Here is a 263079-nt window from a genome sequence, read left to right as displayed (position 1 = left end):
CCCTTCACAGAGATCACTCAGAGCCGCCCCAGACCACGACCTCACAAAGAACAGAAATTGGTTTAGACAGAGATCAGGCTAAGAACCTCTGCTCCAAAAATAACACTTGTGTCCTACAGGGAAAGAGTACTTGGGCTTTTTCTTCACAAAGCAAGGCTAAGGCAGCTTAAAAACAAAGTCATTCAGTATTATGCCAGAGTTTAAAAGGGAAAAAGAGAAAGAGAGAGAAAAGAGGAGGGGGAAAAAAGCCAGTCAGCCTTTTCCCAAACAAACAACTTCCAGCACACACTCTTGTCAAAACATCGTCATGACCGCCTCCGTCTGCCTGTCAGAGCCTGCCCACCGTTCCCCAGAGAAGATACACGCTTGGCCTCACGCTACCAAGAATTATGTAATGACCTCGTGGGTGCCCTTTGGCTTTGCACTGCTGAGCTGTAAGCCATCACCCCTATGGCAGAGATGTTCAGCCACACCAGGGACCACTGCTCAGAAGAGGCTACACCATCGGCTTTGAATCTCACACAAGAAATGTTGGTGCTTTTTTGTTGTTGTTCTTGGGGCCACATTTCTGAGTAGTGAAAAATCAGTCTGATTTCGTTCTTCAGGAGGAAATGCCTTTTCCTGTGGTTTTTATGAATACAATGGCAATTTAACAGGGCAGAACTTTGAGAAAATGGTAGAACTGTCATCACATGAATATTTAACCTTGTCACCAGGGAAAAAAAAGAATACTTTTTACTGACGAACGTGCATGCTATGAACTGCTTGATTCCACTTGGACTAATACTTTATCTCTAGTCATCACTTCACCCAGCACTGTCCAATAGAAATATGCAAATCACACGTGGAATTTAAGGTCTTCTAGTAGGCACAATAAAAAAGGTAAAGAAAAAAATGAGTGAAACTAACTTAAAAACCATTTCTTATTTAGCCCAGTATATGCAAAATATTATCATTTCAACATGTAATTGATATAAAAGTTGTTAATGAGATATTTTACATCCCTTTTTTATGTCTTGAGTTTTTAAAATATGTTTGTATTTGACACTTAGCTACATATACATCTCAATTCAAATTATCTACATTTCAAATGCTCAGCAGACATATGTGGCCTGTGGCTACCTTATTGGACAGCACAAAATTAACCCTTCCTTATTTAGTTTTGTCATTAAGTAAGAGAAATTGTTCTTAGGTTTGTTTTTTTTCTAATCAGTAATCCCACAGACCATCTGTTTAAAAAAAAAAACCAATCTTCACTCTCTTATTCACTAAAAATTATCTGACTGATGAGAACACAATTTAGATAATATTTGAACACCAAGTTTAGAAATTATATAATAACTACATGTTGCCTATCATTTTTAAGTCTTACCCACCTGCAGAAAAAAAAAAAAAAAAAAAAGAGGTCTGTTTAAAATGGAACACTTTGGGTGCCTGGGTGGCTCAGGGGGTTAAGCCTCTGTCTTCAGCTCAGGTCATGATCCCAGGGTCCTAGGATCAAGGCCCGCATGGGGCTCTCTGATCAGCAGGGTGCCTGCTTTCCCTTCTCTCTGCCTACTTGTGATATCTCTCTCTCTGTCAAATAAATACATTTTTTTTTTAAAATCTAAAAAATTTTAAAAATGAAATGGAACACTTTGTATGATTACTAGCAATTAGAGTCCAGGGCTTTTCCCACCTTGATGAAACAGTAACTGTAGATCCAATTAAAGAACAGCACTGTATCCTTAGCTTGAGAAGCAGAGTCAAGGGCTGGGCACATTCAGGATACCCTGTGCCAATGGGGAAAAGTACAAGAAAACCTGGATTGGAGATGTGACCCAACGGTTATAAGAACTAACTCCAGCCCCCCTTGGGAGAGCTGAATCTCAGCTCTAGGGAGGCCTAGCTGTGTGATCTTCAGCAAGTTACTTAACTTTTCTGAGCTTTGGTCTCATTATCTGAAAACAGAAATAATCAGTGTTGATTCTTAAGTAGGTTCTTTAGAGAATTAAATGCCAAATCTATCATCAAGACTTAATCTAAAATTATGCTTTTCTGATATGCAGAGAGGAGGTAGGAGGGACCTAAGCAATGTGGAAGAAGGTGGGCTTCTGTGTGAAATGGTCACCTGATGTAGAGCAGCCAACTCAGTGTTTCACGTCATCTTGGGAAGTTGCGGGGTCTGGTGCAGCTGGAAGACAGACAGAATAGATGTGTTAAGTAAGCGATAGCACAACTTCTAACGATAAACTATTTCAATGAAATGATTTATGACATTGTGCCATAAAAACAGAGAGTAAACTCTGTCATGTGGAAAGAGGAGATATTTCATTTTGAAAAAAAAAAAACAAACTTTTATGATGGGGAAAACAAGAAAGTATTTTACTACCTTTTACGACTAATTTTGCCATAATAAAGAAAAAACAATGCTCTTTACCCACGTCTTCCATTACATTTTGCAGCATGTGGTTTAAAGCATTACTTCTGATATGTATGGTCTTCTTTTTTTTTTTAAGACTTTATTTATTTGACAAAGAGAGCAAGAGAGCACAAGTAGGGGAATGGCAGAGGGAGAGGAGAGAACCAGGCTCTGCACTGAGCACAGGGATCCCGATACCAGGCTCCATCTCAGAACCCGGGGATCATGACCTGAGCTGAAGGCAGATGTTTAACCATCTGAGCCATGCAGGCATCCCTGATGTGTATGTTCTTAAATTTTAAAATGCTCTGCTGTCATATGACATTTGAAACTCAAAGAACATTAAAAAATTAGGTTAAATTAGTGATATGGTAGGCTTGGTTTGTTTCTCTAAGGATTCTTAACATTGAAAATACATCCTAGGATAAGGAAAATAGTGAAGCAAGGTGTCTAGAGAGAACATGACCCTCTTACAATCCACAGTTTTCTGCATGGCTGAATAGCACATGTATTGGAGGATGGAGAATTATGAAATAATATAACTTGACATGATGTGATCTCAGAAACAAGATACTTTGTGCATTGAATGTAAGTTCTGAAGCAGACTAATAGGTTAGCATTAGGATATCCAAAAAAGCCAGATTATTCTTCAACTTCTGACTTAAATCTTTCCATAGAAAAGATTTTGCTTTTTTCTTTTAGTAGAAGCCCTCTACTGGAAGGAAAAGCAAAAGGGTCTTTATCCTTCCAACAAGAGCCGAGCACACTTTATATTTGAATGATCTGAAGAAGTCAAGGATATCTTATTGGTTAAAATTTGTTGAATACTAAACAGAGAACAGAGGGAGTTAGTAAATTTTAGACTACCGTTTCACTGTGGTTACAGAATTTTCACACAAAAAAATTAGTTTTCAAGCACGTTGTCTTTTCTGTTGAAATACTGAATAGTAAGACCAATGAGTAGTCCTGCTGGATTTTCTTCAGCAGAGTTCTAGAGACATCTGAAGTTTTCTCAGTGAAATTAGAAAGGAGTGATACACAAGGTATTTTCAGAGAACTAAGTATAAAAATCATACAGGAGATAAAAATCACTATTTTATCCAGCATTTTAAGAGATATTTTTTCTATGGAAAATCTCAAACATACAGATAGGTACAGAGAATAGTAAAATGAACTCTTCATTCTCATCACCCAATTTTATTATTGGCATTATTAGCATTTTGCCAATTTTCTTTCACTTTCATCTAACACCCTCGTTTTGTTTGTTCTTATTATTTTTATTTATTTATTTTTTTTAAAGAGAGAGAGCATGAGAGTTGGTGAGGGGCAGAAGGAGCAGGAAAGAGAGAATCTTTTTTTTTTTTTTTTGAAGATTTTATTTATTTATTTGACACACAGAGAGAGATCACAAGTAGGCAGAGAGGCAGGCAGAAAGAAGAGGCAGGCTCCCTGCTGAGCAGAGAGCTCAGATGTGGGGGGTGCGGGGGTGAGGGCTGGGGGTGTGGGGTTGGGGGGTTGGAGTGAGTGCTCTCTTCAGAACCCAACTCTGCTGGCCCTCTGACCTTGGACTTCCAACCTTCAGAACTGTAAGTAAATTTCTGTTGTTTATAAGCCACCCAGTCTATGGTAGTTTGTTATGGCAGCCGGAGCAGGCTAATACAGTAAGGGAGGATGGGAGGTGAGCCCCCGGGGGATGCAGAGCAGAAAAGGGCAAAGTCAGAGAGAGTTTCTGTGAACAAATAGGCCAGTGATCAGCATAACGATCTTGCCATTATCACCCTTAACACAACTACCAATATTTTTTAATATAATCTATTATCCAGAAAAAACCTGTATGTGTTAAGCCTTGACATGTAAGGGTTTCTTTATTAACCAACCCAGTTTAGCTTATCCTAAAATTGTTTACAACTTGGGTATGTTACTACTTCTCCCTGGCCAAAGGCTATCTGAAAACACCCACACATGTAGTCATTCATTCAGAACACTGAGTGAGCATCTGCTCTGTATCAGAGAGCACAACCAGGTCCTACAGGTGCAATGATGGATGAGAGCCCAGCCATTTGCCTTCTTTCTTCTTCTCTTCGACATACCTTTATTGGGATCAACCATGTGCCTGGCATTGTGCTGGAGCTCTGGCCACAGTGGGGAGGCAAAGCAGATGTGGTCACTGCCTTCATGGAACTTGTCATCTGGTGAGGAAGACAACATTAAATGTGTGATTCTCCACGTGTGTCAACTGATCCAGCAGGGTTTATGTGATACCGTGACCATGCAAGACAGGGGAATTGGCCAGCCAGTTCAGGGGGCACTGAATGTTGTTCTGAAGGAAAAGGAGGGAGGGAAGGAGCATTTCCAGAAGCAGGAGCAGCCCATTCAATGTCAAAGACCAGTGGAGTGCCATGAATGAGACTGCAGGGACAGCTAGGAATCAAACCATCCTTTTAAGGATTTGGTCTCTGGCTTAGAGCATGGGGAGGCCCTCAGAGTGTTTAGCCACATAACATGGTTTATATTTCTGTGGGTTCTCATGATCAAAGATATTTGAACTGACTCGAGTGTTGTGCCGCATATTCTGGGGGTGGGGGGTTGCCAGGGAGAGATCGTTAGTGTAGTCTTGGTTAACTGGTTAAATGTGCTATTTTAATAAAATATTGAAACTCAAAAAGATTTAGCAGTTCGGAGGTCACTGGGGAGCTGGGCAAGAGCAGTTTCAATGGTGTGGTATGATGAAACCTTTATTAGTTCAGTAGAGAATGGAAGGAGGTAAATTGGAGGCAGCTGGTATAAACTACTCTTCTGAGGAATTTTGCTCAAGGGTATGATCACTGGAGTCAGTGGCCAAGGTAGGGAGGGAAAGATCAGATCACTGGAGGAGAAGAGGTCAGGGAATTTAGAAACAAGGGTACAAAGCATCATCCATGTGAAGATTAAAATCAATCACCAAGAATTACCCAAAGGGAAGATATGGACAAACTGACAAAGAACGGGTCTAGCATTTACAAAGAACAAAGGAGAGTGGGGCCACGGGAAGACTGTGATGAGTGGTGGTCTAATGACCTGAGAGTCAGAGCTGGGAGGGAAGCAGCAACAGAAAGAAATGAAGGTATCTTGCACATTGCCAGCTTCAGTAATATGAGGGAGCAGGAAAATTGCAGAAGAAGCAGGGTTTTCAAGGGAGGGACAGGTTTCAGTGAGAATAAGAAAGTGTTGGATGAAAACAAGAGCTAGTTCTTTGGAAAGATAAACAAAAATAGGTAAACTTTAGCCAGACTTAACAAGAAAAAAAAAAAAAAGGAGAGAGAGGACCCATATACACAAGATCAGAAATGAAATGGAAGGAACAGCTGACACCACAAAAATACAAAGGTTTATAAGAGGCTGCTATAAGAAAGTATATGCCAACAAACTGGACAGCAAGAGGAAACAGATAAACTTCTAGGAACACACAATCTTCCAAACCTGAATCAGGAAGAAAGAAAATCGGAACAGACTAACCAGTAATAACAAAATTGAATCAGTAATCAAAAAGTGACAAACAAAAGTCCAGAGCCAGATGGATTCACAGGTGAATTCAACCAAATACTAAAAGAAGAGTCCATGCCTTTTCTCCTCAAGGTATTAAAAAAAAATACAAGAGGAAGGAGAGCTCCCAAATACATTCTAGTGAGGCCAGCATTATCCTGATACCCAAACCAGACAAATACACTAAAAAAAGAAAAGAAAATTATAAGCCAATATCCCTGATGAACATAGATGCAAAAATCCTCAGAATAGTAGCAAACCTTGTTTAATCATATATTGAAAAGATCATGTACCACCATCAAGTGCAATTTATTCTGGAGACGCAAGTACAGTTCAATAATCACAAATCAATCAACGTGATACACCACATTATCAAAATGAAGGATAAAAATCATATGATTATCTCAATAGATGCAGAAAAGCATTTGAAGAAATTCAACATCGGTTCATGATAAAAACTCTCAATAGACTGGGTTTAGAGGGAATGAACCTCAACATAATAAAGGCAATATAGGGGCGCCTGGGTGGCTCAGTGGGTTAAGCCTCTGCCTTCGGCTCAGGTCATGATCCTGGGGTTCTGGGATCGAGCCCCGTGTCGGGCTCTCTCTCAACGGGGAGCCTGCTTCCTCCTCTCTCTCTCTGCCTGCCTCTCTGCCTACTGTGATCTCTCTCTGTCTGTCAAATAAATAAATAAAATCTTTTAAAAAAATAAAGGCAATATAAGAAACACACAGCTAACATCAATGGTGAGAAGCTGAGAGCTTTTCTTTTAAGACTGGGAACAAGACAAGGATTCCACTCTCCGTACTTTCATTCAGTGTAATACTGAAGGCCCTAGCCACAGCAATCAGACCAAAAAACAAAAAACAGAACAAAATAAAAAAGGAATAAAAAGCATCCATATTGGCATATTGGTAAGGAAGAAGTTAAACTGTCACTATTTGCAGAGAACATGATAATATACATAGAAAACCCTCAAGATGCCACAAAGCAACTATGAGAACTCATAAATGAATTCAGCAAAGTAGCAGGTCACAAGAGTAATACACAGAGATCGGTTGTGCTTCTACACACTAATAGTGAAGTAGTAGAAAGAGAAATTAAGAAAATACTTCAATTAACAATTGCACCAAAAAGGATGAAATACCGAGGAATAAACTTAACCAAGGAGGTGAAAGACTGGTTTTCTGAAAACTATAAACCTTTGGTAAAAGAAATTGAAGACAACACAAATGAATGGAAATATGTACCATGCTCATAGGTTGGAAGAATTAATATTGCTAAAATGCCTATAACTACCCAAAGCAACCCACAGATTCAGTGCAATCCCTATCAAAATATCAAAAGCATTTTTTTTTCCAAAAGCATTCTTCACAAACTAGAACAAATAATAGCAAAATTTGTATGGAAACACAAAAGACCATGAATAGCTAAAGCAATCTTGAGAAAGAACAAAGCTTGGAGATATCACAATGCTGGATTTCAAGGTATTCTACAAAGCTGCAATAATTAAAACAGTATGGTGTTGGCACAAAAATAGACACACAGATTAATGGAATGGAATAGAGAGCCCAGAAATGACCCCATGATCATATGGCCAATTAATCTTTGACAAAGGAGGCAAGAAAATACAATTAGGGGGGTATCTGGGTGGCTCAGTGGGTTGAGTGTCTGACTTCAGTTCAGGTCATGATCTTGGGGTCCTGAGATTGAGCCCCACATTGGGCTCCTTGCTCAGCAAGGAGTCTACTTGTCCCTTTCCTGCTCATGCTCTCTGTCTCAAATAAATATATTAAAATAAGTTTTTAAGAATATATAATTAGGAAAAGACAGTCACTTCAATAAATGGTACTGGGAAAACTGAACAGCTACATGCCAAAAAATGAAACTGAAGCACTTTCTTACATCATCCACAAAAATGAACTCAAGATGGATTACAGACCTAAATGTGAGACCTGAAATCATAAAACTCCTAGAAAAAAACACAGGCAGTAATTTCTTTGACATCAGTCACAGCAACATTTTTCTAGATGTCCCTTCTCGGCAAGGGAAGCAAAAGCAAAAATGAACTACTGGGATGACATAGACCCTTGACTTAACAAGGGGTCTGTCTATACTCACTCATAAGACCTCAGTTCCAGGCCTTCTGTCCTCAAAAAAATTAAAAACAGAATTACCTTATGACAATAATTCCACTACAGGGTATTTACCCAAGGAAAATGAAAACACTAACTCAAAAAGATACATGCACCCCAATGTTTATTGCAGCATTACTTATAATAGCCAAGAGAGGGAAACAACTAGTGTCCATCAACAGACAAACGGATAAAGATGTGTTATTTATATACAGTAGAATATTCCTCACCACGGAAAGGAATGAGATCTTGCCATTTGTGACAACATGGGTAGACCTAGAGAGTATTACCTTAAGTGAAATAAGTCACACAGAGAAGGACAAATACTATGTGATTTCACTTGTATGTGAAATTTAAAAAATAGAATGAATGAATAAACAAAGAAACAAAAGGCTGAAACAAACTCTTATAAATATAAAGAACAAACAAGTGGTGGCCGGAGGGGACTGGGGTAGAGCCTTGGGTAAAATGGGTGAAGGGGTGTGGCAGATACAGGCTTCCAATGATCAAATCAATAAATCATGGGGATAAAAGGTATGAAATAGGGAATATAGTCCATGATATCATTGTTTGGTGACAATGTTATGGAACCTGGACTGGATCCTGGCAGAAGAACCAAGCGACACTCAGAGACTTTGGGAGGATCAGAGGTTTATTTAACACCAGTGGGCTCAGACAAGATTATTCTCCAAAGGTCTGAGCCCTGAGCACAAGCAGGGAGGGGAATTTATACACATCTACTTCCACATACTTGGTACTTTGGGCGTGTGCAGGAAACAGGGTAGGAAAGAAGAACCTGGAAGGGCTTTGGGACAGGAACTGGAATTCCCTTGCTGGTTTGGTCAGCCATCTTAGAGTACAGTTTTTCCTTATCAACAGATGTTAGCCACCCTTGTGAGCACAGCATAATGTAGAGACTTGTCAAATAACTAGGTTGTACACCTGACACTAATGTCATATTGTGTGTCAACTATACTTCAATTGAAAAAAAAAAGTGAAGGGAACTTTCAAAGATGAGGATGGAGGAAATTTTGTTGGGGTAACTACCAGAAGGCACAGAGGAAGTTCAGAATTTGGGAGGAGTCAGAGAGGAGTGAATAAAAGGAGACATAAAGAACTACTTGGGGTTAGATTTGAGAAAATGTGAAGTGACCTGGAAAGTATGGGTTTCTTGTGTTTTCAGACTTAGTGAGGAATGAAGGGCCAGATGAGATTGATGGTTCAGCAACTCGACAGTGGTGGCCAGGCCCTGAGAGTTGAGGCAGGGAGTGGTGCTGGCCTGGATGCTGGAGCTGAGCCTACTAGACCTTCCTGACCACTGAGTTGTGGGAGGTCTTATGGGGAGTACTTGAGCACCCTCCCACCTGGTCCATGTGCATGGAGCTTGCAGAGGGGAGGTCTGAGCTGAGCTGGAAGGATCTGGAGCATTTTTGTGGTTAGATGCAGGTTTGAGGTTGCACCAGGACTTCAAGGGTAATTCCTTTTACTTTGCATCCACCCAGGACCTAACAGCAGGGCTGCAGTGGAGGTGGGAGGGCTCCAGCACTCCCTAAGCTTTATCAAGAGGTCTGTGTGTACCCACTCACAAGACCTCAGTTCCAGGCCATCGGTCCGACAGAAACCTAGCACTACAGCTCAGGGCTGTCAAGCGGTTTTGAAAGCAGAAGGTATGGAAATGATCCTAGGCCATATCTTTTATCCTTAAGTTCTAAGCCTATTGTTAGAAAAATTCCGAGTTGGTGTTGTTCAGTGAGGTGTTTAGAGTTCAGTGAGGAATTGCAGGATACACTAAACTCTCCATCTTATGACTCATGGCAGCTCTAAGACTTTGTACATGTAAAACCCTGAAAAATATTTTAGAAAAGAGCTGGGATGAATAAGACATTTTTCCTTTTTAAAAATTACCTCTTCCATTACTGATTTCTTCTGCATTTTGATAAACTTCTTGAAAATGAAACACTTCTAATGAACTCAAAGGAGCTTTCTCAGATTACCTCCACAGGGGACCAGAACAAGATCAGAAACACAATTATTTTGATTTGAGTGCTTTCTTGAGGAGTTGAACAGTAAGACAAATGGAACAACCATTAATGCATTTTCTTGTATTTTCCATTTAGTGGCAAATATGAAAGGGTGTTGGTTGTGGTCTCAAATAATAATATCCACCTGTCTTTTAAAAATATATACAGGTTTATTTTAATATGTATTATTGAATGAGTTTAATTTATTTTAATTACTGAATGAAATTAATTATATGAATAAAATATACAGATCGATGAGTTTTGACAAATGTATGCACTCATGTAACCATCACCCAAATCAATATATGCAACATTTCCATGGCCACTGAAAGCTTTCTTGTGCTCCTTTCCAGTCAATATCCCCAGTGAGAGGCAATCATTCTGATTTCTTTTTTTTTTTTAAGATTTTATTTACTTATTTTATTTGTCAGAGAGAGAGAGTGAGAGCACAAGTAGGTAGAGCAGCAGGCAGAGGCAGAGAGAGAAGCAGGATCCCTGCTGAGCAAGGAGCCTGATGGAGGACTCGATCTCAGGATGCTGGGATCATGACCTGAGCCTAAGGCAGCTGCTTAACCAACTGAGCCACCCAGGTGTCGCCACTCTGATTTCTGTAGATTAATTTTACCTGTTCTTGAACTTCATATAAACAGAATCGTACAGCTAAGTACTCTTTTGTGTCTAGATTCTTTCGTTCCACATAATGTTTTGAGACTCATTCATGTTGTTGCATGTATCAGTAGAGTTTTTTTTTATTGCTGAGTAGCATTCCATTCTGTGAATATACCACTGTTCTTCTGGTTGATGGACATTTGGGTTATTTCCAGTTTGTGTTATTATACATTAAAAAAATGCAGCTAGAATATTCATCTACATCTTTTTTTTTTTTAAAGATTTTATTTGTTTATTTGACAGATGGAGAACATAAGTAGGCAGAGAGGCAGGCAGAGAGAGGAGGGGAAGCAGGCTTCCCACTGAGCAGAGAGCCTGATTCGAGGCTTGATCCCAGGACCCTGAGACCATGACCCTAGCCAAAGGCAGAGGCTTAACCCACTGAGCCACCCAGGCGCCCCTCATCTACATCTTTCTGTGGATATAAATTTTCATTGATCTTGGGCAGAAACAAAATTGGTGAGTCATAGGGTAGAGGTACAGTTAGCTTTTTATGGTACCACCTTACTGTTTGGCTGTTCCAGTTTTCACTCCCACCAGCAATGCATGAGAGTTCCAGGTCCTCCACATCCTCACCCAGACTTGATGTTAAGTCTTTTTAACTTGAACTATTCTAGGGCGTGTGTAGAGGTATTTTGTTGTAATTTTAACTTGGCTTTCTGATGAGAAACTTTAGGCTAGGCTTCTTCTCATGTTCTAACTGACTATTTGTAGGTCTTCTTTTGTGAAATATCTTTTCAATTCTTTTGCCCATTATCCAGCTCTTTAAGCTTTTGTTGAGAATATGGCCTCCTCCGGCAGTTATCTGTTGATGGCTCACATTCTTTAGGAGAGAAGCTATATGCTGTACAGACACTGACGCAGCAATGGCAGAAATCAGATAAGCTGGCTAAAAGCATGAGATCTGGATCTTTCTAAATAGTTTAAATTTCCCAGGACAATTGTAGAAGCAACCATTTTATCTGTAAAAACCTCCATGTGCTATTTCAGTTCTGTTTCAGAACACCAAGAACAATTACTCACTCACTTCAGCGTAAAATTAGGGTTAGGGGAAATATCTAAAGGTAGTGTCACAGTCTATATAACATCATATTTTTTCCATATGGAGTTATGTCTTAAAACATAATTTGATTCAAGGACTATCCAAATTTGTGTCACAATGAACATATGCTAAAAGCTCATTGAAAAGTTTTGCTTTACAAGTTAGCATATTAAAAAATGAAGACACAGGGCACCTGGGTGGCTCAGTCGGTTGAGCGGCTGCCTTAGGTTCAGGTCATGATCCGAGGGGGGCCTGGGATGGAGCCCCGCATCAGGCTCCCTTCTCAGCGGGTAGTCTGCTTCTCCCTCTCTCTCTGCCTGCTGCTCTGCCTACTTGTGCTATCTCTCTGTCAAATAAATAAAATCTTTGAAAAAAAAAAAAAAGAAAGAAAAGAAAATGACACAAAGAGGTTGTTTCGGAGATAAAATGATCTGTAAGATCGTTTCCAATTCTAAGAGTTTATGACAAGGAAGTACATACAGCAGCAACTCGCCATGTATTAATTGCTGAGTAAGTCATTAATACTAATGGTAAATAATAATATACGTTGACTAATTTAACACATATTCCCAATCACTATTCCACTTTTCTTCCCTTACTGTAAGGCTGGAAAGCCAGGGGCGCTGGGGTGGCTCAGTTGGTTAAATGTCCAACTCTTGATTTTTTGGCTCAGGTCAAGGTCTCAGGGTTGTGAGATCGAGCTCTGTGCTGGGTGTGGAGCCTGTTTAAGATTCTCTCTCTCTCCCTCTCCCTCTCCCCCCCACCTTCAAAAAAATTAAAAAAGAAAATAAAAGCTGGAAAGCCAAATAATTCACCTCTTATTTCTTTTGCATCTGGAAGTGGCTCTGGGACATAATTCTGGCTGATGAAGTATAGACTAAAGACACCAGCGAGGGCACTCTTCCCCAAGTAAAAGTCAGTCTCACTAAAGAAAAAAAAAATCCTTAAGCCCCTCACTTTTCCCCAAGAAGGTGAATATGAGACTTGAAAATACAGTAGCCATTTCGGGACCGTGAGAGAGAGGGTATGAGAACAAAGCTTCATGCTGAAAATGTTGAGACCAGAAAGAAGACAGCATGGCTCCCGAGGGCATTACTTATCACTGTATTAACCTTAATCTTCCTATCCCTAGACTTCTTGTATGAGACAATAAACTGCTATCTGATTAAGCCAGTATAGTCTGGTCTTCTGATACTGGCAGAAAAATGTACCTGCCAGCTGATCCACTAGTGTTTAAAAGAAGGTATCATACCAAACATGGAATTACCCCCTTTGTATTGTGCATTAACATCTTCCTTTTGAGCCCAGCTTTTTTAAGGATGTAATTGGTTTTCCTAGAACTCCAAGTATTGAAACATAGCTATACTTTTATTTAGGCAGAAGGGGCTTAACATTTTTTACCATATTATCTACTCTAGGAACCAAATTTAAAAAAATAGATAAATCTAGTAATAACCTGTTCCAATATTATTTTAGCATTTATGAAAACATATACCAGACATTTTAATTTTTTTTATCAATGATCTCTTCATATGTGTCTATTCTTTGAAAACAAAGATAAACTCCCCTTTCAGTGTATGAATGTTTGAATTTAGGTCATATATGATAGTAGTATGCTAGAACACAATGAAATGGTATAGAACACAATGCAATGGCTTGGCCAATAGCTGAAAACATAAAATATACCGCCCTAAAATACAAGTATAAATGAAGAGGTCTGAGTGTAGCCTTATAGAACTACAAACATATATGTGGACAAACTTCCGAAAAGTAACCTTGGAAGAAAATATGTTCAAATAGGTATTCTATTAATACAGTATAAACCAGTGGTGAAGAACATGGATTCTAGTTTCCTAGAATCCTAGTTTTATAACCTTATTTCCTAGTTTTATAAACTTAGGCAGATGCCTTAGCTCAGGCTGTCGTGACAAAATGCTATCAATTGGGTGGCTTAAACAACAGAAATTTAGGGGTGCCTGGGTGACCAAGTCAGTTAAGCCACCACTCTTGATTTCAGCTCAGGTCATGATGTCAGGGTCGGGATCATTCCCCTCTTCAGGCTCCAGGCTCAGCAAGGAGTCTACAGGAGATTCACTCTCTCCCTCACCCTCTGCCCCTCCCCTGCTCTCTCACTCTCTTTGTCTAAAATAAATAAATAAATCTTAAAAACAAAAAACTACAACAGAAATTTATTTTCTCACAGTTCTGGGGACTGGAAGGTCTGCAATCAAGAAGTCAGCAAGGTCAGTGACTGCTGAGGGGTCCCCTTGGACTGCCGATGACCACTTTCATGTTGAGTTCTCACACGGCCTTTTCTCAATGCATGCGTGGGGGCGGGGGATTTTCTCCCATTTCTTATAAGCTACTGATCCTATTGCATTAGGGTGCCACCCTTATTTCCATTTAACCTTAATTACCTCCTAAGGGTAGGTAACCTTAATTACCTCCTAAGCCTTATCTCCAAATACAATCACAGTGAAGGTAAGGGCTTCAACATACGAATTTGGGGAAGGCGACACAATTCAGTCCCTAGCAGCAGGTTACTCAGAAACTACCTCTGTCTCTTCAGCTGTAAAAGGAGTTGATAACAGAAAGGGGGTTTTGTTAAGATTAAATGAGTTAATACATGTAAAGCTCTTAGAGGATAATTTGGTACCTAATGAGTGTTACCTAAGTTTTATTATCATTACTGACCATATTTCAGCAAGTTTCTAACAGGGAATTCTAACTTCTCAAAAACATTATTAAAATGTATATAAATTACTGTTAATCAGGGTTTCTCAACCTCAATGCTAATGACATATTTGACTTGATAATTCTTTATTGTAGGGGGCTGTCATGTGCACTGTAAGAAGTACAGCAGCAACCATGGCCCTTACCCAATAGATCCCAGCAGTCCAATGAGCTGTGACAACCATAAATGTCTCCAGACATTGCCCAATGTCCCCTGCAGGGCAAAACCATTACCTGGTTGAGAACCACTTCTATAAATCTATCCAGGATACAAAAGCTACGTACATTGACAGTATCAAATATTAAGTCATTTTAACAATATAAGAAATTCTTACAAAATGTAAAGTACAGGAAGCTTTGTCAACAATCCTTTTTTTAAACAGAAGTGTTTCAATATAATTTTGGATCTTTTTATTTAGGTTAATTTTTTTCCCTAAGTGTAGTGAATTGACCAGTTAAAAGTGTGTAAGTCTTTTTGTCAAGGATAAGACTTAATTAGTAAAATAAGGCTCATGTTCAACATTCCAGTTTCCAAAGATAATCTTTAAAAGGAAGGTGGAAAGTCACTTAAATTTGCTATAACTGAGGCCTCCATGATTCCCAAATTCTGGTAGAATAGCCCTTAAAAAACAGATGATCTATACCAGCACTGTCCAACAGAACTTTCTTCCACGATGGAAATGGATTCTAGGATGACCAGTATGGAAGCCACTCTCCGCATGTGACTATTGAGCCCCTGTAATATGGCTAATGTGACTAAGGGACTGAATTTTAAATTTTAGTTAATTAAAATTTAAATTTAAATAGCTACACGTGGCTAGTGGCCCCATTATTGGATAGCACAGACCTACACCCTTCAAGAAAAGAAATTACTTTAAATGTTATTTTCTTCCTTAGGAGGCTTTTTTGTCAGTGAGCAGGCCCCCTTCTCCCCCTGCCCTACATAGAAGGTTACAAGCAGACAAATAATGAGAGTATGTAACTGAAGAGAGATGGAACTCAAGGCAAGGTAGGTAGGCAAGGAAGTGGAAGCGACGTGAACAACTTACTTCAAGGGGACACATAGCATTTCTCTCCCCAGAAATGCTATGGTGCACATACATACCACATATTGTTAAATAGTGTATAAGTGGGTTTTCATAATCCACACAAGAGATGGTCCTTGTAATCATATACTGTATATGCTGCAAATGAATGAGGTTTGTCTCTTAGAAGGTTCATTACATTACACTTTAAAAATCTGTTGTGAATCTAGTTACTATTCCCTAACAGATCCTGCAGTCTCTGAAGATAGGAAACCTACTTGTTTTCAAATTCTTTCTACCATTAAGGCAAAGCCTCATATATAGGAGGCAAGCAGTGAACACTAATGTTTTCAAAGATTTTATTTATTTTTCAGAGAGAGAGAGAGAGACAGAGCATGGCACACACAGGCAGGGGTAGTGGCAGGCAGAGGGAGGGAGAAGCAGACTCCCCGCTGAGCAGTGAGCCACACGAGGACCATGATCCCCAGGACCCTGGGATCATGACCCTGAGCCAAAGGCAAATGCTTAACCAAGTGATCCACCCAGGCGCCCCCGAATTTCTATTATAAATATATAATTTCTATAAAGGTAGAAAAAGAGCAGGAGTTAGTTTAGCAGAAGGTATTTACAAGGAAGATCTAAAAATCACCACTAAAGAGTTAGATGACAATTGTATTACTCCAATCCCACAAAGCTTGTTCTATACTATGATTTTTTGGATTTATAAAGTTCCCCCACAAGGTGGTCTGGCAAGAATTCTGATTATTTTATTACACACAATTTTGGTACAAATAATCTAGTTGGACTTCTTATATAAGTCCTAATAAATTTAGTTAGTAGGTAGCTTCTTAAAAGCTAGGATAAGGGGCGCCTGGGGGGCTCAGTGGGTTAAGGCCTCTGCCTTCACTCGGGTCATGATCCCAGGGTCCTGGGATCAAGCCCGCATCGGGCTCTCTGATCAGCAGGGAGCCTGCTTCCTCCTCTCTCTCTGCCTGCTTCTCTGCCTGCTTGTGATCTGTCAAAAAAATAAATAAATAAATAAAATAAAAAGTAAAAGCTAGGATAAAATGCAAATGCTGTAGAACATTTCATCTGCACTAAAATAGTTCCAAAAGCTTTTAACTGAGATTTTCATCTGGGAGGTTTTTTTCTAACTCTCTTCCCTGTCTGGTTTATACACACACACACTTCTTTGAAAACAACAATTCCCATTGTTGCTGATAGGAATGTGCTTTTCAGATATGTTGGGTGGTTTTTAAAAAGTTGAAAACCATTCTCCTAAAAACTCATGTTGGCAGTTGTGCACAGGTTGTGGGTATACACAAATGTCCCAATTCCTACAAAAATCATCGCTGAAAACAAAACACCTTTTCTCAAGGCCATTCTTGAAGGCAGAGATCAGCTGGGGCAATACTGATCTATAATAATGGCTTATAGTTATTGAGTGCTTTCTGTGTTTCAGGCACTGTTCCAGGTTGTTAACATATATTAATTCATTTACTCTTCATAGCACCTCTACGAGGTAGATAATACTGTTGTTCCCATTTTAGTTGAGGAGATAGGGACAGAGAAGTTAAGAACTTGGTGCAGGGTCACACAGGTAGTAAACGATAGAGTCAAGATTCCAAGTCAGGCTGAGTGACTTCTAAATTGCAGTCTTTCTACTATTCTGTACCACAGTTACATTCACTCAGGGAAAGCTTGCTTGCAGCCACCTTAGGAAAAGCAGGTTCTGCTTCGATCACTGACTCAGCTTTATTGAGTGCAGAGAGACAAGAGAAAGCAGCAGGCTGATTGTAAAACCTGCTGCTGCGCTGAAAAGCCATGAAGATGAAAACTGAGAGCTTAAAAAAAGATAAATTTTCTAAGGTATGTGGGTTTCCCACAAAATCAAGTGGTCAAAAAATGTACCCCCATATGCATATCTGCAACAGCCAGTAAAATATTTCTACTAAGATGGAAAACCTAAAATTAAAGTGAGAGCTCAATATTTCTTAATATAAAATCTGGAAATCATGTTGACCCCATGACTAGAAAAAAATGTGACAGGCAAGTCATTAAAGGCCTAACTAATAATTCTTTACAAAAGCTCATGGTGCAAAAAGTAACCTGTGTTAAATTAACTTTTTCTTATAAAATTTTTATTGAGAACAATTAAGAGTGCTTTATCCCATAACTAAAAATACATTATTTTTTTAAGTGCCACTTCTATTAGAGGAGCTTTCAAAATTGACTAAAATGAGGTAACAGTAGTACTTAACTGTTCTCTGTGTTTTACATGTGCATGAAACTTACATGTGTCTTCAAGTCTCAAGCAATCTAGAGAGGAAGGTATTATTGTTACCTGCTGTATAGGAGAAAAACAGAGGCAAGTGACTTGCTCAAGGGCAGCCAAGTGGAGGTGCTGGGATGCAAATTCAAGTATCCTGGCTGTAGAGTCAGCTCTCAGCCACTAAATAGAGTGTCAAAATGCGGAGAAGATACTTTTCCTATAAGACATTATTTTGTTGAACAAAACCTACCCGTGGCAGAAACAGAATGACATAAAAAGGCAAAAGAGGAACTTAAAGTATATTTGTACTTTAATTCTAATTTTCCTTGTTAATTTTTCCTTTAAATATATATATTTTTATTATTTATTTATTTATTTATTTATTTATTTTTAAATATATAGCTTTAAACTGGGCTTACTAAACTAAACATGGAAATTTTCTAATTTTCTTTTCAGAGCATTATCTTGAAAAGCTAGCCCTTGGGAGTAAATTCAAAAAGCAAAAAAGCTTGAGTGGCTCAGTCGGTTAAGTGTCTGCCTTTGGCTTAAATCATGATCTCAGGGTCCTGGGACTGAGTCCCACATTGGGCTCCCTGATCAGTGGGGAGCCTGCTTCTCCCTCTGCCTGCTGCTCTCCCTGCTTGTGTTTTCTCTGTCTCTGACAAATAAATGAATAAAATAAAATAAATTTTTAAAAAGCAAAAAAGCATTTTTTAAAAATAGTTACCTTTCTTATCAGATGTCTACTAAACTTCTAAAGGAACACTTAAAACTTTTTTTTATCCTAAAGACGTCTACGTTAGCTTCAATTAAATAAAACAATTTTGAGCTTATTCTTTAGGCCTAGAAGACTGTCAAGTGAATATTCACTAAACATGTCATTGAAATGTCCAACCATGCAACTAAAATGTAAATCAAAAGATTGTACACTGTTTTGTTTGGAGCTTTACTAAGCATGATCCACCATTTGGGTGGGAAAGTTCTTACCATTGGTGGAAATGCTCCCATGTTCCGAAGTCACAAGAGTTTGCGTTACTGCCGTCTATATGTAGTGATCACACACATACATCCACCATGTGTCAGCCTACTTCTTTATGCCTTCTGGTGTGATTATGGCCAAGCATTTAGATACTGAAATGCAAATAATTATAAATTACTTTCCTTTTATTTCCACTTGATATTGCAATTAAATTATTTTATATTATATATTTAGATATTACAATTAAGTTATTATACATATTTTAATTATGTGTGGAGGAGACATTTATGAATTGCACTTCAGGATAGTAATGGGAACATATTGTATAAGAAGTAATGGGTTTGATGGGGTAAGATTTACTGATCTGGATGTCAGCTGTAATAGACAAATGCACCTTTGCCTCGATGGAAAATTAAAGAGCTAAAGATGACAAATGTATTTCCAATATACTAGTAAAATAAAATTCCACATCGTTTAACAAATGGAAAGAAAAATCTGTTCAATGCTTAACTTTTGCCTTGGTACTCGTAATTAAATGTGATAGTGTGTTCTTTCTGATGAAACAATATATACTAAACATTCAGATGGCTCTGCAGAGGAGCTGATATCATCCCAGGATGGGTAGGATCAGTGCTGCTTTGTCCCAGTCCCTCCTCCTCTTCTACCCTCAGATGCTGATACCTAGTAGAAACAAAGCTTTGTTAGGCTGTAGGCCTGTGGTTTTGCTGTGTGGAAAATCTACTTATTACCATCATCCTTCACATTTCATTTATATACTGTCATGCTAACTAAAATAACTTGACATTCTTATTATTTCTCTCTTCAATGCAAAACCAAATATTTGGTTCACATTTTATGAATACATCCTTTTAAAAACATCAAAACAAAAAGCTATTCAATTAGCTCACTGTACAATGATAAACATTTGAGTGGTCAAACATATTTGTGTATTATAATTAATTTTAAAAAATCTACTGTTATTTAATATGCATATACTACATAACCAGGATTATGAAAAACATGAAAGAAAATTCATTTCTAATCAATACACAAATGTTTCAATATATTTTACAAAATCAACATTAGGAAAATTATTACATTAAATATGACCTAGAAAAGCATCTTCAATAACAGAACTTGAAATAAGTTCTGTTAAGTTCTGAAAGGACACATGCACGCACACATACACGCCGCATAACACACACACACACCCCGCAAACTAAAAAGCCTAAATGTAATCTTAAAGAAAAATGGAAAAAAATTATTTGGAAGTGCCATTAATTTTTTTTAAAGATTTTATTTATTTGATAGACAGATATCACAACTAGGCAGAGAGGCAGGAGGAAGCAGGCTCCCTGCTGAGCAGAGAGCCCGATGCTGGGCTCAATCCCAGGACCTGAGACCATGACCTGAGCCGAAGACAGAGGCTTAACCCACTGAACCACCCAGGTGCCCCTGGAAGTGTCATTAATTTATAAAAAAGAAAAACAATCTGAATAAACTACAAAGAGGGGAGCAACACTCTTTCCAGCTGCTACTCTAAGCTGAAACAAGATGCCCCTAAAAATCCAAAAGACAGATTTTGGTTGGAATCTGTTAACATGTTACTAGGTCAGTTCTCTTGACATTTCAGCTCTCTTGACTTTCAAATAAGGACAGTAATAACTTATAATTCAAAAGTGTGTTATAAATGCAACATAGTCAAATCCATTTAAAAAACTTAAAAGTGAGGCATGAAGTCTAAATTATGCACACTAAAGGGAATTAAATATAATTTATACAACCTCCTTCATAATCACTATTTTTACTCCCTTTATAGTAACTTATTTGTTAAATATAGTTCTACTGATCTTACTGTAAATGCCCAACTCCTATGTAACTATCACACTAGTCTTGTTAGATTAGGCATACTGTTTTAACATAGTTGTGCCTATATAATTTTTGTAAAGGATTAACTATAGATATTAACTATATAGATATTAACTGTATAATATAGTTATATATTTATATATAATATATAATATAGATATTAACTATGGATATCTGATTTCTCAATGTCTACTACATAGTAAAGGATGTCATTCTTCCCCATTCTTTGGTTCACAGAGCTTTCCTCAAGCTTTCCATCCATTCATCCTTCCCATGTTATTTATTTTCTTCTAGAAATAGATATTATGTTTCAGTGGTTTTCTCATCAATTTCTACTCAGTCACTCCACTATCCAACTCTTTACTGTCCTGTCTACAAATGTGTTTTCTGATTGCTGCATTGGGGACACGACATTTTCCAGTTGTAGCTCAAACATCTTCGTATAAAACAAAATTATCCTTCAAGGAGATTACTTTTCTGATTCTTTTATATACCTGAACAATGAGAACAGTGAGTTTAATGAATGGATGAATACATGTGTCATATTACACTTACACATCCATATACACATTGTGCTTAAAGTAAGCCAAATCTAAGTTCAACAAATTTGAATTGAAATATGCTTTGTATTTTGGGGAGTGGGGCATTTGAAATGGAATCTTATTTTCCCATTGTGAACCAATATATTTATAACTGTAATAACTGGCTTCTGTGGAGATTTATTTTTAAATTTCAGTCATTGCAAAAAGACTGAATCCAGTTAAGAAAAAGGAATACTTGTTTTTTTTTTCTATATACAGAGAAAATAGTATGCTGGACTGTCTCCTTGGCAAACTACTACTATGGAAATGTAAGGCTGATCACTAAGCTATCTGTATTGGTGCTCAGTCATCTGTGAGAGAGTAATTTCTGAGCTGCTTGACTAGTACACATCCTAAATCTTTCTCTGCATCCACAGAACATGTGCCTAAAACAGAATGGTTAATGTCAACGTAAGTTTACTAGGAGGAAACAGCATGATTATTAATGACTTCCTCAGAGGAGAAAAAGAAACAGTAGTATACAATGCCAATTTTAAAAATGCGTTCAAGTTTTACTCCCTAAATGTATTCCTCATTTGAGATGCAATGTAACATCTTATTCAGTGCCTATTTTCTTAGCATATGTCTCAACAGTTAACTTGAGTCCATGAATCTTTGAAACAATACCAAATGGCAAGAATACACCTAGCAGCTTCAATGTTTCTCTAAGCAAGAAGTCCTATCACAAGCAAAAAGCAGTACTATCTAACCATCTATCTTTACTTGTAATACATTGTACTATATATTATATATAATTTACTACCGTAAAATGACAAATCTGTACTAGAAGTATAAAACCTATATTCTATGTATACACTACACTGTACTGCAAACATTTTATGTGCTACTTACTCTAAATATTCTGAAGAGGAATGCAAGAAAACACACTTAAATTTTTCTTTCACATTCAGTAAATTATATGTCTTTAGGTAATATTTTCTAATCTTTTTTTTTTTTTTGAAGATTTTATTTAGTTATTTGACAGAGAGAGAGGGAACACAAGCAGGAGGAGTGGGAGAGGGAGAAGCAGACTTCCTGCTGAGCAGGGGGCTCGATGCCAGGCTCAATCCCAGGTCCCTGGGATCATGACCTGAGCCAAAGGCAAATGTTTAACGACTGAGCCATCCAGGTGCCCCACATTTTTTAATCTTTTATGATGCAATACTGTGTTTCTCCAGGTTGACTGCCATTAATGTTATATTTTTGCTTTATTTTCATTCTTCTCTTTGTATTGATTCTTCAATTGAAAATCCCTGAAGAAGTCAGAGTATGTAGAATGTGTTGTGATATACGGTTTGGGGCAGAGGTAGTGGCTTGAAATAACTACATCTCTATAGGGGAATTTTCCCACTTTGTCATTCCTCTAGGTCTTTACCTCCATATTTATCCTCAAATCTACTCAATTCTAAGGTTTCAGCAGATGTTCAATAGAGACATTTATCATATGTAAACTCATATAATAACTTTTCTAAAGTCTTTGCTAGTAATATACTTATAGCTCTCAGTTTTCTGTAAGATATGATGTTAATTACATGGTTTTCTTTAAAAAAAAACCCAACCCAAATCATTTTTTAAATTAATGACATGTTATGCATCAATTTAATGTTTATTTAGGTTTACCTAAGGCAAAAAAAAAAATCTAATTTGAAGATCTGAAGTGTAATAAAGGATCATAGATTGAAAAGCAACCAGCTAGAACTTCATTCTAATGTTCAGTTTTGTGTATATTAGTATGTTGGGAAAGATTCTGGCATGCATATGCTATGATTTCTGGAGACCTCAAAATGAGATGTTTAAAGTGGGATTAAACTTCGGGATTTAATCTATAATGTGTTTGGAATATGTTGCTTAAACTGTTTTCCCTGTTATGTCTTTACCCCCCATCCTTCCTTACACAAGTATCATTACATAAATGGTGTTCTATCCAGAATAGTCTAAGAACCCTTCATTTCCATGGAATTGATGTTTTAATCTTTCCAAAAGGATTTATCACTACTCACTGATATAGATTAAGTGATTAAATAAATGGAGAAAAGATAAATATCCTATGCTGAAGAATTCAAAAAAATGGAATACTCTATCCTTGAGAAGTAGAAGTCTAACTCCCACTCCCTAAGCGTTATCTTCCCTTAGTGACATTCTCCCTAAGAATGCCGTTATGGAAAAAGGGAAAGAGTAACTCTATAGGAAAGAAGCCTGATTTGGGTGCCTGGGTATCTCAGTCAGATAAGCATCTGACTCTTGGTTTTTAGCTCATCATCATCTCAGGAAACTGAGATTGAGCCCAGTGTTGGGCTCCGTGCTTAGCATGGAGTCTGCTGGAGATTATTTCCCTCTCCCTCTGCTCCTCCCCTGCTTGCATGCTCTCGAAAATAAATAAAATCAGGGTGCCTGGATGGCACAGTTGGTTAAGTGTCTGCCTTCAGCTCAGGTCAGGGTCTCCGGGTGCTGGGATTGAGCCCCGAATTGTGCTCCCTGCTCAGTGGGAAGTCTGCTTCTCTCTCTCCCTCTCTGCCTCTCCCCACCGTGTATTCTTTTTCTCAAAAACAAATAAAAAAAAAAAAAACAAAAACACACACACAAAAAAACTTAAAAATAAAATTAAAAAAAAAAAAAAAAAAAAAGCTTGACCAAAAATCCAGACAAGTAATCTAGGTCATCATGATCGTCAATAAATCATGTTGATAGTATTACCCTTGATATTATGATAGAAAGATGCTTTACCCCTACATTGTAGTAAGTTTTTCAGTAAAATATGAAAAAATACATAATAAAGCAATAACTTCCAGAGAAATCAGATTAATAGTAGCCAATATGAAAGCCTATGAATTCTAGTTTTTAACATTCTTTTGTGTATTCACATTCCTTAGATACAAGATTCAGATTGACAAACTGCAGAAATGGATGATAAAGTTTTTAAGACTTCAGTTTTTATTTGAAAGATTTTATTTATTTATTTGACACAGAAAGAGAGATCACAAGTAGGCAGAGAGGCAGATAGAGAGGGGGAAGCAGGCTCCCTGCTGAGCAGAGAGCCCAATGTAGGGCTCGATCCCAGGACATCGAGATCATGACCCAGACAGAAAGTAGAGGCTTAACCCACTGAGCCACCCATGTGCCCCAAGACTTTAGTTTTTAAAATTCATAGCTGTGACCTTTATTATGGAAAAAATCAAAATAAACTTGTGGCCCATTATCTGTTGCCAAATAACCTCCATTAAATGTGAATGAGTTTAATAAAATTTAAGTATATTCTCACACTTAATTTTTCCAGGTAATAAACTTTAAGTTTTATTTTTTACCAAATAAGAGTATATGAATATTTTTTCAAATTAAGTAAAATCATTCAGTTTAACATATTAGTTTATTAACATGAAGTTTAAGGTTGTACGTAAAATTGTAATAATGACAATTCAAATTAAATAAACAGAATAAACCATTTATTAAAACATTGTGTAATAAAATAAACTCTTTGATCCAATGCTACAGTGGTAAACATTTTCTCCTCATTAACATTCCACCCAAAACACAGTTTAATTACAACATAATCTGACCAGAACTTGAAAATACTTCTGTTCTTTATCATCCAATGACTGAGCAGTGAGGTGAATGTAAATTTAGGTTTTCTTGATGAGCCCAAGACAGAGGATGATAGCTTGAAAGACAACTGAAATTGCATATGCCCAAAGGTTAAATTTTATTTACCCTGTTCACTGGTCCAAACTTAAAATTTTCATTATATCAAATAAAGAGTTCATGAATCACCCCCTCCCGCCAAAAATAAATATCAGGGACAAATTGAGGATAAGAGTTGGGTTTTAAACTGCACTTTATTTGTTACTGTAACATTGTCTTTTTTTTTTTTTTTTTAACTGATCGACTATAAGCATGCAACAAGTTCTCTTCCGAATGGAACTGCTTCCACAGCCCTTGGATATCAGTAAGAAAATTATGAAGTCATTCAATTTGTAGCTCTCTCCTCCTTTAAAGCACTTCTAAGCAGTGTGTGTGACACATACCACAGAGGTAGGAAAGACCATCTTTAATAAATTATCTTCTTAATAGTAGAGAATTTCTGAAAATAAAACTAACAAAATGCCGAACCATGCCTCTGATGAGTACCAAAAGACCACAGAGTCATCTCCTCCTACTTGAAGAATTAGTTCCTTGGAGTGTCCTGGCCTTTGTAGGGCACTTGATAACAAGATCCACCAGGGCTCCAAATAAATGCACTACGAAAGCCTTCCGCCACTCTCATTTGCCGATTCTCTGGACCACCCAATCCTGCTGGCAGAGAGGGCAGCGATTGTTCTGTTTCACCCACAGGGACATGCAGCAGTTGTGAAAGGAATGATTACATTCTCCCCAGACCACTGAAAGGAGAAAAAAAAAGATTATTTGACATTACATATTTTAAGTTAAATTACTGAACTCAAATCATAGGTTATTTTATGTTACTACAAATAATCATGGTTCATGATCTTGAATCAAGATGGCTAATTGGTCAACATTTTTTCTACCTATAAAGAAATAAAAACTTACCTGTGTAAATTACACTTAAGAAGTGAGATGAGGCGCTGTGATTAGGGGACTTTCCAGCATTGTTTAGAATCTGTGGGTGATGTGGTGGCCCCCAGCCCCTACACAGCTCTATATGCTGTCTTCCTGAAGTTAGGAGATTAAAGAACTTGAGCCTTCCTTAGATCCCAGAACTTCTCAGTCATACACTGACCTGGAAACCTTTTGAGTTTTACTTTACGAAGAAACAGCCTCCTGATTTTGATTTACCAAGATAATGAGTTTTAAATGTTTTCAGTTCATAGTAGTCTATTATAAATAGATGCCACGCTTCGAAACATTAGTTGTACATCTAGTGAGTTATTTTCCAAAAGTAGTGATGAACTGTGTTAAGTCATCCATAAGCAGTGCAATTCCTGATGTGACAAATACATTAACTTTTCAAAGTGGGTAGCTGGAAAGAGAGATAGGTCTCTTTGTGGTCAAAGAAAGGTGGCCTGAACCTCACAATTTCTGTTAGTATTTTTTAAACCAAGGGAAATCACCCATAATCTGAAATACAGTCTCAAATGTGGGTTTTATTTGTCACTTCCTTAACCTACATCATAACAAAACAATGAAAGAAATAGGAAAAAAAAAAAACCATGAAAGAAACCTACATCTTCTTATGAAAATTAGCTATAGGGAGTAGGAAACAAGGGGAAATCATTCTAAGTGTTTCAGGATGAAAAAACAGGATTTAATAAATACGACATAAATCATTATTAAGATGTTGTATATAAACCATGCAAACACAAAGTACAAAGTTAACCTTTCATCTTCAGAAAAGCTTTTATATATAGCAATCTAGAAGTGATGACTTCAAGATCTAGGACATAAAAACTTTTGAACTGCTTAAAACGTTTAGCTTAAGACAACTTTTGTAGTCCCAGACTATTAAGAAGATTTAATAGATTTCCATATATAAACTATATTGGAAAAAATCTTGAGACTTAAAATTTTTTCTGTTAGTTGAAAAGTTAAATATTATATCATAAGAGTACTGAAAACTGAAGTGCTTTATTAGAATAAAACCCTACCAAATCTAACCTATAATACAGTTAAATTTAAGATGTTTTGGCAAATTCCTTACTTCATAATTTTCTTAATAGAAAAGAATGATTTCTTTTTAGAATATGAAATATTTATCACACCCACATCTAGAATATGTAATCAATTCTTAATTACAGGAAATAAAAGGACTGGTAGATTAATTCCATTAAGGCCTTTAGAGAACCAACACATTTTATATTAATAATGGATCACTGCTTTACAGTTTATTTTTGTGTATTGATAAAGTCAATCTTGATTGCAAATTCAAACATCCCCACTGAGAGAAAACCTTCAGTTGGAAAAGCAAGAGAATGAAATTACAACATACCAACACAATCCTCTTGTTTGTTTTCAGCTTGACATCTAAGACAGGCATCTAAAAATAAACAAATAGCAATTCTCATTCTGATGCTCAGAATGCAATTTTTAAAACCCAGACACTTCAAAGTCAAATAAAAGCCCAAAGGGTTAGAGATGGATATAAGAGACCCATATTATTAATTTCTCATCTGAACATAATTGTTTAAAGACGAATAAAGTACAAGGCACTTTACTTATTTACTTATGACCAGGAGCAATTTCACAAGGGTTACAGACCCTCTATTTTCACAAGCTCTGATGAGAAGATGTCCCCAAGGTGCATGCAATCACTACAGAAAAATATGCCATACTCCATTATATATTAGAAGTTCATATAAACTCACTGGGCATGATCACATAGATCAACCTTAAGGGCAGTTTATTTTCAAGATACCATTTTATTAGGTAAGCCATGCATATATATTGGTATTTGCTTATACACACATAAAGAAACTCCAGAAGAATACCAAGTAACTAGTAATAAAGTCTACCAAAAAGGGGATGGTGGGAAGGAGTTTTCACTGTATATTTTCTTAAAATTCTGAATTATGTGACTATATGATCTATACAAAAATTAAAATACTAATTTTTAAAGAACCTCTTAAATACTATGTTGTCTCTCTCTTTTTTTCTTTTTAAAGAAAATGCTCCCTTGGGGCTCCTGGGTGGCTCAGTTGGTTAAGTGTCTGCCTTCAGCTCAGGTCATGATCCCAGGGTCCTGGGGCATCAGGCACCATGCTCGATGGGGAGCCTCCTTTTCCCTCTCTACCACTTGTGCTCTCCTGCTCGTTCTCTCTCTCTCTCTCTCACACAAATAAATAAATCTTTAAAAAAAGGAAAGAAAAAGGGGCACCTGGGATGGAGCCCTGCATCGGGCTCTCTGCTTGGTGGGGAGCCTGCTTCCCTTCCTCTCTCTCTGCCTACTTGTGATCTCTGTCATATAAATAAAAAATAAATTCTTTAAAAAAAAAAAAAGGAAAGAAAAAAAAAAGCAAAGCAAAGCAAAGGAAAAGAAATCCTCCCTTTATGAATATGTCTGAGTCCAAAGCATTTATCTAACAATGGCAAAGTATTTTAATAATTTATTTGGGAGTAAATTCTAGAAATGGGAACCTAAAGGGTATAATAGAAGTCTTCCAAATTCACTCTACTACTATTTGCTTCATGAAGGAGATAATATAAAATAGTGGGACCCCCCAAAATGGATTCATTCACTAGCTGGAAGAGGAGTCCAAGACGGGTAAAAGGAAATTCAAACCAACAGAAAAAAAAATTAGTTTTTAACATAAATTGGAGAAAAAGAATTCTGTAAAAATAGATACACAGTGGAGTTGAAGCCTGCTCCTCTTCTTACATTGGATTATGCTCAGGCATTTGTTTGCTCCTCTCTGCATGCTCTTACCCTAAAAAAACACACCACCCTGGCCTCTTCGATGTGGATTAAAAACAACCACTGCCTCCTGAGGCTTTCTTCAATCCCACAATTACTGAGTATCTACTCTGTATAAGGAGTTATGCACTGGGGACACCAAAATGACTGAGTCTGGGTCCCTGGTCTCACCAGGAAATGGGGAGGTAGGCAGGCAAACAACTAAATATCATAAGGATCATGATATAAGGGTGAAGACATGGCTCTGGTTCTGTGTAATCATAGAATTATAGTCTGTGACCCCAACTACCTCTTTCACAAATTAGGAAAACAAGACTCCAAAAGGTATGTCAAATGTCCAAGTTAACATAAATAGCCATGAAGGGTTACTCCAGCTCTTTAGAACTCAACAGAACTAGCAAACCTATTTTCCTCTTCTTCAATACTTGGGTCACTGCCACCTGCCCCTTTCAGAATGAAGGGAGAAGAGTGGAAACCAAAGAAGAGAGTGTTAACCACATCAGAACAGGCTGACAGGCAAATCTTGGATCAAGAAGTTACAAAAAAAATCGTTTAGGTGTAAGAAACGAATTTGAAATGTTAAGGAAATAGAATTAAGTGGGCTCCTTTGCACAATCGAGAAATCTCTGGATTACAATTTTGATTGCGCTTGTAGACTCATTATCAAAACCCAACCTAAATCTAAAAATTCCTGAATTTTTAGATAAAATTAAAAAAATTCTTTTCATGGGATGCCTGGGTGGCTCATTTGGTTAAGCTGCTGCCTTCGGTTCAGGTCATGATCCCAGGGTTCTGGGATCGAGTCCCACATCGGGCTCCTTGCTCGATGGGGAGCCTGCTTTTCTCTCTTCCTCTGCCTGCCACTCTGCCTGCTTGTGTGCTCTCTCTCTCTCTCTCTGACAAATAAATAAATAAAATCTTTAAAAAAAAATTCTTTTCATGATATTCGTAAGATCTAAAACAACATTTCTAAGGAGTGCAATAACAGTAACACCTTTTAGAATGATGCTGCTAGGGTAAGCTTGGGAAGTCTGAAAAACAAACTTCCTTCTGCTGTCACCTGACCACTAAATGGATTTTAACACCTCATAAACAAAATATAGAGGTTTAGTCCAGAATACTTTCCTGAACTCAAAGGACAGCCATTGTAAATCTGCAAAAATAATCCACCGTAGCAGAATACTGGCTATAATTAGAATGTTAATATTAACGTGAACCATTTATAACCATACTTTGACTTACTCTAAATATCCCAGTAAAGCTTATTTGTTGCAAGATTTCAACCATTATTCTGAATTCTGTATTTCTACTTACAAATATAAAATTTTTCTTCGGGGAAAAATATAAAACACACTTTCTCGAACACTCCTCTTTTTAAACTAAAGAAAATTTTGAGGATAAAATATTTAGCAAAGCTTGTCTTGCAAAAGAAGAAAAGATTAAATTGTCTGGATAAGTTAACAATGGGACATAAACTGGAAATTATGACTGTAGTTTGAATAAGGGGTGGGGTAAGGCGGCTTTACTGCAGGCCAGTAAACTAGGTACTTTTAAGACCTAATTCGAAAATAAGTGGATCATGTCTGAAATCAAGTTCTTTCAAAAGTAAGAAATAAAAAATATTTTAATCCCATTTTTGTTAATCCTTTTTGAAACAAGCTTTATGAATAAAAAACAAAAGAGTGTATTATAGAGAGTGTAAATTGAGAATCTCTGGATTCTGGTAGGTTTAAATTTCATCCCTTGAGATAGTAATTGTGTTTATTTTCTCCAATTCTCTCATTTTTCAGAGCAAAACACAAAGTCTTCGAACTACAGAACCTCAGTTTTTTTTCCACCTACCCCAAGAAACACTGAAATACTCTCTCAGTATTTTAAATGCTTTATTTAAAAATGTAACTTGCATTTAGATAGCATCTCTTTTTCAAGGTGGTCTGAGATCTTAAAACAGAGCGCATATAAAATATAAAAGGATGAAGCTGCTCTGCCGGGTTTCACTTGGTCCAGTATTTTGATCGGAAATATCACAGAAAGAAGTTAAGACTTTATTTGTACAAGAGGGTTCTCCACAAAGGCCTGACACAGAGCAAGTCAGATCTTCTTCAGGAAATGGCATCCTACGATAGGGAGGGGCCAGAAGGAGATGAAATTTTATGTTTCTGAATAAAGGGCTTACATTCTTCAATTCCCGCGAACCATATATACTCCTGAACCACACTGTGTCCCCTTCAAGACATGGGAGTGCCATCTGACCCATCCTGAGGCGTGCAGATTTAAAAAGACTGCGGAACATCAGGAGCTAATCCAAAAATGCAACGGCTACAACACTTTTCCTCCCTTCGCCTCTCAGGAGCGGACTGAGGGTGTCGTTTTGTGGAGGACGACTCCAGAGCATCACTTCGGTGTGTGACCACAATCGTTAAAGTGCCCTCCTTATTCTGGGCCTTTACTCTGACCCCCTCTGCGGTGTGGTTTTGGAGACGGAGCGGGCCACACCAACCCAAGTGGTTTCTCCTAGCTGCCAACAAATGACCCAGTTTTATTTCCTCGGCCACACCCATCACCACCTGAAATTACCCTAATTCCTGGGCTCACAATCCGTTTCTCTCACTACAAGACCAGCTCCCGGCGCCGGGCGCCCGCGGAACCCCCGGCGGCGGCAGCAGCCCTCAAGCCGGCTGCAGCACTGTTAGCTCCGGCACCCCTGCCCCCACTCCAGCCGACCCAAGTCTCTCGGAGCCCTCTTCCCCCGTCCCCCACTCCAAGTCGGCCCGGCGGAGGCCGGAACGGGGCCCCGGCCTCGCGTGTAGCGCTTACCCATCACCTGGACCCTGCAGATGGCGCACGTATCGCACTCCACGTCCCAGCTCCACATAGCCACCGCGTTCCACTTTTTGAGAGAGAACATCTTGTCGCCTCCCGACTTTGAGCCTGCGCTCCCGGAGTGAGAGGACAGGGCGCAGGGTTCCTCGCCGTCTTCCACGTCGGCCATGGCGGCGACGCGGAGCCGGCAACGGAGACGTTAAGCCGCGGGAGGCGGGCGGCTATGGCGGCTCCGTGGGGCCGCCCGGCGGGCCACAGCGCCGCCTGCAGGCCACGGGCCGCCGCGGCGCCTACGACGGGGCCGCTCCGATTGGCTGGCGCGGCCCATTGACGTCATTTGACGCTAGCGCCAGGCCGCTTGTCCACTATGCACGACCCTGCTCGCTGGGGCAACTCTGAGGGCTGAAGGCCTTTAGGGCGATTCCGGTGTGAAGCCTGGACGCTTCGCTGCTCAGTGTTCCTCTCCCGCGCCCGGGAGCGCTCTACGCAGGCACCAGGTGACCTACTGTGTGCTTTCGGGAAACTTACCACTCTCAAAAATTATCCTGTTAACTAAAACTGTTACCCGCTCCCCCCTCCCGGTAAACTCAATCAGAGCAGGGACCGTGTCTACGCAAGAACCCCTGTCCTCCGTATCTAGGAAACGTCTGACCTCCCAAGGTCTTCTGAGAAACCTGGTTCAGTGGTTCTCAAACTTTGCACTCCGTTAAACTTAAAAACTAGAGGATCTCCAAAAGCCTTTATGTAAGATGTAGATGTTTGCTTTTTAAGAAATTTACCTTGAGAGATCTCAATTTTAAAAGTAACAGTAATAAACTCATTACAAGTTATTAGAGCGATGGTGCCGCATATAATGTAGCTCCTGGAAAACTCCCCTGTATACTCCTAAAGAGTGAGAAGAGGGAAATAGCTCCGAATGTTGGCATGCAAATAGTTCTGACCTGTTGGTCCCCTGAAAGTATGCCTAGAACTCAGGGGCCCACGCTCTGAGAACCTCTGATGTAGTTTAACCACCTCCTTTTATATGTACGAGTAACGCCGCTATTATGTGACGGTGACAATTATGAAATCTGGGTTGTTCTATTGCTGGCCTGGGGTCATGTTCTTCTGTTTTCTCAAGCAAAGCAGACAACATCTTCATTTTTAAACGATAAGAAAGTTGAGGCACCGATTGCCTTAGGAGATGACTGATTACCACCACCACCTAGTGGTGGACACCTGTAGTGTCGGGTTTGGGATTCCAAGCCTCCCATCTCTTCTTCTTGGGCCTCTCAGCCTCCCCTCATGTCCTCACGCCAGGCCAAACTCAAGTAGTTGGGCAGAGGACAAGCATGCATACAAATGTAAAAATAGAAATATGGACACAGGGTCACATTTGGCTAGATGCTATGTGCGCTGCTTGTTGAGTGGAATATTCAGTGATGTGAGGGACAGAGATATCCCTGAGGACTGATGCCATGAGGAAAAGCCTCACGGAAGAGACTAGACTCCTCATGGGAAGCCCTCAAGCCCAGGATATGAGTGAAGAGAGCACACCTGTCCAAGCTGTCAGAGCAGAGCAGCTGTACTGGTGGCGGATGTCAATCTCACACTAAGTTGAAGAGCCAGATAAAATTCCTATGGACAAACCCAGATGAACATGTTCTGTTCATATTAAACGACCACACATCTGACTATAGAGATGGTTCTAAATGTGAGATATCTAATAAAGGAGGAAGGCCGGAACCAGATGAGGAGAAAATGCACTTCAAGTTATTGGGAACTGGCCAGTTTGAAAGAGAAAAGGAGAGAAAGTCAGATGAAAGGATGAAAGCCTAGAGGATGCCTCCTCTTGTCACACTTCAACATCTCTGAAACTGGAAAGAACTTCCCCTACCTGCTCCAGCTGGATTGCTCTCTGCACTTAGAGAAAACTTACTCATCTTCGCTCTTTGCCAATATATATTCTAATACTTCCAGGAAATCATGGCACTTACTGTATTTCTTCCACTCTTTTGGCACTGGGGCACATAGCAAGGGAAAAGTGCTGCTACTGATGTTTATTGAATAATTTCAAGTTTTTAAAATTGACAGCTCATAAATTATAAAAAATGTTAAAATAGTAAAATGTGTATGCAATGAAAAAAGCAAGTGTTGTTAATACTCTCAGAAGTTTCTACATATATACAAACAGACACATTAAAATCATTAAAATTTTTTAAAAGATTTTACTTTTAAGTAATCTCTACACCCAAGGTGGGGCTCCAACTTACAACCCTGAGGTTAAGAGTCACAGGCTCTACTGACTGAGCCAGTCAGGTGCCCCTAAAAATTTTTAATTGCGATAAAATATACATAATGAAGTTTGCCACCATTTTCAGTGCAGAGTTCAGTAGTATTAAGTGTATTTATGTTGTTTTTGTTTTGTTTTGTTTTAAAGTGGGCTCCACACCCAGCATGGAGCCCAACACAGGGCTTGGACTCATGACCCTGAGATCAAGACTTGAGCTGAGATCAAGAGTCAGATGCCTAACTGACTAAGACACCCAGGTACCCCAGGACATTTACATTGTTATGCAAACACTTTCCAGAACTATTTCATTTTCCAAAACCAAAACTATACTTTCTATCTCCCCTTCTTTCCCGGCAACCATCACTCTTTGTTTCTGAGTTTGATTACCCTAGGTACCTCATATAAGTAGAATCATTCAGTATTTGTCTTTTTGTAACTGTTTTATTTCACTTTAGCACAGTGCCTTGGAGTTTCATCTTTGTTGCAGCATGCATCAGAATTTCTTCCTTCTTAAGGCCAAATAATACTGCACTGTGTGGATAGACCACACTTTGCTTATCCGTTTATCTGTCAGTGGACATCAGGGTTGCTTGCACCTTTTGAATATTGTGAATAATGTCACTGTGAACTTGAGTATACAAATATCTCTTCATAATCCTGCTTTCACTTCTTTTGTGTATACACCCAGAAATGGGATTGCTGGCTCATATTATTTTTTTTTAAGATTTTATTATTTATTTGACACACAGAGATCACAAGTAGGCAGAGAGGCAGGCAGAGACAGAGAAAGGAGGAAGCAGGCACCCCGTTGAGCAGAGAGCCCGATGTGGGGCTCGATACCAGGACCCTGGGATCATGTCCGGAGTCGAAGGCAGAGGCTTTAACCCACTGAGCCATCCAGGCGCCCCGCTGGCTCCTATTATATCAATGCATCTTCATATGAGTTTTTTTACACACATTATTCTCTAGCCTGCTTTTTAAAAAAATGTTTTTTTTTATAAGTAATCTCCACACCCAACATGGGGCTCAAACTCATGACCCTGAGATCAAGAGTTGGCTGCTCCACTGACTGAGCCAGCCAGATGCCCCTCCAGCCTGCTCTTTTTGTTTAATAGTATGTGTAGGACAGCTTTCCACAGAAGCCCTCCCTTATCCACATTATTCTTGATGCTGCATGGTATTACACCACATACATTCCCTGTGATTTATTTCCCCGAGAATCCTTTGAGAGATGTTAAGCTGTTTTCAATGTATAACAAACAGTGCTGCATTAAACATCATTATAAGTATTTGCTTACACATGTGTGAGAGAATATTTGTAAAATAAATTTCTCAAATACCTAGGTCAAAAGTTATGTATTTTTCACTTTGATAGACCATGTCAAAAGACTTGTAAAGAGGCACACAGATTTTACACTCCCACAGAAAGGATGTCTGTGGCAAATTTCAAAAAGGTCCTTTTTTTTTTTTAAAGCAGGTACAATTTCTCAGGAGACCTCACACATTGGATATACAAGTTCTGAAGATGTTATATTATTTCAATTCTCATATTCTGTTATTGTTTACTTTTAACATGCGAGGATCCTGTCTTCCTAGCTAGATAATAAGATATTAAAGGTTGAACACAATTTACTATAAACATCCTCACTTTCACAGATAGTTTGGTTCCACAGATTTGCCAGAACTTGATTTGTACATAGTATGAATGACAGTCTTGCTTTTTTAAAAAATATACATTCATTTCTTTATTTTTTATTAACATATAATATATTATTTGTTTCAGGGGTACAGGTCTTTTTTTTTTACTTTTTATTTTGAGTAGGCTCCACACCCAACATGGGGCTTGAACTCACAACTCACAACTGAGATCAAGAGTCACATTCTCTACTCACTGTGCCAGCCAGGCACCCCAACAGACTGGCTTTTCATGTGGGTTGTTTTGTTTTGTTTTTTACTTCAAAATAGAAAGGTCTTAAGTCTTTTCTTCTTCTTTTTTATTTTTCTTGTGTAGCTTTTCCAAGTGAAATAACTGGAGTCACTCAATTCTAACATCAATAATAACTGCCACTAATATTTATATTTGAGCATGCACTACTATGAAACAATATTGTCCAAAAATGCTTGACATGTGTCATCTCATTCAGGGCTCACCATATGAGACAGGTGCTATTCTATCTGTTTCTTATCAGGGAGAACTGAGGCTCAGTGAGGTTAACTGAGTTGGCCAACGTTACACACCTGGAAAGCAGCAGTTTTCCACAGAGAATTCCAGCCCATTTCTTTCCCCAGTCCACAGTTTCCATCCCTGCACCATATTGTCATGGCATATAACTTCCAGATAATCCAATTTATCATCCATACATCGGTCAACCACACCTCTTCTCTTTCCCATGGAGGACATCTTCATTTGGGGTGGAGGGGGCAGTGATTAAAGTGATTAGAAGTTTCCTCATTTGTGGAAGATCCCCATTTGGGGGGGGATGTCATCTTTCAGAAAGTGGTTATTTTCAAATATTCTTATTGTTCCCAACTATAGATATACTTATGAAAGAAGAATGTTTCTTAGATAAAGATCATGACTTCCTTCAACTTTTAAATTTCACATGCACTTGAGAAGCACCAGAGAAGAAGTCTACCTATTTTTACTAAGGCCAACTGGGAAACCCACATTTTAAAAAATGACGAGCATAATAGGGTTAACACTACTTTGAACTTTCATAAATGAGTCATCAAATTTTAGAACATGAAAGGGGCTTGACTCCAGTGAAAACTCTTTTTTTTTTTCTTAAAGATTTTGTTTATTTATTTGACAGACAGAGATCACAAGAGGCAGAGAGGCAGGCAGAGAGTGAGAGACAGGAGGAAGCAGGCTCCCCGCTGAGCAGCAAGCCCAACATGGGGCTCGTTCCCAGGACCCTGAGATCATGACCTGAGCATGAAGGCAGAGGCTTAACCCAATGAGCCACCCAGGTGCCCCTCCAGTGAAAACTCTTATTATAGAACAAACAAGATCTTTCTACACATGTCCAGTTGGCCATGGAAACAGAGAGCATCCATAAAGATATAGAACATCCATATTCAGTTTTTACCCTGTGAAAGAATGAACACAAAATTCCTAAATTATAAAAAGAAAAAAGGAAGTTCAACTTCATACAATAGAGAGTGAACATATATAAAGCACTACCACCTAATAGATCCCACATGTTTCATAAATAGTTCAGGTAAATTCACCATTTCAAATCCACAATAAGCTAACAGGTACCAGGATTGTGGGGGGAGGGGAGGGTGGGAAAGCTGAAGAGAGGAGACAAGGTTTGCACCAACCTTTGAGGGAACTATGTTTTTTCCTACTACTTGTCCTTTGATACAATCATCCATTAGGATGGACTGATGGTTTGGGATACTGTTACCTAGAACCAAAATTCTCATGATTTTATCAAGTGCAAAATCTGCTGGGGGTGGCACCGACCCCAATTTAGTGCCCAGGATCCATCCACACACTCCCCTGGTGGCTGCAACTCACAGACACAGACATCCAAGAGCATACCTTCTTCTTTTTACTGGTAATCCTAGATTTCCTGCTATTTTTCCAAATAGATCTGAAGGTATCAGAAGATATTTGAGGAGTGACTGTAATTTTTAAGACTGGGAGTTTACCTGAGAGGGGAAGAACATAGTAGTAAATCAGTAGGATATCTCACAACTCCATTTGATGGATTGGGTCTTAGCTTCTGAGAGGGGCATTCTCCCACATTCTTATTAACTGGGCAACTTTCCTCTCACCTAATACCTTTTGCCTATATCTTCTTGATGTGAGTGATCCATAACAATTTATTTCTATAATAACTTCTCATTCCAGCCCTTTCTTTCCCATTCCTAAATTCACATGTTTACCTAGATAATTGTAGTCATCTTCCAACTGGTCTTTATAGCTTCAGACTTCCCTGCCCCCAAATCCATCCTGCAATCTACTTCCAGATTAATCATCTGAAAGTGAAACTCTTATCTTGTCATTCATCACCTCTAATACTTTATTGACTCTTCATCTTCATGGGACCTCTCTTGGTTTTACTTGTCCAGCTTGCATTTATTTTAGCTTTTCTGGAACAGAATCTTGAGTTTACTTTGGGGTTCCACTCTCCTATGCTCCAGGGGTGGATGGGCACATAACCCGGATCTGGTGAATTAGTGGATTTACTCTCCCTGACACAGTGATTGGTTAACAGGTGTGCATGTGACTCATGATGGTCCTGTGAAATCAGAAGAAAGGCACTTTCTTGAGATTAAACCGGCACAATGTAAATTTATGGCCTGTGCTGCCCAAAATGCCACTGTGTGGGAAGAACCTGCCTGAGAATAAAGTCAGCACAAGCAGAACTTCCAGGAGAGGAAGGTAGGTAGCGTTACTTGAACCCCTAAATCCAGCTGGACCTGTAGCTAGAACCACCCCTGGACTTCTAGTCATATTATGGGTCAACAGTTTGGTGTGTGTGTACTAAGATCAGTTTGTGTTGGTCTTGCAGCACTTGAAACCAAGATTTCTAATTGATTTTCCAATACAATCCAGCAATATTATGATTTCTAGGAAATATATATTTGGATTATTCAGATTTCCCATATATATTTGGTCTTTGTCCAGGGTTCTGGCTCCCACACCTTTGGAATTTCCTGACCAATAAGAGAAATGGGAGCATCTTTTGGTCTCTTAGGTGTGTGGGGGGGATGGGTAAAACAGGTGATGGGGTTTAGAGTATACTTACCATGATGAACACTGAGTAATGTACACTTGAAGCTAATAGAACACTCCATGTTAACTCCACTGGATTTTTTTAAAAAAGAAAACTTAAATATAATATTTGGTCCATTGTTCTCAGTTCCTTAAAATGCCTTAGAGCAGTAAAGGTGAAATGGGTGCCTCGTAATTCATAACAAGCCCCTTTCCACCACACCTGAGTTTATGTTAATGAGGAGACTTTTGGACAGCACCTAAGGATGGGGCTGGTTGCCAGGGGAACCAACCATAGAGGGAATGTTAGAGCTTTCTCTAACCCTGATTCTCTGGGGAGGGGAAAGGGGCTGGAGGTTGAATCAATCACCACTGGCCAATGATTTAATCAACCATGCCTAAGTAATAAAGCCTCCATAAAAATCTGAAGGATGGGACTCTAAGAGCTTCCAGGTTGGGAAACCAGAATGTTTCCACGTGCCACCATGCTGGGCTCCAAACTCCATGAGGACAGTGCTGCTTTGTTCAAGACCTCACCCTCTGTATCTCTTCATCTGGCTATTGATTTGCATCCTTTATGATAACCTAGCAATCATGAATAAACTGGTTTCCTGGGTCATATTAGCCGTTCTAGCCAATTAATCAAACCCAAGGAGGGGCTCATGAGAACCTCAGCTTTATGGTCAGTCAGTCAGAAGCCCAGGTAACAATATGGACTTGCTATTGACGTCCGACGTGGTGGTGGTAGGGAGGGGACAGTCTTGTGGGACTGAGCCCTTAACCTGTGGAATCTGATGCTAAGCTCCCGGTAGGTAGGGTCAGAATGGAGTTGAACTGTAGGCCACCCAGCTAGTATTTGGGAATTGCTTGGTGGTGTGTGGGAAACCTACTCCCACACATCAAAATTGGGATCAGAATAATAAGACTCAAATACCTAGCATGCCATTCACAGAGCCTGTGTCAACCCATCCTTCTGTTATTTCCCATGGCACTTGCCCTTCTCCCCCTTCCTGTTTCTCATCTAGTCAGATGGCCGGGTCCTGCTTGCAGGGCCCCAGGGTTCCCAGGCTGTAGTTTCTGGGGGTCAGGATACACCAGGAAGAAGCCAGAAGCAGGAAGGTAAGTAGGAAATATGGTGGAGAGGAAAAATAAGAACCTTAAAAATAGTACTGCATGTACTATAAATAAATATTTAAAAATAGTACTGCCTGACCCTCCAAAGGGTCAGTTGAAGTTGAAACATGAAAATGGTTGTAAGGATGTGGGAAAAAAAATCAGGCTGGGTACAGTAAAGGGTAGCGGAGTGTAAGATGGATGAAAATGGGTAAGTGACCTGGAGATATAAGACAATACAGCTCATAATTTCAGGACTTAGAAAGGGCCAGAAACTGTGTCACTGAGGACTTGGGTGGTACATATGTGCCTGGAAGATAAGCGCTATTTGGATGTTTTCCTCCGGTGAGCAGTACTTACTGGTACTTGGTGTGATCATTCTAGTCCATGGGTCATTCCTGTGGGTCATCACAAAAAAAGGTGTGGTTGTGGGGGGAACATTGCTCTGATACTTCAGGGTGGGTCTGGGCCATAATAAAATTTAAGGCAATAGTCTCCCAGGGCTGTGCCTAGATTGAGAAGCACTCATGTTTCCTGGGTCTAATTTTGCCCCAGTGTCTTCCTTGATTCCTTATAGAGCAGAAGGTTATACAGATGCAGGTCTGCTAGGTGACTTGAGGGGCATGTGGAATGTCTAATAAAGACCCTGGGGTATCACTTGGGCCACTCTGGAGGGGTCACTGGCTTCAAAGGCCTTTGACCAGGTCTGGTGTAGACCAGCTGACCTATTGATCATAATCTAAAGGAGCTTGAGCCAAAAACTTGTAGTTCCCTGACTAATACCTTTTCTGAACTTATTTTCTAACAGAGCTCAGATTTTTCTTAGGGTAGCAATGTGCCAAGCTAAAAATTAGGGATGGGTATGTGACGTGCTTCTGACCAGCTGGAAATAAGCACAAGTGTGTTGGGTGATTTCTGAGACTTCCTCATAGAGGTACCAGTACTTTCTCCTTGTCCCTTCCTTCTTCTGGTCTGGAATGAAGACGGGAGGCTCGCAGTGAAGCAGCCACCTACAGCTATGAGGATATAAACCATCTGCTAAGGCTGATAGTGGAGAAAGAGAAAGGCATGATGCCGGGATGGGTCTACACCAGCTCAGTCCTCTGCTAGCTGATGAAGCCACTATATCTGGTCCTGTTCCACGTAGCCAAATAGCACTTCTAACTGAGGCAGAATTCAATAGCAAATAGGAAGAAATCGTAGTCAGGGAGAAAAACAAAGCTCAGAGTTGAAAAAAAGAAGACAGGTTCAAATGTAGAGGAAGACAGGAGTTTCAATAAGAAAACAAGGCCCAAAGTCTTGACCACTGCGACAGTCAGGAGGGAGATGCTCAGGCTGTGAGGGGTGCTGGGGGCTGGAAACCACCTGACAGGGGGCCAGTAGTGCGGTATGGGGGCCAGCTGGAGGTCTCAGAGGAGTCATGCGACAGCCACACCCACAAAAGACAGTCATATTCCCTAACACCATATTTCTGGTCATCTTTTTCACTTCTTTATGAAACTCTAGCCATTCATAAACGTTCTATAGAGTGTGTGAGGCCTCCAACTCCTTAGTGGAAGCTAAGGTGACTTAAGATAGTATTATATATTGGGCTCCCTGGGTGGCTCAGTTGGTTAAGCATCTGCCTTTAGCTCAGGTCATGACCTCAGGGTCCTGGGATTGAGCCCCAAGTCAGGCTCCACACTCAGTGGGGAGTCTGCTTGTCTCTCTGCCCCTACCCCACTAGTGCGTGCTTTCTCTCTCTCTCAAATAAATAAAATCTTTTTAAAAAGATGGTTTTAGATATTGACATGGAATTACATAACAATAAATCACATGGTAGAAAGCTATCCAGTTTTCAATTCTCTAAAAATATAAACAAAGCAATGCATACTTATAGCTAAAAAATTAAATAGGGCTAAAAAGTTTATAATGAAAAGTGACAGACCCTTGCCTTTCGCCTCAACATCCCCAGTCTTCTTTTCCAGAGACAACCACTTTTAACTCACTCATCTGTTTTTCATGAGATTTACTGCCTATTTCAAGCAAAGTGTTTTATATTATTGGTATTTCCAGAAAAATTTTATTTTATTTACTTATTTTTAAGACTTTATTTATTTGACAGAGAGAGAGAGACAGAGAGAGAGAGAGAGTCAATGACAGAAGGAACACAGGAAGGGGGGAGTGGGAGAGGGAGAAGCAGGCTTCCCACAAAGCAGGGCTTGATCCCAGGACTGAGCCGAAGGCAGACAGTTAACAACTGAGCTACCCAGGCAGACAGTTAACAACTGAGCTACCCAGGAGCCCCTCCAGTAAAAATTTTATATATTAACTGCTATCACTTCCTCTCACCAAACCTCCCAATAGTGATATTTCACAATAGTGATATTTCACAATTTTTAGCTAAATCAACACTTGGTGTATTGACTGGTATGGTCACATACATTTTGTTTACAGTGTTTCCCTTTCTTATATAACTTTTTTAAAGATTATTTTTAAGTAATCTTTATACTCAGCTTGAATGTATAACTCCAAGATCAGGAGTCACACACTGTACTGACTGAGCCAGCCAGGTGTCCCACTTACATGACTTTCTTCTGAGTTAATAATTGTCTTTTTCCTTTGCACTGTTTTCTGTGTACCTATTCTAAGAATTTCCCCCAATTTCTTTTCTTTGCCACACACCCATATTTCTTGCAAAATACTTAAGTATGCTCAATGCTCTATTCAGTTTTTACTGCAGTGTCCCTCCTTTCTGAAGTGTTCTATTTTCTAGCTCCAATTTGGACTCATTCTAACCCTCAACTGTCATCTGGGATTCCCTTTCCACTTTTCTGTATTGGTTCTCCTGATTTCAGGATTCTCCATTCTTCATCTTTGTGGTTTACTCTTATTTTGCTCACATGTGTTCTCTGGGAGCTTCCTAGGAAACAGGAGGCACACAGTTTGAGTTCTTGTGCACTAAAAACATCTTTACTTCATCCTCATACTTGGTTAGGAGTTGGAAATGTATAGAGTTCTCACACAGTTGTCATGTCAGCCCCCCATAGTTTCTAGCATCCAGTCAGAAATCTGATGTCCTTCTGAGTCCCAGTCCTTCGTATAGAATATACAGTATTTAGCTGTAAGTTGTTGAATTTTCCCCTTTGTTCCTAGTGTTCTAAATGCCATGGTGAAATAGCATTTATCATTCACTGTTGCTGGGCACTCAATGGGCTCTTTCAACATGCAGATTTATGTCTGTTGGTTCGGGGAAAGTTCCTGATGTATTTGACAATTATTTGACAATGGCCTCTCCCCGCTTTTCTCTGGTCTCTCTTTCTGAACTATGAGTTAAATGCTGGCGTTCACAGACTGACCCTGTCTCATATAGTCTCACCAATTTTTCGTTCTACTTTTTAAAGACTTGCTTGACTTCATCTTTCACCGTTGGTTTTGAAATTTTTATTTTGGCTATCATTTTTATTTGCCAAGAGCTTTTTCTTATTTTTCCAATTATTCTTTTTTCCTAGCATCCTGTTGTTTTACAGATGCATTCTCTTCTGTTTCCCTGGAGAAGTTGTAACTAATTTCTTTTCTTTCTTTCTTTTTTTTTTTTTTTTTTTAATTTTCTGTATTGTCTCTGTATCTTCAGAGTTCTCTTTGTCTCTGTGTTTCAGGCTTGGTTTCCTATGTTGAAGACTTGCATGAAGTGTCTGGAGATTCTCAGGTTTTTGTTCACAGTCAATGGCTGATGGGAAGCTCCTCTGTCTGAGCAGAGCTTGCTTCCCTGCTGGGCAGCTTTGAATGAAGAGGGCATGGCTGGGGTCAGCATCTGTTGTTCCTTTCTCTGGGGCTATTCAGTTTATCAAAGAATACCCCAGAGGCACCTGGGTGGCTCAGTCAGTTAAGCATCTGACTCTTGATTTTGGCTCAGGTCATGATCTCAGGGTTGTGAGATCAAGCCCTGTGTTGGGCTCCGTGCTGGGCATGGAGCTGGCTTGAGATTATCTCTCCCTCTCTCTCTTCCCACCCCCCTCCATGCCTGCTCTCTTGTGCATGCTTCTCTCAAAGTAAATAAATTAATAAATAAAAAGAACACCACAGTCTTCTATATGGCTACGAGCCTCCAGAAGCAGGGCAGACAAAGGAGGCTTAGGCAATGGTAAAGGCTGAGTCCCAAGTGTTCAGTGTGTAGAATTTTCCCTAATCTTCCTCTTTTTAGCTTAATCCACCCTCAGTCTCCGCCATGCTGCCTGTCCTGGGTCTGCTGAAAGGCCTGAAAGGTTCTGTTTAATTTTTCCACAGACAACTCCCTAACTGGTCTTCCTTCTTTTACCCTCTTCTCAAATCTGTTTTCAACTTAGACCTGGAGTAATCCTGTCAAGATGTGGGTCAGATCTGGTCTCCTCTCAAAATTCTCCAATGCTTTTCCATCTCAATAAAGTTAAAAACCAAGGTCCTCATAATTGCCTAGAAAGGCCCCCTGCCCTCCATGCTTGCTTCTTGGAATTTGTTTGTCCTATGACCCTCCCATTCTTTCTCACTCCACTCCAGCCATACTGGCTTCCACACTGGCTTTAGAACACACTAGCTGGGGCGCCTGGGTGGCTCAGTGGGTTAAGCTTCTGCCATCGGCTCAGGTTATGATCTCAGGGTCCCGGGATCGAGCCCCGCATAGGGCTCTCTGCTCGGCAGGGAGCCTGCTTCCTCCTCTCTCTCTCTCTCTGCCTGCCTCTCCGCCTGCTTGTGATCTCTCTCTGTCAAATAAATAAATAAAATTTTTACCAAAAAAATAGAACACATCAGCTGGTCTCCTGCCATAAACCTTTGCACCTACTGCTCTGCTTACCTGGACTGCTCTTTTCCCAGGTATCTACGCGGCTTGCTCCCACACACCTTCCCGTCTTTACTCAAACGTTTCTTCTTAATACAGTCTTCTCTGGCTACCTCAACTAAACTCCCCATCCCCTGACATACATGCTTTATCTCCTTTTCTTGCTTTATTTTTTCCCTTAAGTATGATCCCCAAATGATATACAATAATATATATTTCACTTCTCTATATAGTTGGTTTACCATCTGTCATCCACTAGGAAGTCAGGTCCATGAAAGCAGGGAGTCACTGCTCAACTCAAACAAGGCCTGGCATTTGTGGGTGTCCCGATTGGGTGCTCTGGTTGGGTGGAGGCTGGCAAGATGGATGGTGAAAGAATTTACCGAAGGTAGAATAAAAGAGATAAAAGCGATGGACAGGACAGCAAAGGACTGTCTGCTATGAGGCAGTGGTGAGAGGCCACAGTTACAGGGCAGAGTGAGGAGGCAAGGAACTACGGAATTGTCCCTTTATTTAAATTTTAGGACCTGTGCCTGTTTGTAATTGGTCAGTTAGGGCCTATGGCTATTTCAAGCCAGGTCATTTAATGAGCCTGTTTGCATTTGGCTCAGTGATCGCTGCAGGCCCCCTTTGCCTTGTTCTACAGCATTTAATAAATTAATGTTGAAATAAATAAATAAGAATGGATAAATGAATTGATCCTGAAGTCTTCTGTTGGTTTTTTCTTTTAAATTAGTAAAAAAGCAACCCTATAAAATGTAAACAGCAGTTTTTCCCTCTGCTAAACTTTTTTTTTTTTAAATTGGTAACAAGTGAGGTTGCTGGGTGCTTGGGTGGCTCCGTTAGTTAAGCGTCTGCCTTTGGCTGAGGTCATGATCTCAGGGTCCTGGGATCGAGCCCCTCATTGGGCTCCCCGCTCAGCAGAGAACCTGCTTCTCCCTCTCCACCACACTCGTGCCCTCTCTTGCTACCTCTGTTGCTATCTCTTTTTCTCTCAGATAAATAAATAAAATCTTAAAAAACAAAACAAAACAAAAAAACAAGTGAGGTTGCTGATATTTCTGAGAAAGCTTTCATTATGTGTGTGTGTGTTCCATCATTAAAGGTAGTTCATTAAGAATTCCTTGGTAGACAAATAAATGTCTTAGGGCTGTTAATTTGGATTTCATGAAAGAAATAGAATCAGGATTAGAAATTAGCTTGTTAACTTGCAAATTGTAAGAACACATAAGCAATCAAAAGAAGAACATTAGTTCTATAATCACTGATATTACTAATTGCTTTTAATGTTTAAAAGGATGCCATTAAGGCTAAATGGCAAGAGATTTCCCTGTAGAATCCAATCAGCTAACCCCATTTTGAGGAGTCTTTCTTGGTGTTCAAACTAATGATCTTAAGTGCTCCATCAGAAACATGCCATAATTATTTTGGTTCAAAATGTGGATGCATTCAAGCTACTCATGAAATATACTACCATATTTGGGGGAAAAGGCTTTCTTGAACTATACATTGTTTTTTAATGCTTTTTAAATGAGAAGCTGTATTTTCAGGTGGGTATTTCATAATCATCTTCCCCATTCACACAAATTGAACCATTTACTAAGCAAGCCCCAAATAAGTACTTGATGAGGACCATTTTCCGTCAAATCAGCTGAGACTGTCCATCATTAGCACTCACTACAGTAATGACCGAAGATTGCCTGCAGCCGTTAATAAAGTCTTCCACCACAGGGTATGGTGAGAAAGTGACCACAGTGCTAAGGAAATCCAAATGAAATCACTAACCTGCTTTCAGCTTATTGAGCTTAAAGTCTAATTTAAATTCATTTTAGAACAGTAATTCCATTACATTTGAATTCAACTCAAGTGGACTAGAAGTAGATGTTCTGTTTCTCCAAAATAAAGGGATAGTTCAAAAATCTTGGGATCGTTTGGTTGGCTGTGAAGAAATGATGATGCAGTGGTTTTAGTTTAAAAATGGCAAAACAGTAGACAGTAATGTTATAATTCTTCTTTTTAAAACTGCCAGTGTTAGGGGGCGCCTGGGTGGCTCAGTGGGTTAAAGCCTCTGCCTTCGGCTCAGGTCATGATCCCAGGGTCCTGGAATCGAGCCCCGAGTCGGGCTCTCTGCTCAGCAGGGAGCCTGCCTTCACCTCTCTACCTGCCTCTCTGCCTACTTGTGATCTCCGTCTGTCAAATAAATAAAATCTTAAAAAAAAAAAAAAAACCTGCCAGTGTTAGGAAAAAAAAATGCAATCTAAAACTATGTCATGTCTCTAAGGTCATTTTATCAAAGAAATGATAAAGACCAATCCAATGCTTTTACTACTTAATTCTCTCTATGTAACTTGCCAGATAATGACAAAATTTCTTCCCTGCCTTTTTAAAAATTCACATTCAATTAATTAACATATAATATATTACTGGTTTCAAGGGTACGGGTCTGTGATTTATCAGTCTTATATAAGTCTCTCCCCCATTTGTTTATTTATTTATTTATGATTTTATTTATTTATTTGACACAGAGAGAGAGAGATCACAAGTAGGCAGAGAGAGAGGGGGAAGCAGGCTCCCTGCTGAGCAGAGAACCCAATGCGGGGCTCCATCCCAGGACCCTGAAAGACCATGACCTCAGCCGAAGGCAGAGGCTCAACCCACTAAGCCACCCAGGTGACCCTGAGCTTTATTGGAAATGCCACCTTCCTCATCTTCTCTCTATTAGCAATGAGAATGGCTATCGTTAATTCTGGTCATGCATATTAATGAAAGCAGGAGGGCAGGGTTAACCCATGTTAAATAAATAAGTCATTCCATATGTGATTCTCTCATTTTCAAAGGATTACATGGTCATAAGGGACCGTTCATACTCTCCTGATGTCAATCACAATTAAGCAATCTTTGACGGTCCAGCAAGCGAGTCAGAATCTTGTAAGGATATTGCTTGAGTTTTCCAATTGCTGTCTGTAAAGTATCTGCAGGTTGGGTTCCGGGGGAGAATAGAGAATAGGAGAGGGTCCCTCAGATAATATTGCTTACAGCAACCCGCCCTTAATCTGTGTTTTCTCTTTCCACAGCTCCTGTTACCCATGGTCAGGAAGCAGATGGTCTTCCTTCAGCGGAATCATCAGAAGGTCAGTAGTGGCATAACGCCATGGTTCATTCCCCTCCCTTCATCTCCTCATGCAGGTTTTGTCATTGTTCATCATCACAAGAAGAAGAGCGAGTATGGTGCAGTAAGATATTTTGAGAGAGAGACCACATTCACCAATTTTTATTATAGTATACTGTCATAAGTATTCTAGACTACTATTTATTATTGTTAATCTCTTACCGTGCCCATTTATAAGTTAAACTCTCATAAGTATGCTTTTATAGGAAAAAAAAAAAACCCCACAGTATATGTAGGGTTTGGTCCTATCTGCAGTTTCAGGCATCCACTGGGGATCTTGGAACATATCCCCCATGCATAAGGGGAGACTACTGTGCTTAGGTCAAAGACAACCTATGACATCAGAAAAGTTCTTGAACTCTGTGCAAATCATGGAGCAAATGGACATAAGGGTAGGTGGCTTATGACAGTGCTCCTGGTCATCACATAGCTCAGGCCAGTTATTTGATGAAAAAAGTAGAGCAAGCTGTGAGCAATATAGCACTTAGGGGTGAGTAGACGTGGACAAGTGGAAGGGAACACAAACCACACTCTACCTGTCTTTCTGGCTCTCAGTGCTTCAAGTATGTCAGCAGCAGCCATCTCTCCCAGGACATTGTTTCTGAGGTCAATTTCCCGTAAGTGAGCAGAGTATGTGATCAGGCTGGCCAAAGAAAATGACAAATCAAAATGGCATTTTGCCAAGCACAGTTACTCAAAGAAACTCAGTCCACTTACTTTGGAGTCTGATCTCTTTTCTTAGGTCCTCAACACTCTCCTTGATGCCCCTTCCAACGATGATACACTGACCCAATTTGAAACTGAATGTAGGCTTTTCCAATTAATCTCTCTAGTTTGGACACCTCTCTTAAGTCAATTGGTGGGATAAAGACTTTAAGTTGCCTTACATCTTCCATTCATTTATTTATTCAGAAGATATGGTGTGGTATTGCGCAGGGCTTCCCACTCTTTGTGGATTTTGCACACCAGTAAAATGTCAAAAAGCTTGGGGGGACTGGCCTGACAACTTTTAGTACATCAAACAAATAACAATTCTCACCTAGCAACACTTAAAAGAACAAATATTTTTACACAAAATTAGAAAGGGCATAGTCTCAGAATAAAGGATAGCTTTTAAAACTAAGTAAGCTTAGCTTTATGAAAAATGAACCCTCCATCTATCTTTTTTTCCTAATCTCTTTGAGGATTATTAAAAATTCCTTCATGCTCTAGCACCAGCCTGCCAACTGGTCTTAGAGAATTTCTGGCATCATGAGGAGACATGGAATCAGGGTGAAGGCCTGGGCTCCTGGTCAGCTTCTACCTCCTGTCAACCTTGTAATCATGGGCAGGCCATGTGCCCTCTTGGGTCCCATCTTCCTCATCTGTAATATTGGGCCACAAACCGGCTCTTTTACAGATGTCATAAGGTTGTGGTAAAAACAGAATGAAACAATTCTTATGAAAGTATCTTGCAAAGTGCAGTACCAGTGATGTTATTATATTGAGTGCGCACTTACTAAATGCATATGACCTACCATTGCAGAGATTAAAGGAATTTAATACATTGCCTCTGCTCTAAAAGAAATTATCATATGACTTTCAATAAAACAATTTTGAGTTTACCATGCGCTGGGAATGTGAAATTTCAGTTAAGATCAGTAATAAATACAAGGTCATTCTCCCTGTACACACTGTCTATTGATTCAGCAGCTAGCATTCAAGGGTGCGGTTCAATGGTTCTGCCAGACTCTCCCTCTCAAAGGTCTTGCGCCCAAGGAAATAGCCTGTCTAATCAGAACTTGCCTAGCTTCGGCTTCCTGAATTGTCTGCCTGTGTCCTATTCCTTCAGATAAGATGGGTGAAAGTAGGAACGTTTCAGGAGGAAGCAGGGGTTCTAGAAGGAGAAGGGAGAGTGTTGAAGAACAACTGCACAACTCAACAATTCTACATCTGATTTCGGAGGCCATGGATTTCATCACTAGACCACACAGCCTCACATGAGCTAAGGTTTGATGGAGCATTCATTGTGCATCAGATATGATCAGGGTCACCCACATGTGTAAGCACTTGTGCTCAGCACTGAGGGGGCCTCCAACGGTGTGAGTGGGGCTGAAATCTGCCAAGCTCTGTTTGCCAAGTTCTGGGACCTGAAGCATAGACTAGAAAAGGTTACCTCCTCTGACTCAATGGCCAGAGGTGGTACCTCTTTTAATTTGTCTAGCTGGAGGGGCTTTTTTTCTAATTTGTATAAAGGTGCTAGCTGGAGCCCTCTGCACTGTATATAGCACGTTACACACCTGATCTAATTTAACCCTATAACACTCTTTTGATTATTGTCCCCATTTTTGCAAATGAGGAAACTGAGTTAAGAGAAGTTACTGTAAATATATATATATAGGTTAAAAATAAAAGGACAGAAACAGATATACCATGCTGATGTTAATCCAAAGAAAGTTCAAGTAGCTATATTAATATTCATCAAAGTATATTTCAGAGAAGGGAATATTACCAGAGAGAAGAGAAAAATATTACTGGCGATTTCATAATGATAGTAAGGGTCAATTCTTCAAGTGATTTAATCTTAAATGTTTTGCACCTAACAACAGATCTTACAAATATATGAAGCAGGGGTGCCTGGGTGGGTTAGCCTGTTAAACATCTGCCTTCAGCTCAGGTCATGGTCCCGGGGTCCTGGGATCGAGCCCTGTGTTGGCCCCGCTGCTCAGCAGGGACTCTGCTTCTGCTTCTCCCTCTCCCTCTGTGTCCACTCGCTCTCTCTCTCAAATAAATTAATAAAATCTTAAAAAAAAAGGTAAATCACTTAAAATATATATATATATGATATATATATACACATACAGCAAGGGACACCCAGGAAGCTCAGTCGGTTGAGCATCCGATCTTGATTTTGGTTCAGGTCATGATCTAGGGGTCCTGGGATCGAACCCCACATTGGGTTCCACACTCAGGGAGTCTGCTTGAGATTCTTTCTATCCCTCTTCCCCTCCCCCCCCACTCTCTTTCTGTCTAAAAAATAAATAAAATAAATCTTTTTAAAAAATACATGAAGCAAAACTGATTAAACTGCAAGGAGATACAAAGTCACAATTTTCCCTCTATCAATAATTGATAGAGCAAGTAAACAGAAAATTTGTAAAGATATAGAAAACTATAACAATGCTGCCAACCAACTGGACCTAACTGACATTTCTTAACATTCTATCCAAATATAGCAGAATATACATTCTTCAAGTGCACGTGGAACATTGACCAAGATAGATCATAATCTGGTCCATAAAACAAGTATATTCTCTAATCACAGCATAATTTCATTAGAAATCAACCAGAGAAAAATGTGTGAAAAATTTACAAATATGTGGAAACTAAATAGCACTCTTCTAAATAACCCATAGGTCAAAGAAATCAAAAGGGAAATTAGAAAATAGTTTGAATTGAATAACAATAAAAATACAGCATATCATGGGACATCTAGGTGGCTCAGTAGGTTAAGCAGCTGTCTTCAGGTCATGATCCCAGGGTCCTGGGATGGAGTCCTGAATCCAGCTCCTTGCTCAACAGGGAGCCTGCTTCTCCCTCTGCCTCCTGCTCCCCCTGCTTGTGCTCTCTCTCTCTCTGACAAATAAATAAATAAAATCTTTAAAAAACATACAACATATCAAAATTTGCAGGATGCAATGAAAAAGTGCTTAGTGTTACTATAACCATTTACATTAGAAAAACAAAAAGTTAAAATCAATAACTAAGCTTCTACCTTAATAAACTAGAAAGAGGGGCGCCTGGGTGGCTCAGTGGGTTAAGCCGCTGCCTTCGGCTCAGGTCATGATCTCGGGGTCCTGGGATCGAGTCCCGCATCGGGCTCTCTGCTCAGCAGGGAGCCTGCTTCCCTCTCTCTCTCTCTCTGCCTGCCTCTGTGTCTACTTGTGATCTCTCTCTGTCAAATAAATAAATAAAATCTTTAAAAAAAAAAAAATAAACTAGAAAGAGAAGAGCATATTAAACCCAAGGTAAACAGAATAAAGGAAACAATAAAAATAAGGGTATAAATCAGTGAAATAGAAAAAATTAAAATATTAGAGGTAACCAAAAGCAAGTTCTTTGAGAGGATCAATAAAATTGATAAAATTCTAATCATATTGATTGGGGAAAAAGAGAGAAAACAAATTATTAATATTAAGCACAAAAGAGGAGACATCACTACAGAGCCTCCAGATAGGAAAAGGATGAGAAGGAAATATTATGAACAACTCTAAGACAATAAATTTGAAAACTTAGCCAAAATGAACAAATTGCTTGAAAGATATAAACTAACAAAGCTTAACACCCCCCTCCCAAAATAACCAGAATAGACTTCTATCTATTAAAGAAAGTGAATTTGTAGTTAAAAAATCTTCCCATAAAGAAAACTCCAGATCCAGGTGTCTTCGCTGGTGAATTCTACCAAATATTTAAAGGTAAAATAATACCAATTCTACACAAGTTCTTTCATAAAATAGAAAAGTAGGAACACTTCCTAACTCATTCTGTAAGGCCAAAATCACCTCGATCCCAATACCAAAGGAAAACATTACAAGAAAATAAAAGTAGGGACAAAAATCCCTGATGAACACAGATGTGAAAACCCTTAACAAAATGTTAGCAATATACTAAAAGGATAATATAGCAGCAGCGTATTAAATCTAGCAATATATTAAAAGGGTAACAAAATGAAGTTTAGTAATAGAACTATTATAAAAATAGCAGCCAAGCTATCCAAGTTGGAAATTCCCAACTTTCCGAAACAAATATATTAGGAAAAGAATCTTTTTCTTCTAAAATAATAAATAGCCATCGATCAAGCTCTCAACTCTTGAATCTGAGCTATATTCTGTTGCCCTTGATTGCCTGAGGTGCTCTCAGTACTGATGTCTAAGATGGAAAACCTGGAGCCCTCTACAGAGTAAGCTTTCCTACAGAGCTGCAAATGCTTACTTGTTGTTTGGCCCACTGGGTGTGGGATTCAGGAGAGCTGGACAAAGAGATGTCCAAGGTTGCAGCATAAATATGGCAAGGAAACATTTTGTTTTCCAGCAGCTTTTGAGAAAAGCTCTGTTTTTCTGCCTAAGTAGCTTGAGACAACTTTGTGATCAAGAACTAAACAGTGTTGACTCTTGAGTGGACTGCCTTTCTTCCTTAGGTCACATAGCTGACTTCACGGAAGAAAAATCTGGAGGTCATAACTCCTGCCTTTCCTCAGTTGCCAGCTTCATTAAATGGGGCTTCTAGTGAGGTCTTTGGAGTCCCTCTGTGGCTCATGTACAACTGTGTGCCATGCCATTTTTATGATCTCAGGCCTTCCCTTAAGATCATGTACCAAGATCACAGTGGGTCACTGCTTCCCTCTCGAAGCTAAAAACCTCACTTGGCACTGTTATTAAACTGCAGTTAAGTCATTTTCCCTACAATTCAACCCAAGCACCTAGTTTCAGAAGGTGAACAAATAAAACCTCTTTTCTACTCACCATGTTAAAATTTGAGTGAATTCTAACAAGCCATTTTCTCCTTCTTTTCCTCTTCTGTCTATGCCATTATCTGCCAGATACAACTTCACTAACCAAGGACCAGCTTCAGTCAAATCTTTAATTTTTTTCTTGATTCCTATAAGAAAATAATAGTTTTTATTATTTTTAGACAATAGCTCCCCCATTTACCACCACTTAAGTTAGTTTTATTTTTTGGGATTGTACTTCTTTGACTTTTGTGAGTAGGTGCATTTGGCAATAAAGTGAAGGAGATACATGCAATCTAAGGAGTCCTTTAAAAAAAATACTTTAGGGCGCCTGGGTGGCTCAGTGGGTTGAGCCGCTGCCTTCGGCTCGGGTCATGATCTCAGGGTCCTGGGATCGAGTCCCGCATCGGGCTCTCTGCTCGGCAGGGAGTCTGCTTCTCTCTCTCTCTCTCTGTCTGCCAGATAAATAAATAAAATCTTTAAGACAAATTAAAAAATGAAAAAATACTTTATTCTTTATAATAGCAAGCCCCAAATTGCTCTGTATGAAAGGAAATCTCACTTAAGATTTAGATTGTTGCCTTTGCTTTGGCTAAAGAGGAAAACAAATGTCTTTAGAAATTTCCCGATAGAAGATAAATGAGTGGTCCACCAAACCTGGGGAAGTGATAGTCCTTATCCAGGGATTCCGCTCTTTAAAAGAGTCTGTGAAGTTGCCACATTTTTTGAGCTCTGGAAGGGCAAATTTGAAAGACAAAGAACCAGCTTGCCTTTGTAGATGTCCCTACCGAGGTCAGTGGTCCTGGAGTCTGACTCACCCCCATTGGTCCATTTAGCTTTCATAAAGTTCAGTGTCAGTGCTGTAGCATGGCATATGTACACATTTCATTTACACCAGCTCAAGTTTAGGAGTTTGGCAAAGAAAAAGACAGGAAGGGGATGGAGAAGGAGAAACAACCATGGACATAATGGCCAGCTCATCCACTCAGTAGGTGTGAGATGACAGATATGAATCTGGTCCCAAAGCCAGATGGCTTCCCAAAGGCCTCCAAGTATTCAAAGTTATATGCTTTGTAGGCAATATAACCCCGTAAACCCTAGCTGACAACTTCATCCGGAGCATAACTGACAAACAATGATCTGTTCCAAAGCTTCCAAAAAATTGCACGGGACTTAGAAACCATATCCCTAAATGTTTGTGTGGGCAGTTTAAGGGATTGTGAAGAATCACTGAGCTATATGCTAATTTTGCCTAAATAGGCTGACTTGGGAACCTAATCCCAAGGGGTGGACAGAACTTTTTTGTACTTGAATTCATTCAGCATTCAACATAGCTGTCTGAGTTCTGTTCTATGCCAGGCACTGTCCTAGGTGCTGGGAACCCAACAGGGAACAGAAGAAACAAAACTGTCCTTCTGAAGCAGACATGAAGTGAAAGCTAACTAGCGTGTAGGAAGAGCAAGAAGAGAGAAGTCAATGGTAACTAATGATGTAAGTTTTCAAGTCATGGAAGAGAGCTGACTTTTTAGGGAAAGGTGATAAATCTAGACTTTGGGCTATTCTAGTTTGCCAGTTTTTGTTTTTTGTTTTTTAAGTATGCTTTAAAAAGATATTCAACTGGTGTTTTTGGTTACAAATCTAATCTGCTGGATGGTTGAATAAAATAGACAGGACTTATTTTCCCTTTTTTTAAAAAAGATTATTTATTTATTTGACAGAAAGAGAGAGAGAGAGAGAACACAAGCAAGGGGAGCAGAAGAGGGAGAAGGGGGCTTCCTGCTGAGCAGGGAGCCCGATGTGGGGCTCAGTCCCAGAACTCTGGGATCATGACCTGAGCCAAAGGCAGACGCTTAACTGACTGGGCCAGCCAGGTGCCCCATGGGCTTATTTTCCTTCAAAACACATTAGGAGGGATGAAAACTAGCCCATCATTTAGTTTCACTGGGAATAAACCTAACTTGTCCAAATGTATTTGTCCTTACATCCAGGCATGGGAATGATGGCAAATGACAGCTGTTATGAATAATTTGACAGTGCTAATAGATTAGAACAGTATCTGGCACATTATGGGTATTTAATGACTGTTGAACAAATGAATGAATCCGTGAGTAACTGAGTACAGAATTTTGTGGAAACTTTTATCTCACTGTTCATTGTTTTTCCATATACAGTGTACCTAACAATGCCTTGAGACCATTCATGAACACAAACAGAATGTCTTTTCTATCTGTAAAATCTCTTTACAATATAAATGCCTTTGAAAAGTTACTGCTCAGAATGATTAATGATGTGGATACTGATTGCGCATGGCACTCGTTTCCTTTTGCCCCCCTTTCTGCCAGAAAGCAAAGGTGATGGAACATGAGACCAGTGGGGCCAAGGCCAAAGGCCAAATTCCTGGGCAGTGGCCAAGGTGTGCAAGGAGGACATGGTTTTTGCCAGTTTACCCCTGGCACCAACTTAGCCCACATGGCACAAACATGTGCCATTAGAGACAAAGGGAGCTTGTGGGTCTGTGATTGAACTGGTACCACTTGCATCCCCACAGGGAGAAACCACCCAAATCTCCCCCCAGCTGGTGGTAGTAAGGTTGCAACGTCATCTCTGCCCACGAAAAATAACCGGCTTGGAAAGTGCAAGTCCAAACCATCCTGCAGAATTCAGCGAGTCACAGCGCCCTGCTGGGCACTAGGAAGACTGATGCTGCTTAGTACAGGGACTTCCTGCTTTAGACCTTCAGCCAAAATTCAAACAGAACCAAATTATTTTCTCTGAATGGAAAACAAATTTCTCAGAGTAAGGGTGAGTCCATGCTCAGGCCCTGGTAATACTTGACCCACCCCCAGCTGTATACACCAACCTATTTCTACCTAATCTTCACATTTCTTCAAAACAAAAACAAGCTCACTGACAATGCCTACTTTTTTTTTCTTTTAAGAGACGGGGAGAGAGACAGGGGGAGGAACAGAGAGAAGCTTAAGTGGTCTCCACACCCAGAGCAGAGCCCCCCCGCCCCCCCGGGCCCAGCCTGGTGATCTATTTCACAACCCTGAGATCAGGACCTGAGCCCAAATCAAGAGGCCTACACTTAACTGAGCCACCCAGGAACCCGAACAGTGACTACTTTCACTTACCTGCTTCTGTCTCCAAGAACTTAGTGGTGGCCTAGCAACACCAGCTGTGCCTGAGAGGCAAGATGGTGTAGAGAAAGCAGAATCTCTGGGTGTAAAACCTCTCTCTAAAAAATGCTGTTTGGCTCCCCAGAAAGTCACTGAACTTCTCTGAACCCAAATTTCCACAGTGCTGTAATAGAGATCATAAGACTCCTTTCCTAGATGCACTACGAAGAGCCACCAGGAAGTGCAGTGAAATAATTGTTGTGGAGGAAATTAGTACACAATAAATATCATTGTCTGTCTTCAGCTTCATGTCTGGATATTGTAAGTCACCGAAACACTGGAATGAGAGCACGCTGGGGAAGAACCTGCTTGTGTAAGCTATCTCCCCTTGCACTACTGTCTCCCAAGGATCGGATACAGGTTTCTGACAACTGTACACCTCCCACAGAAGCCACTCCACAGATCCATGTGGACTCGCCCAACCTTGTGTTTCTTCCCATTTTCTCTTTGGTTCATTGCCAAGATCCGCCAACGGTCCCTAACTTCAGGATCTTTCTTGCTACCCTCACTGAACTGGCTATCCGGACCTGTCAAATTTCCCCCCTTAAATATAGCCGGAACTGGACTATCTTTCTATCACTGTCCTCTGCATTCTGCCTTTTCTCTTCTCTTATCTGAGCTACTGTAGTAGCCTCCACACGGGTCTCCCATCATCCAGATGTCCCTCTTGCTAAGACACATTCTGCAATACTGTCCAAGGTTCTTTTCAAAAATCCCATTCTCATCATGTCACTGTCTTGCTTCAGAGGAATCGTGGCTCCCACTTTATGCACAGGCGAAAGCCTAACTCAACAACATTCATGGGTTTGGGTCATGTGGGTCCCCTGGCCTTTTCAGGTACACCTCTGCCTCTCTCCCAGCGACCACTCTGCAGTGAATGTCAAACTCCCCCCACACTGAACACTCTGGGCACTTGCAGTCCCCGAGCCTTCGCTCATGTGGTCCCCTTTGCCTAGAATGCCCTCCCTTTCTCAGCTGAGGAACCTCTTCTCAGTCCTTCCAGAGAGAGCTCTATTTCCTGTGTGGGCCAGCACTCAAAATTCGAGTGTAAATTTTTGTGGAACCAGAGGCTCCCCTGGGGAGGTTCCTCCTCTTTTCCCTCATTTTCTGGCCTGTCCTGGAATCACAGAACAGGTGGGAATCACACATTCTGTTGGACATCAGCTTATTTTGCTTAAGGACTACTCAAATGTTCACCTGCGGTAGGACCCTCTTAATAAGGCCGATTTTTAAAAAATCTTTATCAGGGCGCCTGGGTGGCTCAGTCAGTTAAGCGTCTGCCTTCGGCTCAGGTCAGGATTCCGGGGTCCTAGGATCAAGTCTTCCAGCTCTCTGCCCAGTGGGGAGTCTGCTTCTCCCTCTCCTTCTGCCCCTCCCCACTGCTCACGCTTGCACACATGCGCTCTCTCTCAAATAAATACTCAAAAATAAAAACACTTGTTCAAAATAGCTTCTTTCCATCAACAAGGAACATGTGTGATTTCCTGTGTAATTACAAGACATTTATAAACCAGAACAGAAACTCTGTTAGCTTGATTGCAGGACTTAAGGAAGCGAAGTGTAATTAGCATTGGATGATTCACACCTTGGACCTTGGAACCTGTCCACAAAGGTTTCCACTGTTTGGCTATCACTCCAGGACAAAATCCCCAAGTAAAATACTCTTAGGATTATAATCGGTAACTTCCTGACTTGGAACTAATAAAGTTTTGAAGATTACATCTTGTCTTTTGAACTGGACCCTTGCATTCCTTAATGCCATAGTATTCCTATGGACCATGGCTATGTTATAAACAATTAATGCCTCATTTGGGGAAGTGAATTTGGCACTCGGGAGGCACTGGTACTGTAGCAAAGGTCTGATTTATCCCAGGCTTGTGGACTGACCATTTTATGGCTGCATCTTGTTCCCAGGGTATGTCTAAATCACATACTGGCCTTCCCAGTCCTAAATCCTTGAGAATTAAGACAATTCTAGAAGTACGGCATGGCGTTTGGGCTAGGAAACAGAGTAGGCCCAGGTGACAGGACATACCTGAGTCCTTGCTGAGTCCTTTGGGAACTTTTGGGACCTAGAGGTGACATGGCGGGACTGGCTGAACGGGGCTCAAGGAAGCTATCTTCTCTGGAGATGACTATTCCTGATGACCTCTCAGTGACCTCCAGTGGTAAGCCATCTTCTGGCTCTTCATGGACTTGGCAGGCTTGTGAACGGGCATAGGCCGTTCACAAGGGTGAGTGTTAATCAACCGCCAGGGCCAGGGTCAGTTCCCACAGACTGCTGGTGCAGAGCTGTGGGGCTCAGACATGGGTCAGACTGGATCTGGATGAGACAAAGAAGCTGGAGGCAGAAAGGGGCCTAGGCCCCCTCTGTTCTGTGGTCTCCCTGGCAGAGAAGAGGCATCTGGGAGCCTCACTCTGCCCTCTGATTTTCTTCACTGAGCAAAATCAAACAGGAGTAGGTAATCTCATTTTCTTTCAATTCTAAAGCAGTGGTACTTGAAGTGTGGACTCTGGACTAATAGCATCAAAATCCCTTGCATTTGATAGAAATGCAAGCTTTCCAGCCTCACCTCCGCCTACAGATCCAGCAGTCTGTGGTGCAGGGCCTAGCAATCTGCATTGTAATAAGCCTTCTGGGTGTTTCTGCTGCTGCTCAGTCTGAGAACCACCCACCTCATGCATCTTCATGTTCAGTGCTGCTTGGAGGCAGGACAGGCTGGGACAAACAGATGTCTAAATTCTGCAGACATAGAGATGGAATATTTCTCCTCTTCTATCCATTTAAACTGGCTGCTAAATGTAAAATTGTCAGGTTCTTGATTATACATTTGAGGAGGAGTAATAAAGGGTGTCAGGCTTCTGAATGGGCGTTTTGAATCATACAGTATAATGAGTTGAACTTTCCAAACATCAGGCCAAAGCCTCCTGTCCACAAAGGGACAAGCATAAAAATAGTTTGGCTGTTTCCAATTGGGACCGAATGGAAACCATCTGGACTCCACCCTCAAGCGATTGATATGAATCAGCTCAATCTGACTCTTTATTTTGAAACAAGTAGAACTCTTCTACCAAAGACCAAACTCACCCCACAACCAAACACCTTATGACGGTGAAAGTAATTATCTAGTATGGGAAGCTGGGTTGTTTTTTTTTTTCGTTTGTTTGTTTTACCTGCTTTATGAATTCTGGGAAGCATGAAAATGGTCTGCTTTGACAATAAGCTATAAGATAAATGTATATTATTACAGGCTTTTCCTATTGACTCCAGGCACAGGATGCTGGGGAGACAGAAGACTTCAATGGATCCCACTGTCTATCGGATTAAGTGCCAACTCTTGCCTGACTTGCAAAGTCTTCCTCAATGTGACCCACCCTTTTTGCCAGGCTTACCCTCCCACATCCTCTGGTTCCAGCTAAAGTTTGTAGGCTTATGGGCTTGCCTTGTTAAACCATCTCTCCCCTCTTAAATCCTTCCACCTATAAGTCCTTTCTTTCCACACATCCATTTAAAGCTCATTCCAGTTCCATTCCCAGATCCATCCCGGGGGTAAGAATGCCTTTCTCAGAATCTAGGGTCCCTGTTTGACCGTTGGCAGATGCTGCTTTGTGTGGCTATTTGTTTTCCTGGGTGTGCTTCCTGTTTATAAACTACATTCTGGGCCCCCTTCTTATGAGTTCAGTTGTGTTCCCTCCCAAAATTCCTGTGTTGAAGTCCTGACTCTCACGCCCTCCAAATGTAACCTTATTTGGAAATAAGGTCATGGCACATGTGATTAGTTAAGATGAGGTCATACTGGATTAGACTGGGCCCCTGATCCAGTATGACTGATGTCCTTATAAAAAGGGCAAAATTGGACACAGACACATACAGGGAGAACGCCTGGGGAACATGAAGGCAAAGGTCAGGGTGATGAATCTGTAAGCCAGGAAACACCAGATTGCCAGCAAACCACCAGAAGCTAGGAGAGAGGCAAGGAACAGACTGTCCCTCCGAACCTCCAGAAGGAACCAGCCCTGCCAACATCTTGATCTTGACTTCCAGGGTCCAGGACTATGACACAATGTATTTCTGTTGTTTAAGGTCAAAAGAGGCAAGTCTGATGTTTTTGTGCCAGGTTTTAACAGCTGAAAGGTATTATTGTGACCTGGCCCTCAACATGGCTCTTATTTAAAAGCTGAAGGATGAACAGTTGTATTGTTCTCTTTTTGACTTTTCCCTCAAACTACCTACCTTCCATGGGGGTTTAACTCCTCCAGGGCCTACACGGGGGCGTGGGGGTTTGGAGGTTTGTGGTGGGGGGTGGCACACAGATGGGGTCATTCACAACTACATTCAGACTCTGTCATCGCCTACTGAAGTTACGTGTGCATTCTGTGTTTTTATATGTATAAGAAGCGTTAGCTTCTGAAACATAGAGACTTTAGGGGCACCTGGGTGGCTCCAGTGGGTTAAAGCCTCTGCCTTCAGCTCAGGTCATGATCCCAGGGTCCTGGGATCGAGCCCCGCATCGGGCTCTCTGCTTGGCAGGGAGCCTGCTTCCCTTCCTCTCTATCTGCCTGCCTCTCTGCCTACTTGTGATCTCTGTCAAATAAATAAATAAAATCTTTAAATACAAAACATAAAGACTTTAAAGTATTAACCAATTTCTTTAGCCTTCTTTGCCATTCATTAATTTAAAACATTTTTTAAATCAGGGAGACTCAATAGATAGAAGTGTCCAGAGCTTTTCTCTAGCCTTGAGAAGCCTTGAAGCTCCCAGACAGATTCGGCCATTTTGGGCTTCTTGCAATGTCAAGTTAACCACACAGAGGGACGCACACATTCAGCGTTTTTCCTAGTTAACCACTTGCTGTTAGGTCTAGATGCAAAGTCAGAATTAGTGACCCAGCAGTCCTCTGTCCTCAGGTGTCATCTGGCCCATTATAAGGACTGTCCCTGGGACAGCCACCTGCCTTGGAGACACTGACCATCCTTAACCCCACAGGAACCCTACCGACTCCTCTGAAAGGAATTTTGGTTGACAATATCCCCAAACTATAACTGTCTAAAACAAATGATAACCTAAACTGGTTCTTCTTTTCCTTTTTTTCTCTTTTGGTAGATTTTCCGAAATCTATTAGCACTATCCAGTGGAAGGACTGTATTTATACCAGACAACAGAGTCAGGTCTGATAAATTGTCTCTCTTTACATTTTCAGTTGGCTTTTTAGCTCACAGGAATCTGTATTTTTCTAATTCAGAGAGATTTCACAGAGAGACAAGGTTAATTGAAGGGCAGGCGAAAACAGATTAAAATTGAGGAAGAAAAAGGCAAAGGGTAAAGAGCTACATCACAAGGGCCTCTTACCTTCCACACATGAGTTGTAGGGAAAAAAATAAAATGGACTAAAACAAAACAACACCAATTTAGGTTAGCTTAAACCCTCTAAACAGAGTTTGCCAAAGACTATGCTCATGAGACAACTAATGATCATCTAGCGCTCTATTCTTTATAACCTCAGCACGTAACAGCTGGAGTGAGATTTAGGGAGCTGTGAGTGCGAGTTCCTCAGTTTGCCACTAGGATGCTGAGACACAGGCACAGCTTCCCTACCACTTTGCTGTGAACCTTTAAGACTTGGAGAGCTTCTCGGGGCACCCGGCTGGCTCAGTCAGAGGACCATGCAACTCTGGATCTCAGGGTCGTGAGTTCGAGTCTCACATTGGGGGTAGAGAGAAGGTACATAAATTTAAAAAAAAAATATATATATATATATATACTTGGATAGCTTCTTGTTTCGTTTAATCCTGCTCAGACATTTTGGAGTTGGTGATTTCTTAAAACTGCCTCTGACAGACTCTGTTTCTGATTCTGAGCAGTGAGGGTAGGAGAGAAGTCTCCAAACAGAATTTAGTAGGTCCAGCTGGCTCTTTAATGCAGAGACATTCCCAAATCAGCCCACACCCCAGAATCGATTTTGGCTTGCTGAATGTGCCAAAGACAAATCCCTCTGGTGGATATGGCTAAGGTGCTCTGTGTTTGGTTTATAGGAAACCATAAGACACCGGGTCTTCTTTCTCTCCACAGGAATTTCTCTGTTTGGGTTAGTTACTATAGTAGCAAGAACTAACAGCCCATGAAAGGTGGAAGGGATTTACAGATGAAGGAAGATGAAGGGATAGTTGAATCAACAACCACATACCTTTTTTCCTCCTCTCCTTCCCTGAAGTAGTTTTCTGTGTTAGAGTTCCAGGCAACTCTGTAATCTGGTTCAAAGCTGAACTGCTGCTCTGTTTGGCTGTGTGGAAAAGAAAAAGATGGGGGGTGGGGTACCTGTTCAAAGTTGTATGAATGGGTTTTTACGCACTTCACTATTGATTATTTCCTTCAGTTTATGTACACTTGGGACAGAGATGTTTCTCGTAAGAGGATCATCCGACTGACCGATTGTCAAATCCCCTTTGCTTCGGTTCAGTCCTGTCTTTTTCATGTTGCTCTCTCTTCAAAGGCTTAAGGAGAACATTCAACCGAGTAGGCCCCAAGCTCGTCCTAAAGGCCTCATGTAACTGCTATTCATTCCACAGCTGCCCTCTATAAAAAGTGGCTCCAGATCTTTCAGATTTGTAAGAATGTAGCAGACACATTTTTGGCATATTTTTAAAAAATCTGAGTATGTTATTCTAGAGTCATTCTAGACCTTTCCTTTTCTTTCCTTTCTCATGTGCCTCACATCCCAAGCATCAGGAAATGGGACAGATGTGGAACTTGACTTCCTCTGCCACTTGGGTAAACCCCCTCACTTCCCACCATCACCTCCCACTGGATGACAAGAGCCTCCGAATGGGCCTCCCTGCCTACCACCCCCATCCAGTCTGTTTGCTACACAGATCGAGGGGTCCTTCTCAACCCTAAATAAGTCCTAACTCCTGCTCCTTTGTTGCTAACAAGCCCTAGAGCCCTTATCCTTATTAGTGCCCCGGTATCCTGCTGCTGCTTGTGGATAGCCCTTGGGTCCTTGGTGTGGCTGTTCCTTCTGCCTCGAGTGCTCTCCTCTGTTACCGTTCTGAGTGCTGAGAAATCTTGTCATACAGATGGGGATAGAATAGGGTTGTCAAACTTAACCCGCCTTGTCCCCCACACATACAGGACATCAAGTTGAATTTAAATGTCAAGTAAACAAAGAATAATTAGTTAAGTATATCCCAAACACTGCATGAAACGTACTTATAATAATCATCTAAAATTCAAATTTAACTGGGTAATCCTAGAAAGAGTTTTATCACAGCGGTATGATTACATTCTTTGAACTCCTGTGTGATAGGCTAAAAAATCACATTGTGGTGGGGTACCTGGGTGGCTCAGTGGGTTAAGCCTCTACCTTCAGCTCAGGTCATGATCTCAGGGTCCTGGGATCAAGCCCCCAGTTGGGATCTCTGCTCAGTGGGAAGCCTGCTTCCCCCTCTCTCTGCCTGCCTCTCTGCCTACTTGTGATCTCTGTCTGTCAAATGGATAAATAAAATCTTAAAAAAAATTTTTTTAAAATCACACAGTGGTGGATCAAAATAAAAATAATTTAGAAGGATCTGTCAGTTGATAACTCAATTAAACCCTCTTTCAATTTTCTTAAAACCAAAAATCGGAAGCCCCATGATAGCTAAGTTATGAGTTATCAGAGTCATTCCTTTTCTTTAATACTTCCACTAATATTTTGAATTGTCTCCATTTTTGCACCCAAGGGAAGACAATGTCTGCTCTGATACTGCATGTGAAAAGAAGCATCCCTTTCTTTTGCAAAGTAGAATGACTGTGATCCGGGATATTAACCAGGAGTACTGGGTCCTTATGAAAGTTCAGAATCTGGACATTTCTTTAAAACAATCCACACATCCTCGAACACATCCCCCCCCCCCCCGCCTCGGTTTGCACATACTCTGTGTCTTAGTGCGTTTGGGCTGCTAGAACAGAATACCATAGGCCAGGTGGCTTCTGAACAACATTCATTCATTCCTCACAGCTCTAGGGAAGTTCGAGATCCAGACGCCAGAGGATCTGGAGTGCAGTGAGAACCTCTTCCTGATTCACAACTGGCCATCTTCCTGTCATAACATCACATGGCAGAAAGGGTGAGGGAGCTCTCTGGGCTCTCTTTTATGAGAGCACTAATCCTGTTCAAAAGGGCTCTGCCCTCATCACCTAATGACTTCCGAAGGCCCCGCCTCCTAAACCATCACCTTGGGGATTAGAACTTCAACATATGAATTGGGGGCGGGACACAATATTCAGTCTCTAGTACCCCTGCTTCATGACAAGAGCTGCAAAGGACAGGGACCAGGCTCGGTCCTGGGGTCGGGCAGGCTGAGCACAGATTGGTGTGGATGGCAGGTCAAGTTCCTCGGCTCAAGAGTCACATTTTGGGGGTGGAGGGGCTGTTCCTGTGACCAGAAGAGGGCTGGAAATATTCCATTATTATTATTATTATTTTGCCTCCTGTGCTTCTTTTTTCATTTATGACTCTCCCCCTGGCTAAGAAGTGAAATCAAGATGGGAAAACGAAATGTGCCTGAGCAGAGGTCTATCCATCCAGCTCCGAAATACGAAGTACTTTTACTCTGGGCAGGTATAGACGTTACTGGTATGGACTACGTGTTTGTAATCCCCAAATATTACGATGTTGGGTCCCCAGTGTGGCCGTAGTTAGAGATGGGGCCCCCAAGGAAGTCATGAAGGTTAAATGAGGTCATAAGAGTAGGACCCTGATCAGATAGGGTTAGTGTTCTAACTGGAGAGTCGCTAGAAAGCTCTGCCTCGCTCGCCCTCTGCTGACACACCTGGGAAATGCCACGTGAAGACACAGCATGAGGGCGCCCTCTGCAGGTCAGGGAGAGAGCTCTCACCAGGTACAGACCCCGCAGGCACTCTAATCTGGCGCTTGGGGCTCCCAAAACTGCGAAAAATGAATCTGTTTAAGCCGCCCAGCCCGTGTTATTTTGTTACGGCAGCCAGCGCAGACTAATACAGTTACCCAAGAGGATGCAGAAGAGCTAAAATGTACCAGCTGACCTCCCTAAAAATCAAGGTTCGAGCGAATGAATAATGAGAGAACTTCACAGAGGTTCTGCGAGCTGACCACTGACCACAGGGCCCAGCCCCTGTTCCGGGCTGTGGTGAAGGATGACAGGGCAGGCACTCCCGGAGGTCAGCTCTGCCTCTCGCTTGCTTGGCTCTCTGGGAAAACAAATCCAGAACCCTTCAAATCAAGCCTTCATGCTACTTTGGGCAGAACCCCACTAGACAGAACAACCAGACTAGGAGACCTGAACGTTTCCTCCCCACACCCTGTCCCTTCTTTGCCTTTCCAATCCCACACCTCACACCTGGGCCTGCCTGCCCCATACCAACCCCTTGAGACAGTGCTTTTATATTGCCAATTCTTTTTCTTTTCTTTTCTTTTTTTAAAAAAAGATTTATTTGAGAGAGGGAGTATGTGTGTGTGCACACACATTCAATTATTTTTCTTAAAAGACACAGATTTACTTGGTTATTTCAGTCCTGAAATTACAAAACAGGACCTCATAAATAGGACCCTGGTGCCAGTCTTGTAAAAATAGCAGAGGGAAAGTCGTATTTGGATAGCAAACATTGTTTTCCAGCTTCCTTTTGTATATTTATTGGGTTGACTGAAATGTCAAATTCAACAAATAACCTATAGAATTCTGATACCAGGAAAGTTCCTAAAAGGAAGATAACTATTGTATTTATGAATCTCTCATAGTTATAAGTTCTTTGTACTCACTTCCACAAAGCAGCCTTGACTTCAGCTCTTTTAATAGTGCAAGTCAGTGAATCCTTTTTTAAACTGAGATAAAATTAGCATGTAACATTCTATTATTTTCAGGTGTATGACATAATGACTTGATATTTGTATATATTGTGAAATGTTCACCATGGTTAGTTAACGCCTATCACAACACTTGGTCACAAATTTTGTTTCTTGTGATGGACTTTTTAAGATCTACTCTCTTGGCAACTTGTTCTTTTTAAGATTTTATTTTTTAAGTAATCCCTCCACCCAACGTAGGGCTCAAACTTACAACCCCTGAGATTAAGAGTCGCACGCTCCACCGACTGAGCCAGCCAGGCACCCTAATGCAACTTCCAAATATACAATACAATATATTTAACAGTGGTCCCCATGCTGCACATTAGCATTGAGCTCTTTATTTTCATTTTTTTCCAGCAAGTAGAGCGACTGTGTTCACCAACATGCCTCAAGTTTACTCTCCCGGAAAAAGGTTGTTATGATAATAATGATGACAGTAACGATTATAATTAGTGTCCCTCAAGTACTTACTACATGCCAGGCTTCATGCTAACTGCATCACATTACACCACTTCCTCCTCACTGAACACTCTGAGGTAGTTATGTTTATTTGTAGCTGAAGAAGCTAAAGTTAGATCAGTTTGATAATTTGCCCAAACTAATGCACAGCTGGGGTAGGATTTGAACACAGACCTGATTCTAAGTCTGTGCTGTTAGCCACTTGCTATAGTTTCTGTTAACGATGATTCAAAGTAGTCAGCTTTCAAATGGGTCATGAACATGTGTATTAGGGATCTATTAAAAGAAATGATCAGGCTTCTATAAGGGAGTAAGCACCTGTTGTTCTTGTCTGTCCTGTATCTGTCCTCCTCATCGGCCTGCTTCTTGGATGGACCACCACTTTGCTCCCTGGCAAATCACAGGGTTCTGGTTTGGCTGCCCACCAGTATGCTCCCCCTCTCCCCCCTGGTGGCTATGTGATCAGTCCTGGTTAATTATACCTTAGCACATCCTGTGCTGTAGGGACTGGTCCAAGGTATGTATGTGACCCAGGGAGGGCCAGCAAGAGCCTCCCCCGGGGATCTGACCCACAGTCACTGGAAGACAGAGGCTCACACTTTCTGGCTGATAATAAGTCATGATGTTAGAGCCCTGGGACAGCTGGCAGATGTGTCAACTGCTCTTTCCTGCCTGGAGAAAGGCTGACCACACTGGGATAGAAGGCCCACACTTGGAAGGGAGGCTGAGTCAAAAGCAGCAAACTTGGGGTCTCCTGATGACATCATATGAGCCCCTCAGTTCAGCTGTCTCTGAAGACAGCTGTGGACATCTCAGTTATGTGAGCCAATAAGCCCCTGTTTACCTTGAATTCTGCCTGGGTGGTTCTCACTCCGAACTGAAGAGTTGTGAGTAACATGCCGTACGAGTTCCCCACCGCAGCTAGAACAAATGACTGTAAACTTAATGGCTTAAAACAGTATAAGTCTATGACCTTACAGATCTGGAGGTCCCAAGTCCAACATGGGTCTCACAATCAAGGCCTTGGTGGACTGTGTGTCTTTTAGTGGCTCTGGGGAAGGATTCCTTGCCCTGCCCTTTCCAGCTCCTCAAGGCCACCTATATTCCTTGGCTGGCTGCTGGCCCCTTCCTCCCATCACTCCAACCTTTCCTTCCACGGTCACATCTCTTGCAAAAGTCTCTTCGCAAAGACGCTGTGATGACACTGGACCCACCCAGAGAATCCAGGATAAACTCCTGTCTCAAGGCCCTTAATGTTATCATATCTGCACAGTCCCTTTTGCCACGTGAGGTAACATAATCACCAGTTCTGAGGATTAGGACAAAGACATTGCTGGGGGCCCATTATTCTGCTCTCATTCAGACTCAGGAAAAAGAATTTCCACTGACCACTAGGAAGGTTACTTTTTTTTTTTTTTTTAAAGATTTTATTTATTGATTTGACAGAGATTACAAGTAGACAGAGAGGCAGGCAGAGAGAGAGGAAAGGAAGCAGACTCCCTGCTAAGCAGAGAGCCCAATGCGGGACTTGATCCCAGGACCCTGGGATCATGACCTGAGCCAAAGGCAGAGGCTTTAATCCACTGAGCCACCCAGGTGCCCCTAGGAAGGTCACTTTTAATTGCAAAGCAGTTTCCTTCTTTTAGGTAGGCCCAAAGAGTGGAGGGTCCAGGTCCCCAGCACTCACCCTGCAGCTGATGAGGGGGACTCCCAGGGTCTGGTGGGGCTGTGGCTGGCTGCTTTCTCCCCTGCATCTCTGCATACTCTGCAATGGGTCTGAGGAGAGCCAGAGCTCCAGAACATTGTAAGAAATTGCCGTCGAGGTGCAGCTCACTGGGGAGGGGTGAAATACACTGGTCATTTGATGTTATTTTTACCTCTGCAAATGTGGCTTTGAGGTCTTCACCTCATAAAATACTAGACCTGGTTATAAAATAGTAAATAATCATAATAGACCACATTGTAAAAAACAGACCTAGGGACCATGTCATAGGGCCCAAAACATGCCTGTAGCACAATACCCTTGATTCTCAAGTGTAACTAAAGGATCTTTCTCTTATTAAGAAAAAGAAAACAAAAATAACTGGAGGGTAGAAAAAGAAGGCTATAAACAAAGTGAGAAGAAGCTGGGAGGAATTGGTGGGTTAGCGGATTTCGTAACCAAGCTGGTTAGGTAACTGAAGACAGAAGGTGGGAGGTGAGCAGGGGGAGCGTCTCACCTGATGGCGGTCTGGCATATGATGGTACCCAGCCAGGGTCCGCTCTGTGGCCCCAGACCACAGTAGCGCAGACTGAGGGCTTGAAGCCTCTGGTTGTTCTCCAGGCCTGAGAAAAGACTCTCAAGTTCTTCCTTTCCAAATCTAGAAAGAAATGATGGCAACAAATAAGTGACTTTTATAAAATCTATGTCACCTGTTGGATAATTCATTTTAAGGGACTCCCTACGGCGGAACAGATCTTACGGGATCTTTACTTTGGGTTTCCACGGCCGGGGCTAAGGGGGTGAGCTGGGTGACTGGGGGCTGGGGTAGCCTGCATGTGGAGGAAGGGGAACCCAGAATCTGTTTCCCAGGGGAAGGGAGCAGGGCACGGTTTGAAGTACCCATTCAAGGGAGCAGATAGAGAGAGAGATCTGGACCTGGAAGACAGGAGAGATTGCCTAGCTGGCAGGGATGAAGGGGTCTGGGAAGACCCCAGCAGCAGGAGGCTGTGTAAGGAGAGAGCAGAGTCTGGGAAAATTCAATCTCTTGGCCCTCCTTCCTGGCCCTGTCTTGCCCCTCACCTTCTCACCTAGTCCTTCAACTTTGTGAAGAGCAGTCATGGGCATCACGCCCACGCAGCCTCTGGGTACAGGCATTAGGTCAGGAAACTGAGCAACAATAAGGTAGAGGGACATCTTCCGCACATTTGGAATGTCAATGTCTGAACTTTCAAATGAGGTGCATCGTATTAACAGAAATGACTTCTTCAATTTACTAGTTCAACCAACAAGTAGTTACAGAAGGCAGCTACTGTGGTGGGTGTGGGGAGGCAGCTGCATATGAGAAAGAAGGGAATCCTACCTGGTGGGCTGCAGAGCCTTCCAGAGAAAACCGGAGGGAAGTCCCCAGAGGCCAAGAACCTACAGTTTTACCAGTGCTGAGGTCTCAGTGGTGATTCCCAACCACCCAACCCTGATACTCACGGTGTCTCAGGAATAGCCAGATTTCAACTGACAATGAAAATAAGCTGTGTTGGGGCGCTGGGTGGCTCAGTGGGTTAGGCCTCTGCCTTCAGCTCAGGTCATGATCTCAGGGTCCTGAGATGGAGCCCCGCACTGGGCTCTGGGCTCAGCATGAAGTCTGCTGGAGACTCTCTCCCTCTCCTTCCACCCTTTCCTCTTTCCCTGCCCCTCCCAGGTGATTAAAATAAGTTTTTTCCTAACATTGGGGATTCCTTTTTTCTCCCTTCTGTCTTCCTGCCAGTGCAGGTCTCTGAGTCCAGCGCAGGAGCTGGAGTCCAGAAGGGTCTCAGCAGGGGGGCTGGTTCTGCCCAGTGCAGTGTGGGAAGCTGGGAGACTCCCAGGCTGATCCTCAGTCACTACTGGGTGTCCTGAGGACACTGGCCTTCTGCTGTCCTGTGTTAGGAAACCCTGACTGAGGCTCCCCCAAGCGTCTCAGAAACATGGAGAAACTCCAGAGATAGTCCCTCTCCTCAGCTTTTGTGGATAGACTTGTCTCCACCAGGGCCCTAATCCCTAATCCCACATCACATAAGCAAATTGAAATTATTTATGGATGGCACACTATAAGACCCCCCAGCAGTCTAGTATCACAGATCAGAAGTGGGCTCAGATTGAGGCAGCTGGATTCACATCCAGCCTCCATCCCTAATAGCTGTATGGCCTTGAACAAGCCAGTTAATCCCCCTGAGTCTTTCCTCATCTGTACAGAGTCAAGGGAGAGAAATGGTACATACCTGTCATTATATATCCTACGTTCATACGTAATGGTACATATCCCTCTGCTGTTGGGAGAGTCAATGACATAAACTGTGCACTGTGCTTGGCACCCAGTTAGCACTCGATAACAATTTGCTGGTATTATTATTATTATTATTATTACCCCCTGACCCTCCCCTCACAAGACTGGGCTCTTTTCTTCCCTAACCCCACACCTTTCCTCCCACCTCCACTCCTGGTGAATAATGGCCTGTCCTGAATGGGGTTATGGTTCCCCTTATCTAAACCACCACTAAAATCTATATGGACATTTTTTGTGACACCAAGGCTTTCTTTTTTTTTTTTTTTAAAGATTTTATTTTATTTATTTGACAGACAGAGATCACAAGTAGGCAGAGAGGCAGGCAGAGAGAGAGGGGGGAAGCAGGCTCCCAGCTGAGCAGAGAGCCCGACACGGAGCTCTATCCCAGAACCCTGAGATCATGACCTGAGCTGAAGGCAGAGGCTCAACCCACTGAGCCACCCAGGCACCCTGACACCAAGGCTTTCTACCTTGTATTACATGTAACCTAGAGCACGTTCCACATAGTCCTCTCTACTATCCCAAGGGCTTCCTTGCTCAGGGCCATTGCCTTATATGTATTTGTATCTTCCTTAGTGAAGAGCACAGTGTCTTGCACAAACAGGCCGTCGACAAATATTTGTTGACAGAATAAATGAATAAAAGGAAAGTAAGGAAGGAGGAAGGAGGGGTGGGAAGGAGAGAGGGAAGAAGAAAGGAAAAATGAATGAATAAAGCCTCTTTTTGAGAACCCTGACATGTACTCAGGAACATTAGCTCTAAGGAGGTTTTGGAGTATCCGCTTCCAGCGATGACCAGATGAGGCACAAGGAACCAGGCCACTGCCCTCCCTGCCTTTGCCTCCCTCAGCCAAACAGCGGCAGAGCCCTGAAGGAAGCCTGCATTCCAGCCTCACCTGCTGTAATCGAGGACGAGAGAGCGCAGATGGCTGCGTGGCAGAGCCCTCCCGAGTCTCTGGAGAGACCACAGATCCATCCTGCAGTCAGTGAGCTCCAGGCTGGTAAAGGGGCAGGCGGCACTCCCCTTCAACTCCAGAAGCGAAGCCTAGGAACGCGAGGTGAAACCGTGCTCACGCAAGGGAGACAATGTGCTCTGTGTTTTCATGTAACCCAAAAGCCCATTATGTTCATTACCTCAACAGTTCGCCTTTAGGACAACTTTCTAATTCCCCCAAGGAGAAAATGGCATGAAAATAAAATAACTGCCCTTTAAAAGGCAATGTGAAGAATTAAATGGGAAACACCAAGCCTTGTGATGAGATGAGATATACTGCAGCTCATCTTTCTCTGTCATTGGGGGCTGAATTGTGTCCCCCCTCATTCATACATTGAAGTCCTAACCTCAGAATGTGACTGTATTTGGAAACAGGGTCTTCAAAGAGCTACCTAAGTTAAAATAAGGTCTTCAGGGTGGGTCCTAACCCAGTAGGACTGGCTTTCTTATAAGAAGGAAATCTGGACACAGATATGTACAGGGGGAAGACATGAAAATACAGGGGAAAGGCGGCCATTTGCAAGCCAAGAAGAGCGGCCTCAGAAGTCACCAACCCTGCTGACACCTTGAGCTCAGACTTCCAGGCCTTCATAACTATGAGGAAATGAGTTTCTGTTGTTTAAGCCGTGCAACCTGTGGTTATGGTAGTCCCAGCAGACTAATACAGATGTTGATATTCTAACCCACAGATTTGTCCTCCTAGGGTTGTGTCCTTTCAATAGGGAAGTGCCGCCATGCCAACCTTTGTATAACTAGGCAAAAATTATAATAGTCAGATTACCTCCTAAGTATTCATTGTTACTGGTATTAGGATTTAGAGGTCTCCTCAAAATTACACCACACAGGGGCGCCTGGGTGGCCTAGTTGGTTAAGTGTTGGACTCTTTTTTTTTTTTTTAAAGATTTTATTTATTTATTTGAGAGAGAGAGCATGAGCGAGGAGAAGGTCAGAGAGAGAAGCAGACTCCCCGTGGAGCTGGGAGCCCGATGCGGGACTCGATCCCGTGACTCCAGGATCATGACCTGAGCCAAAGGCAGTCGTCCAACCAACTGAGCCACCCAGGCGTCCCAAGTGTTGGACTCTTGATTTTAGCTCACGTCATGGTCTCGGGGCCATGGTCTCAGGGTCCTGGGATGGAGCCCCATGTCGAACTCCGTGCTCAGCAGGGAGTCTGCTTCTCTCCTCCTCTCTCTGTCCCTTCCCGTGCTCAAACTCTCTCTCAATCTCTCTAAAATAAAATCTTAAAAAAAAAAAGAGCTAGACCATGGAAATTTAGCAACAAGGTGTTTCTCATGGTGAAGCCACGGGACTGGGGGCAACACATGAACATTTGGAACCATGTCAAGGTCTCTCAGTCTCCTGAACAGAGGGGCCTATGGCAAGGACATTTTGTGTGGTAACAAAGGATCCCAGTGACAACTAAATCCCTACCTGACAGAGGGAGGTATTTAAAGCTACAAATCACAAAGGCCACCTTTTAGCAGTGAGAATCACCACAACCTAAGGATTTCTTCAGTTTAGAATTTAAACCTAAAAGAGGCTTTGGTGGGGTCGGAAGGATTTAGGGTTTCCTGAGGCAATGACATGTTGGTCAGAGATAGGGTTCCAAATTATAGTTTGGCTGAGAATATAAGAGCCCTTGCAGCCTTAACTACAGAGCTGGCGTTTGAGGTCTCTTTTATGAGAAAACACCTAGCCTAAGTGCTGGGCTGGATTTCGCAAGCTGTGTTTCTGACAGAGGAGGCAGTGTGGGACGTCATTGTCTATGGTAACACTGGTCTGTGCAAAACAGGCTCTCGACCCAGGTCCCGACGGTCTTAACCAGTGGTTTGCAGTGTCACTCCTGGGGCACTAGGCCTGTGTGCGCAAGACCACATCCATTGACCACAAAATTCCTCAACGGCCTCCAGGTGACCAAGAGGGCTACATTTTAAAGAACTGCTAAGGATCACTGTTGATATGCACGGACAGCATACTATGGCCTGCTTAAATGGACTGGGTCCCTGGACTGACACTTTCAATAAAAACAACTATAAATTCTGGCTATGCATTAAAGATACCTTTTTAAAAATTTATTTTGAATTGTGGTCAAATACACAGATAAAATTTACCATCTTAACCATTTTTGGGGTACAGTTCAGTGGCATTAAAGACATTCACTGTTGTTGTACAACCCTCAACACCATCCATCTCCAGAACTTTTTTCATCTTGTAAAACTCAGACTCTGTACCCATTAAAAAATAACTCCCATTCTCCCCTCCCCCACAACGTCTGGCAACCGCCATTTTATTTTCTTTCTCTATGAGTCTTAACTACTCTAGGTACTTCCTATAATACAATGATATAGTATTTGTCCTTTTGTGACTGACTTATCTTACTTAGCATAAGTTCCTCAAGGTTCCTACATGTAGCCTATGTCACAACTTCCTTCCTGTTAAAGGCTGAATAATATTCTATTGTATGTATATCCAACATTTTGTTTTCTACTCATCTGTTAATGGACATTTGGATTGTTTCTACCTTTGGCTATTGGGAATAATGCTACCATGAAGATCAGTGTACAAATATCTTTTTGAGATCTAGCTTTCAATTCTTTGGGGTAGATGTCCAGAAGTGGGAATTGCTGAATCATATGGTAATTCCATTTTTAATTTTTTAAGGAACTTCAATCCTGTTTTCCATAGTGGCTACACCAATTTACATTCCCACCAACAGTGCACAGGTTTTCCTGTGCTGTCCATGTCCTGTCAACACATTATGTTCTATTTTTTTTATAGTAGTAGCCATACTACTATATGAGATACTACCTCATGCCATACTAGTTGACATGAAGTAGTATCTTATTGCAGTTTTGATTTGCATTTCCCTAAAGATTAATGTTGAACATCTTTTGTGTGTTTATGATTTATTTGTATCCCTTCTTTGGAGAATGTTTACTTAAGTCCTTTACCCATTTTAAAATGAGGTTGTTTGTTTTTTGTTGTTGTTGAATTGTAGGATAAAGAAATTATGGTATATTCATATAGTAGAAAAAGATATAGGGGCACCTGGCACCTTAACTGGGCTCAGTCAGTTAAGCGTCTCACTCTTGATTTCAGCTCAGGTCATGATCTCAGGGTCATGGGATGGAACCATACATCAGGTTCCATGCTCAATGCAGAGCCTTCTTGTCCCTCTCCCTCCTCCGCTTGTGCTCTCTCTCCCTCTCTCAAATAAATAAATAAAATCTTTAAAAAAAACTATATAGCAATGAAAATGCATCAACTATAGCTATACAAAAGTAAAATATGATGACTCATAAAAACACAATGTTGTACAGGCAAAGAGAAACACAAAAGAATGCATACTGTATGTTGCATTTTATAAAGTAAAAAACAGGTAAAACTATAATGTTTGGTTATCAAATGTTTGATAACCAAACATTATAGTTTTACCTGTTTTTTTGTACTTTTTAAAAAAGATTTTATTGATTTATTTGAACAGAGAGAGAAAGAGATCACAAGTAGGCAGAGAGGCAGGCAGAGAGAGAGGGGAAGCAGGCTCCCCGCAGAACAGAAAGCCCGATGTGGGGCTCGATCCCAGGATCCTGAGATCATGACCTGAGCTGAAGGCAGAGGCTTTAACCCACTGAGCCACCCAGGCGCCCCTGTGTTTTTGTACTTTTACATAACTTTGAAATGTTTCATTAAAAGATACATTGTTTTTTTTTAAAAGAAAAGCTTAGAGCATATCAGTCAACAACCAAATGAACTATAGCTGGAATACGTACTATTATGCTTATATTCAATTTTAAGTTTAATTAAAGGAATACTTCTAAAACGCATGACTCACCAGTCTGGCAATCTCTGGGTTGCTCAGTTGAAGGCTCCAGATACAGATCTCTTTCCCCAGCATATAACACTCATCTCGAATTGTCATGAGCAAAGGTTCTAAGGAAATGGGTAGGACGCTTGTTGGGGAGTCTTCAGGTCTTACAAGCATAAACTGGAGTGTCAGAAAAAAAAGTACAGGTGGGAATCATAAAGAGATGTCCATGCATAGAGAAAGAGTGCTGTCATCAGACAGTATCAGAACATTTGGAAAAGGCAATTAGCTTTGGGTCACACGTGCACTGGTTGGTAATTCAATACAAACTTATGAATTTCTTGCCATATGCAAAAGCAATCTTACAGGGCACAGATTTTTCCATCAGGTTTCTACTCATTATTGGGTCAGAAATCAATTGAGTAGGTTGTAACCAGCTTTTTTCTCTCTTTCTTTAATGAAATAGAACAGAAGAGAAATTATCTGAGCGATCCTATGCAGTAAAAAAATAATTATCTCATGAGACTCTTACTTTAGTGATGCTCAATATCAAAATGGAGACCCAACCAGAGTGGCCCCCCCCCCAACATAAACAGCCCATATGGTCTTATGATTCACACCAGTATTTATACATCGGGTCCTGATGTTATTTGCATTTCTGATAGTGATTTTAATTTAAAATGTTTAGAAAGGGTCTACAAATTTGAAACATTTAATTTAAAATGTTTGCTGAAGGGACTACAAATTTGAACAAGGTTTATGATGAACTCTTATCATTTAGTAGAGGCTAATTATAAGATGTACAATAGAAAAAAATAAAGTTGTAATTATTTTATCACAAAAAGATGGCTCTGAGAAGTTCTTGCCCTGGGATGAGCATGGAGATGTATGGGGGGAGTCCAGAGAAGCAATAACTACAAGAGAAGGAATTAGAAAGACCTAGGAGGGCAGAGGGGACAGGAGACTAGGAGAGAAAGTCTCCTGTCCAAAGGGGTGAATGGGGAGAGGGAGGTGGCAGCTCCCTTGGGAAGTGGAAGTTTGGCAAAAAGGGATGGTGGTTAGGGAGGACTTTCAGAGGTTCTTTTTATGTGGGGTACAATGTAATCACCCTCCCATCCCCCAAAAAACTTCAGGAAAAATATGGGTAGGATGGATCTGGGTCAAATTCTCCTTAGAATAATGATTCTTTTTCAGCACCCATCTCTAATTACTTTAACTTATTCTCTTGGTTAGCGCTCAGCATTTTAGGACACCAGTAGGTGTTTGATTATTACAATACGGACTGTCTTTCTGGGCTGGCCACAGGAAAGCTGGAGAGCAGGCCAGTCTGTCCTTGAGTTCGAGCACTGCCCACTCCCCCCGCTTCTGGACTAGCAGGCACCCCTTCCCAAAATAGACCATTTCATTTCAGAGCTGGCCTCTCTTCTTTCCCCCTCCCAATCGACCCCTAGAGTCAATCTCAGAAAAGATATGACACCTGATTTTTTTGTTCTGAAATCCTGTACTTTGGGGGTTAGAATTATGTGTTTGCTGATCTCGCTCCAAGTGAGAGGGGAAGGATAGGTGAGTTGCGGGGGTCTGGCCTGATGACAGGGACACCACTGTCGAGGGAAGCAAACATTCCCTTGGAGGGATCCCGTGGTGGGGTGGGAGTGCTGGGCATGGATGTCCTGCCAGATGCCCAAAGTGGTCTTCTGTGCGGGACTTTTCAGAGGTAGAGTGGGAGGGGCTGGTTGGCCACTCCAGGTGTGGTATAAGAAAGGGCAGTGCTGCTCAGAGGACTGGGGTGGGTAGATTCAAGGTAGAAGCAGGGAGGCAGAAATGCTGAGCAGAGCACCAGTGCCAGGAGCAGGCTTTGGACTTCAGACAGGCAGGCAGGCAGGAACAGAGTAATGACTGAGGGCCCGTGTTCATGGGGCAAAACCCTAGTCCATTCACTTCCCAGAGGAGTAAGCAAAGAAGGCCACACACTCACTTTCCGAAGAACCTGTTCGTTGTTGATGCTGGTTTTCAAGTCCTGTCTGATGGCTGGACACACAGATGTCTGCGTCTGGGCACAGAGCTTTTCATACGTTTTCAGGAACTTCCAAAGAATTGGAACGATGGGCAGGGGTGTTCCTTTAGGTTTTTGTTTTCCTTCCTTTTCCCTTGGCATTGTTTTACTGTGTTAGATTCTACCTGGATTCTGAAAATAGCACCTTGCCCTGAAACCCAATACACAGATGTCTTTTGAAGGAGCAGATCACATATCCCCCACTAAAAATTGGCAAATATTGCTGACACCCTTCTCTGCTTAAAGTGCCTCAGGTATCTTAAAACGGGAGAAGGGAATCAAGATGGATACCGTTGAGTAAAACTGTTCTATTTCCAGTATCTATTTTCATGGATCCATGTTCTTTTAGATTCTTTAAAATGGGGCAACAGGGGCACCTAGGTGGCTCAGTCATCAGGCATCTGCCTTTGGCTCAGGTCATGATCCCTGGGTCCTGGAATTGAGTCCCGCACTGGGGAGTCCCACTGCTCAGTGGGAAGCCTGCTTCTCTCTCTGCCACTCCTCCTGCTTGTTCTCTCTCTCTCTCTCTCTCCCTCCCTCCCTCTTTCTCTCTCTCTCGCTATGTCTCTCTCTGGCAAATAAATAAATAAAATCTTTCAAAATATAAAATAAAATGGTGTGATACCCTTGGAACTCAGTTATAACATTAATGGTGGGCACTAAATATTGCCAAGGACATATTGATTTTTAAATGGCATAGTTCTCTTTATAGACATAATTCTTGCCAGGCAGCATATCCACAGGGGTTAAGAATGCGAGCTTTGAAGGGGAACAGACTTGGATTTTAGTCTTGTCTCCACCACTGGACTCACTGGGGTGGACTTAGGTATTTTTTTTTTTAAGATTTTATTTATTTATTTGACAGACAGAGATCACAAGTAGGCAGAGAGGCAGGCAGAGAGGGAGGAAGGGAAGCAGGCTCCCTGCCAAGCAGAGAGCCTGATGCGGGGCTCGATCCCAGGACCCTGGGATCATGACCTGAGCCGAAGGCAGAGGCTTTAACCCACTGAGCCACCCAGGTGCCCCGGACTTAGGTATTCTATGAAGAGTTTTGAAGCCTCTACTTCTCCATCTGTAAAATGGATTATGGTTGTCACCAGGATTAAGGAAGGTAAATTTATAAAGCGCTTAGCACAATGCCTGGCACATAGTAAAAGTGCTCAATAAACTTTATTAGTACTATGAAGTGATTCTTATTTTCCTGGCCACAGGAAGCCACCCAGCGGTAATGATCTGTCCCTTCAATTATCCAGCCTTGAAAGGTCCCTCATGTGATAATGTCACCAGCTAGATCTCTTCTTTCCGGAGTACCATTTTTTAAAAAAATTAACATATAGTGTATTATTTACTTCAGGGGTGCAGGTCTGTGAATCATCAGTCTTACACATTTCACAGCACTCACCATAGCACTTACCCTCCCCAATGTCCATCATCCAACCACCCTATCCTTACCCCCTCACCCCCCCCACCCCGCCAGCAACCCTCAGTTTGTTTCCTGAGATTAAGAGTCTCTTATGGTTTGTCTCCCTCCGGATCCCATCTTGTTTCATTTTTTCCTTCCCTACCCCCCCCGCCCCCGCCTCTCAAATTCCTGATATCAGAGAGATCATATGATAATTGTCTTTCTCTGATTGACTTATTTCACTTAGCATAATACCCTCTGGTTCCATCCACATCATTGAAAATGGCAAGATTTTGGCTTTTTGATGGCTGCGTAGTATTCCATTGCAGATACACACTACATCTTCTTTATTCATTCATCTGTTGATGGATATCTAGGCTCTTTCCATAGTTTGGCTGTTGTGGACATTGCTGCTATAAACATTGGGGTGCACATCACTACATTTGTATCTTTAGGGTATATACCTAGTAGTGTGATTGTTGGGTCGTAGGTAAGGCAAATGAAACCTGAAACCACCCTCAGGTGACTGGCAAGGGCCTTGACAACACCTCTCAGACCACCCAGACTGTTTGAACTAAACCGGTGACTCACTTCCGCTCAGATAGGGGGTAGTAACCTTCGGAATGCCTGGCAATGACCTTTACCTCATTATAATACTAAAATCTCCACCCAAGGAAGGGCCTCAGCCTCATTTACATAACAAACAATGTATAGGCGTGTTTCCTTAATGTACATGTGGGACCTTATGCGCGCCTCTACACATGATGACAAGACCTCCCTATCTAAATATTCATCCTAACCCTAAACAAAAGGAACCCATCCCCACCTCCCTGTCTGTCTGTCTCTCTTTCATCCAGCTTTGAAAGCTATTTCCTGTGATCTCATTATTTGCTGCAAATAAAGTTTACTTTGTGGGACAACTCCACCTGGTTTATCTGTGACTCACCAAGGAGCTAGCAACTCCGAATTCGTTTGGTCACAGTAACTTAAGGAAATGGTTGGTTCTTTGATCTGGGTTCACAGAGACAAAAGATTATGGGAATTATTAAGAGGCCTTGTTTCAAGAAGAACCAGTTTGAATCCTGTGTCTGTCAATTATTAGTAGACTGACTGTGACTAGTCCACTTCATGTGCCTGAACCCTGTCTTCTTCATCTGTAAAAATTGTGGGACTATAATCTCTTTGGTATTTGTGGGGATTTAATGCAAATTAAATGTAAAGTTCTTTCCTTGGTACCAAGGGGATGTTGATGGGTGATGATGATGATAATGAACTATTATGAGGGGGCGCCTGGGTGGCTCAGTGGTTAAGCCTCTGCCTTCAGCTCAGGTCATGGTCTCAGGGTCCTGGGATGGAGCCCTACATCGGGCTCTCTGCTCAGTGGGAAGCTGGCTTCCCCCTCTCTCTCTGCCTGCCTCTCTGCCTACTTGTGATCTCTTTCTCTGTCGAATAAATAAGTAAAATCTTAAAAAAAAAAAAAAACTGTTATGAGGAATAAGGAATTAGTTCCTGGTGGATACTTGGAACAGAGCCTGGCACATAGTGATGGCTCAGGTGGGGAGGCTGAGGCCTAGTGAGGGAAGTGATTTGCCTAAGGGCAAACACTGGTAACCAGAGCAGCTGGGATTCAAATTCAGGCAGCCTGGCTCCACAGCCCAAATTCTTAACCACTCTGACATACCACCTAGAAGGTACTGATACTGACTGTAGGTTTTCAATTTCCTCCTAAATTCTTATGTTGAAGCCCAACCCCCAGGGTAATGGTATTTGTTTGATAGGGTCTTTGGGAGGTGAGCAGGGTTAGATGAGGTCATGAAGGCAGGTCTCCCACCATGGGATCAGTGCCCTTGTAAGAAGAGACACAGAGTGGGGCACCTGGGTGGCTCAGTGGGCTGGGCAACCAACTCTTCATTTCACCTGGAGTCCTGATCTCAGGGTCATGAGATAGAGCTCCAAGTTGGGCTCCATGCTCAGCCTGGAGTTTGCTTGACATTCTCTCCCTCTGCCCCCACTCCCACACTCTTTCTCTCTAAATAAATAAATAAATAAATAAAATCTTTTAAAAAGAAGGAAAAGAAGAGGAAGAGACACTAGAGAGCTTAGTTTGTCTCCCTTGAGATGGCTGCCACCGCCAAGCCAAGAGAAAAGGCTCCAAACCCAGCTTCCTGGCACTTGCTCTTGGATTTCCCAGTCTCCAGAAGTGTTAGGAAATGAATTTGTTGTTTAGGTCACCGGTCTATGGTATTTTGTTAAGGCAGTCCAAGTTAAGGTTGGTATTATGTAACATCACTGTTCACAATACGAAGTATTTCTCACCAGCCTCTTCTGGGTATTTACAGGAATACAAACTACACGCATAACATTCTGGAAGTACTCTATTAAGGCCCTCTTAAATCTCGAGGTTTTCACTTGATATTTTATCACGAGCGTTTCATCATTTCCATGTGCAGTAACGCGCGGCCCAGGCTGACTCATTAATGCGCATTTAGTGGAGGTGCCGCATGCTCTGCTAACTGGGACTCTCCGAGAGCTGGGGACGGTGAGGTAAGGGCTGCGGAGCAGAGAGCAGGGGGCGGAGGGCCCTGCCTTCTCGAGACCGGAGCGAGGCCCACTTGCCCCGGGCCTGCTGCTCGCCCAGCTCCCCCTCGGAGTCCCGGGGGCTAGGGAGGAGCTCCAGGCCTGCCGCTACCCGCAGCAATTCAGTACCTCCGGAGAGAACGCCGGCCACCCACGCCGCAACCTCGTCGCCGGCCCGCGCCCCGCACTCACTCCGGCGCCAGGTCCCCGCGTCCCTCGCCGGCCGGCCTCCCGCGAGCGCCCTGCACCTGGGCGACGGCGCGGGGCGGGGATGGAGAGGTCTGCCCGCGGGGAGGCGCAGGCGGAAGGGGGCGAGGCGGAGGCGGGAGGAGGAGGGGGATGGGGGTGGCGGCGGGAAAGCCCTTCCAGGGTTCGGAAGGGTGGGCGTGGGCTCGGGTTCGGGCTCGGGCTCGGGCATGGAGAGCACCTGGGATCCTCGCCGCGTGGCGAGGTCGTCACAGCCAGTGGCTCTGCGATGGACGAGGTCTAGGAGGAGACAGAAGTGGGGGGACCCGTGGGCCTGGCCATCAGTGGGGCAGGGGGGACGGAGGCAGAGGTCGCCTAAAGTAGGTGCGCGCCACTCCCGCCCGCAGAGGGCGCTCCTGCTCCCGCGTCCCCACCCCCATTCCCAGGCCCAGGAGGCAGAGGGCGCGGGGATAAAGGGGGCAGCTCAGAGCAGGGCCTGGGATGCAGTTTGGCGGGGGGAGGAAGGGAGGGGGGACGGACCGGGGTAGTATTGAGTGAGGAAGGACAGGCAAAAGGGGTTGCAGCTTTGGAAATGGGTGGGGGAGGAAAAAGGTTTTTAAGAAATTTGGCCGTGGTCAGTAGCTTTGGGGCTCGTAAATTTAAGGATTTGGGGACAGAATAAAGGCCCCTAAAAAAATTCGTGTTCTAGGGCCGCCTGGGTGGCTCAGTGGGTTAAACCTCTGCCTTCCGCTCATGTCATGATCTCAGGGTCCTGGGATGGAGTCCCACACCAGGATCTCTGCTCAGCAGGGAGCCTGCTTCCTCCTCTCTCTCTGCCTACTTGTGATCTTTCTCTGTCAAATTTTAAAAATCTTAAAAAAAGAAAGAAAGAAAGAAATCTATGTTCTAATGCTGGAACCAGTGAATGTGTTGCTTTTCGTGGCAAAAGCGACTTTGTAGATGTGATTAAAGTTACATACCTTGAGTCTACGAACATAAAGCCCAGAAAACTCACCACCCCTACCACGGTGGTCAGAGACATTGTTGGCTTTGAAGATGGAGAAAGGGGACCCTAGCCAAAGAATTTGCACAGACTCTAGAAGCAGAATAGGTGTGGAAATGTGTCCTCTCCAAATGTCCACAAAGGAACCCAGCTCTGCTGACACCTTGATTTTAGAACCCTGTGGGACTTCTGATCTCCAGCACAGTCAAATAATAAATTATCAATCTCTTAGGGTATAATAGTCTTGCGTGCCTGGGTGGCTCTGCCCGTTAAGCCTCCCCTCTTGATTTCAGCTCAGATCATGGTCTCAGGGCCTTGGGATGGAGCCCCTGCTTCCTCTCCTCACTCAGCGTGTAGTCTTGGTGAGATTCACCTTATCCCTCTGCCCCTCCCCCTGCTGGCACGGGCGCCCTCTCTGGCGCTCTCGCTCAAAAGAAATAAATAAAATCTCTTTTAAAAAGGACAAAAAAAATGGGCTCTTCATGAATGTTTGAAGGAAGAATGAATTAAAAAAGAAATTGGATTAAATTAATTCACATTAAACTGCAAGTGGAAAATAGTCCATTCTCCTCCAGGGCTACTTGTATTTCTAAGCTTGTCTTTTAAACTCAAATGGCTCTGATGGAAAAAAATTTGTGGCACAAAATGAATCCAGGAGGTAGGGAAGAGCAAGGAGGGATCCTGCATTTGGTCAGACATGACTTTCTAGCCCGTGTGCCCCCATGAGTCTGGATTAATCCTACTTGTGCAGCCTCCTCCTCCTCTGCTGGACGGGTGTTCCTAGGATGCCACCAGAAAGGGGCTGTGAAGGAGGAGAACTACAGAGGGAGGCGGACACCTGGGTGGCTCAGTCCTTAAGAGGCTGTCTTTGGCTCAGGTCATGATTCCAGAACCCTGGGATAGAGCCCCCAAACAGGCACTCTGCTCAGCAGGAAGCCTGTTTCTCCCTCTCCCACTCCCCCTGCTTCTAGTCCTTTTTTTGCTGTCTCTCTTTCAAATAAATAAATAAAAATCTTAAAAAAAAAAAAAAAAGTACAGAGGGGTGTTAAGAGAGTGCACTTACAGGTCACTGACAGGGACTCAAACACATGCTTAGGGATCTGGGAATGATGACGAAGGCCACTGCCCAGAGGACAGGAACAGAGTAAGGGTCAGAAACTAGATGGACCACCATGGATGAGACGAGAAATCCTTCCTATGCACAGTGGGACAGTTCAAGGAAATAGAACACAAGGATTAGGTTCAGCTGCAAGTAACAGAAACCCATTAACCCTGGTTAAAACAATATAGAAGTTCATTTCCCTTTCATGTAAATGAAATTCATGAATAAGCAGTCCAGGGCTGCTAGGGAAGCTTCAAGATCATAAGGAATCCAAGCTCCTAATACTTTATTACTCTGCCATCCTCTGTGTGAGTTCCACCTCATGGTCCAAAATGGTTTCTGAGCTCCAGTTTGACTACATTTCAGAGGAAGAAGTAGACACAGAAATGTACATTCTCTCCATATAAGGACATTTCCCAAAAATTGCACGCGGCACTTGTGCACTGGCCAGACTTATGGACATGATCATATCTAGCTGCAAAAAATGATGGGAAATAGTCTTTATTCCAGGCAGACATGTGCACAGCTAAAAATGGGGGCCTCTGTTACTTACAGAAAAAGGGGAAGATGGACATTGGGAGGTAACAATCTGGACCAGCAGCCAGGATTACAGGGGTAACAGGAGCAGTGGGTGGCATCTGCATCAGTTTACAAGCACAGCCTGGGTTCCTCACACATTGAGCATTTGTAAATCAGAGGCAGGCCTGGAACTCATTTCACCGTTGTTATAATTTTAGGTGTGACTCACATGGGCTGGTTAAACATGTGTTTTGGGTTCTGGCAAAGCTGGCCACGCTGCTGGCAGTCTTCCTACTATCCATTCTCCGCTTCTGCCTTGCTGATGTAACTTGATTTCAGCATGGCCACTGGCAAACCAGGCGAGGAAAAGAAGCTTCCCCAGGCTTCCTTGTGTATGGGGTGACCATGTGACATAGCACTGACAGGCGCCGTAAGCAGAAGCCGATAGATGAGGCTGCTCGGAAATCTCTTTATTTTTAAAGGTTTTGTTTTATTTATTTGAGAGAGAGAGAGAGAGTGAACGAGTGAGAGGAGAGACAGAGCAGGAGCAAGAGAGAAAGAGAGAACAGGGAGGAGTGGCAGAGGGAGAGGGAGAAGTAGGTTCCCCGCTGAGCTGGGAGCCCCAAGCCGAGCTCGATGTGGAGCTGGATCCCAGGAACCTGGGATCATGACCTGAGCTGAAGGCAGACGCTTAACTGAGCCACCCAGGTGCCCCTCAGAAAGCTCCTTAAAAAGAGCTGGGTTTTTGTCTTTTGTTCTTTCATTTGTCCTCTTTTGGGATAATACAGTCATTGTGCTGAAAGTGAAGTTGCTATCTGGTACATAATCACCAGACATCACAGTCTGGATGGCAGAGAAGATGGATAGAAGGAGTCGGGGTCTCGGAGAGCATCGTGGAGCAGCTGACCCTGTTTGGGCTGCCCTCTGTGTGTTCTCATTACATAAGAAAGCACTCTGATGGCGCCTGGGTGGCTCAGTTGGTTAAGCAGCTGCCTTCGGCTCAGGTCATGATCCCAGCGTCCTGGGATCGAGTCCCGCATCGGGCTCCTTGCTCGGCGGGGAGCCTGCTTCTCCCTCTGCCTCTGCCTGCCATTCTGTCTGCCTGTGCTCACTCTCCCTCTCTCTCTCTGGCAAATAAATAAATAAAATCTTTAAAAAAAAAAAAAAAGAAAGCACTCTGATTTACTTAATGCCAAGCTGCTCTGATTTCTATTACCCGCAGTAGAATAGAGGTTTTTGGAAATGTGAACTCCTGGAGTGATGCATTTTTTTTTTTTTTTTTTTTTTAAGATTTGATTGTTTTAGAGAGCCAGAGAGAGCATGAGCAGGGGGAGGGGAGCAGAGAGAGGGAGACAAGCAGACTCCCTCCCTGACTTGGAGCTCTATCCCAGGACCCAGAGATCCACCTGAGCCGAAACCAAAAGTCAGACGCTCAAATGGCTGAGCCACACAACCATCCCTGGACTGACGCATCCTTAGAAACTGTGCAGACATTCAGTTCCAAAGTTTAAGAAGCAGGCAGTGAACCAGTTTTACATTTTTTTTTTTTTTAAGATTTTATTTATTTGTCAGAGAGAGAGAGCGAGCGAGCGCAGGCAGAGTGGCAGGCAGAAGCAGAGGGAGAAGCAGGCTCACTGCTGAGCAAGGAGCCCGATGTGGGACTCAATCCCAGGACACTGGGATCATGACCTGAGCCGAAGGCAGCTGCTTAACCAACTGAACCACCCAGGCGTCCCCCAGTTTTACATTTTTTATTGGGATTGTTTTATTTAGAATTTGTATTGCTGACCTCTCTCTGACGCACACAGTAACTGTTGTGAAGAGAACAGCGGTTCTGGAGGTAAGAAACAAAGACACAGTCTCTTTGGGGTTTTGAGAATGACTCTGGGTATTGAACCGAAAATGTGACAACCAGCCCTGCTGGCAGCCAGATGGTGGTTTCCTAACTGCAGGTCAGCGATGTTTGACCCCCTCTCATGTGTTTGGAACAAGACAGACCTGGTCATTTCCCCAAACACAAAAGTGATTAAATGACCCCCTCTTCTGATGAAAAGGAGTGACTTCTGCTCCTTCACCAGTTGCACAAACTCTAGTGCTTCCGCCCTCCAGATAAGATTAGATGTCCAATTACCAAATTGCTCCATTCTTCTTGACAGCATGCACTCTAGGACAGCCTCCCCTGTTTCTCACGCCCGCAGGAGTCACCCAGCAGCTGGCCCATCCTGTTAGAAGCCTCTAACAGCTCCCTCCTGAGTCTCTAGGGGCTTTCGCACCTGCTCTTAAGTCCATAAACCCAACATATTTTTTTTTCTTTTACTGCAAGTGAGCTCCTAGCAATCTGTGGTGAGCAGCCTTTAGCAGAACACCCCAAAGCTGGAGAGCTTTTTTTTTTTTTTTTTAAGATTTTATTTATTTATTTGAGAGAGAGAATGAGAGAGAGAGAGAGAGTGAGCATGAGAAGAGGAAGGGTCAGAGGGAGAAGCAGACTCCCTGCCAAGCAGGGAGCCTGATGTGGGACTGGATCCCAGGACTCCAGGATCATGACCTGAGCCGAAGGCAGTTGCTTAACCAACTGAACCACCCCGGTGCTCCCAAAGCTGGAGCTTTAAGCCTCTCCCGTCTCTAGTGTTTCCAATAGAGGTTCAGGTGCAGACTCAGTCGGAATGGTTATTAGTTCATTAACCTTGGCCTCCAGTAACTCCTCAATTTCTGTTTCTGTTTCCTCCAGCACTGCCTGGCAGAATAGGGGTTAAATTAATAAATAGAATCAGAAACTCTGGGGCTGGCCCCCACGACCTGTTTTAACAAGCTGTCTAAGTGATCCTGAGGCATGCTCAAGTTTAAGGTCCTTGGTTAAATGAATAAATAAAATCTTTAAAAATAAATAAGAAATTAATCAGGTGACACTTGACAGGCTTAATAAACAGAATTATTCTTACCGGAGAAGAATTTTAAAAGTATTGTTAAAAAGTGGCTATAATAATTTTAAAGGCTTTCAAATACTGCTGGTTAATCATAGTACATGTTTACTATAGCAAGTTTGAGAAATACTTAAAAATTAAAAAATAAAATTCACTTCTGATCACACCAGGCAGAGACAGTCGTATTTAATATCTCAGAGTGCAGTCTTACAGACCCATTCAAACCCTGAACCTCCCTGCCACGCCTTAGGGACTTACTCAGCCTCCCTTAGATCTCGTGTCCCGCTCTGTGAAGTGGGTTCAACAGTACCTTCTCACAGGGCTGTGTGAGCGCTAAATCAGGTAATGTTTGTGAAACACTCAGCCTCATCATAACCAATGCTCACATTGTTGATTATGACCAATATCACTGTCGCTATAAAGGAGATCCCATTGTTGATTATGACCAATATCACCGTCGCTGTAAAGGAGATCTTTTTCTTCTTTCCCCGTCACTTTATACTCACAAACGCACACACCAGTTGTCCTGGAATACTTTTCATCTCTCTGTTGGGGTCAACAGCTCACCACAAAAATCCACATGTTTCTAACCCAGCCAGGAAGAGTAGGGACTCTAGCAGAAACGGGACCAGTTTCTCCAAGAAATAGAATTGCCAGCCCATTTTTTTTGAACTTTATTGATGTATTGTTGTCATACAACAAACTGTACATCTGTACGTGTACCACTTGATGAATTTTAACTTGTGAAAAACCACTCATGAAACCATCGCCACACCCGCCTTCTCTCGTGCCCATGTGCTCCTTCCCACAGGCCTCCCTACCCCCAAGACCAGCCCTCTGTCACTATAGATTAGTTTGCTTTTTTGTTTTAGGACTTTATTGATTTGAGAGAAAGAGAGTGAGACAGCACAAACAGTGGGGGGAAGGAGAAACAGGCTCCCCAGTGAGCAGGGAGCCCGATGTGGGGCTCAACCCCAGGATCCCAAGATCATGACCTGAGCTGAAGGCAGATGCTTAACTGACTGAGACACCCAGGCACCCCTGCTCTTCCTATAGTTCTATACAAATGAATCACACAGCTCGTATTCTTTCTGCCCTGCTTATTTCATGCAGAACAGTTACTTTGAGAGTCAGTCCTACTGTTCTGTGTGCTAGTAGCTCATCTCTTTATCTGGCTGAGCAGTGAGTGCTCCGTTGTTTGGATAAACTATGTTTTTGTTTTTTTTTTTTTTTTAACCATTCACCTGTTAACAGACATGCGGGTTGTTACCATATTTTGGCTATTACAAGTAAAGCTGCTATGAGCCTTCCTAGCAAGTCTGCGTGTGGATATATATTCTTGTTTCTTCCAATCCAATTTAAAAAAAATAAATATTCTCTCCAAACACTGGTTGCATCCAGCCTTTTTCTCAAGAACACAGAGTCAGGGCATGCTGTTGGGTCAGACACTCTGGGTTAGGTTTTCAGTAGGGCTGTTCTTGCTCTATTGTCACAGGATATTTGTATCCTGTGTAAAAAGGTGTAAAAAAAGGCACCTCTTTTCTTCTCACATGAAGTGCAGGAGCCGTGGATATCAGTAGGATTTTGAGGCAGGAGGTTTATGGTCCTACCAGTAAGCACCCTAGCAAGGGCCTGGCTCAATGAGCTGTACCTGGCTTCTTGGCTCCCCCATGTGGCAGAGAAGCAGGGGGGGACGTGAGGCATGGAAGAGGCAATATAATTTGGGATTGTCGGGCCAGGCGCCCTCCACTAGGACTGCCTTTCCTTTCCCACTGGCCTGACCTCACATTTTATTGAGAAGCCAGATGCCTGAAGCGGGGTCACTTTAAACAAGGAAGAACACACTGAGGTCTCCTTGAGTAAAAGGGACAGGTCTCCATTATTTACCAGTTACCTCCTCGGGGCACTGCCGGCAGCTTCAGTGTTCTAGAATACTGAACGAAATATTTCCAACATCATCATGCTTCATCCAAAAATAAATATCAGCACCCCCACAGATATTTCCTTATTTGCTGAAGGAAAAAAGAAGATAAACACAGTTATTGTGACTCACAATATTTGTGTAAAAGACACCACAGTAGAGCCTTCCTAAGTACTCCAAATGATAATATTTGGGGAACTTGAATTTTTTATCTTAGATGGCTCTGTGCCACTTTGATGCAGCTCTGAGCCTTTCCCCCAATGTTAACACCTAGGATAAGTCAGAAGGGCTTCCGCGGATGACCTGGTGCTTCCAGGAATCGCCTTCTCCACCCAGACATGGAGGCTAGTTTCCCCTTGTCAGCAGTGTCAGGGAGAACAGCCACCTGCAGCCCCCCACACTCACCAATGGCTGAAGCAGGTGCTCTCCGGCTGGAGAGAGACTGTCGGAATCCCTCGGAGGACACACTGACCAGACACCGGCTGCCTCCTCGCTGTGACTCGGTCAGGGCGGGGCCTCAGGATTTGGATTTCTGTCCTGGAACTTCACTCTGAGAACCACTAGTCTAATGCTTCTCTTTCTCTCCAACCCCCCTAAAACGTTAATTCACAGCTGGGAACTGACTTGCATCGGCCTGACTGGAGACCCCTCCCCAGGGGGTTTGGGCTTAAATAGAGGGGATAAATTGGGAGGGATAAGAAAGGCCCGTTTGCTGGTTCCCAGGCCTGCAGAAAGGGGAATTGTCTCAGGGGTCAAGAGTCTGCCTGTAGTTGACAACCTTCTGGAAAGTACCCAGATTTGGTCACTCCGTGGAGATGACTCTGTGTAGAGAGATTTATCCTGGATTCTCTGTGACTGTCTGAAGTTCAGGGTGTCTGAGCCCAGACCTCGGGACTCAGCCAGAGAGAGGAAGGAGCCTGAGGCTTGAGCCTGGGAACTTAGTCCACCTTGGCTGCCTGAGAGGGTGTCCACAGGCCTGGAGGAAAGTGGCTATTAGGAACCAGTGTCATGCTGGGGGAACCTAGTCAGCCTGAGACCTGGGCCTGGAAGGGGGGGCAAGCAGCCTGCCGGGAGACCACCCTGAGCAGCCGAGCAGACAGTGTGGGGGAAATGAGGGTGGAGATGGCTTCCCAGTTTGAGGGCAGAGGTGTCTCAGGCTGCACTCCAGCACAGTACACTGTCTGGGTCTAGCAAATGAGGCACAGTGCAGCTCCCGGGGCACTCACAGGACTGACCTAAGGGCTCTAGGCTCTGGTGCTGCCACTTTGGCCCACCTGATTCTTTGGGTTCTGGCCCCGGCCCCTGGCCACTGACATCTCACAGGCCATCCTTACCGTGGCTATCCTTCACAGTCCTCTCCCCATGCCTACCTCAGTTCTAGGCCCTTTCGGGCTTCAGAGGAGCACACTCCTGGATTGTCTGGTGTCAGACCACCCCAAGGGGCCTATCCTTGCCACTTCCTGTTTCTCTATCCAGCTTCTTGGTCCTTGATGCCCACACTGGGCCCCTCCCATTTGGAGGCTGGTTTGTGAACCTGGCTATGTCCTGTGATTCTGCTCCTTGCTTCTGGGTGGCAGCTGGAGCTTACTGGCACTCAGCCAGTCACTAGCTCGCTTTCGAGTTTTTTTGGTTTTTTTTTAAGATTTTATTTATTTGAGAGAGAGAGTGAGAGAGTGAGAGAGAGAGCAAACACGTGCGGGGAAGCAGGAGGAGGGGTGGGAGTGGAGGGAGACAGAGAGGGAGAAAGAATCTAGAGCAGACTCTGGGAGACTTGGGGCTTGATCTCAGGACCCTGAGACCATGACCTGAGCGGAAACCAAAAGTTGGACGCTTGCCCTAAGAAGCCCCCCAGGCGCCCCTGCTTGCAAGTTCTTTTAAGCCTTGCCCTGGCTTCCACTGGCTGGACTGATGAGTGGGACAGTCACTTGGCCTCTCTGGGCAGCACATTCTCCCTTCATGTCAGGTTCGTTATAAGAATTACGTAAGATTGCTCATAAAATGCATATCAATGCCCCTCCCCCTACAGAACTATGGTCTACTTGGAGCCTCCTGTCTAGCAGCAGAACCTGGCCCTTGAGTCGTCAGTATGGAGTTTGAGTGCTATGCTGGAAGGGAAGTTTTGTACTGAGGCAGAGCCAGGTGAGGCTGGAAGGGTGGCCTGGACTCTCTCCCCCTGGCTCATAAAGTTCCAATGACATGGGAATTTGAAAAAGTATAGAAGATGCCCTGAAAAGGATTATTCTTAGAGGAAGCAGGTCTGAAGAAAGGAAAGTTTCTCTTTGGCTCTTCTGGGTACCTGCACAGGGAGGCCCCTCCCCAAGCCCATTCTGTCTCCTTACAATGACAAGTCAAGGGTTCCCGGGGAGAGGAGACTAAAGGACAAGCTCTTGCCCTATTGTCTACCTCATGGGGCTGGTTGAACTGGAACTGCAGGAAATTGCAAGAAAATTCAGTCTGGGTTTGAGAAAACACCCCTTGATCTATAATTGGAAACTTGAATCCCTCCCCACGTTTGCAAGGATGGCTGAAAAAACAAAAGTTAACGGAATCTTGGCACTTCTAGTTACCGCGACTTGCTGGGTATGTGACTTACTTCCATATTGAATTTCATGGTCTGTTTGTAAAAGTTTTTGTATATTTCTCAATATGTAGATAAAATACTTTCAAGCAGTGCCTAATTTATACATTTCCATCGCTCTCTCTTTTTAAAGATTTTACTTATTTATTTCAGAGAGAGAGAGTGCGAGTGTGTGCATAAGGCCAGGGAGAGGACATACGGAGTGGGAGAAGCAGGCTTCCTGCTGAGCAGGGAGCCCGATGTGGGGCTTGAACCCAGGAACCTGAGATCATGACCTGAGCTGAAGGCAGACACTTAACCGACTGAGCCACCCAGGCAACCCTGTGTCCCTCTTAAACTGAGCAAGTCTTTTTATTTCCATAAGCATTTAAGAAAAACAAAATGTTAATGTCAAATTCAAATGTTAAAATGGAAATTTCCATAGGGCCTTTAACTGTGACAGTGAATGATTTGCTTCATTTTCTTGTTACAAATGACTTTGAAATTTAGCACTTTAGTTTTAGTTGTTTTTTGTTTTTTAAAGTAGGCTCCACACCCAGCATGGAGCCCAATGAGGAATTTGAACTCACAACCCCGAGATCAGGGCCTGCGCTGAGATGAAGAGTCCCATGCTTAACCAACTGAGCCACCCAGGTGCTCCCAGCTATCTTCTTTTACACCACCAGCAAAAAGTGCCAGTTGAATTTCAAAACGATCATAACATTACTAAGGGCTACAGGTTTTAACTTCCTTCTCCTTCCTTATAAATAATGGGTGGGCCAGGGGGGAGGGCTTGCTGTAAGACATAAAGCCAGCCAGAGGGAAAAGGCCTGGATCTGTGCCTCATCTTTTTTGGTCACTGGAAGGGCTGATAATCTGCCAAAATGCCACCCTCTGTGACGTTAAAATGCAACTGTCAGTCCCTTTGGCTCCTTATTTGAATCCAAATAAAAATTACTGTCACAAGTCAGTGCAGCTTTGCTCTTTGAAGGCTGCCTTTTGTCTAAAAATTGCTGAAAGATAAACTGCAGCATATGAAAAATGTTAAGAGTTTATCGGAGCAAAAATCAGTTCCAATCAGACAGCGCCAAGCTGGAAGTGGCTAGGAGCTCTCCGCACCAGGAGTCTGGGGAGAGATACGGGAAGAAGCGGAAGTGAAGAAAGGACATTATTGACTGGTTTATGGCTTAAAGCCTAGTGGCTGTCATTGCTGTCCTTAGGGTTTGCTTTTGTAACCTTGAGACATTTATAGGCTTAGATTTTGGTTTGCTTATATAGGCAGCCATGATATAGAGCCACCTCAGTCTAATGGTCTCTTTAATTAATTCAATGCTTAAGCAGAATTGGGTGCTGGGCTCTTTTCCTACACCAGGCTGTTTCATTTGTAAATCAGTGACTTGATTAATGACTGGGACTCTATTAATTCCTCCAAGGACGACCGGAAGAGGATTACAATACAGTCTATAGGGTCTGTCAATGCTGCTCAATTGGTCCATAGTCTTGGAGCCCTGGAGGAAAGCAAGGCACATTCTGTCAGGAAAGATTCACTGAAGGAATCAAATTATCTACACAAACTGTTGGGGAGGGGTGAGTGGGAGGGACCCTGGGGGTTGTCTGCATATGGAACTTGTAGAAGGATCCTCAGGTCACTCTGGTCCAGTCTCTAGCTTGACCACAACCTAAAGGCTTCATCTTAGGGCTCCCATGTTTAGCAGAGTGCTTAGTGCATAGCAAGGGCCTAACACCTTGTTTTCGAAGACAAAAACTTAAACAATTTACATGTATAGGGGAACCAAACCTAAAGATGTTAGCCGACAAAGATCATAAAGGTAGTTTCTAGCTAAGTCGTGACTTCCAATCGACGTCACTGCTCCTCCATCATTAGCCATCGTAAGTCATTCATTCATGGAATGTGCATTAAGTCTCCTCACCTAAGGGCGAGGGACTGTGGGGTACAATAAGCCCCTCTTCACTCTCAGGAAGAATCATTTACAATCTACTGAGGAAGATATGATAACTGTACAAAACTAGATACAATATATGCTGGTACTAAGTAATTTAAATCAATCTTTTCTAGGAGTCATTGCCATGCACACAGATAAAGCACAAACAAACCTCCTCCTACAGTCTTTCGCTTCTCCGTAAATAACCAGTTGCTTAGGCTACTGGATCTTTCTAGACTCCTTTCTCCCACGTTCCTGTGTCAACAAATCTTATTGATTCCATCTTCAGTTCTACCCAGAATCTAATCACTCCTCATATGCTCTGTGCTATCACCCTGGGGCCCAGCCGCCGCCATCCCTCACAGGATTAGGATATTAGCTGGCTGGCTTTCCCACTTTTTCCTAGGCCTCCCTTGAGACCTCTCTCAACTCAGCAGTCACAGCAACCCACAGAAGGTCAATGGGTCATGTCATTTCACTGCGCAATATCCTCTACCACCCGGCTCCTACTATTCCCCTCACACATTTTGCTGTGGCCACACTAAGGTCCTTGTTGCCTCTGAGCACACCCTGCATTTTATTTCTTCTGTGAGGATCTTTCTCCACACATCCATCGAACTCCCTTTCCTCACCTCCTCATTCAAATCTCTCCTTCCTGGTGGAGGCCTGCCTTGATGACCTAATTTCCAAGTGCACCCCACACCTTTGGGCCCCATGTGTGGCACTCCCTGTCTCCTGTCCTTGTGCCCCATCATACTAACTACCATCTGACAGCTTATACATATTCAGGCCTCCTTCTCCCTGTGGGTTGTAAGCTCTAGCGAAGCAGTGATTTTGGCAGTATCCTCACTCCCGACACATGTTTTGATGGAGAATTTAGGACTGAGATTCAGGCTCAGGATTTGGGATTTAATACATCAGCCCCCATTCCAGTGTTTCTCAACCTTTAAAAACGTGATCCACATTAACACAAGTATCTCAGGCTCCATTTTGAAAAGGGCCTCCGGGTGAGAATCAGTCTCCTATGCATTTGTATCAGTAAGATTTTGCTGAGCTTTTTCTGTAGTTTTGAATAACGAAAAGAGGTGTGTATTTTGAAGTGTAAAATTTATAACATTGACTATGCCTTTTCAAATTATATACCTTCCCTCCCCTGAGCCCTTTGTCTCCTTTGGGAGATTCTGATAGACCTCTTTGCCTCATTTACTCCATCCTGCACTGAGAATCCATCTAAAATGATGGGTGGTTCTTGAATGGGGAGTGTGGCTTTCTCAGTTCTTGGCTGAGAAACATGCTAAATTTGGAAAACAATGTTGTTCACTATAGGCAACAGAATTCTTCCTTGATGACCAAAAACTTTACTTGAGGACTAAACTCCATGTCAAAAAGCAGACTGACACAAGGAAAACACAAAGCTTCTGACAGTATGAAACAAAGAGAATTTGAAATACAAGGCAAAAAAACAAAACAAATCTTCAAAGGACTGTCAACAGGTTACACCACCTCTGGGGCTAAATAAAATATAGGCATAAGCTTAAAATACAGTGCAAATGGTATCAGGAAGCTAAGAAGTCAAATGGATGAAGAATGAAACTTTTGGCCACAGAAGATCAAATCTCAGGTAAGTATGCCTAAGAAGAATCAAGGCCAAAGTCTCTGAACATTGGTGATTGAGGTTGAAGCATGTCATGTCTATCCAAGAAAGGTTATTCTCTGAAGGCCACTGACTAGGGAGTAGCAGTGTCAGCAATCAGAATCCAGCAGTGCTAGCTATGCCTTCTTACTCTAGTGTACACAAAAAGGGACTTTATTTGGCCTCAGGGGTCTCCTCTTTTGGAATCATGCAATTTGGAAGGGCAAAGTATGGCTCCCTCTCTCATTAAAGAACTAGCTTGTTTACATTATAGAATATACCGTGAAGTCTTTGAAGTTTCTGACAAGTTTTTTTTTTTTTTTTAAGATTTTATTTATTTATTTAACACAGAGAGATCATCACAAGTAGGCAGAGAGGCAGGCAGAGAGAGAGAAGTGGAAGCAGGCTCCCCGCTGAGCAGAAAGCCCGATGCAGGGCTCAATCTCAGGACCCTGAAACCATGACCCGAGCCGAAGGCAGAGGCTTAACCCACTGAGCCACCAAGGTGCCCCTGACAAGTTTTCTTCTAATACATGAGCTAGTCTGAGTAGGAGTCTGTTATTTCGATAAAAGTAGGATCCCTAGATAATTGGAGCCTGATTCCTTCCTCTTTATCAACCTTAAACTCTTCTGGAGTTACAAGGGCTAAGTTTTACAGAGTTTTATTTAGAAATGCTAAGAGGGCTGCTGTGACACTAACAGGGAAGTATTCTGGCTTCTCTCCTTGGGGGCACAAGTTACCCACGAAACTGGTCTTTGGTGCTGTTACTTTATATTCTCTAGACAATTCAGCAACATGGCACAACATGATCAAATTCTAACACCCAGAAGGACTGCACTGATGGTCAAGTTACCGGGCAGGGTAACGTACAGGAGTCAATACAGGACCCGAGTAACCAGAAGCTCTGATGTCAACTGCTTTTGAGAAAAGTAGAAATGGGGTTTTTCAAAAAGTCTAACATAGGCTGAAAAAGTCAGCTCAGAACTACTTACCCAGAGAGGGGTGGAATACATTCCCACACAATGGCTGTTGGAAATGAAGGGATCCCACAGAGTCCCTCCGTACTGTAGGTCCTCAAAACAAGTCTGTTGAATGAATGAGTGAGTAAGGACCACAGTCCATCAAAAATCAGCCAAGTTAAGTGCAAGAAAAGAATCCTGAGCCCTTTTAAAACAGATGACTTTGTTCTTCTTTGTTATTGAGGACTTCTCGTTTGCTATTCCCTTCCTAACAGGTAATAATTTTAAGAATTCTTAAATCAGTAAGAAAGTAAGGTCTCACAGAGAATAGACCGGCTTCTTGTAATTTATTTGAGTTATTTCCAAGCGACAGTTACAAAAGTTTTTAATTTTTATAATACTCTTGATAAGAAAATAAAATTTAAATAAAAATACATTCTCAACAATACAACATGGTTACACAAATTCACTACATTAAGTTTTGATAACTTACATATTCAAACTGGACACTGTAAAAATCAATATTTACTAGCAACATATTAATTTCTAAGTTAATAAAAATGGAAGCAGATAATATCGGTCAAGACAAGTAATTTAACTCTAGAATGAGTCCTGTATTTTTAGCATACTGTAAGGACACCAAAAAGGCTTTCTGTAGCATTGTCATTACAGGATGTACCATTAGAACAAATTAAAGGTGCTTTTACTTAAAAAAAAAAAAAAGGGAAAAAAACCTGTTTTCTAAAACCTGGCATGAAAGAGCCTTTCTGATAAATGAATGAAATTAGGTTTCAGAAACAAACAAAAGCCATATCATTCATCATTTTTTTAAATAATAAGGAAAATTTAGTCTTGACATTTAACCATTACCCATGACATTATAAACATATTTCTTTGGCAAATAAAATCATTCAATTTGATAAATTATATTCCTGGGGGTAAAAAACTTTGCTATTGCCATCATTTTATTAAATGAATATTAAAAAACCAACTTAAAAAACCCACAACAAACAGGAACAGATCATAACTGCAACTGATGGAAATGGCTAAACTAAGAACAAGAACTTGCATTTGCGGAAAGAGTTTCTCCAAATCATCTTTTCTCTCCTTCTAGGCGTTTTCAGGTTTTTAGGGTGAAGTGAGCTGTCATGTATTTTCTTCAAGTGTGGAAAAGGCAGAGAAAGCAGATCTGGTAGCAAAGATCAAAGTACTCATAAGTAACAGCAGAAGAATGACACCCTTGGAAGCAAGTACCTAGGTTATCTTAGGGTCCTACTGACACGGTCTCTTATTTCAGTAGACTTTCAAAAAAAATTAATTTCACATTACCTCTTTTAAGTTGATTAATTCCAGTCAAACAGGCTGTTTAAAAGTCATGTGAATTCAAATTCAGAGTTATGTGTTCACACAGCCTTGGTCCGTTTGACAATGCCATATCTTTAAAAGCAATCATGATTGGGGATTTGATATTAGAAATACTTAAAAAATATTTATTTTGCCTTGAAAAAGAGCAGAGGACTAAAACAGCCACTAAAGAATAATGAGCAGCACTTGGCAATGCTCACGTGTCCTTTTCAGTTAGGCATCTCAGAGATTCTTAAAAGAAACTTTCAATCTGAATGAAATTCAGCCATGAGAAATTTATTAAATTGTTAAATTCTTTCACATTTATAGATCAGTGTAATTTATGGAACACACAAGCTCATAAAAGTTAAAGGAGTCTTCCAAATTTGTCTTTAAGGTGGGCTAGGAATAAACCTACCATAATGGAGACTAGGACCGATTCTTAAATAAAACAGAATGATCTTCACAAGTCATTTAGAGAAATACATTGCTCAGTTATAATCACTTAATTGTGTGTCAATGGTCTTTAAAAAAAATTCCCTATTAACAATATAATTTAAAAACAATTACTCACCAATAACATAATTGGCAAAGTGTATCCTGATATATAGCTTATGCTCAGGAAAACAAAAAAAAGCACTACTAGCTAGACTTACATTAATAAGTCACAGTTTTAAACAGAAATATGTAAATACTCCAGGGTTCAAAGTACCACATTTAGAAAATGTTTTAAATTTTAAAAGACAAAATAAGAGTACCATGTTTTTTAATACTGATGAAGCAATGTGTATTCCTCTTAACTTCAAGGAGGCAACTTGCTTCGACTGCTTATTTACAATTATGGTTTTTAGGATAAAAGTAAATTATTAGGGAAAAAGAGGATTCAAACGTTGCTTGCCCAAACTCCATTTGGCTAGCAGGCAATAAGAAAACAGCAATGAAATATAAACATTTTCAAGAAAGCACTATTTCTAGACTTAAACACTGATCATTCAACTGATCATAAAGATTAGATACCACAGAGTATCTAAAGTATAATCTGGGGCAGCCCAGATTATTAAAGTGCGCCTAGTGACTGTTCTTGAGTTAGCTCTCACCCTCACACTAGGAGGAGGGCGTTCTTATGGTGACCCTTATAATAACATGGAATAACAGGTGAAGTCAAGTGATTTTCCCACCACCTTTTTTCACTGACTACTGTCACTTCTTTTTCAGAAGAGATGTCCTTACAAGTCACGTTAACTCGAATTTTCAAATCAAGAAAACGAGTACCTGATATTTAAAACAATGAAAAAAAATTTAGTGGTCTCACTGTATTTTATCTGCCATCACTCATCCCAAATGTAAACAAGATGCACACAACAGTACATGTTCCCCGATTTCTCCTGTCTGAGTTCTGTTTACATCTTTAAATAGGCAAAAGGATCTACCAACCTTCAAGGATGCTCTGGCAGTTTTCGAAAGTCCCTACTATAATCTGTAATGACTAACAGATGGAAGGAAAAATCTTTTTTTCCTTTTTGAAGAGGGAGGGTCTAGATGAACTAAATGGAAAGCTGTGAATTGTCACGGATTGGATTTTCTGGTAAAACATAACATTGGCAGTATAGAGCAGGCACTAATGGTAGTGAAAAGTCCACAGAACATGGAGTGTTACAAGAAGAGATGGTTTCTTGCTATGGAGGAGTTCTCCTTTTGTTACAAAGCTTCTTTAGGAAGATTCTTTCTATTAAAAAGAAGCTGCAGACACATGGCTTTTGACATATAAGATACGAAGGGAATCTTGAGTTTCAAATTCTCTAGTAATGCATCAATAGCAGGATTCCCAAACAGTTACTTTCAATTATTAAATATTAAATACAATGTGAATATAGATGACACTGAAGCCAATGTTCATTCTTAAATACCAGGAACAAAATAAACGATGAATTGACAAACTCCAACAAAAATAGTATTTTCCAGTTCCTCTAAACCAGCTGGTCACACTCTAAGATGTTTTTCCTACAATTGGATTTTCCCTAGAAAATAAAAGAAAACCATTTTTCAAAAGTTAGAATATGTAACATTTTATTTAAAGATTTTATTTATTTGATAGAGAAAGAAACAGCGAGAGAGGGAACACAAGGAGGGGGAGTGGGGGAGGGAGAAGCAGGCTTCCTGCTGAGCAGGGAGCCTGATGCAGGGCTCAATCCCAGAACCCTGGGATCACGACCTGAGCCAAAGGCAGACATCCAACGACTGAGCCACCCAGGCGCCCCAATATATAGCATTTTAAAAAGTGACAAATTATCTTACAGTATCCATTAAGTGTTTGTAATTTTCCCTTGATAATTTCTTATGCCTTTTCATTTTTTTTTTTTTAAAGATTTTATTTATTTATTTGTCAGAGAGAGAGAGAGAGAGAACGCGTGCACACAAGCCGGGGGATCGGCAGGCAAAGGCAGAGGGAGCACCAGTCTCCCTGATGAGCAAGGAGCCTGATGTGGGACTCGATCCCAGGAACCTGGGATCATGACCTGAGTCATGACTGAACCTCCCAGGCATCTCTCTCAAAGTCTTATTTCATTAATTCAAAAAGTATTTATAGATCACCTATTAAATGCTGGGCACTATTTTAGGAGCTGTGGATATAGCAGTAAACAAAATAGATAAAACCTTGCTCTCATGGAGCTTACTTTCTGCTATATGGAAAGTAAAATGAACAAGGAAACTACTTTACACAAGAGACGGATTAAAAAAAAATTTTATTTATTTATTTACTTACTTATGGTTGGGGAGAGAGAGGGAGAGGGAATACGAGCACCTATGTGTGCAGGGGGAGGGGCAAAAGAAGAGAAGCAGACTCTGACTGAGTGGGGAGACGGAGGTGGGGGTCGATGCCACAACCCTGAGATCTCAATTCAAGTGGAAATCAAGAGCCAGACACTCAACCTACTGAGCCACCTTGGCACCCTGAGAGACTGATTGTGTGTGTGTGTGTGTGTGTGTGTGTGTGTATTTTAAAGATTTCATTATTTGAGAGAGCAAGAGAGAAAGTACTAGTGGGGTGAAGGGCGGAGGGAGCCCAAGGCAGGGCGGATCCCAGGGACTCTGGCACCATGACCTGAGCGGAAGGCAGACACCCAATCGACTGAGGTGCCCCAAGACTGATACTTTTTAATAGAGAAAAATAAAGGTGGGAAAAGGCAGGGTGTGTGTGTCTGTCAGGGGTAGGGGACAGGTACTATTTAAGAAGAGTAGTCAAGCACTGGCTAGGACATCAAATGGAAATTTCTGGGGACTTCAAGAAAACTGTATTAGCACTGTGGGAAGAGAACCAATTATATTACTGTAGAGAAGACGGGATTCGGATGGTTACAATAAACTTTCTAATGTACTGAACCTTCTATCCAGGGAGAACGTGTATCTGTCAAACTGATTTTTATTGTTCATAAATCACAAATATAATTAATAATCACATTTTTAAAAGAGAGCAAGCGGGTGAGGGGCAAAGGGTGAGGGGGGAGAGAGAATCCCGAGCAGGCTCCTCACCCAGAGCAGAGCCTGGGTGGGTGGGTGGGTGGGGTTCAATCTCACCACCCTGAGATCATGACCTGAGCTGAAACCAAGAGTCAGATGCTCAACTGACTGAGCCACCTAAGTGCCCCAATGATCACATTATTTTAAGAACACTTAAAATGGTGGGGCCAGGATTCAAAGCCCCCTCACTAATTAGCGGTATGACCTTGGCCAAAGTACTTAACATCTCCAAGCCTCAGTTTCTCCAGCTATAAAGTGGGAATATAAGCATGTGGGGCTGATGTGAGGATGAATGAGACAGTGTACATTGTGGTCTAAGAACCATCTCCTCCCTATTGACCTTGTGCAAGCGGAACTGATCCTAGTGCTGATACTATGTAGCCCTATGTTCCAGGGAAAGCTGGGGGTACTTTAGATAAGGTTCTTTTTTCTTAGAAGGAAATAACGTCCTTCTGCCTCTGGATACTACTATACAAAAAATCGTGAACTGTTTCAGCTCATCCATGACCATGAAGGGACGAAGCTGAGGATGACAGAAATCACCTTGTTGAGGACGGGTAAGTGTCTAGATGGTCCATGATAACAATACTGAGTTGCTGGTCTAACCAACTAGAGAAGTTAGGACTTAATTTGTGATATTAGAAATGTCCTCTTGCAGGGTGCCTCAGTGGCTCAGTTGGTTAAGGGTCTGCCTTTGGCTTTGGTCATGATCTCAGGGTCCTGGGATCGAGCCCTGCTTCACGCTCTGTACTCAATGAGGAGTCTGCTTCTCCCTCTCCCTCTGCCCTTCCCCCAGCTCATGCTCTTTATCTCTCTCAAATAATAAATAAGTAAAATCTTAAAAAAAATTAAAATAAAATTTTTCCTATTGGTTAAGCCACCTCAGCGGAGATTCTAAATACACTCTACAGAATATGATGTAAAATAGGTACAGTGTCTGGTGGTGGACTAAGCTTCTGATGAAGTGTTAGATGCTCCTGCTGTCATCCGCTGTTAACAGTCACCTACATCTGAGATGGATCCAAAGAACCAACTAGAATTCAACTTGTACAATCGACTAGCACTTCTGGCATTTTCATGGCTAATTATTTTTCAGTACTTAGTATATATAAGACAGTGTGGAAGATATTAAGTTGGAAGAGTATGGGTAAAAACAAAACAAAAACAAAAGCTACTATGTATTTAATGAAATAATTAATTTTAACCTTAAAAGTGGTGAGGAAGTACAGCACCAGCATAATGAAACAACAGCAGAACTGTAAAAACAAAGATCACTGTGTGAGTGGCCAGGGGAGCTTCTGCACAGGAGAAAGGTTTTGAGCTGGGTTTTGAAAGACAAAGGTAAGCAGGAACCTGCCTGTCAGGTTTGAGTAAAGAGTAGTAGCTGGAATCTCAAACAATGTTTTAAAAACATGTTTAAAGTATCTTAAAAATACTTACTTGCTCCCATATTTTGCACTACTTGATCTTTTCTTCCTATACTTTTCATGAGGTTCATCTAGCTTCTCTATGATGCTTTTTATTTGCTGAATTGTCTTAAAGGTTGTTACAGAATCCTCGATTACAAAGTTAGAATAATCATCAGGCTCTTTCTGTGGTCCTTGGTAGACTGCTATAGTTCCACAAGCCTCTAAAAGGAGCAGTACAATCTCTGATCAGAAAACTAAATTCCATAAACGTAACTTTTAGTATAATAAGAACTATTTGAGTGTCTCAAGCTAGGAAGACTTCCCTCTAGTAATGCACATATAACCCACATACTTTCATTAACTATGAACACATTTATGCAAAAACTGTATCTTCGTGAGTATCTATGAAAAACGCCCCTTTGGGAGTTTATCAATGTCCACATAAGTAACATTTTGGTAAAACTATGCAATTACTTCAGGAATTGGTAATGAAGGATCATGGCTATATAAAAATATTCTAATTGTATATTTACCTTCCATTTTCTGCAGCTTAAGTAAACTGAGGGTAAAAAGGGAATAAATTCTTTCTGTTTCTCTGTCTTCATCAATATCTATTTGGATGTCTGCAGGGACCCCTCTATGGTAAAAATGAAATTAAAGACATTGAAACATTTCATTTTGTTAACATGCCAAAAACTTTTGATGACTTGAGATTAAAAAACAAAACCTCAGAACTTTGCAGAAGGAAACTCAGGTATCTAGTCTCATTTGTCAATTTAATAAAATGGGGCCAAGAGAGGTCATTATGGAACTCTAATCTAAAATCCAATCTAAGAGAGATCATTTTCATAACACCTATGCTTTCATCACAAAAGCAATACATTTCTTCTTAAGTGCATAAGGGTACAATGGCTTTTCCATACAATTAGTAAGAGAATGTGAAGTCTTTCTTTGCTCAGGCTTGTGCATCTACTTCGATGGTGCTCTCCGCCAACCCCACTATTTTTTAAAAAAATTTTTATTAACATATAATGTATTATTAGCCCCAGGGGTACAGGTCTGTGAATCGCCAGGTTTACACACTTCACAGCACTCACCATAGCACATACCCTCCCCAATGTCCATCACCCAACCACCCTCTCCCATCCCCCTCCCCCCAGCAACCCTCAGTTAGTTTTATGAGATTAAGAGTCTCTTATGCCAACCCCACTTTTTTGGACTTGTGTCAACCACTATTTATTTGAAAACAATTTCATCACTCCAAGAAGAAACCCGGTATCCATTTGCACTCCCCAAACCACCCTCCCTCCAGGCCATCACAACCACTAATCTACTGTCTATAAATTTACCTATTCTGGATACTTTATATCAAAGTCATCATATAGTGTATGGCCTCTGTTTCTGACTTCTTTCACTTAGCATGTTTTCAGGGTCCATCCATGTTGCAGCATGTATCAATACTTTATTCCATTTTATGGCTGATAATATTCCATTCTATTGATACACCACACTTAAAACACTGCTTTTTTTAATCAGAAAGAAACTTACGCAGTACATGGCTTGCAGCCAAGAGCGTTTTCACTAGTCTCCAGACAGCAGAGCCAGTTTCCGTTGAGATACGCAGAGGGATGATAAAAGCTGAGCCTGTTCTGATTGCATCGGCTCACCCTGCAGAGTACATCTATCCATTCATTAGCTTCTACACAATTATTTGCCTGGACGTAGAGTGGTTTCTCCATATGTATTACTTGGAACATCTTCATAGGCAATTAAGATAAAAAGTTAGAAACAGAGTCTAAAAAACCAACACAGTACAAAGAGAAAAAGGTGTATAAGAGAAATATAGTTTGCTTGGCTAGGTAACTGCAGCTCTGGTATCTTACAAATTGTTACTTTTCAAGTGAATTAGTTCCAAGGACAATCTAAGTCACATGGTACTAAGCAGTACAACAGAATGTAATTTTTAGAAGTCACACATGTCCAAAGAATGGACTATCATACAAATAGGAATAAAGGGAGGGAACTGTGGATGTAGGAAGAGTATGAGTAAGGACAAAGCAGTGGGAGAATACAGAGAAATGGGAAATCACCCCGACTGGTTTGAGTATACAATATATAAGATTGCACAGACTGGCTAGGACTATAATATTATTAAAGACTTGAAAGGTCAGATTAGAGAAGTACTGAGAAAAGTACCTTTAACTTAATAGGCTAGGCAGACTATATAAAGCAACAACAACAATGGACTTTTTTACTTATATAAACAAAAAAAAATTTTTTTTAAAGATTTTATTTATTTATTTGACAGACAGAGATCACAAGTAGGCAGAGAGGCAGGCAGAGAGAGAGAGAGGAGGAAGCAGACTCCCTGCTGAGCAGAGAGCCCGATGTGGGGCTTGATCCCAGGACTCTGGGATCATGACCCAAGCCGAAGGCAGAGGCTTTAACCCACTGAGCCGCCCAGGCGCCCCTAAAACATTTTCTTTAAAAAATTTTTTAACTGAGTATAGTGGACACACGATGTTACATTAGTTTCAGGAAAAATAATGGACAATTTTAAGAAAATTCTAGCCAATAATTAAAATATTAATGATTAATGGCAAATACAAAACCTTGAACGTTTTCAATCAAGGATGATTATTCATGTAACTTACATTTTTCTTGTTGAAAGAGCTCTCTTCCAGTTTTTCTACAGCAAGAATGTTTTTCACTGGAATTGTGTAAATTGCATCTTTGCCTAAATAATAAAAGAAGTAGAACAAAACTAAAATGATTTCCATAAGAATTATAAAGTAAGAGGTTAATTCTGTAAGGTTTAAGCCATCCTCTTCACAGCAAGAATATAAGTAACCTAAAGATTTCCAAATGATATACATGGAAGTATTCTTTGTTTTAAGGAACTGATGAATTTTGCCAGTTTTTTATAAGTTACTTTCTCTTCACCGTTTTCAATATAAAATTTAAAACATTTTTAAGGAAAAATGTGAGAATAAATTTGATCTTGATGTAGAAAATTAAAATGATGTATTTTGTAACAATTATATGGGAACTAAAAAAATGCTATACCTAGTAGTAGAGGCCTGGTCAATACTTGCCCAGATACGTAATTTTCTTTCAGGGAGTTTTCTCACGTAATGGGTGAATCAGACTGCTAAGCAGATTTTTCTGTTTTAACAGTCTAATACTTAAAGGACTGACCCTGAAAACAATGATTTTAAATTGAAAAACTGTTTATTACTATCATATACTAGCTGGTCAGATGACTAGAACTACCAAATTTACTCTTAAGAAATATAGGGAACAAGAGTAAAAACTTTATTTGGTAAAGTGAATCCTTTACACCTAATTTACGAATATAGAAATTTGAGTTTGCCCTTTAAAGGAGCTCCATTATAATATGGCATTATGATATGATGTATTTCGATTTACAATTTACCTGAGAATATACTGTATCTCATATAGTCATAGAAACTAAAAGCAAATATAATTATGGCTTTTCCTTGTCATTTTGTAATGTTCTTAGAAAAACTGAAGCTTTGCTTTAATTCTCCCAGCGTTTAATGACATGTATACTGAAGTGCTGCAAGTTAAGAACTTTACATTCATACTGGTCCATGGGTTCATATATAGCTTTTTGGTCAAGGAAAAATTACTTGGTTAAGAAATGTTTTGGGTCTCGAACAGAGAGGTTAACCTAAAATATCTATTAAGTCCAGCTGCTGGTATAAAATCTAAAATTTGTGTAATTCAAGCAGATGTGATGTACAATTTTTTAGAAAAAATAAAGTGACTTAATTCAACTATCATACATTTAATGTCTAGTATATACCAGAGAGTCTTCTAACCACCTGGGATACAGCAGTAAACAGAAAATATAAGGCCCCTAATGAAGTCTGCATTTAGGTCTGGAAAGACTTACAAAAGACAAGTGTTAGGTAGAGATAAATGCTATAATGAAAATAACCTAAGGTGATATAATTAGAAAGTAGCTGGGAAGTTACTTTAAACTGGATGGTTAGGGAAAACTTCTCTCAGGAAACAACATTTAAATCCCACAAATACAAATCCTAAGTGAATGAGAAAATAAGAAAAGACTGTTAGCAGTCTCCTGGAGGCAGACAAGATCAAATTTATGGCAGTGGGGGAGAGAGGAGAGTAAACTGAAGGAAGCCACAGCCCAAATTACATGTAGGAAAAGACATCTGCAGAAGTGGGAGTAGTTAGAAGAGGGCTTCAAGCCAGTCACTGGACACAGAAAGCTGGGTATTGGGGACACAAGGACACACACACACTCAGACATACATCAGGATGATTAACAGGTAAGCTGCATCTGGAAGAGCTCCCCCTCCCTCAGCTTGTACTAAGCAGCAGTCAACAGAGGTTTATATCCCAGGCTAAGCAGTAATGTTCCTACTGGGGTTGCAGAGCAGTGCCATGTCACAGGTAGTTGCTAACCCTCGGGAGGGAAGGAAAACAGCCACACCAGAAGACAAGAAGCAGCCTTGCCCCTCAGCAGTTTGTCCTGTACCTCCCTCACAATCACTGGCGGTGAGCTACTCAACACTCAAGCAGGTGAAGAGACTGTAAAAACACAAAGATGAACAAATCACCAAAAAGATCACCAAATGATGAGGGAAATCAGCACCCTGAAAGAGGGACACAGATAAAACAAAGAGAATAACATCTGAGGAAATGAGGAATACAATAGAGTACCTCTGGGTACTGATCTACATGGAGTAGCACCACAGAGATTCCAGAGAATTTGTTAATTTTGCAGGAAGTTTCTATCTTTAGATTTAATACACAATCACATACCCTAGAACTGCTATATCTGTTCATTCTGGGCAAGTTATAACATAACATATGTAGAGAAAGTATATTGCTCCCAGGCATATGTCAAAAGAGTTAACTTCACAGTTACTAGTGTTAACTGAAATGAATTGCAAGGTGATTAATAAAATAGAAGACTTTATTGATGACTTTCCAAAAATACCATAAAAAAGGAGAAAGAAACAAAAGGACAAAGAAACAAAGTTTAAAAAGTTAAGAGCCATGATGGATGGATGTATAAGTTTCAATACCTAATAAGAATTCCAGAAACAGAACAGAGTGTTCAGGAGAAAATTACCCATGAAAATGTCCCAGAGATTAAAAACAAACAAACAAACAAAAACAAAACAAACAAAAAACACCTCCAGCCTGAAAGAATCCAACAAGTGCTGAGCAGCATGGAAGGAAAAAGTCCGTAATCTCACACTGGGCAGTAAAATATCAGAACTTGAAGGCTAAAGAAATTCCTAAGAGTTACTAGGGAGAAGAATCAAGACACAATCAGCCTGACATCAAAATTTTCACCAGCAACAATGGAAACCAGCAAACCATGCAGCAGTATCTTCAAAGCTCTCAGGGAAAGTGATTTTAAATCCAGTTATCATTCAAGAATAAGGGTAAAATAGACTTTTAAAAAAATGTGCATGGACTCAGAAAATTTATCAGCCATAAGCCTACTGAAATAATTCCTTAAGGAAGCACTCTTGCAAAATAAATAATAAATGCAGGAAAAGGCAAATATGTAAGAAATAGCGCTGGGCAAAGAAATCAGCAAAACTGACAAAACGGATAGAAAATTATGAAAGTATAATGTAAAAAAGGCAAAAGAAAAAGAGAACGTAGTCTTACAGAGCCACATGACTTCATTAGGGAGATGCCTGGGAAAATAACAAACTGAAAGCATCCTATTATTCTTTTCCTAATTGAATGGGGACTTTGATTAACTGCGGACATTAAGATAAACATACAACAAATGTATTGTTGTTCTCCTGTATGCAATCTGTCCTCTGTTCTTCTGCTTTTGAGATTTTCTGTGTCTCTCTGGTTTAATTACTGTATGTCTAAGTGTGATTTTCATTGTATTTACCACACTTGGAGGTCACTGACCTTCTTAGATTTGTAAAATAATGCTTTTCACCACATTTGAGGCCATTATTTCTTTAAGTATTTTTTCTGCTCTACTCTTTCTCTACTCTCCTTCTGACACCAACCTTGTTAGACTGTCTGATATTGTTCCAAAAGACACTGAGGTTCTATTGTTTTTTTCCTTTTTCTTCTTTTTCTCTCCCAGTCTTTTTTCTCTGTGTTTCCAGACTGGATAATTTCTACTAATCTACCTTCAAGTTCCCTGAACTTCTCTTTAGTATTTCAATTGAAATACTGCACTTCTAGATTTCCATTTGATTCCTTTTAATAGTTTCTAATGTTTCTTTTACTGAAATCCTTCTTTACTCATGACTGTTTTTAACATTAAGGTATTAACATAAGGTATATAGTTCATATACAGGTATTACAAGTACTACCTTTAAAATTCATGCCTGCAATTCCAACATGAAAATTACATAGGGGTCTACTTCTACTGACTACTTTTTCTCTTGACTATGTGTCCTGTTTTATTGTTTCTGCTCAAACTTGTTAATGTTTCATTGTATACTGGACATAATGAATGACATTATGTAGAGACTGGATTCAGTTACCTTATCTTAAACAGTTATATTAATTGATCACTCTGAGACCTGGCTTTATACTTTATTCTTAATCTTAGAACAGCCTTTACTGCTGAGCCACTGCCTTTTTGCTATTTCAATGAAAACCCCAGGGTGTTCATTAAGCCCTTCTAAAATTCCAAAATGTTTCTCCTGGGGAGAAAAGAAACGGAAATTTCTGTTCACCATTTTAAATCCTTCCTGTTACTGCTTTTCAGCAGCTTCTTTGAAATTCCCTTGCATAAGCAGTTGAAGAGTCAGCCAAGGATTTCTGGGGAGTTCATATACAGATTGGAAGGCTCATCCTCTTTTTCTTCAATTTCCACCTCCTCTGGAAGCCTTCAACTATATCTTCTAACACCTCATGCCAGTAAAACTGTGGCTTCCTACTTGAATTTCAGCCATCTCACACAGTACAGGCTAGGATTGCCTCAAAGAGAGAAAAGGTATATAGTAATATATTCCAACATGTTTCCCATTTTTGAGGGCCAAATCCTTCAGAGTTGTCTTATATATTCTTCCAAGTTAACTGTTTTCTATGAAAGAATTAGTTTAATACCGACATACTTCATTTTATTGTGTGTTGCTTTATTGCACTTCACAGATACTGTGGTTTTTATAAATTGAAGGTCTGTGGCAATCCTGCATCAAGCAAGTCTATTGGTACCATTTTTCCAAGAGCATTTGCTCTTTTTGTGTCTGTGTCACATTTTGGTAATTCTCCTAATATTTCAAACTTTCCCAGTATCATTATATCTGTTATGGTGATCAGTGATCTTTTATATTACTACTGTAATTCTTCTAGGGTGCCTTGGACTATGCCCATATAAGACAGCAAACCTAATTGATAAATGTTACGCGTGTTCTGAATGTTCCACCAACCACCCATTCTCCCATGTGTCTCCCTACTCCTTGGTCCTCCCTGTTCTCTGAGACACAATACTGTAATCAGGCTAATTAATAACCCGACAATGGCCTTTAAGTGTTCAAGTCAAAGGGAGAGTTGTACATCTCACTTTAAATCAAAAGCTAGAAATTACTAAGTTTAGTGAGGAAGGAATGCTGAAAGCCAAGATAGGCCGAAAGCTAGGCTGCATAAGAAAAGTTTGAAGCTAGCAGAAAAAGAAGAAAAGAAGCTGTCTCCGTAACACAAAAGTACAGAGTGAAGCAGCAAGTGCTGATTTAGAAGCTACAGCAAGTTATTCAGAAGAGCTAGCTAAGATAATTGATAAAGGTGGCAAGACTAAACAACAGATATTCCACGTACATTGCAAGAAGATGTCATCTAGGACTTTCACAGCTAGAGAGAAGTCAATACCTGGCTTCAAGGCTTCAAAGTCTCAAAGGACAGGCTCTCTTGTTAGGAACAAATGTAGCTGACTTTAAATTGAAGCCAATGCTTATTTACTATTCTAAAAATCTTAGGGACCTTAAAAATTATGCGGAATCTACTCTGCCTGTGCTAACTGGAACAAAGCCTGGATGATAGCACATCTGTTTACAACATAGTACAGCATATATTTCAGACTTACTGCTCAGGAAAAGACATTCCTTTCAAAATATTAAGGCTCCTAAAATGCACCTGGTCACCCAAGTGCTCTGCTGAGGATATACAATAAGATTAATTTCATGCCTGCTAATACAACTCCATTCTGGATCAAGGAGTAATTCTGACTTTTAAGTCTTAATACTTAACATTTCTTAAGGCTATGGCTGCCATAGATGGTGGTTCCTCTGATTGATCTGAGCAACATAAATTGTAACTTTCTGGAAAGGATTTACCATTCTAGATGCCATTAAGAACATTTGTGATTTGTAAGAAGAGGTCAAAATATCAACATTAACAGGAGTTTGGAAGAAAGGTGATTCCAGCCCTCACTGATAACTTTGAAAGGTTTAAGACCTCAGTGCAGGAAGTAACTGCAGATGTGCTGGAAGGAATACGAGAACTAGAGTTAGAAGTGGAGCCTGATGATGTGACTGACCTGTTGTAATTTCAAGATAAAACTTCAATGGATGAGGAGTCTTATTATGGATAAGCAAAGAAAGTAGCTTCTTGAAATGGAATCTATTCTTGTGAAGACGCTGTGAAGACTGGTGAAATGATAAACCAAGACTTAGAATATTATCTAAACTTAATTGATAAAGCAATGGAAGAGTTTGAGAGGAATGACTCCAATTTTGAAAGAAGTTCTACTGTCTGTAAAATGCTATCAAAGAGCATCACATGCTCTTGAAAAATCATTCATGAAAGAAGAGTCAATTGATGTAGCAAATTTCACAGTTGTCTTATTTTATGAAATTGCCACAGCTACCCAACTTTCAGCAATCACTACCCTGAGCAGCCAGCAGCCAAACAAGTCAAGACTTTCCACCAGCAAAAAGATTACAACTTGCTGATAACTCAGAAGATGGTTCATTTTTTTTTTTAGCAATAAAGTATTTTTTTTTAAAGATTTTATTTATTTGACAGAGAGAGAGAGAGATCACAAGTAGGCAGAGAGGCAGGCAGAGAGAGAGAGAGGGGAGGAAGCAGGCTCCCCACTGAGCAGAGAGCCCGATGTGGGGCTCGATCCCAGGACCCTGAGATCATGACCTGAGCCGAAGGCAGAGGCTTTTACCCACTGAGCCACCCAGGCGCCCCAATAAAGTATATTAAATTAAGGTATGTACATTGTCTTTTTTAGACATAATGCTATTGCACACTTAATAGAAAGCAGTAGAGCATAAAGAGAACTTTTATACACACCGGGAAGCCAAAAAATTCATTTGATTCATCTTACTGTTAATTAGCTTTATTGCTATGGTCTGGAACCAAACCCACCAAATCTCTGGGTTATGGCTATACATGTTCCTTCACTATAGAGAATGCATGGGTCTGTTTTCAAAAAGGCAACTTCACCATTGTAGTTGTTTAAGCTCAAATCCTTGAAGTTACCCTTGCCTTGCCTTTCTCTCACTCTTGGTATCTGATCCTTTAGCAAAACACCTGAGTACTATCTTTAAAAAAGATCCAGAACGTGAAGGGTGCCTCTTGATTCAGAATCCTAGTGTCCAGTAAGAGGCAGAGCAAAAGACCCAATGGTTTAGAGCCATTTATAGAAAATCTGGGAGACATGCTTTCAGACACCAAAGTAACATAGCAAATGTAGCAAGAGATTTAACTAGGAGTCTTGGCTATCCAGAGACAGCAAGGAAACAGGAAGTAAGCAAAACATTTGCTTGAACAATCAGAGAATCCAAAGCCCATGCATTTCCTCCATAGACGAAAGTCCTTAATTCTTCCATAAGAGCATCTTAATGCACAATTTTAACAAACACAATACCTGTATCCTCATTCACAGTACATTTTAGTGAAAAATTGAGCTGGGTGATGAAGGTGGGTGTGAGATGTTACATTATGGTTCGCTGACAGCACAAGAAATTTAAAGTAACAGCCTGAATATAAAGGGGATAGAGAAAAAACTGTTTAAAGCAAACACAGGAACATAAAAGCACAGCAGTCCAAGGCATTTAGCTGGGGAGTAAACAGCTGCACACACCCATAAGCAGCCCTGAAAACACCACTAAACCAAAGCACTACATAATAAGTAATATTATCCATGACAACCCCAAGTCATCTAGAAAATGGTAACTTACGTTCAATGAATTCTTTTTTAGAAGGCAGGGAAGCATGTAATACATTTTGGAAAAATCCATCAAAATAGTTAAAAAACCATGGATGCTTAAAACTGTAGGCTTTGATAAGTAATCCTGAAACTTCATATAATAGAGCTTATTCCTCCAATGTCATTCCAGTAGGTTAAATTCCTTAAGGCCTGAAAACAATGTAATTTCTAATGTGCCTTTTTTATACTTAGAGCAGCCTAATCACTCTATAGAATTTTATCCTCATAAGATCACTAGCTAAAACAGAGGTTCTTAAAAACCGCAGATGAACTTTGGATCTACAAACTCACTGAAATTATATGCAAAATTTTGTGTCTAGTTTGTACGTACACTCTTCTGGAGGAAAAAGGCCAGAGCTATCACCTGATTCTTAATGTTCTAAGCCAAAAAAGACTTTAGAATACTAGCTTAGATTAGAAAATACTTTAAATGAGGAAAAAACAGCTAATTTATTCATGGAGAATGACTAACACATTTTATTTCAAGGTACTATTAATGTAAACATAATTAGTATATTATGACAGCTACTTTTTTAAAGCTGCTATATATGTGAAAGCATTTATATAGTGTTCAATATAAGCTATGACTTCTAAAATACTCAAAATATATTTAGCTTAAAAAATGCTTGCCTGGAAGGTAAAGAATGTAGCTTATTGTTCTTTTGTCATCTGACTACATAACAAATTATCTGGGTGCCTAAAAATAAAATGACTTTGATTTCTTATATCTTACTAATACATTTGGCTATATGTAGTCATTTTGGTAGAGCCATAATAAGGAATTATGAAACAATTTTTCTTCTCACTCTATCCTTCAAAAATCTCCACTGAAACATTCTACTTAGTTGAATCTACATTCTCTTGAAAGCACCCAATGGCTGGTGTTTGCTATCATTTCAGAATTTACAGCAGAAGCTCTCTTTAGCAGATCTTTACCTAACAGAGCTAGTGGATTAACTGAGGCTCTCCATGTACACTGTAAAACACAACAAATGATGCTCACAGGATGCTGAATGCTTGTGGTTACTAGGCTTCTATCTTTTAAGCCTGCCTCCTTCTGTTTCTGTTAGCTAGGCTTGTTTTGTTTACCAACTCCATTGGTTTTGTTCCCAAACCTATTTATGCAATTTTTCCATGTTATAATAACTTATTTAAATATATGTAAAGTGACAAAATAAATGCCCCCTATTAAGAGGTTTACTATATATCTGAAAATCAGGTGAATGTTTTGAGAAGCTTCAAAAGAGGAGATCCATACCCATACAAATAAAGTTGATTTATATGGGGGTGAGACACCTATAAAAGATTAGGGGTGACTACCATGAAATCTAGTTGGATTCTGTACTGGAACTGTTTTTCAAGTATTTAAGTTCTAGATTCATTTTGGAGAAATCAACCAGAAAATTGATGCATTATGGGTATATTTGCACAAGAAAGACAAAGGGTAAATCCAATCTATAGATCCATACTCAAAGAAAAGATCTTGATTCTCTATCAAAAGATTTAGTAAATAAATATATAAATATTTAAGATACGTATGTACCTTTTTGTCTGTTTTTTTTTTTTCCTTTTTGTCTGTTTTTAACTGGTTTTTGCTTTAAGGGAACATCTTTGTGTCCTGATCATTGTGAATATAAGGGATTCTACTAAATGTGATTCATGATTTAGTTATTATGTTCTTGTTAAGATACCAGAAGGAGCTAATGGCCTTCTGTGGATCATGCTTTACCCCAATGGAATAAACTTAAAATATGGGCATTCTAAGCAGCGTGTCAGTCCACTGAGGGACAAAATGTGCCTTTCTAAATCCCTCAAATCACACTGCAGGAAGATGGCTTTCTTCATCCAAACAACACACTGTGCTTTCTCAGGAGGCAAATCATTACAATTTCCATCTTGAAGACAGCTTGGCCAACAGTCTAAAATGAATCTGATAACTATATAGGAATCAAAATCTATGGTATGACTATGGGAATTTTTAGCTGATGCTATCCCGCAAATCACTGAAATACTCTAATTTATTAGATACGGATTCTTACCAATTTGGCTCTGAGAATTAAAAGAAACGTCCAAGTTCTAGGTAACTGGAATTTACCAAGGATTTCTTTAGAAAACAGAGCACGTGTGAGGGGAAAAAAATGGAATTTACACGGTGTCGCCTGCCAGGTATTTACTGCATCCTTAATGTGTTTGCATCACTGGGAGAAACTATACACTGCAGTAATTATTAGTGAAAAGCTTGGCCAGAGTTATACTAAGCAACACCAACAAAAAAAGCTATCTTCACCGAAAACAAGGAAAAAGCCCCCAAATAAAGCATAAACACAACTACCTGGCTGTTTGTGGTAGGTGAGCTCTCTGCTTGTTAAGCAGAACCACCGTTTCTTGAAATTCTTTTTCCCAATCCGAGTTCTTCCCTGAGCTCTTTTATACATCTCACTGCCAAAACAACAGATAGGAAAATTTAGTTACAAATATTAAAATAGTTCATCCACAACAAAAACTGTTCTTTGACATGAAAGGCCATGTAGGATCATATTAAGTATATGAAAATGTCTTTGTTATCTATAACTTCTGTATTTATTTTGGTCATGCTAAGGGAATAAAGTCTTAATTTAATACTTATAATTGTGCTATTCAGAACTGAAAGGACCAAACTTTAACTAAAGTTCCCCTTTAACTTCCAATGATAACAATGCTTCAAGTCTGAAGAGTGCTGTTACTTTTTCAAAGTACTCTAATATCCATAATCTCATTAGTTACAAAACTACTCTAGGACTGCATGAACAAGGAATCAATCCTATGTGGCATAAAGTTCATACGACAGTGTGACCTACCTAATGGATGTTACTTAAGCAGTTCTAAGACAGAACAAAACCCAGATTTCCTCACTTCCACACCCATGCTTTTTGTACTCACGTAACATCTATACTGACATGACTTTAATCTCTAAATTCATTAAATTACCCTTCTTTCAGGTGCACAGGCTCACTCGTACCACTGGATTCTTTAGTTTCAGTAGATGAAATTTCATCCAAGAACTAAATAGAGAAATGGACAAAAATTACACTTTGTGATAACATACATCAAAAATTCAGTTTATCTTCAATATCACTGATAAAAGTTCTTTAAGGAATACATATAATTATAACTTATAAAGCAAAGCACATATTTAATTGTAGAGGAAGTCCTAAGTTACACATTGGATAGGTGTTCTAAAAAGTTTATTCTCAAGTCACTTAAAACCCGGAATATGTTTCCCTAAAAAATAGCTCAATCTACAGTCCTTAAACTACCATTCTGAAATCTATAAAGTTCTGAATAAAAAGAGTTGTTTTGCTTTTTGATTGACAGTAAACTCATCTGGGGGCACAACTTAATCTGAACTATCAAAGGCTATCTATAGTCTGTATTTATCTTACTTAGTGTGAATATTTATACATTGTACTCTCTGTGTTTGATTATGGTGTGTTACCTCGGGCCCCATGGGGGTATAATAGGTATATAGCACAGACCTATTATCTTTTAAAACTGAAAAACTGAATTCTGAAATATTTCTGGTCCCAAAGATTTTAGATAAAGGACTGTGAACCTATATTATATGTCAAGATCACCAAATTATGGCTTAGTGGCCAAATTCAACCTGCAGCCTGCTTTTTTTTCAGGGCCTGTGAGTTAAGAACAGTTTTTATATTTTTAAAGGGCTGCAAGAACAAAAACAAATAAGAATATGGGACAGACCCCTTATGTGGCCAGGAAAGCCTAAAATATTTACTCACTGGCCTTTCACAGAAAAGATTTTGCTGAATTCTATTATGTATGACTGACTGCAGCCCTGAGAGATAGCATTTCATGATTATGACTGAAATGTAATTGGGTTCTCTGGAAGAAAGTGGAAATCTAATCACAATTTATAAACTTCCTAGGGAGAATGGGAAGGTGGTGGCTCAAGAAAATTTGGAGTAGCCATCTCTAGCAATGGCAAGCCACTCCTGTGAAGAGCAGTTAGCTTCATGAACATGCTACCTTGACTGGTCAAGAGCTTCCTGGTACATGGCTGTCTCATCACAGGAAAGAGAAATTAGTATTTCAAGGAACAATTCTTGTTCTTAGAGAGGAATTCTATTTTGTCCCATAAATGAACTGCCCTTTGTCTAGCCCTTGCTTTTTCCTTTATACTTTTCTATGTTGTCCCCCTTGGGACTACGAAAAAAAAAAGTACATTCAAATAGCGAAGACACTGAGGCACAAAGGCACAAGTACCTAACCTAAAGTAGAATTCATGTGGAGTCATATTCTCTCAAGACTGGCTTAAGACTGCCCACTAGAAGCCACACTAAAAATTTTTTCCAATGTTTCCTTCTAGCACATAAGAAAGAAATTTTGGTAAGTGAAGGATTAAGAACAGAGTTTCTTTTGCACTATATTATATGTGGTGATACAGAACAGGTATATAAGGGAACTAAATGGGGCGCCTGGATGGCTGAGTCAGTTAAGCGTCCGACTCTTGATTTTGGCCCAGGTCATAATCTCAGAGTTGTGAGGTAGAACTCCTGCTTCAGATTCTCTCTCTCCGGGGCACCTGGGTGGCTCAGTGGGTTAAAGCCTCTGCCTTCCGCTCGGGTCATGATCCCGGGGTCCTGGGACTGAGCCCCGCATCGGGCTCTCTGCTCGGCGGGGAACCTGCTTCCTCCTCTCTCTCTGCCTGCCTCTTTGTCTACTTGTGATCTCTGTCAAATAAATAAATAAAAATCTTTAAAAAAAAAAAAAAAGTACACAACCAACAGACATTTCTGCAAAGAAGACATCCGGATGGCCAAAAGACACGTGAAAAAGTGCTCAACATCACTCAGCATCAGGGAAATACAAATCAAAACCACAGTGCGATACCACCTCACGCCAGTCAGAATGGCTCAAGTTAACAAGAAAAAACATATGTTGGCGAGGATGCGGAGAAAGGGGAATTGTCATATACTGTAGGTGGGAATGCAAACTGGTGCAGCCACTCTGGAAATCAGTAGAGGTTCCTCAAAAAGTAAAAAATAAAGCTAACCTGTGACCCAGCAGTTGCACTACTGGGTATTTACCCTAAAGATACAAATGTAGTGATCTGAAGAGTCACATGCACCCCAATGTTTATAGCAGCAATGTCCATAATAGCCAAACTATGGAAAGAACATAGATGTCCATCAACAGAGGAATGGATAAAGAAGATGTGGTATATATATACACAATGGAATACTATGCAGCCATCAAAACCCCGAAATCTTGTCATTTGCAATGATGTGGATAGAACTAGAGGGTATTATGCTAAGTGAAATAAGTCAATCAGAGAAAGACAATTATCATATGATCTCTCTGAGATGAGAAATTTGAGAGGCAGGGCAGGGAGTTGTGGCAGGTAGGGAGGGAAAAAAATGAAACAAGATGGGATCAGGAGAGAGATAAACCATAAGAGATTCTTAATCTCAGGAAACAAACTGAGGGTTGCGGGGGGGTTGGGTTGTAGGGATGGGGTGGCTGGGTTATGGACGTTGGGGAGGTTATGTGCTGTGGTAAGTGTTGTGCACTGTGTAAGACCGATGATTCACAGACCTGTACCCCTGAAACAAATAATACATTGTATGTTAATTAAAAAATAATAAAAAAACTTTTAAAAAGCATACAAAGGAACTAAACAAGTGTCCTATCACATAGGATGGACCAGTTCTTATAGATGGACCATCCACTAATGGCGGGTAAGAGACATACTTGAATATTTTATTTCTTAGTGTTTGCCTGAAGGCACTGATTTATTTGAAAATTATTTATCATTTATTTATAATTACTGGATTTATTATCTGTTATATTTATAAGGAACTATGGGGTAAGTACAATTATATAAAGTGAAAGAAAGTGGGGTGCCTGGGTGGCTCAGTGGGTTAAAGCCTCTGCCTTCGGCTCAGGTCATGATCTCAGGGTCCTGGGATTAAGCTCCACATTGGGCTCTGCTCGCAGGGAACCTGCTTCCTCCTCTCTCTCTCTGCCTGCCTCTCTGCCTACTTGTGATCTCTATCTGTCAAATAAATAAATAAAATCTTAAAAAAAAAAGGAAAGAAAACATAAAAATTAAGATGAACTATATTATATGGAGGGTGAATATAGGTCCCAATTTGCTCAGGGCCATCCCTGTCTATAGCTGTGGTCCCAACATTATCAATAATACTCATTTTCACTCTTTAAAGTACCTGGGTTTGGACACTAAATTATATGGTCACTCTATAATAGAACTATCCATGTTGCCCTTCCTAAAGTCTGTGGGAACAGTACACCAATACAAAATGAGAAACTGGAATTAATAGGCTTTTGCAATTTCTAGCAATGTACATATCCAGACTTAGCTAGCAAACAATAAAGAAAACTCTCAGATTAGGACAAAATATCCTATCCTAGTTTAGGAGTCTAGATCCACATCTAAAACAAGAAATGTACTATGGTGATAGCCCATGAGAATGTGAGTAGGTGACATAGGACAGATCAGGAACAGGCTCAACTCCTGGCACTCTTAAGTATTTTCTTCACTGACATTATCAACTCTACACATTCTGACAGGAAAAAAAAAATCAGCTGATACCATAGCCTAGGTCATAAAAAAATGGCAAAACAACCCTCAAACAAAAGACAGTACATTATAATCTTGCCAACAAAAGTCTGCCTACACTGTCCCACAAATGTTTCAACAATGTCCTACAAATAAAAGGGCAACTTTTCCTTTGCCTATTCTTTTTAAAGTCTTTCTCCTCAAAAGCCTTCAGTGGTTGTCTAAAAAGATTTTAGTTGAACTTGCACTATTCTAGATGAAAAATATTCCAACTGGCTTTTTAAAAAAAATCACCCTTTTTCATTTATTGAATCCCTGTAAGAATTCTAAGCACACATGCAAAAAGTACAGATACATACTTCAACAAAAATATACTCTTGGCAGTTAACTGTGAATCAATCATGATACAGAAATTGAGTAAAATCTTTAAAATTTGGCCTTGCTAATTTTGATTCATTAAATCAAGATCATGATAAAATACAATACAGTATTTCTTCAAGCTAAATTTAGGTGTACTTCAAAGTAACTTTACGAATTTTAGCATTTTATAATAAAACTACATTTTGTTTAGAATGATTCCGAATTAAAGACACAAGAAATTAAAGATCTTTTCCAAACATTCCTGATTTCTAAGTACAGCAATTTTTATATGTTATAGGCCTTGTGTTAGGCTATTATATACTGTGGTCTTTTGTGCATTTACAATACATTTTAATTTACAGTAACTTTCCTCAAGTTACTACTACAGCTTATATTATTTATAAACTATTCAATAATTCATGTATTTTTTTACTATGACAAGTACCCACTATATATCAGGCACCATTCTAAGACTTTACCCTCCTTAGACCAGAGGTCCTTAATCAGAAACAATTTTATTCGTCAGGGAACACCTGGCAGTGTTTACAGACATGTTTGGTTATCAAAACTTGAGGCATCCTACCGGCATCTAATTGGTGGAGGCCAAGGATGCTGCTAAACATCCTACAATGTACAAGGATAATTTCTGATTGTGAGGGGCTGCAATCAAAAATTATCTGACCCAATTGTCCATACTGCTGCTGTTAAGAAACCCTTACCCTAGCTATTTGTCACTTGTGTTACTAAGACAATGGCAAACAGCAGCTGTTGTTGAACATTTAGGTATTTCCACAGCTAAAAATCCCACAGTTTTGTATGGTAGAAGAAAGGAAGAAAAAGACAGCCTCTTTGTATCTGATGTACAGTTTAAACATTACTTTTTTTAAATTGAGGCTTGACTTCTAGTTGTAACATGAAATGCTAACATTTCCCCAATGTTATATGATAAGAAATGTTAATTTTCCAGAGTAAAACAATCATACCTTTTTAACTGCTACAATATATCCTTCTTCTTGAAACATTTTGAAAAATTCACACATGAATGTCTCTTTGAAACTTGACTAGGAAAAAAAAACCACACAGAATTTATATATGTTAAATAGAGAACTAAGACTATAATGAACTGCATTTCTAAGCTGAGGATTAAGGCCTTAAAGGATTCAATCATGTATTTCAAGAGAATTATAGGGTTTGGAGTAGGATTTCTTTCAACAACTGTTAGATGATTATGGCACAGATTCATAGACAGTTCTTAGATCTGTCCACCAGACTCTCTCCTCTGCTTAGTTTATTTTTTTTTTTTTACAAATTTAAATGATTGCTAATTCATTTTTATTTTGATATAAATAATAATCCCATTTCATGTTAATGTAAATTACATGTTTAAATGAAAGTAACACTTCCCAAAACAAAAAAATTAAAAGATTGACTATATTTTATGCAAATGTCTTTAGTTAGATGTATTAGTTCAAATAAAACTTCATTAACAGGTAACTAAGAGACAACAGCTATCTAGAAGATGACTACTGCATATGTATATGCATATTTTTGGTTTTGCTTTGTTTTTAATTTGGAAGGGAATGAGTGAGAGAGAAGGGATCCTAAGGTATAACCAGATTTAGAAGTGTGAATACAAAGCAAAAGATATAAAGACTTACCTTGCTTTTGGACAGACTCCCCCAGCTTCCCAAAGTCTGAATGGTTTTTGAGATCAGGGTTAATGTTCTAACTGTCTGTGGATCCTAAAGAATGTAAAAAAGACCAAATTTCTGTTAAATTTTTAAGAAACAGAATTTGTGTAAGACGTAGAAGAGAGTGAATAGGCTACATTACTTTAATACAGTGATTCAAAAATGCGCATTCAAACTCTAGTTTATGATGGGCAGAACTCACCAGACCAAGGAATTTAAGAGACTTAAAGAAGCCAGATGTCATTTATAATTCCTCCCAAAGTAACTGTATTCAACAATGTGTTACTTCTGAAAGCCGCATTTTGATACTACATATGTTGTTTTGTACAGTATGGCAGCTTGGATTACCTAACAAACTATATTCACTTTTGAAACGTCAATCACATCCACCTCTTCTATCTTGTAACTTAAAATGGCAGTTTCCAAATTTTCTGTACTCAATCCACCTCTAACCCTACTCAATAACTGATACAGCTTGTACAATCAATTATTTTCATCATGGAAGCAAAGACCTAACTAAACTTAAGAAATGAGAAGTTACCTGGTTTGTGTAGGATCTTAGCAGAAGGTAACTATTTGGGTCTGTTATCCAAGGTATTTTTTGGGCCTGCCTACCAAAAAATCTAAATATAAATAAAATGGACTAAGCAGCTCCCCTGATGAGTCCTTGCTCCCTTTTTTTAAAAAACTGAGGTATAGGGACGCCTGGGTGGCTCAGTGGTTAAAGCCTCTGCCTTCGGCTCAGGTCATGATCTCAGGGTCCTAGGATCGAGTCCCACATCGGGCTCTCTGCTCATCAGGGAGCCTGCCTCCTCCTCCTGTATCTCTGCCTGCCTCTCTGCCTACTTGTGATCTGTCTGTCAAACAAATTAAAACAAACAAACAAACAAACAAACAAAAAAAAAAACCAAAAAAAAAAACCTGAGGTATAATTTACATATAATGAAATGAACAGATTTTAAATGTACATAACCCAATGAGTTTCCACCAATCCATATATTTGTATAACCAATTCTCCTATCACATATAGAATTTCTTTATTTTGGAGATTCAAATAAACAGTATCTTCCACCAAAACACAGATTTAAGAAACTTTAGATACAGAAATTGCTTTAGTTTAGTTTTTGGTTACATTCCTTAATATTTTAGTAACCCCACATTGAAAATGACAGTGAATGTGAAGGAGAAGAGATGACCAGGATATAAGGCAATCTGGAAAAAAAGGAATATCGGGAATATGATCATTATGATATATTTATGAAATGGTTACACACCTCAATTAAATTTATTCAGAAATATTTTAGCTAGAACATCCAGAATTCCATCATATGTATAAAAGATCCCTACAGGGGCACCTGGGTGGCTCAGTGAGTTAAGCCTCTGCCTTTGGCTCAAGTCATGATCTCAGGGTCCTGGGATGGAGCCCTGCATAGGACTGTCTGCCTGCTCTCTGCTCGGTGGGGAGCCTGCTTCCCCTCCTCTCTCTGCCTGCTGCTCTGACTACTTGTGATCTCGCCCTCTGTCAAATAAATAAATAAAATCTAAAAAAAAAAAAAAATCCCAATTCTCTGCCTTTGAGGCACACCAAGATTCTTAACAATGGCTAATAAAATGAATTTGAACTGAATTTCACCAAGACTTCCCTGTTCAAATCTGGTTTTAAGATCACTGTTTTAGGTTATGATTTCCCTGAACTAAAAAGAGCAAAGCGCATTTTATACAATTACTGCACATCAGACATTTGTTTACATCAACACAGCCCTCACTACTATGTGACAATCATATCATTTAGCTACTACTGATTCCCTGGTGTACTCCACATACAAGCTGTTCTAAATTCTTCCCCGGCTACCATCTGCCATCATAATTTTTTATGGCTGTCCAGTACCTTAGACATCTGGTACCTAGCACACAGCCTGGCACAGGCATCTAGTAGATGCTTTATAACTTTTATTAAATTCAACTAAAATGTTGACTTCTACCTCAAAACAACTATCTTATCCTCTTTTCCTTATATGAGGTTGAACCACATGGAATCACTATTATTTGACTACTTTTGATCTACAAACATAAAACAACTTCATACGGTTCACCATATCTCAAAGGAGGAATTACTCTTTTCCTAAAGTTTATACCTTTTTCTTTTCAAACAATCTAAATCCTCCAGGATACTGATCTGGTTATTAGCAAGCCCTCTTCTCTCTTCAATTTCTCCCTTTCTGTTGGTTTCTTCTCTTCTGCTCAAACTACATATCAATTTTCCCATTTTGGAGAAGACTCATCATTTGACCAGCTCCCTCTCTGAGCTACTATCTTTCACTTACCAAACATTCACCGAGTATCTACTTATCCTAGAAACTGTGTATTGTGCTTGGGATTCGCAAACTTGAAAAAGATTCAACCCTTGCTCTTGGGTATTGACACTCCACATTCAGAGACTGTAAACAGATGATTATAGAATAGTATGACAAACATCAAGACACAGAAAGTCACAGGATGCTACAGGTATACATAAGAGAGGAACCTAACCCAGACTAGACATTAGAGAAGTCTGCCTTGACTGAGTCCTGAAGGAACACTATCAGTGAGAGAATGAGGGGTATGATGAGAAAAATGGTTCAATCCTTTTTTCTCCCCCACCATGAAACTTCTCAAAAGAGTAGTGTACCGGGGCACCTGGGTGGCTCAGTGGGTTGAGCCTCTGCCTTCGGCTCAGGTCATGATCTCAGGGTCCTGAGATCGAGCCCCATATCGGGCTCTCTGCTCAGCAGGGAGCCTGCTTCTCTCTCTCTCTCTGCCTGCCTCTCTGCCTGCTTGTGATCACTGTCTGTCAAATAAATAAATAAAATCTAAAAAAAAAAAAAAGAGTAGTCTACCATGTTAACATAACCCATATTTTAAAATGTTAACATAACCCATATTTTAAAAATCAGCATTTTAAAAAGATTATTCACTCATGTTTGTATGTACACACACGTACTTGTTTGAATTTACCTACGTCTTTTATTAGCAACAGGGCAAGCTCAATTTTGATATATTTCCTGGGTAAAAACTACATTTACCGATTTATTTTTTAATCTTCTGCAATCTGATTTTCTTGTGCTCTACTAAAACTGGTTTCTCGGGGCACCTGGGTGGCTCAGTGGGTTAAAGCCTCTGCCTTCAGCTCAGGTCATGATCCCAGAGTCCTGGGATCAAGCCCCACATCGGGCTCTCTGCTCTGCAGGGAGCCTGCTTCCCCCTCTCTCTCTGCCTGCCTCTCTGCCTACTTGTGATCTCTGTCAAATAAATAAATAAAATCTTTAAAAAAAAACAACAACTGGTTTCTCAAAATTCAAAGAATGTCTAAATGTAACATCCAATAACCATTAATCAGTTCTCGAAAACCACCCAACCTTTCAATACTGGTCTTGATAACCCCATTACTCCCAGGTTCTTGGGATTACTCCGTGCTCTCAATTTCCATAGTATGCCTTAACTTGGTAAAAATCAGGTACTAGTTTTAGATGATGTATCTCATATTTGTCCTATTTTCCCAATTAGAATGAAAAGTTCTTGAAAAGGGGGGTAAGTTTACCCTTAAAAGCAAACAATAAGGTTATACGACACAGTATAAACTAGTCCTTCTAGCATACTGATTGGAAAAGTGACCTAAAATATGAAGTCTGTGGCTAGAAGGACTTTATTGCAACATCTGTTATGGAAATATACAAATCCAAGTCTGACTACAAGGCAGGGTCACAAGCTCAGAGGTGGGAGTTCTGTTTATATCTAGAATGCTGTTACTAAGCTTTTTCAGACCCAGAATTCTGTACAGCTTCAGTAACATAGCCATAAGAAAGGGGAGTCCTGTGATCAAAAGGACACTGGCCCACTCTCTGCTGTAGCTATTCACAGACTGTCCTTTGGCAAGAAAGGATATATTGCTGCAAAAGTAGCATGGTTCTACACAGTTCTCAAAGTGAAATGAGTGGGCAATATCATGCAGCTGTGAAGAGGAGTGGCCTTCAAAGCCCAGTTTAACTCCAAAACCCATGTGTCCTTTCTACCCTATATAAGTTCCCTAAGGGCAGAGAGTGTCTTCCTCATCACTGCATTTCTAGCAGTGAGCACAGTGATGGAAACATTACAGATGTCTGAACACTTTACTCCCCAAGAGGCCGGAAAGAACAGGGTTGAGCTCAAAGATTGAGAAGACTGAAGGAGACAGCATTCCAGTTTAACCAGTCCAAACTGAGTGAGATCAAATCATATTTGACCAGTTGTGTGACCACAGAGAAATTGCTGAATTGTGGTATTCTTATCTGCAAATGGGGATGATAACAGAATACCTCACAGGGAGGACCAAGTAAGTTAAAACACATAAAGTACTTAGAATAAGGCCTATTACAAAGCCCTAAGTAAATGTTGGCTATTATTATTATTATTATTATTATTATTATGTGTCATACCAATCAGCAAGGAAAGCAATTAGATAAGATTATAAAATATTTGGAACATAAAAGGTTAAAGAATCAACAAAAATACTCCATATTAGGAGGAAAGAAAGAGCAAAAAAAGGAGTTTTAAGAAACATGTACATCTATGCAGTAGATTCAGATATAAACAATTAAATAGACTGCAGAACATTTTTAAAATTTTAAATCTCTTATATTTATAATATCAGGTGAATAAAAAGTAAAAAATGTGGAGATACCAAATTATGTTCCAATCAAAGGTTCTACACCTTTCAGAAATGAGCCTCTTCAAACTTCTGTGAGATATAAAAATACCTGTGAGATTAAACTAAACCTGTAACTCATGAAAAAACAAAAACAAAAACAACTCTAGTATTATGGAAATTTACAAACACACACAATAGTGGAGGGTAAATGCAATGGATCCTCTTCGTACCTACCATCAAGCTTCAACAACTATCAACATCTTATTACTCTTGCACAATATCTTTTAACAGCAACAAAAACTGGAATTTTCAGCCTTCTCTGAAAGACTGAAATAGCCAAGGAAAATGCCCAGTAAATTTAAGTACCAGTTATAAGAAAACAGCTAAGTGAAACTGGCTTGTTATATTCTTTTTAAAATTTTAATAAAAATAAATAAAAATGGAATAAAGCTTTGAGAAGAACAACACTTACTGGATGATGAGGTCGCAAATGAAAAGTATGAGGTGATACTACGGCTACAGCAAAGAAACGAAGAAATACAAAGCTGCTCACTGCAGAATACTGAACATGAGGGTCATCTGCAGGAAAAAAATGGTGAAATGTCATGCACAAAAACACTGAATTAAAAAACAAAGATGACAAAATAAAAAATATTGAAAAACATGTAAACTAAATAGGAGATCAATATAATCTGTCTAGTGGACACTGAGCTGATGAAATGATAGTAATGATTATGACTAAATTAAAGGAAAAAAATCCTATGACTAAAAAAAAATCTGAAAGGAATAATAAAAAAATTTTTAAAAAAGAAAGGCAAAAAAGCTACCAGGTTTTCAGAAATATCTTAATTAGGAAAAAGACCTCTTTCCTCATCTGCAAGGAGAGACTCCTGAAATTTCAACAAAAATAAAGTAGTATCTAGCACTACCTAGTGGTGATGCTGAATCCTTTAAGACCAGGATAGGTTATTTTCAGTTTTAGAATATTGCTTCAATTTTCCCCTCTTGATAATATCAAAGACAATGCAATAAAAACAACTAACAGGAATCTTTCCTTTAAAAAAGCGATCAATATTCCACATAAAAATGAAGATGAACTGAAGACAACTTGCGGTTTTTGTCATTCACCTACTGCTTTTGTTTCAAAGTGGAGTCAATACTTAACATCAGAAGACAGAGAAGCAGGCAGTAAAGGGGAAAAAAAGTCTGGGTTTGGTTTGAGTTTTAACTCTTATAAAAGTCACTCAATGTGCAAGCCATTTAACTTGTAGTTTTTCAATAATACTTGCTGCCACTGTCTCCTCCCTACTCTCCATTCGTCTTCCCACGGTAACAGAAATGAGAAAGTATGAAAGTATTTTACGACAACAAAACTATCACTACTGTAGTCCACTGAAGATATGAAAATATATTAATATTTAATCCAACAAAAAGTACAAGAGACACACTTGCTTTTATAAAAAGGCATAAAAAGTACTTTAGATCATTTCTACAAACAGAAGTAAAAATATTTTTTAAGGCCAAGATCACTGGGTAGTACAGAGTCCAATGATTAGCAATATGCTTTGGTAGAGGCCAAACCCAGGTTGGAGATCCTTCTTGTCTGCTGGCCATGTCTTGGACCTCAAGCATGTTATATAACATTTCTAAACCTTAGTTTCATTATTTACCTAAGGGGAGCAGTACCTCACACCTCATGAGGTGGTGTGAGCATTAGAGTAGGAGTAGCACTGTGTGTTCACTCACTAAATACTCAATGTGCTTGTCATGATTTAACTCACTATTTAAAAACATAACTTCAGTGTTATATTAATATCTCTGCTCCCTTTACTTGTGTTGTAAAGACTAGAGTTAGGGGCGCCTGGGTGGCTCAGTGGGTTGGGCCTCTGCCTTCAGCTCAGGTCATGATCTTAGGGTCCCGGGATTGAGCCCACCCTCAGGCTCTCTGCTTAGTGGGGAGCCTGCTTCTCCCTTTTTCTCTGCCTGCCTCTCTACTAATGATATCTCTCTCTCTGTCAAATAAATAAAGTATTTAAAAAATAAAAAAAGACTAGATTTAGTATACTTATTTGAAGTTGACTGTTTATGTCTTTAGTAGAATTAGCAAAGGCATCTAGGTCTGAATTTATACACGTTAGTTAGACAACTCAGCCCTATGACTTTAGCACTGGGTAAATTTAGTCAAGGGGCTGATAAAAGCACACACTATGCATCACACTTAGAAGAACAAAATAAATTCTTCAGATGGTTACAGAAGTACACTTACAGTCTCACACATCTGGGTAAGACTAATAATTTAAGTAGTCACCTTACTTCCTCCCCTTTCCCCTTATTACAATAGGCAGATCTGGAAAGACAGTTATAGCAAGTTTATTTACTTATCAGAGATGCATGTAATTAGAATAATTCCAAATATTGATAATCAGAGACAGCAACTCTTATTTTTATGTGTTTCTAAACAAAGCCTTGACACTGCTATTTTACCAAATTAAAGCATGTATTGACTGATATATGTCCTCAAAATTCTATGTCTATTGCAACAGAGATGTTTCTAATGTCTTGAACCATGTCTGTAAAAATGTCCTTAGCATTTTCTAACACCTTAGCATTCTCAAACTGTCAAATCCAGTCAGCTGTATTGAACTAAAAATTCTCATTATTTAAATGAAGTGAAAAAGGAAAAAATAACAAAGGTGTTATTACATTTAACAATCTCATAAGTACCTAGTATAAATGTTTACCTTTCTTAAAAATAATGGTGATTTTTTATTTGCTCTTTGTAATAAGTTGTCATTACACTGAAATAAACAATGTATGTTTTGAGATGGTAAGGAAATTAAATGAGATGTTTCATAAAAAAGCTGTAACTATTTTGCAAAGAAGACTGTACCTATAAACTTTAAACATTTCATATAAGCCAAATCCAGAGTAAATCTATAAAAAAAAATCAAATACAGAAAAAGAAATGGCATGTTTTAGTAAAACAAGGCACTTACTAGGAAATCTCTGAGTAGCCATTTGCCTTAGAGAGTAAAAGGTATCACACATTACAGTGGGGCAGCTCATACTTGATTTTACAATTGTACTGAATAACTTGTCTACATAGTAGCGCAGATTCTCCTGTAGGATTTAACAAGGTAAACATCAGGATTTTAACTCTTACACATTTTCCATAGCCTTTATGGAAAACAATGCAGTGAAAATGAGAGTAGGCAGTTACTATCCAGTATACTAAAGCTCTGCTTCCCTTCTCTAAATTCACTCAGTTAAAGGACAATTTATATCTTGATCTTGTTTAACAAATTCGAATGAGATTAGCTAAATATAACTGGTGAACGTATGGAATAAATTTCACAAGAAGCAACAGAGAATAAAATGATCTAAAGGGAAATCAAGGAAATAACTCAGATATGCAGGCACACGGACACTGTGGCAATTTCATTCAGTGCAATGAAAACCTGTGACTCTACAACAGTCACTGTTTTCCCAGACCCGACTAAAATGTTGGTTGACCAAATCATTGTGCCACTTAGCCTGGTCAGTCTGACTCCAAAGGAATGGCTAGAATGGAGGCTGCAACTAGATACAGCCTTATTCCATTATTGTTACTACAGCCAAAGAGAGATAATCAAGAATAAAAATAAAGTGAAACCCCATGAGGAAATAACAACATTCTAAAAACTAGACACAGGAAATGCTAATAGTATAAGCATTAAGTAAAGAATAAAAAGCACTACATCCTAACATATAGTATTATGGAAGATTATGTTTGGCAGAAAGCCCATTTTAAGGCAGTTATAAAGATAACAAGGACTTACCTTATTATTTTCTACATTATCTCCCTCTTTCAATTTAATAGGATCAATTTCACAGGATTTTGAGGATTCACATATCTGGAAGACAGATTAATTTTTCATTTAATGCTCTTTTATAAATAATTTGGCAAAATGAAAATAACTATTTTCCTGATAATACAATTATAAAAGTTAAAACCGTAACAAAGTTTATATATATCCCCAATCCAGAGACAATATATACAATACTGCAAAAGAACTGTCAAAATTCATTTCTCATGTATTTGAAACTCTAGCTAAAACTGTAATCCAGTAACAACAACAATAAAAAAAAAAAAAAGAAATCAGTAACACTCCCCCAATTATGTAGATTATACTGAGCGTGCCCTTTCAGTAAAAATCCACTGATGGAAAGGTACATCTGAAGGGTTCAGCCTTATTCTTTCAGTAATACATGAACAGGTGTATCATCCCTATCACTAGATCACTTGATGAAAGAGAGGCTGTATCATGAGGCCACAGAGACTTCAATTATCAGAGGTATAGCCCGTACCTCATCTAGAATAGGTTTTAATGTGACTTTCAGGTAGTGCCCTCCCACTATTTTCATCATCTCATCCAGACATCGGGTAGCCAAGGAATTTCCTCTAAAAATTGTGTTTGCATCTCTGAAATACAAACAGAAATAAGATGAAACCAAGAGCAGTAAACGGATGCTGTGAAATCCATAACATGAGATACATGACTTTGGCTATATATACAATTTTAGTAATTTTTACCATCCATTTATTTTTTTTTTTTTAAGATTTTATTTATTTATTTGACAGACAGATCACAAGTAGGCTGAGAGGCAGGCAGAGAGAGAGAGGGGAAAGCAGGCTCCCTGCTGAGCAGAGAGCCTGATGCGGGGCTCGATCCCAGGACCTTGGGATCATGATCTGAGCTGAAGGCAGAGGCTTTACCCACTGAGCCACCCAGGCACCCCTTTACCATCCATTTAAAAAGCCTGCTGCCAAGACGTAAGACAAAGAAGACATACAGATGGCCAACAGACACATGAAAAAATGCTCATCATCACTTGGCATCAGGGAAATACAAATCAAAACCACCACAACATACCACCCCACCCCAGTCAGAATGGCTAAAATTAACAACTCTAGAAACGACAGATGTCGGGGAGGATGCAGAGAAAGGGAAACCCTCTTACACTGTTGGTGGGAATGCAAGCTGGTACGGGCACTCTGGAAAACAGTATGGAGGTTCCTCAAAAAGTCGAAAATAGTGCTACCCTATGACCCAGCAATTACACTACTGGGTATTTATTCCAAAGACATAAAAGTAGTGAAAAGAAGGAGCACGTGCACCCCAATGTTTATAGCAGCAATGTCCACAATAGCCAAACTATGGGAAGACCTCAGATGTCCATCAAAGATGAATGTATAAAGAAGATGTGGCATGTGTATAAACACACACACATAAACACACATGGAAATACTACTCAGTTATCAAAAAGAATGAAATCTTGCCATTTGCAATGACATGAATGGAACCAGAGGGTTTTATGCTAAGCAAAATAAGAGAAAGACAATTACCATTATGATTGCACTCATTTGTAGAATTTAGTAAACAAAACAGAGGATAAGAGGGAAAGAGAGAGGAACAAAAAGGCAAAATCAGAGAGGAACAAACCATTAGAGACTCTTAATCATAGGAAACAAACTGAGGGTTGCTGGAAGGGAGGTAGTGGAGAGAATGGGGTAACTGGGTGATGGACATTAAACAGGGGACATGATGTAATGAGCACTGGTATTATGTAAGACTGATGAATCACTGACCTCTACCTCTGAAACCAATGATATATTGTATGTTAATTAAATAAATTTAAAGAAAAAAAAAACTTGCTGCCATTAGGCTTTTCAAACTTACCAAAACTATTTACCCCAAATAGTAAGTTTAAAAAAAAAAAAAAAAGCAAATGATATTAATGAACTACAAAAGTAGAATGTTTGTGTGTGTATGAAACAGTGCTATGACAGGACTGCAAAGCCAGGTGACTGTTTTTCATGGTATCACATATATGTATATAGGGGTGATAATGGGTAAGGAAAAAAACCCAACCCAACTTCTGACCTAGTACTTAATCTGTGACACGTGAATCATTACAAACAGTAGCAAAGATGAGTAACAGGAAATTTTGACACTGAATTAAAAAACCCTTCATCAACTGTTCATGTTGCTGTTGGTGGATACTGTTTGCTAACTTAAAGAACTGCCTTTTATCTCTTGCTAAGCAGTTCTTTTCAGAATCCTATTCAGTAGGAATAGGATTGGTCAACACAAAAGAAGTGAAATTACAAAAACAATTTGGCAGACTAAAATCCAATCTCAACACACATAATTAACATTTTAATATAACTCTTACTGTGTATCCTTCAAGTCTAATTCAGCCACTGCAGTGGCAAAAGGAACAAGTTTATCATGGTGCAGCAGCAGTCGTACAAGGGGCAAAACGGCATCATTTTTATCTCGACAAATTTCACCCAAAATGTAAGCAGCTGAGGCAGATATAGGCTAGAATACAGAAAGGCAAAAACAAGCACAAAATCAAGGAAATATGACTAAATGTTCAATCACTAGCCTGTATAAGTAATTCAAGCATATTTACTGACTATTACTGTTATATAGAACAATATTTAATTTTTTTAAATTTTTCTCAGAGATGAAAATTTCAAGCATGTTCTGGAATCACAGTACTGTGGTCCAGATAAATTTTACACACACACACACACAACCACCCCATTTTAATAAAACTTGATACTCTGAAATATTTTCTACATAATTTACAGAATTATTTTAGCCGTTTCATATTAAATCATACCCTTATGATTTTTAAGTACCTGAACATCTGGTGATTTTAGCAGCAACGTTTTCAAAGGACCATAGTACTCTGATGGAAGCACATAGTCTTCTGTATAACATATATTTAATCGAAGAGACCCCAGATCATCAGTTTTAGATGACTTATTTCCATTGTCTCTTGGCTGTAGCAAGTACCTAAAGTAAAAATACAACTGACTACATGAGATGATAATAAGCATCCAAGTTGGTGAAGTAAATAAACAGTTAAGCTGCAAAAAAAAAACCCAAAAACAAAACAAAACAAAACAACAACAAACCCCAAACCGAAAAAGTCAACTTAGTATTTAAGGTTAGGACACTTTATAAGTAGCCAACCATCAATCTTCAGAGGCTTAATATCAGTTATATATTGAACTAGAAAGCTATAAACAGACTTTTATCTGGGAAGCAAAAAGTAAAAATTAAAGTAAACTAAAAGTAAAAAAATAAGATCTCAAAGGGGCTGAATGAGTTTGATTAGCTTGTAGATTTAGAAGATAATAAAAGTAAAACATTTAAAATCCAATGTATAATAAAAAATAACATCTCACTAAATTTAAGAAATACATATTTATTTAGCTGCAATAGGTAAGAAATACCACAAGAAGGCATAAGTGATCTTGTTTTAAAGTAAATCTTATTATATATGTAAAAACATGAACTTACTTTTTAAAAAAGTTAGTGATTAAAGGTTTATAAATAGATTCTTATATTATTAAAGGAGAAACAATGTAACTATACTCAAAATATTTTTATTTGCAAAAATCAGATTTATATGAAATTTTTTTAGGTAAATAGAAGGCATAAAATATATGTACAAAGATAGTTTTAAAATTTTTCAAGAAAAATGTTTAAAATTAAGAGGAGTTTGTAGGACAAAAATCAGAAATGTTATTTTTAAAGAATTTTTATCATGAAAATTTAATAACACATACAAAAGTAAAGAAGACAGTACATCGTTTGAACCCCCATGCACCTATCACCTAGCTTTAGGAATCATCAACTCAAGGCTATTCTTGTTTAAGCCATACCTCTACTCACTCCTCCCATCCCATTCCTGCATTATTTTAAAGCAATTTCCAGGCATCTTATAATGTTACCTATAAATATTTCAATATATATAACTATAACTACATAATAACTTTTAAAAATCATCATTATCCAGTCCGTATTCAAACTCTCCCAAACTTTATCATGAATACTTTTCTACAATTTGTTTATATCCAAGGTCCATAGAATTTAACTGGTTGATCCTTAAGTTTCTTTAAACCTACAGATTTTCTCTATTCCCTAAGAAATCAGGTAGCTAGAATTGAATTTTCTACATCTGGGATTATGCTAAATCCACCTCTATTTCCATGACATCACTTAGCATGTTCTTTGTCCTCTCTGTACTTTCTGTATATTGGCAGTTAGATCTAGAGGCTTGGTTAGATTCAAATTTGATATGCTGGCAAGAACATTTCACTGATAGTGTTGTGTAGTACCACAAAGAGGCACTAATGTCTGTTTCCCCTTTTGTGATATTAGCAGTCACTGATAAGCACCACCTAGAATCATAACTTTCACAGGTTATAAAACAATAGATATTTTTTTTTTGAAGACTTTAGTTTTTTGTCAGGGAGAGGGAGCACATACAGGGTGAACAGGAGGCAGAAGGAGAAGCAGACTCTCTGCTGAGCAAGGAGCCCGATATGGGACCCTGGGATCATGACCTGAGCCACCGAGGCATCACAAAATGATAGTTTTAGAATTCTATCATTCCTCCTTTACTTACTACCTAGAATACTTTTTATAAAGTAGTGTCATTAGTGTTGATATTTACTTTTGGTATTTATCACCTATGGCCTCTCCATTACACTACTTTAAAAACAGAAGGCAGGGGGGATTTAATGGAATATTTATTAGCTTTGAGAAAGATATAATTAAAGACATAAAAGGGAACTAGATAATCAACCAAGCAAAATTTAAAAAGATGAGGGGATGACAATAATGGGAGAAGAAATTATATCACTATCTACGAAAGCAGAATCTCTATCTTGAAACACCAGCCTTCAAATTTTTTTTTTTAAGATTTTATTTATTTATTTGACAGACAGAGATCACAAGTAGGCAGAGAGAGAGAGGGAAGCAGGCTCCCTGCTGAGCAGAGAGCCTGGTGTGGGGCTTGATCCCAGGACCCTGAGATCATGACCTGAGCTGAAGGCAGAGGCTTAACCCACTGAGCCACCCAGGCACCCCCAGCCTTCAGAATTTCTATTCTCTGATTTGAGAAATAATGTTTTAAAGATTTGCCTGAGGAAATAACTGCATATAAGCCTACTAGCAAAGGTGACCCAGAAGTAACTTTAAGGGAAAAGTCTAGTTCGCTGATCACCAAACATCCAGAAAAGGACATTACTTTGGTCAAGTTCCACAATCTAGTAAATGTTTTGTAGACATGCAAATTCAGATACCTCGTTTTATCTAAAAGCAAACCTAACTGCAATGACTGAGCATAGGGACTGGTATCTTTAAAGCAGAAAGCCAATTTCTAAATTTATGAAAAAAAATACAACAGCCAAGCAGTTAAAATACCTGGACTTTTTTTGTGACCAACACATTTTATTATGCAAACAAATGTTCATTCACAAAAGTAGGGCGAAGAGTGGTTATATTAATAAAGAGTACCCTCAACTCAGCACCTCCCCAACACTTACCACTCAGCCTCAACAACTATCACTGGTTTGTGTGGCACTTCATCTATTTTCCTTGCTGCAACTAATACACCTTTTTCTTTTTAACCTGTTAATACAAGTCTTTCATCTGTTTGATTAATATATTTTTTTTACGTACTGGTAAGCTATTTGGAAAGCCATATTATCAGAGGGACTATAGTGAGATAGAGATACAACACAGAGACTGAGGTGGTCTTAATTCTCAGCTAAGATAACAGTTTTACGAAGGAAGCAGTCATGCTTCTAGAGCAGAATCTCCTTCCCTCTTGATTGTATTTAAATGGGTAGTACCTACCCACGTTTGCCTCTCTAGGATCCTTTCTTATTGTTCTAATATTCCTCTTCCATTTTAACTAGTGTTTTCCATATATGGGATATAAAAATAGAAATACTTGTATTATAGTTACAACTTGGTTCTGCCTCCCTAAGATGCACTAACCCATCTTAAATCTTAAACAGTGTCCCCATATTCTACTCAGATTTACAGATTTTGTTTTGGTTTGTTCTATAGGAATTTTACTCAGAAGGCAACTTTAATTCCCTTATCTCCAAATTACTGGAGGAAGGAGTATGCCTTGTCCTTCTGTTACTCTCACAAATTACAAATTACCAGCAAAATAGATCTATAATCCTAACATGGGATGTTCTGTGCAGAGGAATTAGGGCAATGCTACACCAGTTACTAATTATTATGTATCACTCCTTTAGAATGCCCAGGAACCTCGGAAGGCCTCACTCCTGCCTCGCTTTTTAAGCTTGTTTCCTTGGGTTTCTTTGGAAGGGTAAGAAATCCTTCTGGGCACAGGATCTCATCTGTGTCTACTTAAAAAAACATAAAATTTCAAAATACCCTCAACTTACAACCTCCCCCATGCTCCCCCAACTTTTAACAATATTTTATAAAGCAAGGGGCACTCAAATCTTTGATTTCAGCTTAAAACAGAGAATGTTTTTGAGGGTTTTTAAAAAACATTTTTAATTTATTTATTTAAGAACGAGAGCACGTGTGCACAAGTGGGCAGGATGGGCAAAGGGACAGGGAGAGAAAGAGAATCTTAAACAGACTTCATACTGAATACAGAATCCTACATGGGATCATCTCACAACCCTGAGATCATGACCTGAGCCAAAATCAGGAGCTGGACCCTTAACTGAGCCATCCAAGCACCCCGAACATTTTTGAGTTTTAAACATATAAAAAATATTTATGGGGCAGCTGGGTGGCTCATTTGGTCAAGTGCCTGCCTTCAGCTCAAATTAGGATCCCAGGCTCCTGGGAACTGGGATTGAGTCCCACATCAGGCTCCCTGGTCAGCAGGGAGTTTGCTTCTCCCTCTGTCCCTTTCCCCCACTTGTGCTCTCTCTGTCTCTCTCAAATAAGTAAACAAAATCTTTAAAAAATAAATGTACATTAAGGTAAATTTATTATAGTAATTGGTTAAGAACATAAACTTTGAAGTCAGAGTATTTGGTCCAAATCTCAGCTGTATGACCCTGGGCAAACCACTTAATCTCTCTGCGCTTATTTCCTTACCTTATTATTACTCTATATAAGGGGTAATAATAGTATCTGATTTAATCCTTACAACAACTCTAAGGAGGTTATATAAGTAAAGCACTTAGAAGAGTGCCAGGTACACAGTAAACACTATGCAGCTGTTATTTATGTAAGATTTATATATAACTGTTACCACTTAAATATAGAAATAACTATAGATAAATGTACTTATTAATGTAACTACATAAACATGATTTGTTATTTTATAATATTATTTTAAAAGACCGTTTAAACCCTGAAGGATCCCCTGTGGACAAAGTAATTTGAATTAGAGGTAAAGAGTAAACTCTCGAGATTTGTTAAATGAGGATACATGGCCATGTATATAAGGTCAAGGGATTTAAAAGAAAAAATCAAATCAAATATATTTTCTTCAGTTTTTGAGTAAAGCATTTTAGTTTGAAAGAATAAGAAAAAGGAAATAAAGAAATATTAACTGAAAGTGGAATTCAGTTGCTCTACATATATTTTTAAATTCACAATTGGAGAGGCATAAAAGTAAGCCTGATGCTCTCAAGATTCAGCTGTTGTAACAGCTCCTTAATAGGGAAAAAACAAATCTAGCATTTGAAAAATTTTAACCACAAGGTCTGTATAATTGAAGTAGGCAGGTAAAAACTACAATTATTTGTTCATAATGCTGAAAACAAGCATAATGAAGTAATGTTCGGAAGCTGTTAAGTAACTGTTCAGAGGCAGCTCTACTAACACTTGAATGCTGTTTCTGGTTCCATAAAAGTAAGCATTATCAATGGATTTTTACTTAAGATAGGAGATTAAAGATAGGTGGCAAAATTAGCAAACTACACAACCAACTCCTCTCAAGTAAAATATTAATCTATTTTTAAATATGCATGAAGTGCTTATGTTTAAAACCCCATTTGTTTCATCTACTATGTGAACCTACTTTTTTTTTTTAAAGATTTTATTTATTTGTGAGAGAGAGAGAGAGAGCGCGCGTGCGCGCGCGCACAAGCAGGGAGAGCAGCAGGGAGAGGGAGAAGTAGACTCTGTTGAGCAAGCAGCCTGATGTAGGACTCAATTCGAATCCCAGACCCTGGGATCATGACCTGAGCAGAAGGCAGATGCTTAATTGAGCCACCCAGGTGTCCCTCTATTGTCTTTTCTTAATGTCCACTTTTACATGTTGAATATTTGGGGGAAAATTGTGCCAATTTGTACAATCACACAAAGGTTTTGCGCACATTAAAATACTGACGGGAACTGGTGAAATAAGACAGAACTAGACTGCTTGTGAGATTCTCGAACATCGTAAACAATGGAACACTGGTATGACAAAAAGGATGCAGAAATTCTGTATGGAGGAATGGTGGAGGAATGGTGATGACAGTAGCAATCACTGTAATGATGAGAGCCATGAGCTATATCCATGGTCAATGCACTTGCAGCTTGTCTCATTGATGAGGATGAATGCATTTCATCCTCTAACAACTCTGGGAGGCAGGTACTATTTGTACTGCTCCCATTTTACAGCCAGAGAAAGGCAAAGCCAACGGGTAGAGTAACCTGTTCAAGGTCACACAGGTAGTTACAGCAAAGGTTAAGATTTGGTTCCAGACTCCACTCTTAACCACTATCAAGGTTCCACAAATATTTACTGAAGTTCTACTACACTGGTAAGTGAGAAAAGCAAGGTGCAGATCAGGATATAGTATGTGCCGATTTGTGTAAAGAAGGGAAAAGGATATATACATATTTGACTATATTCCATAAAATATTTCCAGAAAGTCAAAACAGTGAGTGCCTCAGAAGAGGGAAAATGACTAGCTGAGGGACTAGGACAAGACACAGATTTTTATCTTTTGAACTGTGAACCGTATGGGTATATTATCGATTAAGAAAATCATATAAAATTCTACTATCTATAAGGTTAAAGTTAAAATGAGTGACTATCAACATTAATAAGCTACTCCTAACATCTGACAGAAGTTTCATAATAAAGAACATATGTCATTGTTAAGGAACTGAAAAGCCAAGAAAGGAAAAGGGGAATGATTGGATCATGTTGTAATCTGAGAAAAAAATTAAATTGGAACCATTAAAACCCGTTTTCAGGAAAAGACTATAATAGACAAATACTAATTGAAATCACGTGAAAAAGGAAAGCAAATTGAAACTTTTCAAACAACAGGATTACATTACTGATAATTATTCTCTTTCCTACTACCAAGATTAGAAAGAATATGCCTTAAATTCTGAAGGTAAAGAAAGCTTTTCCTGTGCTTTCATGCAATTACCATCGATCCCACAAGGGGATGCTACAACTCTACAAATGATGAAGGAGCCCAAGAATTTAATTTCTGACTTGAAAGAAAATGGCATTCACATTTGTATACTCCATTCTACCTATGTTTCTATTCCATGTTGTATAAATTTTTCTTAAAGATTTATTTATTTGAGAAAGAGAGAGAGAGACAAAGATAGCAAGAGACAGCAAGGGAGAGCAAGCAAGCGAGAACAAGCAGGGTGAGGTGCAGAGGGAGAGAGAGGGCAGAGGGAGAAGAAGCTGGTTTCCTGCTGGTCTGGTACCTGGAATTTAGGGCTCGATCCCAGGACCCTGGGATCATGACCTGAAGCAAAGGCAGACACTTAATTGACTGAGCAAGGTGCCCAAGGGAGGCTCTTTTTTAAAGACAAATGAGATTGATGCCCACAGTAAGAAACCTCTAAACACTTAATTCTGGGGCGCCTGGGTGGTTCAGTGGGTTAGGCCTCTGCCTTTGGCTCAGGTCATGATCCCAGGGTCCTGGGATCGAGCCCCACATCGGGCTTTCTACTCAGCAGGGAGCCTGCTTCCCCCCCTCTCTGCCTGCCTCTCCGCCTACTTGTGATATCTGTCAAATAAATAAAATCTTTTTTAAAAAATAAAATAAACGATTCCAACAATTCCAACTCCTCTTCTAGGCACTGAAACTGAGTTCTAAATAGTGGGCCTTAGAGGCAAAGAGAAAGGCCTGTTTATTAATGCTCAGTGGAAACCCAAGTCTAGCATGAGGGCTGCTGGGCAACCTACTGGAAGGGGCAGGACAGACATACTTTTAAGTGCTCTTGGCAGAAAAAAATGATAGTTCTGCATCAATTCTGCTAAGGAAAATAACACCAGTTTAATGTATGAACAGTATGTTTTATCTACCATCAGTTCAATGTCACTGTTAAAGACATGAAGAGGTAAAATAATAAAGTAACTATTACTGAGCCACCAGAGCACCTCAAGAAAGTATTTACTGAATCAGCTCAACATCTGAACCCTAGACACACATTTATTTACTCAGGAGTGGGAGTGGGGGTAGAATCTCAAGCAGACTCCCAGCTGAGCATAGAGCCCAATGTGGGGCCTGATTTCACAACCCTGAGATCATGACCTCAGCTGAAATCATGAGGTGGATGGATGCTCAACCAACTGAGCCACCAAGGCGCCCTGACCCTAGACATTTAAAATAACATCAGGGCCATTCACAGTGCATTTCAGCGGGGTGTGGTAAAGGAAAAATAACTGGTTAGAGCCCATTAACAGTGGATTCCCTATCATAAATCCTGTTTTCAAACATGTACAGTTCCTATCACCATTAATAAGGCTTCTGGACTGCAGATGCTGATCTGTAACCAAGCATCTTCTCACACGGGCAACTCCTATGTAATGTTTTAAGTGATTTTCATTTTCTCCTTAGAGTTAAGATTTCATTTTTGAACAGAACAATATTCCTAGATAATTCAGTTCTCACATCTCAGTTCTAGAGGTCAAGTCATAAAACTATGAATGTACTTCTATTTCTGCAAAAATAAATTAATAACCAAATCAATTAAAGTTAATGACTTCTGGCTTATTCTATCTCAAATTTTAAAAATATGCATATAGTAAGCATTTCAACCATTTTATTAAAGGGGATGACCTACTGTGGAGTTCATTAGAATGTTTGTCTTCTTACCAGGCTTGATGAGAGGAATCATTTCTTAACACGTTCACAGGAACCTTAATCTCACCCAGGAAAATATCTTGGACCAGGTTTCCATTATTCCACAAGTCGATTCTGAAAATTTAAAAATAAAACTTTATTTTTTGCAAACAATGTTTAAGAGCACACACGCCAACAGGTAGCTTCAAATCACTTTGATTGCATTACAGCATTAATTTTACATGCTTAAAAGTAAGAGATGTTAGCGTTGTCATATACCTCACTAACTAAACTAAGAAAAGAAAATATTGCAGTAGCTTTTATTTTATAAGCACAGAGTATAACTATTTTAAATAGTCTAAAAGAAAGCACTTAAGTTTCTTAGTTTCAAAGTCTAGGCTTTATTTTAACCTGTAGCAGTAAGAACTGGGAGTTACCTTGTTGACTTTGAGAAAAGAAACCAACACAAGACTACAGTTTCTTTCTCAATTAGAGCCAGTTAATATGTAAAGATAGGTGATTTAAACAAAATACATTACCTGATCATTCCAAACATGTGACTAATACACCCTTTAGATGAACACACTGTTAACACCACACCTGTACATGCACTTACAGAACTTTTCCCTCCCAAACAGCAGAGATTTAAGACCTAAATAGCACAAACTTCAAACACATGCACCTGTTGAATTATCTTACAAGACTTCTTACCTCACTGAAATTTCTGTTAGACAGCAGATATGTTAAGAAGAATAAAAAAATTATTTCTAAATTGGCTAATATATAATTACTTTTCTATATATTCTTTGCATCCATTATGTTAGATTAAGAAATTTAAAGAGCAATTAAATTTGTGAAAATTAAAAATATAATAAAATCGGTGAAAATCAGGTCATCTTTGGTATTAAATAATTATACCTTGACTACTTCTGCAAAGAAAACAGATTTTGAAAAGATAGTATGAATTTAAATTAGATGCCTGTTTCTCTAAGTTTCATCAACCATCTTGCTAAAGAGAAGTCTATTAAGCTTGGTTCACCTATTTTCTTTTTACGGTTTTTCTATTTTAGATTTAGGATTTTCTTTTGGCACCAAAAAAAAAGCAGATCTTTAAAACTCTAAGACAAATACCTAATTTCTAGCTTTTCAATGTCCTCCTCTTCTACCTGGAACTGAGACTTTCTTGTGTAACTACTGGATCTGGTTACCTGTGAACAAAATATTTTAGTTTACAAAAAAATTTTAAATATTTTTTCCTACATGAACTTAAAAAACTATCATCGCTAAAATGTTCAATTGTGTTTATTATAAACAGAGGAAAACGCCTAGGTAATAGTTCCCCCAAAGCTAAAGATAAAAACGGCTATGGAAGTAGCAGGGAGGTAAGAATAAGGCAGTACAAAAACACCAAAGGCAATTTTGCCTCCATGCCCTTCCTTATCAACTAAATCTACAGCAACACTAGGTTCTCTGACTCATATGTAATCTCTTAGTGACTCAAAGAGTAAAAGCGTTCTATTTTGGCGAAGCTGCACATGCGAAGAACTGTTTGAAGACTTTCCTACATTTCTCAAGATATCAATTCTATCCTTACACTTCCTTCTCGCATTTTTACCAAAAATACCAAGGCAACCGGCAGGGACTTCCTCTGCTACCATCCACCTGAACGTGTTCATTCTCACATGGTCCTTCTACTTGATGAGTTTTCTCATTTATTCTGAACAAGAGATGAGATGATCCTCCTCTTCTCCAAGACTATTCCACCCATGCATGACATACAGTAAGCATGCAGTAAACATTTGATCTATTCCCAGGTTTCAGCACCAAAATAAAACAAAACAAAAACATTTCATCTATTTTAATTATAGCTTTTTACCAGCTTATTCACCTCACTAAAGTCTAAGAAAAATTCTATACTTAAATTATGGTCTTCCTATTTATCTCCTTCCTTTCACAGACAAATATCTCAAAACTGTAATCCATCTTTGCAGCCGCCACTTCCTCACACCCAGTCACTACAGTGACTCCTTATAATCTGGTTTCCTCACAGATCATCCTCCCCAAACTCATCTCTTAGTAACCAGGTCTGATGCTGAGTCCTTAGTTCTCATCTTCCTTGACCCCAGAACAAGTGAGTACAACCATACCTCCTTTCCCAGAAACACTGTTTTGAATTTACCCAGGCACTACCCAGGCAACCTCCTGTTCTCTGCTTCTTCCTGTGGGACCTCTTCTTCTTCAGAACCTATAAATACTGGTTTTCTCCACGGTCTTAACTTTTACGTTGCTCTAAGAGCTGCAAAGGGCTATACAGTTTACAAAGTGCTTTCACATCCATTATCTTCTTTGTTCATCAGAATGCTGTTTTGAAGCAGGCAGGGCTAGATTTATTATCCTCATCTTGAAAATGAGGAAGTTAAAGGACAGAAATTAAGAGACATGCTCAAAGCTGAGCTTCCTCACTTTTCTCCTATATTGTATGCCGCTATTCCCCTGGCTTCCTTGACTCTCTGGCAAGCAAATCTTAAGTGCTTATCTACAGCCATCACCCATCTTATGTTTGTCATGAACTCCCTACTGAGGGGTTTTCACGTCAGACCTCAAGTTCATTATGTCCCCAACCGAACCACTTCTGTTTTCCTTAACTTTTCCCTTATTCCAGATTTGAAACCATGAGGACACCTGACTTTTCCCTTTGTCTTTTCTTCTATAATCAATTTGTTATCCTCCCCTTTACAGCTTCTTTCTCATCTGTCACTTCCTCTCTTTTCCCACGTTACTCTCTTGGATCAGAAGCCCCTCCACCTTCCTTTTTAAAAACAAAAAAACAACAACAAAAAAACACCTACTAAACTATGAGTATCTTGATTTCTGTTCTTTCTCAGCGATTGGCCCACAGATCACGGTTAATTCTTCCTAAAACACTGCATTACTCTTACCACTTCCAGGCTCAAAAACATTCAACAGCTACTCTGTAAGCACGTCAGCCACAGGTAGTCAAGGCCTTTCATAGTTGGTCCTAGTCTAGCTTTTAAGCTTTGCTCCAATTATTCTCTTATAGAACCCTTCCAGTTAAATCACTATTTGCTATTCTTTGGATGTAACTTACTGCTTTTCTGTATCTTTGTCTATGCTCAAAATGTTCTTTCTCTCTAATACTCCTCCCTAACTTAACTCAGCTGAAAAACTCATCTGACCTTCCCTGTATCTACTGCATTTTGCTGCTGTGTGTATGCATGTATATGTGTGCTTTGTGTCTCTTGCTTTAGCTCGAGGACAGAGATTGAATCTTATCTTTATAATCTGTTCAACAAAGGGCTTTTTGAATAAATATTTTAAGGCTTCATATGTACACCTGAATACAGCAAGCAGGTCAGACCTTGCCTTTCAAAAGGCCATCTGCTTGCTCCAAGTTGCCCCATGTTTTCTGCAGGCTAGATTTAATAGCCACTGATAAATATATAACCACCGAAGTCCTTAGCTGGAAATGGAAAAGTCTCATACTGGTACTTTTTCTTTTGTCTTTCTCCCTTGCCTCCATCCTCACAATTCTTCCTACTTCAATTTTGGTATTTTCCTCAACCTGTATTTTTTTATATAGTAATTAGGCATGGCTAGATGTGCTCTCACTCCTCTCCACTTGGAATTATCAAGAAAAACACACATACAAAAGAGGAAAAAGCACACAATGGAACTTTTCCCCAAATCTTCCTACATGCTAACTAATCTCACTTGCGACATGTTCTATGGTTAGAACACAATCTTTTAGAAATCTGAGGTCTTTTTCTTCCCTGTAGTTTTCAAATAATATGAAAAAGGATTTCTTTAGCAAATGCTCCACAGTAAAGAACTCCAAAGCACTATATTTTGGGGCAACTTCAAGGTAGCTGAAGATCTCTATGAAAACAAGCATTTGTCTATAGAGGCAATTAGCTAAAAAGAACTTAATAATAAGGCTTTAATCTTATAGCACTTTATGGTCTCAACGCATTCTCACATTTGGGCTTCCTAAAAACTCTGCCAGGAAGGATAGCTAGTGTTTTCTCTTACAAAATTATCTTTTCACAAGATAAACTTAAACCTCACATTTAGTGATTTATTCCACATCAACTGGGACAAGAACTCCAACCAACTGATGTCATACTTACTTTACTAGTGATTTTCAAACAGTAGTACTCAGTATAAGAGTCCAGTGGCCACTGTGTGTCAGGTGGGGGGCTGGATAAGGTGGGAGGGTGTGTGAAGGAGGGTGTGGTAATAGGGATGACTAGAGAGTAGGTGTGGCCCTAGTCCTTCCTATCCCCAAATCCGTTGTAGTTCTGCCTTTATTTGTTTTATATACTGGTCCTCTACCACATTATATCATGGTTCTACTGTTCTTGGAATAGAAATGCTTAGTTGCATTAGCTGATTAAATGATTACTATGGCTATAGTTCAAAAAAAGAAGTAAACCAGCATTCGATATTAAATATTCAATGTCAACATTTATATAAAATAAAAAGTTACCTCAAAATAAAAGATTTCATTAAACTGCGGATTGCTTGTTTTCTTCTTTACTTTTGTCTTCTTTTGGTCATTCCTGTTCCAATGTGGTAGAGTTTTACCTTGTAGAACTTAATGGTACACAATTATAAAACATGCTATTTCCAACCAGGGAGCCTGACCTCCCTTTAGCTGTTAAGATGACTCAGGGAAAACTATAGTTTTAAATATTACTTGGGGGAAAAAATCTGACATGTCTCTAAAGACCCAAATCAAAGAAAATACAAGTTTGTATATGCGATATATGACAAGATTGTATTTTCTTTCTATGGCTACACTAGGCTGACCATCAAGCTTATTTTACATATATAAGCTTATTTTATATCAGAATGGCAAAAGGAAGACAGTGAGATTCAGAGTACCTTTATCTTTGCTGAAAAATACCTGAGGAACACAAAAAGCATTCTTAACTAAATTTATTTCTTGGGCTTACAATATGGCTTTTTAAAAAAACTTTTTCTTGTGAAATAATTAGAGAAGGTTGCAAAGAAATGTACACGGAAATCCCGCAGTCTTTCCCCACCCTCTCCCAATTTTAACATCTTATGTGATGATAGTACACTATCAATACCAATAATGACTCTTAAAACCAAATTCACATGCCAAATGGTTTCCACTTCTGTGTTACTAAATGATTACATTAAAGAATTTGTCTTTAGCTACAGATTATAAACAGAAACAAAAAAATAGCTCAATTAGGTTAAACATTTTTAACATCCAGAACTAATCCCTCTGATAACATGAATGTTAAAGGACTGAGTATCTGCTTTCAACTTTAGAAGCATCTATAGTGCTAACAGTGCAATACTGTTTGAGCACACAGTAAGTACTAGGCATGGCGCTAGGTACTTTATGTACATATATTAATACATTTTTAAAAAGTGACTTACTGGTGATTTCTAAAAAATAAAAATACTTCTATTGTACACCTGAAACTAATGTAACACTGTATGCTGACTATTCTGGAATTAAGAAAAATTAATAAAAATAAATAAATAAAAAGAATACCTAGAGAGCCTGAAGTTGGGGAAAAGGGGTATGTGTCTGTGTATGTATGTATGAGTTTGGTATAAAGCAAATATTTGCTCTTTGTTTCCTGATTTTAAACCTTCAAAGTTGTAGGCAAATTTCAGACTAGTCAGGCTCTGAAAGAAATCATAATGAAGTTATAAAATATAAAATACATAAATTGCTATAGGTTTTTCCATAAATCATTAGAAAGAAATTAAATCAATGATATGGTGCACTTTACCATGTTCTGGTACTTCAGCAGGCTGTCTACAGCTTGGAATTCTCTCTGTAGAGCACAGATGCCATGAGCAGAAAAGGCATTTTTAGTTCCTAGCAGTTTTCCAGATAAAAATATGGAAACTGCCTTGCGATTCTGAGCTAGCATTTCTTAAAACAGGATTTTACCCATATAAAATCTAAGACATTTGAAGGTAGGAAGGCCAATGATGAGTGAGGAAGGTCAAATTTATGTTTTAAAGAACATTTTAACTACTATAAAATTAACATTGCTCCCTACAGTCTAAGAGTCCAGCATATTTGAAATGGCATCCACTTTCTTTCTACAGGAACAGGACTTGGTTATTTCCAAATGTATAACAGAACTCACTAAAAATGTTTCTTTCAATGCGTTCATTAACTTTGTGTCATAAATAGCCATTTAGCATTTATTCTTAAAATCTTAATCTTGTAATTCTTAAGTCACATTTTAAAACATAAAAATCTAATAATAATTTGCTCTCCTACTCTGAATTCCTAACTCCAGGTTACAAATAGAAGCCAACCACTGATCATTTCAATGTAATGAAGCATCTACTGTCGAAGAAGGAAATCATTTAAGCCCACATACATACTAAGTCTTCAGATCCAGAGATGTTTACATTTCTGGATTAAAATCAGTGTACTTATGGAAAATAAAGGCATGCTTGAAATTATGTGTTTAGAGTTAAAAAAAAATCTAATAATAATTCAATAAACACTACCTACCAATGACATGGATGGAGTTAGAGAGTATTAGGCTAAGTGAAATAAGTCAGTCAGAGAAAGACAAATACCATATGATTTCACTCATATGTGGAATTTCAGAAACAAATGAGCATAGGAGAAAAAAAAAGAGGCAAATCAAGAAACACTGACTCTTAACTATAGAGAACAAATTAATGATTACCAGCAGAGAGGTGGGTGGGGGCATGGGAGAAATGGGGGGTGGGAGAAATAGGGGATGGGGATTAAGGAGTGCACATGTGATGAGCACTGGGTGTTGTAGGGAAATGTTGGATCACTTATTGTACACCTGAAACTAATATTATAGTGTATGTTAACTAACTGGAATTTAAATAAAAACTTAAAAAACAAAACAAAACAAAACATTACCTAGAAGGGCCCACTAGAGAAACTGTTGCATAAGGGTCACAGCTTTGTCCATTTATGAGAGGCAACCCATGGCATGCCATGACGCTAAGAAAGAAAAAAAGAAAATTAACATATATTCAAGTTAAACAATATAAAGCATTATTTTAAAATATAAATTAATATAATCAAAGGGTTAAAATTGTTTTCCACAAGTGTGCAGATGTATGCCTATATACCACACCTACCCCAAATACATCTATCTATATTGTGCACTTTTATCTACTTATGCTGTATTTCTGAAATATGACTTAAACTAGACTGCCACGATCAGTACTGGCTCTACCAAATAATATGTAGCACACATTCCCCCAGTAAATATCCAGCAAGGTACATTCTGTGGTTTGATAATATATTAAAACTGTTGTGGCTTCTAAACAGGAAAAGAATGTGGTGTGAACCTTAAAGGAGAAACTACAAACCAAGCTAGATCTATGGCATCACATCCTCTGCTAAAGCATGAATGAGAAGGAAACGACTGTGGTTTCCACTTAAAATCTGATTCATAAATAGAGGGCAAGCCTCCCACAATTCTGTAGCCTCTTATTTTGAGTCTCAGTAACAGCTCCTGTATCATTCTACAAGAAATGTTTCAGAACTTAAAAACCAAGGTCTTCTAATCAGCTCTATGGGTAAAGTCCCTGCTATTTACAGAGGACATAGAATTTAACTTAATGGTCTGCTCCTCACATTTTCTCACTCAATATTGAGTTCACATATTTAGTTTAACATGTAAGGGTCTGCCTTTCCTAATGTCTAAGAGAAACTCATGAGAGTTACTGAAGAGTATTCTTTGTGGAAATACGTGGGCTATTGAGCAACATCCTTATTTCTCTCCACAACCCACAGATCATATATGTGGGTGAAGTGCATATGCTGTGCTGCCAAGCAAAGAAAGAAATGATAACATGACTCATTTCTATTAAACTGCATATCAAAAATCAAATTTAAAAAATTTCTGAAACTAACCAAAGAAAGCACAGGCCAAGATAATAATTTTGGTTATTAAAATGTTAGGCTCAGGTACAGTAAAATTTTCCAACTACATACTGTTTGAAATTTATAATCCTCAGGCTATATCTCAAAATGATACTTGGTTTTTTACACAGCATTTGTAGTTTATAATGCATTTTCACAAAATGTACCTAACTCCCACAACTGCCTTTGAGAAAAAACACCTTAAAGAAGAAAGTAAGGACCAAAAAGATTATGTAACACAGGAACAAAAAAAGGCTAAACGTAATACAACTAGTACAAAGTGGGCCAAGACCCAACTTCTACTTTTTTTTTTTAATTTTTATAAATTTTTTTTTAAGATTTTATTTATTTATCTGACAGAGAGAGATCACAAGTAGACGGAAAGGCAGGCAGAGAGAGAGAGAGAGAGAGAGAGAGAAGCAGACTCCCTGCCGAGCAGAGAGCCCGATGCGGGACTCGATCCCAGGACCCTGAGATCATGACCTGAGCCGAAGGCAGCGGCTTAACCCACTGAGCCACCCAGGCGCCCCAACTTCTACTTTCTTAACTGTTTCTGATGTCCAATGTCTTTCCACATTCCCTATTGCACCTGAATTTATTGTATTACTCTCCTTGTAATACCAAATTTATCTCCTATATATACTAATTAAGAAATCTTAATTACAGAAAGCCACTATAATTTTTTTTTAAGATTTTATTCACTTATTAGAGAACAGTATGAAAAATTATGTGCTGGACAACCTAGAATAGACAAATTCTTAGAAATATACAAGTTTCCAAAACTGAATTAGGAAAAAATGGAAAATGTGAACAGATAATTACCAGCAATGAAATCGAATCAGTAATCAAAAACTTCCCAACAAATAAAAAGTCCAGGACCAGATGGTGTCACTGGTGAATTCTATCAAACATTTAAAGATGAGTTAATATCTATACTTTTCAAACTATTCCAAAAAATACAAGAGACAGGAAGGCTTCTAAATTCATTCTATGAGGCCAGCATTACCCTGATACCAACACCAGATAAAGACACTACAAAAAAAGGGAACTACAAGCTAAAATTTCTGATGAAAGTGGATGCAGAAATACTCAACAAAAAATTAGCAAATCAAATCCAATCATATATTTTAAAAAATCATTCATTGTGATTGAGTGGGATTTATTCCCAGAATGCAAGGGTGGTTCAATATTCACAAATCAATCTATGCGATATATCACATCAACAAGAGAAAGGATGAAAACTACATGGTCATTTCAACAGATACAGAAAAAGCACTGGACAAAGTAGGACATCCATTCATGATAAAAACCTCATTAAAATAAGTTTAGAGGGAACATACCTCAACATAATGAATGCCTTCTAGAAAAACCCACAGCTAACAACATCCTTAATGGGAAAAAAACAAAGAGTTTTCCTTGTAAGATTAGAAATAAAACAAGAATGTCCAGTCTCATCACTTTTATTCAACATAGTACTGGAAGCCCTAGCCACAGCAATCAGAAAACAAAAAGAAATAAAAGACATCCAAATGGTAAGGAAGAAGTAAAACTTTCACTATTTGCAGATGACACACTACTGTATATAGAAAACCCTAAAAACTCCACCAAAAAACTAGAACTCCTAAATGATTTCAGTAAGGTTTCACAATACAAAATCAATATACAGAAATTCATTGCATTTCTATACATTAATAATTAAATAGAATAGAGAAATTAAGAAAAAATGCCATTTATAATTGTGCCAAAAATAATAAAATACCTAGTAATAAACATAGCCAAAGAGGTGGAAGATCTGTACTCTGTTAAGTATAATACACTGATGAAAGAAAGTGAAGATGACAAAAACACATGGAAAGGTATTTCATGCTCATGGATTGGGAGAACATATATTGCTAAAATCCATATTACCCAAAGCAATGTACACATTTAATGCAATCCCTTTCAAAACAACAACAGCCTTGTTAACAGAACCAGAATAAACAATCCTAAAATTTGTATGGAACCACAAAAGACTCAATAGCCAAAACAATCTTTCTTTAAAAATCCACACATCATGTATTATTTGCCCCAGGGGTACAGGTCTGTGAATCATCAGGCTTACACATTACACTTTTTTTTAAAATAAAGATTTTATTTATTTGACAGAGAGAAAGATCACAAGTAGGCAGAGAGGCAGCAGAAAGAGAGGGGGAAGCAGGCATCCTGCTGAGCTCACCACCCGATGAGGGGCTCGATCCCAGGACCCTGAGATCATGATCTGAGTGAACGGCAGAGGCTTAACCCACTGAGCCACCCAGGCGCCCCTAGCCAAATCAATCCTGAAAACAAAGTACTGAAGTATTGCAATCCCAGATTTCAAGATACACTACGTATCGATAGTAATCAAAACAGTAGGGTACTGGCACAAAAAAAGTCATACAGATTAATGGAACAGAACAGAGAGCCCAGAAATAAACCCATGATTATATGATTAATCTTTGACAAAGGAAGCAAGTTTATGAAATGGGGAAGACAGTCTCTTCAACAAATAGTGTTGAGAAAACTGGACAGATACACGCCAAAGAATGAAACTGGACCGCTTTTTCTTATACCATTAAAAAAAAATATCAAAATGGATTAAGAATCTAAATGTGACACCTGAGGCCATAAAAATTCTAGAAGAGAGCATAGGCAGTAATTTCTCTGACACTGGCTGCAGCAACATTTTTCTAGATAAGTCTCCTCAGGTAAGGGAAACAAAAGCAAAAGTAAAATATTAGGACTGTATCAAAATAAAAAGCACAGTGAAGGAAGGAACCAACAAAATTAAAAGACAACCTACTGAACAGGAGAAGGTATTTGTAAATTATATGTCCAATAAAGGATTAGTATCCAAAATACATAAAGAATTTACACAACTCAACACCCAAAAAACAAGTAATCGAACCTAAAAATGGGCAGAACACGCACAGACATTTCTCCAAAGAAGACATGCAGACGGCCAACAGACACATGAGAAGATGCTTAAAATTACTCATCATCAAGGAAATACAAATGAATACCACACTGAGATACCACCTCACATTAGTCAGAATGGCTAGTATAAAAAACACAAAAAACAAGAAGCACTAGCAAGGATGTGGAGAAAAAGGAACCCTCCTGTACTGTTAGTGAGAATGCAAACTGGTATAGCCACCAGGAAAAATAGGATGGAGCTTCCTCAAAAAAACAAAAATAGAATTACCATGTGATTCAGTAATTCTACTACTGGACATTTACCCAAAGAATAAGAAAATACTAATTTGAAAAGATATATGCACTCCTTATGTTAACTGCAGTTTTAAGATTCTATTTATTTATTTGACAGAGAGAGAGAGAGAGAACACAAGCAGGGGGAGTGGGAGAAGGAGAAGCAAGCTTCCTGCTGAGCAAGGAGCCCGTTGCAGGGCTCGATCCCAGAACCCTGGTATCATGACCTGAGCCAAAGTCAGATGCTTAACAACTAAGCTACCCAGGCACCCCTGTTTACCGCAGTATTATTTACAATAACCAAATTATGGAAGCAACCCATGTGTCCATTAATAGATGGATGGATAAAGAGGTAGTATGTACATACAGAATATTACTAATCCATAAAAAAGTATGAAATCTTGCCATTTGCAACAACATGGATGGATCCATTTAGAGGATATTACACTAAGTAAAAAGTCAGTGAAAGACAAATACCATATGATTTCACTCACGTTAGGAATTTTAAAAACAAATCAAACAAAGAATAAAAAATACCAGACTCTTAACTAGACAACAAACTGATGGTTACCAGAGGGGAGGTGGGTGGGGGGATGGGTGAAACAGGTAAAGGGGATTAAGAGTACACTTATCATGATAGGCAATGAACAATGTACAGAATTGATGAATCACTGTGTTGTATACCTGAAACCAATATAACACTGTGTTAATTATGCAAGAATTTAAAAATAAGATTTTAAAATCTATACTCCTATGTTCATGTATTCATGTTCATAAATTATGTATCTCTATAGAGATACAGAAAACATTAAAAGTTGGAACTTCTGGAGATGAAAAACACATCTGACATGAAAAAACACATTGAATGAGATTAACAAAAGATTTGATATGGCAGAAGAAAAGATAAACATAAAGACAGAGCAATAAACATGTATGTAAATGGCTAAACATACCAATTAAAAAGCAGAGGTTCTGGTTAAAAGAATGGAAAAATACATACTAATACCAATCAAAAGAAAGCTGATTCTATGCATAACAACCCAAATGCTCATCCATAAGGTCTGGTTGAATAACTCAGAGTAAATCTAAATGGTGGAATTCTATGTTAATTGTGAAAAAGAGTAAGGTAAATCTCTATTCTCTAATTACTCTGATATGGAGGGTAGATGGCTGGGAATGAATGTGATACCTCTCCAAACATACTTCAACTGAGTTCTGACTGTGGAAACATAAGAAACTTGTATATTTCAAAAGTCAAATTAAATTTAAGCAATCCTTAAAAATAATAAACAATTCTGAGAAACCAATAAAAGAAGTACTTCAAGAGACAAGAGCATACTATTTGACTTTGCATCCTTAGAACAAATACAGTAATAAGACCTTTTAAACTTCATTCAGTAACCTCCCTGCCAGTGGTAATACTGGCATTATTATTTCAAATCTATATGCTATATTTTATAAGATAATGATAATAATTATGTTAATGTTGTCAGGGATTAAGATTTCCAATATAAGAGGAAAGAGATACAGTATAGAGTCAAAGTTAGACTAAAAATCTTGTAATATTAAATTTAAATTAGAAACATGGAAGAAGGAAGGAAGAAAGGAGATAAACAGAAAAGTAGTCAAAAGGAAGAAAGAAAAAGAAAGCAAGCCAGCCAGCCTGCCAGCCAGAGAGGCTATATTAATATCAAACAAAGTAGATTTCACAACAAAGAATATTTCCAGGGACAAAGAGGGTCATTTTATAATACTGGAGAATTCAATTTATTAAGAAGTTATAACAATCCTAAATGTTAAGCTCATAACATTAGAGCTACAAAACAAATGAAGCAAAACTGATAGAACTCAAAAAGAAACAGACAAATTCACAAATAGAGATAGCAACACTCCTCTCAATAACTGATAAAGCAAGAATGAAAGTTAAATAAGACTGTCAACCTACCTGATATAATTAACATTTATTAAAAATACTCTAGCTAGGGACACCTGGGCGGTTCAGTTGGTTAAGTGTCTACCTTTGGCTCAGGTCATGATCCCTGGGTCCTGGGATGGAGCCCCATATCGGGCTCCTTGCTCTGTGGGGAATCTGCTTCTCCCTCTCCTTCTGCCCCTGCTGATGGGCTCACTCTCTCTCTCACTCACTCTCTCTTAAATAAATAAATAAAATTAAAAAAAAAAAAAAAACTTTCTCTAAAGAAGAGAACAAACACTTCAAATGCACACAGAACATGTACCAAGATTAAATAACACTTTGTGGCCAAAAAACAAGTCTTGGCAAAGACCATAGAAAATATGTGGACAACAGAATTAAATTAGCAATCAAAAGCAAGAAGATATCAGGAAAATTCTCAAATACTTGGAAGCAAAATAACTACATATATATATATTCATTCCATGGGTTGAAGAATAGAAAAGAAAAGCTATAAAATATTTTGAATTACATTAAAATGAAAACCCAGCAAATCAAAATTGGAAGGATGCAGTTAAAGCAGGACTCAGAAGAAAATGGATAGCAGTAAAAACCCGTATGAAGAAAAAGGTTTTCAGTCACTGTCTTTAGCCTCTATCACAAGAAACTTAGAAAAGCAAATTAAACCTAAAGTAAACAAAAACAGAATGGGAATTGAAACAGAAAACAAAAGATACAGGAATCAATGAAATCAAAAGCTATTTAAGAAGGTCATTAAAATTGGTAAACTTTAGCTAGACTGAATAGGAAAAATAGAGTACAGACACACATTACCAACATTAGGAATGAATGATATGACACCACTACAAAGTCTACAGATATTAAAAGAATAAAAAGGAGTAACTTGAAGAACTTTATACCAAACACCTGGACAATTCAGATTAAACGGTCAAATTTCTTAAAAGATACAAATTACCAAAAATCATTTTTTAAAAAATGTAAATAGTTATGTATCTACTTAAAAAACTAAATTCCTGGTTAAAGACCTTCCCACCAAAAAACAAAAACACTTCAGGCCCAGAAGACTTCCCTGGTGAATTCTTGCACTATTCATGTAAAAAGCAAGTTATATTAATTATACACAACCCCAGAAAACCGGGGGGGGGGATCAGAATACTTCCCAATTCATTCAATGAGGTCATTATTCCCAATACCAAAACCAGACAAAGACATTACAAGAAAACTACAGACCAACATCCTCCATAAACACAGATACATAAAAACCTTAACAAAATTTTAGCAAATCAAAGCCAACAACATATAACAATGATAAAATTACATGACCAAGTGGAGGTTGGTTTAACTTCAAAATTCAATCAACAAAATTCACCATATTAACAGATGAAAACAGAAAAGGGGTAAGATAATGTGAATACGCATTCTTGATACAAACATTCTCAGCAAACCAGGAACAGAGGGGAACTTTCTCAACCTGATAAACAACAGCTAACATCACACTTAATGGTAAAAAAACTGAATGCTTTCCCCCTAAAATAAGGAATAAGATAAAGACGTTTGTTCTCACATCTTTTATTCAACATAGTACTAGAGGTTCTAGCCTGTGCGATCAGGCAAGAAACAGAAATATGAGGTATCCAGACTAAAAAGAAAGAAGTAAAACTGTCTATTCAGATGACACAATTACCTACAGAAAATGGAATCTATAAACAAACTAGTAGAACAAATCAATGAATGTAACAAGGTTGCAGAATACAAACAATTTTTTAAAAAATTTCTATATACTAGCAACAAACAACCATTTATTCAACTTGTTTTTCTCTCTCTTCACCCACCCCTCCCACCAGGTTTTTTCTCTCAGTCTGTTTCTCTAATATAAAAAGCACTGCCTGGACTTCATGCCACCCAGTACCTATTTAATTTTTCTGTTTCTCTTTCCAAATTTTTTTTTAAGATTTTATTTATTTATTTATTTGACAGAGATCACAAGTAGGCAGAGAGGCAGGCGGCGGGGGGGGAGCAGGCTCCCTGCTGAGCAGAGAGCCCAATGCTGGGCTTGATCCCAGGACCCTGAGACCATGACCTGAGCCAAAGGCAAGAGGCTTAACCCACTGAGCTACCCAGGCACCCCATGTCTTTCCAAATGTTTTGACCTCCCTTTCACTCCTCACCCTACTGAAATCTACTTTTTCTATGTTCATCATTCTATGGAAACTCTCCTCATTAAACTCTCTTTGTTAAACTCCTCCTAAGTGTCAAAAGCTATCCTTATTTTCAGGGCTCTTCCTACTAGCTTTCTTGGCTGCATGCAATTCTTGCGATCACTCCCTCCTTCCTTAAAGACATCTTCTTTCTTCGCTTCCTTGGCCTATACTCTACTAATTTTCGTCGTATCTCTTGTCTCCCTTGTGTTTTCCTCTCCCGCTATTCTACTTCTACTGCTGGATCTGTTCTCAGTCAGCTGGTCTCTTTGCACTATATAACCTCCCTCTAAGGCTGTTTTTATCACATCTATTCTTATGGCTACAACTACCATCAACTTTATATTTCTATTTGAGTTCTCACCACAGAGTTTAAGATTTTTATATCCAAATGCCTGATGGAAATCCCTACCCAGATGTTCAAGAGCAGTTTAAAGTCAACTCATTACCATCTCTTATTAAAGAAGCTCCTCCTCTAGAAATTCCTCTTTGTTGTAAACACCACCATCCACCCAGCAACACAATCTGGAAATCTAGGAGCCTCACTTAAGATTCATTACTACTTCTTCCTCACTTTCTACATCTACTCAATAAGTTTTAGTGATTCTACTCTTTAAATATTTCTTCATTTATCCTCTCATTTCTGTAACAACTGTTTGGGTCAGAACCCATCATCTCTTACTTGGATCACCCTAACACCCTTCAAATTCACCTCCCAGTTTCTACACTTAACTGCTGTCACAAATCTGATCTAAAATGCAAATTTGTCCATATTACTCTATTGTCTAAAATCTTTCAAGACTTCCATGTGCTCTTGTAAGCTTTTTAAGTTCATTTGGTACATAAAAGACTCCAAGATCTGGCTTCAGTCTATCTCACCAGTATCTCACCCATCTTTGAGCTTCATATGCTCAGCAACATCAGACTGTTTTTAATTATTCTCTCTCCCTCTTTCACCATGTTTCTTCTTCCATACTTCTGCCTGTATTGTTTTTTCCTTCCGGAAAAAAATAAAATCTCACTTCTTCTAGGCAAGCTACTTTCTATTCATACTTTAAGAAGACAAATGTTACCTTCTTTCTTCATTTAGTTGTTTCAAAGAATTATTTAGCACCTATTAGTGCCAGGCTCTGGGGGTGATGAGGTAAGTAAGACAAGTATGTTCCTACTCTCATGGAGCTTAGAGTCTACTTGAAATAAAACAGATGACAAGCAATGAAAAAAAAAAAACAGTAATTACAAATAGTGGCAAGGTGCTATGAAGAAAAAAGAATAGGTTGCCCTATTTTAAAATAAATGATATTTAAGCTAAAACTTCAAGGATGAGAAGGAACAAGCTAGAAGAAGAATAGGCATGCCAGGCGAAAAGCACAGCAGATCTGGATCTCTGAACACGAAGAGTATATGTCACATTTGAGGAATTGAGAGAAGGCCGGTGAACATATGAACAAGAGGAAGCATACCACAAGATGAAATCTGAGACAGGCAGTGCCAGAACATGGGTGACCTTATGGGCCAAGTTAAAGGGATTATCTTATCCTAAATGCAATAGGAATCACTAAGTGTTTCAGCAGGGGAATGACATGACCTAATTTAAGTTTTAAAAGACTGCTCTGGGTTGCTATGGAGAGAAAGGACTGCAGAGTAGAAGGCCAGCTAAGACTATTGAAATAATCAAGGTAACAAATGGTTGCTGGTTTGAAGAAAGATGTCATTAGATACTAAAAATCAGAAAATTCAAGAAATATTTCATATAATCAAAAGGAAGGGATCCAATGTGTGGGGGCAGGGAGGAGAAAAGATTTTAAATGATTATCAGATTTCTGGCTTGGGTAATTAGGTCCATGGTGGTTCTAACTGCTAAGGCTATGGGGAGAAGCTGTACAGATATGACAGTCAATGCTTCAGTTTCAAATGTGTTAAATTTGCAATATTGTGAGACATCAAAGCAGAACTGCCAAAAAAGACAGATGGATGTATGAGTGCAGTGTTCAGAAAAAGACCTGAGTTAAATGCACAGGTATAGACAATTTTTTTAACTTATTTTGAAATAATTTCTGACTTTCAAAAACTTGCAAAATTAACATTTTGTTTAACCAGAGTAAAACTACAGAAACAGGAAAACAACACTGATACAATGTTAGTGATAATATTAATCTTCTGGACTTTACTCAAATTTTGCCAATGTCCTTTCTCTCATCCAGGATGCAATAAAGGATCTCACATTGCATTCAGCTGTCATGTCCTCCTAGTCTCTTTCATCCTAAAACACTTCCTTAGTTTTTCTTCTTCATCCCATGAAGAAGTACTAGAGAGAGTACTAGAGTACTAGAGAGTTCTTTTGTAGAGAGTTCTTTTGTCAGTACTAGAGAGTTCTTTTGTAGAATACTCCTTCGTTTGAATTTGATGTTTCCTCATGATGAGACTGAAGTTATGCATATTGGTGTCCTTCTCAATGCATCATACTAGGAGGCTGGATGTCTCATTACCAGAGATATTAACTTGGGTCACACAGGTAAGTTGATATCTATCAGACATCTATGGGGAGATTCTTTGAGACTATGCAAATATGCTATTTGTCTTCATACTTATGCCCACTTATTTAGCATCCAAAGATGCAATATTACTGTAGTATGCCAATGTTGATCTATTTCCATGATCTGTCCTACATTCATTAATTATAATTCTACTAAAGAAAAAGTAATCCTTTCTCCCCAATGTGTTTATTTATTTATATATCAGCATTGGCTCATGGATATTTTATTCTATAGCACTGCCTCACGGATTTCTTCTGTAATTTTCATTATTTATTATGATGCTGAAATTGTCCCAGTTTAGTTACTTGGAGGTCTTTCAAGCTGGCTTCAATGTCTTTTCTACATGCCATTATTATCATCATCATTATTATTATTATTTATTAGCACTTTCTTACTTTCTGACTCTACAGATGCTCTGAGCTCATCTTGTATTTTTCCATGTTCAAGTCCTGAATCAGCCAATGCTAAAAAAATTCAGGTTTCTTTTAACTGGACTAGCTCTAATATTGCAGCCATTTGCCAATACGTGGCTATTTAAATTTAAATTCATTAAAACTGGACAAAATTTAAAATTCCATTCTTTAGTTGCCCAAAAAATGCAGTTTAAGTTTTCAATAGCCACATATGAGTAGTGGCTACCATACTGGACAGTTAAGTTATAAAATATTTTCATCATCACAAAAAGATCTACTGGACTGTACTGTCTGGAAAATGATATTTAAAAACCCAGGTAAAGGGTGCCTGGGTGGCTCAGTGGGTTAAAGCCTCTGCCTTCGGCTCAGGTCATGATCTCAGGGTCCTGGGATCGAGTCCCGCATCAGGCTCTCTGCTCAACAGGGAGCCTGCTTCCCTCTCTCTCTCTCTCTGCCTGCCTCTGCCTACATGTGCGCGCTCTCTCTCTCTGTCAAATAAATAAAATTTAAAAATAAAAATAAAAACCAAGGTAAGGATGCTATATGTTCACTGATACTGGGCTGACATTGCTTCTAGGCCTTCTGTGTGAATAGAGCTAGTACACACACAGACAAACAACCCTGTATCTATTAGACAATTTTACTTTGAGAAATCTGCCTTCAAAGGAGAACAGAGAAATGGGGATGGTAGCTGGGAGAGTCAGGTGGAGATGAGGTCTGGGGAGGCATGCCTTTTAGGATAGGAGATACTAGCACATGTCTTACATGTTGATGAGAACAATCTAAAAGAGAAGGTGAAGCTGATGAAACAGAAGAAGGAATAACTGAAGGAGGAAAGTCCTTGGGTAGGGGAAAAAGAAGGAATCCAGAACTCAGATAGAAGAATTCACTCTCAGAAAGAAAGGGGGCATCTCCTCTACTATAACATAAGGACAAAAAGATGGATGCCAATACTGGTTTGCAGATTTAGAATCAGGAAAATGTGACCAATTTATAGTCTAAAGTGATGGAGGATCTCATAGGTGTTACTAGAGAAGCACAGTAAAACTCCAGGGAAGTTTTAGGTACCCATGAAAGGTCTGTGATCATACATTCAAAGTAAAATCAGTTTGTGTGATATTCTACATCAATGATCGGTTATAGACTGAACGTAAAGGAAGAGACTGAGTTCCTTCATACTAGGATTGTTCCAGATAAATAAGACAGATAAAGAAAAAAACAAGGAAGTTAGGGAACCTGTAAGAAAAAAATGATTATAGTGATAGATCATGGAAAACAACCTGGAGGGAAGTGAAAAATAAAAGTAGGTAAGAATGTGGTAAAGATCGATGGACAGAAGTCTTACTGGAATTTAAGAAATGCTGCAGTAGGGAGCTTCTAGGTCTCGAAGATAGTAGTAACTGCTAGGATATGAACCTTCCCACACATTACCCCCCAACTGTAAGTTTAGCAAATGACGCAAAGAAAACAACACATAAAACTACACCTGCAGGGGCACCTGGGTGGCTCAGTGGGTTAAGTCTCTGCCTTTGGCTCAGGTCATGATCTCAGGGTCCTGGGATCTTTGGGCTCTCTGCTCAGTGGGGAGCCTGCTTCCCTCTGTCTCTCTGCCTGCTTCTCTGCCTACTTGTGATCTCTGTCTGTCAAATAAATAAATAAAATCTTAAAAAAAAAATACTACACCTGCAGCATTACTGAAGAACAGAGAATACCATGGACTCCAAAATACTTCTAAAAGTTGAGAAATCAACAATAAATTCCACAAAATTGCTACTGGAGCTCTGCTACTGCAGGCCAGTAAGTAGGGATCATGGAGGTTTAAGTGAAAAAGAAAAGGAAGGAAAGAATACAGACCACCATATGCCCATAAAAAGACCTACTTGTGAACATTTATAGCAGCTTTCTTTATAACAGCCTCAAACTGGAAACAATTCACATATCCATCAACTGGTGAATAGGTAAACAAATGGAGTACTACTTGTGAAGAAAAAAACTGGTTTCCAGGTCCGAGTTGAGATGGAGTAGATGCATGCCTTTCTAGTCCTCTCAATAGGCATAGCTAAAAATCTTGGATATTAAATATATAACAAACATAAGAAAACTCTGAGGAGTGAAGAGAAGCAAACCAATTAGAGATCTTGGGACCCAAGAGAAGACATGGGAGTGAATTCCCTGGGCTTTTTTTTGTACTTTATATATCTTAGACTGCTTGCTAGAAGCCACCAACCTGGAACACCACAAGTGGGCATGGAAAAAAGTGCCCTAAGAAAAAGCCAGCTCTCTCTAGCCAAAGGACTAGGAACTGGGCAGCTTATCAAGAGAGAAACCATTTTTAAACAATAAAAAACCACTTACTCTAATCAAACACCATTAAAAACACTGTGACTCCACCCAAACCCCCATCAACAAAGACCAAATGCTGAGGAGAGAGCCTAGACTTCTATCTTTAACAAGCTCTAATGGGCCCTTTCCCCCAATGGTATCAGCAGAGACCATTTTCATTCCCACCTGGTAGCAATGATGCACTCCTCTCCCTTCATGCCGTGGTGATGTCAGAGAAGGCTTAGTAGGAAGGCAAGACCTTCACCACCTACAGAGGTAACTACTAAAACCTCTCAACCATCATGTCAGTGGGGGCCACAATGGAGCAGTAATGAGGCCCTCCTCCCCATCCCAGGCAGAGTGGCCACATGAAAGGACTAAGGGGAGCCTAAACTACCACTCCCATTCAGCAATAATAAGGAACTCTTCTCACTCCTCCTCCAGGGGTATCAGCAGAGGCTGAGTCAGGAACCTGGATTTTTTTTTTTTTTTAAGATTTTATTTATTTATTTGACAGACAGAAATCACAAGTAGGCAGAGAGGCAGGCAGAGAGAGAGTGGGCAAGGCAGGCTCCCTGCTGAGCAGAGAACCCGATGCGGGGCTCGATCCCAGGACCCTGAGATCATGACCCGAGCTGAAGGCAGAGGCTTGAACCCACTGAGCCACCCAGGTGCCCCAGGAACCTGGATTTCTATCTGCACCTAACAGTAATGAATAGGCAACTCCTCTCCATTTACTAGGAGAGTGTCAAGGAGTCTGGCTAAAACAGAATACTTAAATAAGATCCAGAGTCTCATAACATAATATGAAAAATGTCCAGAGTAAAACTGAAAACCACTCATCATACCAAAATACCAATCTTCAGCTTTAAATGGAAAAAAACAAAAACCAAAAAACAAAATCAGCAGATGACAACATGGATGTTAAAATTATCTGGCAAATATGTAAAAGCAGCCATCACAAAAATGATTCAATGAGCATTTACAAACACATCTGAAATAAATGGAAAAAAAAAGTATCAAAAAAAAAAAAAAGTCCTCAAAGATATAAAAGATATGAAGAACTAAATGGAAATTCTGACATTTAAAACCAAAATAACAAACTTGATAGATGGGCTCAACAGTAGAATGGAGGGGACAGAGGAAATATCAGTGAGCCTAAAAAACAGAACAACAGAAATTACCCAACATGAACAGAGAAAACAGACTGGGAAAAAAAAAAAGAAAAAGAAAAAGAAAAAAAAAGAACAGAGCCTCAGGACCTGTGGGACTATAATAGAAGATCTAACATTAATGCCATTTAAATCTCAAGAGGAGAGGAGAAAAATGGCAGAGCCGAAAGAATATTAGAAGAAATAATGGCCAAAAATACCCCAAATTTGGCAAAAGACAAACATACAGATTCAAGAAGCTGATCAAACATCAAACAGGATAAACCCAAAGAAATCTATGCCAAAATACCTTACAGTCCAACTGAAACACATAGAAGACCAAAGACAAAGACAAACTCTTGAAAGCAGCCAGGGAGAAAAAGCATATTACCTGCATAGGAAAACAACTACAGTGAATTAAAAAACCATAAAGACCAGAAGGAAGTGACATACTTTTCATGTGCTGAAAAAAAAGGAGCTATCAATAAAGAATTCTGTATCCACTGAAAATATCCTTCAGGAATAAAGAAATCAAGATATTCTAAAATGTCTTGGAAAACTTGAAAAAGGAAAATTAAAAGAGTATATATGTCACTTATAGACCTACCCTAAAAGAACTACTGGTAAAAGGAGATTCTCTAAACATAAAGACAGTGATAAAAGAAGGAATCCAAAAATAACAGGAAGCAAAAAATGAATATGGAAAGAGCAAAAATATGGGTAAATACAATGAACTTAGTTTTCCCTTCTTTTCTAATTTTTTAAAACTGTGTTAGATTGCTGGAGCAAAAATTTTAACACTGATGTGGATCTCAACATACAAAGGAAAAATATATAAGACAATTATATTACAAAAGGCAGAGGGTGGGGCCCCTGTGTGGCTCAGTGGGTTGAGGCCTCTGCCTTCAGCTCAGGTCATGATCTCAGGGTCCTGGGATCGAGCCCCGCATCAGGCTCTCTGCTCAGCGGGGAGCCTGCTTCCTCTCTCTCTCTCTCTGCCTGCCTCTCTGACTACTTGTAATCTCTACCAAATAAATAAATAAAATCTTTAAAAAAAAAAAAAGGCAGAGGGTAAAGGGGTTTAAAAGAAGGTAAGGTTTCTACACTTTATTCTAACCAGTAAAATGGCAATACCAGTAGACTATAATAGTTACACATGTACAATGCAATACCTAAAACACCAAGAAATCATACCTAGAAAAACTATACAGAGAGATATACTACAGGTAGAAAAACAGTACACAAAAATCTAAATGGAATTCTAAAAATATATTCAGGGAACCCAGAGGAAAAAGAAAATAGGAAAAAAGGAGAGAACAGGGGCGCCAGGGTGGCTCAATGGGTTAAAGCCTCTGCCTTCTGCTCAGGTCATGATCCCAGGGTCTTGGGATCGAGCCCCACATTGGGCTCTCTGCTCAGCCGGGAGTCTGCATCCCCTCCCCTCTCTGCCTACTTAAAATCTCTGTCAAATAAACAAATAAAATCTTAAAAAAAAAAAAAAAAGAGAGAACAGAAAACAGACCAAAAAATGCCAGATTTAAGCTTAACACGTCCATAATTACATTAAAAGTAAATGCTATAAATTCACTAAATAAAAGAGATTGGCAGAGTGGATTTTAAAAAGTGACACCCAACTATATTCTCTCTGTAAGAAATTACACACGACTGGATGGATCTGATTGAAAAAAGCCTATCTCAAAAGGTCATATATGATAAGACTCCATTTACATAATGTTCTTGAAATGACAAAATTATAGATCTGGAAACAGATCAGAGGTTGCCAAAGGTTACAGATGTAGTGAGGGAAGGAGTGGGTGTGACTATAATAGTACGGTAGCATAAGGGAGATCTTTATGGTGACAGAACAGTTCTGTATCTTGATTGCGGCAGTTACCACAAATCTACAAATATGATAAAAGACATACAATATGTTGGACACTGCACAATATCAATTTCCTGGTTTTTAGATTTTATTACAGTTATATAAGATGTAACCACTGAGGTATACTGAATGAAAAGTACACAGGACCCCTCCCTACTTTGCAATTCCTATGATTATCTCAGAAGAAAAAGTTTAAAAAAATCAAACTGTCAGAGTTCAAATCCAGATTCTACTACTTCTGTATGGATTTGGGCTTCATGCATTGTTTTGTCATACAACAGTGTCTATACCAAGTTATGACAAGAAGTAATGCCTTAAAAGAGGTAACTATGGATATGTGCAGCAATGCAGATGAATCTCAAAAGCATTATCGTAAGTGAAAGAAGCCATCTGCAAAAGCCTACATATTACATGAATCTGTTCATATGACATTTTGGAAAAGGCAAAACTATGGGGCTAAAATCAGGTCATGGTTTCCTGGTGCTGACTGTAGGGAGAGAGGACTATACATATCTCTGATTAATGTCTCTAATAGAGTTTGGACTTCTGAAGTCACGCTAATATTCTACATATTAAAAAAAAAAAAAGTAAATAGCAAGGATGGGAGGGAGGAACCAATTTTTAAAAAGCTGGTAGGGGAGCAGAAGACATAGTGATGCAGATGTGTATTGAGAAGGCTCCTGTTTGGTTTCTGACCCCTCCTTCCCTGGCAGCGAGGCCTGGGGCTACTCCCCTCCCGAACCTTTCAGAGACCTTGTCTTAGGTTTAAACCCCATTAAACTGACTGTAAACAGACCAAACAAACCAATTATTTCAAATGTTATCATATAACCAAAGTGAGCAAGGAGGGAGTGGTGGAAGGGACTAATTCAAACACTTTCACTCTATGCTTTCAGTCTGGGGGGAAAAATATTACAAACAAATCTTGAGCTGTTTTTAGTAAGTAAATCCAAACTGAGAAACATTAAAAAAAAAAAAAAACACAAAACTGGTCATATTCTTCAAAAATCTCAATAACATGAAACATAAAGAAAAGCTAAAAATTATTACTGGTTAAGGAGATTAAAGAGACATATAAACTAAATGTAATACAATCTTAGACTGGATCCTTTCTTGCAGAGAAAAAACTACCTTAAAGGATATTATTGGGACAGTTGACAAAAGTAAATATAATAACTGTAGATTTAAGTATTAGAATATCAAAATTATACATTATACTTTTAGTGTAATATGTTAAGGTTCCTGAATTTGATAACTGTACTAGAATTATTTAAAAGAATATCCTTATTCATAGGAAATACACTAATACATTAATAAGGATCACACTGCATATATGCAACCTTCTTAAATAGAGTTCCAAAAAAATTAATATTAGATATATAATACATATAAATAAGTAAAGAGGGGGGTTAGAAAGAAGGAGAGAAGGAGAGAGAGAGAGGGAAAATGCCTCAAAGGAGCTGGGGCGTTCATAATAAGGATAAGAAATTAGAGACTGGAGCAGCAATAGGAGAGGAACACTTACCCCACCCTAAGGTTAAGTGGGCACGGTAGGAAACAGCCTCTAACTGAGAAGGCAGTAGAGGAAACAGTAACTCAGGGGATATTCAGATCATCAGTTAAGACAAAGAAAAAGCATTCAGAAGAAGTCAGGGACATCCAGTAGTTTGCTGATAACACAAGAAAAGTCTGGATGGAAGAGAAAAGCAGAGGATTTGGCTTGGAAATCTGTACTTCCAGAGAAGTTAGAAGATTAAAGTCTGAGATACAAAAAATGACTTGAGGGCAAAAGAGGTATTTTAAAGTAGGTAAGAATCGGTACTGGTACATCCCAAGGTAGCCATTTAGTTTTAGTCTCAGGGTTCCTAATGCTCAGCTCTGTGATTAAAATTTCAGTATCTCTAGAGGCCCACCACCAGGAAGGCTTTCCAACTCCATTCTGCCAGGGCATAAGCTATGCTTACCCAGGATCCTGTAACAGCCTACTGCCTATCTCTATCATTTAACCCACATTCAATACATAAAGTTGAATGAATTAATGACCTATCACAACCTGAGTAGACACGAGAAGACAAACTGGAAATCAACTTAATAAAAAGTTTCTGAAGTATATAAAATAAGGTGTTAAGAGTCAAAGCATACATGATGGAGATTTCCAACTGATTTTGGTAAAAGAAATATGCTTACTGTACAACAAGCTGCTGGCACACAGTTCCATTCTCTGTTATCAGTTCATTCAGTTTTAATTCAAGGTGAACTTTACCCTAAAATGAGAGAAGAAAAACGGTCTATTTTAGTGACCAAATACTAAAGGTAAGTACTTTTTCCAATGGTACCAACAATATCTAGTTGTTCACTAATTAAATTTTAGTGATCCCTAGCACATGGCTTTGCCCACATAAAGTACTTGTTAAATGACTAATAACCAACAGTGTAAATCTAGAAGTCAAATGCTTATATCAGACATGGTACTCCAATCAAAGAATTTAAAGGCCAGTTCAAAGAATATTTATGAATCTCAATTACCATGGCTTTAAAAAAAAATACTTATGTTTTAAGATTTAGCAGATTATAAAATGTAGAATGTTTTTCCCAGAAAAGATAAACCATCAATAAGAACAGAGGCAGTATCATTAAAGGTCAAGAGAAATACAATTCTAAAACAATAAAACTGGGTTAAAGCTAGTAAGATTTAATTTGTCAACAGTTCTCTGAAAATTAAAGATTCATGGAATATCTATAATATTTTAACAGGCACTATAGGACTGGCCAGGAATCAACAGATATATAAGACACAATCACTCCTTACAAGAAGCTCACAGTCTAGTTCAGGAGACAATAAATAAAGATAACACTATACAACCAAAAGCATTACTGAAAAAATGGGATACTGAAAATAAATAAGTGCTTTCTTCAATAACTATTAATAAATAGATTTTTTTAAAATTCAACAGTATAAATTTAAAGTAAACTATAAACTCATGAAACAAAGGTTTAGGAACAATATAATATAGAGCTTGATGTTTCCACCCAGCCACTGGCAATGAACATTTCTAAACTGGTTATGAGCAATTCTAAAGTGGTTAAGATCAGTCCTGGATTACCTCGACCCAGCTAACAAGACAAACTGCCACAGCGGAGATTTCAGGGCTGTGATGTCTAGGGGCTGATGATGTTAAGTAATTTGATCAGAGGTAAGAAAGTTCATTATCAAGTTACTGTTCGTCTTTGGAACAACCCCTTTTTAGACATTCTTTCACAGGCATCTAACTTGAATCAGCCTCACTATTTTATGGGGGTTTGCTCCATGAGAGTGAATCTGAGGTCCACTAACTACAAAGCTCAAGGTTAGATGGATACTAAGTGATGAACAATAAACACTGACTGATGGATCTCAATGCAAAAGTCTGCATGAGAAAGCTAAACTCTAAAGAAACAAAGGCAACAGTAGGAGTAAAACTGGCAGTTAGGTGGAACTGGAACTAAATCAAGCAAATTTTCCACTAAAAATCCAGGCATAAATATTTATAAAATCATATAAAATTTATGAAATAGGTCTTTCATTAATCCTGCTTTAAAACTCACTACCCCTGGGGCACCAGGGTGGCTCAGTGGGTTAAACCTCTGCCTTCGGCTCAGGTCATAATCTCAGGATCCTGGGATCAAGCCCCACATCGGGCTCTCTGCTAGCAGGGAGCCTGCTTCCCCCTCTCCCTCTGCCTGCTTCTCTGGCTACTTGTGATCTCTGTCAAATAAATAACTAAAATCTTAAAAAAAAAAAAAAATACAACCCCTGCTATTTAAGAGTGACCCAGAAGAGGTCCATGATATGTAGTAATTTTTCATATTTCTCAACTAGATTTTTGAATCATCTATGCTGTCAGGCCAGCATACATGTCACTTGCCTAGCGAATGAGCCTAGCCAACTGCATCAACATTTGAATCTCAAAGCAGTTTTACTTTTTTTTTTTTTTAAAGATTTTATTTATTTATTTGACAGACAGAGATCACAAGTAGGCAGAGAAGCAGGCAGAGAGAGATAGGAGGAAACAGACTCTCTGCTAAGCAGAGAGCCCGATGCGGGGCTCGATCCCAGGACCTGGGATCATGACCTGAGCTGAAGGCAGAGGCTTTAACCCACTGAGCCACCCAGGCGCCCCAGCAGTTTTACTATTTTAACATATACGCATTTTATGGTAGAAACTGTATGGTGGAAACTGGTATGGTATAGTATTGGTATGGTAGAAATTTTAATGCTAACAGGGCATTCCCAACTGTCTCTCAGGAAATGTCTAGGATCTACTCTATTTCTAAAACAACAGAAACTGTTAAAACAGAGTATAATAATTTCATTCACAACTAAAAATCATAGCACCGTATCAAGCAAGGTCTAGAAATTAAAAAAAAAAAAAAAAGTATCTACGTAATGGGATTCTACCAGGAATCATTATCACTGAGTCACAGCCTACCTACTATGTTCATTATTCCTACTGGCTGTTAAAAAGACCTTTCCTTTGGTATTAGTCAACAATAACGTAACTGTGTATTTAACTGGGTCAAGAAAAGAGTGGAGACAGGACACAAGACATTTATTATTAGGGTGGGACACTAAAATTAAAAAGCACTACGAACTAAATCAAGGAAATTATAATTTCTAAACTGTAAAACACTACCTCACCGTATACTTTAAACATGGGAATATATACATGATACTTAGTAAAAGTAGTAAGATACAAATCAGGTTGTATAATATAATGTTAATTTGTAAAAATAAAATGTACTATATATATTACTATATAAATTTACTATAAGGTCATCTACTAAAATATTGATAGAAGTTACCTTTGGTTGGTAGGATTTCAGAATTTTTTGCTCACCTAGATTTTTTTTTTTTTTAAAGGTTCCTGCTGAGGAAGATCAGTATTTTTTTTTTTAAGATTTTATTTATTTATTTGACAGACAGAGATCACAAGTGGGCAGAGAGGCAGGCAGAGAGAGAGGAAGGGAAGCAGGCTTCCTGCTAAGCAGAGAGCCTGATGTGGGGCTCGATTCCAGGACCCCGGGATCATGACCTGAGCTGAAGGCAGAGGCTTTAACCCACTGAGCCACCCAGGTGCCCCGGCTCACCTAGATTTTTAAAATTTCTACTACCAATGTGTCCTGGTTTTTAGCCAAAAAAAAAAAAAAAACAAAAACAAAAAAAAAACTTTTAAAAATTATTTAAAGCTACTTCTTAGTGTTAGAAGCCCAAACCTATTAACATTTTAGGAAAAAATATTTAGAATTCCTTAATATATTCACATAAAAGTTTAGTTTCATTTATATCTGTTATCATTTCATAGATCTGGATTGTCGCAAAACAAGTTTGGTGTTTTTCGTTTTTCTGGGGGTTGTTTTTGTTTTTTGGAGAGGGCAGTTCTGAGTTCAGCAAAACATTTCCTAGTCTCCTCTGAAGCCAGGTGATAGTGACCAGGGACAGTCATATCATACAATTCTGGCCCCTAGATATAAGTAGATGTTGCTGGTGGGGCATCTGAATAAGCTTGTTGCATGAGACTCCCTAACTTCAGCAGTGGCTTGAGAAGCTAAAGGGCTTAAATAAAACAGTCTACAGTCTAATGATGCTGGGATATAAAAATTGGAGTCCAGGGCCCACCAAGGTAGAGTGCCACTGGCAAAAAGGCAGGCTTTCTGCTGGAATCTCTGAAAGACTATGCCTAAGGAGTAAGGGTGAACAACACTGACCAGCCTTTACAAAGACCAAAATTGGCCTAAAATCAGCTGAATCTCTAACTAGATTGAGGTGATCACCTGTAGATAGTAAGTAAATCTTCTCTGAAGGAAAAAAAGACCTTGTTATCCACAGCTTCAAATTATCTCTAAAATATTTCGTATTTTTAAATGTCTAGCATTCCATCAAAATTTATGAAGCATGACATATAAGACCATACACCAAAAAACAAAAATGAAAACAAAAACCAACAAAAAGCAGGAGATGCAGATGCTGGAGTTAACTGACAAGAGGTAGTTAAAATAGATGCTTACATTTTTTTAAGGCAGACAACAAAATGAAAAACCCAGCAAAAAATCTGATGAAGTGTATCGAATGAAAAGTTTAGAACTGGGCAACAAAATAACCAAAATGAAGATGTATTTAACAATGAATGAGCCATAGCCAAAATAAGAATTGGTGAAATGGGAGATTAGTCAGTGGCAAATATCCACAAAGAAGCACAGATAGGAAGAGAGCATAAAAGACATAAGAAACATAGGAAAATGGTCTATTATTCATGTAACAGGAGTCTCAGAAGACGAGACAGAAAAAATAGGGAAGGAAAAAAAATATATAGAAATAATTGCCCGGAATTTTCCAAAACCAAAGAAAGACATCAAGGTAGAGATTTAAGAGCCCCTAGGAACACCCACAGGAAAAAACATTAAGAAAACCATATGTAGGCAGAGCATAGTAAAACTAGTAAAAGCAAAAGATCAAAAGAAAATCTTAAAAGCAACTAGAGAAAAAGGAGACATTAGCTATAACGAAGCAACTACAAGATTCTGACAAGAACTATGTTTGAAAATAAACATGCAATGTGATTTGGTCCACAACTGCTTTCTTTTTTTAAATTAACATACAATGTATTGTTTGTTTCAGGGGTACAGGTCTGTGAGTCAACAGTTTTACACAATTCACAGCACTCACCACAGCAACACACCCTCCCCAACATCCATCACCCCACAACTGCTTTCTTATTATCCAATCTCCTAAGGGAGGTTCAATGATAAAACAGTGTAACTTTCTTATATGTCAGGAAATATTGGAAGACCAAATACTTGGCACTGTATTCTATATGTTTTATTTAAAGTAAACCAAATTTTTGGGAACTATTATACTACATGCCTTTTATAGCAATGACTACATTAGGTTGATACATGCAATTATATCACATTAATTTATACTAGAACAGCATATTTAGGAACTTATATTACTCTGGCACTGTCTGAAGGTTTCATAATATGCTAGCTTTACTTCAAATACTTTTATAAAAGTTCACACAGAAAAATCTGTGATCATTTTAATGGTACCATACAGAAGATATCATACGAATTTCTGCATACAGTTTGGGAAACTCAGGTGTATTATAGGCATCTGGGCAAAACCCAATGCACACACTTTGGTCTAGGCTTTTTTTTTTTTTAAGTTTTTATCACAAAACACTGAATTATAACAATCATTCCACATAAAAGAACTCAGTATTATTTCGACTGGTGAGAAGTTTTCTTCATTCGAGGGGGGGGGGATCCCAACTTCGTAATTTCCACATATTTTCACATATAGTAATTAGCTGTAAGATCATTTTGGACACAACTGACTAGCAGATGAAAAACAAAATAAAGGATTTATTTAATCTCTCTTATTTACAGAGGAATCTGTTTTTCCTCTGTGAAGACTTATTTATTACAATCTAGAATGGCTCCTTTGTTATTTCATGTTTACAAATTTACAAATGAAGTTTCTTCATGAAACAATGAATTACACCTTTACATTCATTATATTTTAATCAGGCATGTTAAAAAAATGTATGTATTATTAGGTATAATCACTGCATGTTATTTTTAACACTTGTTTAAATAGGTAGGGGAGAGGACATACTAAAAAAAACAATAACCATAAAACAATCAATAACTTACAGCATGATCCAAAGTTCAAGATAAGCTTGTTGGTAACGAGGTAATTCGAAGACATGACTGATAGCATATCTAGATTTACTGCTTGTACAAGTTGTGTGAGACATACAGCCCTAATAAGAGTACCAACTCTCTGTAATCAGTCTTATGTGAAGGCATGCTCTTTATCACAGAACCTAAGAACTAAAGAAAGGAAAAATATTTCATGTTTGTTGTGAGTTCCAGCACTACATAGCTAACAGCATGGTTGCAGATCACTGAAGCCAAAAGAGGATGTATAAATAGAGGCACCAACACAATCCAAATTAACTTCATTTGTGTGGCAAAGAATAGTAGAAAGAGGGGCGCCTGGGTGGCTCAGTGGGTTAAATCCTCTGCCTTCAGCTCAGGTCATGATCCCAGGGTCCTGGGATCGAGCCCCACATCGGACTCTCTGCTTGGCAGGGAGCCTGCTTCCTCTCCTCTCTCTCTCTGCCTGCCTCTCTGCCTACTTGTGATCTCTCTGTCAAATAAATAAATAAAATCTTAAAAAAAAAAAAAGAATAGTAGAAAGAACACCAAGTGAAGTAGGACAGTAACCACAACCAGAAATTAAGGAAAAGACTGCTTCAAAAAGGAATGGTCAACATTATGAAAAGCTACTGAACGATCATGTAAGAGGAGGACTGAAAAATATACACCAGACTTATTGACACAATGTCATGGGTAACATTAGTGAGAGCCCTTTGTGCTCTCCCTCTGGCTCATTGCGGGGTATGAAGGCAGATCAGAGTGGGTTCAGAAGAGAATGTTTCAATCTACAGGGAATAACTACAAAACAAAAACAAAAAAAGAACAGAAAAAGAAGTGTAGGAAAATGCACTCATGAAATATTAATAATGTCTTGAATGTCTGAAAAGAAAACTGAAAATAACTGACATTATTAAGAGCAATAATAAAGGATATGGGAAACAGTCCAAGTTAAGAGGTTTAGTGTTCTTTGTAACTTTCAACTGTTTTGGTATAAAACCCATTTTTTCCTACTATTGGGATCTTTTCAATTCAAGGCTAAATTACGTTTCTGCATGTTACTTCCCTACAACTTCAGAACTGAAGGGAATCCGATACACTGAGGTTCTCACTTGAAAGATGAAAAGCCTCAGACAACAACAGGTTAGCAACTGTTTTGGATACAAATGACAATCAGTCATTTTGACAATTAGTCAAATGACAATTAGCTAGGAAATGAAACATCTTCTTCCCTTCTGAAGTAGATATGCCAATCATTTCCTCTACTTAAACCCCTTTCCTAGGGATCATGCCTCCCAAAGCCCCAGAACGGACTGCACTACAGTGACTTTACCCCTCCGCCCCCATCATACCAATTAGAATGCAGAAGACATCTGACCCTAGTTGGGTCAAATTCTCTAAATTGTGGCAGAAAACTAAATTAGACCTCAGAAAGTGAGGGGCTGTATGGTCATGTAAACTCAAAGACTGATGTGGGCATTTTTTTTTTTAGCTGTCAACAAGAGATTAGAGAGAAGCAGAGGTGAGAAAGATGTAATCTCATCAGATGTACAAAAATACAAGGGAATCTCATCATTAATGTTTTTTCCCTTTCATTTTGCAAAGTGAATAATATTAAAATGAAAGGACACGACAGAGAGAAAATATTAACTATTCATTTTACAAAATGAGAGAGAAAGGAAAAAACACTATTTAAACAGTGAGTACTTCTACTCAATAAGCACAGTGAGCAAACAAGTGGGAAGAAATCAATCGGGGATCTCAGTTCCCAGTGCCCCTTGCAGTATCTAAGGCTGCACTGAGTGGAAGTCCACAGTATAAAAATACAATATATATTTTTTATTTGGTCCCAAATGCAAGTCAACTATTTTATGTAGTGATCAAGCAGAAACGAAACAAACCACCCAATATTTCAGGATACTTTATGAGAAATTAAAATCTTATAAATAATTTAGACTCTGTGAACTGTATCTAGTTTATTATTGTAAGAACCTGACCTCCACTTCAGAGGCAGCTCCTCAGTAAATGTCAGCTCTCACTGAGCATACTGAAGTTCTTGCAATTATTCCCCAACAAGTTCCCCAGGAACTTTCAAATGCCCCTCCCTTTTTCTTGGAGCTAATTTGAGTAGGCTTCTGTTCCTTATACTCAACGTGTCCCCTCCTAATAATATGCTGAAGCCTTTTCATGACCAAAACTACAAGAGTGAAAAGCAGTAAAGCACTGTGGTTAGGAATTTTAGACTCAGACTTGATCACTATTGAAACCACAGCTCCATCACCTAAAAGTTCTGATTTTGGAGATGTCATTTAACCTCTTTCAATCCATTTTCTGTATTTATAAAATGGGGTAATGCTACCTACACCTCATAATGCTTTTCTGAAGATTAAATGAAAAAATGTACATTAAGTACATAATACTGTGCTTCATATATACCGTTTAATCACTAATAGTAATTACTACGTGGAATTCCTACTGAACTCAATCGTTTCCATAGCTTCCTATTATGGCTCCACCAACTGCTATTCTTTCCATATTTTTGTAAAATTTTATAAACTTTATCCAAGTGAACAAATTTATTAACAAAGTAGGATGTATATGAGTCAGGCTGCTTATTCTACCTTTTCTAGGCTCACAAAGTTAATGTAGTATTTCTAGATCAGTTTTAGAGCCAAACAACATTTCCAGTAGTACCATATTAACCTGAAAGGTGTTCTGTATCCCTCCCACCCACTAAAGTTACTCTTCCTCCTAAAATTTATTTTTAAAGAATTCGATCTTACTAATTATCATTTAAGCAAAAGACCTGTAAAGGTTAATAACTCACGGTCACGAAAATCACTTATAACAAATAAAAAATGCTGACATTATCTCTACAATCAAATGTTATTTCCAGAATTTTTATGTTTCAGAGATGAGCTTTACATACATCACTAAATAAAAGCTTATTATCCAATACTAATCTCTAATACCATCTCCAAGAATTACACAGAATATTCTAGAGAGATTTTACTTTTTGAGAGTTGGGGGCCTTAAATCTTTTAGCAAGTTTATGTTTATATTTTTATTGGAACTTCAATAAACTACATCTTAAAATAATCCTCAAATTCACTTTATACCAAATTCTCAAAGCCTTTTCTTATTTTACATTTTTTTTTTAAAGATTTTATTTATTTATTTGACAAACAGACACAGTGAAAGAGGGAACACAGGCAGGGACAGTGGGAGAGGGAGAAGCTGGCCTCCTGCTGCACAGGGAGCCCGATGTGGGGCTTGATCCCAGGACTCTGGAATCATGACCTGAGCCGAAGGCAGATGCCCAATGACTGAGTCACCCAGGCACCCCCTTATCTTGCTTTCTGTTAAAATAATTAAAAAGGAAAACTGATACTTTAAAAACTTTCCTATCTGCCTTTGGGTAAAGTTATATTATGGAAATGGAAAGGACCACCTGAGCTACTGCCATTAGACAGGTATTTTACATATGTGTAGCAACTGATAGCTTTCACAACACTGTTAAAGACATTTCACTTAATTCTATCATACGAGTCGTTGCAACTTTTATTTCCATTCTATAGAACTAAAATTCAAGGTCAGTGAAGTAACCACATATGAAAATTAGGACCTAAATTTTTTTACTTCTTGTGTAAAAGCTTTTCTATTTTGTCAAACTGCCTCTCACCTGGGTCGTACACAATAGTGGCTAAGTGTGATCTGAATTTCAGTTATTGCCAAATGGGAAGAAAAGAGCATTAAAATGAGGCTGAGTGAACAGAACAGTCAAAGTTTCAATTGTATTTTGTACTTAAGAAGGGGTTTTATATACAAATACTTAAGTTTTTGAGAATTTAATCGAAGAGAATGCTTGAGAGGTTAGGAGGACACAGAGACACAGGCACTTTATTTGCAAATATCTGTGGGTGTATATGCAGCACTTTTTTCTTGTCTTAAACTTCTGTTTGAGTCACAGTGGCAAATTATAACTTCTTTGAGAGGAAGAATTCTGCTTGCAGTATGTCGTCCTCAGGTTTCACAATTCTTACCGTATTTTATAAATAAACAGTTACCAAAAAAAGGATTCCCTTTAGGGGCGCCTGGATGGCTCAGTGGGTTAAAGCCTCTGCCTTCTGCTCAGGTCATGATCCCTGGATCCTGGGATTGAGTCCCAAGTCGGGCTCTCTGCTCAGCAGGGAGCCTGCCTCCCCTCTCTCTCTCTCACTCTTTCTCTCTCTCTGCCTGACTCTGCCCACTTGTGATTTCCGTCTGTCAAATAAATAAATAAAATCTTAGGGAAAAAAAAAAAGGACTCCTTTTAGATAGAAATAACAATTTCTAAGAGCAACTCAGACTTTTCAAAAACAAACAGAAAGTTAAGCTGCTTGGCTAAACATACATCTTTATTCACATATAGATCTGTAAGACCTCTTATTTTGGCAAGAGGAAAGAAGAGCTTTAAAAAGAGGAATGACATCTTTTCAAATAAAAAGAAGGGTGAAGAACAGGAAGAGTGGGAGAGGGAATGAAAGGCTCTGCAAGGTGGGCTCAAGCATGGTTTGAATGAATAACATTTTCCCAAGACTAGTTTATTAAAAGAGTAAACAGAGCATCCTGGTTAGAAGAGATGAAATCACAGACTTCTAGGACTCTCCTCAAAGTCAGAATTAATAAAACACATTTTTTTCTCTTAAAAAATTTTCCCATCTTGGGGCGCCTGGGTGGCTCAGTGGGTTAAGCCGCTGCCTTCGGCTCAGGTCATGATCCCAGGGTCCTGGGATCGAGCCCCGCATTAGGCTCTCTGCACAGCGGGGAGCCTGCTTCCCTTCCTCTCTCTGCCTGCCTCTCTGCCTACTTGTGATCTCTGCCTGTCAAATAAATAAATAAAATCTTAAAAAAAAAAAAAAAATTCCCATCTTAAAAAAAGTTAATAATCTGTCACGGTGACTCAAACAAAAGAACTAAAACAGGAAATGTCCCCCCAGTATAACCTCCCCAAACTCAGACACCCACCCACAATGTGCAGTGTTTTTGAATTCATGTGACAAGGCATTTCTTTCTTTCTTTCTTTTTTTAAAGATTTTATTTATTTATTTATTTATTTATTTGACAGACAGAGATCACAAGTAGGCAGAGAGGCAGGCAGAGAGAGAGTAGGAAACAGGTTCCCCGCTGAGCAGAGAGCCCGATGCGGGGCTCGATCCCAGGACCCTGAGATCATGACCTGAGCCGAAGGCAGAGGCTTAACCCACTGAGCCAACCAGGCGCCCCAAGGCATTTCTTTCCAGTTACATTTTACCTAAAGGTCTATAATATTTGGTCCCAGAATTTAAAATAATGTATGACAAGCACTGTCTATAGAAACTAGTATAGTTTGTTTTCCACTTACTTTCTGTATGCTGACAGTCTCTCACATCAGCTAAGCCTTAATATTTACCTGAACCTCTGAATTGGAATCAACAGGCTGTAGTGAAAACCAGGTTTCTTTGCCACTGTGGTTACACAAATCTTCTTTTTTGATGGCTACTTTTCCTACAGGGAAAAAAATACAAGGGAAACATATTTTGTATCATCATTAGCACTATAATGTATAATACTCTACAGATAATATTTTAAAATAATTTGTACCTATTGATACAAAAAAAATCCATTTTTATAAAGTATTTTTTTTCCTCATTAAACTTTTGTTTTAATGGGTCTCAAAACTCTCTGACAGATTTTTGGTCAAGGTGTTTTTTATATTCTAAGGAATGAAAAAGTGCTTCATTTCCCCCTTTCCCTTGGCAGACCCTTTTCTGGGTCATTGTGAATGAGGGGATTAGACAAAAACTTAGTTATATTTACATGCAACTGCATTTCTGAGTACTTATTCAGATTCACATTCTCACCCAGAATACATTCCTTGTAAAAAGCAATATACAATGATAGTGCAAACTAATCCTCCCAACCAGTTAACACTATGAATAAACCATATATTTAGGGAGACATATCTCCATTTAATAAGAGTTCATAAGGGGCACCTGGGTGGCTCAGTGGGTTAAAGCCTCTGCCTTCAGCACAGGTCATGACCCCAGGGTCCTGGGATCCAGCCCCACACCAGGCTCTCTGCTCAGCAGGGAGCCTGCTTCTCTCTCTCTCTCTGTCTGCCTCTCTACCTACTTGTAATCTCCGTCTGTCAAATAAATAAATAAAATCTTAAAAAAAAAAAAAAAAAAAGAGTTCATAAGTTTCAATTAAAAGAAAAACAGTATCATACATCACTAACAATACTGAAAACTGACTTGAAAATTATGGAAGATTAAAACAGTAATTTTAAAATCTGTTTTTATCAAAACACTATCAACACTGCTTATGCTGCTTCAATGCATACACACACACACACACACACACACACACACAAAATCAGGGCAGTTCCCTAAAGAGTTTCCACCTCTCAGAGAAAGATACAGTACAATGAACAAAGTTGTATGAGAGGAAGAAACAGAAATGTTCTTATTATAATGAAGTATTTGCCATGTTGGTACAAAGCATTTCCTTCCTCAATTCGTTTTAAGAAACTGACATAGATTTTGCATATGACTGACAATTTATTTCAAGATTCTACACAAAAGCTTCAACAAAAGATGTGTATCAAAGTCAAAGTATGCTTTCTTCTATAAAATAAGAACTTTTGCTTTAAGGGCCCTAATTATACTTCATTTCCTTTCTCTTCTATCTTGGTCTTTTAGTTCCACATTTGAAAACTTTTAGGACAGTAAAAAATTTTCTGTCAAGATACACCAACTTTTTGTGTATCAAGTGGAAAGGAAAGATAGGACAAGAAAACCCAGAAAAACCTTTAAAATTCTATTTTGGAATTAGGTAGTGGTGATGGTTCCCCAAATCTGTGAATATATACAATGTGTGCATTGTATGTTAAGAGAGTGAGTTTTATGGCATGTGAATTACACCTCAATAAAAAATTGTTGTTAAAAAAATTTAACCACATTAAAATTTTGATAAGCTTATCTTTCTTTTCATGACCCGGAACTCAAACTACAAACATTATCTATATACATGTAATTTTAAGGAAAACATTAAAATACACAGCTACAAATATTTTCTTTAGAGGGGCAACTGTATTAATATACAACCCAAAAGAGAAGAACTGAAAAATCATCAACTAGATCTAGTAACACATAAAGCTTAAAACACGTAAAATTTTTAAAATTAATAAACTGGTCTCACAATAAGCACAAATCTTTCCAACTTCCTTTAAAATATACTGGATGAGGAGTGCCTGGATGGCTCAGTGGGTTAAGCCTCTGCCTTCGGCTCAGGTCATGATCTCAGGGTCCTGGGATGGAGCCCCACATCGGGCTCTCTGCTCAGCGGGGAGCCTGCCTCCTCCTCTCTCTCTCTCTGCCTGCCTCTCTGCCTGCTTGTGATCTCTGTCAAATAAATAAATAAAATCTTTACAAAAATATGTATATATATATACTGGATGAAATCTAACGTAAAGGCCAAAATCTTCTTGTGAATATATGGAATTATAATTCATTCAAATTTTGTTAAGAAACGGCATCATGAAAATAATATACTTCAGCCTTTGTTTGGTTAAATTTAAGATACAAAATGATGGGAAAACAGAAATTCTTCCAGTACCAAATACAGACTAAAAGCCAAGTACAGGATTTAGGTACTAACTGTAACAACAAAATATTCTTTATACTGTTGAAGAAATTTAGGTTAAGAGTCAAATTGCACAAATCTCTTGAAACATTTTACCTACAGATTTTATCAAATCCCTGACAAATCAATACAATACCAGGAATGGCTTAGAATATAGAATATGACAAAGTATTAAATATCTCATATCACAATGGATCATGATTAATATAATTCTTTCAAGCAGTTCCATTTACCACTGATTCCACTTCAGGTATAAACATTAAGGCAATGTATAACAGTTTGATACATATATACGCACACATGTACCTACAGAAATAGATTTATAAATCCCATAGCTGAAGTTCTTGCATTTCAAGAACAACTCATTTCCCCCATTAAGAATCTTGATATCTATGCATCGTTTGTGTTCTCTCCCCAGAAAAAATGCACAGATGTTATCTGGCATATAATTTTAAAAGAGTTTACTCACCATCCAGAAACTAACTGGCATATTCCTGGTTAAGAGCCCTATCCTATAATTTTCAGGATTTTTAGATTTATACATAATTGATGAATATATATGCAAATATACATGTGTGTATATGTGTTGATATTAAAAGTATCACCAAAGCAAGCTCCCAACTTAAAAAACAGGGTTTTTAAAAAAGTTTATTTGGGGAGCGCCTGGGTGGCTCAGTGGGTTAAGCCTCTGCCTTCAGCTCAGGTGATGATCTCAGGGTCCTGGGATTGAGCCCCACATTGGGCTCTTTGCTCAGCAGGGAGCCTGCCTCCCCCTCTCTCTGTCTGCTTGTGATCTCTCTCTGTCAAATAAATAAATAAAAATCTTTTAAAAAATAAAATAATAAAATAAAATAGTTTATTTGGAAGTTTACTGGTTTGATTGATTCATTTACTCATTCAACAACTAATCACAATGGCACAGTGCTTTAAATGTTGATGTGATTTCCAGACTCCCCTAACCAAAGTATACTTCACCAGTCATGCCTCTAAATCCTAGAGTAAGAATCTATTCCATTTATGACTCACAACTCATATCACTGGATATACATCTTCTCTGTCACAGATGCGTTTCCCAAAAGAGAATACTCTCTTAGTTCATAAGCAAAAATTCCCAGAAGCCAAGTACCTCTTCTTCCTCCTATTTCAGATCTCATGCATCCATGGTACTCGCTATCATGAAAGAGTTGAATGGTTCTTGTCTTCTCAGAGGGAAACCCTTCTCTGATTAGCTGCATAAATTTTGTGCCTCTAATGGTCCCAAAGATAGTTTAGTGTTTACTATTTTGAACAAAGTTAAATCATTATTTAGTGGCTATGAAATCAACCACTAAAAACAAACAAACAAACAAAAACAAAAAAACAAACACAACAACAGCAACAAAACCTCCCAGGAACAAACTACCCAACAATTTAAAGGTACTCTTTCATTTCCCAACTGTCCTGACAAACTCACAGACAGCAAGAGCTTAGACGGAACATAAATACATATACATACACATACACACACCAGATGCTGTATTGGTTCCTTAAAATAAAACATGGAGAGGAAACACCATAAGAAATGAACGAACTGTGGGCACAGAAACCATCTCTGTTGGTCTCTAAGTAAAAAAAAAAAAAAAAGTATTCTCAGCTTTCCAGCACCACTTCTAAGCAGAATTTTTTTGCCATCTATAAAAGCTGTGTTATATTTGGGCCCCATTTTTAGACACAACGTATCCTTGGAAATTTCATCCTGATACAGATCACCAACTGGCAAATCTTGACAGTCCTGTTCTATGTGGACATTAGTAGAAATGGCTGAAAGAGCAGATAAAAGCAGTGACAACTGTGACTGCCTATACAGGATGAAAAAGGACCAGAAGACAAATTCTGGCAGATAGTCAACAACAGCAGTTCAGTCAACAGCAAAACTCTGATAACTTAGGAATAGAGTTTAGGTAGATACATTTTGTTCTCTGGTAGAAGTCCAGTATATCAATGGTCTCCAATAAATCATACTTCCTTGGTCTATGCCACTGTGTGGTCCCCTCTACCACAGACTCTGGGTTTGACCATGTCATTTGCTTTTGCCAAATGGGACATCAGCAAATGTGATGCAAACAGAATCTTAATAAACACCTGTGCAGTAGGGTTCAGCCTCTTAAAACACCAATATCTTGTGGAAAGGAAGACCCAGATAATAGCCAGCACCAGCCATGAAACACAGGAGGCAGGCCATTCAATCCAGTCAATCTCCCAGATAACTGTACATCGGTGACCCCAGGTGAGACCAGCTGAGTTCAGCCCAAAGTGACAATCCTCAGGATCATGGCCAAATAAATGGCTGATGTATTAAGCCACCAAATACTGGAATGGTTTGTTATGCATCAATAGATAACTGATACTGACCCTATGCAAACGGATATGAAAGTGTAGTCTTAGGCAATTTTTAAACAGTTAAGTTTGACTTCAGAGCTAAATGCCAGCAAAATTACAAATTAAGGAGTTGGAAAAGACCTGAGCATCTTAAACTCAGCCTTATTTTATAGATAAACCAGGCCTAAGAAGGTAAAGTTACGTGTTTAAGGTCACACAGCTAGTAAATGACAGAGTCATGAATGGAATTCAGGTCTGATACCCCAGTGTAATTCTCTTATACTGTTATGAACCAAGGGTAAAGAAAAAAGTTGCCAAAGTCTACTAAGATAACCACAGTTTAGTTGTCTGAGTCTCTCTCTTAAACTAAAATATCTAGAAAATACACATAAGGTAAAATATATGTTTTAATTTTCACATTATTAGTCTTACTGGAAATGGAAATACATTCCTATATAAAGTTTTATCTTCTCTTTTTCTTTCAAGAGAAGACACCATACCTTAGAACAATATGTCATTCAGTATTTTTGCAACATGCTATCTTTTTTTTTTTTTAAGATTTTATTTATTTATTTGACAGAGAGAAAGAGGTCACAAGTAGGCAGAGAGGCAGGCAGAGAGAGAGGGGGAAGCAGGCTCCCCGCTGAGCAGAAAGCCTGGTGTGGGGCTCGATCCCAGGACCCTGGGACCATGTCCTGAGCCGAAGGCAGAGGCTTAACCCACTGAGCCACACAGGTGCCCCATTTCCTATCTTTTTATTGCATAGTTCCTAGGTCTCAAGTTTTTAACTGATCTATTTAATCGGGTTTTTGCACTAACTACCTGGCATATGAAGATGCCTCATATAAAATATTATGCCCCATATTGTTAAGTTATTACTTCTAGGAAAAGGAGGGAGTCAGTAGTCAAAATTAATTAGGATTATCTGTAATACCACAACAAAAAGAAAAAAATTCATGTATTATTCAACTAAAAATTAAAAACAAGGGACGCCTGGGTGGCTCAGTGGGTTAAAGCCTCTGCCTTTGGCTCAGGTCATGATCCCAGGGTCTTGGGATCAAGCCCCACATCGGGCTCTCTGCTCAGCAGGGAGCCTGCATCCCCTCTCTCTGTCTCTGCCTGCCTCTCTGCCTACTTGTGACCTCTCTCTCTCTGTGAAATAAATAAAAAATCTTAAAAAAAAAATTAAAAACAAGCTCTTAAAACTATATATTTTGGGGCCACCTGGGTGGCTCAGTGGGTTAAGCCTCTGCCTTCGACTCAGGTGATGATCTCAGGGTCCTGGGATCGAGCCCCGCATCGGGCTCTCTGCTCAGCAGGGAGTCGGCTTCCCCCTCTCTCTCTCTGCCTGTCTCTCTCTGCCTACTTGTGATCTCTGTCAAATAAATAAATAAAATCTTAAAAAAAAACTATATATTTATTTTATTTCATTTTTTTCAGTGTTTCAGGATTCACTGTTTACCCACCACACCACTGCTCCATGCAATACATGCCCTCCTCAATACCCACCACTAGGCTTACCTAGTTACCCCAACCGCCCTTCCCTCCAAAACCCTCAGTTTGTTTATCAGAGTTCAGTCTCTCATGGTTTGCCTCCCCCTCTGATTTATCCCAATTCACTTTTCCTTTCCTTCTCCTAACATCCTCCATGTTATTCCTTATGCTCCACAAGTAAGTGAAACCATATAATAACTGACTTTCTCTGCTTATTTCACTCAGCATAATCTCCTCCAGTCCCGTCCATGCTGATACAAAAGTTGGGTATTCATCCTTTCTGATGGCTCCGTAATATTCCATTGTATATATGGACCAGATCTTCTTTATCCATTCGTCTTTTGAAGGGCATCTTGGTTCTTTGCAGTTTGGTGATTGTGGATGTTGCTGCTATGAACACTGGGGTACATATGGCCTTTCTTTTTACTACATCTATAGCTTTGGGGTAAATACCCAGTAGTGCAACTGCAGGGTCATAGGATAGCTCTATTTTTAATCTTTTAAGGAATCTCCACACTGTTTTCCAAAGTGGCTGCACCAAGCTGCATTCCCACCAACAGTGTAAGAGGGTTCCCTTTCTCCACATCCTCTCCAACACTTGTTGTTTCCTGTCCTGTTAATGTTGGCTATTCTAACTGGTATAAGGTGGTATCTCAATGTGGTTTTGATTTCAATTTCCCTGATGGCTAATGATGATGAACATTTAAAACTATATTTGACCAGCACACATTCTCAGATCTTAAGTTTGAAAGATGTTCTCTCAAGTTCAAATTTCACTTTCAGAAAATGATATGGCACTGTTTAATCTACAATTTGGCAACCAAGAGTTAAAAATAATTGACTGAACCCAATTTTCAATAGCTCAGATTTAAAAAAAAAAAAAAAGCAACAACCCAACTTCATGAGTTAATGACAAAAGAAAATGTTAAACTACAAAAACATAAAAATTCATAAATGAAAACCATTTTTCAACCCTAAAGGGTACGTACAAATTGAGTTTACTTTGAATTTCCCATGTGTAAAAGGGAAAAAACCTGCTATTACATGTAGATATTTTCTCTCTTAATGAAAGTAAACTTATTTCCAAACAAAAGTTCTCACACCAAATTATGGCTTTCTGCTACCACTCCACAAAAAACAGATTTTTACTTAGAGGCTTAGTCAGTTAAGCAGTTGCCTTCAGCTCAGGTCAGCAGGGAATCTGCTTCTCTCTCTGCCTCTGTCCCTTTCCCCCTACCTCCCTACTTGTGGTCTCTTTCTCTCTCTCAAATAATAAATACAGTATTTTAAAAAAAGAATCGATTCTTACTTAAAATTTTTTTTATTTAAAGTACGACTGACTTTTACTTTAAAAACCAAAAGCAAAGCACAGGGGAATTTTTGGAAATCAAAACAATAAATCTCAACAAAAGGCCTTTTCAACAAATACTGTATTGATGACTGTAACATGATATGCAAACAAAGAAAATTACAAAACATTTTCTTAAGAAGACATGATAATCAAAGAGACACACTCTCAAGGGTCGCTCATAATCACCAAGAGCCTTTATCCAATCCTTATCCTGCTCTCTCTCTCTAGCTATCGACATTAAAAAAATCTCCTGGCCTTCTGAGATAAGAATCTCTCCTCCCTTCCTACCCTCCTAATAAACTTTATCAGCCTTCACTGAAGCCTCATTTTCCTGGCATTTTCCTTATCTGCTCCCAGGGCAATTTCATTCATTCCAGCAGAGGTTTCAAGTATCGCTTAATGCTGACAACTCTCAAATTCACCTCTCCTGCTCTTCTCTCTAAGCCTCAGATCTGTATTTCCAACAGTCAACCAACGTGTCCACCAAGATGTTCCCCAGGTAATACAAGTTTAACTTGTTTGAAATCAAAGTCATCCTCTCCTCTTCTCACCCCCTACTCAAAGGTGAATGGTCCTGTGTTTTTTTTTTTAATCCCAGTTAATGACAGCCATAGAAACAAGACTATTTTTAACTCTTCCCTTTCTCCCATCCCTTCTCCCCTTATAGTCCCTAAAGCATACCTGCAGCTCCTCCACTGAAGTACATTCCTTCATTTGCATTTAAACTGCTATTGCCCTTTGCATCACATTTGATAATATCCTCCCTGACTCTAATCTCTCTAAACCATAAACTACAGATTACATACATAAAGTGTGTGTATATATAGTTTAAAATATTATATATAGTTATATATAATTACAAATATATACATTTGACATACATAATCTACAGACAGTGAGTTTGGACTTTGGCAGTTACCATTGTATGACACAGAAGTTGTTAAACCGCAAAAGTATTCATGTATATATAGTTACATATAATTTTTAAGAGGTTTCTCATTCTTAAAAGGCTCAGCACTACTGTCCTTAGATAACCCTTAGAGTCCATCACAAATTGTCTCCAGTTTATATTCCCTGCTTCGGTTCTACTGCCCTCTTCCTAAGTAATATTATATATTCCAGCAGATACACCATGAACATTTTTCTCCTCTAATTCTGCTAATCCCTTTTACCTGGAAATTTCTTCCTTTTCCTAAGTATAAGTAGTCTGTTAATCCTCCACCAAACAAGATTACCTGTTCTCTGTGCTCCAAAGTACTGTTCAGACCTCCAGCACAGATGCAATTACAACAGATTAGAATTACAGTAAAAGTGTGCCTCTTTGATAGCCTGCAAATAACATGAGTCTTATTCATTTTAGTATTCCCATCCTTTATATGCCACACAGAAGTGTTTGTAAATGGTTGTTTAATTGACTTGAGGATGGGGCCTCAGGGGTGATTCATAATTGAGGGTTTTCTAAAGAGACAAGAGTCTGCATATAAATAAAATGTCAAAAGAAGAAATACAACTAGGAAAATACAAAGTTATTAAACTGTATTTTCCTTGGCTTTCAACAAGTTGAATAAGCAATCAAAAGAGTCAAAATTGACAGAGAGGCAGATAAAGATTCAACACTACCAAAAATGCCTTTTGTGACAAAGAAAAAATACTTGTTATGTATACAGCTGACAAAAGTTAACATATTTAACAAATAAGTATGCAATACAACAAAATCCACCCAAATGAAAAATGGACATAAGAATGAAAAACTAGTTCATAGAAGAAAAATGTAAAAGACTAATAAACATATGAAAAATTCCTCAAGTTCACTGATAATCAGAAAAAGACAAGTTAAAAAATACTATTTTTCACCTATCAAATTGCAAAAAAAAATTTTCAATGCTAATATCCAAGAATAACCAGGGTATGGCAAAATGGTTATGCCCTTTGTCATGTTTGGGGGAATTTAAATTAGCAAAGTATTTCTGGGGGCCAATGTAAAAAATAGAGAAGAAATGTTAAAAATTATTCATACCCTTTAACTCAGTATTTTTACTTCTAGGAATTTATTCTAAGAAAAAGAGACATGCAAAAGTGTATGCAAGAAGGATGTTCATAGCAACACCATTAAGAATACCAAAAATCTCAAAACATAATTGTTCACCAACAAAGAAGTAGCTCAAATAATACATTTCTTTTCAAAGGCTATTATTTAACAAATATTTTTTAAAAATACTATGACAGGGGAATAGGATCATTAGATGAAAAAAGGGGAAAAGACTGAATAGTACAATGTAATAATACAAATGCATAAAGAATGGAAAGAAATACATAAATTATTAACTGTAGTTATTTCTGTGCACAGTCACTACTAGTCACTAAGAACTTCTAATAGTTTTAGAATTTAAAAAATATATACTATTTTTAAAGGTTATTTGATTTCCTCAACAATGATTCTGACAGGGGCACCTGGGTGGCTCAGTGGGTTAAAGCCTATGCCTTCCACTCAGGTCAGGATCCCAGGGTTCTGGGATTGAGCCCAGCATCCGGCTCTTTGCTTCCCTTTCTGCCTGCTTGTGATCTCTGCCTGTCAAATAAACAAATAAAATACTTAAAAAATAAAATAAAATAAAATGATTCTGACAAACTTCAAAAAAGGCTTGTCAGAAAAATATATAAGCAAGATTTCGATGATTTAAAAAGAAAGAAGCAGTAAGCAGAAGAAGGAAACAAACTACTTCTTAAGGAGTTCAGGAGCAAAAGCAGAAACAAATTAGGTGGTAGTTAAGAGGACAAAGTCAAATAAAGCTTAATCATTTAAACTGTGGAAGACCTAAGTATCTTTCAAATCAGAAGAGAGAGAGAGAGAGATGACAAAATTCATGATACTAAAAAGTGAGAGGATAAGGCAAGTAAATTATAGACCTCTACCACATTTTATTAAAATCTAGACACCGGAGCAAAGACCATGAATGTGACACATATGTGTCCATTTCCCTTTGTTCTACTACACGCCCACAGATCACACCCCAGCCTTAGACAATTATTTAAGAAAGAGAGTTAATGGTCACCAACACAGCCAGAGAGAAAAACACATGTCTAGATTAAAGCGATTTATTACTTCAATCAGAAAACCTTGAAAAATAAATGTTCTTTGGGGGATCAAACACTGTGATCTTTGGTAAAAACACTCTTTGAAGCATTCAGCAAATACTTACCAAACATCTATTAAATGTACGGCACTCTGTGAGCGATAATCTCTACCTTCATAAATATCATGTTCAACTAGAGAGTCCAGATATTAAACAACAAACTGATGAACAAGTGTAAAGAGTACTATGGAAAATGCCCCATTAGGTATTTTGGAAACATATGAATATGACACCATGATGGGGGGCCGGGAGAGATTAGTCAAGACACTTCCAAAGTGTTACTGCATCTGAGCATACAAATTAAAAATAAGATTCACAAATGAACTTGAAGACTAGAGAAAAGGATTAGAAATGTTGAGCATGTACTATTCTGTTTTCAACACTTTATACTTAGTGAAAAAATGAATATAAACATCAATGCTGAGATTAAAGATAATTATGACTAGTACATACCTATACGAAGATCTCTTTGTAAAACATTCTTATCGTAAACATAGAAAGACAAATACTGGAAAGTTCTTGGAATCTCAAAGTAAAATTCTTCACTGAAAAATGGGCTAGAGAGAAAAGAAGAAAGCTCATTAAATTTAAATCTGACAGTTTCTTCATATAGTATTTTCAGTGAAATAAGTCACAAACTAAAACACCATAGAGAAAAGTTTCAAAAGCTCCACAATTATTCTCTAGGCTGTTTCAACTAAATCCTGTACAAACTAAGGTGAACTCTGAGAGGACCTCAACTGCCAAGTTAAGCTCTGAACAGTTTTTCAGGAGTCCTAAGTACAGAAGACCCAGTTATTACCTGGGGGTCATATTCACCTAAAGTGGACACAAATGAGAGCTCAGGACAGTGTCATTCACACCATCATCTCAGAAATATGTATAGCTACATTAATCACAATAATACATAACACAAATGGGTAATGTTATATAAAGCATTATTTTAAAATATTTTTAAGAAATTAAAACAAGTCTTAAAAACACAGGTTTTTTTAAAAAAATCAACTTTATTAAGGTATAAAATACATGTAATAAAATCTAATTTAAGTGACTGGGGTGCCTGGGTGGCTCAGTCAGTTGAGCATCATGATCACATCATGATCTCCAGGTCATGAGATCAGCCTGCATCAGGCTCAGGAGCTGGGCGTGGAGCCCATTTGAGAATCTCTCTGCCTTTGCCTCTCCCCTTGCTTACTCATGTGTGTGCTCTCTAAAATAAATAAATAAAATCATAAAAAAAAAAATGAAGTACAGAGTTTAACAATTTGATAAATTTATAAGCCTGTTTTGTTTCTATCCCAATCAAGATATAATAACATTTCTATCTCCCCATAAAGTTCCCTTATACTACTCTACAGTTACCCTGCCATGCCCGCCACAGGCAACTAGCGATCTCATTTCTACTATATAGATCTATTAAATAGTAGGTACTCTTGTGCCTAGCTTCTTTACTCAGCTTAACAACCATGAGACTTTTCCATTTTGTTGTGTATATAAATAGTTCATTTGTTTTAACTGCTGCATAACATTCTATTCATGAATGTTCTACAATTTCTTCTCCTAGTAGTCATGTTTCTGGTTTGGGTTATTAAATATAAAGCTGCTATAAATATGTTTATACAAGGCTTTTTCTGAATATATGTTTTCAATTCTTTTGGGTAAGTAACTAAAAGAGTAGAACTGCTAAGTTAAAAGGTAGGTGAGGGACGCCTGGGTGGCTCAGGCGACAGTGTCCTCTCGGTCACGATCCCAGAGTCCCAGGTCGGGCTCCCTGCTCAGCAGAGAGCCTGCTTCTCCCTCTGCCGCTCCCACCCCTCACCCTGCTAGTGCTCTTTCTCTCGCTCTCTCAAATAAATAAATCTTTAAAAAATAAAAGGAAGGTGAATTTTTAATTTATAAGAAACTGTCGAACTGTATTCCAACATTTGTACACCAAACAAATGTGTACCATTTATGCTTTTACCAGGAGTGCAGGAGAGCTCCAGTTATTCCATATCATCGTCAACTTCTGCTACTGAAAGTCTTTAAAATTAGCCATTTTACTGAATGTGATATAAATTTTTACATTTGTGTAATCTCTACTCCAATCAAGATACAGAACATTTCTATCTCCCCAGACAGTTCCCTTGTGAAATCACCTCCATACTGTCACAGGAACCAGTGATCTGATATCGATCACGACACATTATGTTCAAGAATCTATAATGAGGGGCACCTGGGTGGCTCAGCGGGTTAAGCCTCTGCCTTCGGCTCAGGTCATGATCTCAGGGTCCTGGGATCGAGCCCCGCATGGGGCTCTCTGCTCATCAGGGAGCCTGCTTCCCGCCTTTCTCTCTGTCTGCCTCTCTGACTACTTGTGATCTCTCTCTCTCTCTGGCAAATAAATAAATAAAATATTAAAAAAAAAATCTATAATGACAGTAATGACTTTAAACTGCATTTCCTTGATGACTAATGAAGATGAATATTTTTTCATGTGCTTGCTGGTCATTTGTATATATATTCTTTTGGGAAATATCTGTTCATTTTTCCTGCCACTTTTAAAAATTGGCTATGTTTCTTCTTATTGGTTTTATTTTTGTTTTTAAATAAATTCTAGATGCAAGTCCTTTGTCAGAATATTTTCTCCTAGCTGTGTCTTGCTGTTTCCATTTTCTTGACAGTGTCTGTTGAAGAGCAAAAGGCTCTGATTTTGAGGAAATCCAGTTTACCAATCTTCCTCTTTTATGACTAGTGATTTCTACATCCAGAGTTAAGAAATCCTTGCCTATGCCCAAGCTAAGATTTTTTCCTATGAAACAAGTCATTTTTAGATGTTTAAGAATGTACTTTGATGTTTAGATTCTATGAAGACATGAATCTCTAAAGTGCTAGTAAATATCCTTTGTTAACAGCACCTTTTTCCTGAGAATGTTTAAAGAACTAAAGGATACTTTGAAAATGTCACCATAAAATGCAATCTCTTTAGGATGTCTTGACTTAAAAACAAGCTGAAATGCAAAGAAAAATATCCTTACAGAAGTTATTTCTAATCTTGTCCAGAAAACAGTTGACTGAGCTTTTAGTTGTTTCAAATGCCTGGTCAACTCTTGTCAATGTATTTTTTACTTCAAATGTAATCAAAATAAACTTTGAAAAGCTGGTCAGTCAATGGGGCACTTGAGTGACTGAGCGGGTTAAGCATCCCACGACTCTTAAGTTTTGGCTCAGGTAACGATCTAGGGTCATAGGATAGAGCCCAAGCACAGAGCTCCAGGCTCCATGATCAGCACGGAATCTATTCCAGATTCTCTCCCCAACTCTCTCCCCACGTGCACGCTAATAAATAAATAAATAAAACCTTAAAAAAAAAGTTGATCTATCAAAATAACCAGAGACCCCTAATTAATCTCAACATAAAAATTGACACAAAACAACTATTAAGCAAAGACATGGCATGTTTAAGTATTTTTCTCCTTTGCATCATTTTATAAACAATTAGAAAATGGAGAATTTCCTTTATACATCACATGTACATATTCACATATTATTTTTATTTTTTTTTAACTTATTTATTTATTTGCTGGGGGCAGAGGGAGAGGGAAAGATGGTGTTAAGCAGACTCCATGCTGAGCATGGAGCCGGCCACTGGGCTCCATCTCACCACTCTAAGACCACAACCTGAGCCAAAACCAAGAGTCTGACACCTAACTGACTGCCACCCAGATATGCTTCAAATATTATTTTATTTATTTATTTGATAGACAGAGATCACAAGTAGGCAGAGAGGCAGGCAGAGAGTGAGTGGGGAGGCACAGAGTGAGCAGAGAGCCCAACACAGGGCTCGATCCCAGAACCCCGGGACAACAATCTGAGCCGAAGGCAGAGGCTTTAACCCATTGAGCCACCCAGGCACCCCTCAAATATTATTTTAAAAACAGATTCTAAAACCAAGTGAGAACACTACAGAATTATTCACTAAGTCATCTGGATCACTACATCACCATAATGTGGACAACCTTTTCCCCCACAACTGGGTGCTCACATCTTTATTTAATTAACTAATTAACTAATCAACCCCCCTGAAGGAAACTTTTCAGTAGATTGGTAAGGAGCAATGACAAGACTTACACAGCTTTAAAAACAACATTCTATATTGCTATCACTGACATATGATCATGCATATGACTCCTAAGGAAATTCCTGGCATGGGGAAGAAAAGCACTGGGCATAAGCAGTATTGCTGTTTCTCAGTTTGTTTATATACCACTCACTTTTTAAAAGGATTTGAGGTAAAAATTTAAAGCTATAGATTCCATATGTTACCCTTCCTTACCCGTTATGAAAACTCTATATCCGGACTACCTATAAAAACTGTAATATCCAGAACCCATAAACACCTAAATGGTATCTACTGACTCTTGACTTGACAGCTTATCGCATTAAAGGAAGAAAACACTGACATGAAAGCCAGGTTAGCAAGGCATACTCTTTCACCTTATTCTGCAAGGAAAAGTGCTAGGGGAAACCTAGAATCCAAGAAGCACCTATCTAACTATAACCTAAGATAACCATGGTTAATCTTAAAATATCTTCCAAGTTGCTAAGTATCTAAAAAAATAACTTAAGATGGGTAAGAATTATTTTCACCATCTTTTCCCAACACAAATATCTAGAAAAGCAAGGGTTTAAAAAAGAAAAAGCTAATTTTAGTCACTAATTTACAAAGCTACATATTAGAAACTACCACATGTATTCAATTTATGGACAATTACTAGCTTTATCACTGATTTTTGTGTGATATGGTATCAGTGTACACTGAGTAACAAATTGAGATTGAGACAGTTTCAGGTTCCAATCTCTGTTTTGCTCCTAACTTCCTATATTAGATGCACAAATTATTCAGCCTTTTGGTGACTCAGTTTCATCATGTATAACATATAAATAGCAGAATTCTAAAAAACAGGGACAGGTGATTTATGACTAAAGATGTTAAGTGTACTACTACAAATTTTGTGGGGCTATTAAAGTATTTTCAGCTTTATACAATGTCTTTCCTCTGAAGAACACAATAGACATTCAAAATTACAAACACTGACAATAAAGACACAAAGGGAAAAGCTCCAGAGGGGGAATAAAAGGGGGGAAGTGTAATGAAAAAAGATTATGAGAAAAAGAGCATCAGAAAATAAATTCCCAAAACTCAATTTAAAGGAGTCGTGACACTCAGTACTTCATCCATCACATGTTCATTCCAACAACTCCCAACTCCCTTGTTTTGACTCTTATCTCTGACCAAGACCACATCCTGCCAGCACAGCTCTGTGCTGGAATTATGTCCACAAACACTACTACAGGGCAGAGGCGGCACACTCCAATTTTATGAATTAGAATTTACTAGGATACTGAGTGCTATTACACTTTCAAAAGATGAGAAATTTTCCCAAGAATCCATTTCCTTACAATGCCCTACTTCAGTGATTTGTATAACTTTAAGAAATAAATTATTCTTAAGAGAAATAAAACAATGATGTACTCTGAGAAAAGTTCAAATGAATAGGCAAAATTTAGCCTAGAGAACAAACTGAGGTATATGATAGCTGTTTTCAAAAACGTGAACGATGTCATGTCAAATATTGTTTGAGGTGTTCTCCAGAAATCCAAGGGATAGAATTAGCAACAATTAAAAGGAAGTGTTATTTTGAGTTATATATTTTGAGGCAATGAAAAGCCACATGAAAGCAAGCACTGCATCTATCTTGCTCTCATGGATGTATGAATAAACCTCACCTAACAAGCTCTTGGTATATAGTAGGTTCTCCGTTTTATAGATATTAATTGACTAAATGTAAGAACTGTCTTAAGAGTCAGAATAGTTTTTTTTTTTTTTAAGATTTTATTTATTTGACAGACAGAGATCACAAGTAGGCAGAGAGGCAGGCAGAGAGAGAGGAAGGGAAGCAGGCTCCCCGCTGAGCAGAGAGCCTGATGTGGGGCTTGATTCCAGGACCCTGAGATCATGACCCAAGCTGAAGGCAGAGGCTTAACCCACTGAGCACCTCAAGAGTCAGAATGGTTCTAAGACCAAACAGGATGCTCAGGAGGCAATGAACTCTGGTCACTGGAATGAATGTTATTAAGCAAATGTCAGATGACTGCTTGTCAACAATAAAGGTCAGAAGGAACCAAGTGTAAGACAGTTGATTAGTCCAGTTCAATAAACACTAAGGCTCCTTCAAACACTGAGATTCTGTAATTCTAAAAACAAATCCAGAATGGAAAAGAAAAGTTTCAGGTAAAAAAAGTCTTTTTTTTTTCTTTTTTAAAAACCTTCATTTTATTTTATTTTATTTTATTTTTAATTTTTATTTATTTATTTGACAGGCAGAGATCACAAGTAGGCAGAGAGGCAGGCAGAGAGAGAGAGGTGGAAGCAGGCTCCCTGCTGAGCAGAGAGCCCAATGTGGCATTTGATCCCAGAACCCTGGGATCACGATCTGAGCCAAAGACAGAGGCTTTAACCTACTGAGCCACCCAGACACCCCATTCTATTTTATTTTAAAGTAGGCTCCATGCCTAGTGGGGTCTGAACTCTCGATCCCGAGATCAAGAGTCACTGACTAAGCCAGCCAAGTGCCCCTAGGCACTTTAAAAAAAAATTTTTTTATTAACACATAATTCATTATTTCTTTCAGGGGTACAGGTCTGTGAATCATCATTCTTACACAATTCACAGCACTCACCATAGCACATACCCTCCCCAATGTCCATCATCCAGTCATCCCATCCTTCCCACCCCCCTTCCCTCCAGCAGTCTCAGTTTGTTTCCTGACTTTAAGAGTCTCTTATGGTTTGTCTCCCTCCCTGGCCCCATTTTACTTTTCCCTCCTACCCCCCAAAACCTCCCGTCCCCCCCCTCAAATTCCTCATATCAGTGAGATGTGATAATTCTCCTTCTCTGACTGACTTATTTCACTAAGCATAATACCCTCTAGTTCCATCTACATTGCTGCAAATAGCAAGATTTCATATTTTTGATGGCTGCATAGTATTCCATTAAATATACACACATGTGTGCGCGCACGCGCGCCACATCTTCTTTACCCATTCATCTGTTGATGGACATCTAGGCTCTTTCCACAGTTTGGCTACTGTGGACATTGCTGCTATAAACATTGGGGTACATGTGCCCCTTTCGGATCACTACATTTGTATCTCTAGGGTAAATACCCAGTAGGGCAATTGCTGGGTCACAGGGTAGCTTATTTTCAACTTTTTGAGGAACCTCCATACTGTTTTCCAGAGTGACTGCACCAGCCTGCATTTCCCCAACAGTGTAGGAGGACAATCTGGAAAATGTATAAAATTTATTAATCAATACATATCTATGAAAGATAATTTATCAATTTTTTACAAACCTTAAAGACTTTTCAACAACCTGGGTACGATAAACTTCTTCCTGATCCAAATTTATGGTGCAGAAACAATCTCTCATTTTGTTGGGTCCAAGATATGGCAATAAATTTTTTGCTTCACCTGTTGACAGAAAAATTGAAATTGGTGTTAAGTACCACCAAATGCTTCATGCTAAACCTTATATAGGATGAATTCAATCCAAAAGAACATGGAAGATACAGCACACACACACACACACACACACACAAAAACCCCAGTGATTAGAAAAAAAAGGTGATAAACTTGGTCCGGTGAGACTGAAGAGCTGTGTCTAAAGGGGAGTGTGAGGTCATATTACATCATGGTTTCCCTGCTTCGAGAAAGGGCAATGCCCCCCCCTTGTGCTCTCCAGCCCAATCACCAGCCACCTCAAGGACTTGACTCCACAATTAATCCCTTTCCTTTATCATCATTAATTTTCCTCACTAGTGGATCACTCCCATCAGCACATAAATAAGCTTTCACTATTTCCCAATTTTAAAAAAAGCACAGAAAGAAAAAAACTCCCTTTACTCCTCCTCCCTTATGGCATCATCCCATTTCTAGACTCCCTTTCATAGCCAATCTTCTTAAAAGCAATCATTTCTAGACACACTGTCTCTAATTTCTCACCTTCCATCCATTCTTCAACCCTCTCCCCAGTCAGCTTCTAACTCTATGATGACACGGTAAATGCTCTAGCGAGGGATGCCAATGCTTTCCATGTTGCCAAATCCAATGACCATTTCTCTGTCCTCATCATACCTGATCTGGAGGCCCTATTTAAGTAAAAGTGAACACTAACATCCCTCCTTCAAAATGCCCTTTTCTTGGCTCCCACAATACAGTATTTCTGGCATTCCTCCTATATCCCTGGCCCTCTGCCTACTTCTTTCCCTCCTCACCTCTAAATGTTGCAATGCTTCACGGCTTGGTTCTGGACCATCTTCTTCTCTTCTTTCCCTGTGCAAACTCCCTCAGTATGGTGTTAATGCTGATGCCTCTTAGGTCTGCACTTCCAGGCCTAATCTCTTCTCCTCAACACTAGACATGAATATCCAACTGCCTCCTTGGATATCCAGTAGGCATCTCAAATTTAACAAGTCTTAGACAAACCATCTGATTTCCTCCCCTAAAACATGCTCTTCCCCCAGTCTATCATTATCTTCCTCTCTTTTTCTCATCATCCTCCCCAAACCTCCCCCATCCAGTAAATCCAGCAAAACTCCAAAATATATCCCAAATCCAACCACTTCTCCTTGCCTTCACTGGTATCCCCCTACAACCCACTCTTCACCAGAGTGACCATCTAAACATATTCTTCAGGGCATTCAGTCCCCTGCTCCAAAACCATTCCATTTCACTTAGAATATAATCCCATTTCTAAATTCCTGTTTTCATGGTCTACAATGCACCACTGTCCTCTCTAACCTCTTTTCTTCCCACTCTCCTCAGTGTTCACCCTCTTTCCATTCATCACCATGCCAAATTCATTCAAGCTTAGGGCTTCTGCTTGAAATGCTCTAACCCTACATCTTTACATGGCTGGCTCTGCTTACCACAGGTCTCAGCTTAAGTGTCACTTCCTCAGAGAAACCTTCCCTGATTTTCTGTCTCAAGCAGATAATCCTGTTGCCATACTCTATTTCTCTGTTTTCTTGATAGCATTTATAACTATACAAAACTAGTAATTTCTGCATATTTTCTGCATCTCTCATTCTTGAGGCCTGAGAACTTATTAATCACTAAAATCTGAAATTGAGACTGTCATACAATAGACACTTGAGAAATATTTCTTGAATGACCATTCAGGAAGCTAGTAAGTCTAGTTTTGAAGTTCTTGTGAGATGCTCATGGGCCAAAAGCACACAGAAAAATGTGTGTTGAATCCAGACTCCAGTGTACTCAATTAGGAAAGCAAGGCAGTTGGCATAAGCATTGCCCTAAGAATCATGAAACTAACATTCCTGCTTTACCTCTATTACTAAGTGGCTAAATGGCTTCAGACAAATCACTTAAGCACAGCTTTCCTGAGGACAATTTGGGCTAGATAAACTTGGGTCTCTGTCTGCTTATCAACTTTAAAACTAAAGGCCATTTACACCAATGTGTTTTAACAAAGCCCAACAGAAACTTAAGAAGTACCTATGAAAAACTCGATAAACCATTTTTTTTTAAAGATTTTTATTTATTTATTTGACACAGAGAGATCACAGGTAGGCAGAGAGGCAGGCAGAGAGAGAGGAAGGGCGGGGGGAAGCAGGCTCCCCGCCGAGCAGAAAGCCCGATGCGGGACTCGATCCCAGGACCCTGAGATCATGACCTGAGCCGAAGGCAGCGCTTAACCCACTGAGCCACCCAGGCGCCCCCTCGATAAACCATTTTTTATTACAATGAGAAAGTCAGTGAAAGACAAGACACTCATTAAGTTTGTCATTGAGAAATTTTTAAAAAATCAAGTTACCACTTAAAAAGAATAAACATACTATATTCAACTCAAGTCAAAATCAGGAATCTTTCAAATGACTCAAAAATTGACAATATGGGTTGGCCTTTACAAATAAACCAGTTTCCAAACAGGAAAAACTAATATTTATTTGAATTTATATCCATTATTCTCCTCTTCCTAAAAGATTACATGTCCCTTCTCTTATCCAAATCTGATTCCCTCGCTCTCATTCCACAACACTGTCCACCAACTCAGTTTTCATTACTCTCAACCTTCTTCTCCTTTAAGTCTTTTTTCTTTGATGTCTCTTCTCTGTATAATCCAAAGTGTTTTTTTTTTTAAACCCAAAATCCCACTAGGTCACCATAAAGGGCCTAGAATGTAAACAAATTAAGAATTAAATCATAATAAACATGCTCTATATCTAATGAGGGAATTTGGAACACTAAATCACTGCCCTTGAACATGTTCCCATTTCATTCACATTAAGTGCAGTGTGAGAAAACCACATCGTATAAATGTATACCTATTCTACCCCACCTTTTTAAGAGGGATATAACAGGGATTACTTTGTGTGCAGAACCCAATGAACCTGCTATTATCAGATATTTACTTAGAATAAGTAAAAACATAAGGTCTATGTAATATATGGAACACACTCAACATTATTTCCTGTAAAAGTTTTCATGATCTGTACTCATTGAATACCTGTCACTAAGTTATGTTTAAATAAACTATACTGAAGGTGAATTCATCTAATCAATGCCCAGTTCACTAATCATACAAATATGCTGATAAAGTCAGCTACCAACACTTTAAACTATAGTAATTAACTGGCGCTTTATAAAAAACGTAAATCAAAATAGTTAACTGCCACTCAATACAAAAATAATTGAAAGTGAAATAATGAACAGTTAGAGAACTAATAAAAAATGGTGCACCTATTATATCTCTAAGCAGAAAGAGATTACCTTAATACTGCACACTTTACATCAAGCTACTCAGAGACAAAAGTGAGGAACTTTGAAAGGCTGTACTTGTCTCATATGTGGTATTTGCATAGGGCCTCCCCTATGTTCTAATGGACAGAAGGGAGGGAAGGAGGAAGGAAGGAAATACAACTACTGCTCCTTGAAAACTTATTCTATAACCTCTGCTCCAATCCTTTCCTTCCTACTCACAGCCTGAGCCTACAATTCGGCGTCTGATTCTAGTTCTTTACTAGAACCTTCAAGAACACCAATAATTTTTTTTAAGTATTTTATTTATTTGAGAGAGAGAGCACGCATGCAAGCAGGGGGAGGGGCAAAGGGAGAGAGAATATCAAGCAGACTTTGTGCTGAACGTGGAGCCTGAGGCTGGGCTGGATACCACCACCCCAAATTCATGACCTGAGCCAAAAGAATTGGACGTTTAACTGACTGAGCCACCTAGGCTCCTCTAGAATGATAACAATATTAAGTACTACCAAATCAAAGACTGCTGTCAGTTCCTACCTTATTTGACCGTGCTTCAGTGTTTGATTAACAGCAACTTTTCCTCAGTTTAAATGACTCATTCTAACGGTTTTGTTATTCCCTTTTTCAGACTTTTCATCTGCTACCAACACTTTAAATGTGAAGAAATTTTGGCATCCACAGACCACTATATTCATCACATAGGTGGAGCACAAATTTTAAACATTTTTAATGTCATTATAAACAATAAAAATATAGTAAAAAAGAAGTACTTAAAGGTTTGTCCACAATATTTGGACAGTATTATTTGTAATCTTTCTCAATTTATCTATACAGACCATTTGATAATGGCTAGCCTTAAGGAGAATCAAGATCTGTATCTGTGGTAGATATGGTCGATCAGTGGTCATCATCCATTTCAACATGCTTTGGTATATGAATTCCTGTACCACAGAACTAGAAAGCTAAAAACTACATTCCCTAGTCTTTCTTGTAGTTAGGGTTGTGGATATGATTTAAATTACACCAGTCAGATGCACTTCTAGAAATCTGGAGAGCAGAAGAGAAGGGAGGTTGTATTGAAGCTGCTGCTACTATTAAGCACTGCCATGGAGATAGACAAGTTTTGTTCAGTAGCGTTTTCTTTTTTTTTTTATTTCTTTTTATTTTAAAGATTTTTCTTTATTTATTCGACAGTCAGAGACCACAAGTAGGCAGAGAGTCAAGCAGAGAAAGAGAGGGAAGCAGGCTCCCCGCTGTGCAGAGAGCCTGATGCGGGACTTGACCCCAGGACCCTGAGATCATGACCGGAGCCAAAGGCAGAGGCTTAACCCACTGAGCCACCCAGGTGCCCCAGTAGCGTTTTCTTAAGTCCTTCTATCCAGTCATAGGTTTCATGGATATCAAGAAGAAGGGCACAAGGCATCCATTCTGCCATACAGGTTGTGGCAGGTGTGGCTTGGCTCTAGAGGCAGCAATAGTGACGACAGCTTACTGATGAAGATGGCTGCATGCTGATGGCTGTTTCCTAACAGCGGCAGGTTCCTGATCACAGCAGAGGTGGCAAGGTTCTCAGAGAAGCAGCTAAAACTTACAGCTTTCCAATTCTGCAGGTACCTTTCTGATCCTAAAAAAGATAGTAACTCCCTTGGTAGCTCAGCTGCAATGTACTTTTAAAATTTCACTCATGAAAGTTCACATTAGAATCTGTTTCTTCAGTAAGAATTTCTAACAATTCTACAGACCACTTTAAAAAAAAAAACTTTTTTAAAAAGATTTTTTTAAAGATTTTTATTTATTTGACAGAGATAGAGAAAGAGAAAGAGCACAAGCAGGGGAAGCAGCAGGCAGAAGGACAGGTAGAAACAGGCTTCCCGCTGAGCAAGAAGCCCAATGCAGGGCTTGATCCCAGGACCCGGGGATCATGACCTGAGCTGAAGGCAGACGCTTAGCCAACTGAGCCAATCAGGCGACCCCCTCTCCAACCCTCCAAAAAACTTTTTTAAAGCAGGCTCCAGGATGCCTGGCTGGCTCAGTGGGTTAAAGTCTCTGCCTTTGGCTCAGGTCATGATCTTGGGGTCCTGGGATGGAGCCCCACATCGGGATCTCTACTCAGCAGGGAGCCTGCTTCCCTTCCTCTCTCTCTGCCTGCCTCTCTGCCTACTTGTGATCTCTGTCTGTCAAGTGAATAAACAAAATAAAAAATAATAATAATAATAATAAAAATAATAATAATAAAAAGCAGGCTCCATGCCCAGTGTGGAGCCCAACATGGGGCTTGAACTCACAAATCTGAGATCAAGACCTGAGCTGAGATCAAGAGTTGAATGATTAACCAACTGAGCCACCCAGGCACCCCTAAAATCTTTTACTAAATCTCTTTCTACTTGAACTAGCTACAGTTGATTCAGCAACCTAATCCTGACTGGTTTGTTTTCTTACCCTTTATCTCTAACAAATTAGAAAATCCCACCTCACAATACTGGTCATCACAGTTCGGTAAATCTTTCAGCTACATGTGCCAATCTGGATCAAACATGGACTCAGAAATTATAAAGCAATGCCTCACAGAAAAGTACCTTTATTGTTCCATTAGATGAACTAAATAGCACAACACACTAAAAAAGCGAATGCTTTGATTTGGGACAAGAAGACAAATGGATCTTAACTCTCTATATTGTTGTATCTGCCTCTGAAAACATTTCATCATTTCCTACTGCAGTATTTGGATGTGTTTTTTAAAAACATGCTCAATAATACAGTACCAGATTCATGAATTTGAGAGTGCCAAATTCTCAATATTGACACCATGTAGCCCATGTTGGGTACCTCCATCTCATCCTTAAATTTACACAACAGATCTTGACCCTAAAGCAATAAGATTATTAAGTATTCAAGACATTCAACATATTGCTAAGATACGATACTAAAGCAAGACAACTGAAATAATGGAAATGAAAAAAGGAAGTATTTTTAGTTTTCCCTCATTTTAAGAGTTCTGTGCATGCCAGTACTAAAATATGCAAAGGCAGGTATTTGTCCTACAAAGATAGCTGCTGTGTTGGCCCTACAGCAAACTGTACAAATCTGATTATATTTATAACTGTCACTATTTCCTTTAACAATGAATCAAGATCAGGAGGTGTATTATTGACAAAACAACTGCTCCTTATTGAAGAAAGGAGGCTGGCCTTCAAACACAGTATCTTTTACACTGTAATAACACCATTTCTTGTTGAAATGATAACTGATAAACTAATCATCCACCGGGTATTTCTTCTCCCTCGCAGATGTACTGCAAACATGCCAAGAACTGAACTTTCACACTACCCATTAGTGGTTTTGTCCAACCATAAAATAAAATAGCCTCTTGCCCATTCACATGGAAGTAACTGTTTCTCTGCATCAGATGCACCTTGCAACATCACATATATGTTAAGTAAATGCCGAGTTTAGCTTTGATGCCCATCCTTCACACTGTTGCCACTTACCTTTTTAACATGTAAACATATATTCCCCCTTTCTCAAAAGTCTTCAATGACTCTATACTACCTATCTCACAGGATAAATATCTAAAGACCCTTCATGGTTTGGTACTGTCTACTACATGTTTGGCTTCATCTGCTTATTTAATCTTTACCCCCACAAGTTATGCTCCAACAGTACTATACTTTTGGTTCCTTGAACACTGTGTTCTCTCATGCCTCTGTACATCTGCAGTTCTATTTTCATTGTACGAAACACTCTTACCTGTTTTTTTTTTTCCCCTCCAAAAAGCTCTGCTTAAAGGCATTTTTGTAGAGTTTACCCTCAACTCCTAGGTAGTCATGTCACTCTTTACTCTATTCCCTATTGCATCTTAGGTGTACTTTGACTATAATGATCATATTGTATTGCACTTACTGCATTTCATTCAACAAATAAAATTAAGTGCCTACAACATGCCAGGCACATCTTTAAATGCTAGAGATATAACAATGAATAAAAGTAGGTCTCTGCCCACATGGACCTGTTGTTATACAATCTAGACAGGGGAGACAAACATCATAACTCTTCAGTAAGTATGTAATATTTATTGCCTTGGAAGAAAACAAAGTAGGGTAAGAGAGTTAGGGAGTGCCAGATCCAAAGGGTAAAGAAAAGGAGGACAGCAATGTTATTTTATATAAGGAATCAAGGAAGACCTTTCTGTTAAGATATTTGAGCAGATACCTGAAAGATGTCAATGAGGGAATGAGTCATGCAGATAGATATCTGGGGGAAAAAGGGAACAGGCAGAACAAATAAAACATACAAAGGCACTAGAAAAGACATCTGACACTGAAGAAATAGCACGGAGGCCAGAATGGCTGTAAAACAATAGTGGGAAGAGGTAGGAAATATTAAGAGATGAGGTAGGGTTGAGGAAGGAAGCAGGTTAAATAGAAAAACCTTGGTTTTTTCTGAGTGACATGGAAAGCTACTGAAAGATTTTAAGCAGAAGAATGGCATGATCTAACTTTTGTTTTAGAAGAACCACTGCAGAGGGGGAAGGGTGGAAGCAGGAAAGTAGACAGAAAACTACTATAGTGACCTTGATTAGAGATAACTTAGAGCAAGGGAGCAATCCTGGCATGAAGAGAAGTCGTGAACTGGGCATATTTTTGAAGATGGAGCCAACAGGATTTCTGATATTCTGGATGTGAGTATGATGGAAAATGGGGTTAAGAAAGACTTCTTAGAGTTTCAGCCTATGCAGCTGGATGAACAGAAATGTCATTCCCAGAAGGAGGAGCCTCCTGCTGGGAGAGGGAGAGCAAGAATTTGTATTAGGCATCCTAAGTCTGAGAAGCTGATTACACATCCAAGTGCAGATGTCAAGAGGACAAAGAAGTCCTAGCTGTAGTAAAATTAGAGAATCATCAGCAAGTGCATACTATTTATAAAACCACCAGACTATACAAGATCAAAAGGAGAGTAAATATGGATAGGAAGAAAAGAGATTTAAAGTCAGCCTTAAAGTTCTCCAACTCCTTTGAGTTAGCAGAAATGAGAAGGATCCAGCAAAGGAGACTGCTATACTTTCCTCCACTGAATTACAAACTTCTTAAGGGAAGGCACCAGTTCTTAGCACACTTAGCTTGTAATAGACAATGAAGTATCTACTGAATAAGTCTGAGCGTGTACGTGTGTGGAATTTTAGCATGGACAAAGAGGAAGTTCTAATATCACATCACAAATTATAAACTGGCATATATATTTTTTCCACTTGATGTAAATTGATCTACGTCAACTGCACCAAAGGTTAAAAAAAAGTTTCCTATATATAGTTATCAAGAGCACTAACTGTAAGAATCTTTAGTGTTAACAGAAATATCATACTGAAAACAAACCAATCCTGAAATTCATACATTCAAATATTTACTGAGTACCTACACTAAGATATCAGAGATAGAACAGTGAGAAAAATAGACAACGCTGAGTTCTCAGCAAGCCAACACAAACGGACAATAAATGAGTAAAGATGATATGTTAGTAATTGTTAGGCAGGAACGAATCACCACAGAAATGGCGGGGGGGGGGGGGGGACACGCAGCCCAGAAGGTTCCACTGAGAAAGTAACTTCTACACAAATATCTGAAGGAAGAGGGAGAAAAGTAAGTGTTTTAGAGAAAACAGTGCTTTCAGTCATTGGCCAAAAGTAAACAATTTAAACCAAGAAGATAAACACCACTGGGAATCAAAACTGATAAGATAACGTAGATTAACAAAAAAACAAAGATGGCCAACTCTCTGTTTACAAGATCAATGGTTCTATGCAAAGGTCACCAGACAGTATGCAGATCCTACCATACAAATTTTACATAGGACTAGAATTCCAAATACCAGACTGGGGGTAGAGATTCTGGTGCATATGCTTCTAGACATGTATGTGAGTTTGCACATATGTGCTTACATGTATGTTGGGGGTGGCGGTGTGTGCATGCATTTATACTGATAAGTCTGTACGTGTGTGTGTGTCCCAGAGGAGGACAATGCTCAGATAAGTAAGAAAAGAAGACATATTTATGAAGTAGTCAAGACAGTGCTAAGTATCTTCTCATATATCTTATTCAATGTGTACAATGACCTTTAGAAGCATTACTGTTACCTTTTATAAATTAAAAAAAAAATGTTACATGGCTATTAAGGTGATTTAATAGAAATAAAATTCCAAAGCCTAGTCTTTCCTTTTCACTTTTTTTTTTTTTTAATTTGACAGACAAAGATCACAAGTAAGCAGAGAGGCAGGCAGAGAGAGGGGGAAGCAGGCTCCCTGCTGAGTAGAGATCCCAATGTGGGGCTTGATCCCAGAACCCTGAGATCATGACCCAAGCCGAAGGCAGAGGCTTAACCCACTGAGCCACCCAAGTGCCCCTCCTTTTCACTTTTAATGTCTTTCTGAATATGACAGTGCTTAGAGGAACAGACACCTATTCCTTTCTGAAATTATCCTAACGTGCCCTGAAGGCCAAATATATTTCAAAGACTACAAAGTTAAGAACCAAGACAGATCTTAGTGGGATTAACCCCTAAGAGAAACTGCAAACCAGGGTCCTAAATGAGATGATCCAAAGATAAAGATTATTTGGGGTGAGAATAAAGCTGACTCATAATAGCTATCATTTACTGAATAAATATATACATTATATATGGCAGATTTTTTAAGAGCCTTCATATACATTATTTCACGATCTTCAAAGTAACTTCCTCTGAGTAATTTTTTTTTTCAAAATATAGAAATTGGGGGTAGAGTGATGACATTCCAGGAATAAGACACAATGCAAGCCAAGTTCTGAAGGTGGGAAAAGGGGAGCACCTCCAAGAAGGCAGTGAATAGTAAAAAGTGACTAAAGCATAAAGGGAGATAAAAGGGGAGTAAGAAGAGATAAGACTACTGTAGAGAAAGGGTGGAATCAACAGAATCTGAAATGCCAAGCTAAAAAGTTTTAATTTTCTTCAGTAGACACAAGGCTCACTAAAAGTTTCTGTGTGGTTGGATCCAATGCTTCAGGGATACAGGACCTAAACTAAGGTACTGAAAGAGAAATGGGAGGAAAAGAAAGCTGGAAGAAATACTACAGAGATAGAATTGACGGAATTTGCCCTGAGTGCCTCAGGATATGATGTTCTAAACTGGAACAGCAAGCTGAACAGAGGATTAGAACCTCCGATGGGGAAATGAAAAAAATATGCAAACTTTATCATTTATATTCATAACCAAAAAAATGAAGGAAAATGAATCCAAAATACACTTGAAAATATATAGTCTCACTGTTGACAAGTTTAGTATAAAATTAAAATGTGCTATGCTAGGGGCGCCTGCCTGGGTGGTTCAGTCGGTTGGGCGTCTGCCTCCTGCTCAGGTCATGATCTCGGGGTCCTGGGATTGAGCCCTCCATCAAGCTCCCTGCTCGGTGTGAGGCTTGCAGCTCCCTTTCCTGCTCCCCCTGCTTGTGTTCCCTCTCTCGCTGTCTCTCTCTTTCAAATAAATAATTTTTTTTTAAATGTGTTACGCTATTTAATTATGCATAAGATAATCCTGTATATTAACATATTGTAAGGTCTTTCAATTTTCTTACAAAATTCAGTTTTTATTTCTGCAAGAAGATAAAAGGTGTACAAAATTAAATTGTTCATCAACAAAACTATGAAAGTATACTTTACCCAGTACCACTACTACTTATGTTACAATTACAGCCCATACATAACAGTACCATGGCCATGCAGTACACTAAGTCATCCAATTGTTTCACAGCCCCTTTGAAAGATTAGAAAGACTGTAATTCCCAACTTACAGAAAAGGAAACTGAGGCTCAGAGAGGTTAGGTGATTACTAGAAAAGTTGCAGAAAAAAAAACAACACTTTCAACATGCTACATTACCATTTAGCATTCATTTGATTTCTATACATCTAATCAATACTTTGTATAGGATAAAGAAATCTTACATGAGAAGAACTGCCATAATCACATCTGACCTTCCCAAGAGTCTCCTCACCCTCTTCAAAGTATGTCAGATTGCCCTAGGTGTATGGTAACAAAAAGTGGGGAAGGTGCCTAAAAACTGCTGAGGAGAACATGGTTATGAAGCTGCTATTTCCCTCCTTAGCTGTCACCTTGAAAGTACCACTGAGAATTTATAAATTTGTGACATTATTTGGGCACAGGATGAGAAACGGTACCAACAGGCAATGGTGACTGCTGGAATATCTCCTACTCAGTACGGTAGGGCTTTTCAATGCATAAATTAACTCAGATAACTAGACTGTCAGCAATTTTTCTCACTCCCAGTAAATGATAAATTATCTTTAAAATATATATATAACCTGAGATCTTTAATCTCATTCAACTGATAAATCATAAAAAAATCGACACACTGCATAATCCCTAACAGAAACCTGGTTCTGCTTAACAACAGGCACTATAATATTAACATGGAACCTGGAAGGTTAAAGAAATCAGGAATAATATAGTTTCAGTAACAATGAACTCCTATTCCATCATAAAAATAAAGCACCATGTAATCATCAACATGCCTAAAGCAAGGTAATGCCACTAGCAAGCACCTGATTGGGCAAAGGGCTCCAGGAATCCCGCAGTCTTTAGAGGGTTAGCATAGATGCTGTAAGCAAAGAACTTGCTTTGTGGCTATAAAACATCAACAATATATAAGTACAATTCTTTTTTTTCTTGTTAAGACTTATTTTATTTATTTTAGAGACAGAGAGAGAGGTGAGGTGGAGGGGCAGAGGGAGAGAATCCCAAGCAGACTCCCTGTTGAGCACGGAGCCCAATGCAGGGCTGGATCCCATGACCTGAGATCATGACCTGAGCCGAAATCAAGAACTGGACACTCAACTGACTGAGCCACCCAGGCGCCCCTTTAAGTACAATTCTTGAGAAAGCATACAAAGTTAAAGCATAAACTCCAGGGCAACTCCTCAAAAATGCCCTAGTAGGTAAGATGCAACTCCTCAGTGGAAAAGTCTACAGCATATAATCAGGAGCCTCTTGCTTTATACAAGTCATATGCACGATAATTATCATAAATCATACAGTTATCTATATTGCTATCATATTAATCACCTCTCACTGAAGTTTAGTCAAGAACAAGAAGTTAGGAAACTGCTGTACATAAAAAGGCAAGTTTCGCAAGGTATTGCCAGGAAGTGTCCATGGGTTATACAGATACGTCACCAAGTTGCGGGCAGGATCTTCCTGTGGTTTGTCTTGCCCACTTCAGGTTTCACTTTTGAATATGTGCTGATTCCTAAGCTCCCTACAGCCCCTTTCTCAAGTAGCAAACCAAACTTCGAAGCACATGTGGTAGGAATCTCTCCTGATGGGCCAATGATTCCTACAGCTACATGAAACTTAGCAAGTCTCCGAAGGTGACCAACAGAACCCAGTATGGCAAGCAAATGAAAAGCCAGGTGGTGGTAAAACTAAAGGCAAATAGATAGGACACATATGGGACATGGTGGCTCCTTCTGATAATGGCATCCTGGGGGCCCAAATGCAAAACAGGACTCACTATGATCCAGTACTTAAAAAAAAAAAAAAAAAAGTAGCACCCAGATACAAATAAGTTGTACCTACAAATGTGCATGTACAAGTATATGCATGTTATGTGTTCCAGGAGAACCATTTACAAGCACAGACAAAAGCACATGAGCATAGTCAGGCAGACAGAAAAGTAACATTTTTTGTAAATCACCTAAATAGTATTAAAGGTAAAATTTCATAGCATCCCAACATTCTAATTTTATTGAATATCCATAACATTAGACCAAAACCAACTGAGTGATAATTACCAACTTTCTGACTACAGAAATACACTCATCAGTTCTTTTGAATACACCATCTGACAGGCAAACTGGTAGACAAACGGACAGTGACCTCAGTAACTTACAGACCTTCTGAAAACCTGGCTCTGCCTTTTTAAATCCTGAGCAAAAAAACCTTTTTGTTGGCATACAATCTTTTTCATGAATTTAGATTAAATGAAATAATTTGCAAAGTAAGACACAGTACTTGCAAAAAGGAAATATATTCAAAAAACTTAGTTCACTTCCCCTATCCACTAAGAATATTTATATAAAATTGTTCAAATTCAGGGACACCTGGGTGGCTCAGTAGGTTAAGCCATTGCCTTCGGCTCGGGTCATGATTCCAAGGTCCTGGGATTGAGTCCCACATCGGGCTCCTTGCTCAGCAGGGAGCCTGCTTCTCTCTCTGCCTCTGCTGCCACTCTGCCTGCTCGTGCTTGCTCTCTCTGACAAATACATAAAGTCTTTAAAAAATACATAAATAAAAATTGTTCAAATTCAAAACTAAGAGGTTCTGTACCACTCACATAACTGTTATATCTTAAAGGATCAAAATTATTCTTTTTACCTCATTCCTCTGAAACAAAACATTGAATTTTTTTAAAAAAGTCACTTTTCGAATACAAACTATTGGTGAAAACAGGCAAAGTATATGGGATTTCACTATATTGCTCCTACAGATTTTTGCTAGAAATTCTATAAAAATAAACGGTTACCAAAAAAAAAGACAAAAAGTTGATCTTACTTTCAGGGACATTCAAAATGTTACCAAGTCTAACATTTGGCTACCCTTATTTTTATAGACAGGAATAATTTTCAACAGTAGAGCAAGAGAACTTGGACTAAAATTGTATTAAATTCTTTTATATGAAGTCATTTTTCATAACATAGTAATACACAAATACTCTATAGAAAATTAAACCATTATAAGCAAAGCTGACTCACTTTGTTCACCACTGAGGTAACCAATGTTTTATCTCCTTTCAAACATCTTTCTGTGTGTCTTCCCAAATACACGTAAAAAAAGATAAAACAGGTACCATTCTAACGACTTGCTCCTTTTACTCAATGATACATCTTGACATTCTTTCCTTTCATACTCTGGAAATACCTCATTCTTTTTTGCTGCTATGGAATATTTATATTAACATATTACTCAGCCATTTCCCTACAATGCACACTTGTCTCTAATTGTTTCACCAACAAGGCAACATTATAAACCTTTATATATACCTCTTTTGCAAATATCCAAGTGTTTCTGTAGGGTAGACATGCAGTAGAAATGCATGGAGAATAAACATTTAGATTTTTTAACAGATCTTGCCAAAATGCTCTCCAAAACTGCTTTATACATTTAAGTTCACGGTAACAGTGAGCAAAGTTACATATATCCCGAAACCCCCACCAAATACTGAAATTAACAAGCTTTTCTCTTTTCACAAACTGACAGCTTTTAAAAATTTGCATTTTCCTGATTAATTTTTATTAAATCTGACCAATATTTTCTTATGTTTACTGGCCTTTTTTTAATCTCTTTCTGTGAAATGTCTGTTCATATATTTTATTTTCCTAATGCCCTTTTCCTTTTAAAAATCTTCATGAACTTTTTATATATTCTGGACACTAACAAATACAGAGGTAGTATAGCATATAGATTAGAAGCAACAGGATGGACCCTGGAGCCAGTCTGCTCAGTTTGAATTACAGCTCCACCACTCACTAGCTGTCTGATCTTGGTCAAGTTACTTAGTTTAGCTATCTTGTGCCTCAGTTCCCCACCTGTAAAATGTGGATAACAAATGTTATAGAGTTACCGTAAGGATTACATTACTGCGCGCCTGGGTGGCTCAGTGGGTTAAGGCCTCTGCCTTCGGCTCAGGTCATGATCCCGGGGTCCTGGGATCGAGTCCCACATCGGGCTCTCTGCTCAGCAGGGAGCCTGCTTCCTCCTCTCTCTCTCTCTCTGCCTCCTCTCTGCCTACTTGTGGTCTCTGTCTGTCAAATAAATAAATAAAACCTTAAAAAAAAAAAAAAAAGGATTACATTACTTAATTTGCCAGGGCGCCTGGGTGGCACAGTTGGCTAAGCATCTGCCTTTGGCTCAGGTCATGATCCCAGCCCCACATCAGCCTCCCTACTCAGCAAGGAGTCTGCTTCTCCCTCACACTCTCCGTCTGCCTCTCTCCAGGTCTTGTGCTCTCTCTCTCACTCTTTCACTCTCAAATAAATAAATAAAATCTTTTAAAATAAATAAATAATTTAATATGCTTAAAGGGCTTTAAAACAGTACCTGACACAGAATATGTGACATGCCAGTGTTTTATTTTTGTCAACAGGATTTACTGTAAATATCCTCTCATAATCTACTATTTGTCTCTTAACCCCTGTTTATAAATCCTCACTTATCTTTCCTCAAAAAGTTCTTTTTCCATCTCTCTTCTAACATCAGAAATTATATAAGCAGATGAAACCAACAAACTGACTCCCCTCACTGGATCTCACAACCAACTTCTCAAGAATAAATGCACACATCAGCCAAAGCATCTAAATTTTTAAAGATCTCTCAAAAAAATAACTAGCTTCCTTACTGCATAAAGCATTCCCAAAAATCAGTAAGAAGACTAAAGAATCAAACAGAAAAAAAGAACAAACAAAATAAACAAGTTCACCCAAAAAATGGAAATAAAAATGGCTCTTAAAAATATGAAGAGAGGGCACCTGGGTGGCTCAGTGGGTTAAGCCTCTGCCTTCAGCTCAGGTCATGATCTCAGGGTCCTGGGATCGAGCTCCACATAGGGCTCTCTGCTCAGCAGGGAACCTGCTTCCTCCTCCCTCCCTTTCTGCCTACTTGTGATCTCTCTCTCTCTCTCTCTCTCTCTGTCAAATAAATAAATAAAATCTTTAAAAATTTTTTTAAAAATAATATGAAGAGATCCTCAAACTCATTTAGAAGAAGTGCAAATTAAAACTACAAATCAGATGTTCCTTTGCATTAGACCAATAAAAATCAAGACATTTTAAAATACACACTATGTGAGCAAAGAAAGAATCATTCATTCGTTGCTAGTGAGAGCAAAAATTGCTACAGTTTCTGTGGAAAGCAATTTGGCAGTGTCTTTCCAAAATAAAAATACACATACCAATTCATCAATTTAACACTGAGGAATTTATCCTACAGACAGACACATACACTCATATCAAAAATGACATAACAGGGGATGCCTGAGTGGCTCAGTCGTTAAGCATCTGCCTTTGGCTCAGGTCACGGTGCCGGGGTCCTGGGATCGAACCCCCGCATCGGGATCCCTGCTTGATGGAAAGCCTACTTCTCCCTCTCCCATTCCTCCTGCTTGTGCTCCCTCTCTTGCTGTGCCTCTCTCAGTCAAATAAATAAATAAAATGAAACCTTTTTTTAAAATGACATAACACGGTTATTTATTGCAGTACTGTTTGTACTAGCAGAAACTGCAAATACCTACATGTCCATCAATAGGGGACTGGTCAAATAAACTGTGGTATATCCAGATGATGCAATATTAAGCCAACTGTTAAAAAAAAAAAAAAAAGGCAGCTCCCCATATAGACAGATACCACAAATCTTCAAGCTACTATCACTAAGTATTAAAAAAAAAAAAAGGATGCAAACAACGTACATATTTTGCTACAATTTACATGTTGGTGAGAGAGACTAATAATCATACATTTATGTTTGTAAATGCTTAAATAATCTCTGTAAGCATACATAAGAAACTAGTACTGCTTGCTTGTGGAAAGGGAATAGCTAGGGGCAACAGAAATAAGAAAACTTAATTTTAAATGTATACTCCTTAGCACCTTTTCACAGTTTTGTACCAGGTATTATATCCCAGGTATCTGTATTATCTAATCAAACAAATAAGTAAATAAATCTTTTTAAAAAATAAATTAATTAAAACCTCCCTGTGAGGGGCGCCTGGGTGGCTCAGTGGGTTAAGCCTCTGCCTTCGGCTCGGGTCATGATCCCAGGGTCCTGGGATCGAGCCCCGCATTGGGCTCTCTGCTCAGCGGGGAACCTGCTTCCCTTACTCTCTCTGCCTGCCTCTCTGCCTACTTGTGATCTCTGTCCCTCAAATAAATAAATAAATAAATCTTAAAAAAAAAAAAAAAAAACCTCCCTGTGATCACACCACACTTTCTGCTGGTACTCTTTAAATGATCACAGGGGCTCCTGGGTGGCTCAGTTGGGTGTCTGACTCTTGATTTCAGCTCAGGTCATAATTTCAGGGTGTGAGATTGAGCCCCGCATAACACCTGCTTAAAATTCTCTCTCTCCCTCTCTCTCTCTACCCCCGTCCCTTCCCACTCCAATGCTCACGCACCCTCTTTTTCTCTGTCTCTTATGAATGAATGAATGAGTGAATAAATAAATGAATAAATAAATAAATAAATAAATAAATTAAATGGTCATACACAGCAGGTTGCTAAACTACTCAAGTAGTTGTGGCTAGTCTGTTCAACTGGCAAAAGCAGAAGTTCTCCATCCTTGGGGTCCATTATCACTCCCTATGGAATATTTCAAACCCAGAGATGTCCAAGTACCACCAGAGAAATTCTGATTCAGTAGGTAGTACAGCCTGGGCACAGAATTTTTTAAGTTCACAGGTGACACTGATAGGCAGTCAGGACTGAAAACAGCTGAGTTACAGCATGAATTACATAAACAGGTAAACAACCAGGCTCAATCTCCATTTACGTCACAAGCACAGTTTCATCACTAATCCTAACCACTTCACAAAGTCCTTAAAAAGGAACACCTGGGTGGCTCAGTTGGTTAAGCGTCTGCCTCCAGCTCAGGTCATGATCATGGGGTCCTAGGATCGAGTCCTGTATGGGACTCCTTGCTGAGCGGGGAGCCTGCTTCTCCCTCTGCCTGCTCTCTCTTTCTCTCTCTAACAAATAAATAAATAAAATCTTTAAAAAAAAAAAAAAAGGAATAGATGAGAGGTGCCTGGGTGGCTCAGTCAATTAAGTGTCTGCCTTCGGCTCAGGTCATAATGTTAGGTTCTGGGATTGAGCCCCACACAGGTCTCCTTGCTCAGTGAGGAGCCTGCTTTTCCCTCTCCCTCTGCCTGCTGCTCCCCCTGCTTGTGCTAACTCCCTGTCAAATAAATAAATAAATAAAATCTTAAAAAAAAAAAAAAAAAGGAACAAATGAGAGTGTGTAGATAGCAGAATGACAATGTATTACTACTTCTGGATATATTACTACAGAGGCAATACAATTGCTTCATATATTAAATGCAGTACATCTGCAACATTCATACTAATGACGAATTCATTCTACCTAGCATTTCAGAAAGAACTTTGATAGTAATGGATTAGTGCTCCACAGGCACACAAGCATTAACTGTGTAACACTTCGAATAGCAGAGTGTCAAGTTCGTTTGTAAAATGAGTGGATACAATTTGTTCCCCACCTTCCAGCTCTAAACCTCAGTAATTCTCTAAAGCCAATCACTATTTAGGATAGACTTTAGGATAAACTAGTACGGGCTTTTTCATCCCATTCACAGCCTAGGCTCAATTCACAGCCCAGAGGGCTAATGCCCTCACAGACACTAGCTATTATGTACTGCTGAATAAATTAATAGTCACAGAAAAAAATTTAAGATTCAAACAACCTTCATTAATACGTCTCGCAAAAATATTTCAAACAGTGCATCTTATACAAAACAGGCATATGAAAAACATTTAAGCATTAAAATAAAAACATCTCATGTAATGTTTTAAAGCAAATGGTTCAATTTAAAGATTTTATTTATTTTTTATTTATTTGGCAGACAGAGATCATAAGTAGGCAGAGAGGCAGGCAGAGAGAGAGAGAGAGGAGGAAGCAGGCTCCCCGCTAAGCAGAGAGCCTGATGTGGGGCTCGATCCCAAGACCCTGAGATCATGACCTGAGCTGCAGGCTGAGGCTTTAACCCACTGAGCCACCCAGGCGCCCCGCAAATGGTTCAATTTAAAAAGCAACTAAGACTTAGTGCTAGAATGGATGTTAAAGACCACTCTCATTTTACAAGTGAAAAAAGAGGGAGTCAGCAAAACTAATGAATTTGCCCAAACTCATTCTGTCATTAATGATATTCCTAGGACCAAGTCCACAATAACAAATTTGTCAATTATTGTTCATTGATGTTTGCACGTACACTGATAAAACGTTATAAAGCATTATTTTAGCTACTAATTTTTGATGACTGAAATTATATACAAAACTAAAGACAAATCATAAAAATTTCTTAATATACATGACGTGTCTTAATTTACATTGATGACTACACAAAACTGTTAGCAGCTCTTAAAAGAGAACAGAACTTTATTAGTAAATAAAAGATGTAATCTGGTATTATTGTCAAATAATTTCATAATGCACATTAAAAAGGAAATAGGATTGGTATTTAAGATTAAAGGATAAAATGATAATTTTATTTCAGCTACATTAGTTCCACAGTCTCTTAGAAGCTATTCAAAGAGTTCAAAAATCAAAAACCTCTATGAACTTATTGAGGTTTACCTCCTGTCTTCCTCAGAGAAATGATTAGCAGACTGCTCTGTGAACTTTTACAAAGAACCCTTTTCTCTCATTTCTATCCATCTGAAAGATGGATTCTTCCTCAATCCTAAATAGCTCATCATCTCATTTCAAATTTTTGAGAATAATGAATTCTTAGCATGAACAAACCTTTTAGCATCTTTCCCTCTATTAATTTATTAAATAACTTATCTAATTTCAAATATCTTAGCATGAATAAACTTTTTAATCTCTTCCTCTCAATTCTATTGTGTGATCAATAAAATGTCTCGATTTATACCTTACTACCAAAAAATTCAAACCTTTCATGACAGACAAAAGCACTTACTGTATCAGGTATGATTATGAGATTTTTCTTTTCCATGCTCAGGAACAATTAGTAGCAATATTCATGGAGTACAGTCAGGTAACAATATTCAAATCTCCTAATAATAAGCACTCACAGCATTTAAAAAATTTAATCCTTTTCCTAATGAGGCAACTTTGGCATCAGTTCAAACATAAGCTCAATTGGCACTGTGATTTTGAAAGGAATGAACTTCCTGTCACAAACCCATGTAGTTTTCTTTCAACAATACTATTATCTTCTAGTTTATCTGTAAAATTTACAAAACGGTTTCACATCTAGTATTTCAAATCCTCCTCAGGATAACATAGTGAGAAACGGCATTTTTCTAAAGGCCTATTATGTCCCAGGCATTATGCTGACAATGGGATAGTTAAAAGAAAAAAAAAAAAAAAAGAATGAATTCCACCTGGAAGAGCTTGCAGTCTAATGGGAGAAAATAAATGAACAATTTCTATAAAATGTGCTAGAGTAAGGACAAGGAATTACAACTCCCCAGCGGTACCAGAGCCTAACAGTTTCTCTCCAGGGATGGGGGTGGTGATGCCCTGCCCCAAAGGCGGCTTTGGTCAGGAGATCACATGCAGCAGGCTTCTGAAGGATGTGTAGGAGTTCCTGACATAAGTACGGGGTGGCGGAAAGGAGAAAGACACTTCCAGGCAGGGGGACGTGTACAAAATGGCTAGTGATGAAGCATTATTCCCATTTTAAAATTGAGGAAGATAGGGAAGCCTGGGTGGCTCAGTGGGTTAAAGCCTCTGCCTTTGACTCAGGTCAGGATCCCAAGGTGCTGGGATTGAGCCCCACATCGGGCTCTCTGCTCCGCAGGGAGCCTGCTCCCCCCTCTTTCTCTCTGCCTGCCTCTCCGCCTACTTGTGATCTCTGTCAAATAAATAAATAAAATTTAAAAAAAAAGAGACGAGGAAGATAAGCTCAAAAGGTAAGTGAGCAGTCTAAAATCACATGAATAATAACAAAGTATGAAACAGAATACAATCCTTCTGATTTTAATCAGCTTTGTACACCAGTACAAATCAATGCCAGTAAGCATTGACAAGAACATCAGATAAAGATTCATTTTTATCTCCTATTTACTCCTTCCCAAGAGATTGTCCATGTCTGACCAAGATCCTGGGCAGAAGGGGAGAAATGACTGGAGAAGTGGATTTATTTCTCAAATCAATTCTGTGAGATAAGTAATTTTATTATACCCATTATACACACAAAAATACAGAGGTACAGGGGTGGCTCAGTTAAGCATCTGATTCTTGGTTTCAGAACATGCACACTCTCTCTAAATAAATAAAATCTTAAACATGCACACTCTCTCTAAAATAAATAAAAATCTTAAAAAGGAAAAAAAAAAAAAAAAGAATACAGAGGCACAAAAAGGTTAACAACTGGGAATTAAGAGAAGATTCAAATCCAGGTGACTAACCTGACCAAGCTTCTAAACTCAAGCACTTAACCAGACCCCAAAGATCCTACTTTGCCTAAGAGCTCTACATCACTTGGTCTAGAGAGACCAAGGAGACCAAGTAAGTTCTGGATCACATCATGATGCCACAGGTCTCACACTGTACTACACATCTCAATACTCACATAAATCCTCGGATGTGGCTCCCTTACCAATCTGAGACCAATCCTTAGATTCTGGTCTCCCTTGAGGAGGTAAACCCACGAAGAAGGTGGCATGGGCTCTTTCAGAAACATTCTTACATTCTGATTACCAGCTGATTTAATTAGATGAAAGCAAACTTAACAAAAAGTGGTAACCAAAAAGACATAAAATAACAGCACGAAGCTTGAAAAGTACAAAGAAGAAAGCTCCAATCCCTCTTTCTCGCTTGGGAGGTGGGCAATGCAAAAGTGCTTCAGGTACATGTAAGCATACCTGCCACTCACTGCACCGGCAGCTCACACTAAAGGATGGAGTCCATAGTACCTTAATTTCCTTTATCAAGGGTTCATATGACAACTCTGGGACTTCAACAACCATCCCTGCCTCTTGAATATTAGGGAAGCTGACCATTTGGAATGACCATGGTTTCCGAGGGCACCAAAATGACCTCTGGGAATTGAGGATTAGCACAGAAGACAAAATACTATCAGCAACACTGGATTTGCTAATGTTAGTTGACTGACCACAAAATGGGTTTCCAATCTGTCAATCTGGTTATTTCACTTGTGAAGGATATGAGAAAATACTGGAATGAAACCCCTAAAGAAGACGGTAGACTATTATCTCTACAACTTTAAAGATAGATAAATCTAATCCATCCTTACTTTTTGTGGTAGCATCTGGATTTGGAGGGTCCTATCCAGGTCTAGGAAAAAGGATGTTCCTCTGAGGCTCACTTTGAATCCTACTGAACTCTAACTCTCCAGATTAGAGGCTCTCAAACAGCAGTCTTAAATCTGCCAGCACATCTCCAGTCTAGTGGGTCCTACTAGGCTTTCCTCTTGAGGTCTCCCAATATGGTGAAAAGGAAAGCTGACGTGGTTACCCACACCCTCAAGCTGCTTAGTATCTTCACTGTCAGGATCACCACCATCCCATATCTGTGACTTTAACACCTGCTGATGACTCCTCCAGCCCCCACCCTGTAAAACCCATATGTCAGTTTCAGAGAAACAGAAAACAGCATCTTTTCAAAGGGTTTTGAAGATCAACCAACTGTGGATTATACCAACTAAAAGAAGGGCAAATAAATGGAGAGGGAGGTGGGGAGAAGCTTCACATATAAGTATCCTAATACATCTTTTCTAAAAAGCAGATATTCAGTGACCTGAGCTATAAGCCAAGCAATTCCAAAAGCAAGAAGTGAACTGAAATAACAAATAGGACACCTCAACTGTGGTTAAAGTGGTAATACCGTTCCCAGCAACTGGATGATCAATCCCCAAATCTGGGTAGTGGGGTTTTTATAAAGCACAGAGACAAAGCTGTGTTTCTGTACTTGTATGTCTGAGTTTCACTCACAGTGGTATCTCCTATTGTGATATCTCTGCTATGGAGCAGGTGAAGGTGCAGGGCAGCTAAATCCTTCTGGAAACAGCCCAACCCTAACTCTCAATTCCAAGATGTGTGTATGTAGTTCCATGGTATAACCTGCAGCTCTATAAACCAGAGGCTCCAGTGGATAGTGCCTAGCATCGTGACAGTAAAATGAAAAAGGGGTAAAATTTGGAAAATTAGATCAAGTCAAACCATTTACAATTTCCCCAAATGTTAAATAAGATATATATAAATATTAAATATAAGACTTAATCTGAATTTTGAAAAGATTTTATAACCTAGAAAGTAATTTTAATATTGGGAACATAGATATGGACAAGATCTATTTCTCTGATGTCATCTTCCAGGTTTTGAGAACTGTACTCAAGATCTCAAGTTGCTTAGGACTACTTCTGGGAACAAAAAGATGAGAAAATTTAACATGCCTGCCTCTGAGATTTAATAAAATCTCAGTATTTGAAGAGGGGAGCAACTTGAAAAGAGGAAAGGGGGAGAATCCAAGCTCAATTAATAATATCATCATTCAGGAAGAGGAAAATTTTACATCCTGTGCAACAAAGAGTATTGTTAGCCATTTTATTGCACTTCGATTTTCTTCTTATAAAGTAAAAAAGTACTCCTCCTACTAAGGGTTATTTGTCGGAAAGATGAAGCATATTTCCATTCTGAGATACTGAATAAAGAAAAAAAGGTGATTTTTGACAAAAAAAATGTTTTATTGATGTATCTTACAAATAGCAAAAAAAAAAAAAAAAAGAAAGAAAAAGAAAAATGAAAAGGCGTTTCCCCTGAATAAACTACTGTGAAAAAATTTTAACTCTGACGCTCAGAGTCAGTTTTTAAAAACAAATTCCCAAATGACTGAATTCAAATGGTCTATTGTAACGCTCGGAGCTTCTGAGCAAAAATTCTATATTAAGTCAACTAATATGGCTCGCTCACAAAAGTAACAATTAAATGCACGAGAAAGAAAGGAATTAAGTGGGTTAAGTGCGGGCTGGATGACTGTGTTTTGAGACCTGCTCACAGGAAGCCACTACATCCTGTCTTAAGTCCCTGTCAGTCACATTGTCTCAATCCAAGTCCCCGCCGCAGCGAGGTGGGGCGAGTACAGGTGTCCGGCCCCGAGCCCCTCCCAGCGCGCTCACTAGCGAACACCGGGAGCTGCGGTCGCCAGAGTCCCAGGACGGCCTGTTTCCTCCAGCTCGGGGCGCCTTTTTCAACCTCCAACAAGCTCGTGAGCCCAGGAAGCAGGCAGCCCCCTCCCCTCCGGCCAGCCCCACTTCCCCGCCCTCCTCCTCCTCCTCCTCGGGCCGCGCCTCCCGTAATTACCGCTCCGCTCCCACCTCGGAGCCGCTCCCCGGCGCCCGTACCGCCGGGAGGCCTTCGTACCAGGGCTGCCGGAAACTCCCCACGCCCCCGGCTCACGCCCCCGGCCCCCGCCCCCAGCTGGGGCGTCCCCACGTCCAGGCCGCGCCCCGAAACCGAGCCCCTCAGGCCGGCGCTGCTCCGGGCGCCCCTGGGGCCCCCCTCCACGCAAATTCCCGGCTTTCCACTCCCTCGGATAAGAGCAGCCCCAGCCCACGCCGCCCCGTCGAGGCGACGACTCCCCCAACACACCCCCCTTCCAACCTCACCCGTGCCGGCCCTCCCCGCGCGCCTCGCCGGCCCCAGTACGGGCCCCGGTCCCCGTCTGCCCAGGTCCCCTCTCCGCCCCGCCATCCGAGTCCGGCTCGGCGCCGCCACCCCCGCGCGCCCGCCGCCCCCTCAGCCCCGCGGCGGCCCCCGCCGGCCGCCGGGTGGGTCCTCTCAGCCCGGCCCCGGCTTACAGATCTTGCCCCGCAGGCTCTGCAGCACTCGGACTTCTCGACTGTCCTCGTCCCCGGCCTCGGGCTCAGCCGTCGCAGTCGCCGCCGGCGCCTCGGAAGAAGCCGCCGCAGCAGCAGGCGCCGCCGCCGCCATGGTGCTGCCCGGCCCGTGCCGCAGCCCCGCCGCCTGCGTAGCCCGCGAGGCGGAGCCCAGCCGCGGCCTAGGCTGGGGCAAGCGGCGCGCCTGGCCCCGCCCCCGGTCCGCAGCCTGGCTCGCCCCGCCCCGCCCCTGTCCCGCCCCCGCCCCACCCGGGTCCCTGCAGTCGCCGCCCGCCCCCCACCCCCACCTTCAGCCTCCCCGAAGCAGGGCCGTTCGGGCGCGAACCCAAGCGCTAGCTTTCCTGCTCTTTGCCCCCATAAAAGCCCAGGCGCTAGCCAAGTGCGGCTCCAAGTTGTGGCTCAGAGCAGCCCTGAAACCCCATGAGGGAAAACCCCAGCCCTCTCGAGATCCCCAAATCCTTCTGGGAATTAGGCTCCACACCACAAGCGGACTACCACAGCTTCTAACGCTCGAGGGAACTCCCTGTGGAAAGATAAGAGTGGAATTTGACAGTTGAGAGCGCCTCAAAACTACCTTATTCAAAAAGAACCAAGAGGTGTACTAGAGATTTCCCTAATAACATCCGCGTGCTCCCTACCCGAAAGCCACACCGCCACACACACAAATCTTCGCTTTTGAGTACAAAAGCTCGTTCAAAAAAAGGATACTAGTCCCCAGTTTACAACAGGAGAGCAGCATGGGAGATCCTCCCACGGAAGAATTCTGAAGCTATTAACCACCACTTGTGTATTTTGGAAACAGAAAGCGCATAGAAGGATCGGGTCCCATCCCTTCCCCAGCGCCCATTAGGGGGCTTGCTAAAAAGTTGATTGACACTAGGACATTCGTAAATCTTTGACTAGCTGTTAGCTTTATTTCAAGGGAACTCTTTACACTGAGTAAACTGCATGAATAATACCCTGGTATGAGATGAGGAAGATGATTTCCTGGTCTTGAGGTTGTTAACTGCACTTCCCTAAGAGGAAAGAAACTGTGACTTAATAGGGCAGGGTAGTTGTTTTCCAGGGCAACAATAGGAATCATTCCCTCTGTCAACAAATATTTTTTGAGGGTCAGACTTAATAATAGCCTCAGAGAGAGCTCCAGCCCTCCAGCAGCTCAGTCTGGGAGAGATACAGGAAAAGGACAGAGGCACTAGAGAAAAGCCCTAAGATGAGGAAACTGGAGAGACTTGGAAGGCCTTCCTGGGAAATGCACTGAGGAGTGACCTGAAGGTCAGCAGGGGGAGGCATAAATGTGCCAAGGAGGAGAAATCATCTGTGCAAAGTACCAGCAACCAGAAAGAATGGCCTTAGTCTGTGTCTTTCGCTGAGGAGTGACACTGCTGTTTCCATGTGTGCTGTGGGGGGCCCTCTCAGTGATGACTACATTTGTTGGAGAAAGTGAACCTATCTCCTCTTATTTGGATGTTTTGTTGTCATGTCGAACAAGAAGTCCCAAACTGAACTGCCTGTCTTCCTTTGCAAATCCGAGTTCATAGCCCTCGTCTGTTATCCCGGCTAGACTCTGACTCTTTTTTTTTTCCCATCTCTTTACTTATGCTGTTTTCAGCTGCCGCATAATTCTGTTTCTGCCAAAATCGTTTCTTTCTTCTTTCCATTCCATTCCCTATCATTGTACTTGTTAAATCCATCCTTACTTGAGTAGTGTTAACATGTGGGTTGTTTGTTTGTTTTTAAAAAGGCATGAGCTTATGAAGCAGACAGACTTGCACTGGAGCCTAGTTTACCACTCTAACATGTGTGGCATTGGGCAAATTCTTCAACCTTTCTGAACCTGTTTCTTAACAATAAAATGGAAATGCTATACTTCTTCCTTCTCCAAAGGTTTAGTATCAGGATGAAATAATTACCGAGAGTATGTGTATGAAGTGTCTGGTAGAATCCTGGTAGAATCCTGGGCACACAGTAGGATTAACATAGTAAATGTCAGTCAACTCGTGCTCTGGACTGGAACTCTTTTTTTCTTTTTTCAAAAGATTTTATTTATTTACTTGACAGACACAGCAAGAGAGAGAACACAGAAGCAGGGGTGTGTGGGAGAGTGAGAAGTAGGCTTCCCACTGAGCAGGGAGCCTGATGTGGGGCTTGATCCCAGGACCCAGGGATCATGCCCTGAGCCCAAGGCAAACACTTAACAACTGAGCCACCCAGCTGCCCCTGGACTGGAACTCTTATAATAGATCTCTCCTCTCTCATTCCTCCTACACATGCCACTTAAATTAATCTTCCTAAAGCAAAAATCGGACTTTGTCACTTGGCCTGCTCAAAAAATCTTCAATGGCTTCATTCATCCCTTCAGCTAGCAAGCAAGCTACACTCTATGTCTCAAAGAGTGCTATAAACAACCAGAAAATAAAGCTCAGATTTCTTAGGCAAGGGCTTGGGGTTGAGACTGGGCCCAGCCTACCTAACCCCTTGTAACTCCAGCCACACTGATCCACTTTACCCACTAGCCCTTTAGGAGTGCCCTTCTTCCTGCCCTTCCAAATGCTGCCTCATCCATGTGTCTTTTTCTCTCACAGACGGAGGTTCTTATTTGTACCTTCTCGTGGCATTGATCATTTTCTGCCTAGTATTATGTATCTGTGTACTTGTTTATCTCTTCTCCGAAATTCATTTCTAACTCCCACAATACATATCTGTTGAATGAATGGATTGAATCATATTAGTCCACTTACTTTCTCCAACTGGCAGACTTGAAGCTTTCCTGTTTTGAAAATTCTATTTTCTATCTATCACTCAGTCTCTTACTTGTCCAAATGATTAAAACTGGAACGGGAAACTTTAGTAGGAGCCTCTAATTTGAAGCTAAAAGCTGGTGTTTAAAGATTTGTTCCTTTCTTTAAAATATCAATATCCAAGGGATGCCTAGGTGGCTCAGTTGGTTAGGAGTCTGCCTTCAGTTCAGGGCATGATTCCAGGGTCCTAAAATAGAACCCCACACCGGGCTCCTTGCTCAGCAGGGAGTCTGCTTCTCCCTCTACCTGCTTCTCCCTCTGCTTGTGCTCTCTCTCTCCTCCCATCTCCTCTCTCTCTCTGTCAAATAAATAAAATCTTTAAAAAATATATCAATATCCAAAAACTAAAATAAAATATCAATATCCATACCAGGGTCTCATTTCTTTTTCACTAGCTAAATCCCAAGCTCATAATTCCATTACTAAATTGTTAATAAAGGTATGAAGGCAATTTTAAATGAAATAACACTCCTCCTACGGTCTTTTTTCCCCAGTCTTCCTGTGGTAGGTTTCAGAATTATCATATTGTTTCACTAAGACCCAGAAACTCCATTTTTCCTCCATCCAAAATCATTCCTAATTATTCTAATTCTGAATAAACATTTAAGGATGTTATTATTCCTTTACTGATACTGGCCTGCTCTGCAGAGATCTTTAGCAGAATCAGTGTTTCCTTAATGTAAAATATTCAGGAAATAACGTTTTGTAAAAACCAATAAAATTTACTCACAGTACAATTACAAGAAGTCCGTCCCACCTCCCTCCCTTTATTGCCCTTACACTGTGTTTTAAATTCATCTAGAGTTCCTCTCATTTCTTCATTATGTTTTGCAACTGGAACAATATTGCATCATACACAAACTTGCACTTCACTTCCTTCCTCAAATTATTAATGAATGTGTTTAAAGGCCATCACTCCTATCTCTACCCCCCTCCATTCTGACAAGCAACCATTCACTACTCTGTCTTTTCCTATTTCTTCACCAGCTTTTAACCCATTGTCATTTTCACCCATAAGCTGGCTTGCTAAGGAGTAGGGAAACTGCCTTGCCTCCTATTAAGACTGTCCTGCAGCTAGAAACTAATTTCAGAACTTGTCAGTTACACAGCATTGTTTTGAATCAGCGTGCACCAGCCTATAACATGGCAATGTGAGGGGTTATCTCCTGATCCTGAGTTACTAATTGCCTTCTTTCTGGCAAGTCAGGGAGGAGAAATATGCTTACTTTAAAATATTTAAATGTAGATCATTTTCATAGGTCTGTACACTCATGAAGCATAACTATTTCAGGTGGATGGGTGGGAAGGGAAGTCTTTTTGGTCATTGAGAACTTGATTTCTTCATTCCTTTTAGAGTACTGCTTGTATATTATGCCTTCTGCACTCGTTGCATTGTACAAGCAGCCCCTAAATCCAATTCATACTTTTCTTTTGGATAAAGTTGGAGTAGAGGAAGGTGAGGCGAGAAGTTAAATATATAGGGTATTTTGCAAAATATTCAAAGTTAACATTTTACCTTAAGACCAAACAGGGCTATAACAAGGATATGTCCAAAAATATGGACAAGTCTTTATCTTAAACCCTCCAGCTCTTGCACTAAAAATATTTTCACATTTGCTTAGCTCTGGAGGAGGACACTATAGGCCTGAATTTTGGAACATGGCATAGTCTATGCCTTTAGGCCAGTCTGACTTCAGACTCTTGGCCTCCCTCCTTTTGAACTTGATGGCATATCCACTTCACTTTCACTGTACTTTTCTTGTCAATTTAGACTCATGAATCAATAGATCTGAGAAGAACATTGGAAAAGTTGGGCAATCATGTACTTGTTTCATGGGCTACTCTGTGCTTGAGAAATGTCTATACTTGTGTGGGCAGATCTGTTATTTCTCTGTGGACTCTGGAGACATGCTCCAGCCAGTTGGTAAAAACCAAGACAGAGGACCTGAGGTCATGGCGCTGCTGCTTTTCATGCCCTGAAGACATAGCTATGGTCTCCCAAGGCCAAGAACTCTCTCACCTGGCTGGCACACAGTGGTCAGCGAAGGAGGCTGGTGCCGTACACCCATGTGGCTGTACTCATGGCAAGTTGGAGACTGACGTCAACTTTCAGTCCCCTCCAGGCACCATGGAAGCCCAGTGGGGTGGTGGTTGCATAGATGATGCTTTCGTGTTCTTCTAAATTCTGAGGAAGAAGAAAGGAAATCAGATGGGAACTAGCAAGGAGCTGACTACAGGGCTGGTCCAAAGCCCCTTCTTGAAGCAAAGCTCAGGCTGGGGAAACATCAATAAAAAGAGAGGGGCACTTGGGTGGCTCAGTGGGTTAAAGCCTCTGCCTCCAGCTCGGTCATGTTCCCAGGGTCCGGGGATCGAGCCCCGCATCGGGCTCTCTGCTCAGCAGAGAGTCTGCTTCCTCCTCTCTCTCTCTCTGCCTGCCTCTCTGCCTACTTGTGATCTCTGTCTGTCAAATAAGTAAATAAAATCTTTTAAAAAAAATAAAAAAGAAAAAGAGAGATGCGACAAGGCATGCCCTAGGGGACCTTCTCTGAAAAGTATCTCCCCACCCCTGACAAAACACAGGAACTAATAGTGCCATGTGCCAGGCTCCTCATGTAGCTTGATATTTTTGTTTATGGGTGTTTTTGTTGTTATTCCTGTTTTATTCAATAATGTCTCTAAGCTCAGAAAGGTTGAAAGACCTCTGCAGGTCAGACAGCTAGTAAATAAGATATTGGGGATTTGAACTGATGCGGTCTGATAGCACAGTAACAACCTTTTCCAGAAGACTTTTCTTCTAGCTTCTTCATGTGATAAACCAGAGTGGGGAGATGTTTTGTAAAACAAACCCCCAGAAGGGGTCTCCCAGACTCTTACAGATCCTGCAGGGGGGTCTGAGCTCCCATATTAGAGTGTGAGGCAGCACCTACAGTACTGTCCTGTCACACCAGGGAAGGAAGAAGGGAGAGGCTAACCCTGCATGAGAAAGAAATGGGCCTTAAAAGGGACTGGCTGAGGGAGGTCTTCAGCTCTTGGAAGGGAGTGGTCCAGAGACCCTCTCTGACTTCCTGAAGGGAGGATAGTCTAGGAGCATGAGGCACATGAGGGATGATAAGTTGATGAGGTTGGAACCCTGAGACTGGAACAGAAGGGCATCATGACTGCAGACAGCGGGAGAAGGATGCTCCCTCCAGGAGGGTCCTATGTCTGGGGGACTCATCCCCAGGGCTCAGGAAACCTCAGAAGTTGAATGATGGGCTGTTCCTGGAGAAGGCAGAATGATGGCCTGCCTAGTGTACGCCTCCCAGGGAAGGCCCAAGGAAGGAGAGTCAATGTTAGGCGGCCTGAGGTGAAAGAGGTAAACTGACCAAGAGCTCAGTCTCGAGGAATGGAGGAGGAAACGCTAACCCTATTCAATAAAAAAAAAAAAAATACACTGAATCCCAATAACCACAAGTACCTACATCTAATTTGTCAAGTCCAAAAATGCATTGTTTCAAAAAACTTTTTCTTTAAATATAATTTTAGGCTATATATCCCTTTCCCCAAGTCTCCAAAAGTTAATGTTTAAAAATATTTGCTCTTTTGCTTTGCCATCCTCCCCCCCGCCCCCCACCATAGAGAATATGTGACCCCTTCCCCTAAATACTTCAGTGTGTATTTCCCTGAAACAAGAGTTCTTTACAAGAACTAGCACAGTTTTCAAACTTGGGAAATCAACACTGACACAGTATATTAGCTCATCTATATCCTTTATTTGAATCTCGCCAATTGTCCCAGTAATGATCTTTATTGCATTCAGTGTTTGTGTGCTTTTACTTTCCTTTAATCTGGGACCATTCTTCAGTTTTTCCTTGTCTTTCACAAGTTTGGTATCGTGGAGCACTGCAGGCCAGTTATATTGCAGAATGTCCCTCAATCTGTATCCTGCATTTTGGGCAGGAATAACCATGTAAATAAAACTCAGTTCTTCTCAGTACATCTTATCAGGAAGCTCATGGCGACCACCTATCCCATTACTGATGATGTTAACTTTGATTCCTTGGTTAGCGTGGTATCTGTCAGATTTGTCCCCTGTAAAGTGACTATGTTCCCGTATCATTAATAAGTATCTTGTGGAGTGATAGTCGAGATTTTTGTAAAAGTGAACTTATTTTTCTGCCCACATGTGTTCCTCCCTCCATAATTCACCTGGTTGAGTTGTACCTTCGCCTATCCCAAGTGCCCAAGCCAGAAACTGGCCAGTTATTTCACTTTCCTCTTCTTCCTTGTCTTTCATGTTCAATAACTAAGTCCTGTAGATTCTGCCCCTTTAATGTCTTTCAGATTGATCTTCTTCCCCATCTCCACTGCCACTCTTAGCTTCTCATCATCTTTCCCTTGAGTTACTAAGACACACCTAAGTAGGCTGTCTACTTCCTGACTATTCCCCTCCCCACCACTCCCCACTTTGCCACCAGAGTTCTTTCAAGAATGCAAATCAGCATTTTCTTACCTAAAAACCTTTAATAAAGTGGAGATTTTCTGGCCCTGATGGCGACCACATGAGACATGTGCTATGATTCTGTGGGTAGCTTGAGCTTCCATAACAAAATACCACAGGCTGGCTGGCTTAAACAACAGACATGTATTTTCTCACAGTTCTGGAGGCTAGAAGTCTCAAGGTTCTGGTCAATTCAGTTTCTTGCAAGAGCTCTCTTCCTGGTTTTCAGATGGTTCTTCTTGCTATGCCCTCACATGGCTTTTCTTTGATGTGTTCACGTGGAGAGAGAGATGAACTCTCTGGTATTTCTTCTTACAATGATCGGGGGCCTCACTCTTATGATCTCATTTAACCTTAATTATTTCCTTTAAGGCCCTGTCTCCAAGTATAGCCCTGATGGGGCTTTAGGGCTTCAAGATAAGAATTGGGGGTGGGGGCACAGACATTCAGTCCATAACAAGCTCCTAGAGCTCCCTTTCTCACACCCATGGCACACGCTGTCAGTCAATCACAACACTCTTATCTACTGAATTTGAACGAGCCTCAGAACAATGTGTCCAGCTTTCTCAAGTTCAAAGTCTCCCTGGAAACAGGGATGCATACATGTGACACAGTTTCCCCCAGGGAGCTACAGCCAAGAGAGACTTAAATTCAGAGGAGAGAAAGACAGCAAGGCACAGCAGAAAGATCTCAGGCAGTAGAGGTGAAGGCCTGGGCCACCGTATCTTGTGTAAACTGTGGCATGCGTGTGTGTGTGTGTGTGTGTGTGTGTCTGTGTGTGTGTTTTGACCAGATGTGTAACTTGGGTATTGTTCTTGGATCAAAAATGTTCCAGCTTGACTCTTTGATCCTTCAAGAGATTCTAACTTGCTCACTACCTCTAATGCATTTCTTTGCTGCTTAAACTAGCTAGGATACATTCTGTCTTTTCAACAACAGGGGCAAGAGATACTTTCTTGCACTTCATGTACTGATGTGCTGAGCTCTTTGTGGTTCCCTAAATTTGCCAGGTGGTTCTCCACAGATCTAGAGTACTCTCTGAATTTTCCCTTTGCCTAAGGTTCCCTCCGCACCCTATCCCCCATCAAACCAGTTAGGAGGCTTTGGGCTACAAGTAACAGAAAAACTGTCAGAAAATGACTTAAATCATTACAGTTTATTTTGTCTATAAAAAGGAAGTTCTTATAGGTTTAAAAAAATCAAACATAGAATTACTCTATGATCCATAATTCTGATTCTAGATATGTACCCCGAAAGAACAAAAAGCAGGGTCTTTTGAAAATTTCTTTAATTAACATATAATGTATTATTTACTTCAGGGGTACAGGTCTGTGATTCATCAGTCTTACACAATTCACAGCACTCACCATAGCACATACCCTCCCCAGTGTCCATCATCCAGCCACCCCATCCCTCCCATCCCCCTCCACTCCAGCAACCTTCAGTTTGGCTTGTCACCCTCTTTGGTTTCATCTTCTTTCATTTTTCCCTCCATTCCCTAGTGATCCTCTTCTTGTTTCTCAAATTCCTCATATCAGTGAGATCATATGATAATTGTCTTTCTCTGATTGACTTACTTCACTTAGCATAATAGCCTTTTGTTCCATCCATGTCATTGCAAATGCCAAGATTTCATTTTTTTGATGGCTGAGTAGTATTCCATTGTATATATATACCACATCTTCTTTAGCCATTCATCTATTCTTTCCATAGTTTGGTTATTGTGGATATTGCTGCTATAAACACTGCGGTGCACATGCCCCTTCAGATCACTACATTCATATCTTTAGGGTAAATAACCAGTAGTGCGATTGCTGGGTCGTAGGGTAGCTCTATTTTCAACTTTTTGAGGAACTTCCATACTGTTTTCCAGATTGAAAGCAGGGTCTTTTTTTTTTTTTTCTTTTTTCTTTTTGAAAGCAGGGTCTTGAAGAGATTTGTATATCCATGTTCATAGTAGCATTATTCACTGTGTCAAAATATGGAAGAAACCCAAGTGTCTATTATAGATGAAAGGATAAGCAAAATGTGGTATATACATATAATGGAATATTATTCAGCCTTAAAAAGAATATAATCCTTTTTTTTTAAAGATTTTATTTATTTATTTGAGAGACAGAGCTTGTGAGTAGGGGGAGGGGCAGGGGAACATGGAGAGAGAAAGAATCTCAGGCAGACTGCCCACTGACCATGGAGTTCGATGCACGGCTCAAGCTCAAGACTTTGAGATCAAGACCTGAGCCAAAATCAAGAGTCAGAAACTTAACCAACTGAGCCACCCAGGTGCCCCAAAAAAGGAAGGCAATTCTGACCAATGGTAACCATAGCTGGACCTTGAGGGTATTATCCTATGTGAAATAAGCCAGTCACAAAATGATAAATACCATATGCTTCTACTTTTATGAGGTGCCTAGAGAGCCTAAGATTCTTACAGACTGGACAGTAATTTGTTTTTGACTGTGCACTACACAGAAGAACACAGAAGGCACTAACGGAATGTTTGATGAATGATGACTGAACCAATGAACAAATGAGCAAATGGATGAGATGGCCTATTCAGAGAAGCTGCTAACAAATGAGCTCAGAATTCTGAATCTAAAACCCACAAGGGAAACCAGAGCAGACCATATAACCATACTGGGCTGAGCCCCGGCTTTGCAGAAAGCTTAGGTGCAGAGAAAAGTCACGTCTCAGAAGCCAGATGAGGAAGGAGAAAGGGAAGGAGGCAGGGCCTGGGAGTTTGCAATCCTCTCCCTGGGCTGGGGCTGTGTATGTCACAAGCAGCTCATTTTTGGCAGAGATAGCCAGGAGAGCAGAAGTTCATGGGTTGGGAACTATTGTCTAGTAGTGGGCTAGACTGAAACCTCTTCAATTTTTGGTGGGTTATTGTAGAAGCAACAAAACTTTGATTTCAAAGTCCCAAGTTTTTTCATTTTTGCTATTACGAGCTAATCTCCAGGCAGGCATATCAGTCTATGACTACACATGAAGTCCTATTAACATCATTAACTCAAAGTCCTATTAACATCATTAACTCAAAGTCCTATTAACAACATTAACTCAAAGTTCTTGATCTGGCATCCACCTTCCATTTGCCCAAGTAATTCAACTTCTCCCCAATTATTTATTTCCAAGAGCGCCCAAGGGGTCAGTGAGACTCACCATTAGTAGAGTGGAGGTTGCTGGGTTTGTTATGTTTTTCCTTTCCTGCCCTAACTTCCTTTTGTCACTGTGTCTATCCAGGAAGTAGCTTGAGAGACTTTCGCCACTTTATGGTGCCTGCTGTGCAATGTTAAGGCCCAAGCAAGAACATTGTCCTTCAGAGCTCCCAAAATGCTTCCGGTGTCCGTGTAGCTGGTAAGGATGGCCACCTCCCCAGCTAGGACCCGAAGTCGCACTGCTTGGATTCAGAATCAATCTATCTATCTATCTTTCTTTCTTTTTTTCTCTTTCTTTTTTTTTTTTTTAAGATTTTATTTATTTATTTGACAGAGAGAGACACAGCAAGAGAGGGAACACAAGCAAGGTGAGTGGGAGAGGGAGAAGCAGGCTTCCCAAGGGGCAGGGAGGCCAATGCAGGACTCCATCCCAGGACCCTGGGATCATGACTTTAGCTGAAGGTAGACACTTAACCGACTGAGCCACCCAGGCACCCTTGGATTCAGAATCTCTTGTAAAATCAATTCTCAGCTCTGGTTCTCATAACTTTCCATTGGGCCTCCAACTAGTCTAAGATGCTGGTTGGAAACAAGAAGAGAGTTTTATATTATGGTTAACTCAATGGATATAAAGTCAGTAAAGCTATGTATTGCCTTTCTAGCCACCCTGGCAGGTAGGGGTTGGTTACATGACCCAGTAAGACATGAGAGGGTGTCCTCTTTGAGCTTCCAGAAGGCTTTTGCTTTTCTTGGTACTAGGATAAATGAGCCTGTTGCCACACCTTCTCCTTGTGGCTCTCTGCCTTCTTTTTTCATTGAACATGGACACAATGCCCGGAAATGCAGCCGCTGTCTTGTGACTATGACAAAAAGACCAAGAGAATTCTTATCCCTGAAATCTTTGAGCCTCTCCACCAGCTTTGAATTGCATTCCTCCAGGCTCCTTGTGAAAGAAAAAAAATGGTCGCCTATTTTTTAAGATACCATTTGTCAGTTAGTGAAGCCAAAGGCATGATCTTAGCTGTGACAAGTCTGACTTTTATGTGCTGACAATATGAAACCATCTTCTTATAGTCCAACTTATTCACTCATAAATCACCTGATGGACACTGCTCATCACTTGTCGGCCCTACATGCCATTTGCTGCTACCAGACGAAGGAGCTGGGTCTCCACCAAAGTGATGGGGTTATTTAAAGGCAGTTACTTTAGGTGGCATTTTTATTGGACCAGGCCTGGTGGCAATCTCCCTCTGGCACGTGTCCTATCTCTGAGTTCTTTTTCTTCTTCTTCTTTTTTTTTTAAGATTTTATTTATTTATTTGACACAGAGAGACAGAGAGTGCAAGCAGGGGGAGCAGCAGGCAGATGGAGAGGGAGAAGCAGTCTCTCTGGTGAGCAGGGAGCCTGACGCAGGGCTCAATCCCAGGACCCTGGGATCATGCGTCAAGCCAAAGGCAGCCGATTAACTGACTGAGCCACCCAGGTGCCCCTAATTTTATGTATTTTATATTGAGAATTAAAATATGTATTAAGGGGGTGCCTGGGTGGCTCAGTGGGCTAAAGCCTCTGCCTTCGGCTCAGGTCATGATCCCAGGGTCCTGGGATCAAGCCCCGCATCGGGCTCTCTGCTCAGCAGGGAGCCTGCTTCCTCCTCTCTCTCTCCTGCCTGCCTCTCTGCCTACTTGTGATCTCTGTCTGTCAAATAAATAAATAAATAAAAATGTATTAAGGCTTTTCATGAATTTTGTAGAAACCTCCAAATACTCAACTTTATTTTTCCATAGGGTCTGGAGTTCTTCAATAGGGATTCTCTTAACTTACAGGTTTTTAGGAACCCCAAATCTATGACTTGGTTAATATTACTGTATGTATTCTGTGCTGTTCAAGAATTAATATCACAAACTTAAAAAAAATGTTTAAAATGGCAAAAAGAATTTGTATCTGTGAAGAGAAGATGTTGGGAAAAAACTGCCATTTCCTCTATCTTTCTGCATTAGGTTTTCTCACCTGTGGTACTGTTGACATTTTGGCTGGGACCATTCTTCACCATCGGGGACTGTCCTGTGCATTGTAGGATGTTTGGCATCATGTCTGGCCAACTGCATCTCCAGTTGTGATCATCAAAGATGTTTCCAGACTTTGCTGAATGGCATCTGGGTGGCACCATCTGCCCAGGTGAGAACCCCTGCTCTGTACGACTACACTGCTGTCCGATGGCAGGCTCACATGTCTATAAGCTTGTCAAAACTGCCCACCATGTGGATGGGGCTCAAATAGAGCAAATCCTGAGAGGAATTCTACTTTTAATCTCAAGGAATATGAAAAAGATGCAGGAATATGAAAAAGGATGCAGTCCAGAGCAGCTCCTACCAAAACCCCTTTACTCTTCTCTAATATCCAACCATTCCATTCCTCACCCTTTTTCTCCCAAATAGTGTGCTCTCCCACCCTCCCCTTCTCTCTCTCCATCTCCCTCTCCTGCACGATGCATCCTAACACATCCACGCTCCCCCACTCTCCACGGCCTCTTGCAAGAGGAGTTTGCCTTTTATTTTTCCTCCTTGCAATCTACACGTGTGGCTTATACCACTTCTATTCTCCCTTCCATCCCCCTGGTTCTGCAGTGAAAGTCCCAAAGATCTGGTCTGGACCCTCTGAGCTCTTCTCCACAGTTGGGTGTGGGTGGATGGGAGGAACTGAGCAGCCAAGCAGCACCAAATTTAGCAACGGGGAGGAGGACGGGAAAAGCTGGCAACACTCATATGTGTGAAGGGTTGCAGATTTTTTCACCCTCCTCACAAATGTGCAAAGAAGATGCAGCATTTTCATTTCTCTAAAATAGTTCTTGTCCTCCTTATGAGCCTGCAACCAGTGAAGAGAGAGAAGAATCTTCTGGCACACAATTTAAGCAGACATATTAGGTAAATGGTCCTTCTCTTGACATAAAACATGCTTAGTCTCTTCGGTATCTGCATCCTTCTTTCCTGGCTTTTCAAGACACTGTCTGGATTTTTGGTGGAGTTGTGGCTAATAGACCCTGCAGGGACAGAGAAAAGATGGGATCCTCAGTCCTATGACTCAGCCTCTGCTCTGGCTGCTGCTGCAGACCCCACATCCTCCATCTGGCTCCTGCCTAGGGTGTCCACCCCCAGTCTTACCGCTGATTCACCTTTTCCTTGGCCTCTGTGTGGAGGCCTATTGTCTCTCAACTCAGTGACTTTCCAGGCCTCTTCTCTGGAGCAGATGGGAACTCCTTGGTCCAATTTATGCCATACTGGCCCTGGAGACACCCCAGGAAATTATACCCTACTTCACTCCCTGCCGAATCACGCTATGCTGCTGAGGTAAACCTTGAGCTAGCCACTCCCAGGGTGGTGTCAGCCAACCTGGAAGGCCAGGCCCTCCCAGAGTTCCAAAGATGAAGTCTTCAGAAACCCTCCATCTTTCCTCCACCTACTTCACAAACCTTGTCTTGGGTGGAATCAAAAGAAGGGAGATTAGGCTCACCTCTGAGGCCTTGGCTACCACCGTCTCCCTTTTTTCCTAGATAGTCCCCTAGAACTGATAGGGTGGGTGTTTCTCTTTCTCTTCCTGTTTACTCCAGGGCTTCCCTCATAAAACTCTATGATCAGGTTGGCTTTTGATATGTTAACAAGAGAGAGAAGAGATTCTAGAACATTTTTTCTCTTTTACAAAGTCTAGCTTTTAAGATCACGAAAATCTCAAATCCAAATCTTATTTGGAAGCTAATACTTACCTTTTCCTTTCTTTTTCTCTTTTTCTTTCCATTCCTCCTGCAACAATCCTAAGCCTCCCTGAGGCAACTGGAAACCTCTGGAAGTATGGAGGTGGAGGGAGGTCAACAGAAGGATATACAAGAGAAAGCAGCATATTTGGGTACTTCAAAATTCTATTAGCACCATTATATACATTAATAATTTTTCCTACCACGTGTCATGTTCTAATGTGGTCGTTCCATTGAGGCCTACAAGGCTGAGACCGCAGCCCTGTGGGTAGACCGCGTCTGTCCAGTGAATGGCCGGAAGAAGACCTAGGTCCTCAGACAGGAAACCAGAATTCTGAGGGCAAATCTTAACAGAGAGGAGAAAGGGCTCTTTGCTATCTGTGGTGTCTCTTGGCCTGAACTCACAGGGCCCTCAGGCCTAAGACAGTCCTCCCATTTTCTCTCATATGGAGTCAGGCCAGGCCTTGCAAAGGGAGACTTCTTTGTAGGGTTGTGTTTCTCCGACTCTACAAGTCAAAAGATAAAATAAAAATAAAAATAAAATTTAAAAAGATAATAAAATAAAAAAATAATAAAATGTTTTTAACATGAGGACCAATGTTAGGTCCTTTTATTTTGCCTAACAAAATGTTAGGAACAAGCCACTATTTATATCTTCAATGTTCATTTTTTTATTTTTTTTTTTTAAGATTTTATTTATTTATTTGACTGAGAGAGAGAGAGAGACAGTGGGAGAGGGAACACAAGCAGGGGGAGTGGGAGAGGGCAAAGGAGGCTTCCTGCTAAACAAGGAGCCTGATTCGAGGCCTGAACCCAGGACCTCAAGATCATGACCTGAGCTAAAAGCAGATGCTTTACTACTGAGCCACCCAGGCACCACATCAATTTTTTTTTGTTTTGTTTCTGTTTGCTTGTTTTTTTAAAAGGTCTTTTAATACCTAAAAAGTTGGTGATTTTGTTTTAAGGAATGTATCATTTATTGATAAGAGAGGAATCCACTTCAGGGCCTGGAATGGCATGGAGGAAAAGTGTGGAACAGAGGCAGGAAAGAGAGATACGCAATGTCTAATCCAGGGGTGGTAGTTATACTTCTTTGCCCACTGGATTTGTACCGGGACCAGTGGGGAGTGGGACTCAAAGGAATTTACAGCATGTCATGGAGATCCTTGAGTAACAGAGTGAGAAAGACTAATGTCAGCTTTGAGAGAGCGAGTTTCTGGCTGCTTCATGAGAAGGGAACTGCCATCAAGAAAACCGTATTTGGGAAACTGAAGTTATTGGTTATAAGCAGCCTCTGATGAAAATCGCTGCATTTTGAGGAAGAGGGGCTAGAGGACAGAAAGAGATTTGGGGGAGAAAGGATGGAACCCATCCTATACTCCGGCTTAAGTGTAACATTTCATGGGAGTGTAACGGGGCACCTTTTCTCTGTCTGTTGGTTATTGTGTCGTTGGTTACCACAGCAAGGGTGATTTTCAGAGGGTCACAGATATGCCCCATAACTTAATAGATATGCACAGGGTAGCTTTCTCACATTTTAGACAATTCCTGTCTTATTCTGTACAGAGCTTAGTTCCTATTGATGCACTCTTTCTGCCTTGATTCACCTTATCCTAACGTCTGTATCTTTATATGGCTTGTACTTTTCCTTTGGATCACTCTGTAAGAAATCATTTCATTAATGTCAGCCTTTCAGTAATGTCTGTTCGTCTGCGAGACCATAATGCCCAAAAGAAGAGGGTCCACGTGTCTCCTTCCTATTATCTCTCCAACGCCCGAACCTGGGGCCCAACCTATGATAGGCACCCAGTAAATATTTACTGAGTAAATGAGTGAATGAGTACATGAATTTACCTCTAGGAAGAATGATTAGAATCATCCTCGTCAAGTACACTTTACTAAGTGCCTCTTTGTGTGGGCTCCTGGGTTCTGTTTTTTGAGGGTGAGGTTCTCGACCGCCACAATGAAACACAGCCGAGGTCTGGATCCCGTGATCTCAGCTCCAGGAAGTGGTCTAGGCGGTTGGGGCGGCCTTCTTTCCCCAGCTCGCCGTCCCTAGGCAGAACGCTGGTGCAGCGCCACCTGTTGGGGGAATACAGAACATCCAGCTTTTACCCAAGTCACGCTCTTCTCAAGCAAACATCTGGTCGTCCTACCTAGCTTGGGCTGATCCGGGATCCTTTCAGGCATTTTACGATTTTTTGCCTTTTTAAATTTGGCTTCATTTCATCAGCCAAACTTATTGTTTTCGTACCTCTTCTCTCTTAAATAGTAGCTGTGTTTAATCTCACTGTCTACACTTCGGATAAAGAAATCTTCTGTAATAAACTGTAGTCAAATATTTATTATACAAGTGCAGTCGGGGAATGGAGCAATTAATAAAATTACCTTGTGTGCTACGCATGAGTCACTCACAGACACAAATATTTGTGATAGAAAGTACATTAGTGATGGTGTGGCAACACTTTCATTGATAGATTACTGGACAGAAACTTCAAGAACATGCAATACCTCAGTCATTATTGTAAACATCTGTTATTAAGCTGGAAAAGAATGACATAATGGTTAGCAGGATCCTGGCTAAAGATGTTACTAATTATGCTTCATAGGGACACTGTATTTTTAAACACTGTATGTCAAACGCATATGCACACCCTGGCCTCTTTGTCCATTTTAGGAGAAATACTTATTGACTCAAATGATGTTGAGTACCCCTGGTCTCTTGTCAGTGACTTTTTTTTGCCAGTTTTAAAGTGGAGTTGTCCGCTTGTGTCGCTCTACTTGTGGACAGATTCCCAAACTCTTTTTTGAAGTTCTGTGTTTTGGGGGCGCCAGGGTGGCTCAGTGGGTTATAAAGCCTCTGCCTTCGGCTCAGGTCATGGTCTCAGAGTCATGGGATTGAGTCCTGCATCGGGCTCTCTGTTCAGCAGGGAGCCTGCTTCCCCCACCCCCTCTGCCTGCCTCTCTGCCTACTTGTGATCTCTGTCAAATAAATAAATAAAATCTTAAAAAAAAATTAAAAAGTTCTGTGTTTTGGTATTCGATATTTTGTCTTTTCTTTCCTTTCCTGTCTCCTTCCTGGTTCTGTATCAGAATAGAACCTCTATATGATTCTTTTATTTGGAGAGATGTGAAGGGGAGCACGTTTTCTTCTTGTTGATTCTAGGAAATATTTACATACAACAGATCTGTGCCATTGGGTGTCTATATGTGCTGTACTAATATTTCCACGGTGTGTGTGTGTGTTGTCTCATCTGTAGTATTTTCATCACATAGAAATTGTCAATATTTATGGATCCATCCTCAATCTCATTCTTTGTGATAATTGTTGTCATCATCTTGGGGCTGAAATATCTTTTCTGTTTAAATATCAGATAAAGGTACAATTTGTTTTTATTTTATTTGTCTAATTTTATTTTTTCCATTGTACTCTTTAGTACAATTGAAATTTACTTTAGCATATGGTTGGAACCAAACTTCACATTTCTCCCAGATAGGCAATAATCTCAATACCATTTGTTTAATAGACCATTTACTTTTCTTGGTTTGTTTTCCTTCTTTTGTTGTAAACTACATAATCTTATATGTAATTACCAATTTTATGACTTTCATTTCTGTTCCCTTTTTTATTTTTAAATTTTTTTTCTTTGAGAGAGAGAGAGAGCATGCACACAGTGGGGAGGAGCAGAGAGAGAGGGAGAAAGAATCTTAAGCAGGCTCCACATTCAGTGCGGAGCCCAACACAAGGCTTGATTTCACAACCCTGAGATCATAATCTGAGTCGAAATCAAGAGTGGTGTGCCCAACTGACTGAGCCATCCAGGCACCCTACATTTCTGTTCCTTTAAACAGCCTGTCAATTACTATGCCAATACCATACATATTTAACCACAATAGCTATTTAATAAACTTTAATATCTTAGACTCCCTCATTACTATTCCCTTTGAAATTTTTCTTACCTATTCTTCTTTGTTTTTTCTTCCAGATGAACTGTTAGAATCATCTAGCCATTTCTCAAAATACAATGAATAGAATTTTGATTTACCCCCTTATATCTTATTCAACAAGTATTTATTAAGAATTGATATAGAGGTGGGGCACCTGGGTGTCTCAGTTGATTAAGCCGCTGCCTTTGGGTCAGGTCATGATCCCAGGGTCCTGGGATTGAGACCTGCATCAGGCTCCCTGCTTCTCCCTCTCCCTGCCGTTCTGCCTGCTTGTGATCTCTCTCTATCTCTCTGTCAGATAAATAAATAAAATCTTTAAAAATAAATAAATTTCTCCCCTTTAAAAAAAAAGAATTGATATAGAGGAGCTAATCAATGTTGACCAAATAACAATGGCATGTAAGATTTATAAGTCTGTTTCTTTATATTGCAAAGCACTTTACATGTTCTAAAGGGTATCTCCTGTAATACTGTTCATCAAGAAGTTTCAAAATACTTGAAAACAAGACGATTAAGGCAGGTACTAGAGAGGGGAATAAAATCTCTTCAATGTGAACCAGGAGGAGAACAGGTTGGTTGAGTATAAATAGGATTCAGAATCTCTTTAATTCAAATCACAAAATTCAAAATTATGTAAGAGATTAAGACAGAAATTGGGAAAAGGAATTCATAGACTTAAACAGTTGCATACTCTAAAAGGAGACTCAGAGTATTAACAGGTGCTGAGTCAGCATCTCAGTGGAGGGCATCTTGGGTCCTGGGTTCATCATCTCATTTGAGACTACAGCTCTGCAACTCTGGCTGGATAAACTGCCTGTGCAGGAAGATAGAGAGAAGTTTGGGCACGATAAATTAAATCATTCCCACCAACAGTTCATACTATTGGACACTGGAGTTAAATATAAGTGGTTATATAGGGGCATCTGGGAGGCTCAGTCAGTTAAGCATCTGCCTTCGGCTCAGGTCATGAACTCGGGGTCCTGGGATTGAGTCCTGCATTGGGCTCCCTGCTCAGCAAGGAGTCTGCTTCTCCCTTTCCCTCTGAGCTCTCCCTCGCTTTCTTTCAAATAAATAAAATCTTAAAGAAAATATAAGTTGTATAATCATCATTATAGTATATGTTTGTTATTTATTCTATTGGATAAATTAAAAGAGATTTTAATTAGAAATTCAGATAACATAATTAAGTTTGTAAACAGAATTTGAAAGTTAAGTGAATTTAATTTACTACATCAGTAAGTTTTATTTAATGTATTTATTACTTTTTGGTGGATTTAGCAAGTATTTTTTTCTAGCAAATAATTTTTTATTCATTTTTTAAAGTTTTATTTTAATTCCAATTAATTAATGTACAGTGTTATTTCAGTTTCGGGTGAACAATATAGTGATTCAACCCTTCCATACCTCACCTGCTGATTACAACTGCACTCCCTAATCCCTATCACCTGTTTCACCTATCCCCCTCACCAACCTCTCTCTGGTAACCATCAGTTTGTTCTCCATAATTGAGTCTGTTTCTCGATTTCTCTCTTTTCCCCCCTTTGCTCATTTGTTTTGTTTCTTAACTTCCACATGTGAATGAAATTATATGGTATTTGCCTTTCTCTGACTTATTTCACTTAGCAAAATACTCTCTAGCTCCACACATGTCATTGCAAATGGCAAGATTTCATTCTTTTTCATGGCTGAATAATGTTCCATTGTATGTATCTCCCACATCATCTTTATCCAGTCATCAACCGATGGACATTTGGAATGATTCCATATCTTGGGTACTATAAATCATGCTGCTATAAACACATGGGGGCTTGTATTTCTTTGAATTAGTATTTTTATATTTTTCAGGTGAATATCCAGTAGTGCAATTGCATAAAGTAGTTCTATTTTTAACTTTTTCAGAACCTCCATACTGTTGTCCAGAGTGGCTGCACCAGTTTGCATTCCCATCAACAGTTTATGAGTGTTCCTTTTTCTCCACAACCTCACCAACACCCATCGTGTCTTATGTTGTTGATGTTAGCCATTCTGATAGGTGTGAGGTGATATCTCCTTGTAGTTTTTTTTTTTTTAAATCTCCTTGTAGTTTTGATTTGCATTTCTCTGGTGGTAAGTGATGATGAACATGTTTTCATATATCTGTTGGCCATCTGTATGTCTTCTTTGAGGAAATGTCTGTTCATGTCTTCTACCCATTTTTTAATTGGGTTACTTGTTTGGGGGGTATTGAGTTGTATAACTTCTTTATATATTTTGGATACTAACCCTTTGTCTGATATGTCATTTGCAAATATCTTTTCCCATTCTGTAGGTTGCCTTTTAGTTTTGATTATTGTTTGGATTTAGCAAGATTTTGGTTGTTGAATTTTTTAAAGATTTATTTATTTGAGAGAAAGAAAGAGGAGTGTTTGGGGGGGAGGGGCAGAGTGAGAGGGAAAGAGAGAATCTTAGGCAGACTACACACTAAGCACAGAGCCTGATGTGGGGCTCGATCTCAGAATCCTGAGATCAAGACCTGAGCCAAAACCAAGAGTCAGATTCTTAACTGACTGAGCCACCCGGGCGCCCCTTGTTTGTTGAATTTATAACTGTTTTATGGGATAACTGAAATGCCTGAGAGGATCTGACATTAAATTTGTAAATGTTGCTTTAAATATCTAAGGGTATTTAGTTAGGCCAATTTATATAGTCACTTGACAGAGGAATATAAACTTTTAAATTTATAAGTTAACAGAACATTAGTTCAAGGATGAGAGAAAATGATTATTCCTATCTTTATACTTTTAAACATATATATTTATGAATAAAACAACTGTGTTCATAAATGACTTTTAGTTGACATTTTTCTAACTTAAACTTAAATGAACAGGGGGACCTGGGGGGCTTAGTCATTAAGCATCTGCTTTTGGCTCAGGTCATGATCCCAGGATCAAGCCCCTCATCGGGCTCCCTGCTTGGCGGGAAGCCTGCTTCTCCCTCTCCCACTCCCCCTGCTTGTATTGTATTCCCTCTCTCGCTGTCTCTCTCTATCAAAATAAATAAATAAAATCTTTTAAAAAAACCACACACAACAAGATGGGATCGGGAGGGAGACAAACCATAAGAGACTCTTAATCTCACAAAACAAACTGAAAGTTGCCCGGGGGAAGGGGGTAGGGAGAGGGTGGTGGGGTTATGGACATCGGGGAGGGTATGTGCTATGGTGAGTGCTGTGAAGTGTGTAAGCATGACGATTCACAGACCTGTACCCCTGGGGCTAATAATACATTATATGTTAATTTAAAAAAACCCAAGTGAACTGAATATTCAGACACATGTTACTGTGAGTATTTCTTTCTGTGCTCCAAAATCTACTTTGGACCTTAAAACTCAATCGGTAGTAAGACACCCAACTCATCTAGGTTTTCTGGGAACTACTTTGGTTTCAAAACTGGGAGGCTTGGCAAACTGGGGCAGGAAGTCACCATTATTGGCAGATAATCCTCTGGCCTTTGCAACAGCCCCGTGGCGACCTGGTATGAAATCTGTGTGCAGGGCTATCAGTCCTATAACCAAAGGCAGCAGGGCTCAGAGAAGTTATTCATGGCTTGGCTATGATCATTATTTGGATTATAATTTATTCCCCTTTCTTACACCCTTTATCTACTTAATGTGATTGGTTGATTTATTTCTGAGGCCTTTCCTCCCTTCCCAGTATAGAACTTGGTTTCTTCTTTCTAGAATGAATGAGTTTTATTTTTACCCAGAGGAGCCAACAATCTAGGATTAACTTCAGCAGTAAACCCTACAAATTCCTTTGTAGAGACATTCAGGGAGGTTGATTTAGCCTTTGCAAGATGGGTAGAAATTAAAATTATAAAGATGTTCAGGGTGTGGATTACTGAGCATTTAAAAATAATTTTACTGATTATTTAAAATGTGCTATTAGTTATAATTAACTTTTTAGTAACAGTTTTATTGGGATATAATTCACATACCATACAACTCACTTACTTAAAGTGTGTCATTCAATGCTTTTTAGTGTCACAGTTCTACAGCTACTATCACCATCAATTTTATACTGTTTTCTTTAACCCAAAAGGAAACTTCATACCTGTTAGGAGTCACTCTCCATTTCCTCTCAAGCAGCCCTAACCAATCACTAATCTACTTTCTATTCTTAAAGATTTACCACCCCAATGTTTATAGCAGCAATGTCCACAATAGCCAAACTATGGAAAGAGCCTAGATGTCCATCAGCAGATGAATGGATAAAGAAGATGTGGTACACACACACACACACACACACACACACACACACACACTGGAATACTATGCAGCCACCAAAAAATGAAATCTTGCCATTTGCAATGATGTGGATTGAACTAGAGGTTATTATGCTAAGCAAAAGAAGTCAATCAAAGGAAGACAATTATATGATCTCACTGATATGAGGAATTTGAAAATCAAGAAGAGGATCATAGAGGAAGGGAAGGAAAAATGAAGCAAGATGAAAACAGAGAGGGAGACAAACCATAAGAGACTCTCAATCTCAGGAAACAAACTGAGGGTTGCTAGAGGGGCAGGCGGTGGGAAGGATGGGGTGGCTGTGTGATGAACATTGGGGAGGGTATGTGCTATGATGAGTGCTGTGAATTGTGTAAGACTGATGAATCACAGACCTGTACCCCTGAAACAAATAATACATTATATGTTAATAAAAACAAGATTTGCACACTCCAGACACTTTATATAAATGTCATCACGCAATATGTGATCTTCTGTGTCTGATTTCTTTCACCTGGCATAGTGTTTTCAAGGTTCATCCCTGTGCTAGCATGCATCCTTACTCCATTCATATGGCTGAACAATATTCTTCAGTGTGGTTACCCCACATTTTATTTATCCTTTCATCAGTTGACGGGCATTTGGGTTGTTTCTACTTTTTGGCGTACAAGTGTGTGTGGAGACATACACTTTCATTTCTCTCGAGTAGATACTTAGGAGTGGAACTGCTGGGTCCCATAGTAAATCTATGTTTAATATTTTGAGGAACTTCCAGACTTTCCAAAAAGGTTGCATCATTTTACATTCCCACCAGCGGGGCGTATTTCTACACTGCTGAAGTTGAGTCCAATTTCTCTACATGCTCCCTTACCTTATTACTATCTGTTTTTTTGATTATAGCCATTCTAGTGGATGTGAAATGGTATCATTGTGGTTTCGATTTACATTTCCCTGATGATTAGTGGTGTTGAGCATCTTTTCATGGGCTTGTTAGCCATTTGTATCTTTTCTTTGGAAAAATGTCCCCACAGATCATTTGTCCATTTAAAAGTTGGATTATGTGTCTTTTTATTGAGTTGGAATTGCACTTTATATATTCTAGATATGTCCTATATCAGATGTATGATTTTTAAATATTTTGCACCATTCAGAGGATTCTCTTTTCATCTTCTTGGTAATGTCCTTTGAAGTGCAAGATTTTTCATTCTGATGATGTCCAGTGTACCTATTTTTTGTTGTTGCTTTTGCTTTTGGTGTCATATTTAAGATATATTTCACTTTTAAAAGTTATCATGATATGAAAATATTATTCATTATGTGATAAAATTAACGTTATTTGCATACATATTTATGTTATGTATTTATATTATAAAATATTTTATGACTTTATAAGATATTTTATATTTTATATATTTTGTATATGTACACAACAAGTAAAATATCTTCAGTTTATTTGTACATACTTAGTGACTAGAAATCCAGAAAACAAGGCATGATCTTAGATTCAAATGCTGTTGAAGAAGAGAGGCATTTTCTTTTTCTTTCGTTTTTTCACTTAACTAGATTACTAATAATGTACTACTAATAAATAGTAATTATTATAAAAGGGTATGGTAAGGAACAGCCAAATGGAAGAGATACTTAGGTCCAGGTACAGAGAAAAGGGCATGAAGTTTGCATGCCCTCATTAGGCACGCACCACTCTCCCAGCACACCTGTGTTTGCCAACCTGGGTGCTCTCCAAATTCTGTGCTTTGGGTGTTTGTTTGTTAAAGAGGCATTTTATATCTGGGGCAATTGCTTTAAAAGTCAGAGGAGGTGGGATGGGATTCAGGGTTGGATTTTATCCATGTGAATGGCAACCCTGTTTTAACAAGCACATTCAATTGGGGAAACCTTTTGTGAGCATCTGTGATATGAATATAATTTTCACTTGGAAGAGGGTTAAGCCCAGAAAGCACCACGAAGAAATTAAGGCAGGGGGCGGGGGTGGTGGGGGATGGTGGAGAAATTCATAGTTCTACTCACAAGTACCGTAGAACAGAGCTGGTGAATTCTTTAAAACCAGAATCAGTAAGAAATTTGTTTTTCTTAGGATTGGACACTAGATGTCTCAGTTACATTGAGTGTGCAATGAGAAAAGAGAAATTTATAAAAAAGATTGGCATAGAAGCATGAGCTATGTAATCTTGTATATGATGGAGTTTTTTATTTGGGACATTGGAATTTAATTTCAATTAAACGTTCTTTGAAACCAGGCTACAGATAGTTATTACCTTTGAGATTCTTAACTAAGAACTCATTAAAATATCAGTAATATCCTGTAATTTCCTGGATGAGGAAATTAAAAGAAAGACATTTAGAGATTTGTTAAGAGACTCAGACAAAAGTGGAATGAGAAATCAGGGAAGAACCAGAAATTACCAGCTCCCTACATGTCCTTCAGAAAGCAGCTTTTTTCCACTGAGTAATTTACAAGAAGATTTTTGTTATTAGGAAAAAAACAAGTGTTCTAGATGAGATAGACACATTTAATGGATGTATAATATGGAGAGAGAAGCATTGGATTAGGAGCCCAAAGATACGATTTTTTAATAGTGAAATCATAGGCTTTTAGGTTCCAAGATGCCGTTCGAATTCCTTCCATCAGGGCCTGGTTTTCCTCCAGCCTCTAGGGGGGAGTTCAACATTCTTTCCTGGAAGAACTCAAGAACCAATGGAATTCTCGGGGCCAATATACAACATTTCTGTTTTGTAAGGACAAGTAAAATAAACGCATATCCATCAAACTATGAAAATGTTTGTCTACATGTCTCTGAAATGACCTTGAGTGCCTCTAGTGGAACACATATCATGTTCTTGGGGGAAATGGGCTTGGGGGAAGTATTGTAGGCAAATGAGGACACAAAGAGAAAGGATGAGAGAGACAGCAGAACACTGAAGAAGGTAGAAAAGAGGCCAAGAGAGCCCATGACGGTGATAATGATCCAGCATCCACCAGTGGGTCCCATGCACTCCTCCCAAACCTGGGAGAGAGTTTTGGAAAAGAGTGGCACTGTGTGGATTCAGGGTGATCCCTGGTGGTGAGTTCATCACAAAAGGTACAACTCACTCTCTGGACCTCTGGTCCTTCCACTTCTCTCCTACTCATGCCCACACACCAATACCGATCTCCCTAACACTTGCACGCACGTGCACACACACATACACACTGCATCCCAGGGTAGCCGTGGTCCTGCCTGCACAAATGCAGAGAACGGGTGGGAATAAAAGGCTGGTTGTTAGTCCATGAGCCTCTTAGGTACCTCATTTTTGGTACTTCCTGGGAAATCACCCCTTGCCCTCAACCTCTGGCCCTCCCAGGGTCATTGCCCACCCCCACAGGCCTCTGTCACAGGGCCATTTATCCAGGCTCGTGTGGGTGTGCTCTTGAGGTGGAGCTAGTGAGGGAAGTGGAAGGGTACTCAGTTCTGGTCCCAGACTGCTGAGTTTCACTAAGAAGGAACAAGTGATGACTGTTCTGCTAGGCCACACAATGAGCTGCTTTCTCCTAGAGCCCTGACCTTTACCCAGGAAGAGGCCGACACACTTATCAAGTCTCTACATTAGCTGGAGAGAATCTGTGGTAAACAGAGCAAGAAGGCCTTCATTGTCACCAACAGCCTCTAGAAGCCACTAGAGCTTTTCATGCAGAGCCCTTGGTTGCCTGGTCAATGGCTATCATCCAATTTTACTGTGGAAGTGGATTATTTAAAGTTAAAAAATAATTTACTTAGTTGAATTCAGATTGGCCTGGATGATCGCCAATGACTGCCAATGGGGCCATATACTATTTCTATAGAAAATGTGCTGGTTGCTCACTCACAATTCATGTCTTCTCCTTCCATGCTCAAAGAGCCCTGATTTTGTACAGTTAAAATTGGTGACCAAGAATCAATCCCAGAGGATAACTGTTATTGCAATCATGCCTTTCCTCCTTGCCAGGGATTGGATGGATACCTGTGGACTGTGGGCTGCTGAGAGGTAGAGAGAAAGTGCTTCCAGGCTGCCCTTTCTTCCTGCTTTCGGATTTGTGTGAGGGCCTGCTGCTCTGGCCATCTTCTGTGAGTGTCGGTATCATAACCGGTTGACAGATGTGAATAAAGGCCTAAGTCCTTGTTGATACAAATGAGCTTTGCAACTGCCCACTTTGGGACATCTTGTTAAGTTGGTTTTTCTATGGATTTCTGTCCAAAGTATCTTAACTGATACACATGGTTTTTCCCCAGCCGAGCTAACATTATCAGGCATAACACAAGCCCTTTGGCAAACAATTTATAAACGCTCTGGTTTCCTTATGGCTTAAAGCAAGATGCTGGACTCCAGAGGATTTCCAAGCAGTTTGGTTGCACAGTTACACTACAGTGAAACTGGAAATTGATTTGAGCAATATGCATCAGGCTGGATGGCTAGGGAATCCTCTTTCTTGTCAAGACAACAGCCTCAGAACCAGCTTTCTTCTTTGTTTAGTTCTTTTTGTCTCCCCAAAGGATTTGGAATGGAGATCCATCCACTCCTCCAACCATCCAGTAAATACCTCTTAATTCCTTGCCATGTGCTCATTTACTGGTACAGCCGTGATGGCTTCCCTGACTCCCCTCAGCCCGGTGCTGTGTTCCCTATGATGACAGTTCCCACAGCCGGACTGTGGGCTGTGGACCCTTTGGTCAACAGCCTCCTGCTCCCAAGCTGGGCTCTGCTGGAGGCAGTGTCAGAGGCACTCCTGGGGAAACAGCCATGATCTGGGGCCAACCATGCAGAGCCATGGCATTAGGTGTGTGGAAAGAAGCGCACTGAAACAGGGACATAGGCACTATTTCATGACAATATCCAGAACGGGAGTCATTGGCTTGGAAGAAATCTCTGAGAATTGCTGCCTCATAACAGTCACCTGACAGATGAGGACATGGACCCAAAGAGAACAGATCCCTTGTTTCCCATATTCTAAAGCCATCAAGCTGTACACTTAAGATTTGTGCACTGTACTGCAGGTATGTTTAGCCTCAGCAGAGAACCAACGAACCAACCAACCAACCAAACAAACAAAAAACACCAAAAAGGAACAAAAGCAGAAATGGCCCTAGATAATTCTTTTTAAAGTTTACTTATTTAAGTAATCTCTGCACCGAAAGTGGGACTCAAACTGATGACCCAGAGCAGCAACGTCTTCTGATGGAGCCAGACAGCCCCCTCACCTCTGCCGACTCTAGATATTATTTTACCATCACTTAAAGAAAGGAATAAAGGCAGAACTTTGCATAAAGGGAAAAGCAGCAATACTTTACACCTTTAAATTAGTAATTATGGGAACAATCCAACTAGTTTCTCATCTCTCCCCTGATAGAAGCTCTTCTAAACCTAGAGTTGAAGTTTTAACTTTAGTGTCAATGAGATGCTTCGAATGTGTGTTGTTTTCTGTAGGCGATATGTGATAGGAATGCTGGCATCTCTGTGTTGATATTAGAGTTCAGATTCATTCTTTGAGGTTGTTGGCTCCCACTTTGGGGTCAGGAATGTTCACAAAGATTCAGAATGGTCTGGATGTTTGTAAAGGACAAGCTTCAGGTGACTTTTTAAAAAAAATTTTAAAATTCAATTAATTCATATAGAATGTCTTATTGGTTTCAGCCATACAGGTCTGTGATTCATCAGTTTTATATAACACCTGGTGCTCATTACATCACAGGCCCTCCTTAATGTCCATCACCCAGTTACCCCATCCCTCCAGCAACCCTGTTTGTTTGCTGTGATTAAGAGTGATTTGTCTCCTTCTCTGGTTTCATCTTGTTTTATTTTTCCCTCTCTTCCCCTATGATCCTCTGTTTTGTTTCTTAAATTCCACATATCAGTGAGCTCATAGAACTTTCTGATTTATTTCGCTTAGCATAATACCCTCTAGTTCCATCCATGTCATTGCAAATGGCAAGATATCTATCTTTTTCTTTTCTTTCTTTCTTTTTCTTTTTTTTTTTTTTTTGATGGCTGTGTAATATTTTCAGGGAGGTTTTGAGCCAGAGCAGCTTGTCTTGGCCAATTGGGTTTACCTCAACCTCAATACAAGGTCAAACTCAATACAAAGAATCCCAAGGGTATCAGATGTCAGTGGTGGCTCAAAGAAGCTTACCTCATCTCTCCCACCCCAGGAGGCACAGCAGTGCAGTTCCAATGAGCACAAGGGGGAATTTGTTGGCTCGCAGAAAACCCAGGAGTAAAATTAACTTCAGGTATGTCTGGATTCAGGGCTCAACCAATGCCATCAGCACTCAATTTCCCTCCACCAGTTACAAACTCAGGAGCTGTAAGGTGGCTCCACAAAGCTCAGGTCTTCTCTCCTGCTGACAGGAAGAAGGCAGTATAAGGATGCCTAGCTGGCTTAGTCAGTTGAGTGTCTGCCTTTGGGATCAAGCCCTAGCTCTGGCTCCCTGCTCGCTCAGGGGTCTGCTTCTCTCTCCTTTTCCCTTTGCCCCTCCTGCACTGCTCATTCTCTCTCTCCCTCAAATAAATAAATAAACTCTTGATTGGGGGGGGGTCCTGGGACAGAGCCCCAACTCGTCTCCATGCTCCACAGGGAGTCTGCTTCTCTCTCTCCCTCTCCCTCCGTGCTCTCTATCTCACATAAATAAATTAATTAAAAATAAGTAAATAAATAAAATCTTAAAAAAAAAAAAAAAAAAGGCGGCAGTATTTCCACACTACCTTTTCAGCCCCAAGTAGAACCCGGCAAGAAATATACCTCTCTTACAGGAAGCCCAGGAGTCTGAAATCTCATTGGCTCTGAGTGGGTCACATGCACATTGCCAAGCCAGTCGCTGTGATTGCAGACCTGCAACTGATTGGCTGAGGCCTAGGTCACATGCTTCTTCCTCAGAACTCTTCCTAGGCAAATGGGCAGCTTCCTTCCCTTCGTTTGGAGTTCGCAGCTGCAACCATTCCCCTGTACTTCCTTCTGATTTTCCAGGGCCATTAGGTATCTGTCCCCCGGTGCTGTGAGGTGCAGTCACCTGGCCGCCTGGGTGGAGAACCGGCTACACACCCCAATGGCCTGAGAAGTTGGTCTTCTCACTCCGTCTCTGAGGCTGGAAGCATCTTAGCTCCCACCAGTATATATGAGGTGGGCGCTGTCATACGGCAATGCAGTGGTTTAGGGGTCCTACTTCTCTCTCTCCCATCCTACGATGCAGTTCTTCCCCTCCATCCTTAATGGACAGATGACCGCTCCTAGCATCTCTTGCCACTACGGAATGCTGGCAAGTTGGTCCGATGGATGCAGCTCTTGGCAGCGGTGAGCTCTGGGCCCATAGGTGGCTCCTAAATGCTTCTCATTCTTTGTAGGCAGTCCACAGGCACCTTCTCTTTTCACCTTTCTCACAGGGTTGCACTACTCCATGCCATACCACAGCACCCATCCCTACATTATAGGGGGCTTTCCACGTAACCTCAGGCCAGTGTGTGTGTGTGTGTGTAGTGGGGTCACTTCCCAGTACTCCAGGCAAGAAGCAGATATAACTAGTTTATGGAATGAGCTACACCTGGTCAGGTACAATCCAAGGCTGTAGCAGAACCCGATGTTCTGTGTCTCAGATTATTGCCCATCTTACTCCGAGAATTACCTTAATATCAAACTGAAGACTCTCACAGGTTAGGGATGTGAAAGGGTAGGTACTACTGAGGAAAACTGTGGATAGTATGCACACACTTTGTTATTGCAACACTCAATAGGCTAAGCAGGGAGCAAGTTAAGGGACAAGAGCCAGAAGAGGGGTGGGCACAGCTTTCCTGGGACAGGCTTTCCTGACTGGGCCGCTGCTAAATCCCAAGCTGGAGCGTCAGTGCCCTCTGCTGGCAAGGTTCTTCCCTCTCCACCGTGCAAAGGTTGGCGTCCCCTTCACCGTGGGTGTGCAGTCCCGTTCAGTGTTCTTGAGACAGAAGCCAGGAGATTGCTGCTTGTCCAGGGGAGGGAAGACTGGGTTTTCATGCTAAAACTTCTACCAGGGGGTTGGAGGTTACAGCAGGCGTAATGTAGGGATAGAGCCCACCCTGGCCTCTATCCGCCTTTTCTCAAACACTGACAGCTTGTTTACATTACTCGTTTTCCAGATATAAACAGGTTTTCTTTTCTTTTTTTTTTAAACACATCTTTTTCCTAAAAGAATGCATTCAAAAACAAATTTTGCATAAACAAGTTTATAATGTTTCTTAAGAACATGTTTACGGGGCGCCTGGGTGGCTCAGTGGGTTGAAGCCTCTGCCTTCGGCTCGGGTCATGGTCTCAGGGTCCTGGGATTGAGCCCCGCATCGGGCTCTCTGCTTGGCGGGGAGCCTGCTTCCCTCTCTCTCTGTCTCTCTGCCTATCTCTCTGCCTACTTGTGATCTCTGTCTGTCAAATAAATAAATAAAATCTTAAAAGAAAAAGAACATCTTTGCAAATTGGCAGGCTGAGGTGAAAGCACTGTCAAAACAAGTTGACTTTTTTTTTTTCTTAGATTTTTGTTTATTTATTTGTCAGAGAGAGAGAGAGAGAGCTCAAGCAGGCAGAGTGGCAGGTAGAGATAGAGGAAGAACCAGGCTCAGGGACCAATGCGGGACTAGATCCCAGGACCCTGGGATCATGACGCAAGCCAAAGGCAGGTCGCTTAACTGACTGAACCACCAAGGGACACCAAGGCATCCCAAAACAACTTCACTTTTTAATGTGTAGTGTGTGTTGGGGGTGGAGGGGGAGTGAGACATCCTTTACAAATACCTACCCAAATCACACCCTGTATGCTGCCACGTGCCATGTCACCCACACCCACATCCACATGTCATACATGGGAAATGCTGCCTTGAAGCCAGGAGACCTTTTTACAACCGTCTAGGTACGTCTGTCATGGGAGATTTGGGATAGCAAAGTTTGGAATGCATCATGACAGGTTTCAAGGCTCCTGCTGAAGCAGCTACTGACAAAGCAGCTCTAGTCCCTGTGGGACCATGTGGTGGGCACTGGAGGACCTCTCCCAGACCACCCTGCCTCCTCCAAAAGTCAGCTTTGCCCTCAGGATGAGGCTTCTGCAGCCATCTCCTAAAAGGGCTGGGTCCCTTTAACTAGAGTTAATTGGATATGGACTAAACTGACCAAGGGGAACCCATGTCTTCAATAGGGGGTGGGGGGAAAGCAGGAATCAGATATCCTTTTCCAGAAATTGGCAATTAGCACCCAGGATGGCAGTTAGTGTCTGAGGGACACTGCCAGTAAGGTCCTGTGGGGCCGGCCAGCATCATGCTTGCAACCAGGGAGAAGCAGAGATGGCGGGGAGTACAGAGAGAATGAAGAAAGGCCGCACGAAGGGGCTTTGTTGTTCCAACTGTCATCCACCCATTTTAGGCTCTTCTCTTGTTTCCTTCCCATATCCCATTTTTGTCTAAGTGACAAAAGACCCTGAAGATAGAAGCATTTCTGCTTAGTTTGCATTTAATACAGAGCAAAATGATTCTCACGGCTTTTGCCTGTGAAAGCTCAGAATTTGAGTTATGTTCATCCAAACGACTAGGAACCTCAGAACAGAGTGAGGCTTCTGTTCATTGGATTTTCCAGATGAGAAATAAGCAGAAAGATCTTTCCCTGTTTGTTTTCATCTTTGTTATAAAAATTAGCCTAAAATGCATGAACAAAGAGAAGATTGGAAACAAATGTCTATGAGTAGGACAGTGGTTAGGGACTCATACAATGGAGTGCTATCCAGGCATTAAAAGAACAGGACAGAGAGATCCATATGCTCCCCCCTCCCCCAGAAGCCTCTCCATGATATATTGTTAAACTAAATAAAGTACTGAATGCTATGTGTACTGTGCTCTCATTTGTGCAAAAAATGAAGGATATAAAAATATATAAGTTCATATTCTATATACATAGCTAATATACAAATTATATGCTTGGATATGCATGGGATGTCTGTGGAGGACTACCCAGGACTGGAAACAGTGCATGCATCCAGGGAACAGTGCATGCAACCCGGGGTCAGAGTGGGAGGGAAACTTACTTTTCTCTGTGTGCCCTTTCATTCTATTTGGAAAAAAAAAAAAAAGTTCTTTTACCATGGGCATGTACTAGCTCTTTCAATACATACATAATGCATAAGCATATACAAATGCATTAGTCTGCTTTCCCCTTTTACGAAGTATCGAGCAGTCATTTGTGTTAACCAGGAGAGTTCCTGGAAATTGGAGTAGAAAGGTCCTCATAAATGTCCATACTGCTGGGCTCACCGATTCTCATGTGTTTGCATTCATCTGTAAAAGTCGATGAAGGATCTAATAAAAGTGGTGGATTGAAGGCTCGGTGTCCCTGGAGCAGCATGAGTGAGGAGGGGGAGGGAAATGGGCAGGGGGATAGTCCGAGGGGCAGCTAGTCACTGTCCAAGCTGGAGGGTCTGTCAGTAAACTGGGTCTTCATTTCCTACGTAGGTTCTCATCACTCTGCGCGGTCAAGTCCTTGGGCTTGCGCCTTTCTGCCCCTCTCGAACGATGAAAACGATACCTTCCTTCCTGGTTCTTGTTTGGAAGAAAGCATTGGGCATGGTGTCTGGCTCAGTTAATTTTGGCTGAATGTCGTGTGTTTTGTGGTCATTTTGATTGACTTCTCTTCAGCATGTCCTGGGAGGAGCTGTATAACCTACATTAGTAGAGATTATGTGTGTCAGCGATGATGTTGGATGTTCTGGGTTTGAATTCAGACTCTGCTGTTTGGAGGAGGTTATTACTAGATGTGTCTCTCTTCTCTTTGAAGATTTTACGGGCAGTGGGGGTTTTATTCCTCCCAGCATAGACATCTTTGCCATCAACTGGAGAGAACCAGTCTGAGACAGAAGCCAGTAGAGAATAAAGCAGAGCAGAGAGAAAAGGAAGAGATAGAAGGAGCAGGAAAGGAAAGAGACAATATAATTTTTCTTGAGCCCTTACATCCAGCTTTGCTTAAGGCCAACTGCTCTGTCCATGGCAGTTGAGAAGGTCCTGGCTGAGCTTCCTTGTTCTTGTGCCGAGATGTAGAAATACAGTAGACTAGTACCAGGGCACGTGTTTCCCACCCCCAGCCACCCCCAACCTGATCCATCCATCTGAAGGTAGGGCTGAAGAAAGGCAGTGAGAGGAGATTTCTAAAAGAAATTCAAGTGTTTTCCCCATCAAAATAGAAAAGGACTCAGGAGGGAAAAACCACAGCTGTCCACCGTAGTTAGCAGGACAGATGGGGTTGGTGGGGGAGCCTGGGACAGACCATCACTTATTTTCAAGGTGGACGCTATAAATGTCTCACAGGGTAAATGCCCTGTGTGGGCAGCTAGAAGTTCCCACAGAGGTTCTTCACAGAAATGAGAGTAGAGGGAGTTTCTGTGAAATAATTAAAGACTTTTAATGGGACTCTGGAGATTGGACCCCATGGTCGTCCCCTCCATTCTCGCAACCCAGACTTGCACAGCCTGGCCAGCTTCCTGTGTGGCCTAGATGGTTCCTCACTGCTCAGGAGGAGGCAGTAGAAAGCTGACAATCCCACAAGTTGTTTCAAACTAAAACTGGCCACTTCTACTTCTGTTGTGGCTACTGATGCCCCTTCCCATTCTGGAGAACCTCTTCCCCATCAGGGTGACCAGTCATCCTGGTTTCCCCAACACTGACCCGGTTTGAGCACTGAAAGTCCCACATCTTGGGAAAACCCTCCTTCCCAGACACACTGGGATGGTTCATCACCCTGGAAGGGAGAATCACTACTCTCAGAAGATGACTCATGTTTGGGACCGCTGTGCTGGTGCTGGAAGTGTACCTAAATAAGTAAGATCTGGACTCTTGGAGGAGCTTGCCGTCCGAGAGCAGATGTGGGATTGGAAATGGGTGTTGCCAGAGAGCTGTGGGGGGACTGAGGTGAAGGCAAGCCGGTGTCTGAGGGTCTGTCTCACAAAACATCTCTGGGAAGAAGCTTTAGAAGAGGCTTTGGAACCACACACTGAGACACCATCACGTCTGGATGGGGGCAGAGTGGAGGGATGGACGTTTCAAAACTGCCCAGAATAGGAACTCTACATAGTGTGATGAAAAACCAGACACTCTGGGGAGTGGTGCCAGCCCCCAAACTTTTGCAGGGTCGAAGGCAAGTGTTCAGATGGAGGGCTATGCAGTTGACCCTTGAGTAATGCTGGGATTGGGGTGCTGAGCCCCCGCCCAGTTAAAAATATGCATTTAACTTGACTCCCCAGAAGCTTAGCAACTAATAGCCTACGTTGACCGGAAGTGTGACCAATAACAGAAAGTCGATTAACACGTATGTTGTACATGTATTATATACTGTATTCTTATAACAAAGTAAGGTAGAAAAATGTTAAGAGAACCGTAAGGAAGAGAAAATATATTCACAATACTATCTGGTATTTATTTTTAAATATCTGCATATAAGTGGACTGACATAGTTGTGCTGTTCAAGGGTATATGTCTAAACAAAGTTAGAAATCAGGTGAATAGCTCTTAATTAAATATGCTATATTCTCTTTCTTTGGTAGACACACCTTCATAACCATCTGGGAGGCCAGGTTTGAATTGAGAATTTTCGGGCTCAAGTGCTCCAGACTGGGGGTGGGGGGGCACGGAGCACGACAGCACAAGAAGATCTGGGCCCAGGTCCTCCCCTCATTGCTTCTTACTCTCCACCCTGCTCCCTCCCCTACTGCTGGGGGCCTCAGGCACACACCTGTGCATCACAAACTCTGTCCATGTCCCCAAAAGCCCTGCTCCCTGCCTGTCCCTGGGACCAAGGGAGTGACACTGGCAGGGAAGAGGCCTGAGCAGACCCTGCGAGCGGGCCGAGAATTCTCTGGGTGGTCCTGAGTATTAGAGTGGCACAGACTCTGGGTGGGGATGGCACTGTTGGCCTTGCAGACTCAGCCTTGGGGCAGGATTGGCGGGGAGCCTCTGCAGGAGGGCCAGCAGGGGGTCCTTCTCGCTTAGGTGTGGGGATGCTGTTGGCGAGGAGTTCCCGGTGGCTGGAATGTTGCCACGGTCAACATGAGCCATAGCAGAGGAGGCAGGTTCCCATCACGGTGACAAAAATAGCAGTCCTGAAATTCTCTTTAGGAAGAGAAACGTCAGAAATGATGGGGTCTGACCTGGGAAGTGGCCTGCTGCTCTTTCCACTAACCACATTTACCCACACAGGGAGCGTGCTCCCGTCGATGGGTGGGACCTGGCCTTTTAGGTCAGTAAAACTGAGAAGCTAAAAATTAACAGTGCCGGAGCTATGCAGGGTCTCCGGTGGCTAGATATGGGGAGAGAAACTGGCCACTCAGAGGTGAGTCAGCTTCTCTGTGGCAATACCCCAATGTTCCTGTGAAGGGAGTAAACTTTTTGAATTGGAGATGTCATTTCCTTTAGATGTCCTTCCTAATGGAAGATGGTCTCCCATTAGCGGGCCGTGATGTGTCAAAGTTAGCGATGACCCGGACTTTCGGGGCTATGACATGATACAACAAGGGGCAGAGAAGGAGCCTGGAGATCCTTTCCCAGGCCAGTCTACACCTCAGATTCTAACTCCATGGTCCCAGGCATAGGCTCCCTCCATATCTGACCCTTTGGAGGAGCTGGCTGAAAGTTTCAGATTTTGATTACTTATAAGAAAAAACAAAACAAAACAATGCAACCCTCATCCCTGCCACACTTATATTTCTATTCTTTCATGATTGGGTAAAGGCAAGTAGATACATAAAGTCTTCCATTTGTCTTAGGCCTCACAAGACCCTAACTGTACCCCCAACATAAAAAGAGCCTTGTGTAGATAGTCCTTGAAATTTGACTCAATGTATACCCACCTCATTTATTTAAGTATTTTTAGAATTTCTTCCTCTCTCCAGCTCCTTCAGGACTTGCTCCAGGAATGCTCTGGTTCTACCATGAATAAAGCTGTGTTCCTAACCACCACAGCTTTGCCCTGAGAGGATGTGCTGTACAACTGGGGTTCAGTCCTTTCTGCCTCTCTTAGCATAATCTGGAACTCAGCTGTCTGGGATGAGCTCTGCTTCTCCACATCCCAGCTGTCTAAACTTGGGTAAGTCTTCTGACTCTCCTGTGCCTGGAGGTGCCTGCTACCCCCCCACTGGGAAGTGTAGTCCATTCCCAGTGTGGTCGAGGCTTTAGATGACACCACCCGGCTGCCATCTGTCTACACCTGCATGGGAGGCACGCTCAACAGATCCCAGTCAAACCCCAAAACCACATGAGATAATAATACTGGTACATGGTTGTTTTGAGCCGCTAAGTTTTGTAGCACTCTACAGCCAGAGATAACCACATTAAGCGTTGATGGGGATGATCATATCGATGTCTATCTCACAGCACTGACACGAGGATTAAGTGAGTTAATATTCATTAGATGCTGAGAACAGGGCCTGGTAATACAGACCCCCCCTCCCCTCGGAGATATCGTGGGTTTGGTTCCAGACCACCACAATAGAGCAAATATCACAATAAAACAGATCAAATGGATTCTTTGGTTTTTCAGTGCGTGTAAAAGTATGTTTACACTAGAGTGGAGTCTAAGTGTGCAATAGTGTTATGTCTAAAAAACCAATGTACATACCTTCCTTAAAAAATACTTCATTGCCAAAACACACTAACCCTCAGCTGAGCTTTCAGCAAGTTATAGTGACTGATCACCAATGACCCTAACAAGTATAATAATGAGGAAGTTAAAATATTGCAGGAATTACCAAAATGTGCCATAGAGATACCAGTAGATTTGCTCAATGCAGGGTTGCCACAAACCTTCAATTCAAAAAAAAAAAAAGAGAGAGAGAGAAAGAAAAAGAAAGAAAGAAAGAAAAAAATGCAGTATCTGCAAAGCACAATAAAGTGAGTCTCAATAGCACGAGGTCTGCCTCTACTAACTGCCACAAGAGGACACACTGACCAAAACGAAGGATGACCTAGGGCATTCTGAGGGTGTTAGAGTCTCAAGCTAATAAACGCTAATTTTAAGGAAAGCCCAACAGTTGTTCTTGTTCCGGTCCCCCTTCTCCCAGAGTACCCCTTAGTCAATGTGGAGTCCATGGGCAGTGGTCAAACACGGGTCCTGAGAACTGACTGGTGTTGGTCCAGTCTCTGAGCCCCTTGGCTTCTCCATGCTCTGTGTCCACAGCTTTTAGATGAAGAAGCCAGTAGTCACTGCCACCACAACACGACAATGGTGAGGGACAAATAGGAAAGTAGTTGTGAAAGAACTTTGAAGGCCTCCTCCATTTGTGTGTGTCCATCAGACACTGAAGTCTGTATTTCCTTAAATTAAATGCAGGCTTTATAGTTGTTGGCTCTAACCAAGTCTCTTGCCGATACCCTCAAACCCCTTGCCTCCTCACACTTTGTTGTCTCCCATATGGTGGACCTGGTCTCCAAACCTTAGGTTCTACTTACTACCTTTTTCTTTCTTCTCTCCTTTATAGCTAAGCAGCTTTTTCTTCTTCTTTTTAAATTTATTTGAGAGACAGAAAGAACCCAAGCAGGGGAAGGGGCAGACTGGGAGGGAGAGGGACAAGCAGACTCCCTGCTTAGTGGGGAGTCTGACTCAGGGCCAACCCCAGGACCCCAAGACCAGGACTTGAGCCGAAGTCAGACGCTTAACTGACGGAGCCACCCAGGTGCCCCCTTCATAGCCACACTTCTTGAAGCCAGAATCCGCGCTCACTGTCTCCCCCTGCACTTCTGCCTCTGACGCCCAGCTTGCACTGCACCACCACACGGAAAACACTCTTGCCAAGATCCCCCAGGTGAGCCACCAGGGTAGACTCATGCTAGCTCTCATGAGGTGACCGGATGTCTCCCTTCCCAACTCCATGTTCAGTGACATCACGCTGGTGGCTTAAAATCATCCATGGCCAGAGTCTTTACACGACAGATGTTGACAAGCCCTGGGAATCTGTCCTTCCCTCTCTCCGGGGCGATAGTCACATCACTGCCAGTGATCTTCTATTTGCTGGGTGCAAAAGGGCACTTTCCAGGTTTTCTGTACTTGGCTTTATCTTCACTTGACACCATTAGTCATTCTCTCCTTTCTGAGAGGTTCTCCATCTCTGGGCCCCTGGCTGCCGCTCCCCCAATTTTCCTCCTATTTCTCCACCTCTTCTCCGTGCCAGAAACTTGCAGGCTTTTATTTAAATTCATCTTTCCAATATTTGTGTTCTCTGTGTCTTCTTTTGCTATACAAGCTTCATCTTGCATTCCCATAGTTTCAACAAATCTGAAACCAGAAGGTTATCCTTGGCCCCTCCGCGGCCTTCACTTTCCCATATCCATCCAACATTAACTGCTGATGATTTTATCTCCTCTAAATAGCTCTCCTTCTCTCCTCTCTTCTCTCATCTTCCTTGTCAGTACACAATCCACACCACTGTCCTCTCCAGCCTGGACCACTGCAGTAGCTTCTTACTTGCTCTATTTCTGGCCACTACTGTCCTCCGCTTCATTCTCTACATTTCAGCCAGACTTTTCACAGTGCAAAACTGATTAAAACACTTCTTGTCCCAATGATTCAGTAGCTCTCTGTTGCTCTTAGTAGAAGATCCCAATCATGGGGAACCTGCAGGGTCTGGCTTTCAGCCACCAGCCTCATCTCAGACCCCATCTCTCTTGCACACTGGCCCCCGCTGGCTTTCAGTGTGCTGTGTTCCCTCTAGAAGCAGACTTTTGTACGTGCTGTTCCCTCTACCCAGAAACTCACTCCTCTTTCGATTCTTACCCCTCATTCAGATCTCACTCCAAAGGTCCTTCCTCACGGAACTCCCCGACTAGCAGCTCTTCTTGGTAGCACTTAGGCAGGTGTAATGGCTTTGCTTTTCGTGTTCCCCACTAGACCACAAGCTCCAGGGACAATCTTTTGCCATCTCTTGCATTCCCAGCACCTAGCTCAGATAGGTTTTGAAGGAATGAAGCATCCTTTCCAGCTTCATGCCTGAAGTCAGTCCCCTTTTGCAAACTGTTGGCGCACATATCTAGTCTTCTGCTGGTGACTCCATCCTTGCAGTTGCTCAGGCCCAAGACTTGGAATCATCTTTGACGCCTTCATTTTTCTCCACCCCCCTGGAGCCTAAACCACCCACAAATCCCATCAGATCTACCTTCAAAGTACCCCAGTATGTCAGTCAGACAGTACATGCTTTCTGATGGAAGAACATGACCCAACTTAGGAAGCTGCCTTGCGGATTCCCAGTCCGTGAGAAACTGTTCAGGACAAACAATATAATTTCTTCAAAAATACATTGCAAGGGGGGAAACAAAGAGAGTCTCTACACAGACCTGCAGTCTCTTCACTGCGCTGCAGTGAGTCATCCTTAAACACATTAGATCATTTCCTGTCTGTTGAGGCCCTCCCACGGCCTCTCATATTGTTTCTGGGACCTAGCTCTGACCTTCCCCCCCCCCCAGCACACTCAGCTGTCCTCTGCTCCCCCATCACTGGTGTCAGAAGTACAAATTCTCTGGCAAGGCCCATGAGGCCCTGGTAATGTGTCCTCTATGTGCCTCTCCTGGCTCACCACCCAAACCCCAGGTTTGCATAGCAATCTGCCCTCCTGTGCTCCTTTGTTTTAGCCACTCCTACCGGGGCCTGCCCATCTGGAGATGCCCAGGCTCCCTCCACCCTAGTTCTGAGCCATCTCTCTCATGACCCAACACAATCCAATCTGCTTCTGAGCTCCCAGGAGCTCAAGAGTTTGTTTTATAATCCATGCTTGCCTCATTCAGTCTCCTTCCCCGGATCCAGCTTCTTGAAGGCACAGGCTACTTCTTAGATGTCTATAGTCCTGGCCACAGCACCTGAGACTCAATATTAAACATATTTTGAATGAATGAATGAAAATTCTACATAAATTAGCATTGTGACATCTTTTAAATCTCTGCATACCAAAGTTTCCTGTAACAGGAATAACATCCTTACCCACAATTGCATAGAAGTTATAGCTTTTTTTTTTTTTTAAGATTTTATTTATTTATTTGACAGAGAAAGAGATAGCAAGAGAGGGAACACAAGTAAGGGGAGTGTGAGAGGGAGAAGCAGGCTTCCCGCTGAGCAGGGAGCCTGATGTCTGGCTCAATCCTAGGACCTAGGACCACGACCTGAGCCCAAGGCAGACGCTTAATGGCTGAGCCACACAGGTGCCCCAAAGTTACAGCTTTTTAAATTATTGGGGGAAAAAATTGCTTTTGACTCCTCAGCAAAAGGTTCTTCCAAAAAAAAAAAAAGATTTAGTTTTTGAGAGAGAGAGAGAGAGAGTGAGCAGTGGATGTGGAAGAGGGAGAGGGAAAAGTGTTTCCCTGCTGAGCGGGGAGCCCGGACAACATGAGGCTCGATCCCAGGACCCTGAGATCATGACCTGAGCTGACGTCAGATGCTTTACCGACAGAGCCACCCAGGCACATCCCACCCCAGCAAAAGATTTTAAATAAACAGAACTGAGGTCTTAGATGTCAAGAATGAAATAGTAACTTAAAAAATCTTTAAAAGCGTAACCATATTCCTGTTATCACCAATTCTTCCATTAGTTGTCTAAATTTGGAGAGTTTCATTTTAAAAATTGTACACCATGCCAACTTGCCTGTCCACTGACCACCATACTTGAAGAATCAGCATCAAGGGGTGCATACTGGGGGAGGGAGAAGGGAGATTAATAGCCCACCAGGATTTGGGGAAGAGGAAGGTGACGAGTTCTCACAGATGGAGGAAACTGCCTCTGCAAAGAGAACCCGATAGAGACAGAGGGCGTGGAACCAAATCAACCAATAGGTAATGAGAAAAGAGGAAGGCGAGCAACAGGAATAAAAAGACCCAAAGTAATTGATACAATATGTACAAATAGGATTGCTTTGCGTGATTTGGTTTGATGCTTTTAATCCAGTTACTTTCTCAAATGTTACAAATTCTTTCAATATTGAATCTGTTTGTTTCGCTAGATCAATGACGTTAGTTTCAACAGACAGGAGTTATCGAATTTTTGGTCCGGAATTGGTTTGGATTACCCTTCAAGTACAAAATTGATGTTACTGGCCAGCTGTGAGGAGGGCTGGTAATCTGAATTCTTTTCCCTGTGTTGGTGATGGGTGGCAGCCCCCGGCACTCCCTTTCACGTTATCTACTGCGACTAACCGCAGGCATCTGAAGATACTGAGTTAAGGTTAGGAATATAGTCTGTGATGATGGAACACACTTTTTTTCTTTGTGTGAGAAAGTACTAGCTTGTAACAGCATAAAATGGTAATTTTGCTCCATAATCTTGAAAAAAAAGTGCACAGATTTTTAAAAAATTATTTTGTAGGGCAGTATCCCAACATCAAGGGGGAAAGCCAAACACCCAAAGTGTTGAGATTTGAGTACAGAAAGCAGGGGTGTGCCAGGGAGAGCTGAGGCCAGTACAGCCCCGAACGCCGTCACCAGAACAGCTGCTGTCCTAGAGCTGCGGGCATTCCTCGGGCCTCTCTTCCTCACTCCTTGTTCAGTTTCCAGGAAGATTTTACTTTTAAGGTGTTGAAAAGAAAAATAAATTTGGCTCTGGAGTCAGGAAGCCCTAGGTTGGAATCCTGGCTCCGTCTGGCTGTGGGATCTTCTCAAAGTCGCTAGAAAATGTGGATAGTGAGGTCGATTTCCCAGCCTTGTCGGGAAAGACCTGAATGAAATGGCCCATGGCAAGAATGGTGCCTAACACCTGGTACTGAGTGGGATTTGTCCCCTGGGAATGAGTGGAGTAGAAAACATTTCCAGAGCTCTCAGATTCCCCATGGCAAGGTCAGGCCTATCCAAAGCAGTGAATGATAAGGTTTCCATCTCTCTTATTCTTCCTTTTTTTTTCTTTTAATATATATTCCATGTGGATCCTAAGCATGTAAGTAGGTATCATGGAATGGGAACAAGTAAGGAAACAGAAGTATATTAAGTGAATGATATGTGAAACAATGCTGGGACTCACAAAGAGAAAACTGCTGCTTGGCTACACAAAAGAAGTAACATTAAAACATTTAAGAGACTTAACATAGGAATAAGCTATTTTAATCAAGCAAAACCAAATTTGTATTCATTATTTCTAAAAATAAAATTAGACTTTTCCAACCCTTAACATCTGCATTTAATAAT

The 263079-nt window shown here is 40.0% G+C and overlaps 3 protein-coding genes across 8 annotated transcripts; all 3 read right to left on the bottom strand.

The window, feature by feature from the left end:
* Positions 1-24667: 24667 nt before the first annotated feature.
* Positions 24668-31702, bottom strand: RNF7 (ring finger protein 7). Of its 3 annotated transcripts, XM_032852375.1 has the most exons (4): positions 31427-31702; positions 27188-27235; positions 25792-25914; positions 24668-25622 (listed from the first exon to the last, which is right to left on the bottom strand). In XM_032852375.1, exons 1-4 carry the CDS (start codon positions 31599-31601, stop codon positions 25504-25506), a joined length of 465 nt encoding a protein of 154 aa, XP_032708266.1. In that variant the 5' UTR covers positions 31602-31702; the 3' UTR covers positions 24668-25503. The 3 variants fall into 3 exon arrangements, with proteins under 3 accessions (XP_032708266.1, XP_032708268.1, XP_032708267.1); XM_032852377.1 differs by lacking the exon at positions 25792-25914 and having other exon boundaries at positions 31434-31700; XM_032852376.1 differs by lacking the exon at positions 25792-25914 and having other exon boundaries at positions 31427-31694.
* Positions 31703-36653: 4951 nt separating this feature from the next.
* On the bottom strand, positions 36654-81597 carry LOC116864621 (ribonuclease inhibitor-like). Of its 2 annotated transcripts, XM_032852372.1 has the most exons (11): positions 81542-81597; positions 77293-77521; positions 75345-75497; positions 71415-71563; positions 68717-68857; positions 68185-68330; positions 62361-62456; positions 53009-53144; positions 48044-48150; positions 37252-37361; positions 36654-36797 (listed from the first exon to the last, which is right to left on the bottom strand). In XM_032852372.1, exons 2-11 carry the CDS (start codon positions 77470-77472, stop codon positions 36783-36785), a joined length of 1233 nt encoding a protein of 410 aa, XP_032708263.1. In that variant the 5' UTR covers positions 77473-77521; positions 81542-81597; the 3' UTR covers positions 36654-36782. The 2 variants fall into 2 exon arrangements, with proteins under 2 accessions (XP_032708263.1, XP_032708265.1); XM_032852374.1 differs by lacking the exons at positions 62361-62456; positions 81542-81597 and having other exon boundaries at positions 77293-77725.
* A 16352-nt stretch (positions 81598-97949) lies between these two features.
* Positions 97950-220631, bottom strand: RASA2 (RAS p21 protein activator 2). Of its 3 annotated transcripts, XM_032852369.1 has the most exons (25): positions 220479-220631; positions 195446-195563; positions 188502-188605; positions 177478-177572; positions 166536-166612; positions 147671-147754; positions 145253-145325; positions 141877-141953; positions 140779-140880; positions 132556-132712; positions 132081-132229; positions 130212-130326; positions 129683-129757; positions 128861-128984; positions 126337-126443; positions 121169-121252; positions 120494-120571; positions 115538-115611; positions 114903-115009; positions 112542-112553; positions 105021-105103; positions 103915-104123; positions 102900-103003; positions 102398-102587; positions 97950-99456 (listed from the first exon to the last, which is right to left on the bottom strand). In XM_032852369.1, the coding sequence occupies exons 1-25, from the start codon at positions 220609-220611 to the stop codon at positions 99426-99428; spliced, it is 2562 nt and encodes an 853-aa protein (XP_032708260.1). In that variant the 5' UTR covers positions 220612-220631; the 3' UTR covers positions 97950-99425. The 3 variants fall into 3 exon arrangements, with proteins under 3 accessions (XP_032708260.1, XP_032708261.1, XP_032708262.1); XM_032852370.1 differs by lacking the exon at positions 112542-112553 and having other exon boundaries at positions 114900-115009; XM_032852371.1 differs by lacking the exon at positions 112542-112553.
* Between the last annotated feature and the right edge of the window lie 42448 nt (positions 220632-263079).

This window comes from Lontra canadensis, unplaced genomic scaffold, assembly GCF_010015895.1.
Source record: "Lontra canadensis isolate GAN:19392208 unplaced genomic scaffold, GSC_riverotter_1.0 scaffold6, whole genome shotgun sequence".
Taxonomy (NCBI): Eukaryota; Metazoa; Chordata; class Mammalia; order Carnivora; family Mustelidae; genus Lontra; species Lontra canadensis.
This window is presented reverse-complemented; position numbering and strand designations above follow the sequence as displayed.

Excerpts from the sequence above, each read along its gene's own strand:
- RNF7 (XM_032852375.1), bottom strand. The coding sequence starts at position 31,601 with ATGGCCGACGTGGAAGACGGCGAGGAACCCTGCGCCCTGTCCTCTCAC. Across the intron at positions 27,236-31,426 it reads CTGCAGGGTCCAGGTGATGG|ATGCCTGTCTTAGATGTCAA; the intron begins GTAAGCGCTACA and ends GTTTATTTTTAG. Across the intron at positions 25,623-25,791 it reads CTTAAGTGTAATTTACACAG|TGGTCTGGGGAGAATGTAAT; the intron begins GTAAGTTTTTAT and ends TTCTCCTTTCAG.
- LOC116864621 (XM_032852372.1), bottom strand. The coding sequence starts at position 77,472 with ATGCCAAGGGAAAAGGAAGGAAAACAAAAACCTAAAGGAACACCCCTG. Across the intron at positions 53,145-62,360 it reads GAAGGAGAGGAGGAAAAAAG|GAATCAAGAAAAAAATTAAA; the intron begins GTATGTGGTTGT and ends ATTTTCTTATAG. Across the intron at positions 37,362-48,043 it reads ACTGAGAGCCAGAAAGACAG|GTAAACTCCCAGTCTTAAAA; the intron begins GTAGAGTGTGGT and ends TTCCCCTCTCAG.
- RASA2 (XM_032852369.1), bottom strand. The coding sequence starts at position 220,611 with ATGGCGGCGGCGGCGCCTGCTGCTGCGGCGGCTTCTTCCGAGGCGCCG. Across the intron at positions 195,564-220,478 it reads GAGCCTGCGGGGCAAGATCT|GTGAAGCAAAAAATTTATTG; the intron begins GTAAGCCGGGGC and ends TTCTGTCAACAG. Across the intron at positions 140,881-141,876 it reads ATTGAAAAGCTAGAAATTAG|AATCGACTTGTGGAATAATG; the intron begins GTATTTGTCTTA and ends TTAAATTTTCAG.